The 283,122-nt window shown below is 39.1% G+C and overlaps 2 protein-coding genes, 1 long non-coding RNA gene and 1 pseudogene across 5 annotated transcripts; 2 read left to right on the top strand and 2 right to left on the bottom strand.

Moving 5' to 3' along the window:
* Nucleotides 1-65,038: 65,038 nt before the first annotated feature.
* On the bottom strand, nucleotides 65,039-66,938 carry C2CD4A (C2 calcium dependent domain containing 4A). The gene is made up of 2 exons (XM_074366230.1): nucleotides 66,730-66,938; nucleotides 65,039-66,249 (listed from the first exon to the last, which is right to left on the bottom strand). The coding sequence occupies exons 1-2, from the start codon at nucleotides 66,744-66,746 to the stop codon at nucleotides 65,112-65,114; spliced, it is 1,155 nt and encodes a 384-aa protein (XP_074222331.1). The 5' UTR covers nucleotides 66,747-66,938; the 3' UTR covers nucleotides 65,039-65,111.
* Nucleotides 66,939-72,595: 5,657 nt separating this feature from the next.
* On the top strand, nucleotides 72,596-230,234 carry VPS13C (vacuolar protein sorting 13 homolog C). Of its 2 annotated transcripts, XM_074366228.1 has the most exons (83): nucleotides 72,596-73,001; nucleotides 84,155-84,198; nucleotides 86,848-86,890; nucleotides 90,114-90,209; nucleotides 91,610-91,711; nucleotides 100,906-101,015; nucleotides 105,346-105,405; nucleotides 107,814-107,873; nucleotides 109,275-109,355; nucleotides 110,222-110,279; nucleotides 112,611-112,738; nucleotides 114,232-114,338; nucleotides 114,890-115,061; nucleotides 116,228-116,290; nucleotides 123,197-123,326; nucleotides 123,994-124,088; nucleotides 126,234-126,376; nucleotides 127,235-127,427; nucleotides 128,680-128,794; nucleotides 129,149-129,285; nucleotides 130,389-130,512; nucleotides 132,236-132,353; nucleotides 135,129-135,258; nucleotides 136,063-136,141; nucleotides 136,817-136,959; nucleotides 139,978-140,131; nucleotides 141,745-141,824; nucleotides 143,010-143,069; nucleotides 143,598-143,760; nucleotides 144,502-144,618; nucleotides 145,471-145,574; nucleotides 145,785-145,952; nucleotides 146,449-146,753; nucleotides 148,560-148,707; nucleotides 149,415-149,523; nucleotides 151,657-151,793; nucleotides 153,658-153,814; nucleotides 154,761-154,840; nucleotides 155,323-155,382; nucleotides 156,057-156,213; nucleotides 158,005-158,121; nucleotides 159,401-159,504; nucleotides 159,902-160,069; nucleotides 161,260-161,564; nucleotides 162,543-162,690; nucleotides 166,284-166,434; nucleotides 168,560-168,669; nucleotides 171,036-171,205; nucleotides 172,519-172,763; nucleotides 173,918-174,147; nucleotides 175,483-175,575; nucleotides 178,317-178,682; nucleotides 179,050-179,136; nucleotides 180,423-180,578; nucleotides 180,753-181,017; nucleotides 181,654-181,814; nucleotides 182,906-183,027; nucleotides 183,508-183,802; nucleotides 185,065-185,454; nucleotides 186,956-187,060; nucleotides 187,791-187,955; nucleotides 189,625-189,753; nucleotides 190,034-190,167; nucleotides 191,593-191,719; nucleotides 195,526-195,761; nucleotides 201,822-201,963; nucleotides 203,032-203,172; nucleotides 203,967-204,048; nucleotides 204,172-204,241; nucleotides 204,878-204,989; nucleotides 205,100-205,213; nucleotides 207,113-207,252; nucleotides 208,858-208,939; nucleotides 209,926-210,039; nucleotides 210,843-210,918; nucleotides 211,320-211,483; nucleotides 212,724-212,769; nucleotides 214,868-214,991; nucleotides 215,516-215,630; nucleotides 220,638-220,726; nucleotides 226,280-226,403; nucleotides 227,908-227,991; nucleotides 228,302-230,234. In XM_074366228.1, the coding sequence occupies exons 1-83, from the start codon at nucleotides 72,902-72,904 to the stop codon at nucleotides 228,401-228,403; spliced, it is 11,130 nt and encodes a 3,709-aa protein (XP_074222329.1). In that variant the 5' UTR covers nucleotides 72,596-72,901; the 3' UTR covers nucleotides 228,404-230,234. The 2 variants fall into 2 exon arrangements, with proteins under 2 accessions (XP_074222329.1, XP_074222330.1); XM_074366229.1 differs by lacking the exons at nucleotides 220,638-220,726; nucleotides 226,280-226,403; nucleotides 227,908-227,991; nucleotides 228,302-230,234 and adding an exon at nucleotides 216,373-219,863.
* LOC123612641 (large ribosomal subunit protein eL33 pseudogene) lies at nucleotides 214,225-214,613 on the bottom strand (annotated as a pseudogene).
* A 19,841-nt stretch (nucleotides 230,235-250,075) lies between the features above and the next one.
* Nucleotides 250,076-259,768, top strand: LOC141577823 (uncharacterized). Of its 2 annotated transcripts, XR_012507289.1 has the most exons (4): nucleotides 250,076-250,500; nucleotides 252,131-252,217; nucleotides 255,822-256,140; nucleotides 259,132-259,768. It is a non-coding gene; the product is annotated as an uncharacterized LOC141577823 (long non-coding RNA). The 2 variants fall into 2 exon arrangements; XR_012507288.1 differs by lacking the exon at nucleotides 259,132-259,768 and having other exon boundaries at nucleotides 255,822-257,686.
* The last annotated feature ends 23,354 nt before the right edge of the window (nucleotides 259,769-283,122 follow it).

The following is a 283,122-nucleotide window of genomic DNA, read 5'->3' as shown; positions in this document are numbered from 1 at the left end:
CTGCAAACGAGGTGATTTTTTTTTTTTGTGGCTTTATTTCTACCTAGTTAAGTATATGTACCTAGTAATTATTGGCTTTGCATTAGGGTTTCCCCAGAGGAGTTGAAATGTAAACTGATTTTTTTTATTGAACACCGGGTTCTAAGAGAGTGTTTCTTCATCCAGTTTTTTATTTGATTCAACAAATAGACCCGAGTCCACAATGATGGTGGGGGAAGTTACAGATTCCAGTCATTTTTTTTTCTGCCGCTTGTCACTTGTCTGGACTAGGAGAAATCAGTTAGTCTCCCTGAACTTCATTTCCTACATCGGTGGAACTGGGTATTGGTATCTACCTCACAGGGTTTTGTAAAAGTATGCCTTAATATCCAAATAATCCTAACATAAATGTGGAGTATGATAGTGTACCTGAAAAGGCTTGAACTGTGCTGGTGAGCAAGTGCTCAATAATGTTCCAGAAAATGAACTCGTTCACTTATCCTCCTTTCTCACCGATTGTGTCTCCCTGGTCCTGGAGTGGCGCCTAGCAGAATACATGGCTACCCACCACTGAGGATCTAGGGTGGTTCACAGTGGGATTATAGGAGCCTGCGGGATCTGTGTGGCAAATTTCCCCAGAAGCAGTAGTTTGCCCTCATGCTACATCAAAAAGCCCTTCAGCATTGTTATTACCAGAAGGAAGTTCTGGGTACAAATTTGGTTAGAATAAATAAATAAAAATCCCGGATTTTAAACATAATTTCAAAGTGGACAAATTAGCCCCTTAGAAAGCATCTAATTAAACAATTTCTGAAACTGAGGAAATACCACGGAAGTGACTTATTTGAAGCCATATAGCCAGTGACGGCTCAGACAAGAGTCAAGTTGTCCTGACTTCTCTTGAGGACTGACCTACCTTTGTTTTTTCATTCATTGTTTGTTGAGCTTTTACTCTGTGACAAGAGCAGTACGAGGGCCGGGGGATGAAGCTGTGAACGAGACAGACAAGTTCCTGTTCCCCAAGGACTTAATTTTTGTGAGGATAGCCGAACAATAGCCAGATTTTGTTATGACAGATTGTGCTGACTGTCATGAAGACAATAAACTAGGGAGGGTGATAGAGGTTCTCTGGGCTAGGGAGGTGGCAGAGGGATGTTCTTAGAGATACGGTGGTCAGGAAAGGTCTCCCTAAGATTTGAGGAAGGAATCATCCACAAGAGGAACTTAATCTGTCCAATATCCACTTGATGTATCCACATGACCCATCAATACGTCCAAACCACAACTCTTGATTATCCCCCCCAAATCTCTTCCCCCCTAGTCTTTCTTATTTCAATAACTGACACCATCATTCTTTTTTTCACTCAAACCAAGAACCTGGAATCATCCTAAACTTCTCTCTCCCACACCCACTTCTCCCAGATGTAAATATTACCTCCTTAGAGCATCCTCCCCTGGCCTCCTATTTTTAAAAAGCATCGTTGTCACTGTCGCTGCTTTGTTCTTCTCCATAGCACTTATCACTACCTGACATTGCATTATACACTTATTTTATTGGTTTGTTTGTTGGTTTGTTTGTTTGTTTGTTTTCTCCTCCACTAGAATGTGTGCTTTATAAAGGCAGCAATTTGTTTATTCACTGCTCTGCTTCCAAGTCACTTCCAGTGACTCTAACAGAGTCTGCCATATAGTAGACGCTCAAGAAATATTGATTGAGTGCTGAATGAATGTAGGAAGAGATGGAATAATTAGAAGAAATTAGAGGACCTAGGACCAAGCCTCGAGACAGTCCAACATTTAGAAGTTTAATAGAGGAAAGAAATTGGTGTAGGGGACAGAGGAGCAGCAGCCAATGAGGTAGAAGAGAGGTCAGGATAGTTTAGAGTCATGGAAGCCAAGATAGGAAAGTATTCCAAGAAGTAGGGGATGTTCAACCCATTTAAATTTTGCAGAGAAGTCAAGGGAAATGAGAACAGAGAAATGCCCATTGGCATCAGCAAGATGAAGGTCAGTGGTGAACTTGGCAGGCGTAGTTCTAGGAGAGTAGTGATGACAGGAGCCAGACTAGACTGGGTTAAAATATAAGTGTAAGGTGAGAAAGGACAAAATTTTGGAAAAGGGAAGGAGAAAAATAAAAGGGTTTTAGCTGAAAGAGACTACAGATTCAAAAGATACTCATTTTGTTTTAATATGGAAGACTCCAACACATGTTTGGAATATCCAGAATAGAGGGAGATGTTCACAATGACAAGAAAGAAAGCCAGCAATAACTAGGAACACAGCCTTTGGAAAAGCAAGAGAGGATCCAGAACACATGTGGGTAGAAGCAGGATAAAGAACCGTGTTCTTGAGCCATGTCTGGTTCCCTGTCTCCATTCTGCCATCCAAGCATCATTCCATCTAGAGGCAGGTCACACTTGTGGTCCTAGGATGTCAGCCAGAGATAGCTGGGACTACCCCATGATTTCTTGTCAGCGACCAGGCTCGAAAGAAGGACTTGCTTCTCAGGCATTCCCGTAAGACTTGAGAGAGAACTTCCCTGGAAAGCCCCAGCAAACTTCTCCACGTATTTTACTGACCCAAATTGGATCTGTAGCTGAGTGTGAAGTCAGCGTCTGCTGAGGTGACTGCTTCTTCCTGTTAGGAAGTAAGACAGAGGAAATGAGGTGCAGTGTTAGAAAGAACAGAAAGTCTGAAGTCAGAAAGACTCAGCTTCAAATCTCCGCTCTGCTGCCAACTAATTGTATGATCTTGGGGCAAATGTTTAACTACTTTGAACCTTGGTTTTATCTTCTCTAAATTATCGAGTGTGAAGATGGCCAGGGTTAAATGAGAGAATTGCATTTAGTCCCAGCAAACTTCATATGAACAGGGGGAGGTGCCCTTCTGTTTTCACACGTAGTGTGAACAGCCTTTAGCTCATGCAGGCGAGTGTCATTTTGCTGAATGGCTTTATGCACATCTGTGGTTCTAGTCTTAAGTCTGTACAAAGGTCAGGCTCCTGGGAATGTGGCTGGGTGGCTGCACTAAATGACACAAACACAAAGAATTGCATCTTTCCATTCCACTGGTTGTGCCCTTCAGACTCCATCTGCTGTGTTCCCGAGAGAGGAACAACAGCTCAGCTGATACGGGCTTCTAAAATTCAACCATCACCACGAGGAGGTTTTCATCATTCATGAACATCAGGCCTTGATAAATATTCCCTGGTGATCAGATGGTAGTGTTTATCCAGACAAGGAAAATCCACATTTTATTTTATTTAGCAAAAGAAATTTTTTTGTAGATTGGTAACAATTCTTGATTTAAAACAGAACCGGTGTCTCCTGTCTTCACCAGTCTGTCAGGAGACGGTGGCTTGTTTGTTAGAACAGTCCTCACAGTGCTCAGGATCCTTGTCCCGACCTCCTGCTGGTCACCAAGGCTGGAGTAACCATGTCTTCCTTCTTTCCTTGGGATGCTCTTCACCATCATCAAATTCTTAATTTTTATTGTGAAATCATTTCAGGTTTGCAGAATAGTACTGAGTTCCCATATACCCTTCACCCAGGTTCTCCAAGTGTTAACATTTCCCATTTTTTTATCATTATCATTATCTATCTATATCTATATATTTATGTATCTATGTATCCATCTATCTATCCTTTTTTTCCCTGAAAGATTGGGGAATAAGTTGCAGATATGTACCCTTTTATCCTTAAATACTTTACTATATATTCCTAAAAATAAAGATATTCTCTTTCATAATTCCCTTATAAAAATTGGGTAATTAATATTGATTCAATACTATTAGACAATCTATAGACTCTATTCAAATTTTGCTAATTATCTAGTAATGTTTTGGGGTTTTTTTAGAAGAAAATTCTAAAGTCACAAGTTGTATTAAAAGTTGTCATATCTCATTAATCTTATTTAATGTCAGGCTTCCCTGATATTGACATCTTTTATAAGTTTAGGTAAGTTTTTTTTTTTTTTTTGATAGCATTTCCCACAGTTTAGGTTTGTCTGACACTCCTTTGTAGTTAGATTTAGGTTACACATTTCTGCTATAAACACTGTAGGAGAAATGTGTCTTTTAAGGTATCATATCAGAGGCACACAGTATCAATTTGTCTCATTACTAGAGATGTTAACTTTGATTACTTGGTTAAAGTGATTGTGTTTACCAGGTTTCTCCACTGTGAAAGTTACTCTTTTCCCCTTTGGAATTAATAAATCTCTTGTAAGACGTACTTTAAAACTATGTTAATATTGTGTTTCTTATGATCTTTTTACTCACTAGATTTTAGCATCCTTTGATGATTCTTGCCTGAAACTTTTATCACTGTAGAGATTGCCAAATGGTAGGTTTTTTTTTTTTTTTAACATTTTTTATTGATTCATAATCATTTTACAATGTTGTGTCAAATTCCAGTGTAGAGCACAATTTTTCAGTTACACATGAACATATATATATTCATTGTCACATTCTTTTCTCTGTGAGCTACTGTAAGATCTTGTATATATTTCCATGTGCTATATAGTATAATCTTGTTTATCTATTCTACAATTTTGAAATCCCGTCTATCCCTTCCCACCCCAAATGGTAATTTTAGAATTTCATCCTTTTGTTGATATTTCTTAGTTGATATTCTACTATAAGGAAGAGCTTCCCTTTCTACCCCAACTATTTGTGTATTCAATTGTTCATTTATATCCATGTGGGTTTTATTTTATTCTATGGGTTATAACTCATTGCAGTTATTATTTATTTTGATTCTCAAAAATTCCCCAGGTTTTAAAAAATAAGCACCAGGTTTGACCAGTGAGAGCTCCTTTAAGCTGGCTCTTGTGTTCTTCTGAGATCTTCATTGGGCATTAACTAACTTTCTGGATCTAAAATTTGTTCCAGGCTCATGTTGCCCTTGTGATACTCCAGCCCTGAAATCAATCATTTTTCAACGCATCCTGGTTTCTTACACGGATGGATATAGTATTTAGCAACCAAGATTTGAGTGCTAAGTGTGATCATTGCTGCTGAAGTATCCTTGCTTCTAAGCTATCTCAGCAGACAGAGGTAGAACACACACACACACACTCTTACAAATACATCTGTATTTACCTATCTATCAATCTTTTAAAAAATGAGTTTAAACTGAACCATCATCATCAGTTTAATTTCCTAGCACTCTGCTTTCATCATAAACAAAATTCTTTCATGTCTGCACATCACCCAGAATTATTAGCCTTCAAATCTAAGATGCACTGTTAGTGGCCGTCCAGAGCTGGCTCCTCAGGTGTGGGGCGACCTGCAGTTCACACTGCCGTCACCTGGTGCCCTTTGTTTTGATGTCACCTTTCAGTGTGTCGGGCAAGAAGCACAGGAAGTGAACACCTTTGCTCTCTTTCCTTTTGCTCTGTATGTAAATCATAAACTGTCTGAATCTAAAAGGGGTTCATTGTGTCCTTACTGGTCAAACTAGTCAGGCCTTGGTCTTGGCTTTGTCTTGTCTTGTGTGTGCCGGACATTTATCAGTTGTTCTCATAAACTCTGTGTTCTTGTATTTCCGCAAATAGGCTCAGATGCCTATTAAAACCCATTATTGGACAATATTTGAACAAATCAGTAAATGTTTTTTTAAATGCTCAATTATTAAGGTTTTTTAGTGTGACCTTTGTAGTTTCACTAACAAAAATCACTTAACGATAACAGTATTTTTAAACTCTTATTTTCAAAACGCTTTCTCTATAGCCAGAGTTTCTTCTGAAAGCAGTTACTTTTTCACCCAGTGGCCAACCTCTCATCGATCCATTAGATTCATTACTGTTTTTAACCTTATAAGATGGTCCACAAGAACTCAGACCAGGTTCTAATTTCCAGCTGTGTTTGCCTTGTCAGTATTTTTCCAATCTGACATCTTTTTCAAAGTCATCTGCCTCCTTTGTGGTGGATGTCTTAGAGTGTGATAATACAGTCTGCGAATCCGGTAAGCCCAGCTCGAGCAGCTGTTGTCAGGGTAAAATGTGCTGAAAGCAAGGTGTTGAGGAGGTGCCCCCCTCAACTACCCAGCCCCTCTGTGTACAGAACCCCCGCTCTTTCCTGAGAACCTCTGACAGCTGGACCAATGATGCCTGCCAGGGACAGTGCTTATAGTTAATATCAGTAAAACTTAATTTCCTGCTTTTAAGATGAATTGATATCTCCTTCCCTTTGATGGATTATCTTGCCCCTAGGGTGCATATCATCCATTTTGAAGACCAATACTGTAGATTTTCAATTGTCAAAGAGACCAGTATCCTCATTAGAAAGATATATCTGTTTATTCCCTAACAGAAAATTAATTTGATCCTTAATAGAGAAATTGAAGAATTCAGATATGAACAGATGAATTCATAGAGAATGAGCAGATACTTAGGGGAAATGTTGGCCCTTTTTGAGGCTCATAAACATGGCAAACGTATGAGTCCTCATACTTCTGACTTGTCTGGCAAGTGGTCCCTGAACACCACCATCTTCCAATGAGCACTGTCTCCCTTATTTGAATCAGTAATGGATATTTACTGGTTTTGCTCACCTGGTAAGTAATTATTCCTCGTGGTTGCAGTCCAGGTCGTACCTTGATATTCTTAAGTGGAACCACTCCACCAGCTCTCTCACTCCAGGTGTTTCAGATGATAGTGATTCCTTCTCATTTCTGACTCAGGCCTGGCCAGTGAGCGTGTTCCACAGTGCTGGCCGCAGTGATTGGTTTGAGGATGTAACTGTGATCCAATGGGAGTCACATTTGGTCCAGTGAGATTGAGACCCAGGAGTTGCGTTGAGAAAGAAACTCTTTTCTGCCGAATTGGAACCTGACGGGACACAGGCCTGGAGCTCTTGTTTGCATCTTGCCAGTAAGTGGACCCCAAGGATAAAGGCAACATGGAGCTGAGCAGAGCGATAAGTGGAGAGTCAGTGTCCCAGGGACGTCACTTGCGTTCTGACGCTATAGCTGCGACTGTGGCTGTGCTGCCGCTAATGTCTTTTAACTTAAGCTGCGTTTGAATTGTACTTTGTGTCACTGCATCAAAAAAGAGCCTTGACTGGATACACCTTAGTTCCCATCTCCTACCCACTGTGGACTCCACTCATATCCTTGATTGCTGACCCAGGAAGTCAGCGGTGGAGTGAGGTGAGGGATGGAGACTCAAGAACAGGGTAAGTACGTATATTTCATGCATTGACTGGTCACTAAAAGAAACACCTGGAAGCGTAAAGGTTTGTTTGTGGGCTAGGTCAAAACATGCCTACATCAAGATGGTGTGTCAAAATGTCAAATGCTTTCCAGGTGAGACTGAATTGCAGGCATCACATCTTGCAGGAAACATGTCTCTGAAAGGATAATCTTAGAAAATTCAAACTTGCAAAGTGATAAAAATCTGAGAGGTGCTGTTTTGAGTTGTGAAAACATTTTATAAGAACACAAGTAACAATTTCCTGAATATCACGTCCTAGTCTGTAAAGTGCTTTCACAGAATCTATTCCTTTTGATCCAAACAGCAACCCTTTAAGTCAGGTGTGAGGTACTATGATTATTACTGTTATTTGACAGATAAAGAATTGTCATCAATTTCTCATGCAAACCCAGTAAGTGAGGGAGCCAGGAATCAGTCCCAAATCTTCTGATTGTTACCACTGTGTCCCAGTGGAATTGTAAGCTCCTTGAATCAGGGACCATTTCTTACACATCTTTATATATTCCTACCAGTATACCCCAACCCAGCTGTTTGTGTAGGAGGTAAGCCTGCAGCGAAAACAGATGAAATGTTTCAGTGCTGGGCATTTGGTGATCAAATCAGAGGACAGAGTAGAGGAAGATCACCCGGAGCTTCGGGTATTTGGGGTGAAGTAGGAGGCAGCTCAAACCAAACTAGAGTTTTATCATCACTAACTTCCCTCCCCTAGTCTTCCTCTCACTTCTATAATCCACATTCTAGGATGTTCCGGGTGCCAGTTACAAATTTCTCCCACTCTGTGTAAAATTTATTATAGGAGAACCTTGTTTCTGAAACTTTCAACTTAAAAAAAAAAAACTGTTACAGTAAAAACAAACAACAAACAAACTATAGCAACCAAAAAACAAAAACAAAAAACCGAAACCCCAGAGTTGATGTGGTTGGTTAATGATATTGGGGAAAAAAAGGAATAGAATTAAAGTTCATATTTTAACTTTGGTTTTGGTTTACTGAGTACATTGATAAATATATCACTGGATTACATGCCTACATAATTTTAACAGTTCACAGTAGAGACTTTGGCTACAGTGTGGTTTAGACTAAAAAAATGGCTCAGAGATATTGATCAAAGGGTACAAACTGTCGGTTATAAGATGAATACATTCTGGAATCCTAATGTAAAGCATGGTGACTGTATTAATATTAGTATATTACACACTAGAAACTTGCTAAAAGAGTAAATATCAAGTGTTCTCACTACACACACACAGTTGACTCTGGGAGGTGATAGGTATGTTAATTAGTTTGATTGTGGTAATCACTGCATGGCGCATACACATATCAAAACATCACATTGTACACCTTACATGTATACGAGTTTTATTTGTAAAAACTTAATAAAAATATTTTTAAAAATTAGTAGCTGAAAGAGACTGATTTGTCTCTTAAGGGATTGCTTAAGGGCTTGCCTGACTTAATTGTCTATCCATGTTTGATTATATTTTTATTTTCCTGGGGTCAAATTGGAGTCATTGTGGATTTATTTCATGCTCCCTCCAGAATCCCTCAGTGAGTATTTGTGGGTCTTCCCAACACTGGGGTAGACATCGCGATCAGCTGCTCCGCGGAGGCAGTGAATCAGAGAAGAGTCAGTCTTTGCAGAGACGGACAGAACTTGGTGAGTGACACCTTACATGAATACGTATCACTGCTGTTAGCACAGTGGGGTTGTGGTCATGCTTTTCTTTATAAATAACAGGTTTTCAAAATTGAGTTTAGAATTAAAAAAAAATGCAAACACTCTACCCAATTTTATAGAGATGGATCTTAGAACCTGAAAGAATGATCCTTGAGCAAAGTACTTAATCTTGCTAAGCCTCAGCTCTCCTTACATTCTGGTATTATTTTAAAGATCAGGGGAAATGAGTATCTGTGCATGATGGCCTGAAAACCAAGGCGGTGGCAGCCTGGGAGTAACCGTGAGCTGTCAGAGACCTACTTTAGTTTAGGGAAACAGGCGAGGGAGAGTCGGAGAGACAGGCTAACCTGGCAACATGGATTTGTGGGCATTTGGCCCTTAATAATAGTAATAATGATGATGTTGTTGATAACTGACATTGATTGTGGTTACTATTAAGGCACCATGCCGAGGGCTTCACATGCATAGGTTTACTTAATTCTCACATCAAACTATGAAGTGAGGGTATAAAGAGAAAACTAAGGCTCAGAAATAAAAGCCTAGATATTTTTTTTAGTTCACCTAGGTATCTTTTTTTTTCATTTTTCTGATAACTGGATTCTTCTTTTATTGAGGTATAGTTGATTTACAATGTTGTGCTAGTTTCTGGTGCACAGCGCAGTGATTCATTTGTACATATATATCCTTTTCCATATTCTTTTTCATTATAGGTTATTACAAGCTATTGAATGTAGTTCCCTGTGCTGTACAGTAGGACTTTGTGGGTTTATCTATTCTGTATATACTAGTTTGTATCTGCTAATCCCAAACTCCCAATTTATCTGTCCTCCCACTTCCCCTTCAGTAATCTTAAGTTTATTTTCTATGTAAGTCTATTTCTGTTTTGTAAATAAGTTCATTTGTGTATTTTAGATTCCACATGTAAGTGATATCATATGATATTTGTCTTTCTCTGACTTACTTCACTTAGTATGATAATCTCTAGGTGCATCTATGTTGCTGTAAATGGCATTATTTCATTCTTTTTTATGGCTGAGAAATATTCCATTGTATATATATCATAGCTTCTTTATCCAGTCATCTGTTGATGGACATTTAGGTTGCTTCCATGTCTTCACTATTGTAAACAGTGCTGCTGTGGACATTGGGGTACATGTTTCTAAAAGCCTAGATTTTCAAGTAAGGCAACTGCAGAACTGGGCCTACAAACCTGGTTGTCCAAGGTAGCCATTAATAGCATGGATTCTGGAACTCAACTGTCTCTCTTCTGCTTATGAGCCATGTGACCTTCAGAGATTTACTTTTTTCCCCTGTGCCTTGGTTTCCTCATTTTGAAACAGGGATGTAATATCATCTACTTTGGAGAGTCCTTGTGAGGGTTAAATCAATTATCGTATAAAATACTAGCCGATTCTGAGCCTTTATACAGATAGGGTGCACCTGGCCAGGTTGTTCCCATTACACCAGGGCTGAAATCATAGATCACAGAGACACCTCCTTCTCAGCTGGAAGTCTTGATGCTCAGCTCCTCTGGCCGACTCTGCCCAAGGTAGGCTTCTGTTTCGGCCCCTAGCCCTCTCCCGATATTGTCCCCATCCTCTGACTCTGCTGACCTCTGGGCCTGCTCTGCCTGACCCCAGCCTGCTGTGCAGATAGTGAAGCTGATTCTGCGTAACCTGTCAAGTGCCTGGCTCTGGAGCGGTCAGCAGGGACTGTGGGTCTTCATCACGTGGACGTGTGTTCCTGCCTTTGGGAGAACCGAGTGTGAGGAGAGAACCCCGTGTTCTCCCCTAGCCGCGTGCTTCAGGCACTGGGTGGGATGGGGAGAAAACCCCTGAGCTGGATGAGGGGCTGACTTTCACCTATGGGGCGGTGTGATTAAGAGGTAAGAGAACATTTTCCCTTCGGGGGAAAAAATAACATGAGAGGGAAGGTTAATAGCTCAGTGGTAGAGCACATGTTTAGCACATGCATGAGGTCCTAGGTTCAATCCCTGGTACCTCCACTAAAAAAGAGGACATTTGTCCCTTTGGGGTTTCCTGGGCTGTGCCCCTTCTCATACCCAAGGGAGAAAAATCGATGATGAGGGAGTTCGTGCACTGGGATGAGCTAGTTTCTCCCCAGCATCTCAGCAAGGAAGGCTTGGACTCTGTCTCACGCGGCAAAGCCCAAAGCTTTTGCCTCTGGAAGTGAGATTCTCCACGTAGGAGATGAAGGGCAGTGCCGGGCAACCTCTCAGACTCCCGGAGCAGATCCAACCTCGGCTACAGAGGATCAGGCTTACAGCTTATCTGATTCCCCTCTGCCAAGCAGGAAGCCTGTCCTGAGGCCTTATCAAACCCCAAGGTTGAAGGCTCCCTGTTGGGATGGGCTGCAAGCTTCCTGGTGAGCCTGGCATGGGAGGCCAACCTGTCGCTGGTGCGTGTAGCCCACGCCCGGAGCTGCCTGGGAGCAAAGAAAGACAAGAGAACGAGGGAGCCTCGGGCATTTAGCCAAGGAGCGGGTGGTGTGCGTGCACAGGGAAGTGTAAAGGCGAGGGCTGACAGCAGGGTGCAGGAGCCCCAGCTGCGTCTCTGTCTCCGTGCAACTGCCAAACAGTATGATTGGAGGAAGGGAGAGAATAGGAAGGAGAGAAAAGGTTGGTCAGGGGTGGGAAGATGAGGGCTCTGCTGAGATGGCCAATTACTACTGGTACTGCTTTTGGAGGTTTTATTTGGGTGGAGAACTGCAATTTTTTTAAAGTATTATTTATCAACTCATTCTGAGTACAAGGTATTGTTCTAAGTGCTTTAAACTTAGGAAGCTATTTCATCCTCATGGCAACCTAGGATTGGTCCTGCTTTGCAGATGAGCAGACTGAGCGGCAGTGGAATCCGGTAACTTGCCCAAAACCACATGCCTAGGAAGGGGTAGAGCTTGCATCTGAGCACAGGCAGGCTGGCACCAGAGGTCAAGCTCTTACCCCTAGCTCCTCTCTATGGAAGACTCCAGGCGTGTGGGCTCGGGTGCCTGCTGCAGGCAGGGACGGGTGCGTTGGGGAGGTGAGGACAGTGGGTTGGTAAATGAGAGAGCACTTGCAAACAAACTTCAGCCATCTCACAACTTTTTTCCAGGCACTAACCTGGAAAAATAAATCCTGCTGAAATCAAGGCTTAGAGAGAACCCCCTAATGCAGTTTACCCTGAGACATTAGTGCTATTAACTGTGCAGGTATCGAATATATGAAATTTTATATATCAAATGAATGAAATTTTATATATCAACTATATCCAGAATTTTTTTCTGAAGATGGATATCTTAAGGACACTTTTTAAAGAACGAAATAAAAAATAGGTACATTCTTTGAAAGGGGACACATAAAAATAATTGGTAAAAAAATGAGCAGAAGAAGAGGATAAAAAACTTTGAGGCGTGAATGGAATATCTGATTTGGACTTGTTTCCATGTAGATCATGTGACAGGAAACTCCAAACAGTTTAATCAGTTCTGTTCTTTGTGTTTCCATTCACTGTGATGTGGTCATGGTCACAGTGTCATTTTTGTTCCAAGGAACAGAAATCCAGAAAGGGAGAGGTTTGAGGGAGAGAAAGAGGAGAGGGTGAGGGAGGAGAGGAAGGGAGGTTCCCTGATGCCCTGAGCTTATCACAAAATGCATTAGTCTGGACTGAATTTTCCTCTGACAACGGGCCGTCATTGGGTTCCTCCTTTTCTAGAGAGGGGAGAATGTTTGTGGAACCTTAGAGAAGGTGTACGGAGCACTTCCTCTGGGCTGCCTTCAGGGAGCTTGCAGTCTTGTGCAAGTGAGGCACGTCTACAAGGCAAGACAAAGTGAAGGAGTCCAACAGCAGCAGAGGCCATGATGCGGAGGAGCTGATCGGCTCAAAGGCCCCTTCCAGGGCAGGGCTATCTGTGCTTACCTCCTGCTTTCTCCCCCCGGGGCTTCCCGAGTGGGAACACAGCCCCCAGGACCGGCCCTGATGGAGGTTAACACCATTCCTAGCTGCTTTCCTTGTATGTACTTGAGGGCACCATGGGGCAAGGGGGGACAGGTGGAGAATTCAATGTTCACAGAGGTTAACCCAGGACCTGGGGAGGCCTGGGCTAATGGAATGGCCTGGAGTTACCTACATGTGCCTGGGAGGCTGAGTCCAGAACCAAGACAGAGGATGCAGGGAAAGCGGCTGCCATCTGGTTGGAAGGCTGGCTCACTGGGCGCTGGAGAGGGCAGGGCAGGTTCGGGGTGTGTGGAACAAGGGAGCAGAGCGTGGTGAGGATGAGGATTGAGGGTAAGGCCTGGTGCGGGATCTGTGCCCACAGAATGGAGGCACCAGGTCGGCTTCCCTCTCTCCTCCCCCACCTCCTCAAGCTCTGTTCCCAGAAGCTTACATGGGAACTGACTATTTGTAAAATGGATTCTATTTTTACGCCTTCCTGTTTTATGCTTCCTAAGATGTTTTACCATTTCTGTTTCATCCTCTTCAAGCCACCCTTCTCCCCAATTCTTCCAGCTCACATGTATGCACTCTTGAATGTAAAGGCATGGTTTTGTTTAAAGGAACACTGCCAAGAATCCCTATGTATAATTTTGCTTTCCTTTTTATGCATTTCCCTACTATTTGTATGGAGGCAGAGTGATGTCAGACCATCTGTGTCCCGTCCACTTACTACTTGAGTTCCTTGTATCAGCCTCAGTTTTCTCATTTGCAAAGTGGGGCCATTAGTAACAACAATACCCACCTAATTTAAGACTGCACTAAGGATTAGAGAGAATACACGCCAAGACCTGGGCCTAGTGCCGGGCCCGTAGCAAGGACTCAGTAATGGATAACGATCAGTGTTGTCTTAAAAGAGGTCATTTCTGTACTTTTTAATACCTTGGCAAATGAGCCACAGCACGATCCTGGGGATTTGCAACTTGTGAGAATTGCTCAGAATTCACAGAGCTTTTAGGCACGTCCTGTTTGGGGGTAAGTTTAATGTTTCATGGCTTGTTTGGATGTAAGAATTAAAATAAGCTCTGTGTTCATTGTGAAGTGAGAGCCTGTGGGTTGTCCGTCTTGACACGTTAGAATCTCACTTCCATGCAATCAGGAAGTGAGTCTTTATGCCTTGTCTTGATGACTACTGTATCCCCAGTACCTAGACTAGTACTAGGCACTCAGTAAATCTGGCCTGATAAATGCATGTCAGATTATTTCCAGGAAACTGCTGAGGGAAGCAAGGAGGCATGTCTAGGTATCAGGAGAGCGTTTCTTCTAGGATCTCTGCCTACACTGGTGATCACTTTTCAATTTTTTTAAACATGGCTCAGTGAAAGATTTTATAGATAAGCCACGTGTGCAAGCAGAACATTCTTTCTTTCTTTTTTTTTTTTTTTTCTTCCTTGTAGGGGAGGTAATTTGGTTTATTTATTTATTACTATTTTTTTAATGGACTTAGTGGAGATTGAACCCAGGACCTCGAGCATGCTGATCATGCCCTCTACCACTGAGCTATGTCCTCCCCCCTTTAAAGGTAATCACTTTATATGTAAATAGATTCTTGCCTCATCTTGGGGCCTGTGTGGTAGGACAGCAGTGGCTGAGGGAGGAGTGCCCGCCGGTGGACTTGGGGAAAGCTCACTGTGTGTGATAAGGCACAAGAGAGCATATGGAATTCCCCATGGCTCCCAAACAGGAGCTCAGAAGTGACTGCAGGCCAGCTGGTCCACCCAGAAAGGCCTCGTTTTGGAACCAGGAAGAAGCAGGCTGATTGGACCCAGTGACCAGAGGCCCATGGTGAGGACTGACCATCTATGGAAAGGCCAGCTCATCAACCTGAGGACCAGCTGATGACCACTAAGCCACTGCTCAGAGAGCCAGCCAGGCCTGACAACGGCTCTTGGTGTAGTTACTTCCCTGTTGGGAAGAGGGATGAAAGGTAAATAAAGGTAGAAAATCTTGAACTGACTGAGTTTAAACTCTGAATTCACCACGTTTAAATATGGAATTACTGAGGGTACCTTAAACCCAACACTCATGTACACACAGTTGTAGGAATCCCACCAGACCAAAAAGCTTTTATGATATCTAAAGCTGAGTGTTTAATATCATGTAATTTTGAAAATAATATGGGTAACAAAACAAAATCTTGAAACATGCGCTCTCTAAAAACCTTGTGAATTGGTTTGGCCTGGCAGATGTCAAGGTCACAGTTAATTTGATAACTAATTATTTATTGGAAATGCAGCTGCTTGTGGGAATTATAACCTATTTGAACTTTGCTCTGAGTTGGCAGTTTCTAGAGAAACAGGTGGTTGAGGTGAAAACCTAGGGTTGGGTTACACAAGCCAGTGTCCAGCTTTACTCTCTCTCTTTTTTTAATTGAAGTACAGTTGATTTACAATATTGTGTTAGTTTCAGGTGTACAGAGACGTGATTCCATTATGTATATATAGGTACACATATATTTTCAGATTATTTTCCATTATAGTTTATTATAAGATACTGAACATAGTTCCCTGTGCTCTATAGTAAGTCCTTATTATTTGTCGGTTTTATGTACAGTAGTTTGTATCTGATAATTCCATACTTCTCACTTATCCCTCTCTCCTGACTTTCCCCTTTGGTAACCATAAGTTTGTTTTCTATGTCTGTGAGTCTGTTTCTGTTTAGTATATAGGCTGATTTGTATTATTTTTTAGATTTTGCATGTAAGTGATATCATGTTTGTCTTTCTCTGTCTGACTTACTTAGTATGATGATCTCTAGATCCCTCCATGTTGCTGCAAGTGACAACGCTTCATTATTTTTATGGCTGAGTAATACTCCATTTTGTGTGTGTGTGTGTGTGTGTGTGTGTGGTGTGTGTATGTGTGTGTGTGTGTAACTTCTTAAGCCAATCAGCTGTTGATTGGCACTGGGGTTGTTTCCATGTCTTGTCTATTATAAATAGCACTGCTATAAACGTTAAAGGCACATGTATCTTTTTGATTTAAAGTTTTCATATTTTCCGGATATATACCCAGGAGTGGAATTGCTGGATCGTAATGGCAGTTCTATTTTTAGTTTTTAAAGGAATCTCTGTACTGTTTTCCACAGTGGCTGCACCAATTTACATTCCCACCAGCAGTGTAGGAGGGTTCCCTTTTCTCCACCTCCTCCCCAGCATTTATCATTTGTAGACTTTTGGTGGTTGGCTTTACTTTCGATGGGAAATGATGACTTTGAGGACAGTAACCTGCAGCTGCTTGCAAGGGCTATGATGCTCACAGGGGTGACATGACACCTTGGGTCTCAGTGGCTGCTTTATCTTACCATCTCATTGCTTTTACTTTTCCACAAGAGCAGCATGAGATCGTTGTTCTGTTGTAAATGGAACATGGTGACTGAGAATCTGGGTTTGGGGGACAATCAGGAGGTCATGAGGACAAGTGGACAGCATGAAGAAGAGGCGAGGAATGGAGGAAAATTCCAGGCCTTAGAGTGGAATGGGAAATATACAAGAAACGAGAGCTGAGTAAGAATCGGGGTGTTCCAAAAAGGGGACTGGTTGCCATCAGCAGTAATCCAGTCATCAGACATGGGGCCACACTGCTTACTGAGAAGACTTGATGCTGAACTCCACCATGTGTGGCTGCTCTGATTAAATCTTTTTGCGTTGGATCAAGGTAGGGCCTGGGAGCTGGGAGCAGGGGTGGCCCTGCTGGTGGAGATCCTGTGGCTCCGGCCGGGAAACAAGCTGGATCCAAGAGTCTGTACCAGCCTCTGCTGCCTTGAATGACAGTGTGACAGTATGACGAGTCCTGCATGCCTGCGCCTGTCGCCCCAACCACACTGGAAAGGACCAGGCCCAGGAGTTCTCCCTGATTCCCCATGATTGTCTGTCATCGTAAGGGAGGTCTAGATTTGGCATCATGTACAAAATACTAACGTTTTACATTTTTTTCACATGTTTGTTTTTTCTTTTTTGTGTCAGATAATAATCGGGGCCTCTGAGGCTAAATTTTAAAAGGTAAAGAAAGACATCAAGGAAATGTCTCTGATAGGCGGTGAGCAGAGCTCAGTCTCCTGATAAGATATTTACATTTCCACTGGATATTAATGGCCATGTGTTTTAACAGAAAAAAAAAAAAAAAAAAAAGGCTTTTTCCAGGTCTTGATAACAGGTTACTTGAACCATATTTCTTATCCAACTGTATTTCTGCTCGCCCAGAGAAACAAGGACTCTGTTGCTGTTGGTTGCTATTGATTTTTTGCAAACTATATTGATAATCCTATTACAGTTCCACCTCTTCATAGTATTTTGTCAATAGTATCTGTATGGCATGTTTTAAACTACAAAGGTTTCAAAGAATTCAGAGGACACAACTGTACAGCCAGTGTTACAGGGACCTGTATCAAAGTAAAGATTTGTGATGGAATGGGGGTTTGAGAGCTTAATCATAAATTGTCAAAATGCTAAACAGAGTGAAAGAAGTTGTCTGCTAATGAAAATAAAAATAGTTCTTAAAGAGCTGGGTTAACCTGAACGAGAAAAATGTTTAATGTGACACCATGGGGGAGATCTGATTAAAGCACGAGAAATCCTAGTAAAAATTTTAAGAATTAAGAGAGTGAGTGTGCATTAGGGAATGATGCCAAGTAGAAAATCTTATGAAATGGGATCAGAAGTTTCAAGGTCCCCAGTTGCAAATAATATGCCTTTGTCTGTATTGTTTTATCAAAAGTAATTTACTGGAATTATTTTGATTTGAAGATTCTGCTGACATTTCAGAAAGTTAGAAAACCAAGAGGTGATGTCAGCCACAATTCTACCACCTTATCACAACAGTTAGAATCTTTTCAGATTCCCTTCCATCTCTATGTGCTTGCTTTTCAAAAATTACAGCTGCACACTTCCTGCAGTGTTACACATTTCCACATTGTTACAGACTTCATCATTACAGTTTTAATGGACATATTGGGTGTTTTTTGTTGTTGTTATCTTAGCTGGTTTCATCCCCTTGTCCCACAAACATATTCAAATTTCTTCATAATTAAAAAAAAAAAGTATTCCATAGCTCTTTATTTTAAACAGAAAGATTCAACATATATGGCCAAGTGAAAAAAAAGCAAAGCCCATGGGGGGAAAATGTATATGGAACGCTGCTTGCCCCTTAGAAGTAAGACATCCTCTTTGGTGATAGCAAGTGTTGATTTTTAAGACTCCTGCAGTTAGGAAGGGTTATAATTCTATCAGGAGCAAAGCTTTGTGCCTTTTTAAGCAATTCGTTAGCAGTTTTCTCTTTCCTCTAGGAATTCTTGTCTTTCTCATATTGCTTCTTTTTAAAAAATTTTTGGGGTTTTTTTTGGGGGGGGGCAGAGGTAACAGGTTTGTTTGTTTGTTTATTTATTAGTGGAAGTACTGGGAATTGAACCCAGGACCTCTTGCGTGCTAAGCACACATTCTACCACTGAGCTACACCCTCCCCCACTGCTCCTTAATCTGATGAAATACTGTTTCCATGTTCTGGTCTTGGAGCCAGATCAATGAAAGCACAGCCTCAACTTTCTAATTCAACATGTAGTAAGTACCTATTATGAAAAAGGAAATTGAGCATATGAAAATGTTTAGGAGTTTCTTTGAGCAAAACTCAGTTCTAATTGGGCAGTGCCAAACTGGGCGTGGTTAGGAACGCACCACTGACCGGAGCTCCGGGAGAGAACCTGACAGAGGAAAGGCGGAGGCAAAGTAGGGAAGTTACTGATTGAGTCTAACTGAACGCTTAGGCGGTTGTTTGTGACTGTTTGTCCTTAGATTTCGATTTTGTAACCTTGAGACGTTCACGGGCTCAGAGTTTGGTTTGCTAACATAGGCTGCCACAGCATTAAAATCACCTCAGTCTGATGGCGTCCTTGTTTAATTAGCGTAACACCATTTAGAGAACCTGAGGAAGGTCTGATACAAACCCCTGAGACCTGAGCCCAGAACTTAACCTTAGTGCTGTACTTCTGTGTGCCAAATTGCTTCCAGACTACAGTCATCACTCCGCCTGGGTCCCTTTGAGCCTCGGAATTAATCTCTACAGATGTCGAGGGCATGATAATATTTTGCATTTTAATTTCTGTATCCTAAATCAATAAATCAATATTTCTTGAAAAGCAGATAGGAGCCAAGTGTTTTAATGAGTCTCCCCGCTCCATTTGGATAAATTATCATCAGTACTTGATAGGATCCACTGGGTAATTGCTTCACTTTTCTGAACCATTTTCCCAGATCTAGCACCCACCTCTTTAAAGCAGCCAAAGCCCTTAATTTCTCCTCCCTTCCCTTCTTTTTAGCAATATTTCAGCATTCTGAATACTGCCTGGCTCATGGGAGGTAATTAACACATTTATCAAGTGAGTGAGTGAAAAGTATGAGTTCTCCCAAAGCACCTCCTAAGATGTGATGCAGTGTTTCACGTCAGCCCTCCTTGAAGTGCTGTGATCTTGCAAGGTGGGTATTATTATCTGCATTTCACAGAGGAAAAAGCAAGGTTCAGTGAATAAAGTGACTCCTTGGAAGCTGACTTGTCTGCTTGGGGTAGGCTGGATATAGGCTCCCCAGAGATGCCCACACACATTCCCATAATCTGTGAATATATTACCTTATATGGCAGAAGGGACTTTGCAGGTACGTTACATTGAGGGGTATCGAGATGGGAAGATGCTTCTGGATTGTTTGGGGGAAGAAGGTCAATGTAGTCACAAGGTTCCTTTGAAGAGGGAGGCAGGAGGGGAAGGGACGTAACGATGGAAGCAGGGGGAGGACCAGAACTGGTGATGTGATGTAAGACCATGAGCCAAGAAATGTGAGTGGCCTCTAGAAGCTGAAAAGGGTGAGCAGACAGATTCTCCCCCCAGAACTTCCAGAAGGAACATGGCCTTGATTTTATTTAGCCTGTAAAACCCACTTTGGATTTCTAACATCCAGAATGGTAAGCTGATACCTTTGTGTTATTTAAAGCCACGAAGCTTGCAGTCATTTGTTGCAGCAGTCATAGGAGGCCAGTACTCCGCCTAACCGGTCACTGGAAGGGCAGGACTTGTAAGACCAACCCTACAGCAACTTAATCTTCCCTCGCTGCCCTCCTGCCATCGGGCTGGTTTTTCCCTGGCCTGAGATAAAATCTCATGCAGGTGACCTCACTTCTATGGCGTGAAAGTCCCCAGTCCCCTTAGTCCTTTAAATGGTCTCAGATAATAATGAAATATCCAGTGCTACGTAGTTTCATTTTTAAAACTCCAGCAAACGATAAGCTTCAAATGTAAATCTTCCCCCTCCCACAGCCAGGACCTCTGGGGGTGAGGGGTGGTGGAGCCTGCTGTGGACCCTCTGGCTCTCCTGACACCCTGGCTTCTCCTTCCTGCACGAGACTTGCCCTAAGTTCCGATGACCACAGAGAAGCAATGAGGAGAGGAAGGAAAGGCGTAGGGCAGGAAGGGTCTTATTTGACTGGTACTTGTCTGGTCTTAGTTTCCTCTAACCTGACAAGTGTTTAAGGATGCTTTTCCCTCCGGTGGATTTCTTATAGCTGTGCTTCCAGGCTGCAGAGCCTTTCCCTGACCTTCCCTTGGTGGTGGTGGACATGCCTCTTCTGGCTGGTCACTTAGGAACTCCTCCCTCTGCCCCTCTGTCACTTAGGGCAACTTTGGCCGTCATTCTTATAAGGTGACCCCCTGGGGTGGAATCCTTAAGGTCTCCAGGCAAGATCTCTCTGCCAGGACCCGCATCTGATCCTGGGCAGACCCAGCACATCCTTGGCCCTCCAGGAGTGAACTGATCCCATTATAGCAGCCCTCTCTGCTGCCCCAGGCTGTTTCCTCCTCCTCTTCTCTTTAGCTGTCTGTCTCCCTGAGAAATGAAGCGCTCTGAGCAAGCCTTTCATGCCCAAGCACTGCCACCATCACCACCCCCTTGAGGGCTGGGACTCACTGCAGGCTGGAAAGGTCTCTAAAGAGGGGCTCCAACCTCCAAGTTCCCTCCTGCTCTCTGACATTAACTTTTGGGGTTTGTAAGTGGTAACAGGGTTTCAGCCACCTCCTTGGAAAGCAAAATTGACCCTTTGCCCTGCTACCATTTTAAGTAATGTGTACATCATTTTTCACATCCAGGGGAGGAAAAAAAAATCAGGTTGCATTGGGAGATAGAACAAATAGATCCGTATGTCTGGTTCTGGTCCCCTAAATAAACGAAGCCTTGACTTCGTCCAGTAAACATGGGTCTCCAGCCTCTGTAATCTCTTCCGCTCCCAGCAGGGGTAGGGCTGTCGTTTGATTCTTACCTGATTCTAACAGAAACTTTACCCTGCCTGTTGCAATGCCGGCATCTGACCATCAGCTGTGGCTTTTGAGGATAAGATAATCACGTGAGAAAGTCACTGTTTTTCTACCACGACAGCTAATGTACAGTCGGTAACTTTGCTCATACTTAGGGGTTTTTTTCTCTTTAAATATCTAAATGGATTTTATCTCATTTTTAATTTTTGCCAGCCTGCCCTCCTGAAGTCCGACTTCCTTGAATTCTTTTTAAAGTAAACTTCTTTTCATTCCTAAGTGCTTTTGTCTCTGAATCTGCTTTTCTCACAGGTAGACTATGCAGCCTGCATGGGAGTGATGGGCACCTGTTGTCTTGGACAAATTGTCTTGTCTCAGCCCGAACTGAGCCTGACATCATTCCATTGTCCCACCTCAGCCCACGAGTCAGGAGCAAGACAGGGATTCAAAGCCGGGTAATGTGAAGCCAGTCCATCTCCCCCCGCACTTTGGTTTCCTGGCCATCATGGAGTGAAAGTGTCTGAGTTTCTGTCCTCAGTCTAACTGTGTTCAGATATTCATCTCTCCTGGTGCCGGGCAGTGGGAGGTGTGGCCATCAATGCCTCTGTGTCCCTTAGGTGACCTCATAGCTTCACCACACATTTGCTCACCGAGCTCTGGGCTGGAGGGAACAGGGCACCTTCAGGATGACGTGCAGTAAGGGGGGACCAGAGAGAACCCTCTTGGATGGAGGGGCGCCCACTGGACCTTAGTGACTCCAGGAAGACCGCCTAGTGTGTTCTTTTCTAGACCAGGAGCTGTCACAACACTGTCCTCTAACATCGCCCATCAGCTCTGCCGTTTTCCGGTTGGGGCCTCATCCCTGCTCCCTCCGAGACATCTCCTGTTGACCTTTGTGTCTCAGTACCGGCTTTGCACCCCCACCTAGCATGCAGCCCCCCAGTGCACCTGGTGCCTCTCACTGTGTTTGGCCCCCCTGCTCCATGCACCCCCATCCTGCTGGGCCTGACCTGAGTGGCCCTGAGCGCACGACTGACTGAGCAGAATTAACATTAGCATAATAGCCCAAGGAAGGTGACTGAAGTGGCAGTTTATCTGTCTTCATGCCTCTCATTCTCATTACCTTTTTTTTAAAAACTGTGTTTTAAGGATCAGTGGTGTGCTGGGTACTGCGGGGACCTGAGTAGCTCCCCGCCTGGTGAGGGGAGTAGTCTTATAAACAGGTAATTACCGTTCAGTGTGATAAACTGCAGTCAAGTTCATTCATAAAAACTGATGGTCTGTTTCTGTTTTATAAATAAGTTCATTTGTGTCTTTTTTTTTCAGATTCCACGTATTAGTGATATCATATGGTATTTTCAAGAGGCAAGGGGGTGTGAAGGGATAAAACGGGAGTTCAAGATTTGCAGATACTTACTGCAAATAGATAAACAAGTTTCTATTGTATAGCACAGGGAACTACATTCAATATCTTGCAGTAACCTATAATGAAAAAGAGTCTGAAAAGGAATATATATGTATGTACATGTATGCCTGAAACATTCTGCCATACACTAGAAATTGACACAACATTGTAAACTGACTATATTTCAATTAAAAAAAAATTGATGGTGACCTTACGGTGGTCTCCTTCCGAGTAAAGCACTGTATGGTGTCAGGCACTGTGCTGAGTCTTTTGGATCATTTCAATATGAGTTTCTTACAGCGGGATAGGTACCATGATCACTGTGAGTATGTGTGTGGTGGGCCACTCACTCACGCATCGCTTTCCTGGGGCTTCTCAAAGCCTTCTATCCTTTCTGTGATGCCAAGGGTAGGGCCATGCTGCCAGGATTTACTCAGAAGTCATAGATTCTGGTCTCGACTCTGCCAAGTGGTCTGGGAAAAGCCATTTACGTTCTCTGAGTTTCTGTTTCCTCATCTTTGAAACAAAAATCAGATCTGGCCCCTTGGGATTGTTGTGAGGATGAAGAGGGGTCATGTACATGACAATAGCTCCATAAACTCTGCAGCATTGAGCACATGTGACTTGCAATGACTCTAGCCAAGATTGGAAACATTTCTTTAGGCCACAGGCTTGCTTCCCAGGCCAGCCTTGTAAGTGCCTCGGGCTCTTGGAAGAGCCTTCTCTGCCCGCCGCTGTCTCCTCCCACAGCTGTGTCCTGCACATACCTGGGTAGAACCTGTCTCCTTTGGTGCTCAAGTTGCAGGGGGTGTTGGCTGCTGCTGGGAAACCGAGATGAAGGAGCAGGGGTGGCAGGCCTGGAAAAATAGGAAGTTCGTGTGTTTGGACAATGATGGGGATTTTTCTTTTCTTTTTTTGGTTGGGAGATAAGGGTGTTTTTGTTAGTTTAAGGGGGAGAAGGGGGCTCATGGCAGTTATCTGAATGGAACTTGTCTGTGGTGGTTCCAGACTTTGAGACCTGACAAGTGCTGGCACTAAGTGAAACTGAAGTGTTTTTCACCCAGAGGAAAATCCCCAGAATCTCCTGATTATTGCTATAGTGCTGAAGTCTGCAGAGGGAACAAACACTCAGGCCGTCTTGCCCACTGAGAGGTCACCAAGATGCTGCAGAGGCCCTGCCACTGTGTTGGGCTCTTGCTAAGATAAAACTGGGAGTTGGGGAGCACTGAGAATGTCAGGGTAGAGGCCTCTCCCCTCTCTGGTCTGCAGTGAACGAGCTGGAGTAGCTAATTAGTGGAGCAGGTCAAGTTTTCCCGTGGCCCCAAGGCCTCAAGCGTGAATTCCAAGACAGGCTCTGCACCCGTCTGGCTGACTAGCCCAGGGTCAAAGCCCTGTATGAGCTAGCGTGGTCTGGCCCCCTCTCACCCTCACGATGGCCCTCTCACCTACATACCCTTCACTTTCTGAAATTCCCTAGTCTTGCAGGCACCCTTCTGTATCCCCGTAAGTTTGCCCCTGCTGGACACACCCTGGCCCCTCTCCTGAGCCTGTTAACTTTCTAATTTGTGACCCAGACATGCTGTGAAGCCTCCTCCCTGCGCTCAGGCAGGGCTGGTACTCCCTCATGGGTTCCCGTGGGGCTGTGTAGAAACGTACTTTCTAGCCCTGGCTGTAACCCACACGTAGGTGTCTGTCTCCCCGACTGAGACTGGAGGGACAGCCTGTGTCCCTTATCTTTCTATTATATCTCCAATAAATTAATCTCTGATACATGAACTCTCTGAAGGATCCTGATAAATGAGAGATATGGATATAATTTTATCTTTTTTCCATGTGGCTGTCCAGTTATCCCCAGTGCTGGAATATGAACAAGTCCAGCTCATCCTCACTGGTGTGATATGCCCCTTTGCTAATTCCAAAAGCACGTGGAATTCCAGCTAATTCCATTACTAAACAACAATGTTTAATTAACAGTAACATTCATGAACATTCATTAAAATTAATGTTTAATTAACAAGCTGATTCTAACATTTACATGAAAGAGAAAAACATTTAGGCTAGTTTCCCCCTCCAAAACATTTTTGCCAAAAAAGAACAACAAAGGAGGACTTACTGAATATCAAAATCCAATGAAAAATTATAACAAAACTGTGTGATATTGACACTGGACTAGAATTAGAGATCAAAGAACCTAAAAACAAAACAAAACAGAGCCCTGCAGAGTTGACAGTGAGGTTTCAGATAAAGGTAATATTTGAAATCTTTGGGAGAAGGATGAGTAACATTTATTAAATTTTGTCAAAACAACTGGCTATCCTTTTATAAAGAGAACTTCTTCCTGGTTTTGTGTGTGTGTGTGTGCGCGCGTGCGTGCGTGCACGTGCATTTATAACAATATAGTGAGAGGAAATTTGGTGTCTTCCATTTTGGTCCAGGGGCTTACTGACTTAATATGTCATATATTGAGACTCTTTTAGAGGGTCACCAGAATAAAAAGGATCTTAGGCTGAAAAACATAAACAGGTTTTTATGATGATACATGATGATGTAAGAGTGAACACAGTAGTGCGACGGATTGACTGGGGTGGAGGAGAGGAGTGAGCTTGCTGGGCATGTCTGGTAGCGATCACAGTTATGCCCCGATAAACTCTTGACAAAGTAAGTGCTTGCTTTAGCAAAGAGCAACTCCCAGCTCAGTGGAGCAGGGCCAGTGCCCGGAACTGCAGACACAAATGCTCCACGTACCCCGGCTCCTCGCCTTTAGGGGGCCTGCCGTTGGTCTAGCTGGGAGCACAGCTGGGTGGGTGTAATTGCGCAGGTACCTTCCAGCTTCCCTACTCCTACTCCCAGCTCCGTGGGTCAAGGGGAGTAGAAGGCAGCAATACAATACGCTTGGGTTTTTATGGAAATTCTTGGTGTAACCGTGTGTTCTTTGTTTAGGTCTAACCCAGTGAAAACCAAAGCAAGATACATTGTAGTGAAACCGCAGAAGTAAGATGATACAGAGAAAACCTTAAAAGGAGTGGGTGGGAGGGGAGGATGGAAAGCAGCAGGTGATAACCGGGAAAAGATTTAGGAAGAAGGGAGCTTCTTTGGTTTGGTTTGTTGGTTTTGTTTCTGTAGATGAGGGTGATTCGAGGTTATTTATGCTGAGGGGAAGAATCTGTTTTTAAAAGGGTTTAAGAGAGGAGAAAATTCTCTCTAGAATCTCATCAATGGCCACAACTTCAGGGGCTGCTTCATTCCTAGTGCACTCCTTTCAAGATTCATATTTTCAACTACCTACCTGACTTTAGCCTTATCTGCAGATCTTAGTTTCTACATGGAGAATCCATTAGTGTAGTTAATGAATGAGATTAGTTTAATTTAATTAATGAGATTAATTTAAAAGTTAAAGAAAGAGATTAATTTAAAACCGTAGCCCCAACAGGAGGGAAGAAAATTCTTTTCAAGGATGAGGTCCAGAGCACAGAAGACACAAAGTTTAGTCTTGGATAGAGAGGAGTGAATGGAGTAATGATGAAAAAAGACAGAAGAAAATTAATGTACACAATACAACAAAACGTAGCATCTTTCTCTGGAAAGCAGTATGCACATCCTCTCACCTGCTGGGCGCCAGTGGGAATGCCTTTTTCTAAACTTGGCAGTTGGGGGAGGGTGCTTCTCAGGTTTCAACAGAAGGAAATTTGACCGGGTCCTGTGTTCCACCTGCTGGTCAGTTGAATTTGGGGAACTGGTCCTTCATAGCCGTCTCTGGTAACACATTAGGCTAAATTGCACAAAGCCTCTTCTGATCTGAGCCTAGGGAAGCTGCTAGCAGGTGAGACTGGCCCTGATGGACTGGCAGGGTCATAATGCATGGGTAACGGGCTAGGAACAACGTGAATGTATTAGAGAGGAGGTCGTCTGCTGAGCATCAGGGAGCATGGAACAGAGCGGGACTGAAGATGGCGTGTCAAGGAAGTTGCTGAAACAATTGCAGTTTCGGCATCAAAGCCCCCATGGAAGTTCTTAATCCCTCTTTCCATCTTTAAAAGGGAGATAAGGAACAATTTCCTGTTTCATTTTACCCAGAATATCACAACTTCCTTAACTCACTAGCACTGGTGCAAAATGATAATGTGTCTGAGTTTTCCCAGCTTTCAGACAGCTTTGCGTGTACCACCAGTGATTCAGGAACAGTCAGTATTTGTACAGCCGTGTGTTATTTCAGGTTGCAAATCATTGCCTGTCAGTTAGCATGCAAGCAGATTCCTAATCTCTGAACATGCTTATTTTTTTGCCAGTTTCAGTCTTTATTTTAGTCTATCGTTGAGAAATAAGCTCAAATGGAGTGGCCACCTCGACAGAGTGATTAAGAACATGGTTTCTAGAGAAAGACCCTCAGAGTGTGAATCCTGGTTTCACTGTTACAGCTCTGTGATCTTGCCAGCCACTCAACCTCTGAGTCTCAGTTTCCTCATCCTGCATAACGTGAATAATAATAGCACGGGCCCCATAGCATTGTTGTGGGGATAAAATGACATAATCTAGGCAAAGTACTTTGGACGCTACCAGGATCTAGTAAACATTGAATGCATCCTGACCGTATATAATATGTTTTTTATTTATTATTTATATTTATTATATATATTTTATTTTTAATATGTTTTAATATATTAAATATATTTATTATTAATGTTAAAAGATGCTTGGTATCACATTGCTGTGAACTAACACAACATTGTAAATCAACTATACTTCATTAAAAAAAACAATTTAAGATGCTGTGTAGTCTGTGAACTACTAAAAATAAATCAGAAGTTTAGAGATTAGAAGAGGTGCTTCAGAACATTTATACAAGGATGGCAAATATCCACCAGCAGATACCACTAATCAGGCCCAGAATTCTTTCCCACAGAACTCAATTAGGAGTTGAGAGTCCCCCAACATGATATTTTGTGTGATTACTACCAATTGATGCATGCTGGTCCTTGAAATGGAAGCCATTCGCCACCCCTGTTTATATTCAGCAGGTGAGGAAGTGACTTTCCTAGTTGGTTGGTGTCAGAGACTGGACAAAAATAGAGTCTCTGGCTGTATTGTCAACTATACCCATCACTGTATAATTTACAGCCTTATATTACACAAAATCTGAACAGGGTCTTAAAACAAATGCTCTTTAAAGGGAAAAGATGGAAGAAAATGTGTGGGCTAAAGAAAATGCGAAACAGGAAGTTACTGTCGCCTACACTTTGATTCTTTTCAGTCTTCGTTATTGGTCATGGTTTCAATAACAGAAAAAATTAAGCTGACTGCAGAAAACATACGTTATGCATCATTCCACAAAACTTTGTTTACTAATTCAACAAACGTATATTTGGTAGAAACGAGATTCCATGGAGAAATAGTGAGATTCCTCTCTACCCTCTACCCTGGGCAGAGAGAAAGAGATTCCTCTTTCCTGCAAGACAGACGTGACAAAACTGGACGCATCAGCAGCGAGCACATCAGTAAAGGCACGTGCAGGGTACCTTGGGAAACAAAGTGGTCGATTCTGCCCAAGGGAATGGGAATCAAGAAGACTGCTTGGCCTGAATCTTCAGGGGAAAAGTAACCTCATAAGCAAGAGATTCTGGACAATGTTAGTAACCACTACTGGCCAACCAGAAGTTGCATTTTCAGATGATGAAATATTTGTGGACTTGAGTTTACTTTGTTAAAAATTGCTCCTTATATAGTCCATGTGGTTTTGTTAGGGGGCGACCACATGTATGTGGCTGCTTACTGTAAGACTCATGTCACAAAGCAATGTTTGCCACAATCACATCTTTGGGAGCAGAGTATTTTGCATATTTGCCCGAGGTGCAAATATACTTCCTAGTCTACCAGGCTCTCCTTGCATGTCTGTAGGGCTGATGTCAGGGAGGTCACAGTCTGACACTGCGTGAACCATACAGGCTCAAACCTGTGTGAAACCACCTGCAACACCAAACTGATGCTTTATCCTGTTTGACGTCATGGTCTTAAAATCAAATTTGCTTACCCTCATTCCTTCGTTGTTAAACACACTCTGGTTATTGTTCTGCTGTTTAGGTAAGGGAGAAAGATAAAGAGCCTCTAGCCTGAAGATCCTGGTCTGGAAACAAACTCATGGTGGCTGCAGACCAACCAGCCAGATGCCCTTGGGCAATGGGTGGACAATGAAACCTAGGGCCAAGTAGGTCACCCAACCTGTTAAGGCTAAAATTGGTGGACAGAGTTCTAAAAGTGTTTTTCCACTCTCTTTGCCAGGGATAAGGAGAAATGTATTCAATTAGAGAGGTCAAGAAAATCAAGCTTGCCTGGAGCTTCCTGTCTAATGAAAGGCTCTGCCCCAATGTAGACCATGACAAAGTATCATTGACCTTAATACTGGGCTGAATGAACACCATTGAGGGATGCTGAGCCAGCTTGCACATGGCCTTTACTTTCTCCTTTTACATTTAGATTTAGGTTCCTGCAGATACCAAGAGACAAAGGTTCCTTCAGGTAAAAGACTCAGTGTGAATTGTGCAATCACTCCACTAGGAAGCATTGAAGTGAAACTTGAGGCTGAGCCTGGGAGGCCCTCAGAGAGTGTCAGATGTAGATTGGACTCTTTCAGAGGACATTTGGCCAAAACAAATGTCATTTTTACCCAGTGGTTGCTCTGAGTGTTTGAGACCACCATGGGGTCGGGGGCAAGACTGGAAGTTAAGATGGATTAGGAGGAATGGTGCAACGTGGGGTACAGTACAAGGGAGGGGGCAGGAGTGGGTCAAGTGCATGGGCACTGTGAGCAGGATAGCAGTTTAGAGCCCCTTCAAAGCTTGTTTGGAGGAGCGCCTGCCTGTCTGGGGGAAGAGCAAGGAGGCAGGGCTCTCACCACCAAAAGCCTCTCCTCTCTGGTCTGGGCAACTCGGCTCTGGATCCAAACCAGAGCTGTTTGTAGACCCCTCTCAGCAAAGCAGAACTCTGGAGGCAGCAGGGTTTTTACTGTTGCTACCAGAGGACACATCGTGGGGTTCTACAAGAATGCAGTTTATAACTACGCACGGTACGGTGTTGCAGGAGCTGTGATGTTCTCAGCATCACTGTGCTTCTGGTGGGGCTTCAGTGCCCCATATGCAGGGCTGCCCTGGGGGAATGACTGGCCACCCCATCCCTGCTGGAGAGAACCAGTCATGCCTGGAAAGACACACCAAGCTGCCTGTTCTGAGCCTGTGCCCTGACTCAGCCGCCAGGGAGGAGGGGTCACTGAGGGGTTCTTTTGTCCAGCTGAGCATGGATGGGCAGGCCTGGAAGCTGAGTCCTGAGGACGGAAGAGCAGCTGGGAGGCTGAAGCAGCCAACTCTGGCTGGCAGGGCTGGGCTCACCAAACAATGGTCCTGTTGTGCTAAGTGTCCTGAAGTAGAACGTCTTAAAACATGATAAAAATATAACTTTTAGAGAAGTGTGAATCTCAATATTTAGGGCTTCTCACACTAGTGACAAACTCTTCTGGGTTCAGTTTTGGCCTTTGGCCTTTGGCCTTTGGCCTCCGGCCACTTTTCTATTTTCCTAACTTCTCTCCTCTGTTTACTCAACACATATTCATACAGCATCTACTCTGTTTCAAGCACAATTCTAGGCATTGGAGGTGGGGCCAACTCTCTGCTCTCTTGGACACTATGTTCTGGTGGATGGACAGACAAAAACAAAGGTGTAAGTATACATTGTATGTATCATATAATACACTGTATATTATACCATATCATATAGAATCATATTGTATCATATATTCTATATACATTTTTTTAAAGCTGGTGCTGAGTCTCTCCCTGCTTGGGGAGGAGTGGGGGAGGGGCCAGCAAGCTGTTTCTCTTGCACACTGTGCCTCCTCTGGCTTAGAGCATCAATTCCCTCCTGTCCATGAAAACCTGGGCTAGGGAATAAGCGTTCCCTCCCGCAGGAGCAATGCAGGAGGCAGAAAATGTGGGCGAGTTCCAAGGGTGATGTTTCTGCCCTAGGTGGGATGCACCGCTGTCTTCCTAATCCCTGAGGCTGCCTTACGGATGCTGGAGAGTCCGTTTCTTGAGTGTGGTTGGGTGGCAGAGAACCATGCCGGCAGTCAGGGCCCCGCTCTCTCTCAGGGCTTATTTATCTGTTTGCCCGGATATCAGTTGTAGCCTGGTGGCGGGGGTTCTCTGCCATCAGGGATGACGTTGTGCCGGACAGCAGAGCCATCTTTATGCTTATCAAACAACAATGGCCCTGTCCCTGTGCTCCGCCAGAGGGACTTCATCTCTGGTGACCAGACTGGTGATGACTGGAGGATTCGGGGTCGGAGGATGGGAGGGGAGCGAGCAAGCTGAGGTGGCATCAGCACAAGTAAAGGACATAGGGAGTGACTGCACTTGGGTGTGCAGTTACTTTGGGGGATGAGAAAATGTTCTGGAATCAGAGAGGGGTGATGGTAGCATGACTTTGTGGATATACTGAAAACTATTGAATTATACCCTTTTAAAGGGTGAATTTTATTATGGTGTGTGACTTATCTCTTAATGAACAAAAACAACTCCAAATCCAGCAGAAAGAGGGGAGGAGAGTTGGTCTTCTGACTTCACTTCTTCTACTCTTCGCATCACACCACAGCAGCCTCTTAATTACATTAGTATGTTATCTTCTTTTCTATCAAAGGAAAAAAACATCACACATTCAAAACCATCTGACCGATTCTTCCCCGGGGTTCCCAAGGACTTTTGGTTCCACTTTTGCTATAAGCTAAGTCATTTAATCCCAGCTCAGGTAAAAATAACATCAGTGCCCTAACAGGAAGTCACAGCCAACACCTGCACACAACAGCACAGGCATGAATTGCCGACAGAACAGCGCGGCTCTGAATCACTGGTGTGATGAGTAAGTGGAAAAAAGGCAAGTGGCGTCGCCGTGTTGCTGAAGGTGGGAGCTGAACTATGCTTCCCAGACTGTTGAATTCTGGGGAGGCCTGGGAAGGGCTGCATTAAAATCACTAACCCCATATTCTAAGCACAAAATGACGGCAGCGGGTTGACAGGAGAGAGAAGGGAGGCACGCGGTGCCGACGGTGAAACTGTTGCCCTAGGGTCGGTTCTTGTCTCTTGCAGGAAAGAATTCAAGAGCGAGCCAGAGCAATGTGAAGACAAGTTTATTCAGGGAGATACATACCCCATAGGCAGAGTGCAGACCCACTCAGAAGGCAAGAGAGGTGGCCCCGAGGTGTGAGAGTGGTTAGTTTTTACGGGCTGGGCAATTTCATATGCTGACAAGTGGGAGGATTATTCCAACTATTTGGGGAAAGGGGTGGGCATTTCCAGGAATTGGGCCATTGCCCACTTTTGGGCCTTTTACGATCACCTTGGAAACTGTCGTGCACCTGTGGGTGTGTCATTGTGCATGCTAATATGTTACAGTGAGCCTGTAATGAGGCCCAAGGTCTACAGGAAGTCTAGTCTTCTGCCATCTTGGGTGAGTTGGTTCTAACTGGTTTATGTCCTGTCCTCAGTTGCTGTGTCATTGTTTCAATGGTTGTGCCCTGCCCCCTTCCCTTCTGTCTCAAAAGTTTTGTTGGGAGGACGAAAGCTTCCTAATGCTTCCTCCATCCGCAGTACAGTAATGCCTAGAATCCGGGGGCGGGGGGGGGGGGAGCCTCACAGTGATCACCCTTCAAATCACTGGGAAATTCATCTAAGGAATCTCCTGGCTATGCCACTTATACCTGTAAGACCTAAGGGAAGTCACATGCCCTCCCCAAACCTCAATCCCTTCATTCATATAGTGGGGACATTAATAGTTCACTCCAGTAAGGTTGTTATGAGGGTTAAATGAGATACTGCATGTGCACACTGCCTGCACACAGTGAGATGTCAAAAATATGGTAGCTCTTCCTGGCTATGAGGCAGCAGGGGAGGTACTGTGGCCTGATTTAACAGATAGAGGACCTGCAGCCAGAAAGAGTGATTGGTGGCTTTTCAGAGACAAAACAGAATAAATTCCCGTTTTATGGCCTAGCCCAACAGACTGTCAATGTTGTCTTAAAGATAATACACAAAAAAAGTAACAGAAGCAAAGCAGAAGATGACACCTCCCCCGGTCGCCAGGGAGCTCATGATGCAAACGGTCTCCTGCCTTGTCCTTTGAAATCACAAGTAGGCTTGCAACATACCACCCCGAAGGCTCGCAAATCACGTTAGTTCTCCCCTCCTTGCAGGAGAAATTCTAGGCTCCCTGCTGGGATGTTTGAGGCCTTTCAGGGATGGGCCTGGTACTGCTGCCTGGCCTTCCCTCCTGCTGCTCCTTCCCTTGGTCAGCCCTGGGTGTTTCCCTGTGCGGGTGGGTTACCCTGCCTGCCTCAGCACCGGCTGGGGCCTCTGCGCAGGTGGTCCTTTCTCTCCTACTCACCCTGAAAGGTTGATGTCAAATGCTGCTGCCCCGAGAAGCTTCTTCACTCACTGGGCTCTCATCGGTTCCTCCCATCATGCCCACGTGGCTTCAACACATCAGCGACCGCTTAAGCTCAAGCACTAGGTGCCTGAAACCCCTGGGATGGGATGGGAGAATTTTGCATTTAAATAACGTAAGGCCTTAATTGAAACGTAGAATTGGAGACACTGAGGTCACAGATCTACCAAACACCCTTATTTTAATTTTTATGTTTAACTAACTGAAATAAAATACCAAGCACTACACCATTACTAAAGCACCAGTAGTATTTTTGCGCATATTAAGTACAGTTCCTTAGAACTGTTTCAGAATCTGCCTCCATTGCAGTTTCAGTGAGACGTTTGTATGTGCATTTACTGTATATGCATCCCTAGAGGTATTCTGTTTCCCTTGTATGATTTTATGACTTGAAGAGGGTGATTCTTGGCATCAGTTCCCACCTTGTCCCAGAAGAAACCCACTTAAATGCAAGCCTTAACTCTCTTCTTCTCACAAATGGGGGGGGGGGGGATGCGGTTATAACGTGAGAGTTCATTTCCTTGTCACTCTCTCTCTCCCCGCAGAATGTGTAGTAAATACCTTGACTCTTGCCCTGCCGTATGGACTATCATTCTTTTTTTCTCCAGCAATCTTTTTTCCCCCTAATTACATCCAAAGAAGTAACATGTGATTCTCTGATTGCTGAGAAGGTGTGTAGAAGCACATAATGCAAATGCCAAAATCTGGCCAAAGGAGAAAGCATCACGAAGATGTAATTACTATGTAATTACTTTATCTTACTTGGAGACAAGATATAGATTTCCTAATAAAAGTTTGTCCACTGGGTGAATGCGTGAATAAATTTGTTAAGACAGAGGCAGGCTGACTGATGCACAGGATGAACTTAGGCTTGAAGAACCAGGATAATGACTTTTTCTTTAGTTCAGAGCAGGAACAACTAAAAAAGGCATGAGTCTCTTGCTGGGGGAGATGCTGTAATGTTTACAGGTGACAAAGAGAAAATACGAGTGTTTTTAACTTTGCCATTCTGTCAAGGTTAATGATCTGCACAATGGAAAACACGGGGACCAGGAAATGGAAGCACAAGATAGGGGAAGGAATGGAGGGAAAAGCACCTCACTGTTTTGAATAAGTTCATATCCTGGTTCAGGCAAATTGAAGGTAAATGGACTAGAATGCTTGTCAGTCGTCTCTGAGGCATGGTGGAAAATAGGAAAATACTAGAAGGTTGAAGATAAGAAAACACTGCCCTAATTGTCAAAAAAGGAAGAAGATGGTGTCAAGACACTCTCTAAGTAATTATTAAATGAATATTTTGTGAATTCTTAGTCCAGTAAGTAGGTAATCGCCAGGAACCAGCAGTGGCTCACTGTAAATCGTGCCCAGTGATCTGTATCTTCTGCTTTTGGCAGGACTGTTGGCCAGTCAGACTGGGGATGCGCAGCAGGTATGGTGTGTCTGGATTGTAAGAGGCATTCAATGGACAAGATGAAAAAATGCTGATTGAATTATGAGAGAGATTAATCTGTGACTGTTTGAAAGATGGAATCTAAAGCATTATTGATTGAAGAATGGGTGACAAACTGGAAGGTTTCTAAATACATTCTGGAAGAGCTTTGATCTGGAACACTCATGTTCAATGTTCATATTAGTGACTCAGATGCACCCTGTATGTCTTGTCAAATTTGAGGTCTATATAAAGATGAACGATAGTGAGTTTGATGGTAGAATTAGGACCCAACCATTTCAGCAAGGTGGAACAGCAGCCTAATTTCAACAAGGTGGAGTGTCATGGATATAAATAAATGTAAAGTCTCACATTGATTGATAAGTGGCTCTGTGGGAGGCAACGGTACATTCTGGCTACCAGAAAACTGAATTTAAAGTATAACCAGAAAATAATGACATTGAAAAATAATACGAGTATGGATGAAAAATAATCCATCCTTCATTTGCAGAGCAGACGACATCCAGAACACAGGGTTCAATTTTGGTTGCTGCGAGTTAGAAGGGACTTCAGTACACCGGAAGATATCCCAGAACAGACACTGGGATGTCCTGGGGCGCCGAGAACGCCCTTTGAGGGATTATTGAGGGTCCCAGAAATGCTTAGCTTCTCAAAGAGAAGATCTATGGGAAAATGAAGAGTCATTTTCATAAATCTGAGTAAGAAGATCAGGACGAGAGATGAGTGGGGACGATGGTGAGAGCTGTCTGAAAAAGAAAAGAGGTAGTTAAGTTCCCTGTCACTGGAGCTATCAGATAAACAAGGCCAAAGAACCACCGACAGAGGATGTGGCAGGGTGATTTCAAGGACTGAGTAGGGGTGTGCTGGAAGGCCTCTAAGGGGCCCCAGCGCCAGGTTCTGTAGACAGGGGTCCTCTCCCACACTGCAAACGGGCTGAGCCGGCACCAGCCACGCGGAGGAAGGCAGCAGAGCGAGGCTGGGAGGGCAGACTTCTTGACCACCAGCAGGTCAGTTGTTAGACATGGCAACCCCTGCGTCACACGTCTTCCTCTAAGCTTCCAATACAAGCTCAGTGACCCTCCTACCAATGTGTCTCCTAAATTGTTGAAGAGAAGGAACCCTTGCTCCCTCAGGTATGTCCTGTCTCCCCATGAGCTCAGCTTCCTGAGAGATCACCTCAGTTCCTTCCAACACAGTCCCTGTTTTTGGTTGAGCTAGTTGGAGAGGGTTTCTGTTCTTTGTTCCCTGGCTAAGACCCATATGTGACACAGGAATGGACTGACAGCACTGGCCTGAAGGAGGGGAAGTCTGAGCAAAGAGGAAGGTGCACAGTTGCCTCCTGGTTTGGGGCAGCGAGAAGATGCTTGTGGGTCCGAAGGGGAAATTGGCTTCACTGAGGCAGCACCAGAGAGGCATTTGAAATAGTTGAGGTGTGGATGGAGGTGGAATTTATTTGTTAATTCCAAGTTTGATCATTGTTCCTTTGTTCCATGATTAGAAAATGGGGGTTTAGCCTCTAACGACAGGGCTTCCTAACCACCGTAGGAAACCATTATGTTTTATTCTCATGTTTACCGTCTCAGCTCAGCAGAGTGAAAAAAGAGCCCATCGGTGACTTTAATATTAACACGGTCAAAGGGACCTATGAATAATGCTTGGCTCTAGAAGAGAACGTACAATAATGATGAGAGAGGTGTGAGTAAAAATGATTCTGACGGTGACTCAATCATTCTGCTGCCTTACATGAATCATTATTGAGGCCAAACAGGTATTAATAGAGAGGACACCGTCCCAAACAGTGGGACAGATTTGACATTCTGTAATAGCTCTCTGTGTCATTTATGGTCCAAAACAGATGAGCTTTGGAACATGTAATTTTATTGCCAAAATCAATCAAAGCTGGCCTCGGGCCAGTGCTTAGAATAGCTGTTGCAACTGTGCGGCAGATGGAGAGACTGCTGCTGCAGGCCTCCTGGGCGTGCCCTGCTGCTGACCCAGACTCACACCCGGCCCCCAACCCACCACCTTCTGCCCCAGTCCCTAGCGGCCGCTGTCCCCTCCCCATGTTTACCAAAGGACTGCCCCAGTGCAGATCCAGCACCTGCAAACTTTGGTGTGATGTAGCTTGGCTTCTCTCTTTCTCAAAAACTGAACCAAACCAAACAAACCCTTCTTTTTCCCATGCTCCACAGCACAGGCTGAGCCATAAAGGCCACCGGTCATTTCGGGACTTTTGTCTCCCTTGTGGGAAAGGACTTCACGCTTGGCTACATGCTGATGTCCGCCGCTGCCCTCACTGTGGGGCACGGGGAGCTTCCCAGAATTCAAGAGCACTGACCGAGGAGGCTGAAGCTGAAGGCTGTCATTGTGGTTGGGCCACTAGTGGGCTGTGCGAGCCCGGGCAAGACGCCACGCTTCCCTGGGCCTCGTACCTCCAGCCATATTAGGCTCAGCTTGGGCAGGGATCGGGGGTCCTGCAGAGATGCTTCGGGGGATCTGCAAACTCTTGAGTCAATTTCATTAAAAAATTAAAGTGTCATTAAATAGTAATAAAAGACAGAGTAATATTCAAATAGATTTAGTCTAATTTTAACCATAGGAGGTATGAATACATGAATCTGTATTTCCAGGTGAACATTTTCTATGGCCTTGGAAAGCGTCTTGTGGGAACAGCTCCTCTGTGCACGTGTTTAAATACCTCATAGATGTGTACTGACCTGGCAAGTTGCCACGCCTCACTGGTCTTGTGTTAAAGTCAGGGCTGAGTCTGTGTTTTATTTAGCACAACTCTGGTGTGCCACACTGCATTCAAGGCTGCGCCAAGCTCAGAGGCTGAGCTGAGTCGCTTCTCCCGGTTTCAGCTGGAAGATGTATAGATTAAGCTCCTGGCAAGGAAGGACTGAGGGAGAAAGCACGATGAGTGTGAGTCTCAGAACCTATCCCCCTGGGACCTTATATTTGTTACTGATTGATGACAGTCACAAGCCTTTTTTTGCCTCCAGCTGATTCTAGTTACTGATTTAACCAGGGCCCCGTAACGTGGCTGCTATTCCGTGCATGAGGCTTCTGAAGACGTTGCTTCCATCTCCAGGCCGGACGCTCCTGGTGGGCAGAGGCTGTCCCATTCAGCGTCCTACCCTCCCCAACACCTGGCACACGAGTTCTCAGGCACAGTTACCCCCTGCCGAGATGGGGCCCAGAAAAGTGCACTAGAAAACAAAATCTCCACTGGTAATTTTGTTGTCGAATAACCAGGGTCGAGACTCACTCACCTAGTACCTTTTTCTTGAGTACGTTAGTCAATGAAGTGTGAATGTTGCGGTGACCAAGGAAATGCCCCACAGGGCTCCTGCTGGCAGGAGGAGAATTAACTGAAGGCCCCAGCTGTGGCCGTTCTTTGACTCCACCACTGTGCTTGCACAGGGCCACATTCCCTGTAGTGGCAGGACGTGGTGGGAATACTCATGGAGGCCCACTGATGTGTGACACAGCTCCTCTGATGGGCAGCTTTGGCTTGAGGACACCCTACCTGCCTGTTACGGACTAAATTGCCTTCCCCTAAATTCATACGTCTAAATCCCTGCCCCCAGGGGCTCGGAATGTGACTGTATTCAGAGATAGGGCCCTTGAAAAGGGAGTTGAGTTAAAATGAGGTCCTTGGGGTGGGCCCTCTTGTCAGAAGAAGAGATGAGGACACAGAGCTCTAGAGAGGGGAGATGAGATGCAGACACAGGAGAAGACAGCCATGGATAAGCCAAGGAGAAAGGCCTTGGATAACACCGGTCCTGCCAACACCTTGAACTCAGAACTTCTAGCCTCTGGAACTGTGGGAAAATTTCTGTCAGTTTAGCCACCCATCCATGGTGCCTTGGTAAGGCAGCCCTTGTGAATTAATTTCAGTCTATCTGGAACGTTCTTAGAACTGTGCTGCTGTCTGAAACTCTTCCTCCCCAGCCTTCCCGTGTCCCCCCTCTCCTTTCGCAGGGGGCAGACCTGCTCTGCGGGCTGAAGGCTCCCTCCATCTCCTCTGACTCCCGCAACTCCTTTCCCCTCGCTGGAGTTTCCCTCAATTAATCTCTTGTCTGTCTAAGCCCCTCTTGACATCTGCTTCTCAGGGGACCCAAACTATCACAGATGTGTAGGAAAAAAATTATTGGGAAATGTAATATATTCCTGACATTATTTAAAAATAAGTTCTAATACTAGGTGACAGATTTTTTTTGGAAAAAAAAATATTTTGTACATCAGTCCCACTTACCAGTATAGACGGGTTTTATGCCTTGATCGTGTTTCCTATCCTGATCCTCTGGGTGCCACAGCTGTCTTGGGACTGCCTACCTCCGCTTGGGAAGGGAGGGGAAGAAAATGACCCCCACCTAGGAGGACTGTAGCATGCCAGAGCTGGTAAGGACCTCAGAGATGATTGCTCAAGTCCTGCCCCTCACCTCACACCTGAAGAGACTGAGCACCCAATGGTTAAGTGTCCAGCTGACTCATCAGGGTCACAGAGCTGACAAATAGCTCTTATCGACATTTCCAGGAATGTGTTTCTTAGCAGTAAATAGAGATTGTTATCTAAGAGTCTCATGCTCTACCGACTGAGCTAGCCGGGCGCTTAGAGATTGTTATTTAAAAGGACATGTTTGGATTACTTATGAGTTACTGGTCACTTCTACTGCGTACCTGTGGTCCCATTAATGAAATACTGGCTTTCTGATCACACATGTTACCTAAAGGAAGGACGTCTTTCTCCCTTTCACCAATACCTGGGCTATTTCTAGGCATGAGCTTCTGACAGCGTGAGGCTAGGCTGATTTTTGATGAGCTGTCACAGAGGATAAAACCTGGCTCAGTAACTGGAGCCCCAAGGCGCCCACACAGAATAACAAGCCTGCCCCGGGGCTGGCAGCAAACTGAGTGGGATCTGCCTCTTCCTCCGTCTCCGGCACATCTCATGTGGCATCACCAGCAAGCTGGCTGAGCCTGCCTCCTCAGTGTGGAGCTACAAGTATTGGGCAGAGGCTTAGCTTGAGTCCAAGGCTTCCCACCATTCTGATTTCTTCAAACTCATTGGGTAGTGAATGGCTTGTTCTATTAATATGGGAGATGATCTTCATTGTTAGGGAAATGGGGCACCCTTTGCTTTCCCAAACCTCTCTCTCTGAATCAGGAGGCCAATTTAGAATGGAGTCATAGGATAAGAACATCTCGCAATTCCTGGGTTCCAAGAGGCCTCAGGGCCCAGACAGTTCTTCTAAAACATCAATTCTGTAGGCAGCAGTGAGGCAAAGCCTATCTCCCAAAGGAGCTAGCCCAGCCACTGTAATAAAAGCTTACTTATAGAGACAGGTGGTCAGCCTGCAAGCTGTAATTTGCCAGTTCGATTTTTAAAAATGGTGCATTAAAATCTCATTTGACTTGTTGTTGAGCTTTGGGTGCCTTCTTAAATTTCACACCCGAGGCAAGTCGCAGATCTGTGATACCTACTGCTTTCCGCCCAGCATTTATTCCCCTCCTCCCGGCACCAGCAAACCACGTTTCCTTTGAAACCAGTCCCTCTGTCTCTCTTCTTATGTGCGTGGTTTGGATGGGACTGACCCCCACCCCTCAACCCAGTTATGGGCTGTGATTGGTTTAAACCAGTCAATACATCCCTTCCCCATAGGATGGTTGGTTCAAGGGGAGGGCAATTAAGTTTGTCCAAGAAGAGTAAACTTGGAACTTAAGCTGAGAAGGACATTTTCTCCTCCTTGGGTTTTTGGTGAGAGGATGTACGGCCAAATATTGCTGGGAGTACTGGACGGGAACTTGAAGCTGTGGGCCACCCTCTGGCCCCTGCCAAAAGGGAGAATCCAGGGATACATGTTAAGTTCTGTGAGGTCTGTAGCTTATACAATTTCTGTGCTCTCTTTAAGAAAATGAACAAAAATTACAAGTACATAAGTACCAATGTGAATATTTAATTAGCATGAGAAAAGAAGTCATAACAAATTACAAGTTAGAAAGAGCTGGCAAATACCACAAACATCACCAAATCCAGGTAAACAGCACAACTTTTTTATTAATTAATATCTGACATAACTCTAAAGTACTTTCCCTATGTTTTAGGCTACATAGTATTCGATCACCTCTTTATAGTACAATGATTTAATCGTATCATATTTTAATAGAGAGGATACAAATGTAGTCTTTCCTTTAGTATGGATGATTAAAATGTTTTATTATTGATGGCTTAGAAAAGTTTGTTTCAGCATCGCAACTCATTGTTGGTAATGTCATGTAACACTTTTAGGCTTGCTGTCAAATATGCAAAGCTTAGAAAGGCTACATTAGCTTCATGGTAGGTCTCTCTCTTTTGTCTTTCCCCAATGCAGACTACATGTCAGATGATGCCTCCCTGCCTCTTAAGATCTATATAAGACTTGGGCTCAAATTCCTATTCCAGAGTTTGAACAATTAAAATGTCTTCCCCAGGATTCCTGTAATTCCTGGGTAGAGTCTTCTATACTCATGGTGATTATTTTGGGGTAGCCGAACATTTCTTCATCCTATTTCTAGTGACAGTATTTTTGGTCTTTCCTCTCCTCCCCCTTTATTAATCTGTGTAGTGGAATGGAATCTGGCTCCAAAGTTCAAGGTAGGAGCACCTGTCTCGTACCCAAGACCTGCAATACATTGCATTCCTCCTGGCCACCACCTTTGGCTCTGGGATGGGCATGAGACTCAGTCAGAATTCATGATATTCAATTAGGTCCTTTGTTGAAATTTTTGGGAAAGAGATGTTTGCTCCCTCCTAAGAAGGTGTGAGGTCTGATAAAGGATTAAAGTATCCAGGGGATTGCAGGTCTGTGTAAGCTAGTTTGGAGAAAGGGAGAAAACTGGGCTACGTTAAGCCTTCTTTGCTCCTTTGTAGTATCGGGGAAAAGGGAATTCATGTTCCGTTGTTAGATTGACAGATGTTAAGTTCACTACCAAAGGAAAGAAGACACAGAAAAGGGAACCAAGGAGGATGAATAAAAAACTAAATTTGATTCTCTTAGAAAGGGGAAGACATTCAGCTTCTTGACCTTTAAGAGTAAGTAATGGGCCCAGCCAAGGGCAAGAAAAGCCAATTTCTCTGTAGCCAAAAAGGTTTGTAAACATTAACCAAATGACCCATGTATTTCAAGTCACATTTAGTGCATAGAATGTTTGAGTTCTTAAGAGTCAAAGTTTGGAAATACTAGGATTTCATTACTAAAAAATAAAGTCCATATTCAATGGGAGTCTGGCTTGTAATTTTTATTAACCTTCCTTCTCAAACCTCCCATGACACCAGGAATCCCCATCTACAGAAACAGATGAAAACTCATGACAGAATTAGTCATTCCGTCTTTTGAGCTCCCATGATCCTTTGCACATTCCAGTCATGATATAGCCCTTAGTCTGTCCTGGTGTGTTTATGGCTCTACCTTCCCCACTAGACTTCAGGCTCCTTCAAAAGCTTGCTTATAATGCCTTCTCCCCAACCATGCCTGGCACATAAGGGGCACTCAAAATAAGTAAGACAGACTTAGGAATCTCAGTTCTTGGAATCTCAGTTCTCTCACTGGCTCACTAGATATCCTTAGACAAATTATTTTAACCTTTATGAAAGCTCTCAGCACATGCTTGGTGAAAAATATATGCTCTCCCTCTGAATGAATGAAGCTGAGGAAAAAAAATGATGATTTCCTAGGAAATTATTAAGGATAGGAATTTTTTCTTTAATTGAAGAATAACTATTGACAATGTTGTGTTAGTTTCTGGTGTACAGCATAGTGACTCAGTTGTACATATACATGTATATTCTTTTTCAACTTTTTTTCCATTATAGGTTATTACAAGATATTGAATATAATTCCCTGTGCTGTACAGTAGGACCTTGTGGTATATATACTTTATGTATAGGAGTCACTATCTGCAAATCCCAAACTCCTAATTTATCCCTCCCCCACTTTCCCCTTAAGTAACCATAAGTTTTGTTTTCTATGTCTGTGAGTCTGTTTCTGTTTTGTAAATAAAATCATTTGTGTCATATTTTAAGATTCCACATATAAGTGATATCCTATGGCGTTCGTCTTGGTCTGTCTGACTTCCTTCACTTACTATAATGATCTCTATAGAAGTCCTTCCATGTTGCTGCAAGAAAATCCATGACTTTTGAACTCTTGACTCAAGAGTTTTATGTGCAAATCTTCCTTCAATTAGGTGGAAGCCAGTTCTGGAACCCACCTCCCAAATCCAGCTTTTTCATACTTGACAGGAGAGCTGTAACCCATAGCAACCCTTCACCATGGTGGATAGAATGCTATACAGAAGGAACCATGTGGCTGAGCTTTACGCACAGCTGATTAAATATTTGAGCAACTCATTTTATTATGTGACTTCACTAAGTGCGTACTTATCACCCCAAACCTATCGGCAATTAGAGGGCTCAGAAATCACCTTGAATGCGAAGGCACATCCTTCACTACTTAAAATAGAAAAAATCATTAACACTCTCCTGGTGGATGCACTTAGGGATGTTGAGACATATGTCATTTTTAATGACTCAGCTAGAGACAAGTCCGTGTCAATGGGACTCCTCCGAGGTTGCCCAAATGGTATATGACATGCAGTTGTAAAGCATGGTTCAGAACTCGTATTCTGGTGGTAAAACCCAATTAGTATAGCTAAGGTTGGGGTTTATGTTCATGTTAAGCTCCTGGAGAGCAATAACTTCCATTTGAGTTGTCCATGGCTGCCTGACTTCCTCTGACGTCAATGGCTTAGGCAGACTTCCTTTTAAACACATTTTAAAAAGGAATCTAATGAGTTAGAGTTTTCCATTCATGTGAAGCATATTGAGTCATGACCAGAATTTTGTTTTTTGGGTTTTTTGTTTTTTGGGTTTTTTTTAGTAAATGGAATGGAATGGCATAGAATAGAAAACATTAGCATCCTTCACATGTGGTAAGAGTAGGGGTGTTCCATGTAACATTTGCTTTAGTGTCTTGCGTGAGATGTATTATGATATAAATGTATTACTTATTGTGGGTCATGATGAGGAAAAAAATAGAAAGCCACTGGGTTTGAGGACTCTCCTAATTTTAAGATGGTTTTACCAAATATTTATTTTCATCTATCACCACAAATCTTTCAGTGAAATTTAAATAGTGTCACAGCTCATTCTGGTCATCCCAAACGACCAAACTCTTTGTTGGGTTCCTGCTACATCCCTGACAGTGTGGAAGGTGTCTCATATAGCTTACTTCCCAGGGAAGCTTTAATATCCCTATTTTAGCACTGAGGAGTCCAAGGTTCAAAGCTCTTCATTGGTGTGTTCACCATCCAATATTATCCTAATTACAAACATCTCACTTTAGGACCCACCTTCTTTTCCTTATGCACAGTATTTTAGTGAAAAAATAATAAAGTGCTCTTAAAGTCTGTTAATTTGGGTTTGGAAGAGATTTGAACCCTTTGGACTCGGTTGTCTGGGAATTTGCCCTGCACCCACAAAGATCTGTATCTGTTGGGAGAATGCTGGAAAGATAGAGGCAAAAGGATGGATGTACAGCTGCCTGCACTTCCTAGAAAGTGACTCGAATGATCTAAGGAAGATAAAAATAGAAGGCATTCTGCATCAAGTCTGAAACCCAAGTATCGTCTATATTGCAGGCTTGGAGGAACTTCTGTCACATGTAATCACCCCAGGGCCAAGTCACAGCTCTATTTACTGAGAAAGTAGTGCTAAGTTATGGAAAATCCTAGCAGTACCCCCCAGCCCTGGCTCAGACATTCCTTAATTTAGAGGGCTCATAAACTGCCATCTCTGGCTTCTCCTCCTTCCAGAACACCTTCCTCCAAAGCTTATCAACACATGCATACAGGTACCAGAGTGGGTTTGCCTATCCTGGGCTTGCTTGCTCTTAGAACACGTCCCTGTTCTCTTCCTCTTCTTAGCTCTGTATCACTGAGGAGCAGGGCCAGAGGGAGCAGAGTAAGGGGGCCAGGAAGGGTACCACCCCTGCAGGGTTGTGTTTCTCATGCCCCCACATCAGGGGGCTGCTGCCAATGGGAGGTACTGGTGGAAGACAATTGGAGGGTAGAAGGGAGAAGCTGGAGTATAACTCTGCCTCCCTCGAACTAAGGGGGCATCTCCAGTAACAGCGACCCACCAGCTGTGTTTCCTCTGTGGCTCCAGCTCCTGTTGGACAGGCCCACCATCGCTCTAGTTTCTCCTGCTTGTCAGTGGTCTAGAGGTCATAGTGGTTGCCTGCCATTGCTGATCTCCAAGTTACCTAATTACTCTACTGGCGCCTGGATTTCCCAACGCCTGGGTAATTTGTTCCTTGCCTTAAAGTCCCGAGGTTTTAAGTACTCAGGGTCGTTTCTGTTTTCCTGGTTGGACCCTGACTGATTCAGTGGGGTGGGGGGGCAGTGGTCCACAGCCACTCTCTGAATCCCAGTTCGGTTCAGCTGGAACACCTTGCTACACGTTTACCTGAAGGTAAATAATGAACTGTGGCCGAGTGAGTGGGTACACAATGAAGTGTCTGAGAAACTGAGAGGCAGGTGCGATGGAGAATGCAGGCCCTGGGTCTCAGGTGACGTTTCCTAAAACAGCATCACAACAGCTCAGCAGGTCTGACTCTGTGCAGGGGATTTGCATCACTGCCCGGAACACAGGGCCAGCTGGACCTGGCTAACAATGAGGAAGGAAGGAAGCACCGACCCACCACCTCCACTGCCCCATGCTTCATCCCCGTCCAGTGACTGTGGGCCGAATAAAAGTCTTGCCTGCTTGTAAGTAGGACAGGGACCCCAGATACCCCAGCCAAAGTATATTCTTCACCTGGCCTTTTTTTTTTTTATAGCAAATAAAATATATCCTGCAATAAAATTCACAGATAATAAGATCTATCCACACCTATAACTTTTTTTTTTTAAAGCAATATAATGCCACAAGTATAACAGAGAAGTAAAATAAATGTAGTAATGATAAAATTTATTGCAACGTTTAAATGGTAAGGAGCGCTTTCACTAAAAGACATAACGAATCGGTCAGGTGGTTGCACCTGTGCATAATAAATGACTCGGACTTTAAGAGAAGGAAGCAGATAAGATAGCACTCAATATACAAGATACAAAGGAGAGTAAACGAAGACGCTGAAGGCAGAACCAGTGTCAGGAGACGTAATGGCAGACCACAGTCATTTATCTGTGATAAGAGAAAGCTGGAAGTCACCTTAATTGAAGTAGGGATCACACGCCAAGATAAACTACATACTGACAGAGTGGAGAAAATGAGGAAGCATGACATAGTCCCACTAATAAGCTGGAATTTATTTACAAATGTAATGTCAGTTATTGCTTTTGTTATGAGATGGACTGAGGAAGGGCAGAGTTTTATGGAAAACTTCCTATTCCGAAATCCTGCCACGTGTTGAGTGTTTTTTGTTTTTTTTTTTTAAATTCCATCTCTAGTACGTTAGAAAGACTTTGGGGACCATGTACTTCATTAGGTGATGGAGAATAAGGGATAAACTGGAAAAAGAGTTATCATTCAGGAGTAGACACTGAAGGTCATTATTACAGTAAGATGGAAGAAACCCAGGCAACCTTAAAAAGGTAATTGCAACACTAAGTTTCTTATCATTGTTCTAAAAAATTATAAATAAGTGATAGTAAAATTGTAAATATTAAAAAAACTTTTATTAATGAAATGCCATGGTATTTCTACATTTAATATATATCCATATTTTAATAACATTTGGATCTAAAGCTGCTTAAGAATCTGCTAAATCTGCTAAAGGGTGTCTCAAATTTATTTTGCTCGTTTTTACATGGGACAGCTGTAAGTACAGACTAACACAGGTGTGTGCAGTACAAAGCAAGTATGTGGCTTTATTCTCCACAATGATGAATAATTTTGGGCAATTTCCAAACAAAACAAAGTATAAACTTCCCCTGATTTACATAGTAGTTATCTTCTTGGAAAAATCACTGTTTGTACTAAAACAAAGCAAAAGCGACTCCATGTTACATGTGAAAACAGAGGTAAACTCCAGGCTCACATAATCATAGAAAAGGTTTTAGCACTATGTGAATACCTGCTGGAACATTCGAAAGTCATGCCAGATTGGGAAAATGCCTCATTGTCTGGGACTGTCAGATTGCAGGTCATTTATGATCCTCAGTTTGTCCACCAAATGTGGACGGTGTTCCTACAATCATTGTGCTGACTAGAAACCCTTCTTCAGATTACCAAAATGCCCCCTGAGGTATGATATCGCCCCATGGAGAACCACTGCTTTAAACCATGAAATGATCTAATCTGCCTGCTCCCCAGCTGTTCCATAGGATCCTGTCTTCCTTCTCCTCTCTCATGTGGGTGTGACCCCAGAGACTGAGCTGACAGCTGTTGCCCAGCACCTGGCTGATGTGGCTTTCCTGGGACGTGGTCCAGCTGCTGTGGTTCTGTACATCATTAACAGCCCACTTTCTCACCTACCCCTCCCCTCTAAGGGCAGGTGGCACAGAGTCCACTGACTGGGATGGGAGCTAGGGAGAGTGAGGAGCAGAAGTTACTATCACGTACCCCACACGTACCTCACAAGAGAGATAATGCATATTGATGCCTAAACTCCTTTTTTTAAATTGAAGTACAGTCAGTTACGATGTGTCAATTTCTGGTGTACAGCACAATGTCCCAGTCATGCACGTACATATATTCATTTTCATATTCTTTTTTATTAAAAGTTATTACAAGATATTGAATATAGTTCCCTGTGCTATACAGAAGAAATTTATTTTTTTAAATCTGTTTTTATATACAGTGGTTAACATTTGCAAATCTCAAACTCCCAAATTTATCCCTTCCCATCCTCTTTCCCCCCTGGTAACCATAATATTGTCTGCAAGTCTGTTTCTGTTTTGCAGATGAGGTCATAGTGTCCTCTTTTTTTAGATTCCACATATGAATGATATCATATGGTATTTTTCTTTCTCTTTCTGGCTTAGTTCACTTAGAATGACGATCTCTAGGTCCATTCATGTTGCTGCAAATGGTATTATTTTATTCTTTTTATGGCCAAGTAGTATTCATTGTATATATATACTACATCTTTATCCAGTCATCTGTTGATGGACATTTAGGTTGCTTCCATGTCTTGGCTATTGTAAATAGTGCTGCTCTGAATATTGGGGTACATACATCTTTTTGAGTCAGAGTTCTCTCTGGATATATGCCCAGGAGTGGGACTGCTGGGTCATATGGTAAGTCTACTTTTAGTCTTTTGAGGAATCTCCATACAGATTTCCATAATGGCTGCACCAAACTATATTCCCACCAACAGTGTAGGAGAGTTCCCTTTTCTCCACACCCTCTCCAATATTTATCGTTTGTGGACTTTTGAATGGTGGCCATTATGACTGGTGTGAGGTGACACCTCATTGTAGTTTTGATTTGCATTTCTCTGATAATCAGCAATATTGGCATTTTTTTCATGTACCTATTGGCCATTTGTATGTCTTCATAGGAGAATTGCTTGTTTAGGTCTTCTGCCCATTTTTGGATTGGGTTGTTTGTTTTTTTGTTATTAAGCTATATGGGCTGTTTATATATTCTGGAAATTAAACTTTTGTCAGTCACATCATTTGCAAATATTTTCTCCCATTCCATAGGTTGCTGTTTTGTTTTGCTTATGGTTTCCTTTGCTGTGCAAAAGCTTGTAAGTTTAACTAGGTCCCATTTGTTAATTTTTCCTTTTATTTCTATTGCCTGGGTAGACTGCCCTAGGAGAACATCACTAAGATTTATGTCAGAGAATGTTTTGCCTATGTTTTCTTCTAGGAGGTTTATCATGTCTTTCGACTCCTAAACTTTACACTACAAATGTAACAACTGCTTATTCAGCAGGACTGCGCCTCCCACTTCCAGTGATTTGAGAGTTCAAGATCTCTTTAAGGTCGAGTGCCCAACCATCAGTTCCTCTGCCCAGGCGCCTGCTAGCCCACACAATGGTGGTGATGGTGACTTCCTGTAAATTACTAAAAAGCATCCCCTAGATACCACTCTAGGAAAATGCCATAATATGCTGGTTTTGTCACAATCCACAATTTGTTGTGCTGTCAACATTGTGAATGTTCCTCTCCCCCGACCCCAGCACACAATCAGCTCAAGCCTAGAGGTGGCGCTGGCTGTTTTTGCTCTTCGTGATTCAGGCCATGGCTACCTCCTGGTCACTGTTGATTGTAATCATTCTGACTCTGAATTAAACCAACCGACACGTGTTAATCATGTGTAAGGCTCTGTGCTCTGCACTGCGAGGGAAATATAAAAGGGATCAAGGCAGGGCCCCTTGAGAAACTCATAAATGAAGCTGGTGAAAAAAAAAAAAAGCGTGCTGTGTATGTCCCTGGCTGCTGCTTTTGGATCAGCAGCTTGATGTTAGTCTGCTTAACTTTATTGCAGATCGTTTTCCAATAGGGATTCTGCTGGTCTCCCACCAATCTCATACTAATTGTATGAGATATGAGGATTTGGGGAAAAATCCCAGCACCTTAGACGTTTGAAAAAATTGGGGCTTACATGAGTTTCTCCTGCGTAAACACAACTGCTTTGGAATCTGAATCTTGCTGGGGAAGTGTAACCTCTTGCCATGTAAGAGACTCAACTGTATCCTGAGTCCAGTTAAAGGATATATCACTTTTTCAAGTGTTTACTGAGCATTTTTTTCTAGTGATTTCCTGGTGAGCTGCTTTTATATTTCAGCTGATAATGCACATGGGATGTGCCTTTCTCAGGGAAAATTACAAACTAAGAAGAGTTTTATGTAATTAGTCCTTTGTCATAAATGCAACCATTGTATTTTCCTTTAGGAGCACTGCAGCTCTGTTCTCATGATTAAAGTGTGCTAATAAAGTTGTCCCCATCCCGGCAAGATGAGCAAACTTAGAAAGATTCATCTGGGATCTTAGTCAAGGTTCTTGGTTGCAAGCAATTGAAACCAGTTCTAGTTATTTAAACCAAAAAAAGAATTTATTGACAGGATCTTGGTTTCTCATTGGACCTCTAGGAAAGCTGGAGAACCAGGTTTAGAAAAGGGGGGGAGGAAGGGAGAATCTATGTAGTGAGAACGAGAGCCACATCCCCCACCTAATCAGGCCCATGAAGATGCTGACATAGCCATTAGCTCTCATACTGCTGCTGCCCACACGGCCGTGGGGAGCCGTGCTGCAGTCACCCCCGGCCGCGCTTCTTGGAGCCCTTGTGTGTAGGCGTCTGACTGGCCATGCCTAGGTTAAGGGCTCTAGCTCTAGGGAGGCTGGGAAAATAATTCTGGCCTCTTCAGCTTCAACGATGACAGACATACTGCATCCCACCAAACCCCAAACTTGAGGGAATTAAGAAACATAGGATGACAGATTAAATGTTAGGCCATTGTGGGGAGGGTATAGCTCAGGAGTAGAGTGGGTGCTTAGCATGCATGAGGTCCCGGGTTCAATCCCCAGTACAGTACCGCCATTAAAATCAGTCAGTCAGTCAATCAACCAACCAACCTAATTACTCCTCGCCAAAATATACACTCGGCCATTAAAGACAGGTAACCAACCATTCAATGCTCTCGTGAAATGACTAAGGAGAGTAACTGGAACACGCATGTGTTTCATCTTACTCAAGTGATAATCGTCCTCACTTTTGAAATCTTCATCCCTTCTTTTATCAAAAAATGAAAAAAAAAAATCCAAATAGCATTTTGGCTCTGTTTCCCCAAGAACAACTGTTTGGACATAAAAGCCTTTTTCCTTACTTCAGAAACCAATACTTAGGGAATAGGGTTTCTTACTGCCATCCTATGTCTTTCATTGTTTCATTCTCCTGATCAAGAACTGAAAATGACTTCCTGTCATGCACCATCTGTGAGTCCCAGCCCCTCCCATCTCTTTGCAATAAGCGCCCAGTCCTAGTAGCCCACCCTGCAGAAGAATGGAAGTGGTCAAGCAGCCTACCAGTGACTCCTGCCCCATTGAATTAATGTTCTGGTGCTGAGGAGCTGACACGTTCATGGCATGCAGCTTTCCCCTGCGTATCCCCAAGGGAGAGCTGACCACAGAAGTGACTCCAAGCTAATATGTGTGGACGTTAGCCTGTGGGCCAAGGAAGGTCGAAGTGATCTGAATGTTTTAATGCTATAAATCACAGCCATTCAATGGATTATTGCATTTTGAACAAGTATGGAATGAATTACATGAGTCCTAAAACAAAACTGTACTTGAATAGATACCAGTTTTCCCTGGGTTTTCTTTCACATCTGACCATAGCATTATGGCATATCGCACACATTTTGATTTGACTTTGAGCTTCCATGACAATAGAGGGGGAAAACACCATAACTGTCCAAATGCATCTATGCTCTACAGTAATGGCCTAAGGTAATAAATCATCCAGCAGTTGCATGGGAACCTACGTCTTCCCTTCCGCACTCTGAAATGGCTGAGCAGTTATGAAACCAAGTTACACAGCACTAATTAAAAAGTTAATATGGACATGGGTCATTGTATTATCCTGAATAATTCAGATTTGCTCTACTTCTGCCAGAGTGGCTTTTATTAGTGACTCTTCGGGTTACTGGAATAGAGTGCAGCCCACCTGGGTTATTTTGATCCTCAAAGAGATCACACATCAGTTTCACCAAAAAGTCCAGAGCTTCTGTGAAAGAACTTTGAGCTCTGTCAGCCTTTCAGGCAGGGGCCTCAGAAGCTTTTGTCACAGTCAGCCAAGATAAAGAACTGCATTATGTCCGTTGATCCCTGGCCTTTGTTTAACCAAGAGGATGTGGAGATATTTGTTAGAATCATATAATTTCGTAAGTGCACAGGCCAAATTGAACTCCATTTTTAATATTCTAAGGCCAAATGGAAATTAATTTTTCAGTCTTCTTCTCCAGCGGAAAATTCCTCTTCTCTGACACTGACCGAATTCAATGATATTTTATGGCACCTGACTTTGTAACATATAACATCGCAGAGAAACGAGCAAGAGAACAACAAGGCACAGCTCAAGGATTAATCATAAGGCAAATACTTGTGTTACCGGCAAACACAAAATAACAATCACCTCGGCTCTTTGACACCCGAAAAAAAGATTTTTGATGAGAGACAGGAAAAAGCATGATAAGCAAAATTTATTAGTGAAATTAAAAAAAAATAGTGTAAGAACTGGGAGCGGGCCAACCCAAGAGAGGGAGAATGGCGCCACTCTCTCCTTCCTCCTGTTTTTATACCCTGGTTTCTTGGTTGATTAACTAATTAACTGATTGATTCCCTGTGCTCTGGCTAATTGACAGCGCAGGTTCCTTGTGTTCTGGATTGTTCCTTTCCCTGCCCAGTGCTCATTTCTATCTAAACTACCTAACACTTATGTACCCACTACCCAGGTCAAGAAATGGAATGTTTATGTGCAAACCTGTATACAGATATTTGTAGTGACTCTTTTCATAATCGCCATAAGCTGGAAACAACACAAGTGTCCTTCAATGAGTGAGTGTATAAACAAACTGTGGCACAGCCATGTAATAGAATACTCGTCAGCAATAAAACAGACCTAACCACGGACGCAGGCAACAACATGGATGATTTTCAAAGGCTTTTTTGGGAAGTGAAAGAAGCCAGTCTCAAAAGGTTACTTACCGTCGGATTCCATTTATGGGATATTCTTGGAAAGACAATGCAAGATGGAGAACAGATCAGCCACCGGCAGAGGTGGGGCGGGCATGACTATAAAAGGCTAGTACAAGGGCGGCTTTTTGGGTGACAGAACCCCCAAATCCTGGTAGTGGTGGTGGTTACATGGATCTAAATATAGGTTAACATTCGTAGAACTATATACTGAAAGAAAAAAAAGTCAATTTTACTGCAAGATAATTCTTAAAAATTCAGTTAAAAAAAAAAAAGAAATGGAACATGGCTAGTGCCTCAGAAGTCTTCCTGGTTCTCCCTCCCAATGACTACCCCTCCTTTACCCAAAGAAGTAACCATGTATTCATGGGCATGGAGTAGTAAATATCACCAGCTTTGGGTTATCAATATGCTTAAATCAGTCTGATTGCTGTCAGGTGTCCAGCAGTATTTTAAGTCAAAGGACCACTCAGCAAGTCGTGAGAGTTGAATGGCTAGCACAGTGCTAACTTGTTCGCCTTCCTGACGCCAAATGATTTCACTTAATTCGGTGAAAATAAAAGTAGAACCTCAAGAAAATGTACTGAATCAATCAATACAAATTCAACCGAAGGTAAAAGAGATCTATTTCACATCACCTGCAAATCACTATCAATTTCATTACCACTTTAACCTAAGATCATCAAAAAGAGAAATTTGAGACTATCTGAAAATGTGCTATGATAGCATTACAGCCCATGAAATGCGGGCAAGGTTTTTTTGAAGCATATTCTTTGCAAGTTTTATTTTTGACCACTTGTGTTACTATATGTATCTATAGCAGAATGTTTTCTCTCTTCCCAAATAAAAACTATTTAAGGAACTCTGTAAGACAGGAAAATTGAACAAATTACCACAACTTAGAATTAAAACCTAGGCAGCTGAAAAAACGAAGTTATAAAATTAATAATAATCTGATTAACATTTTAAAATTTATTTTATGTTGACAGAATATTTTCTTTACCTTTCATTGGTTTTTGTTTCAAGCTTCAAGCTTCCAAGTTGATAAATGTAGTCATTTTTCTTTCACCACAAAGAATGGTATTTGGTTATTCATAAAATTATGTTCCCATGTGTGGCAAAGTAAGCTTATTTTTATGTACTAGTATGGAGGACTAACATCTGCTGTTTTCGCCTCATATCCCTGTGCTCTCTCTTGCTGGACAACATCCCCTCCCTTGGAGGAACTGCCCCTCCACTGCTACATGAGTTCTTGGTACCACAGCCAACAGTACCTTTCATTGGCTGTAGTGATTGGCTCAGGGAGGGTCACATGACTATGCTGAGCCAATCAGAGGCTTCCTTGGGGGATCAGGTTGCTCTTCTTTCCTCTGGGATCAGTAGGCTACTTTAATATACACTGGAAATGTTGGCGACCATGGCTTCCACCCACCATTTTCTCCATTACATGGAGGAAGCCTGATCACAGGAGGAGAGTTAGACATGGAGAGACAAAGAGAACCATAGACTATGGTTGCTGTGGCCAGACATCTTTTGAAGATGCAAGTTCCCATCCAGCTTGACAGTCCCCTCCTGCACCTTCCTTGACTGCAGCGTAAGGCAACAGTTATCTATACCCTGTACCAAGCTGTAAACAGTAATAGCCACAGCAATAACAGAGCGTGCTCACTGAGCTTGTGTGATGTGTTAAGCTATGCCAAGCCCTTTACTCTCAGTATCATATTTTGTTCTTAGAACCATTTCAGAATTTTTATAGGCTCAATTACTATTGCCAGTTTATAGTTGAGGAAACAGGCACAGAGAAGTTAAGAAATGTGTCCAAGTTTGCAAAGCTACTAAGAGGTAAAGCTGGCATTCAAAGTGAGGAAGTTGCACCCGAGAGCTTCAGTCAGGTTCCTAAGATTCCAATACAAGAGATGTGGACATAGGAACTCATGCCTCCTCCTTGAAGCCCTCCTGCATTACACAGGCTTCATTGAATTCCCTCTTGTCTCAGCTTTATTTACCCTTATGATCACTTCACCAAGCAGTTAACATAAGAGGCAATACAGAGTGTGATTGAGCCTGGGTCCAAATTCTAGCTTGGCCACTACTAGCAGTGTGACCTCAGCCTCAGTTTCCTCACTTGTAAAATGGGGATAAAAACAGTACCTAGCACCTGACACTGTTGCAAGTATTAACATGTTAATATATGTAGGGCATTTAGGGCAGAATCTGTCATGTGAAAAGTTACTATAAAAGTATTAGCTAATATCATCCTGATGTTCTCCAAATGTTTTTGGGATTCATTTTGCCTCTCCAGGTAGAGTTTAAAGTCTTTGAAGCCTGGGTACTTTGTCCCCCTTGCATCTTCTAAAGAGGTTGATGAAAACATCACACAGTGTGAGGGGACCACATGGTAGGCACTTGTGATTAAATGCTTGTGGGTGAAGCCCGCCATGTTTTGACTCAGTGCCCTCTCTCACAAACATTATTAAAGATGTATAAGGCAAAAATGCTCATCTGGAATTTTGCGTTTTATGCCCTACATTCATATCATCTGTGATAGTGGAAACCTGCGATTAAATGCTTCTGCCCTAGAAAACCAGAAATGTAGACCTGATAATCAGGCACACGTGCTGGGAAATTTCCCACTCCTGGCTCAGCATTTGGAAACGTGACCTTTTCCCCAGCAACCACTCCAACAAGAGGCAGCTTGGGGAGGAATAGGGAAGGGAGGGGACTGGAGAGGAAATATGAGCTCTGAGTAAACAACGATCTCTTTTAAAATATCACCGGCAGAATGAAGCGTGTCATGTCCAGCTGACATTCCCATTTTATTGAAGAGATGCAAACAAATGATTGGGTAAGGGCTTCAGCATTTATTGAATCAGTGTTAATAGCCCTTGGGGCTTGGTGAAATCCCAAAGATCACCAGGCTTACGCTACTAGAGTCATCTTTGAGACGGACAACTTCATCATTTGTCAGTTGGTGACATCCATTAGCAGGTAATTTACCTCTGCAAATTATGTGCATGAGCTCACAGTGCCAATTTCAAATTTGAAAAGAGAGAGAGCAAAGCATTGAAGGTGGGTTCAGAACTTTTATCTGCCACCTGTCCCCATGTGACAATCCAGTATCTTCTATGTAAAACAGATATAAATCACACCTACTTTGCTGGATTGTGGTGAGAATTTGAGATAATATATGGAAAGTACCTAAACTGTGCTTTGAAAATACTCAAAAAGTAACTTTCTTGAAAGATAAGGTGCCAAAACACAGTAGACAAAAAAGCTAGGTTGAATGTTGCCAGATTTGCATTCAACAGTTATTTCCTAGTCAAGCAGATTTAGGTCAGGCAACATCTAATTTAAGAATTCAGATACATATTTAAGAAATGGAGTCCCCTCAAAACGTATATAACATTTGAATGGATGTTCCCCTGGCTTCATTATTGGTAACTTTTCTGTTCATGTTTGTATTTGAATGGGCACCTTCTAAATATAGGGCTTTTGAATACAAGAGAAAGGTTTAAAACAGGGAGAAAATGTGTGCCAATACCTAATTACCATGTCCATGGCAGACATTATTAATCAATTACTGCTTTTTTCCCCCTTGTTTTTGAACCTAGATGTGGCTTCTCTATCCTTCTCAACATATTGCTCCACAGTCTTCATTAACTGATCATATTTGGTATTTGAGATAAATCCTATTGTCATCCTGGCTTAAATTTGGATAATTGTAGAAATCATAGAAGCCTGTGGGGTGAATAATTTAGGCATGTGGGCCCTATGAGCCCCTCAGGTCCTATCACAGTGGACTGTCTATAAGTTCTAACTAAAATGGACAGAAACAAAGAACACCCACATTTGTGACTCTTGGAAATTTTGCTGCTTATAATGTTTTTATGTGGAGCTATTGGCATGGATTTGAGTCAACACAACCTATTTCCTTTGAGAAATTGCTGTATGTAATGCACGATGTTATCACCAGTGCGACAGTGCAGAAAGCACAGAGGCAGTCTGTGGAGGGATCTGGGTCTGGAGATGCCAAGTGAATACTGGTCCCTTTCTGTCATCCAGAGGAGGAGGAAGGATGGAACATACGCACGAAGGACCACTGCACTTCTGAGGCCCTCCATGGAGTTCTTGCCTGCAGTGAGCACATGAGGCTTTCCTCCAAGCCAGAACTGCTGGTGTGGAAGTGGCCTTGAGGTAGACTCTGGTGCTGACTTATAAGCCAAAACTTTTCTCATGATCTGAAATGTAAATGTTTGGGCTGGAAAAAAGTTAGGTCCAGCAGATCATGCCATCCCCTGGGCAGGTCCGTGAACATTAATGACTAGTACTCTAGCTCTACTGGTGATGGGGGCCCGAGCCAGTAGGGAAACGGGCAGGTCATTACGACCATGGATTTGCAGACTGTGCTCCTAGAAGTCCGAGGGAAACCAGGAGGACCCGGAAAGCAGCTCAGGGAGTGAGTAGAAGGCTGAGGGGCAGGGCGTTGAAACTCTGTCCAGATCCCATATTTCTCACCACCTCCACTGCAACCGCCCTGACCTGAGCCACCTGGATGTCTGCCCTGGATCATTCTCTTCGCTTTCATCCTCATTGTCATCTAGTTTATTCTCAACGCAGCAGCCTCAGGGAGCCTATTAAAACAGAAGTCACATTAGGCAATTCCTTGGCTCCAAACCCTGCAGCAGCTCCCCATTTCACTCAGCATAAACACACATTCCTGGCCAGACTCTTGAAGGTCTTGCACCGTCTAGCCCCTCCATGGCGTCTCCTCTCCTGCTGCTCTCCTCCTCACTCGCTGCGCCCCTGCCATCCCGGCGTCTTTGCTGTGCCTCCACGGTGCAGCTGTGCTTCCACGCAGGGCCCTTGCTCAGGCTGCCCTCTCTGCCTGAGAGCCCTTCTCCCATGTGTCTGCTTGACGGTTTCCTCACACCCTTCTCCAGTCTTTGCTCAAACCTCTGTAAGACCTTCCCTGACTTCCTTCTCTATTGGCATTTCCCCCACATCCTCTGGGCGCTCTGGATTCCCCTTCCTCTGATTTACTTTTCTTCTTCCTGTTATATTGGTCACCCTCTAAGGTACCATTGATTTGCTGTGATTTGCTCACACACCATGCATACTTACTATATGCTGATTTCCTCTGTTTATTGTTTGCCCCCTTGCAAAAAAGGAAGTTTCACGAGGGCAGGGGTATTTATCTGTTTTGCTCACTGATGTTGCCCAGGCAGTTAGAACGCTGCCTGACACATACTAGGATTTCAGACAATAGTTGCTGAATTAGTGTGCGGACGAATGAATGGCTTTCTGGGTCCGGCGCCTCTTCATCAGCCAAAGCAAACGCATCTTGATAATTAGCGTTGACGTTAGGTTTCCGCATACGGTTCCATTCGAAGCAAAGATTCAGCAGCTACAAACTCCATTTAGACACCGCCACTCTGGTGCGGTGCCCCACTTACATGGAGTAGGGAGCCTGCCCCCAGAGAATCACACATCCGGTTAAAACAGAACCGGAAGAGGGACCGTCTCTCCTGATTCATAATCTCAGGCTTTCTTCCGTGTATTTCACTCTCATCATTCCCACCTAAATGCCTTCCCTACTTCTGCCTTAAATCTTTACACCTGCTTCTAAGGAAGAAGCAGTTCACAATGAGTCCAATCAAGAGTTTCACTGCTAAGAAGTAGTAAGAGGAGCTGCTCTCTGAAAAGCCCCCCGCCCTCTTTTTAAAGCTCTGACTACCGTAAATGACAGGTTGGTAAGTATGTGATAAGCTGGGTTTTCTGTTTCCAGCTCAGCCACCTCAGGTGTGATGGGGTTATTCCTAGCAATTAGCTTATATATGTGTTTTAATTCTGGCAATGCCCAGTTCCTAGAAATTTCGCAAGCATTTCTCACACACACAAAGGTTAATGAAGTGATAACCATCACCATCTGTTCTGTATTTTCCTCCCCATGATTTTTTAGAGTTTTTTTTTTTTTTCCCTTCTCTTCTTTATGGTGCATTTGGGGAAAACAGTTGGCTAATCAGCCAGCCAGAGTCATAGACACACTTCCTGGTCTTTGTCCTGTGTCCACCTTCAAATAAAAAGGAAAAAGGGGGGGAAAAATCCACATAGTGGGTCATACTTGGTGCTCAGCAAACACCTATGACCATCTTTCTTAAGGCTGAGCTTACTCGGGTATTTGAAAAGTGGAGCATGTCCACAATGCTGTTGATATTGCAATTTAATATTGTTGTGTCTGCCTGGGGTAGCAGCTTAATTCATAATTGTGAATTATCTGACATTTCCGTTCAAACTGTTAGTTTTCAAACTCACTTCCTTCTCTAATGAGGTCCACAAAGGCTATCTCAAATCCATTAAAGTACATACCCCGTCTCACAACTTGCCATAGTCTATACCAGTCATATAAATAGAGAGTCTGTAATTGTATAAAATCTTCCTGGTTAAATGTGGCAGGTTAAATATGGAAAAATACATCAAACACATTCATAATGAAAATTAGATTTAAAAAGCGTAAATCTAAAAACATACTTGCATGAAATTCATTTATTCTCCAAATTATTTCAGACTGGGTTTGATGCATCTGAGCAAATTGTTCTTCCTGGCTTTTTCTCCAGGCACTTAAAAGGGCACTTATGAAACAGTAATTAAAGACAGTGGGGTTTTTATTTTTTATTTATTTTTTGATAATTAATCCTGCTGTACCAGCTTTATTGATTTTTTAAAAATAGGATTATGATCATGGTTCTCCAATGTATCAGGATTTCAATAGAATAGTTTAAAAGACTTTTATGATTTTTTTTCCTCTTTTTTCAACACCTTTATTGTGGTATGGTTCCTGTACAGTACACATATTTCAGATGTGCAATTTGATGAATTCTGATAGATGTGTACACCCATGAAACCACCACCACAATCAAGACAGTTAACATTTCCATCACTCCCCAAGAGGTGCAATTTTCAAATTCTTTCAAATTTCAGATTTAATCCCTTCCCACCCCCTTTACCCACTGGTAACCATAAGTTTGTTCTCTATGAAAGACAGTGGGGTTTTTTAGTCCCAACACAAATAGCATTTTTGCTCTTTAGGGGTTCTTGTAAACTAGCCCCTGACTTGGGAAAGAGGAGGTTGCAAGGCCCCCTTGCTCACAAGCAGCCCAAACCAACAAATTCTTTGAGAAGGAGTCCTTAATATCCAATCATATACAACACTAGCTTTACTTACCATAGCAACCAAGCCATCCTCAGTCCTTTTCACTTGCTATGATACCTCTGGAAACACTGTGCCTTCTACAGACAAGTTTACTTCTTCAGTTCCAAACCGATTAAATTTAGAGTTTTTCTCTCCTTCCCCTCACAGTACTTCTTTTCCCCATTTCACTTAGTGAAAGAAAATATAACGAACTGGGAAAGGCAATTTATTAAGGTGTGTTAGGAGACATAACACTGCTCATAGCCTTTGATCCTGAAGTCTCATCACTTAGAATTTATGCAAGAAAAAAATCAAGAGAAGAAAATAAATTGGGAAGAGTGTAAAATGTTCAAAAAGAGGGACATAGTTATATTGATTATTATGTATTTATTTCAAGGGTTATAATACTAAAGACCAATAGCAACATGAACAACTCAAATTATAATCACAGACAAAAAAAAATAGAAAAAATTGATATGTGTATATACACTATTCTTGAAACTATGTAAATATTGGTATACTTATAAGCAAAGACTGGAAAGTAGTGAATAAAGACAAAAATAACTTAGATCAGAGTGGCAGGAGAATAGTTGTGTTTTGTTGGTGATCATTTTTCAAAATGTTTTTGAAAAATGCAAAAAATGAATAGTTCACCAGTGTAATTAGTATTATGGCAGATGGAGGCAGAAGGGGCTGTAATCTGGGAGTCAGGCTACGTCACTAAATGGTATATGACCCTGCAAAATCCTTTCACTGGTGGATCTCACTTTTTTCCTCTGTAAAATGAGGAAGGACACTGAGCAACTTTTTTCTAAGTTGACTGGTAGTTTTAAATTCTATTATCTTCATGGACTTACTTTCTTCTTTATTAAGTTGACATTTGAAAGTATTTTAAAATATCAAGGGTGGTAAACACTTGTCAGATTTCAGGGCCTTGGTCCAACAAAGAAACTCTCAGGCCTCAATCTCAAGCTTAGAGAAATGAGTTACATAAAATAAAAAGTAATCTATCTGCTTTGACTCAAAACTAGTCATTTTTTCTTAAGCTTAAAGCATTGATGTATCTATTTTTCAGAAAAGCATATTCTTCCAACCTACTGCTCATTACATAGTTAGTCATGCAGTAAAATATCTTTAAAAGATGGAGAAATAGTGTTGTCCAAGGGCAATGTGATATTATAAGTGAATAAAACATGACCGCAGACACAGGGTGAGCTGCTCTTTTCTCGTTTTTGCAAGGCACGGTGATATCCATAGTTTAGTTTTACGTGGCAGGATGTCAACAAGTCAAAGTTCCCAGCAGGTGGCCACGTGATGCTCCCCAGATCTGTTGGGGACCTAAGAAGCTGCGTTTCCAGAACATCATTTACTTGTCTTGGATCCAAAACTTAGTTCCTTTTCTAAGACTGCCCTTCCCGTTTTTCTCTTTAAACCAAAACCCAGCCCACTTCTTGGGTCCCCAAAGCCTGGCAGAGGCTGTGTGGTCATATGCACATCGTTCCAAATCAACTTCTCCCCCTTTACCAGCTGTATGACTGTGCGTCTTCTCTGAGCATCAGAATCTACCTGTAAATCATTCCTCACACGGCAGTGGCGCAAGGAGATCTAATGCTAGTGTCTCTAGTATAATGTCTGGAACATGAGTGCTAAATGAATGTCAGAGCCTTTCTCATTTCTCGGTTCCTTCTGTTAAGCATCCTTGTCCGTAGCACTATGGTGCTATAACACCATATAACACTTGCTTTGGTCCTTTGTATTATTCCTCAAATGAGTCATATAACTTATCTACTAACTCCCTTAGACGTAGGGTCCCGGCTACAGGATGATCACCCGCTGAACATGTTAGAAGCTTGGGGGAAAGTCCACAAACATCATCCAATGTGAAGAAGCCCAAAATAGAACTAGTGTTTACTGAGCGGCTCTACACACCAGCCCTTGTGTGGAGGAGGACATTGAATTCATTATCTCCTTTAATCCTTACACAAATCCCATGAGGTAAGTCATATCACTACATCGCTACTAATGAAGAAATGACATTTAGAAAGGTCACGTGGCCAAGAGACTAACTGACGTGGCCAAGAGACACAGATAATAAACAACAGCTGAGATCTGGAACCCACATCCCTCTGATTTTGAATATAAATTTGTCTTTTAAAAAGTGAATTTACTATCAGCCACTGACAGTTGTAAAGTCTCTACAGACTACCCAGGCCCAGATTTGTGCGTGGAGTGGCACCTTGGAATAATGACTGTCAGAAACAGGTTCTGCAGCAGTGTTCTGGTTCTGATGTCACCAGACAGCTCATATTTCTCCTCGCCTAGCTGCAGAGCAATACAGACAGGAAAGAGGAGATTGTCAAATCCTCGACAAAGGTGATCTCTATTAACCCACCTGGAAGAAAAGCAAGAGTGTCTCTAAGCTCTGTCTCTATTCAGACTTTTCTCTAGTGATATAATTATTTCCTTTAACTGACTCTCACAAAATGTGATCTTGATCTATGATAGATCTCCTTTATCTGTACTGATTTTAAATGACTAATGGCTTTGGGAAAGAAACTCAGTGACTCTTATTAAACTCTAAAGCTACTGAATTGGTGCTGAATATTTAAAAATTCTGATGTTCTAGGAGTTTTTAATGAACCCAAATATTTTACAGACATCTTACTTCAAGAAAAAATAGTTATATTACTTTGAAATTCTGTCTTAAGTGGGGCATTTGCCTAAATGTTATTGGTAACTATAGTTTGTTTTCTATGTCTGAGTCTGTTTTCTGTTTTGTAAATAAGTTAATTTGCACTTATATATTTTTATTGCTTTAATATCACAGAGATCACATAGTACCCACTGTTTGCTCTGTCTTCCAAATATCTTTGACCAAAATAGTATTTTTACCTAGGTCTTGGGAATGGATCTGGGGAAAATGTTTGTGAATTGTTGAAGTGTGGGTAAAAGAAAATTAGATTCTAAAGAAATAATCTTCTAGGCACGTTGTAGTTATATTAAAGCTAATATTTTAGGTGTAGAATGCATTATCTTTGTGAGACTTAGTGACAGAACAGTTGATTTGATTTTAAAATTCTACTTAACACTATTTAAACTGGAATATTTCCTGTCCATTGTGTTGGGGTTTTCTTTGTATATGTTCAGATATTTAAACCACAAAGAGGCAAGACTGTGTCATGTCATTTGTGGAAAAGATATGCATACCTAAAGCCCAGTGGGAAATGTGAGAACTTCTTAAAGCAGTTTTCTGCAACCAACATGTCCTTGCCACACACACCCAGCTTCATTAGTACTGGGAAAAGTTTTTCTTTTTTTACAATTTAAAATATTTTGGCACCTTCTATGCTCAGATAGCTGTATTTAGCTATTTCTCAATGTGATTCTTCCTATAATCTGATATCAGCACACATGTTCAAGGTCACTGGGTTCTGGCATTAGTTGGTCTTCAGTTGAGTTAGTCTAATAGGAAGCAGACAGACCCACTAACAAAACACACGAGGCATCCACTAGAGGGCAGCAAAATGCAAATCAAATTTAAAGTTGCTCCCAGAAATCCTGATGTTACCACAAAAATTTGTACTGCAAACAAGATTTCTTAAATGCAAAAAATTTAAATTAGTTTAGTGATGTAAAGTAATTTATGCACAAGTATTTCTCCTTTCTTAGAAGTAGTGGTCCAAGAGCAAAATAAAAACTAGAATTGTTTCTAGACCCAGCTCTTTTACTAATTGGGTTATTTGGGGCAGTTTACGATTTACCTCTCTAGTCCTCTTCTGTGATACATGGATTTGCACAAAATGACTCTTACTGTTCTTTTCACGAAGAAAAGAAATTCCACGGTTTTATCATTTATGATTCTGAAGTCATTTAAAATCTTGTTGACTAGGCTGTTACATTATTCAATCAACTGTAACTTGTCATTAATGGAGATTGTTTGGAAATACCCACCACTATTTCATGGAAAACTTAGGTCCCTCATTTACCTTCTTAAGCAAATGATACCTCTGCCCCTGAACAGTTACCTGTAATCTAGTGACAATAGCGGTTGCAATATTTTCTGGAATAAATTTTACGATTTAAGCCATCAATGAAATCTGTTTTTATTAAAAACAACAAGAAAACCTCACAACAATTTTGTATATACCCAAGCTGTTTTCACTTTCCATTTATTTTCTTTTAAAGTACTACATATGTGAACTCAAAATTAGTTACTAAAATTCTAAAATTGTTAAGAAGGTTCTTTATTTAAAAAAAATTGTTGGCTTATAGGCCAAGGAAATGGTGACTGGGAGTAGATAAAAGAGTGTGTTAAAGATCTGAACTACTGAGATGTCATCATTCATTTGGTCAACCACCTTGCCCTTCAAGATGGGGCTGATTTTGCCAGTTAACTAATTCACAGTTATTTTTCACATTTGTTCAGTGAATGTCATTGTAAATATCTTCATTTCCAGTTTATGCTTCATCTGTGATTAAAAGTAAAACTCTTTTCTAAATAGCATTTTTCCTGAGCACCAATGGGTAAAACTGTCAACAGTTTAGTGAGAGCAGAAACCATTTCTGAATCCAGACCACTAAGGAAGTCATAGTTAACAACTCACAGCATGTTTAAATATTTTCAACGCTCATTTAGGGCACATTTTCCTCCTATGTGCGTAAGAAAGGAAGAAATATGCCTGGTTGGCAATGAATGTGAGGGATGAAGGAACATCATCCTTCAAAATGTAGTAAACCTATTATTACTATCAGAAGCCAGAAGAGGTAGAACAAAGTTACAGGTACACTCCTGACTCTCTTCCCTGGCACATGAGTTCACCTGGTGCCAGTACGGCTGGTATCTCTATTTCTATGATTCTGAGGTCTTTAGCTTCTCCCTCAGTCATAGACCCAGCTCATCTCAATGCCTGAAGTCATTAGCATGAGATGATCAATCACTCGTTTTAACCTATTTGCTTTTCTACTAGAGGGTGAGGAATGTGAGGTGACCTCAACCTCAGAGTTAACAATTTCAGATATAAGAGGCAGTTTCACAACACTAGTGAGATGAGAGCTACAGACACTGTAGTAATACTTACACAGAGTGATGAGTGAAATACTGATTACCTAGGTGCAAATCTTGACTATGCTCCTTAATCTGTGCCTCAATATCCTTATCTGTAAAATAGGGTTAGTTAGCCGTACCTATTTTTCGAGTTGTTTCGAGTTGATACTTGTAAAATTATTATAATTATTATTTAAGCTTAAAATACTAAAATGGTTTCACATCTTCCTATGCTTCCCCAACAAGATGTAGCCAAGAGTATCGGATTTGAGCTCCTACTAGTAATTCACTGTTGACCTTGAGCAGGTCTCATTTTCTTGTCCAGGGTCTAAAACAATGCTTGGAAAGTAATAAATGTTCCAAGATGGTCCCAATGCATGTTGCGGGATGAACAAACTTCAAAATGAGGATATTGTAGCAAACAGATCGCCAACACACCCTCTAGTTTTAATACTTCATGTGATTCATTATCTCCCAATAGGGCCATGGGGAATATAGGAAAACACCACTGCAGAACAACACACCATTTGCTGAAAAAGAATTTCGACGGTATCTACACAAATTATAACATCTTTTACTGTGGCAATTAATCCAGTATCATCTCTGCCAGTACTAGACTGAAACGAAACCCAAACATAAGAAGAAATAGACGTTTATTTTGTACAAAGCGGCCGTCAGTGTCCGGGAGGCCCCAGGGGCAGGCGCGCCCTCAGAGGGGCAGGAGGGGGCCCAGCAGCAGCTCGCCGCGGCCCAGCAGGCGGCCCCGGTTCTCGGCCTTGACGCGCACGGCCAGGCGGCGCACCTCGTCCTCCGACAGCCCGTCCAAGCACAAGTCCTGCTCCAAGACGGCGCGGCGGCTCCGCCGGACCACGGCGCCGCGCGGCCGGCGCGTCTGGCCCGGCGGCTGCAGGACGAAGCTGACGCGGCAGCCGACGGGGGCGCGGAGCTCGGCGGCCCCTCCGGCCGGGCCCTCGGCGGGGAGCAGCCGGACGCGGAGGCGCCCGCCGGCCCGACTGTACTCGGCGGCCAGGCGCAGGGCGCCGCCGGCGCGGCCCAGAGCCACGGTGCCCTCGGCCTCCAGGCGCTCGGGCCGCGGGCCGGGGGGCGGCGGAGGGGAGGCGGCGGGGGCCTGGGTCGGGGGCCCAGAATTGGCGTGACGCTTGTCGTCCTCGTCCCCACTGGAGACGGAGCGGTCGCGGGCCAGGCCGCGGCTCCTCCGGGCCCACAGCGCGCGGCGCAGCAGCCCCTCAGGGACGCGTACGAGGCGGCGGCCACGGCGCCTCCGGGCGAGCGCGTCTGGGGAAGGGCGGGGGGTTCCGGGCGCCGCGGCGGGGGCTCCTCCCCGGGGCGGGAGGGGAGCGTCTCGGCCGCAGCCGTAGGTGCGGGCCCGGGGGCGGGGCGCGGGCAGGAGCGCCACGGAGCCCGGGCCCCCGAGGAAGAGCGACTCCCTGCGGCGGGTGTGCGGGCTCTCGAGCAGCGCGCAGAAACCGTAAACGGTGCGCGCGCGGGGCAGGTGCGGCAGCGAGAGCGCGGCCTGCGAGCGCGGGTCCCAGTCCGTGTGCCCTGCGGCGTCGTCTGTCCCTGCTTTTTCGCCCCAGAAGTCCCGGACTGCAGCCAGGGTCGGACAGGACGCCAGTCGCGGGGGGATGCAGAACTCGGGGATGCGGTCTGGGGTGAGCACGTTTGTGCACGCGGCGGGCGTGACGGCCGTGGATCGCCCTGCCCGACCCTGGAAAAGCCGGTTCCTGTTCGGCAGGAGGCGCTCCGGTCCCAGGCGGAGCCGCTCCAGGCACCACATCAGGCAGCAGGTGCTGGATCCAGGGGAACCTCCGCTGGAGCTGGTCAGCCTGCAACGCACAAGCGCACACGGATCGTCAGCGTGAGCCTTGCAGGACGCAGCAATTCCTGTCTCTTTTTCTAATAGGGTGTTTCCTCCTGCCTCCCCAGGAACAAGGCAAACTGCCCTTCACACTGCTGTTGCATATACCTTTCAGTGTTTCGCTGACTGCAAAACTTTCGTTTTTCCTTGTCCTATCTCTACTCCGTTGCAGTAGTACACTTTGGGTTTGTTGCCTTAATCTAGACCTGCCCTCCCTGGCCTAAAGCGGAGATTCTCAAAACGTTGGCCTTGCGCTGTCCTCGGTGCCCAGAGACACTCTGCTTGTGTTTCCTAAATCCTTGGATTATTGCACTCTAATCCTCAGAGAGAATTAAAATAATTAACATCCTCAACAAGATATTCGCCTTGCTCCCCACTTTTAAGCGCAAAGAGCCTCAGACGAGTCCACAAGGGAGTTAAGCAAGGCTATAGTTCTCTCCTAACGTACCTGGGGTCCAGCGTCATACAGGCCTCCGCACGGTTCCGACGGGGGCACCAACCCGGAGAGGCGCGCAGCGTCTGGGAAGTTCAAAGCACACGCGACGGGGTTCAGTACGGTTGTTTAAAGACTGCCGGCCTGAGCCTTTATACCTGGGGCCTGGAACGCCGGCCAGTGGGCGGGCGGGAGCGGCACCGGTAGGTAACCTGATGCCAGGCCTCCCAACTTTCCCTCTGCCACGTGGCTGGATCCGCTGCGCAAATTCCAGACACCCAGTTCTTTTTCCCTCCAGCTTTGGGTGGAGATGTTTCTGTTTCCTCATGTGCAAAAGAGAGTTAAGAGAGTTAAGTCTGCGATATATCGCAGTCATTGTGAGGACAGATGGATGGACTTAATGAATGTGAATCACAGAAGCACTCTACACCCACCATTAAGGTGAGATAAAAGTTGAGATTGTCTTAGTTTTACCTAATGTCTTCCCCCAAATCCATGCTTTCTGTTGCTCAGCTTTCGAAATTCCTTACCTGCCTTCTGGTAAGGTTCTGATTTTAAATGGTTTTTCTTTGTTGATTACAAACCACTCTGGGTACAGGGAACCTTACTGGCTGCTGGAAATATTCTGTATCTTGATCTGGGTAGGCTTACAGGGGTCTATCCATATGTAAACAAAAGTTATCTCGCATACACTTGGCTAGCTTAGGTTGAAAGACATCTGGGGCATTTTGTTCAGCGTTTGGGTGGATGCTATTTCTGCTAAGATACTGCCTTGCAAATTAATTTCTTGTTCAAATAATGTTCAGTAAATTAAATTGAATTCATGCGAAGGTGATATCAGAATGGGGCATGTGCATGTTGTTTCCAGAATAAATACCTACACAGGCACTCTGCTTGATGATTTATAGTCTCTAGAATTGTCACATACACCCTGCAAATTATGATGATTCGTAGTAAACTTATTCAAGTTCACATAATGATGGGAAATGGAGGGAAATATATATACTAATGGGCATAAATGAGTTGTTTTGGGAATTAAACACCTCTAATAATGCAACATACTTAACACTGTGCTTGGAACATGGTAGATGCTAAATACACAGAAGCAATGATTGTTATTGTTAATAAAGTTAGAAAGGAGGTAGTAGAATGTAGTGGTTAAAAAAAATGGGTCTGAAATCAGTAGTTTTGATTCTGGAATGGCAGCTCACCATGTGACCTTGAGCAAATTACTTATAAGAGGGACCCAGGAGAGCACCCTTTCCCCTTCTGATGATAACAGTATCTAGCTATGTAGCTAGATAGCTATAAAATGAGATAATGTATATGAAAAGTTTAGCATAGAGTCTGTGTATATTTATACACATTATAATTACATTATATTTATTGTTATTACAGAAGAGAGCAAATGTTCATTAGTTCATTTATTCATTCAGAGCAATGTTTCCTGAGTGCCTTCTGGGTCCCAGCCACTATGCTAGGCAGGTAGCCCCAGGCTGTACAAGATCGTATCAGCTGTGTCCATCTGTCAGGAGAGGAATGAAAGAAATGAAGAGGATAAAATATTTGGACTCCATCTGGCTGAGGCAGGAATGAGAAGAGACTGTTGAACACACTTTGTCTGGGGGCAGGGTTGGTAGGTCCCTGGATTTGCCATGCCCCTGACTAGCTACTTCTTGGTCTTGATATCATCTCCACTCCTGGCCAAAAGTCTTGGGCCAGTGCTAAATCTATGGGAGAAATGATTACCCAATTACATACTTGAGGGTCATGTGAATGTGTTTTGACTCAACTGTTCTCAGGAGACAAGATGCTGTTAGTTTTGCAAATGAGAGCCCTTGGTTAAAATGGTGTGACTCAAAATCTGAGAGGTTGTCTGAGAAGCTGGTAAAGCAAAGTTGGGTTTCGAAGGGAGAGATAATTTAGAGGTAAAGACATATAGACTTTGGGATCAATCTGTCCTAGGTTCAGATCTGTTTTGCAACTGTTTAACTATGGGATTGTGGGCGGGTCAATTAACTTCTTGGAGCTGAAGTTGTAGAGTGGGAGTTATAATACCTACTACACAAGATTGTCGTGAGGGTTAAAAATGCAGGAAATGTCTGGCACAGTCACTGGTGGCTAACAGCTGTTATGACACAGTTTTGCTTGGCTAGGGATTAGGTGATTCACACATGGATTCCTTTAAAAACATTTCTCTTTCTGGCCAAGCCAAGCAGATATGCTTTGTTTTGTATTAACAATTCACCTTCCTCAATAACACTTTGGAAGCATTTCCTGTATAAGCTTGAAAACAGCAGAGTTGTGTCCTTGTGTGACTGGTCTCCTGTGACCGCATTAAACCTTATGTTTTCCTTACCTCGGAAGTATGAGCCCTGCGGTACTTGGGAGAACAGAATAACAGGATGAGGCCCTGTATCTGGATCACACAAATTTACTCAGAGGAAGACTGCGATCATTCAGCGCTCACAGCTATGGGGACATCCAGTGATGGAGCTGGAAAACAATTCTACGAAGTAAGCATACATGCATCCCACACCATTAAGGTCAGAGGTGCTCTTGGAGTGGAAGGAAACTGAACAGTTTAAAGCCGACCTAAAAAATAATATATAGGAGATAGGGTGTCAAGGAAAGCAAGAAGAAGAGCATTTACAACCACATAAAATACTGGTGTTCTGACTTATTCATCTCATTCAGCAGAACTAGAGTATGGAGTAATGGAAAGAACACAGATCAGGGAGCTGGGACACTTGGGTTTTAGTTCTGATGGCTGCTAACTTGTGGTGGGACTTTAGCAAGTCCCTTAATTCTCCCTTGAACTCAGTGTCTCCTTCTGTCAAAGGGTGGGGTTGGATTAAACAGATGATTCTTGTTCTCCTCTGTCTCTAACATTCTGCAATCCAGTCATGTGCTTTCTCCCAGTGAAGCTTCCTAATGTTTCTGAAAATCCATGGCATCCTGTGTATTCTCTAGCTTTCTCCTCCTTTTCCTCCCCTACCCCACCCCACCCCTGGTCCCAATCCCTTTTGCTTTTCTCAACAAACTGGAAGGCTGGGGAATGGGGTGTGGGTACGAGGTAGTGTAATGTTAGAATTTCTTGTTTTTCAATTTTTAAGCAAGAGTGGTTAATTTTTTTTTAACATGTCTCTAATTTCGACTTTTGTTTTGACCAGAAATATTTTGCTCATCTGTTTTTATTGCTCCAACCCTCAGTGGGGTTTAGCTCTGCAATTGCCTTTGTTATCCCTCTCATTGTTCCGAAGCCAGAATGACTATAAGAGCTCTAATGACTAGAATGTTCCTTTCCTTTAGTTAACCTTTGCATCCAAATTCTTTTTGGTATAGCGCTATGCCTTTGAGAGCTAATGATGTTTCTTGACATTAGTTACAGTTTGTTTTGGATTAGGACTGTAAATTTCAGACTTTTTCAAGAATTACGGGAAATTTGGGGCATAACTCTGCGCACATAATGACCAATCCCCTCAAAACATACTTAAAAAGTAAAATGTTAAAACTTAAAAGCTTTTTATACTATATGGTAATAGCATTATTCCTGCTGACAATTTTGAGCTGAATTTTTCCATCCTAAGATTTTCCATTCTGTCATTAACCTTTCAAAGTCAGATCTCTGAGAAATTACTTACAGGTGATTTACCTGTACTTACTTAAAAAGAAAAGTTGGTGGCAGTGCTCAGGGAGCTGAAGGAAATAAGCACCTTGCAATTCTATGTAAATTACCTAATTTTAAGTAAATCAGTGACTTTAATTTTCCTATGAAATGGGGACAATAGTACTATCTTCATCACTCATCTCACAGATCTTTTGTAAGGCTTACTTGAAAATGCATACCTTCGCATAATAATGGCATGATAACCCATGAAGTACAACTGAAGAAGTATTAATAAAGTGTAATAATGCTTATAAAGGCATGCATATGCATCATTCTTTCAAAAGTGTAAGGTAGCATAAAAGTGCAAGAAATTGGTATTACACAAGGATTAGTATTGCCCACTTCACCCACCAGATTATACCTTCTGTTCCATTTTCTTGACCACACTATTCTGTCCATGGCATCTTTCACATCATCTTCACTGTTATTCATACAACCTTGCATTATTTGTTTTTTAACTTTTTATGGTGTGTGCATATCTCACCCAGAATGTGTAATTTTTTTTTTTTTTTTTTGCATTCTCCTGTGCATATACAAAGAAGGGTTGTTGGGGGCGGACTGGAAATAAATTTGGGACAGGTTGAAGAGGGCTTTCTGAACGCTGAATTGAGTGTTTTTGAGCAGGTAACTTACCTAAGCTCACATGTAATTTGGAAAATTAGCTCTGGTGACAGTGTGCAGATGGATGCAGAAAGGAAAAACTGGAGGCCAGGTCAGTTAGGAGGTGACTGCATGGCCCAGATGAGATATAAGGAGAATTCTGGAAATACGGCAAAAGCATAATAACCAGGTTTGGCTGTTAACTGGTTGTGGACGGTGAAGGGAAGAAGTATAAAGTGCTTCAAAATACATCCTAGGTAATTTGTCAGGGTGACTAAACTAGGAAAAGCCAAAGGTTAAGGATTTAGCTTCTGTGTGCAGGAGTGAAGGATGGAGGTGGATACTGATAACACCAATACTGGTTAGTATTGGTTCATCCTTTTACATCTGTTTTACATAATATCAGTTGTAGAGATTTTGACATTTTTTCTTCTCTCATGGGCTTTGTATTTAAGTAATCATTTTTCTTTTTGATTGTCTTAATCTGTTCAGGCTGCTATTACAAAATACCATAGGCTGGGTGGATTAAAATCAATGCAAATTTATTTCTCTCTGTTCTAGGAAGTCCAAGATCAAGGTGTTAGTTGATTCAATGTCTGATGACGGCCCACTTCCTGGTTCATAGATGGCTGTCTTCTTGATGTATCCTCACATGGCAGAAGGGGCAAGGGAGCTTCTGGGTCTCTTTTAGAAGGGTATTAATCCCATTCGTGAGCTCTGCCTAATTACCTGATTACATCCCAAAGGCCCCACCTAATAAATACCTTGACAAGGGAGGTTAGGATTTCAGCCTACGAATTTTAGGGGGTACAAACTGTTCACAGCAGGTAAGAGCAATTCACACATAGTTTTCCATACATACAGTGTAGCAAAGCATTTAAAAAACTTGTGACTACGAATAATATTTCTTAGGTTTATTTCAGCTTACAGTATCTCAACAGTTTTTTGAAATAAATTTTAGGGGAAAAAAATCCTGTTCTCTGAAGAGAATTGGCTTGTCAATGGGTGGTTTCATTTAACTAACTTAAAAAGTCCTTGCATTATAAAAGCCCCACTTTCTACGTCTTGCCACACCAGAAGCAGTTCAAGATTGCATGAAAGAACGCGATAAATAAGTAACAGCTAAGCCATACCTTAAGGAAAACCAAGGAAGTACTACGTTTTGTTTATTTCTGTAATGAGGTAGATAACTAAGAAGTAGCCCCTGAGTTAAGGAAGAGGCAATCAGGCACAAAAGAGAGTAAAAGAACGAGTTAACAAAATGCATATTCAGTTTCCATTTTATTTGCCATTTTACGATGCGGCTGTTTCCCCTCCTTCCACTTGTAAATTATTAAAGTGTGTTTTCAGGAAGCAAAAAGAGGCGGAGAGCTGGTTCTAGGTGGAGTTGATAGGTAACAGCGCAAGTGTGCAGGGTCTCCTTTTCCCCTCCTGAAGGGATGGTTACTTAGGAGGCGCTCAGGATGGACTGGAGGCCTGGGAAGCGCCGGGCTGCCACCGGCTGGGCTCCGGGCGAGGCGCCGCAGCGCTGCTTTCAGCCGGGACGAGGTCAACAGAAGGCGACGGCGGGGAAGCAGAGCGGACAGAGATGTCCCCGCGCTCAACAACTCCTGCCCTCCCTTCTTCTCTACCATCCCTTTCCTCCGGTGCAGGCTTCCCCGCTGCGCCTCCGCCCACTCCCGGACGGCCGGGGCCCCAGGGGCCACCTCCCCGAGGGGGCGAGACTGCCGTGGGTCCACGCACCTTCCGGAGCCGGCGGCGGCGGCGCGCCTGCGCACAGGCCGGGTCACGCGCGGTGCTGCGCGGCGCGGGGGCGGGCCGGCGCCCGGGGGGCTGTCATTCGCGGCGCGGGTCGCCGCCCTCAGCTGCGCCGGGCGGTTCCGGCTCCTCCTCCTTCTCCCGCGCCGCGGCCCCACCATGGTGCTGGAGTCGGTGGTCGCGGACCTACTGAACCGCTTCCTGGGGGACTATGTGGAGAACCTGAACAAGTCCCAGCTGAAGCTGGGGATCTGGGGCGGTAAGCAGGAAGGCGCGGCCGGGGGGTGCGGGGGGGTGTGCCAGCGCTGGCCGAGGGGCTCCAGCCCGGGCCCTGCTCCCTTCACCGCGCGAGGCTCCGCCTCCGGGGAGGGCGCTTGGCGGGGTCCCCTCCCCGGGCGGCAGGTGTGGGGCGTCGGCAGGCCTATGCCCGCCTCCAACGCCACAGGGTCCCGGGGTGCCGGCCCAAGATGGGGAGGCGCGGCCGCGTCGCGCCCGGGCTGCCGGGGTTCCCAGCGTTCGCGTACCTTAGGCCGAAGCCCCTGCCCTGTCCTGCCTGCGCACCTTGGGGGGCCTCCCGCTGCCCTCAGCCTGGCCCCGTGGGCTCCGCAGCATAAAAAACCCTCCCTGCTCCCGCCCCGCGTGGAGCGAGGATGGCTGCTTGGTCACACGCGCTCACAGTGGCACCAAGGAGAAGAAAGAGGAAATTGTCTTTCAATTATCTCCCCTGGCAGTGGTTAGCGAGCAGGGGGAATATATTTACGAAAGGCCTGTCGGTAGGGATTCTTACTCATAATTCTTTCAGCTGTTGAGAAAGTGACTTTTGTTTTGGAACGATAGAGCGAAATTCAAGCCACGACCAGCATCATCATTAATTAGGTGCTGCTTGGTTGCATGCGGAAGAATTTACACCCCTGTTTCTATCCTAGAGGCTAAGTGTATAAGATGTAGAGAGTAGCGTGCTTCTGCACTCTTCAAGAAGCTTAGTTATTTGTACCCCTTACATGTTAACCTTTGGGGACACTGGGGTTAGTTTTCTTAGTCTACAAAGTACTTGGAGTTTTGTCAGCTTTGTAGGGAAATCAAAGGACTCCTCAAATAGTTGGAACTGCTTTTAATTCAGTCAATAAATAGTTTTGGGTCTGACTGATCTGTCCAAAGGTAGCCACTAACCCCTGTGCCTGTTGAGTATTTGCAGTGTAGTTAGTGCAAATTGAGGTGTGCTGTAAGTATAAAGTACACATCGAGTTTTGAAAATACTCAGGAAAATACTCTGTTGTAATATCGCAACAGATTTTTATGTTGATTTCATGGTGAAATGATAATATTTGAATATATTGGGTAAAATAAATTATTAACATTCATTCCCCCATTTCTTTCTACTTTTTAGGAAACCTGACTCCTAAAATTTATAATTACATACGTGGACCATATATTTATATTGGGCAATTGTGCTGCCCTAAATTATGGAGGAGCCAGCTTTTAGTCAGTTACTGATTGCTTTATTGGTTCACTGGTTTGCCCAGCAATACATACTTTGCTCACACGCCCTCCTCCAATGCTAAGTATGGTGCAAGAGAAAGAGAAGTAAAGGAGACATTTTAGGAAGTAAATGTCCAGTGCCTTCTGCAGGGATCAAGTGTTTCCCCAGATTATAGTCTAATAATGCCAATTATTATTAAATTATTATTATCCTTGTAGTTTGTAAGTATTATTTGAAATATGAAAAGGCTCTGGGCTAGCATTTAGGAAACTTGGGTTTTAGGTGGTTGTGTTGGACAAATCCATTTACCTTACTGGCCCTTGATTTCTTCATTTTAATTTCACCTTTAATACAAAAAAAATCATAGCAGATAGTATAATATTCCTCTGTAATCACTATTCAGAATTGTTTGCCCAAGTTATAATGCTTTGCCCTATTTACCTTAGATGTTTTTTGAAAGAAAGAAAGTGTGGGGATACATTAGAAGATTCCTTCCCTTCCAAATCTTATTTTCCTTTTTGTCTAAACTTAGGGGTTGAACCAGTTAACCCCTAAGTGTCCTTCCAGTGCCAGTACTCTGTGATTCTAATTGTGAATATTTTTTTCCTGTGAAATTGTGACGTATACTGCCTGAGGATTTTGAACTTTTTCACAACTGAAATTAAAATGCCGTAATGATAATTTTACACCATTTCCCCCCTCTTTCTTGGTGAAGTGTAGGAAAGGAGACTCTTTTCTTTCATCTTATTTTCTTTTTTTACAGTTAAGTATTCTGCCTGTGGTCAACATCAGCTTTATAATAGGCCTGAGCAAATAAACCCATTTCCTTTAGGAAGTCTCTCCAGTGTGCAGTCCAGTCGGGTTTATCAGCCCATAGCTGTGCTTCTGTAAAGTTTTATTGCCTTTTATTTGTGTGATAGTTATAAAGGAAGGAATAAAGCATGAACTTTTAAAGTTATTGCTCAGTATATTGTCTTTAACATTAATTCCCTCATTAAGATGGAAAGGCAAAATGTGAGTTGACTATTTCTGTTCTTTGAAGAAATTTATCTTAAATTTTTATGGTAAACAAGTGGGATTATTAATTTAATAGAACTGCTGATTTTTATGACATCTATGATGTTGACAAGTTTTATAAAGAATTTAAAATTATATATAATCTTATGTGAAAACAATTTGCTTTAGATAAGGTTTATGAGTTATGATCGAGTTTGATTTTTTCAGTCTTTTTTCTTGTCAGGTTTTCATATCTTTAGAAAGGGAGAAATTCAACCCTCAAAAATTTCACACAGCTAACCTTACTATTCTTCCCTATCAAAAGGTAAGCCAAATTGATACCTCTTCGACTAGTCCGTGGCAGTGGTTTTCAACCCTAGATGACTGCCTCCTAGAGGGTCGTTGGGATGTCTGAGACATTTTTGGTTGTCACACTGAGGGGCAGAGGTGCGCTGTTGGTATCTGGTGGGTGAACCCCTGAATACTGCTGCATTGCACAGCGCACGGGACAACTCCCTGCAGCAAAGAATTACTCAGCCCGAATGTTTGTTGAGAGACTAGTCTAAGGAGAATATTGGAGATTGTATTCTGCATTTATAAGAGACCTTCTGGTGCTAAGCAAGTTGTAGTAAGAAATTAAAAAGGACTTAGAGGAATTATATGTTTCATGAAATTTATAACTTAAGAGAGAAACAGCTGTCTCAAGAAGTGACTAGGTATCATGTCAGTAAAAATGCATAGTCTTTGCTTGGATGATATCAGGAAGTAGTTTTAAGAATCAAAATGTTGTCTTGACGTAATTTGAAAAACAGTGTGCTTTGCAGACATTCATACATAAACAGGTATTCACAGTGAAATCCACTATAAACAAAAGTTACAGAGTGAGAAAGAAGGGGAAAATTATCGAAATGTCTAGAATCAGGAAGTATACTGCAGCTATTGCCTTAAATTGGAGAAGGAAAAAAAAAAACCCAGACAAAAAAACTTTATCATTTTTCTTCTGTTTCTATTCTTTTAAAGATTTTTTTATGCCAAGCAATTCCTGTATATTTTTTAGTGATTTAAAGCAGAACGATTTTTTAAAAAAAAATTCTTGCTGTTGTGTATAAAAATGAGGCCCTGATTATTTATTAGCTGGGGGACCCTTGAGCAAAACATTTTAATTATTTAAGCCTCAGTTTCCTTACCCCTCTTTTAAAATGGGGAAATAATACTGTGTTTGTGAGATAAGTGATGTGAAAATCCTTTTTAATTGTAATTGTTAAATTTTTAACACTGATATTAACAGTGATGATACACAAACAGCCAAGTGATGGGAAACAGCTTCCTTGTTTTATTTTACAGGCATACCTTGGAGATATTGAGGGTTTGGTTCCAGACCGCTGCAATAGAGTGAATATTGAAATAAAGCAAATCACATGAGTTTTCTGGTTTTCTAGTATGTAAAAGTTAATGTGTAGACCACACTGTAATCTCTTAAGTATATAGTAGCATTTTGTCTAAAAAAAAAGTACGTACCTAATTAAAAAATACTTTACTGCCAAAAATGCTAACCATCACCGGAGCCTTCAGTGAATCATGATCTTTTTGCAGTAGGAACATCAGAGATCACTGATCACAAATCACCATAACAAATGCAGTAATAATGAAAAAGTTTGAAATATTGCAAGAACTACCAAAATGTGACACACAGACATGAGGTAGCAAATACTGTTGGAAAAGTGGCACTGACAGGTTTACTCCATGCAGGATTGCCACAAACCTTCAGTTTGAAAAAAATGCAGTATCTGTGAAGCTCAGGAATGTGAAGTGCAGGAAAACCAGGTCTGCCTGCATTTTTATAAGTATGTTTCTTCTAGACTTCAGACTTAAGGGTTTTCACATTCTGTACTGTGATAATTTTGTGTAGAGCTAATACTCGTGTCTAAACCTGTCTTATTCTCCAAAGAAAGTTTTTAAAACAAAACAAAAAAAACCCTATTTGCATTTGAATTTACATTTATGGTACTTACATTACCTGCCAGTTAGTTTGTAAGGCAGATTTTCAAGGGTTCAGAAAAGTGCCTGGTGAGCATGTTGCTGCCTATGCAGGTAGGAAGGTTCATCTAGGTATTCGTTCCCCACAAACTGGTACCAGAGATAAATTGCACAGCCCTTAGCTATTTGAAACGTGTCCAAGATATAATTGTTTTAAGAATAACATAGATTTGAAAAGGTATGTTGAAACACCAGATCTTTTGCAATTTGTTTTAAGTAGGTTTGTTGCAATGTAGAACCTTTGTCAGTTTGATTTTTCAAAGTGATCACTGTGGAAAGTCATCAGGGAAATCCTCTGTTCAGAATTCTGCTGCTCTCACTTCCATTTGACAGGTGGAATATTCGTAGACAATGTGATGTGTTGGATGCAAAGGGTGGTTATGAGGACTTCCTGGTCACCAGTAGGAGTAGGAGCCAGGCGGAGTGCCCTCATAATTTGTAAGCTCTTCACATCAGGTTGAGTCTGTGCTGATTACTGACTGTATTGTCCTTCACGCCACCCCTGACACTTTCCATCAGCTGCCATGATGCTGTTGGAGCAGAGCAACATAAGGAAGGAGGAAACCTGGGATCTAATTTCATGTCCAGTACTTCTGGTTTAGTGGCTTTTGGCACGTCACTGACCAGTGACCACTGGCTTCTTCTCTGTAAATGAGAAGGTTAGGCAAGGTCATTTCTTCTGGCTTTAAGCTTCTGTGACTTGAACAAGGCCAGAGCAGCGTGAGTGCTTCATTAGGTGGTGCTGCCTCTTGGTCTGCATTCGTGGTAAGAAGTGGTAGTCAAATTATGTTTCTTTCCTTTCTGTTCTTCACTCAGTACTGGTGGGCAGAGAGCCACAGTCATGAAATATGACAAGAAAAATGAAGTTCCAGCCACATGCTGATATTTGCAAATCCAAATCTAACATAGTACGTTGTCTTAACAGATAGCAAGGGCAGCTAGAGAATGCAAAAAACCCCAAAACAGGCCTCTTTGCTTCTTTCTACCTCGATACCTAAAACATAGCAGTATCTAAGTGTTTTTAAACTTGTAGAGGAATTTTTTTCTTATTCCTTTCTTGCCAGCCAACACTTGGTGTAGTGAAGGCCACATTTCTCACTAGCTTGTCCTGGAGCATGTAAAATAAATAATAAAAAGTTCAATATTGTCATGGGTTTAGGCTCAATTATTATTGATCAAAGCAGAGCTTAAAATTGTTTATTGAAACCTCTTTTCCACATTCTTAAATAGCACTATTAACTACAAATTCAGCCCTTTTCTACAACTAGAACTGGAAGTTGGTGCTTGGGTGACCGTTCCTCTAGGAGGCTCTGCCACACTGCTCACTCTTACGAGATCCCTGACGTGTAATTGAAAGGGAGAAAGTTCACTGGTGACGTGGCAGCTTTCCATCTTTCTTTGCCAGGGCTTCCTGTTTCAATAGGGAAACGGAAAGAGTAAGAGTGAGTTGTTTCCTCTCCCCCATCCGCTTTCCCCGCCCAAGACAAAGTCGCTGTGAACTCCTATTAAAAGGAGACTGGTTAATTTGGGTTCAATAGGTAGATTCAGTTGAAATGAATTGATACAATATTTTCTTCAGTGTTCTTTACTAAAACGTTACTTATTAAAGAAATTTGATTTATACTTTAAGAAATATCGTCATTTACTTCAGCTCACGTCTTTGGAAAATGAATGTGTCTGAATAATTTGATGTGCTGTCAGATAAATAATGAGTATTTATGATACAGATACAAAAAGGAAATCTTAAAAATACATAGCACCACACACTCTTTTTTTCCCCGTTTTACAATATGCAAAGCTAGTTTCATGGATTAGGGCATGGCGTTTTTGTTTGTTTTTAATCACAGTTTGGGATTAATATGTTTTATATTAAGAACATGAACTAGGGAGACAGGAGACATAAGTTCTATTCTTAGCACAGCTACAAATTAAAAGTACGAAACTGACCCAACTGCACTTCCTGCTTCTGTGTTTCTACTGTGGCACTGTCCTTCCTCCTATCATAAACCTTGACTCTACCCTCTTTTCTGGTTGTGTCCTTGCTGGTTTGTACTGATTTGACATTTAGTTACTGTTTTTGGATTTCTTCACACTCTTTTAAAATGCAAAGACCAAAAGGCATCTCAGTGCTGGGTCACATTCTTGTGTGGCATTTATTTTTTTCAAGGAAGATAGAATTTTCTTCTGAATTAAAATTCTCTACCCTTTCTGCTCTGTACTTTGGGAGATAGTGTAATGTTATGAACACAGCATTGGGCGACAGGAGATTTGCGCCCTGGCTCTACCACTTACTACGTTTATATAATATTCTTTCTTAGGCCAGTCAGTTAATGTCTCTAAGCCCCAGTTTCTTTCTGGGTCCTGCCTCCTTCACCAGGAGGCTGTGAGGATCATGTAATGTAATACATCTGAGAGTGTTTTCTCAAATATAAAATTTATGTTCTTATTGTAGTCATTTCTATTTTGGTATAATATGCATTCTAAATAATTAAATGCATTCTCATTAAAATCAGTATTTATTGACTACCACGTATGAGGAGAATCAATCAGGAATTCATAATCAGGTTGGGGGTTTGTATAGCTAAGTGCCATAAATAAGGGGTAGCGGAACTGAGAAAGTTCAGGTGGGTTATGTCTGACTGGAGGTTTTTAACATCAGCACTCTATTTCTTACATTTATTTTCTAGACTGTGTTTTTAAAAGCCATTCTTGTTCTTGTTCCAAGTTATGCCAGTACCATTTGATTTTTATTCATAAATATACCAGCTTATTTTCTACAATTTAGCAACCATTTCTATTTCCGTTGTAGTTTTTGAGGTGACTCCAACTCTGCCTGCCTGGCTTTCATTTGCTAATTTAATGTGTTTTACTTTCATTTTCCTCTTCTGGTTCACTTGTAAAGATTATTTGATAAATTTTGATCCAAGATTTACTCTTTTAAGGTGCTTCTTAAAATAACCTTCAAGGTTAGCTTTGAAACTTTATATGTGACTCTCTGGCCACACATGCTCATCCAGAACGTTGCTAGTTTATTACGGGGCATCGTACAGGGTCAGAATGAGAAACCTCTTCTGAAGCACAGACTTCGTGTGTTGCTTACTCTCATCTTTCAGTCCTTTCCCATCCATCATAGAAGGAAATGTCTTCATAGGACTTCCTTTCTTGTGTGTCACCGTGGTCTCTTTAGAACTTCATGGGATTAGGGACCCTTGATTGCATGATTGGCTTTAGTGCCTTCCTTGCTGGCAGAGTTAAGTTTATCCATCTCCAGTTATTAGTCATTCTCCCCGCCCTGCCTTTTTCCGTTATTGGTAAAGATTAGACACAAATATTTACCTTTCCTCTAGGTTTTCAGGAACTTCCTTCCAATGGCCTTGTGTGGTTTTAGCCCGGGTGATCTGATTATAGCAATAAAGTTACTTGTGTGTGTAGAGAATTACATTATCTTAAAGTAAAAGTAGAAAGCTAAATCTTAACTTCTCCCTCAGTATTCTGTTAAATGTAAAATGGTTGATCTTTAGGAGGATTTAGTCTTAATCTTATTTATTTATTTATTTATTTATTTATTTATTTATTTATTTATTTAGGCAGGGGAGGTAATTAGATTTACTTATTTATTTTTAGAGGAGGTACTGAGGATTGAACCCAGGACCTTTTGTATGCTAAGCATGTGCTCTACCACTTGAGCTATATCCTCCCCCTTAGTCTTAATCTTAATTAAGATTAAGATTAACCTGCTTTAATCTTAGTCTTATAAAGTAGTTCTATTTAAACAGAATTTCTGACATTCATGGGATAGACAGTGAAACTCCAGCACATGTATCTGCAGAGAAGCAAGCAGTTTAGTGGAAGAGAACTTCTTAGTACAGGGCCTTGCTTAGATAAGGCCCTCATCTGCTGCGTGCATGAGTGTGTCTTTGCCCTGGTGTAACTGGAAATATGCTGCTGCTCCTCCCCTTTCCTTTGTGTTTGGATGAGTGGCTCCTCCTTCAGTGAAAATAACTTATAGACTGTTATCATTCTTATTTCATTGTTAGATATACTGTTTGTTAGATACCATTCACATTTTTCAGAGAGGAAGTATGTGTTTGCTGACCTCCCAGCAGTAGAAGTAGATATTTTTATGTATTAAGGTAAATATTAGATATAGGAGGAATTTATATAAAGCATATTGAGGTTGCATTGATTAGAATTCACCTTGTTTTGTTTCCTCAGCTCTTATTATAATTTGTATAATAATTTTAACGTAAAAATTTAACATAAAGCAATAAAATAGTTTTCTTTATTGTAAAAACTAGAAAATACCAAAGAATGTTAAAAACCCTTAATTCTACCTTCTAGCAGTAATCACTATTACCTTTTTTTGGTCTGCCTTTCTAAATGTACTTGTGTAGCTTTGTTATCCATTTTGGTAGTTTTCAGTATTTCACAATACCATCTGTCACTTTATTAAAGAACCATAGTGCCACTGCGGTAGAAACAGTGTGCTGTTTATGAGGACATCTCTGCTTTTACATACATAATGTTAGCGCCTTAACAATTGTTAGAAAATGCTTCCTACCTCCTGCAGGTTACTCCTGAGCACTCCTGGTAACCATTGACCTGCCAGTTGAGAATCACTGGGTAGAACCATCAAAATTCACGAGCAAGTTTACAAGTCTCCATGTGGGTCTTAGATCTTGCTCGACTGGTTTGGATTGCTTCACATATGCACTAGCGTCTGTGTGGAGCACTTCTTTTGGCTTGAACAGAGCTCCCAATTGTAATTTTTTGCATTTCATCATCTCACAGAATTAAATCCAGGAATATTTTTCTACTTTATGGAATTTTTGTGTATATATAATCCTTTTTAAGGAATTTTTTCCCCCCAGCTCTTGACACATGTCAGTTTTCCATGACTACTGTGTTATCTCTACGTTTGGTCAGTGATGGCATCTTGTCATTTGTACCTCCAAAATAACTTTTTAACTTACTGATTCTACCTCCAAAATAACATTTTACTCTGTCTCTTCGACCCTGAAGTTACTGCCTCCTTCAGGCTTTCATTTCTCTTCAGTGTGTTGTAGAAGCTTTCCTCCTAGGATGCTGTAGTATTTTCTTCCCACTTGTGAGACTTCTTACCTCCTTCTCTCCTTTTATTGCAGTTTCTAGCAGTTTATTTTAGAAAATTTATAATATGTGTATACTAAGATGGAAATAACCACTGTGATTATTACGTTATGGTGTCTAGTCTTACAGTTGTTTGTTACCTATGTATATGTATAATCTCAAAATTGAATCAATCTGGGCATTCTTTAATCTTTTTTAAAAATTAGTATTTTATGAACATTTTCCCTTTCTACATTTTTTTGGCTCTGTATTATAGATGATTATGATTTATGCCATCTTCCTGGACATTTAGTTCTTTAGGCCCTCCCTCCTTCTTTCCCTCCCTTCCATCAGTCTTTCTGGTATTAAAACCAATATTGCAACATCCGTGTAGCTAAATTGTGTGGACAGGTCTGTTTTTTAGGATAGTAGAGTAAGGGTTCTAAAATACAGCTCAGATTTTGTCATCCTGTTGTATGCATTTTTGTCTCTCTGTTGTAACCAGTCTGAACTTTTCATCCTAAAAACTCTTCTGTTAGTCTAGCGCCTGCCAGCCTTTCTGAATTTATCTCCTTCCCGTTCCTCACACCCTCCAGCTGCAACAGCTCACTTGTGGTCTCTGAAATGTGTCTTATTCAGGCATGTCTGTTTGCCCTCTTTTCTTACGTACCCAGTAAATACTTCTTCAGTCTTCTAGCCTAAACTTCTGTGTGAAGTTCTTAATCTTCCTATGCAGAGTTAAGTTGCTCCTCATTTGCATCTTATGCATTCCTGTATTGGAATATAGAATATTTCCCAAATTTTAGAACTTTAGTCTCCTGTGCTAGGCTGTGAGTGGCATGCTCTAGTTCTCTCTCTCTTTCCAGCACCTAATTCATACTAGGTGCTTAATAAGTTTTGGTTGCATAAATCTGTGATCTGGGAAAAAGCAAATTCCTAACAATGGTATAATAGTGTTAAATATACTTTTTAATTCACTCCAAAATACTATGAAGAAAAAACTACTTGACTGAAAAATGTTTCTGGGGCTCATGAGAAGCATTGTATTTTTTTTTAGAAAAATTAATGTGTCATGAATGATTAAGAAAATGCATAACTGAAGAATTTACACTTGCATTTAATGTTGAAACTGTAGTTTTAGTAACCCTTAGAGATTTAAGAGAAATGAAAATTTTTCTTTTGCTTAAGTTTTCACATAAGCAAGAATATTTGTGTTGTATATAAACAAATATAGGTGCAGTGTTTAAAATTTGAGTCATGTAATCATGTCATTATGGCTTTAGTTTTTATAAGTTAATATCTGAATAGATTTTTGAAAGTTGGACTAATGAAAGAATAATTATTATTGGTAAGATAGGATGCTTGAAGTTTTAAAAGACTAACACAGTATTCCTGTAGAAGATATCCATTGACACCATGCTAAAGGAAAGAATCTTGGGTTACAGGATAATTGATCTGTTCTAGTAGTCACCACTTTATTTCCTTCTTTTGAGATTTTGGCTTAATCATTCAAAATGATGGATACTTTCTTTGGTTCTAAAGTTCTTTGATCTGAAAGCGTTCAACTTCTTTCTTATTGTCTATTTAAATGTCAGACAGTTTAAATATTTTATAATTCTTTTGCACTGGTCTAACCTTAAGGATACTACAACTAATATTTTTGTCTATGAGTTGCAACTCTTTTGTTCTTGAAGTTTGCTTTGCTCAATTCTTACCATTATCACAGTGTCGTAGTGTTTGGTACTGCATTAAGACAGGTTATGCTAATTGGTATATTAACTTTATATTTTTCATCTTTTTCTTTTTTGAAGGTAATGTGGCTTTAGATAATCTCCAGATTAAAGAAAATGCTCTGGTAAGTTGTGTTTTGTTTTTGTTTTTGTTTTTCACCTGTGTTGACTAGTCAGTTAATTTGCTCTTAGAAACCTCTTAGAAACCCTCGTTACTAGGTATCTGGTATCAGGTACAGGTAAACTGATTGAGTCACTTGAAGAAGGATTACTTATTTAACAGTTTGCTCTGGGAAAATCTGAGATTGAAGATTTAAAAAAATTTTTTTTTTTCCTGATGATCAAAATAATATCTCTTGGAAAAATGGAATGTTTTTCCTTGACTTAATTTGACTTCATAACTTTGTAGTAGAATTTATCTTAATGAAATAGTTTTCTTCAGAATTATCTTTGCATATTTTTCAGGTAAATACGGACTTGATTTTAACATTTTATTTAATGAATAATTATATTTTTGGAAATACACTTGGCAGTCCAGTCTTACAATATTATCATAATGTTAAGAGGTAAAATAGATTTTGTAGCTCCAGAAAGTAATTTGTGTCATTTACTACAAAAAAACCCCATCCTCCAAGGTCCCCCCACCATCCCCCATTTGGCCATTTGGTATTTCCATGTTGGACTTAATTGGAGTTTATGAAGTCACTTAAGAATGGGTTTATTCTTTGATTGATGGGTTAGATTTATAATTAGCGTACAGTTTGTTTTATAATCCTAGCTTTGACCTCTGGCTGAGTTTCTACATGATGAACTGTTTAATTAGGGAGAGTCTTGTACACGCAATGCTCTCATGACTGGTGTCATGGAAGCCAGTTTTGGATGTTGAAGATCTTGGGGTAGAACTTAATAAGTAGCAATTTATTTTATTATTGACATAGTGGAAAGGTCATGGATCTTGTACTGTGATGTACCTGGGTTTGAGTGGTAGCTTTGTCTCTGACCAGCTGTGTGACTTTTGGCAAGTTTCTCAATTTCTTTGAATATCAGTTTAATCATTTTAAAATGGAGTTAATAATACAAAACAGTATGATATTTCTCTGCCTTTGTGGCTTGAATAAGATAAAAAGTAGAGCTTGACAAGTAGTGGACACACAAAAGATTTAAACTTTCTTTCCTTCCCTTTATATGGGATGCTACAACTTTAAAAATTTTATCCAAAAATTTAGAACTTAAGATTCTTTTGTTAGAGATTGGAACAAAGGTTTTTTTTCTTTTTAATCTATTTATAAAAATCTTTTAGAAGGTAAAATAGAATTGTGGTTACAGGACACATATATATTTATATCTAACATACTTAGAAGATAAATTGAACTCTGTGTTAGCCTAATTTGAATTTTGGTTATAATTTAATACATTATTTTGTAATTTATGCTCCATTAATTCAAACTAGCTTCCTTTCCCCCAATTAAACTGGATTGGTGAGGTTTTACTTTGATATGGGTTCTTTACATTTATTTTGTGTGAAACTTCAGGAGGATTAAAATGAGTGTGAGATCACATTTAGAGCTAAGTGTACAGTTTTGTTTGTATTCTGTATAATATGAAGACCTTTGAATTTATCTGCCCCCCTCCTCTTCCTCTCCTCTTCCCCACCTCTTCCCCACCCCTGGACGGTAGAGCTACTCCCTTATCACCAGTTTGGATTTTTTGTTTGGGTCTAATAAAAAGATTTATTATCAAAATCTGTTAGTATTTTGTTCAGTCTCTGTTCACCCAAAATACTGAATAATCAGGTAAGTGATTAAATTGATTATTTCAGTTAATTGTTAATGGATTGATTTAGTTAATTGTTACCTGAAGTACGTATTTCAGGCCCAGATTTCAATAGTATTCGTATCTACTAAGGTACACCTAACAGAAAGGCTATTCTTTTTTTTTTAATTTAGTTTTTATTTTATTTCTTGCAGGGGGAGCTAATTAGTTTAATTAATTAATTAATTATTTTTAGAGGAGGTACTGGGGATTGAACCCAGGACCTCATGTATTCTAAGTACGTGCTCTACCACTAAGCTATTACCCTCCCCCCTCAGAAAGGCTATTCTGACTGGTTTAGTTTTTGGTAATTCTAAAGATTCAAGTGAACATTGTGAATATGTTATTGCTTAGTACTCTGTGAATACAGAAGTTTCTTTCTAGTGGTTTGGAATCTGGATAAGTGCAAGTTCATTATTATTGATTGGTACTTGTTAGTGACTTATCTAAAGTGAATGCTAATGTGGTAAATAATATGTTGAGAATCTGCCATTTCTTTTAAGATTTATTTATTCATTTCCTAAGTATTTCATTTGAGAAGGAATTATTGTTCATTTGTTTCCAACTTATTTAAGTGAAAAGATTCTTCCTCTTCCTTTTCTGGTATTTCAGATAAGCAGTGTCCATCTGTCATTTTAAGAGTTCATGGAGTTTCCATCTGGCTTGGTTTGGTTAATAAAACAAGTAACCGATTTGCCTGATTACTTTCTTTAATTACAAACTCTTTTTCTGTTGTTCTTACTTATAATTTTGCTTCTCTTGTGAGTTTCTTCTTCAGAGTCAAGTTTAAGTTAATAACTTTTTTCAGCCATAAAACATACCCTTACGAGTTACTGAAGTACAGAAAATTTGTTTTATGTTTTTCCTTAGTGTTGATTGTGTCCTTAAGTGATGATGCAAAGGTGATTAGTGGGGAGCTTAATAATTTAAGATGTTCTTTAATTTCTTTCTTCCTTCTGAAGAGTGAATTGGATGTTCCTTTTAAAGTCAAGGCTGGCCAAATTGGTAAGTACTTCACTCTTCATTTGAATTATTCTTAGTCCTTTTAGTTTTTTTTTCATTTTACCTGTTCCTTAACATCTTTTTTAGCTTGAACAAAAAGTAAGAGGTTTTTGGCTAATGTTGATTACAGCTTTTGGAGTTCTGCACTTAACATATACTATACCTAATATATACGTTCTTCACAGTTTTTGACCAAAGAGTAGAAAATTACCTTCTAAAGCGGAAGGACGTTTGAACTGCAATGATATGTTTTAGGCTTTGGTTCCACCACACAAAGTATATCTTCATTTTCAAAACTGATACGCAAATTTTGTGTGATTTTTCTTTATATATGAAAGTAGTGTAATTTGCAAACTCTAGTAAATAAAATTTAAGTGTAGCTTCTTTCCCTCATGTTTGTTCCACTATTTCACTTGATATATTGTGCAGCAATGTAGTGTGGAGGATGTGTTTTGATAAGTAGAAAGTCTTTCTTTGAAGGCTAACTCTCTACACTAAGGTCATCCATAACTAAGCATGCATGTTTGTTGGAGAAATTTTTCAATAGGAAGTTTAATATATCAAATCCTTTCAACTAGTCCATACTACCTGATTTCTACTTAAAAAAAAAGAAAAAATATATAAATTACAGCCCTAGATGACTTACTCTTACTTTAGAATTTTTACTTATGTCACCACTCTTCCTCCCATCCCTTTGGCCCTACTACTTCACTGCATCACTTTCCTTCTTCATTATTTTGTATTCAGGGAAGGCTTTGCCTTTTGCCGTTTCAGCCTCTCTAAGTAATTGCTTGAATACTTCTGTGAGTCCACATTATATCATTGTACATGTGGTCCTTTTCTACAGATTTTAAAATTTTAATACAAATTTTCATGTTTTTTTCCTCTTGAAGCAGGAAACACTTCCTTAGGCTGAAGTATCCCTAGGGCACACATTATTTTTTTGTCTGTCTGTTACACAGAGCCCTGTGGTTTGTCAGGTGGTGACGTTTAGCAGTGTTCTGGAAGTGTTGTTGCAGCCCTCCATGCTTAATTGAAATCCTAGAGTGAAGTTAAAGCCGTTCATTCACCCTTCGACCTTTGAGATATATGACTATGGGAGAGGCAAGGGTGAATGTGATATCTTTGTCCTCAGGGAAGTTGTAGAGACCTAAAATGAGGACATAATATTGAAATCTCATTCCCAGATTATTGGGTGAGTTGTATTTGACTTAAGAGCTTTTACATTATTCATTATATTATTACAACTAGATGTGTATTTTGGAAGACGTTTTCTAGTGGTTCAAAATATATTCTTTTTGCTTTTAAAGTATTAGAATTTAATGGCTATCTTCAGGGCTACTCACTGAGTTGTAAGAGACCCTTTACATGTAAGGATGCAAAGCATATTTCCTTTATACTTTTCCTATTTGGGGGTTTATGGGGCATTTATATTAGTTACTAAGTTTCTGTTAGGTTAAAATATTACACCTAACCTGTAGAGTTAGTGTGGCTAAGTATGCTCAAGGATGTTTTGGTTTTCTAAGAGCTAGACATATTTGTGGGTACTCCTTTTACTAAAAATTGAAAAAAATTTCCTGACTTGTAAAAGGAAAGTGATAGTATAACTAACTGGATTCCAGTGGAGTTCAGAATAATGAAGGATGGGAGGATAATGGGTTAGGGTAAATGGAGAGAAGAGGAAGCTTTGAGACTAGACAGTCTCCTTTTGGTATCCTGAAGGGGCATTTCCCACTTTTTCAGTCTCATGCTCACCAAGAAGGCAATCAAATCAGATTTTTAGAAGTTTATGAGATAGTTACAAGTATAACACCATCTATTATAAATAAAAGTGGCACTCACTCTAAAATCAGGAGACTCAGAAATGACCTAGAAGTGTACTGGCATTACTTTTAGGCTCCTCTGAAGTGGGAACCATTTAAGAAACTCAGCAGGTTTGTAAGCTGAAGTAAAATAAAAATTTAGATGGAGAAATAATTTGAGATTTTAACCTTGGGAAGAGATTCCTAGCTAAAACTCGCTTGCCTCCCTAGCCATCCAGGTGAATCAGATTATCCTCCCTTACGTCGCGTTATTGTGTAAGTAGTTTAGTCCTTCACGTAATAGCGAGATTTAGTTAAGAGTCTTGATCAGCAGAACTGAGACAGCGATAGCTTTTATATAGTCATTATTTTTTTAATTGTGATGAGAGAAGGGATTTTATTTTGGAACATGGAAAACCTTGGGGGTAGAAAAGATTTGAATAGAATTGCTCCTATACAGTTGAGGGCAGAATGGGACATTGACTGCCTGGAGACTAGAGATTGGGAGAAAAATAAAGAAATAAATGTGGAAAGATACCAAAGACAGATTTTGCCCATTTCAAAATTTAGCTGAGAATATGCCCTTTTTGTCTGTTCTCTCCTGCTTTGTGTAGCCTTTTCCTATAAAACTCCAGACTTGGCTTAGTGACACTTAGGGTCATAGTTCATCTCTATTATGAGGGAAACAGTTTCTGCAGTCAAGTCTCTGAAGGACCTGGTGTTCATACCGTTGTTTCTGAGAGGGAAGATGTGTTCTGCCTTTCATATGCTTTAGAAGCAGATACTTGGAATATAACTGTTCTGACCGGCCTGTAACTCATAATACTAATCATAAAACGATAGGTTTTGCCTTTTGGGTTGGCCTCTTCCAGTTGTAGCATCTTGGTATACTGTCAAAGTTCTGTTCCGCTGGTCTTCTCTGTGTTACTGCTTCTTCCTGGGATCTTGTACAGACATTATTTTCCACCGATGCTGTAGAGGTGTAGTTGTAGGTGTGGATAGAATACATGCATGTTATTCAGACCATCAGCTGTTAGGTGACGTGTACCAGTCTGGTTCCACTGGTGACTTGGGTGGATTTAAGCAGTTGATTTAACCTCTCGGAGACTGAGTTTCCTTTTTTTTTTTTTTCCTTTCAAAATTGAAGTAATAATTGCCTTGTTCTTCTTACAGTTTGGGAATATTAAATGAAATAAGAGTTACCAAAAACTTTAAAAATATGAAGCACAGTGTGAATAGTCACTTGTAATAGTAATATAATGTGGAAAAGATTGTTTAAATTGTGTTGGGGTTTTTCTTTTTTTTGAGTGTTGTACATACCCTATGTGTGAAGGGTTTTTTATATTTTTTCTCTTAATGGAAGGTGAGAAGTGTGTATGTTCCTGAGCTTCCCCAATAAGAGGGTTGAAATTATGTTTCTTTAGATAAATTAACTTTGAAGATTCCTTGGAAGAACCTTTACGGAGAAGCTGTTGTTGCAACCCTAGAGGGACTGTACCTGCTTGTTGTTCCTGGAGCAAGTATGTTGTTTTAGGTTGTAACCACTCAATAATACCATAGTAAAATTAAATTGTTTCCTAGGTTAAGTATTTTAATATGTTTAGTAAAATAGAAGATAATTTAAATAAACTAATCATATCCATGTATGTACACATATTCATGTATTTCACACATATACATATATATTGCCACATTTGTATATAAATTATTTTTATATTATTGTTGGAAAGAATAATTTCAACCACTTATGAAATTTATTCTGTTTTCTATGAATAGTTATTTTGCAACTAAGACTTCCTATTAAGTTGAGATACATTAGACAGATTTTCTTTTGGGAATAAGTTTTAAAAAATGTACTGTTAATCTACAGATTGGAAACATTTTTTCCCCATTTTGTTTCTGATTTTGAGTGAATACTCTTTCAAAAATGTGTGTAAAATAAGTAATTTTTTTCATTATAAAGTATTTTAATTTTTTTATATTTTAATTTGTAATGACTTTTAAAGCAATGATGTTTATTTAAGTAATGTCTTTCATTATTAATGTTTTTTCACTTTGAAAACAATATAATGTTAAGAAAAGCTTGGATATTTCAGGGAAAAATTACTTACATGTTCTCAACCATAAAAGAAACACAGTTTTTATTTTTATATTTTGTATACATACTTGAGTTGGTGCAGCATTTATTACATTTTTTATATATATATATATATATAAAATATGGATCTGGCTTTTTCACTTACTATATGTATTTTTTGATCTGTTTCACAGTTTTCATGGTGATAGTGATAATTTTGAAAGGCTATATGATACTCCATTGTGAATTGCCTGCTGTTTTTTGCTGTTACAGTGAACATTATAAACTCTACCTTATAGATTTTCTTCTTACTCTTTTCTGTTATTTCCATAGGATACATGATTAGAAATGAGATTGCCAAATAAAAAGGATATATATGTATATATTTTATGATTGTTGACAGATATTCTTGAATTACTTATTGAAATTCTTTTTATCAATGTTACATTGATACCAGCTGCTGTTGGATGTTGCATGCTTTTCTGTAGTTACTTAAAATTTTACCACTGAGATATATAATAACTGGAAGTTTTTTGATGTATTTTATGCCTTCCCTCTGTTCCTCCCGCACCCTTCTACTCACCCTTTTCCTGTTATCCTTTTTCCTGTCTTCTTTCTCTCTTTAATTCTTTTCCTTCCCTCCTTTTCCTTTTGATATAAGCTTTGTAAATAAATAGAAATCATTTATGTTTAAACTTTTTGTAAAACTAATCTAAAGAATATAAATGTTTGACTCACAAAAAAATGACAAATTACCCCCCCCCACAATATTATGAGGCTGAACTTTTCTTATATATTTATTTATTAATTGCCTTTATGTGTGAATTAACTATGTATTTCTAGGTATTAAATATGATGCTGAGAAGGAAGAAAAATCCTTGCAAGATATTAAGCAGAAAGAGCTATCCCGAATTGAAGAAGCCCTTCAAAAAGCAGCAGAGAAAGGTAAAACAAGTTTATGTGTTAGATAAATATATGTATATCTATGTTTTAGATATGTTTAATGCACCGCAAAGAGGATTCTTTCTTAGCCCTTCATAAGCTGTCGTTCCAAAGAAGAATCTTTTAAAATCGTGTCTCACAATACCGATTGTGAAGATTTTAATGACTCACACTTGGGAATCACTGCCTTTGTGACTGTTTTATCTCACTGCCAGTTTAATTTTCCTACTTTTCCTAACTTGTCATTTTTACTATGCTACTTTATGGAGACTTCCCAAATTCTTTGAGTTCTTGCAGGCCTGTTTATTTTTGCCAAAGGTTACTGGTTTCTTTGTCTGCATTTTCACCTGTATTCTTGGAAGATAGTAAGGTTCAGTATATTAATATAGTGAAATAATGTTTAGAGGAATTGGTACATAATTCTATTCCTAGCCATATCTCTTTATATTATATAGGGTATTTTAAAAACTTGATTCTTCAGACTTCAACATCTTAACATCTTGCCTTAAGTTTTAATGTTTTGTTTGTATCTAAAAATAAATCTGGTGACTATTTTGCTTTGGTTTATGGAGCAAGATGAGCTGAAGGAGCTTGCCAAACCTCCAGTCTGTTTTTCAAGTCAGATCATACCCTGATCACCGAGTGGGGTATGAGAGCATTTTACATCATTTTTGTGTCATTAAGTGGCATATTTATGATGAAAGTAGATGGTACCAGAAATGCTCAGGCATTTCTCTTTGGTCTATCTTAAAATATATGGCAAATGTTGAGTTAGAAATGACAGAAATTGCATTTAGATATAATAATATTTCTTTTCCTATCTTAAGCTGCTGATATTTAATTAAATCAGTGAGAAATCTCTCTTAAAAAATAACTTGCTCATTAAAATTTTTTATCAATGATTCTAATTCTTTTTGCCCTTAGTGTTCTCTTACACAGGATTATTCTTACACAGGATTATTCTTTTATGAAAAAGTACTGAAATACTTAGAATACAGAGGCTGTCATGATGGTAGAAAGTTTTAAAAACCTAAACTTTTTTTTCCTTTCTCTTTTCATACTTAACCATATCTTGTGTTTTGGCTGAAGCTTAAGGATCTGTATTTCTATAAAAACAGCTTTCTTCATTTCCATTACTTTTATGTGCCAAATAAAGCAAGGCACATAAAATATTTTGACTGCATGTAAGTATTTTTTCTAGTTCCTGTGAATATGGAGCTTTTCTTCATATAACGTTATTCATATAAAAGCCTTCAGCTGCCTTCTGGTTCACAATTATTAAATAAGTTTTGAGTTGATTACCATACTTTATTTTTCATACTTTTTTTTTTTACTTATTTCTTGATTTTAAAAGCACAAAAACACCACTGTGTGTGTATAGAGACTCGAAATAAGGAGAGAAAGTGATTCGACTACAAGCAGCAGATGATAAAAGTGAAGTTAGAATCCTCAGACTGATCTGCTTTTAAAAAGTACTTTTACTTAATTTGTTTCATTTGTTAAAATAGAGTGCTGCCCACTATTATGTGGGAAAAAAGGAAAATCAAAATACAACTTTAAGTTCATTTCTAGAGCATTTTCTTAACTGTAAAAATTAACTTCTTGATATTTTTCTTCTTTTATTTCATTGTAGTGAATTTATTTTCCTGGAAGGACTATTGTAAAGGGTAATATTAAATTCCTAGTGAGTCCAAGAGTTACAAATGTTATACAGATTCTGTATTTCACAGTGTTGATTTGATCAAAACCTCTAACGTTTTAGAGTTAACATTAACTGTGAAATCAAATAGTTTTCCCAAAAAGACTTATGATGAAAAATGTCAGTTTTCTGTTCCACTCTTCTCTGCCCTTTAGACCAACTCCCTAGAGGGAACCATTGTTCTAGAAATACTAACATTCTGTGGTTATCTTATTTATTAATGTTTACCTCCCCTACCATCTTTTTTTTTGCCCTAAATTCTCCTTTCTATCTTACACTATGGTTATACCACAAGTTTTGACCAATTATGAGTCAAAATTTACATTGCTATGACAATATAATTATTGTTCACTGCAGAGATCAAATAATGTACTGTGATTATATTTCCTTTGTTATGCCGCTTTTTGTTTTTCTTGAATTTGTAAATGCTTCTTTTCTATTTGCCTGGTTTTCAAGGTAAATTTACCTTTAATTCTTTTCCCATACTACATGAAATCTATCTGTCATGTGACTATCAGTGTTATTTTCCAATTGCCCAAACCCATCTATTGGTCCTCTCCCCTTTTCTCTTGGAGATCTTCCTCTGAACTGGTGGTGGTTTTTTTTTTGTTTTTTTTTTTTAAGTTCTGCTACGTAATTGTCATCCTGGAACTTGTTATGATTGCTCTTCTGTTTTTAATTCATTGAGTCCCTAGCCTTTTGTTTTTTTGTTAGTTTATTCCTTTGTTTTGCTGGAGCATTTCTAATAGCTTTTATGAAAGGATGCACTAGAAATAATTTTTAAAAAAGTCCTTTCAAGTCTGAAAGTCTTTGTAACTTACTTCCACACTTGTTTGATTTGGCTGGGAATAAAATGCTGCATTTAACATTAGAATTTTGAAGGCAAGATCTTCTAGCTTCCAGATAGTTTTGAGAAGTCTAATGCCAGTCTGCTCAACACATTGTTGGAAACACAAAAATTAGAAAATTCCTGGAGCCTACTGTATCAAAGACCTCGTGTATAATAGTAAACAGGATAAAGCGTTGAGTCTCATCCAAGAGGTACTGATGAAGTGTTAAGGGATTTCATAATGGGCATATCATGTTCTGCCAGAGATCAGGGCAGACACTGTGAAGGTACATATTTCAGCTGAGTGTAAAGGATGAGTATGCAGAAAAGAGAGAGCGTTCTAGGTCCTCTGCGACGGTGAGATGGAAAAGTACAGAGCATGTGTGGGGAACAGCTAAGAATTTGGGAGTTTGATGGTGTAGTTGGACGGGAGTTGGAAAGCTAAGTTGAGGTCAGTTTTAAGAGACTTGAATGCCGTGATGATGATGGCAAAGATAACAGCTGGTACTTACTTAGAGTTTACTCTTTGCCAATCACTCTTCAAAATGCTTTGTATGAACTGACTCATTTAATAGTCATAATTCTATGATATAAGGGCTTTTATTGTTCTCATTTTGTAGCTGAGAAAACTGGAAGTTAAATAACTTGTTCTTGGTTATGCAGCTAGAAAATAATAAAGCTGGAATTTGAACCCAGTCTGGCTCCAGATCCTACATTCTCGACTCTGTGTTATAATGGACTTTAATTGGTAGCCACTGAGAGAGTCAGTAAGTTTTACTTTTTCTTTAAAAATCCAGGGAGTGATGTGCCCACAGCTGTGTTTTAGGAAGGTTAAGCTCGTGGTGATGTCTAGGCTCGATTTAGGGAGAGAAATGGAAGATGGTACTCCCTAACCATCAACAAGAGTGGATAGGAAGGATTCAGTGTGTCTTGAAGGGAACATCACAGTAAAGTACGATGAATTCATTTCAGCTGACTCTAAGATTAGTGTAAATATCACAGCAATATTTCGTCCTGAAAATGGGCAAAATGGTGGGCAAAAGGGAACCAAAACAGCAGACTTTTGCTCTGTTTGAAAATATGTCAGTCAATGAGACATTAGCTGTAATTGGTATTTGTTTTTCTTAATTTGAAATTATTAATTGTTATAATTTTAATTATTAAGAATTTTATTTGAATGTTATGAAAACAAAGTTTGTTGAAGGAAGTGAAAATGGTGTCACTGAGAATATTTCCTTAGAAATAAGTTGTTTTGGTGTTACTGGATTATACTTGTTCTGTTACATGATTCTGATTCTTTCAATTGAGTTTAGACATATTTTGCATGTGAAATTAAAGGTGTCTTTTAAATGCTTTGCATTTTGATTATTGCTGCCATGCGGATGCAGGCACACATTCAGGAGAGTTCATCTATGGCTTGGAAACCTTTGTTTATAAGGACATCAAGCCTGGTGGGTATGCATGGTTAATTATATTCAGCTCTATGCAAAATTATATTCTTATCCATGCTTGTGCTTTTCATGGAGTTCACATGATGACGTGTCATCCTTTTAGAAAATATGGAAATGTAATTCATCTTTTCCCCCTTTACCGTCATTTCCCTTTCCCTACCTTCTCCAGCCGTTTATTCATTCCCCGAATACTTTGATGCCTTCTTCTGGCAAGCACCATGCTGGGTGCTGAGTGTTCATGGGGTGAAACAGACATGATCCACAGCCCTTCTGAAGTTTAATTTATAATAACACTCAAATCCCAGCTGCCTTTCTGACTTCAGTTCTGTTGAATAGTAGTTTCTCAGTTAAGCGATTCCTCTCCTATAGCAGTGGTTTTCAAACTTGTAAAAAGCAATAAAATGGAACCTTTTTTTTTGAGACATACTTTATTTTAGAACCTTGATAAGGGATGTTTCTCTGACGTTCTTCTCATAGCCTCCCTGATTTACTTCATCCCTGTAGTAGCTTTGGAGGCCCCTGTAGACGACTGTCCAGTACAGCATATTGAAATTTGAGGCTTCCCAAAAAGCAAATTTGAAGGCTGGCTGCTTTAGGACTTATAATAGGATTCTTTTGTATCCTAGGAAGTTTACCAGGCACATTAATAATTTCTAATATTTTAAACAGTAATTTGATTTATTTAACTATTTTCTATAACTTTTCAGGAATTTGTTATATTAATTCAGTCACACTTAAAATTTGTTTTGATTAGATAGCAAGTGGGGTCTCAAAGTATAAACAATTAGCGTATGATAGAATCACTTCTGTTGTTAGTAGGTTCTTTAATATTTAGATTCATTATGACAAAAGAAGAATAATTTGCATGACAAATTTCACAGCATTGAATAAAATTGAAAGACAGTTCTCTTTGAACAAATGTGCCCTTTTAGTAAGTGTGGCTGACTGCTAATTTGTCTTACAGTTCCTTTGTTTAATATAAAAGGTAACATGGGAATACTCATGGCTCACTGTCCAATTTTGTAGGTTGTAATTGAACCAGCTTTGTGTAGTCTGCCAGGGGAAGTGCTTTCTGATCCTCCTGGGAGCCACCTGCCTCCAGGATACAAATGAGTTCCATTGGCCTATTCAAATATGAAACAAAACCATAGGGCAGCATTGCCCCCCCACCAAAAAAAACCAAACTCAAACAGACAGAGCTCACTGTAAAGTAAAACCTCACTGATTGACAGTTTTCTTTTATTCCAAAAAGGTGTGTTAGCCTGGATTAAAAACAAAAAACAAACAAACAAAAACACTAGGCCTAGAATTTGATGATTCTGAAATGAGAATAGTTAATTTTGTTGATGATATGTTTATTTATTTAGCCAGGACTTAATGGGTACTTTATAATCCTTTCTTTTTTTGTTTCTGAGTGTATATTCCTTCCTCATTAAAAAAAAAATTAATTTTTAGAGCAGTGGTTCTCAAAACGTCAAAACTATTTTCATATTAATCCCAAGACATTATCTGATTTTTCACTGTGTTGAAATTGGTGCTGATGGTACAAAGCAGTGTAGTGTAAAATTTCTGGCTGCTTTAGCATGAATCAAGGCAGTGGCACCAAACAGTACTACTAGTAGCCATTGTATTGTTCACTGCCAGTCACTCACGGTAAGAAACAAAGTGAAATGAAAGGAGCACTGATTTTGCTTGAGTGTCTTTGATGAAATAGAAAATTTTAGTTTTAGTAAACTTTAGCTCCTGAGTAGATGAGTCTTTGATGTTTTGTGGCAAAAGAGCAAGCATACGTAAGATACTTCTGCAGACCGAAGTACGATAATTGTCTCAAGGAAAGAACACTTGCACGGTTGTTTGAGTTGTCAGCAGAACTAGTCACTTTTTTCATGGAAAATGGTTTTACTTGGAAGAATGGCTGACAGACTGTCATTTGTAGACATTCAACAAAACAACTTTAAGGAACAATAACTGACAATGTTTGTTGCCAGCAATAATATTTGAGCTTTTGAACAAAATTAGGATTTTGGAAAACTACTATTTGCAAACTTGAACTTGACAGCTTCCCATACTTAAAGACTTTTCTGATGAGATTTGTGGTAGTATTAACAATATGATTTTTGGTATTAAATAATAAAGTGACTCAGCATTTGTAAGATCTGCATAATTCAATGAAGCAATATTTCTATATTGCTAATGTATGGTAAAAAGTTATGAATGTATAAAAGGTCCATTTAAAGTGCAAGGTAGACTGATTTTAATTCAGACGAAAAATTCGTTGATAGAGTCTCAGATTCCAGGGTGAAACTTCATGAAACTACCACTTGAGGTGGGGAGGGTGTAGCTCAGTGGTAGAGTGAGTGTTTAGTATGCATGAGGTCCTGGATTCAATCCCCAGTACCTCTGTTTAAAAAAAAAAAATCTAAATACCTCCCCAAAACAAACAATCAAACAAAAACAAAGAAACTACCACTTGCTGAGTTTGAGTGTAATGTCCATAATTAAATGAAGAGGCCATGAAAATGTTCTTCCCTTTTCCTGTTACATATCTTTAGTTAGGTCAGATTTTCTTCACATCATTCCGTTTAAACTGCATATCCCAAAAGAGCAAAGGCAGAAGCGGATATGTGGATCCAACAGACTTCTACTAAGTCAGACATTAAAGAGATTTGTAAGATTCTAAAACCAGGCCACTTCTCTCACTGCAACTTTTTTCTTGGAGTAAATACATGTTAGCTATGCTATCACGTAGCGGGTTTTTTTTAATGAGTTAATAAATGTTAAAAAGTTTTTAAGTGTTGATTTCCAATATGGTAAATATCAATAGCCGCAACCCACACTAATAAAAAGTTCTTTAAGGTTCTCAAATTGTAAATGTGTTAAAGGGACCCTGAGACTAAAACAGTTGAGAACTGCTTTAGAGAATAACTGGAGATCATAAGTGTATTATCTATCAGATTAAATAGAAACTCTCTAAAGAAGTATATGCAGTACTCAGATTAAATTTTGAAACTATTTGGAAAAATTTAAACATGGTGCCTGTAACATGGAGACCAAAGACAGAACAAGGGGCTAGAACAAATGTGAAACCAGAAGGGTAATAGGAGGCCAGGTGAGAAGCGTGAGTTATGGTAAGCTCTAAACCCAGGCAGCTGAGCTTCTGTCTCTGAAAGGTGTTCTGCCTAAGCGAGTTGGCTTTCAGGGCCACTCTGGCTTTCGTAGTTGTTTCTTTTCAAACGATATTTCTTTGAGAACTTAGTATTTTTTTCAGTGTTTAATTTATAAATGGAGAAGACTCAGGGAACATCACTATGACAAGAACATCACAGTAATGGTAATAGCAAAGTCCAGATTTTGTTACATATTTATTAGTTTCTTTTTGAAACTTAGGGTTTTAGTCTTAGAATCCAGGATTTGATTCTTAGTTTTTGTACTGGCAGGACAATTTGCTCTAAAATACCAAGGAAGAACAAATTTGAAATTTCAAGCTAAATATTATGCATATTCTCTCAAAAATATATATAACATTGACTGAGTTTATGTATTTTATTATAATCTTCAGATGTAGACTTTTTTGATTCCTTTGAACAGATATGTATCATGCGCTTTGTGCCCAGGTGTTAGGATAATTCCTGTCCTAATGAAGACTCCTGCCTGATGACAAGACAGTTGTGCAGACACTTCAGATACAGCGTAGTCACTGCTTAATGGAAGTCTGTATAAGGTGCAGGGGTAGGTGGCCCTGGAGATGCCTGGAGGATTTGAAGGAGGCTTTACACAGGCAGTAGTGCTGGGCCTGAGTCTTGGAAGCCCCCTAGGCATTTGCCTGGTGAACAACTGAACAACTCAGGGAGAGCAACCCAAGTTCAGAAAATGACGCGTGTAGAGGCATTAGGCGTTAGAAAATCATGGCTTGTTTTGGAAAATATAAGTAATATTTCTGAAGTGTCCAGTGCAAGGATAAGTGGCAGGAGATACAACCAGACGGGGAAATAGGGGTCATATCATGAAAGGGCCTTTGTGTCACATAAACCCTGGCTCATTTTATCTATCAGGCTGCAAAGACCCTTTAAGAGAATTTTGAGCAGGGAACTAACAGGCTGTGAATAGTATTTTAGAAGATAAGAGTCTGGTAGCAGTATAGAAGGACGTTAGGTCGGAGGTAAGAGTGGAGGCTGGAGGCAGGGGAGACCATACAGAGGCTGCCCCCAAGAGCATGGACAGGAGCTGAGGTGCAGTAGGCAGTTGAATGTAAAGCTTTGTAAGTTGGATAAGATTAAGTGTGGGTTAATGAGTGAGTGAGGCAGTGCCAAATAACAGTGGATGAGGTTTTGAAGGAATTATTAAGCTAATTTCAGTGTACAGTTCCATGTACATTTTCTGCCCTTTTTGTATTCGTTATACCTTCATGTATTCATGAAAGGGTTCTGCTTGTGAGGTCTGTCATCCAGAGGAAGTCATCAGTCAGCATGCGGCCCATTCATTTCATTTGTGTTCCTACCACACATTTATCAACACCTTTTTCTGAAAGTTTCATATCCCATCATTATTACATTTCCAATATTTTGGTAACATTGAAATGAAAATTAAACTTTGTATTGTGAAAAGCCATAAATATTATAAAGGGCATTGTGTATAGATATTTTATCCAATTTTTGTATAATTACACCTGCTAAGTTATTTTCTAGATTCAAGGAAGTTATTCTAGACTAAAGAAGGTTTGTGAATTTCTGCTTGTATTGAAATAACAGGTCAGTTTAGAATAAAGGTGACTTGTACCAGAATTTGCTGTCAGGAAAAAGTCTCTTGTTTTCTTTACTGTCCTCTTGTCTGCTAACTTGAATTTTATCCTTTTCTCACTAAAATGCTTCCACTGAGAAGGACGTAAACGTAAAAAGCACAAAAAACATTTTAAGAAACATTTTAAAGGTCTTGATCGCTCAAAAGGTAGGTAAAAGTAGTTTTTACGCTGTGTGTTATTTGTACACGTTGCCGCTTGATTTCTGTCTTCAAAGGTAAAATGAGTATTAGATTACAATGTAACTTCAGAAATAAGTTTTAAATTAGAACTGAATATCAAAATCTAAAATGTAAAGTAAAACAAGGACACTAGTATAGGTTTTAATTTCCGTTCAATAGTGCCTTGGCTGTCCTTTCGTCATTGTTTATGAGTGATGTGAGAATTTCAACTCTTGAGCTTGTATTTTGCTGTTCTTTATAGACAAACCGAAAGAAGCCAAAAAGGATACATTTTTGGAAAAATTGGCAACTCAAGTAATTAAAAATGTTCAAGTAAAAATCACAGACATTCACATTAAATATGAAGATGATGTAAGTAATTTAGTTTACTTGATTTAAGTTAGTAATAGTGTATTTTTCATTGAAGTATACTTGATATTCAATATTATGTAAGTTACAGGTGTACAATATAGTGATTCACAATTTTTAAAGGTTGTGCTCCATTTATAGTGATTATAAAGTGCTTACTGTTCTCCATGTTGTGCAGTATATCCATGTAGCTTATTTTACACCTAATAGTTTGTACATCTTAATCCATTTGATTGCATATTAAATGAGAATGTTTTAGATATATCAGGTTAAATATATTAAGTTAATTTCACTTGTTCTTGCTTTCTTTATTGTGGCTACTAGAAATTACACATGAAGCTTGTCTTTTTTCTTGTTGAAATATAGTTGAGTTACAATATTAGGTTAGTTTCTGGTGTAAGAGCAAAGTGATTCAGTTTATACACACACGTACATATATATTCTTGTTCAGATTCTTTTCCAGTATAGGTTATTACCAGATACTGAATATTAGTCCCAGTGCTATCCAGTAGAATGTTGTTTATCTGTTTTATATATAGTAGTTTATATCTGCTAATCCCAAACTCCTGATTTATCCCTCCTCCACCCTTTCCCTTTGGTAACTGTAAATTTGTGTTCTATACCTGTGAGTTTGTTTCTGTTTTGTAAATAAGTTTTGTAAATAAGTTCATTTGTATCATCTTTTTTAGATTCCACATGTAAGTGATACCATATCATATTTGTCTTTCTCTGTCAGACTTACTTCACTATATGGTAATCTCTAGGTCCATACATGTTGCTGCAAATGGCATTATTTCATCCTTTTTATATGGCTCAGTAATATTCCATTGTATATACATCACATCTTCTTTATCCATTCATCTGCCAGTGGACATTTAGGTTACTTCCATGTCTTGGCTCTTGTAAATAGAGGTGCTAGGAGTATTGAGGTGCGTGTATCTTTTCAAATTAGAGTTTTCTCCATATATATGAGAATGGGATTGCTGGACCATATGATGACTCTTTTTAGTTTTTTAAGGAACCACCATACTGTTTGCCATAGTGGCTGCACCAATATACATTCCTACCGACAGTGTAGGAGATATCCCTTTTCTCCACACCCTCTCCAACATTTGTTATTTGTAGACTTTGTGATAATGTCCATTCTGACCAGTGTGAGGTGATACCTCATTGCAGTTTTGACTTGCAGTTTTTCTGATAATTAGCTATGTTGAACATCTTTTTAAGTGCCTATTGGCCATCTGTATATCTTCTGGAGAAATGTCTGTTTATGTCTTCTGCCCATTGTTTTTACTGGGTTGTTTGGGTTTGTTTGCTATTGAGCTGTATAAGCTGTTTGTATATTTTGGAAATTAAGCCCTTGTCGTTTGCATTGTTTGCAAATATTTTCTCCCATTCTGTAGGTAGTCATTTTGTTTTGTTTATGGTTTCCTTTGCTGGGCTTATAAGTGTGATTAGGCCCCATTTGTTTGGTTTTGCTTTTATTTCTTTTGCCTTGGGAGACTGACTTATGAAAACATTGCTGCGATTTATGTCAGAGAGTGTTTTGCCTATGTTCTCCTCTGGGAATTTTATGGTGTCATGTCTTATATTTACGTCTTTAAGCCATTTTGAGTTCATTTTTGTGTATGGTGTGAGGAGGTGTTCTAATAACTTCATTGATTTACTTGTGGCTGTATGACATTAATTCTTGATTTGCCCGTACGTGGATTATCTATACCCAACTTTAAATCCAAGATTGATTTTTTTTCTGATAAATACACTACGATATCTCCTTTCTTGTGTTAGACTTTTTTCATCTGGTATTAATGTGTGTAAATATATTATAAAACCACCACATGTTTCTTTGTAAAGCTAATTTAAGAGATTTTTGGATTATCCTTTATTATTTATTTTGAATTGTGTTTAATGCCAAGACTTAGACTAATATAACTTTAAGAGACTAATTATTTTTATACTGACAAAAAAATTAGTTCCCAGAGGTGATGAAGTTATCAGTTATAATAGTGGTTGGTGGGGAGGGGACTAAAATCCAGGTCACTGGCTCCTGGTCTCATTCCCTGTACATTCTACCAAGTTGGATTCAACACCCACAGCTACACACATGTATATTCACACACGTGTGCAGCAATATTTAGAAACCACACTTCACTTATAACTAAGAGTTTGACATTAGTTAATTAAGAACAATTTTGCTGATTAATTTTAGTTAAAATGTAACAAATATTTTGAACTTAATATGCTTTGCTTTGTTTTAAAGTTTGAGACATACATGAGAAGCCTTGAATTTTTTCATTTACCTAACAAATTGGAAATGCTTTTTATCTTTTGCAAAATAAATTTACCCTCTTTTTTGTTTTTAATTTGCTTTAGGTTTGGATTGAATTCAAGTCATACTGACATATACAGAATTCATTTTTTTTCCTAATGAGTTCCTTTTGTAACTTACTATTCAGTAAGACACACTTGTAGTTTTTCAAGATACACCATTTCTCCCACCATGGATTTATCTTTTAGTTTTGTGTAGTCATTAAACTGAATTTTGTTGACAAATGTCTAAAAAACCCTAACTCATAAATGGCCTTGTTTAAAACAATCTTAGGAAAGTAAAATCTACTCAACCTGTCATGGAAGTGAAAGAATTATTCATATTTATTTATTTAAATTTTATTTTATTGAGTTATAGTCAGTTTACAATGTTGTGTCAATTTCCAGTGTAGAGCACAATTTTTCAGTTATACGTGAACATACATATATTCATTGTCGCATTCTTTTTCACCGTGAGCTACCGCAAGATCTTGTATATATTTCCCTGTGCTATACAGTATAATAGAATTATTCTTAAAGCTAATGGCATGTTGATGAATGAGAATCTCAGTTTAAACTTAAACTAAGCTTTTCTTATTGAGCAAGTACAGTTAGAAAGGTACATTATTTTTCTCTCTTTAATAAAAAATACAAAGGTGCACAGGAGTGGGATAAGTAACATCAATAATGTTTCATTTGATACCAGTGTCAAAATACACTAAAATAATCTAAGGGAAAGAAAAAAGTGCAAAGGGATCTTCCTTGTATCATGCCTCTTTTAATACGGTTACCTTAATTATTGTGTCTAGAAGAATAGTGAAAAATACAGAAATGGGGATAGGGAAAGTATAATAATTTATCATAAAGGTACTCATTATATGGTAACAGTAATTTATGGGTAGTGCATTAGCAGCTGAGGAGTTGTGTTTAATTAAAATTTATTCAGAAACAGCTGCAGTGTATTTTGGGCTAGTAATATATAGGTATAAAAAGATGAATACGGGAACGAAGGAAAAGATATTTTGCCTCAAATCTTAATCTATCTGATATTTAAAACAAAGCTCACCAAGGTCTTTGTGTTTTTCAGCTAGACCAGAGTGTGTATTTTTCCTATTTGAGGAGGGTATACGTGACTAAACTCAAGTCCCTGGGGGGTGATTCAGGGGAGAGGGTGTAGCTCAAGTGGTAGAGTGCATGCCTAGCATGCATGAGGTCCTGGGTTCAATCCCCGGTACCTTCACACACACACACACAAAAAAAGTAAACCTAATTAACCTCCCTCTTCAAAAACAAACAAAAAAAAGAAATTGGTTCCTGGTGGGTGATTTAGAGCATCATGTTTTTTCTCTTCTCTGTGGTTTCCCTAGTTTCTGTTATGACCAAAAATTACTGTACAACTTTAGGACGTTTATTCAGGTGTCTAAAACAGTGACATTGTACACACTGTGGCACAGTTTAAGCACTATTTATAGATAAGTATAACTTAGGTATTGAAGATCAGAAATAAATCAGAATTTTAACATTGGCAGATTTGGGGTTAAGACATTGAGGAAATTAAATGTTAAGAATTTTGAGCATCTTCTAACAAAATGTTTTTTAAGTGTCAAGGAAATTAAATGCTTAAAGAGACAGTTCACATTTCTAAGTGTGAAAATCGTATGTTTTAAAAATAATTTAGTGGCAGTGTTATTATCTGTAGCTCTTTTATTTATCTTTGAAGAACATCTTTAATGGTGTATATAAAGAGACTGTCTCTTCTAAACTATCTAGACAGCAATCTGTTTAGTGAGTCTTCTCACTTCTACTAAGAAAATATCCCACTGGGAAAATGTCATATTAGTTTCATGCCTACAAAGTATGGACAGTCCCAGTGATGTCCCTGTCTTCCCGCATTCTTCTCCATGAATCTATTTGGGTTGTGTGACTTACTTGTAAACTTACTGTCCTCTGTTGCCTATTGTAGGGTGTAGAGTGGAGTCACCCTCACCATCAATATAATTTAATGTCAACCTTTTCTCTTTGATAGGTCACGGATCCAAAGCGGCCTCTTTCATTTGGTGTCACTCTGGGAGAACTTAGTCTATTGGTAATGTTGGCCTTATTTAACATTTCTGTGGAACCTGTAAAATATTATTCTCAAGTCACAGGGTGAATTTCCTAAAATCAATTATTGCTACAAATAGCTATTTTATTTTTGTGTATAATCTTTCTACAGCTTTTCTAGAAGTTCACAATTTTTAGTGATACTTTAATTATATTCTCTAATTATTTTGATTTGTCTTTAAATTTAACAAATATCAAAATATCAAGAGGAAATGACTTGAAAGCATCAAAAGCTGTATCTGCAATGTGTAGTTAAGTAGGGGAAGATAAATTTCTACAGAGTCATGTTCTTGTCCTTGGTATAACTTCCAAATAGTTTGTACATGTGTATCTGTTTATATGTATGTGTATGTGTGTTTATTACGTTGAGATGTACATAAGAGAATTTATTTTGATTAAGTATTTTATATGCAGTTTGGTTTTTCTCTTTAAGAATATAGACTGTGTATATATCCACATCCAGATTGGACATTTTTTCTACTGTGAACAACTGAGTGATAGGATACATGTTTTAAAGTTAAGGACAGCAAATCATACTGGGTATGTGTCTACCTCATGATTAGTTATATGGAGACACCCTTGATAGGGAGAGAAGACAAAGGGAAAATGGAGGAGAAGGAGACTACTAGAGAAGCCGAAAAAGGGCACTGTTACATGGAGAATGACACATGCACACAGAGAAGTAGAGATACACGCGAAGATCATAGCAGAAAGATTAAAGAAAAACACTGGAGAAACAAAGGAAAGGGGGTCAAGGAGGCGAGTGTTTAATATGCTTTTTAGCCTCTGCTTGTTTCCCAAGAGAATTTGAAGAAGCAGTACTGTAACACTTTTAAAGAGACCAAAATCTGTGTTCTGAAAGGTAGAGAGATAATTGTTCCAGAAGAAGTAGACTACCAGTATTAGTCATAAGTGAACTCAGGATTGAATGCTGAGTTTCTAGCAGACCAAGCAGAAAATACAGAACAGTCACGGACCTCCCACCGACAGTGACAGGCATGCTGGTGGGTGAGGGTGGCGCACGGGGCCCTGCATGTGTGCTGTTGTTTATCCTCTGGGTCTTTGCTCAGACTCTTCATGCTGTTTCTTTGTCTGTATTATTCTCTTCTCTTAGTCTGCCTGGTGGTTCTATTCAGGTTTTAGTATTTCCTTGAGATACTACCTTGTCTTTCTTACTCCTTTTTTACTTCCCTCTTGGAATTTACCGTTCCTTCTTTTATGCTCTCTGTTACATTCTGTCAAAGCAGCTGTGACGTATTACTCTCCTGGTTACCACGTGGTCTCCTGTCTAACTTTCATTCATTCATTGATATAGTAGTACGTATATTTTAGTGTTTCTGTGATGATTAAATCAGATCATTTGTGTAAAGCATTTGGCACATTGGCTCAATTCCTGCTTCAACTACCACACTGACTGTTATAACAACCGTCATGGCAAGTGTCTCTTTCTGTATGTATACCGTTCCTTTCTTCCATCTTTCCCATTCGAAACTAACCTGAATACCTGAGGCAGTGTGCTCACCTCTGAGCTGGATCCCATCCTCTCCCATGTCCTCAGGAGCCTTTTTTCCCTCTGTCTCTCACTCCTTCCTACCTTTTGCCCTTCCTTCCTTATTTCTGTCAATTTCCTTCTCTTTCCTAAATCTTCAACTCCTCTTCTTCCTCCGCCTACTCCTTCCTGCAAGTGTTTAAACACATTGAAGTCTCTCCCTTCCATTAAAGTTAAAAAGCCTCTCCTTAACCTTCTCCTACTCCACCCAGGTCCCATCTAACTACTGCCTTCTCCTTCTTTGTAACTCCGCTTTTGAGAGGATTCTCTACCTTTGCTATCTTTATTCCCCCCCACCCATGACTCACTGCCCCCTCTGCTCTTACTCTGCGGCTCCCCTGAAACTGTTCTTAACAAGTTCATCAGTGATGCCCTGGCCACTTAAATACGTTTTGGTTTCTCTCACAGCAGCTCCTGGCATTGCTGACCATACTGACTTTCTAGAAACATGGTCATGCTGTGATTTTCATATTCTCTTGGCTCTCGTCCTACTTTGCAATAATCATTTATTTGATTTTTTTCTTTTTAAACAATGTGGGCCTTCTTCGGTAGCTTATAGGCCAGCTCTCTGTTTTTATTCATACCCAGTTCAGACGCATAGTAGCTCAGTAATTATTTTCTAAATGAATGAACTCAGGTAAATTAGAACCTCCTCAATTCTATTTTCACTATTCCTTTGATTTTGCCATATAAATATGTAAAGAAGCAGATAGCTAACATTAGCCAACGTTAACTAGATGTCTTTTTATTCCTAAGTTATTTTGTTACAGTTTACAAATATTAGAGCATGATTTTGTGGTATGTAGACTTCATTTCACAGTTACTGTCTTTTTTTCTTTCAGACTGCAAATGAACACTGGACTCCGTGCATATTAAATGAAGCAGAAAAAATTATATACAAGGTATTAAACTAGACTTTTTAATCTAGTTATTTTCCTAGGAACAAACAGTTAATGTATTTTCTTGACGAAACCTTGATGGAGCAGAATATGCCATTGAATGTGAGTTAACAGTTGAGGATCTAGTTTTGGCTTTGCTACTCCCTGTGTGAACTTCTGTAATCATTTACCTGTTCTGAGGTGTAGATTCTTAACCAAGAGTATAAAGAAACTGAATAAAATAAATATTTCCCAAATTGTAATTCATGAACCATTAGGTAATTGGGATATTATTAGATTTGTTGGAAAAAATATTCTCTAGTCACGTAAGATTACTGACTAAAGTACAAAGCTAAACAGGTATGTTTTATTTTGCTTTTACCTACAGGACTTCACAATACTTTAAATATGCTAATAAACATTGTGAGTCTTCCAGAGGGATATTTAGTTTGTAGCTTTCCCCAAGTTGCTGATCATAGAACTCTCTCCCTTCACCCCTCCATCGAAACAGCCATTTGTATCCACTGGAGGAATCATGTCTTTCTTACTAAGCGAAACGTTTGCAGGGTCTGTCAGATACTAAATTCTCAATAAATTTTTGATTATCGAATGAATGAATCCCCTTGGGAAAAGAGTTCCTGGAAGCACAATTTAGCAAATTCTAGATTAATAATAAAGTCTTTGAATAACGTACATATATTTTCTTCCATTTTTGTATTATCTTCTTTCCTGTGAAAGCTCAAAATGGCAACTGGAAAATTTTGGGGGTCGTGAACATGATGATCTTTTAAAAAATTTTTTTATAATGTACTTTATTAATTTTTTTAGTGAAGTATAGTTGATTTACACTGTTGTGTTAGTTTCAGGTATACAGTAGGTGATTCAGTTACATGTATTTTTTTTAATTGACATATAGTCAGTTACAATGTGTCAGTTTCTGGTGTACAGCATAATCTCCCAGTCATGCATATGTATGCATATATTCGTTTTCATATTCTTTCTCATCAAAGGTTATTACAAGATACTGAATATAGTTTCCTATGCTATATGGAAGAAATTTGTCGTTTAATCTATTTTTATATATAGCAGATGTTAACCACTGGATGTATATTTTTCCCAGATTCTTTTCCATTATAGGTTATTACAAGATACTGAATATGGTTCCCTGTGCTATACAGTGAATCCTTGTTGTGTATCTATTTTATTTATATACTAGTGTGTATCTGTTAATCCCATACTCTTAATTTATTCTCCACCATCCCTTGAAATATTTCTTAAAATGTACCTATATGAGTTTCCTAGGCTTCCATAACACATTACCACAATTTGGTGTGTTAAAATAACAGAAATTTATGACCAGCTTTTAATATGAATTCATAATTTCAATGTGTTAGTTGTTTGACCTTTTCCATTTTTCTTTTATAGCTTATACGACTTGATAGTCTCAGTGCCTACTGGAATGTTAACTGCAGAATGTCTTACCAGGGATCAAGGGAACAGATCTTGGTAATTTCAGTTTATACCTGGAAGAGCTAACTGTATTCCCTAAATTTGTTTTACGTAAGAGGTCCTTAATGAGGACAGATATCAGTCTTTTGTTTAAGTTGTATGTAACTAAATGAGAAATGGGCAGCACAGTTTTTGGAATTCATGCTGTCTTTAAAAAAGCACTTTTGCTTTTGAAGATTTTTGTGAAATCTTTCACGAGACAGTGAGATGAGAACCTATACTGTTAAATTAAAACTGTTCATGGTTTTTTACACTCTCATTTTGATGCCATTCAGCTTCATTGTGGAGTTTCATATGAGAATGATTACTTGAAGAGTGTGGTAAAGAAAGATGATACCTTTCAGATCTAAAAAGTGTATTCTTACTAAATGTTCTAAGCATTTGTGATGATGCATTCTTGAGTAGTGAACAATTAATTAAAAACTAAGTGTGCTAAGCCAGTTTTAGTCATGTTTATTACTTAGAGGAAAAAGGAAGAACAGTTGAATTTTTTGAACTGAATTAATTCAAAGATTCTTTTATTTCTCAGAAAGATACTGTAAGAAATAATCTGCCGTTGTCCAGAAAGTATTTGAGATCCTAATTCATGGATGTGTACACACACACGCACACACATACCTTGAGTGAGAGGGGAACACAGTATTATAGTGTTGTTTCTAGGTATTTAGAATTTATAAAAATTATCTACTATATTTATTCTAAAGACATATTTGTAAATAACGCTCTGTGTGTTTCTTACAGACTACTAATTATGAAGATGGGAATAAAGATACTGATTTAAGAACCAAATTTTTTTTGTTTGTGTTGCTGAATTTGTGTGCATTTTCTTTCTCATTCTCATGTAATTCAAATTTTTTATTTAGGATCAGCTGAAAAGTGAAATTCTTAAGAGTAGCAGTATACCCCCATCCCATCAATACAGTAAGTAGTGATAAATCTTATTTCATGTTATAGGAAGCATGGAATTAAATAGTTTATTATAATATACTTTTTCAGATAAAGTTACTTTGGCAAGGAGAAAGTATTAATTTTATAACTTAGTTTTATGATATAGCATATTGGGTTATTACACAGGATTTAGAAATAGATTATAACTCATACACCCCTGGAGAGTAAGAGAGAGAAGGGCAGTGTGGCTGTAGTTCACTCCCAACAGCTAAGCCCCTTGACCTCCATGTTTTCTTCTTACCTTGTTATTTACTTTGTTTTAGAAATTAGATTTTTTTTTTTTTTTTTTTGCTTAAGAACTAAATCTCTGAGATCTTGGTATTCAGGTCACTATGAGCGTGTTATGTTGCAGTATTGAGACAAATTGACCACTCTGAGCATTTTTTTTTTAAGAAGTATAGTTGATTTACAGTATTATGTTAGTTTCAGGTGTGCAGCAGAGCGATTCTGTGTTTTTACAGATTATACCGTGATACTTTACTATAAGTTACTGGGTATAATTCCCTCTGCTGTACATAAATCCTTCTTGCTTGTCTATTTTATGTATAGCAGTTGGGGCCTCTTCACCTCATACCCCTCATTTGTCCCTCTATCCCTCCTCTCCCCTTTGGTAACTGCAAGTTTGTTTTCTGTATCTGTGAGTCTGTTTTTGTTTTATATATACATTCATTTGTATTATTTTTTTATATTTCACATGTAAGTGATATCATATAATACTTGTCTTTCTCTGTCTGACTTCACTTAGTGTGATGTTTTCTAGGTCCATCCACGGTGCTGCAAATGCCGGTTTTCCATTCTTTTGCAGGCTGGGTCATATTCCATTATATATACACACCCCACCTTCTTAATCCAGTTGTCTGTTGATGGGCTCTTGGATTGCTTCCAAGTCTTGGCTATTACAAATAGCACTTCTGCGAACATTGGGGTGCATGTATCTTTTTGAATTAGTGTTTTCATTTTTTCAGAATTTGTACCCAGGAGTGGAATTGCTGGATCACATGGTAGTTCTATTTTTGTTTTTTTGAGGAGTCTCCATACTGTTTTCCATACTGGCTGTACCAATTTACGTTTCCCACCAGCAGTGCCCAAAGGTTACCTTTTCTCCACATCCTCCCCAGCATTTCTTATTTGTAGATTTTTGTTGATAGTCATTCTGACAGGTATGAGGGGCTTTCTCATTGCTGTTTTGATTTGAATTTCTCCAGAGATCTCTTTAAAGTGAGCCTTTCTATTTCTTGGCTGCCTCACCTTTATTTATTTTAAAATAGATCTCTAACAAAGTTGCCTGCATGTTTATTTCTTTATCTCATTTTTTCTATTTCATTTTCGTTCTAAAGATGCGATCCTTTTGCTTTAATGTACCTCTTTAGGTTTGTTCGCAGCTTTCGTGCCCATGTTCTTCCATGCTACTCTGGTTCACTGTTTTCCTTTTATTCTTTCATAGCTAATGGCCATTATGTGAGAGTTGGCACTTGCTCTTTATGTCCACAGACCTCTATATGACAAAGCTTTCAGAGGCTGCTGCTTTAGAGCATTTAGTTTCATTCATGAAAGAACTTGTTCAGAAAAGTACATGACTTTATTCTTAGGCATATTCAGTATAAGTAACCTCTAAATGAGTTAAAACTTTTTATACAATCTTATGCAAGTTGTAAATACTGTAAGCTATCACAATTTATATAATTTTAATACTATTCACAATTAAAATTTATTACATTACTTTGCTCTGTCATCTTCCCTAATACACTTTTTCATACTACTTTTCAACTTCAAGAATATTGTCTTCAGTTGAGTCTAAGATTATACATGTAATGATCATTGAAAATTGCAAAGTAGTAGGCAATTTTTTTAATGGGTAATATGAATTTCATTCATGATTCTGTTCCTAAATTCTGACAGTGATTAAATAAGACAGAAATTAAATTTTGTTTCCTACCTTGCATTAGCATTTTTAATGAATAATAAAATCAGTAATGTCTTGTAGCAAGGAAGAGAAGCATTAATTTTACACAGTCTGAGAATAATCAAGATTAGATTGTCTGTATTTTGTACATTTCATACTTAGAAGCATAGAACACCAATTTCCTCCTTGGAGATTCCACTTTTACCACTGAGTTTGACAGTTAGTATTATGCAGATAAATAGATGCTTAAATAGTTTTGGGTAGTGTTTTTGTTAACATTTTTTGACGTGTTTTTGATCATTTTTCTTTACCTTCAGAGTAACAGTGTTCTCGTAATTATTTACAGTTGTTCATATGTAAGGGCATATAAACGTATCTTATGTCTTCCCATGTGGTATAAGTTTTCCAGCCAATATCAGCCTCTGCAAAACTCTACATGAATCCTTATGCAGAAACAGAGCTCAAAACACCTAAACTTGATTGGAACATAGAAGTACAAAATATCGCCATTGAACTGACCAAACCTCAGGTAAGATTCATTTGGATGTTCATAGCTTTGATTAGCCTTGAATCTCAACAGCTTTTGTCCCATGTGATTATTCCTTCTCCAGGGCTCTGGTGGTTCTTTTGGTTTGTTGTGTTGAGATTCGACTCCTAAAAATAGATACATAAGTGATTTTGAAAGAAAATAAATATCAAGTTTAAGAAATAGTTTTCCTTCATTTTATCTGATATTTGCATTGTTGGTGGAAAATCTAATCAAATTATAGTGAATGACATGATTCCCATTTAATTCCCATTTGTTGATGGAGGATTTTAACAGATTTTTTTTCTTCCTCAAATTTTATGTTGAATATTGTTCACTTAAATTTTAGAACAACTGTCTATGTTGGCAGCTTTTTTCCTTCATTTGTTTCTCAAGTTTGGTTATATGTGTGAAGAGTTTGGATAACAGATCTGGAGAACTGGAAGTGAAAGCCAGACGGGGGATTTAGCGAATTAAGCTTTTAGCCCCGTGAAGTCCAATACAAATATAATGCAAATCATATATGTAGTTTTAAATTTTCTAGTAGCCATAGTAATAAAGTAAAAAGAAAAATGGAAATTGTTAAAATTTTTTTAACATTTTTTATTGATTTATAATCATTTTACAATGTTGTGTCAAATTCCAGTGTTCAGCACAATTTTTCAGTCATTCATGGACATATACACACTCATTGTCACATTTTTTTCTCTGTGAGTTTTAGCATTTAAAATACCCAAAACATTATCATTTCAGCATACAATTAAAATTAAAAATTGTTAAGATATTTTTTATCTTTTTATTTTTCCTTACATCTTAAAAATCTGGGGTATATTTAATACTTACAAATACATTTAAGATAAGACTCTCCACCATATTTTAAGTACTGAATAACCACACAGTAACTCTTAGGTAGAACTGTGTTAAGAAAAATGGAGAGGAAGAGGCTAGACTTCCCCTTTCTTTATCTTACCTGTAGTCGTGTGTGTGTTTGCGTGTCTCTGTGTGTGTTTCCCTCCATTTGAGCTGTTTACTCTTAGATACACTCAGGCTTGTTGTATATATGATAAGATGGGTGATTAAATAGCTTCATCTTGCTGTAGTTATGCAATAATTTTCAGCTCATAGAGATAGCCACAGCTTGAAATGATGGTCCAGAGGAAAATACGTAGTTTTAGAAATAAGCATTTTCCATGTCAGTAGTTAACAGATATTTCATTGGTTCTAAGATGTACATTTATTTTACATGTTAACATATTTGAAAATAGAATGTATATTATTATTGGTGATATGACAGTTTAATTGGTAACACTGTTTTCTTTTGAGGTAGAACTTAAAAATTATCTTACAGCTTATAATTGGTGGTGTCTTAAATTTGCTAAAAATGTATGATTGAATTACCAGGGAATTTGAAGTATGACTAGACTGAAAATATAATGAAATTTGGTGCTATTCATGTGTGCAATGTAATATATGTAACTTGGTTTTTGTTTTAATAGTACTTAAGTATGATTGACCTGTTGGAGTCAGTGGATTATATGGTTAGAAATGCTCCTTACAGAAAATATAAGCCTTACTTACCACTTCATACCAATAGTCGAAAATGGTAAGTTGGAATTTTTAAAAGATGATTTGTGAGAACCATGTAATCATATAGTTAGGGACTCTCAGAGCTAAGAGGCCTTTAAAACCATGTAATGAAGCTACTTTTTTTTACAGACATGAAAAGGGTATCTCTTATATTATGTCCTTGTTACTTTTTTCATAAACACATTCTCTTGTACTCTTGCTCCTAGATTATTCCCAAATTCTTAACTTAGCATTCAGGCTTTTAATACTTTCTAATCTTATTGCCCTTTGTTCGTGCACATGGACTCAATGTTATAACCATACTGGGATACTATTAATTTCACACAGTATGTCATTTTGTATCTTTATGATTTTGCTTTGGCATACCCTCTTCTGGAGTGGTTTGCCATTTCATAATCTGTTTAAGTCAGTGGATTGTACTGGGAAGTTGAAATATTATTACTGAGCTTTTATAGGAATATAGTTAATAAGAACAAAAGCAATGTAGATGTAAGATGTCAAAGCAGTTTTCTTGCTTTTTCTTAAACATTTACATTCAAATGTGCACTAACAACATTTGATTTGCAGGTGGAAATATGCAATTGATTCTGTTCTTGAAGTTCATATAAGACGATATACACAGATGTGGTCATGGAGTAACATAAAAAAGCACAGGCAATTGCTCAAGAGTTATAAAAATGCCTACAAAAATAAGCTAACCCAATCTAAAGTCCCAGAAGAAATACAGAAACAAATTCAGGTATACCTTGTCTATATTGATGAAAACTATTATTTGTTAAATCATCCTTTAATGTTAATTCTTCTAAATTTAATTTAAATTAAAATATAATTTTAGAACAAAACTGAGCTCTTTTTGAGAGAATTTTATAGAAAATGCAGAATATTTTTTCCCTTTTTTTTCCTCTTTATAAAAGCCTTTTCCTCCCATTCTAATGTTGGATAAAATAAGGTAACTATAAGCTATTTGGAAAAATGTATTTGGTTTTTATAATAAATGTTATAATATAACATTTATATATAATATAATAATGTTTAGAAAATCAATATCAGAGCTGTTCAGATATGTTTATTGTTAGCTGAATGTGTATTGTTGGTTTTGTTAAGTGACTTTTTAAGAGTTCACAGTATTGTTTGTAAAAAATACTCTTACTCCTCAGGATAGGAGTCTTATTTACCCCTCATATGAATTAAAGAAAAACACTACACTGAATATGTAATTTGCTTAATATCATTTGATCTTGATTATATAAGTATTTTTGCCACAAATTCATAATGTAAAGAATTATTTGACTTCCTATTATTCTGAAATACGTGACTGTCACTAGGATTATGTATTAGAAGTTACTCAGCATCTCAGGTTTGATGTTCTCATGTATAAAAAGGAAACAGTATCTGTCTTACAGAGTTATGAGAATTACTTGAAATAACACATAGAGCTCGTGGGGCACAGGTCACCCAGTACATTTTTGCTTTAGTCTACTTGATTTGGAGAATTTTGCTTTCTTGAATTTTGTGTTTTGTCGTGGTGCCTATAGTGCAGTGATTGTAGTATAACATGTAATAGAGGGCATCAGAAGGACCAACCATAAAGGTAACACGTAAAACAGGCTTCCCTCCCAAATAGTCTTGTTTCTATTTGTGTATGTGGCTATCGGTATATTACAGTGGTCTCGTTAAAATTCTGCTTTTTGCATTGTATTTAACAAAGATTTGCTTTCTCAGAAAATTATTTCTCGCATTGCAAAAGTTAAAAATGTAAAAACCAAGTGTACAAATTTATACTTATATTTTCATTAGATACAAATACTATTTGTTCATGGATTAGAATAAACCTAGAAATCAGAATAAAAAAATTTTTAACTATTGACTGTTTTCCTTGTTTATAAGTATCTCTTTGTTTTATAGGATTTGGAGAAGTCTCTGGATGTTTTTAACATAATTTTAGCAAGGCAACAAGCACAAGTTGAGGTAATCATTTTTATTAGCTGATTTTATGTTTAAAACATGTTTCTACTACTCCTTTAAACCTGGGATTAAGAAATCTAAGGTTCTTTGGAAGTTGTTGAAATTTACTCAAGTGAGAATAAAGGTTGAATTTTCATGTATTAATTTAGTCTCAAGAGAAAAAAAAATTGGAATATTGGGGAAAAGCCCACTAACATGAAGGGCAAAATTTTTTAATTTTTTAACAAAAAAATGATAACCCCCCCAAAAGAAAAGAAAAGTCATCCATAATCCTAGCAACATGGAATGCTACTGTTAACATTTTGAAATACAGACTTCCAGTTTTTCTTCCATGCATGTATACCTGCTTGTTTAAGCTTTGTATCCCCCACTTCTTTCTCTTTATCTCCTGTCCCTCCCTCCCTTCCGCCTTTCACCCATCTTCTTTTCTCCCTCCCTCCCCACTTCTCTCTCTCTCTTCTTCTCTTCCTCCCCTTCTTCTTTTCTTTTTTTCCAAAATTGGACTCAGTCTGTTTATAATGTTTCATAATTGCTGATTTATCCTACTTGGTACCTGTCCTCATTGTTTCATGTCATTTCTACTATTCTGTAACATGACTTTTTTGGTAATTAAAAAATAAATTGCATACCACATCTTCTTTATCCAGTCGTCTGTTGATGGACATTTAGGCTGTTTCCATGTCTTGGCTATTGTAAATAGTGATGCTATGAACATTGAGGTGCATGTATCTTTTTGAATTAGAGTTTTCTCTGGATATATATCCAAGAATGGGATTGCTGGATTGTATGGTAACTCTATATTTAGTTTTTTAAGAAACTGAAAAAAAACTTTTTTTGTGATATATGTACACACACACACGCACACGCGCACACATGCTGGAATATTAGTCAGCCATAAAGAAGAATGAAATAATGCCATATGCAGCAACATGGATGAACCTAGAGATTATCATATTAAATGAAATCAGTCAGACAGAGAAAGACAAATATATGATATTACTTATATGTGAACCATTAAAAATGATACAAATGAATTTATTTACAAACTAGAAATAGACTCACAGATGTTGAAAACAGACTATGGTACCAAAGGGTAAAGCGGGGGTGGGATAAATTGGGAATTTGGGATTAACAGATACAAACTACTATATATAAAATAGATAAACAACGAGGCTGTACTGTACAGTTCCTGGAACTATATTCAATATCTTGTAATAACCTATAATGAAAAAGAATCTGGAAAAGAATACATATATATAAATATAATAATTCTTTGCTGTACACCTGAAACTAACACAACATTGTAAATCAACTATATGTCAATAAAAACAATTAAAAAAATAAATTACAAGTCCAGTAAACTCATTATAGTAAAGTGAGAAAATATAGATCCACAAAAAAAGAAAATAGAAACACCTGTTGTTTTGCACAAAAAGATAACTTCTGTTAATACCATTCTGCATATTCGTTTAGTCTTTCTTATATTCAGAAATCTTTATAAACATACTCGTATTTTTAGATGGGATTAAAGCATATGCACTTGTTCATTCATTTACTTAGCAAATGCTCATTGAGTGCCTATTGCTAGCATTACAGCTAAGCATATGGACTTGAGAGTCAGGTGGTGTGGATTCTAATTCCAGGTTTGCCATCTGCTACTTTGGGTGACCTTAGGCTGACAAATATTTAACTTGCCTCAGTTTCCTCATTTACAAAGTAGGATTAATTCATAGTACCTACATCATAGTGTTACTGTGAAGAGTGTATGATACACCATGTAAACCACTTAAACTGTTACGTGCCTGGCATATAGTAATTACTAAACAAGTGACTTTTTTTTGCTTCATCATCATCATCATTAGCATACAGAAATGAACAAAACAGACAAAGCCGCCTTACATTCTAGTAGGAAGAAGGATAATAAACAAAAACATAAATACAAATACAGTAGAAGGAAATGTAGAGAGTACAGAGCTAGGCGGTGATGCTGATGGGGGTTCCGATTTCAGATAGAGTGGACAGGGAAAGCCTCACTGAGAAGGATGCGTTTCAGCAAAGAGCTGAAGAAGGTGAGGGAGTCAGATACCTGAGGGAAGACTGCGCCAGGCAGAAATAACACAGCAGGCTGAAAGGTTTTGGAGTAGAGCCTGTCTGACTCATTCAGTGAACTGATTCAGTAGAGTAGGGAGAGAGGGGGAGAGTGGTGGTTAATGAGGTCAGAGAAGTAAGGTAGTGGAGGAGTGGGATGGGTGTTTTGGGAGTTGGGGAGGATGCCAGATTTTGTAGGGTCTTATAAGCAATCATGTGGATTTTGGCTTTTATTCTGATTTAAGGAGTCTTTTTGAGAACAGAATGATATAATCCAACTTAGGTTTTTGGTTTACTCTGGCTGTTATTTTGAAAGCACTATAGAGGAGTGCAAGGGTGAAAACAGGGAGAGACCAGTTAGAATGCTGTTGAAATATTTAAGGTGAGAGATAATGGTAGCTTGGCTGAGAATGGTTACAGTGGAGGTGATGAGAAAGGGTCAAATTTTGGATAGACTTTTAGGGTAGAGCCAGTATTTCCCATCTTACTAGATATGGGTTCCAAGAGAAGTTGAAAGTGACCCTAGGGATTTTTGACTTGGAGCAATTGGGAAGGATGGAGTTGCCATGAGATGAGATAGAGAAGACCTTCTGGGACATGCTTGGATGAGACGAGAGAAGATCAGGAGTTCATTTTGGGACTGATAGTTTTAGCTGTCTTTTAAACATTAACGTGGAGTTACGCAGTATGTAGTTGGATACATGAATGTGGAGTTTCGAAGAGAAGTCTGTACTGGATGTATAAATTTAGAAGGGGTCACCATATAGGTGGTATTTAAAGCCATGGTGTTGGATGAGATCACCTAAGAAGTAGCTAGAGAAGAGGATTCCAAAAACTCGAAGCATTCTATTGTTCATAGGTCAGAGAGGTGAGAACCAGCAGTGGTGACCATGGAGGAGTGCCAGGGATGTAAGTGGAAAGCTCTGTGAATGTAGTACATAACCTCAAAATCAGAAGAGAAAGAATTTCCAGGAGCAGGGAGTAGTCACCTATAGCAGATGCATCTGACTGGTCAGCTGAACTGAGGACTCAGAATTGACCTTTAGATTTACCAAATATTGGATGTTTCAGCCATTATTTCTTCAAATAATTTTTAGTCCCTATTTTTCTCTTTCCTTCTTGGTCTCCGTTTTTAAAACACACACACAAACACTTTCTCTCTCTCTCTCTCTCACACACACACACACACACAAGTATGTACATATATCCATATATTTGACCTTTTGATATTATACCACAGGTCCCTGAGGCTTTGTTCATTTTTTTATTAATCTTTTTTTTTTTTTATCTCTGTTCTTCTGATTGGATAACTTCTCGATCTGTTTTCAGGTTTACTCTTTCCTCTATTATCTACATTTTCTCCATTTTATTTTTTTTATTTTGGATTTGTTTTTTAGGTCTAAAATCCCTATTGAGTTTCTTTTTATAGTTTCCATTTCTCTGCTGAAACTTTTGATCTTTTAGTAATTTCAGGTGTATTTCCCTTATCTCATGTAACATGGGTCGAGTGGCTCTGATGGTTTCAGTGTCTAGGTTCTCTGGCCGCTGGCATCTATTATCTTTTCCCTAGAGAAAGTCACATTTTCCTTTTTCTTTGTTTTGTTTATGCATCTTAAGTAATTTTGGATTGTATCCTGGACATTGTGAATATTGTGTTATGTAGTCTTTGGGTCCTGTTATCCTCTGGAAAATGTTTGATGTTTTGTCTTAGCGTACAACCTTGATCTTAAGTTGTGTTTTACCTTTTGTGGATAATAGTTCAGTTCTTCCGCCTTTGGTATGTTGGTTTGGGTCTACTTTGCACGTGATTAGTACAGGAGTTTGAGAATTGTGCAAATGATTTATTACTCAGTTCAGGTCTCTAAACTTTTGCTTCCTTGACTTAGGTCAGTTTTATACATAAGAAGCTTGGGACAGACTGAAATTTAGGCAGCCTCAAGCACAGAGTTATGAGAGCTCCAAGGGGCCTTCCCCCTAAACTGTGGCTTTCGTGGACTCCGTTTTCTGGTTCCTTGGCCAGACTGGAGTTTCTCTCAGGGGTTTAACTGCCTGTTCCTCTGTGCTGCTCCAGGACTGAAGCCCTCTCAGGGCAGAGCCATGTGAAATAGTTTTCTATGGCTGCATAACACACTTAGGGGCTTAAAAAAACAAATTTACCATCTCAGAGTTTCTGGAGGTCAGGAGTCCAGTCCTCTGCTTACCTGAGTCCTCTCCTTAAGGCACAGAATATTATAATCAAGATGTCAGCTGGGACTGTGGTCTCATCTGAGGCATAACTGGTGAAGAATTGGCTTTTGTTAGCAGAATTTAACTCCTGTGGCTCTGGGATGGAGGATTTCAGTTTCTTGCTGGCTGTTGGCTAGAGACTGCCCTCAGCTTGTAAGTCACTTCAGTCCTTGCCAAATGGGCCTCCCAAATTAGGCAGCCCGCAGCATGGCAGCTTGCTTCTTCCAAAGGAGAGAGAGTCTAGCAAGATAGCTGCTCCAGTTTTATGCACACAGTCATGTACATCTCGTCACCTTTGCCAGATTCTATTTGTTAGAAACAAGTCACATGTCACGCTGACACCCAGGGGTAAGAACATCACGAGGGAGAAGTTATGGGGCAGGTGAGGGGGTGGGTATAGGAAAAAATAAACAAAAGAAGTGGGGAGCTCACTTTTTTGAAGATCACTTCTCTGAGTGTTGACTCCCCTCCCCATCTGCCTGCTTTGTTTACTTTGCAGAGTGTGGTAGATGTTTTATATGTTTTGCCCAAAATTTTTAGTTATAATCAGCAATGAAGGATGGGTTGTAGAGGGCTTAGACCATCATGGGACTGAAAGTTCCCTATTGGATTTAGCTGTAAAAAAACCACTTTAAGGGAAAATTTTATTGAATAATATGGGTAGGAATGAGAGGGAGTGGAAGATGAGGAACTGGATACAGTAAGTGCAGACAGTATGATACTTTAAGGGGAAAACAGGATAAATGGAGAGGTAACTAGTGGGGAATATGGAGTCAAATGGTTTTGTAACTTGGGTTTTTTTTTTTTTTTCTAATTTACAGTATCCCATTTCATATTAGTATTCTGTAGAATCATCCAACATCATTTTAACTACCTGACTAGTATTCCATTCTGTTTGTAAACCAGAATTTGCTTCACTATTTCTTACTGATTATATTTAATTATAAATGACACTACAGTGAGTACCCTTGTCTAGACATTTTTTCAAACATCTCTTATTTTCTTAAGAACAAATTCTGCATGGTGGGTCAGAGAGTATGAATATTTTAAAAAAGTATTTGCTACTGCTGTGGATTGTTCCAGTGAGTTAGAAGAATGATTTGCTGTAAGAAGCAGATAATTCCAATTCTCCCTAAATTAAGTTGCTTTAGTTTAAATGAGTGTTCTTAATTCTTAATATCAGTTACCAGTTGCTTAAAAATTGAAAAAAAAAAGATTAATTGCTGGATGCTGTGGCCAAAGAAGAAGGTTGTAGATGAAGAGAAGGCAACTAGATACATCCAAGATTGATGTCTTTTTCATTGTTATGGAAAATCCATGGGACCAGAGAGTTTAAAATGTAGGCAGAGGATTGGCTGAAGTTATTTACCATGAGCTCTTAGCTGGACAGGGGAGGAAGAGACGGCAACAGAGATTCTATTTAGGAGAAAGTAAAAGGTTTCTGCATCCCTCTCCGTATTAGGCTTTATATGCATTTAAAAGTTCATTTTTGGTCTCATATAGATACGTTTTACTGTGAAAAATTTAAAAAGCACACTAATCTTCTATGCCAGGAGAATGAAGAAGTCAAATATTATTTCGTGTAGAGTATAACCTAATCCGCTATGTATTTTTCACCCATTACCTTGACTGCTGAAAATGGATTGATAAGCTTGACAAAAGACAGTTACAGCCGAGGTGTTACTATGACCTTCAGTGATTTGTGGGCAGATGTGCACCTATTCCCTTGGTATTTATGTAAGGTCTGCTTGTTAAAGAGAGCTTATTTAACTTAATTTAAACTGCATTGCTGTTTATCAAACTTACTGTCTTTACTGTAGAATTGAACTCTTTTCTTTAATTCTCTTTTGGATTATTTCACTTTTTGGTACACACAGAGACTTGCAATATATTACCAATTCACTACCAATTTAGAGCATTTTAAATTTAAAGTGGGAAAATTCCTCACTTATTCAAGGAAGTTTACTTATTCAGGGAATGAGAAAATAGAGTCTAAATTATTCCTTCCCTTTATTACTATTTATCCTTCTGTTTTCCACTTTTGGATTATTCATCTCTATTTTACTGAAAAGTGGGTAAAGGCAACAGCAGAAAATCAAGCCAGGATTTGTTGAGAAAAGAGGATGAAATGAGATTCGAGTACTATCCACTTTTATTTATCTTCTACCCCCCAACCATGTCCATAGTTAGCAAGCCTGCAGTGTACATAAATTATGAAATAAGATTGCTGAATCACTTTTCAGTGTGAAAGCATCTTCCTTTGAGGGAACTTTTCATTTTAAAAATCTGCTTTCCTAGTGGCTCTTTACCTTATAAATTTGGAAAACACATTGCTCAGAAAAATGTTACTTGAAACCTTAACTAGATTGATTGCTCACAAAATGCAACTTCATCAAAATGCTATCAGTCGATGTGAAAGGTAAATTAATAGTGAGACTATATTGACCAAATAATGTTAAACATCATTTCAGAAGGAATTCGCTTTATTGACTGCTTTTAACTCAATGTCATGTTAAAAAAAATTGTTCTTACCTGGCTACACTTGAGAGTGAAGAGACTATTCTTTAATTACATTTTTTAATTTTTATTTTTAAGGTGATTCGATCTGGACAAAAATTAAGGAAAAAGTCTACTGACACAGGCGAGAAACGTGGAGGCTGGTTCAGTGGGTTTTGGGGTAAGAAGGAATCTAAGAAAAAAGATGAAGAACCTTTGATTCCTGAAAGTAAGTTCCAAGTCAGATAATTTATTGTACACTGATAAGGAAAAGATACATAAATTATATTTTAGCCAGTTAATTGAATTTTATTTTATTATATTTTTGAAATAAAGACTCAGTATGGTAAACATGTAAGTAAATATATCAGGCTGGAACATTTCTGTGTTTATTTGACTGAAATAAAACTTTAAGTTTTTGAGAAAAATTATTTGTGTGAAATTTTAAAAGTTGAAATTCAGAAATCTCACATGTAGCATTCCTCATTGTTACTTTTTACATAGGTATTTATTAGAAGTTTCACTTAATTTGATAATACTTAGGAAATTCTAAAATTTTCATATGAAGCCTGAATTCCCTTAATGGTATCTTTTTGCCTTTTCTTGACCTAAACAAGTAAATACATGATGTTTGTTTTAACAAGTCAAAATAGTATATTAATGAATATATGTATATTCATGTATGACTGAAAAATTGTGCTCTACACCAGAAATCGACACAACATTATAAACTGACTATAAAAAAAAAAATAGTGTATTAGAGGAAATTACCTGGCGGCTTTCACTTTAGCATTGATGTCTATTGATTTTAGGGCACTTGTTAGTTTGGTTTGATTTTTTTGGTTGCATCTGTAAAACTAAATCAGTCAATTTCTTAACATATTGTCTTTTTGTAGCTATTGATGATCTTATGACTCCAGAGGAAAAAGATAAGCTCTTCACGGCCATCGGTTATAGCGAGAGCACCCATAACCTAACTTTGCCCAAGCAGGTAATTAATTATTTAGGTGGTCTAAGAGTTACTATGTTTCATTTTTTTTTTGCTCCAGTGGTGACCACTAGCTTATTCTCTATATCTGTTGATGGGACACTTCAGTTGCTTCTGTGTCTTGGCTATCGTAAATAATGCTGCTGTGAACATTGAGGTGCATGTATCTTTTGAAATTAGTGTTTTCATTTCCTTCAGAAAAATACCCAGAAGTGGAATTGCTGGATTATGTGGTAATTCTATTTTTAGTTTTTTGAGGAATGTCCATACTGTTTTCCATAGTGGCTGCACCAATTTACAAATCCCACCAACATTGTGCCTATGGTTCCCTTTTCTCCCCGTCGTCTCCAGCATTGGTTATTTGTAGACTTTTTGATGATAGCCATTTTGATAGGTGTGAGGTGGTATCTCATTGTGGTTTTGATTTGCATTTCTCTGTTGATTAGCCATGTTGAACTTTTTTCCCCTGAGTCTGTTGTCCTTCTGTACAGCTTTTATGGGAAAATGTCTATTCAGGCCTTCTGCCCATTTTTTAATTTGTTTGTTTTTTTGATATTGAGTTGAAGGAGCTGTTTATATGTTTTGGATATTAATCCCTTGTCAGTCATATCATTTGCAAGTATTTTCTCCCATATGGTAGGTTGTCTTTTCATTTTGTTGATGTTTACTTTGCTTTGCAAAACTTTTAAGTTTAATTAGATCATTCATTTATATTTGCTTTTATTTCTTTTTCCTCCTACTTGATCTCCTCCCTTACTGTGGTTTTCAATTGCATTTCTCTGCTGATTAGTGATATTGAGCATCTTTTAAAATTAAAATTAAATTATCTGTTTAAAAAATTCTCTAGTGCTTTACCGTTTTCAAAAGTTTCACGCACATGATTTCATATAATCCCATGATACCCATTTTTTGTCCCCTTCCCCTAATTGCCTCTCCCCTCTTTCTTTTTCCCACTGGTAATCACTGGTTTGTTCTGTTTGTGAATGTGCTTCTTTTTTGTTTTATTCACTAGTTTGTTCTATTTTTTTGATTTCACATAGAAGTGATATCACTGCATTTGTCTATGACTGACTTACTTCATTTAGCATAATGCCATTCAAGACCATCCATGTTGTGGCAAATGGCCTGTAGCATTGTGCAAATAATTCTTTCCTTATTGATTCTGTCTGGATGATCTCTATTGTTGAGAGCGGGATACTGAAGTCCCCAACTATACCATATTGCTGTCTATTTCTTTTGGTTCTGCTAGTATGTGACTTATATATATAGATGCTCCAATGGGTATTTATGTATTTACAGCTGTTACCTCTTCTTGATGGATTGTCCCCTTTATCATTATATGATGGCTTTGTCTCTTCTGATTATTTTTAACTTAAAGTCTATTTTTTCCTGATGTAAGTATGGCTACCCCTGTTTTTTGGTTAATATTTGATTAAGGTATCTTTTTCCATCTCTTCACTGTCAGTGTATGAGTGGCTTTAAAACTAAAATTAGTCTCTTGCAGGCAGCATATCATTGGATCTTATTTAAAAATTCATTTTGACAGTCTTTGTCTTTTGATTGGAGAATTTAGTTCATTTGCATTTAAAGTAATTATTGATAAAGATGTACAGTTTACACTTTACAGTTTATTAACTGTTTTCTGACTGTTTTGTAGATTCTTTGCTTCCCTCCTTCCTGTGTGCTTGTAGTAGAGTTATCTCCCTGGATATCTGTCCTACCTCTAGTCTTGATCTACCAATTTTTGGGTCAGGATTTTTTTCTCAGTGTTTTATTAACTGTCCAAAGCCATCAAGCAGATGTTCTTTGTATTTTGTCCAGTTTTGAGCCAGAGGATTGGTCTGAATTAATTTGCTTTAGTGAGAACTGTTGAATTTTATTTATGCCACAAAATAGTTGATCAAATTTCATTTTTGTTATCTTTGGAACTAAGAAAAATTAATTTTGAATCTTTTATTAATGTCTTATTTGAGCAAGCAATTTTGTATTGAACTGTCTCATGTTCTTTGTGGTGAACATACTGATGCAAAAACCTACTGTATTGTTTTTTACATCACTTAATAATTTAAAAATTTAAATAAGAAATAATTATTACAGAAAGTAATAACTACTTAAGATTTAACAATTTTCATTCTTTCTTTCATTTAGTATGTTGCCTATATAGTGGCACTGAAGTTAGTAAGCACCTCTATTACAATAAGAGAAAACAAAAATATTCCAGAAATACTAAAAATCCAGATAATTGGCCTGGGCACACAAGTATCTCAGCGACCAGGAGCACAAGCACTTAAGTAAGTAAAAAACTTATTTTAATTTTTATTTCTAGTTAAGACTTCAGGCCAAAAAACAAATACAGTTTTACTTAGCATTAAAAAACTTAGTAATAGTAGTTCTCTATTGTTTTTCCTTTCATATGTGAGAAGATAGTCATTTTATATTTGTGTTTGTTTTGTTATGGACCCGTATGAGGAGCTCATCATTTGTTCTCCCCTTCCTTCTTTCTTGTGCAAATGTTTATTGGATAGTGTTTAATTCCTAGATTCGATACTTTGAAGGCTATGCATAGGAACAGTAAGTTTGTGTTTGCAAGGTGTTTATGCTGTAGTTGATAAGAGAGGAAGCATAGAAAGTTAATATAAGATCTATAATACGTTAGTGAGCTCATAATTAAGAAGGTACTGGAAAGTTAGAAACCTCCTGGTCAGTGCTGCACAAGCTCAGTTGTGGAAGAGAATAACTTGGGCTCGGAAAATTGGGGCGCAGGCTAGCTGAGTGGAAAGGACCAGAAGAAGCCGGGATGAGGAAGGAGAGTGTTCAGTGCGGCATGAAAAGGAAGATGCGTTCCCTGATTTAGGTGTAGCTTGTATTTACGCAACAGTGATTAGAACTTCCGCAGAGTCCTGAAGTTGGCCAAAGTGTGTTTTTCACAAGGATGAGGGGAACAAAAAAGTAAACTGAAACAGAAAGAAACCCCACAAATTTTGTGGGCAATTGAATGCCAAGCCAAGGAGTTTGGACTCCAACTCTGGGTAATGGGCATGGTCCTGGATCTCAAAGGAGTTTCTTTTAAAGGGAAATTTGTATTTTAAACCATTACATTCCAAAGGATCTTATTTGTAATACTTCTTTTTTTCCTCATTGGGCTGTAGGGTGGAAGCAAAATTAGAACACTGGTATATAACAGGTCTGAGACAGCAGGACATTGTACCATCGCTCGTGGCTTCAATTGGTGATATTGCATCATCCTTGCTTAAAATTGATTTTGAAACCAATCCAGAGAATAGTGCTGCTGACCAGACCCTGGTAGTTCAGTCTCAGCCCGTGGAGGTCATCTACGATGCGGTACGTACAAGGGGGAAGGGCATACTTAGTAAGCATGTCTTACTCTTCTGACATACGGTTTTCTTGTTTTCTGATTTTCATACTTAAGCTTTGTTTACTTAACATCTCAGTTTACTGCCACCCTTTTCTTATTTAAAGAGTAATACATGTTTAGCAGTTAATTTTGGTTATGTCATACGTACCTTACCACAATTTAAAATTAAAAAAAAAAAATCAGAGAATACAGTAAGTTCTGCCTCCCACCCGCACTGTGTATCTGCATCTAAATTGTAAAGTAATACTGAGTCAGGGATCTCAGTAACAGAGTGGAACCAACCATCAAGTGATGCAGTTACGTAACAAACCACACCCATCCTGGCGAGCTCAGGATGAGTTAAGAGAGTCTGAATAAAGATGGAGCTACAGGGACAGAACCTGAGCCAGCATGTTCAGTAACACAGAAATGCCAGTGCTTTCTTCTCACGTGAGCAGTATTTAAAATTCTTTCAGTTGCTCCTAAAGCTCTTTAAACAGATTCTGAGCGTTGAGGGGGAGGGGAGAGTAAGCAAAAATAAACTGCAGTAGGAAGTCAGTGTGTGATTATTTCCGAGTAGTTAGTTTAATAAGTGTAGACTTCTTTAATGGTATTTTACATTAAAAAAATTTAACATAAGCATAGGTAAATATACCTTAGAGTAGAAGAAAATCTATAGCATATGAAAAATCAAAATTAGCATAAGAGAAATCATAATTTACCATCTGAGCCATTTTTTAAGTGTATAGTTTAGTAGTGTTAAGTACATTCACACTGGTGTACGTTCAATCCCCAGAACTCATTGTTTCTTGCAAGATGTCTGATTTTTAAGTTCAAATTTTAGATGCAGCTAAGGGCAACACAGCTTTCTTATTTCCTCTCTAAACTTCAAAATGCAGGGGATCCAATTGTAGTATAGAGAGGTGGAGTTTCCCCTTCTAATCTGGAGGCTGAGACTAGGAGTAATGGGCCACAGCTACATAAACACGATACCACAGAACATTCTTAAGCTCACCTTAGCAATACGCACACATTTGTTGCCTTTCCGATAAGCTTAATTGTATTATTCCTTTTCTCAAGTTCTCTTTCACTTCAGAGGGCGACGTAGTAGGGTAGATTATCTTTGGAGGCACCTCCTCAGTTCAAAGCCAGAGTTGATTAGAATTAAACTGAAACTTTAAAATTTGTAGTATAGAAAGTACTGTATATAACTTGCTTGTATTTTAAATGGTTTTTCAGAAAACCATCAATGCGGTGGTTGAATTCTTTCAGTCAAATAAGGGATTAGATCTTGAGCAGATAACATCAGCTACACTGATGAAGCTGGAAGAAATTAAAGAGAAGACAGCCACAGGTAAGAATCTGACTGCAAAAGCATCATCTAAACTCTCAAAAAATTTTTTCTGTTCTAATGTAAATATTTGAAGTAGCAGGTTGCTTTTTGTTACACTAAAGAAATGATGAGTTTCTCTATTTCTGGTTAAAATACTAGCTGTGTTGGGTTTGCTGTACCGTGTGATATGGTTGTTTTTCATTGACCGTCTGCATTTTCACCTGATATGTTTCATTGAGAATCTAATCTGTGAAAAGGACTGATGTTCTTCCAAATTATGTTTCAAATGATATTCTTGATTCTCGTTGTTAATGGTATAATTACATATTTCAACTTGACCATCTAATCTTTCATTACTTCTTTTTCTTCTTTTAGGACTTACACATATAATAGAAACTCGAAAAGTCCTTGATTTAAGGATAAATCTGAAGCCTTCTTATCTAATAGTTCCACAGACAGGTTTCCACCATGAAAAATCAGATCTTATCATTTTAGATTTTGGTACATTTCGGGTAGGTATATGTGCATTTCTGTCTGCCTTTTTTAAATTCAGCTTGGTCGCTAGCTGTCTGATAGTTTGCTGTTTTTCCCTCAGAGTTTACTTAAACTAAACCTAGACTTATGTCTTCTTAGCATTTTGTCAAGCCTAGCTTAGATGATGTAGTTTGTATATATTTTATGGCTATTAAAAAAATAAAAACAAATATACACAAAATGTTATGATAACTCACAGAGAAAAAAATGTGACAATGAGTGTGTATATGTCCATGAATGACTGAAAAATTGTGCTGAACACTGTAATTTGACACAACATTGTAAAATGATTATAAATCAATAAAAAATGTTAAAAAAAAAACAAAAACTAACATTTTCTGAAATGGTGGATGGTTTCACATTGAGGACTGCTGTTTTTTTTCCATAATTGGAGGGAAGCACTCCTAGTTTTTAATCACTCCTGGGTTTCCAGAGTCTAATTACATAATTTTCTTGGTTAATTTACATATCTTGACAATAGAAAACTATACACATATGAATATATGCTTATTAAATCACTGTCAGCAACTAAGTAGAGTAAGAGAACTCCAAGAGTTTGGGTGTTGAACCTGCTAGAAATTCAGCTCTCTGAGAAAAAGTGAAGATTTCAAAAAGTGAAGTCCTAAATTGATCCTTGTTTCCTTTGGGAAGAGGGAAAAGGAAGTAGAGATTGGACCTGAATTCTAATGACCTAATTACTTTAGTGATATAGTGAGGAGAGGAAGGAACAAAACTCTTCTGTTTCATGGTGAAGAGTTTAGGATAGCTAGCCAGAGAGCTGAGGCGTAAGTGGTGAGAACTCCTGAGAGCCAGGATGAGCTGCATGTTTAGACAGGTTATTTGAGACAGAGGGCTGTGTAACTCATCTCCTAATTATTGCGTATGTGCTGAGCATCCGTTACCCAAACATAATAGAGACGCATGCTGAAATATTAGATTGCTAATAAAATATTCGTTAATATTTATCAGAAAATTAAGGAAAATGTGAATCAATGTTTTAATTTAATTTAGGTTTTAAGGAAACACAACTAAAGTATGTTGATATATAGACTTCTTTGTTAAGTTTTTTTCTCCATTTTAGCTTAACAGTAAAGATCAAGGTTTGCAGAAGACTAATAATTCATCTCTGGAAGAAATAATGGATAAGGCATATGACAAGTTTGATGTTGAAATAAAAAGTGTGCAACTACTCTTTGCAAGAGCAGGTAAACTGTTGCTCAGTTTTCGGGATCTTGAAATTATGCTCAGTAGCTTTGGTAAATGTATGTGTATGTGTGCTTATGTATCAACCCTGACAACATTTTGAACTACTTAACACTGTTGGTCACTTAAGAAAACCAAATAGGAAAAAAAGGACACTATGAACTAATCTATAAAACAGAAACAGACTTGCAGACATAGTAAACAGTCTTATGGTTACAGGGGAAAGGAGGTGGGAAGGGATAAATTTGGGAGTTTGAGATTTACAAATGTTAGCCACTATGTATAAAAACAGATTTTAAAAAATTTCTTCTGTTTAGCACAGGGAACTATGTTCAATATCTTGTAATAACCTTAAATGAAAAAGAATATGAAAACGAATATATGTATGTATATGTATGACTGGGGACATTGTGCTGTACACCAGAAATGTGCTGTGCACATTGTAACTGACTGTACTTCAGTTAAAAAAGAAAAGAAAAGAAAACCAAACAGGAGCCGATCACTGGAAATCTTTGTCATAGTTAAAAGTAGAGATAAAAATTTGGCTATTCATCTTAGGTCACTTAGCACCATTTGAATCTAGATGCAGTCACTGCCTAAATTTTTTAGTGTGATGTAAAATTGCCCAGAACGCAAAACAGAAGTTGCAGTCAGCTCATGTTCCTCTGTCTCAGTGAGTTTGGTTGTCTCAGTGTTGTTTTCCCTTGCGGCTTTTATTTTTAAATGTTAACCTAGTCTTTGAGTAATATTACATCTTCTACTTTTGTAGGTATCTGAAACGTTTGGGTATAGTCTTAAAACCCTAGAGGTAGTGAATTTAATCATTTTCCAAAAGCTTTGGTGTTTTGACTGGTTAAATAAAGATTGCTGGTTCTCCATACTGCTTTAGTTTCTAGAGTCAATAAGGACTTGCAGAATATCCTTGACTGTATCATTCTCTGGTAGATCATTGGAGAAAAGGACATAGTTTCTGTGTGCAGAGTGTATACTATAATGAGAGTGATGAGATTTATTAAAATGGAAATATATAATACTTTACCTGGTTTTATAAATTAGGAGCCTATTAATTCCTTGAAGAGAAGTACTTATACAGACCATTAAAGCTGCTTTTTCTTTTGTGTGTACTTAATAATAATTGTTTGAGTTATAAGCAGTAAGAGAGCTTTATCAGTTAGGGTCTGTGTAGGATTCCATTAGTCATTGGAAGTCTATCTTTGGAAACTTCTTAATTTGAAGAAAAGTGACTATAATACTTTTTGTCAAAAATATCTTGCTTGATAAAACTCATTTTTGCTTTAGAATTATCACTCTTAGAAACCCCAGAAACTTCTTTTTTTCTTCTTCTTCTTTTTTTTCCCCCATATTTTTTTCCTTTTTTCACTGTAGCAACCCACCTTCATCTCTCATTCTGGAATCAAGGAAATGAATTCCTGGGTATTTTCTTGTTTGCTTTAAAATGTAAGATCTTATAAAGGAAGTCCTCCAAATAAATATTTAGGGTTATTTTTATTTCATAGTCTTTGACTTTTGTCAATGTATATTAAAAAATATAGGTCATTTAGCTTGTATGTTGAAATAAGTAAAAGTCAGTCTACATTGAATATATTTGTTAGTTGTTTTCTAATATAGAATAGTTTTCTATAGAACATTTGATAATCTAAAAATAATTATAAAATAATTATAAAATAAAAACTGGTTGTTTAATTTTTTAAATTATTTTTTAAGGGGAAGACTGGAAAAAGTGCCGATTTCAGCATCCATCAACTATGCATATATTGCAGCCCATGGATATTCATGTTGAGCTGGCCAAGGCAATGGTGGAAAAGGACTTTAGAATGGCCAGGTAATGCATGAGTTTCCTTTATATTCTAAAGTCAACAAGGTGAAATATATCTGCATCAGTTACTCAGTTTTAAGAAAGCAAAGCTTGATTTCTGAAGGACACGCAAAAATAATGATTATCTTATAGCAGAAATACATTTTTAAGAAAATGTTTACTTGAATTTATATCGCCTCTCTTATTTCAGAAGTATTTGGTCTTTTACGTCCTGTAAAAGTTGGTTATCCCTGTTTTTGAATGGATCACATTCAAGGTTTATTATTGAAAAATAAAATCTTCAAAAATTAGAAGCTCTTTTGATTATGAAACCATATAAACTTGAGAATAATCTAAGGAATGGAAAGTAGAAACTGAGTTTTGAATTTAAGTAGATTGTTAGGAAATATTTATGTTGTCTTCTTAAAAACAGCCTTATTGAAGTATTACTGGCATTCAGTAAGCTACATCTGTTTAAAGTGTACATTTTGATAAGTGTTGACATAAGTGTTTATCTCTGCAACCACCACCACAGTCAAGATAATGAACACATCTCCATCCCCAAGGGTGCCTGTGCCCCTGTGTAGTCCCTCATACCTACCTCTGCCTGCTGATTCCTCTCCCCTCAATCCCCATGCAACATTGATCTGCTTTCTGACACTGAGTTTGTTAGAATTTTCTGGAATTTTATATAAATAAAATCATAGTTTTAACTCTTTTTTTTTTTTTTTTTGGTTTGGCTTCTTTCATTCAGCATAATTAATTGGAGATTCATTCGTGTTGTGTGTATCAGTAGTTCATTGATACTCTTTATCAGTTGGATGTTAAACCTACCATGCATTACTAGATAAACCTCCTTTGGTAATAGTGAATTTTTCTTTTAAAATATTGGATTTGGTTTGCTTAAATTTTGTTAAGTTTTAAAAACTTGTATCTCTGTTTATGAGGCTTATTGATCTGTGCTTATGTTTTCTTTTTTTGGCATCAGTGTGCCAGGATGATATCGGCTTCTTGAAAGGAAAATGTATAGACTTCGTTCTTTTTCTTCTTTATGCATTTGGTAGAATTCACCAGTGAAGCCATCTGGGCCTGGAGTCTTCTTTTTCGGAGAGGGTTTTTAACTGTAAATTAAATTCCTGTAACTCAAATACAGTTTCTTTAATAGATACAGGGCTGTTCAGATTACTTACTGTTTTCGTTTTTGAATGATCTTTGGTAGTTTGCGGTGCAAAGAAGTTTGTCTGTCATATCTTAGTTGTTGAATTTATTGTCATTAAAGTGTTCACAATGTTTCCATCTTAATTTTTTAACACATGTAGAATTTATAGTCATGCTGTTTCTCTCACTCCTGATACTAGTAACTTGTGCCTTTTCTCTTTTTTTTTTTTTCTGATCAGTCTGGCTGGAGGTTTATCAATTTTGCTGATCTTCTGAAAGAATAAGGTTTTGGGTTTAATTATTTTCTCTATTTCTGTTTTTTATTTTGCCAGTTTCTACTCTCACATATATTATTGCTTTTTTGTTTTGCTTACTTTGGGTTTCATTTGCTTTACTTTGTTAGTTTCTTAAAGTGGAAGATGAGACCATTGATTTGAGACCTTCCTTTTCTAATTTAGACATTCAGTGCTGTAAATTTCCCTTGAAATGCTGCTTTCTTGTGCCCTATGCATTTTGAAACTCCTCAGTCAGTAAGCTGGGTGTTTGTAGGACTTCAATTATTTGTTTCCCATCTTTCTACTTTCCTTTGTTGACTGAGTCTGGTGTCTTTGAGACAGGTGTTTCACATATTTTGTCCAGTTTTTAAGTTATTTTGGGTGGGAGGGTTTATCCAGTGCCTCTGTTGGGGATGATTTTAATTTTGTGTAATGTTTCAGAAATAATAAAGAAGCATCTCACATTTTTATGATGATTTTCAATTTACACAGTACTTCTGCAGGAAGTTCATCCTTTTGATGTAGGAACAGCCAACCGTCCTCTTTTGAACTTTAGTGGGTTGTGTGTTATACAGAAACATCATTCTTTGTTTAGTGGTTAGGCATCTGTCAGCTTGATCTGTTCACAGTCTACTTAGGAAGTCAGAGATAAACAACCTGAAGGAACTTTATGGGCAGCAAATAGCTGCCATAAAGTTATTGAGACAAGCAAACCCAGGTAGTTAAGTGGAACAGGGAAGCAGATGCTGAAAAGTAAGCATCTGATGGAAGCACAGCAGTCAGTAAAACAGATGTCCTCCTCATGGAGCTTATATTTTAACCGGAGGAGACATAAAATGAGCAAGTATACATATGCCGTATTAGGTGCTGTCAAATGCTGTAACAGGCAATGAAGGAAGGCCAGGGGATGAGTGATGGCAGGGATACTCTTTCATGTTTATAATGGAGTCTTTGACACCAGAAAATAAAGTATGTTTAGTGATTTTGATTTTAAAACATAGGCAGTTTGTGTTTGATAATATCTTTCTAAAAATTAAATAACTTAAGATTTGACTGCTTAAGAAGAATTCAAAATGAGGTCCCAGTTTCAATCTTCTGTACCTCCTCTAAAAATAAGAATAAAAGAAAGAAACCCAGTTACCTCTCCCCACCAGAAAACAAACAAACAAAAAAACCTTAAAAAAGAGAATTAAAAAAAAAAGAAGAATACAAAACTTGGCTTATGTAGAACTTCCCATTGATGTAATTGGTTTAAAACATGTCCAAAGTAACTTTGTCTCCACAGTGTAGTCTCTTCTCCATTCGCTTTACTGCTCTGTAATTTGAAGAAGCTGGACCTTAAAACCTTACAGGTGAATTATGTTTTTAGATTTAAAGTATCAGGAGGACTTCCTCTGATGCACGTGAGAATTTCTGACCAGAAGATGAAAGATGTGCTGCGTTTGATTAATAGTGTACCCTTGCCACAGAAATCACCTGCACAGTCTCCAGAGAAGCAGGTAAATGGATGTAATAAAATGCTGAAAATCTTTACATATGTATATATGGGGAGGGTTTTTTTTTTTCATCTTTTTGTGAGCTGTCTTGTTTTTTAATACTGTTTAGGGCCAGTTTCATTTATCTGATACATTTTTGGGGTTTACCGTGGTTGATTCTGTTCAGAACTGCATACGGCACTGAATAAATAAAGATTGTAGCCTATTGTCACTAATGTTTAGATTGGTGGTAGAAAGTCTATTTTAGGCAACAAAAGAAATGAAAATACATAAAGGCAAATTTTTCAAATTTATGAAATGTGTTTTAAATGAAACTAGATATGGAAATCTTTTTTAAAATGTTGCAAAAGAAAATGATTGTTATAACATTTTCTTATATGTTAGACTTAAAGTTCTAGATCAGTCTAATTAGAATTGATCTTTACAACATAAAATACATGTTGGATTTCCACTTGAAATGAAAGTTGAGAGAGCCTACGAACGCTGATACCATTTTCTAGGAACCTGTAAAGCAGATGCAGTTAATGTTGTGATAGACAGCTGAATGACACACAGTGATAAGTAGTCTTACCTACTAGAGTTGTGCGTGCTTCTGCCCTTGTGAATGCAGATGGTAGTCCTAATGATTAGTATACTACAGCCAGTCATTAGTTAGTTGATGGCATAATGTGCTTTGTTGGAAGATTTGCGTGCTGTGTATGTGTCTTTCCATCTCTGTCCTGTCACTTTTTCAGTATTTCTCTCATTTACGTACATTTGATCCTGCTAAATTAGTATGTTTACAAGACTTTTTGTATTATTTACTAGGTATCCTCAATTCCTGTTATATCAGATAGGACAAAAGACCTGCTTGGTACGCCACTGTTGCTAGATGGGGTGGAATCAGGTAAGGAAAGTAAAATGTTCTGTATTAAACCAAACCTGTAAATTAGTCTGTAGAGATAAAATTTTCAGAAAATAAAGGAATTTTGAAAGTGTGATAGTAATTTGTTGGTTTTAGTTCTAGATGTGCTGCTAACCAATAGTGTGACTTTTGAGTCAATTATTTTTATTTAAGGCCAGGTTTCTTCATTTGAGTGAAAGTATTTTTGTGGTTGACAGTATTTAAGATAATAAACTTTTTTCTTTTTTTTTTACCTGGATCTGTACCTGATTGTTTTTCCTATCTCTGGTCTAACTGATCTTTTTTTGACTTTGAACTCGAATATAAACTTCATGAGGAGGAGGATAATGTCTGTCCTGGTTATTCTGGTGTCCTTAGTGACTGGTGCAGACCGATATGTGATAGATGATACCCAATAAGTGTTTTATTGAAAATTGAATGAATAAACTCAATGAAAACTATCAGAAGTATTGAAGGAAAAAGTAGAAGGGCAGTTTGATTTTATATATGATTATTACATGCCAGATTGAGTCACTTTGTGGGACTTAGAAAGAGGCCATATTCTGATTCTGAATAGGAAGGTTATGTCTAACAAATGAATTTTAATTTTGAGAGATTCGAGTGTTTTATGCAGTTTTCAGTGAGCATTCTCTTAAGTCAAATATGTTCTTCCTTTAGAGTCTGATGATGAGTATTTTGATGCTGAGGATGGAGGAGACACACAGACTAGTATAAGTATGAAAGGGTCACAGCTGAAAAAAGTTGCCGAGGCCCCAAATGAGGAGCTCATTAATCTTCTACTAAAGTTTGAAATTAAAGAGGTATTTATATTTATTTTGTCCATAAATAGATATGTTATTGTTACTGCTTTCCTTATAAACTATCTCATGGTAGACCCAGACATTAAGTATACTTAAAACTCTGTCTTCCCTGCTGCCTCCCCCACCACATCCACACACGCACACACAGTTCTAAGAAAGTGAAATGTTATTTTGTAAAAACTGACATAAGTGTGACCTATAGTATATCTAATCTATTCTCAAAAAGCTTGAGACTCTTAATTAGGACTTTCTTTTCTATAGAAAATTTATGTGACATGTTTATTTTAATTTTTTTTAACTTTTAAGCTAAATAGTGTTTATTGTCTTATTTATAATTTGGGAAAGTGTAAGCAACCTAAATTGCAACCTAAATTTGCAGCATGTGCTTTTCTGCCATTGGAAGTCATGTGATAGTAAAAGAAAACATTGACATGGAGAGATGCTCACAGTATGTCTTTATTTGGAAAAATATTTCCAAGGACATCATGATTCCATTTAGAAATTAAATACACACGCACACTTTGTTTTTCTTTTATAAATGACAGTGTTTATCTCTGTGTGGTGGGGTTGTAGTTTTTCATTTTTGCCTGTTTGCTTTTCTGTGTATTCAGCAACATTTTAAATGAATATGCATTGCTTTGAAATAAAACACAAAAGGTTTAAAAAGGAGATGTTTCTTGTTGACTGTTTTATATCCCAATGTGACATCATGTCCTAAAATACAATGTCAGAAATACCAGATTGTATTTGTGTATACAAATCTAATTATTATTGGTATTTGTTTAAAAAAAAGATACTTTCTCCACCTTTAGCCTTCTTTGATTTCTCTCTCTCTCATACTCGCATGTAACATGTCAGAAAACCCCTGGACTTTAACTTCAGAATACATTCAGATGATTATTCTCTCCTTCCACTGCTACTGCACTGTCAAAGTCACCATCATCTCTTGCCTGGACTACTGCAGTAGCCTCTTAACTGTCTCTCTCTGCTTCTATCAGGTACTTCACATGATAGCTAGAGTGATCCTTTTAAAGGGAAAGTCAAATGACGTCATTGCTTGGCTCATAGCCCTACGCGGTCTTCCCAACTCGCTCTCAGTAAAGGGCTAAGTCCTTCCCATGGCCTGCAAGGCCTTACAAGGCCTCCAGGTCACACCAGGTGACTCTGTGGCTTCATCTTCAGTTCCCTTCTGCCTTGCTCATTCTGCTCCAGCCATATTTCATTCATTCCTTCAATAAATGTATCAAGTGTCATCATGTACCAGGCATTATTTTAGATCCTAGAGCTACAGCAGTTAGCCAAGTTCTAGTCTGATGGAGCTTATGCTTGTCTTTTGTTCTTCCTTATATACCCAAAGCACATTCTTTGTGCTGGCTGTTCCCTGTTTCTGGAAAGCTCTTTTCCTGCATGACTTGATTCTTTAATTCCTTCAGAAATGTCATCTTACTGGCAAGGCCTGACCACCCAACACAGGATGGCAACTTTTGCTTTCTCCTGCCCTCACTAGAATGTAAGCTTCTTCCGGATATGGACCTTGTCTGTCCTGGTCATTTTGATGTCCTCAGTGGCTGGCACACTCTCATACATGGAAGATGATGCTCAATAAATAATTTTATTGAATATTGAATGAATGAACTAAAGTGATGCATAATCAAAGTCATCTAAGAAAAAAAATCATAGTGCTGTTTGAAATATTTTTCCTAATTTGCCTTTTTTGCCATTCCAAAGTCTTACATATTTCTGTAGTGAAATATATCTAATTTTTTCTTTATATGCTAGTTTTAGTGTATATTTAGAAGATTATCCTCCATTGTAAAAATACTTATCCATGATTTTACTTATTTTATGATTTCAGTGCTTTCATTTAAATCATTGATTTATTTGAAATTTAATTTTGTATATCAATTCTGTACCAACTATCTTACTGTAGTGTCTTATTGTTTCTTTTTTTCCATTGATACTCCTGGTTTTTCTTAAGTAAGTAGCTGTATCACTGCTAATAATATTAATTGTTGCTTTTTTTCAGCATTTATATTATTCCAGTTACTATGGCTGCCTCATAGGTTTTTCCAAAATGTAGTAGCTCAAAGTAACTATTTTATTTTGCTAACGGTTTTGTGGGTTAGGGATTCTGGAAGGGCCCAGCTTGGTAATTTTTGCGCATAGTCTTTCATGTGCTTTCAGTCAGAATTGACTGGAGCAGCAGGGACCCGAACTCTCAGAAGGCCCCACAGGTGGCTCAGTTACGAAGCTGGTGGTTGATACTGGCTGTTGGCTGGGAGCTCAGCTGGGACTGTTGAACAAAATGCCTGCCTACTCACGGCCTCCTGAGCATGGCAGCTTCCGGGTAGTTGAACTTTTCACATGGCAACTAGTTTCCTCCAGAATGAGAAATCCCAGGTGGAAGTTTCATGTCCTTTTTTGACATTGGAAATCATTATAGTATCAGTTCCTCTGTACTCTGCTGATTGAAGCAGTCACAGCCCTGCCAAAATTCTAAGGGGGACGGGCAGAGACCGCCATCTCTTGATGGAGATCAGAGAACTTGCATGTTTTGAAAATTGCCACGTATATGGTTTATTTTTCATTGGCTAAATATACTATCGTTTCCACAATAATTGAATAGTAGTGTAATAGTGAACATCCTTGTCTTACTTTTTTACTTTAATGGATATGCGTCTTGTATCACCAAATATGACTTTTGTTTTGAGATACAGTTTTAGAAAATCATATTAAGGAAGAATCCATATATTCTTATTTTTACTGAATTTAAAAAAGTAAGTGAATAATGGATGTAAAATTTCGTCATGATTTTTAGATAGATACAGTTATATTCTCAGTAATAGAATTTAAGATGATAATTTCCAGTCTTAGTAAATCACTAGATGGTAATAGAGGAGTATGAGCATAATTTCTACTGTTCCCGTAGTGATATGTATGAAAAAGAAATTGTGTTTCCATTTTAAGTATGCTTTAAAATACTTATCAACCGTTCACTGGCTGTCCTGATTCTTTCAGGTGATTTTGGAATTTACCAAACAACAGAAAGAAGAAGATACAATTCTAGTGTTTAATGTTACTCAGCTAGGAACAGAGGCTACAATGAGAACATTTGATTTAACTGCGGTATCTTATTTAAAGAAAATCAGTTTGGATTACCATGAAATTCAAGGTAATAGCCATAAAAATAGAAATAATAAACAATCAGAGATTTTGTATTGAGTGTCTGAAACACTTTCACTTATATAATAATAATTATAATAAATAATAGCTAGCACTGTTCTAAACATTTTATAAATAACAACTCATTTAATCCTTGTAACAATACTGTGAGATAGGCAATGCTGTTACCTCCAACTTACAAAAGAGGAAACTAAGCCATAAATTGATGACATAATTTACCAAAAGTCACACTGCTAGTTACTGGCTGAACCATGACCAAAACCCTAGAAATCTGGCCCTAGGGTCTGTGTTCTTAATTGCTGTGATCTACGGCCTCAGAGAGTCCATATAAATCCCCTTTATATAGGGCATATTCCCATTTTACAAACAAAGAAAGGTTAGATAAAGAGAGATTAAGTGGCTTACTCATTTTATGAATAGCAAAACCTAGAATTTCTCTCTAGTCTTATAATATTGAAGTCCTTGTTCCTTTGATTGAATAATGTTCATATATCAAGCAGCATCAGATTATAAGAATAAAAATGGTGGGACATAAAATTCATTCTTTCAGAAGCTCCTATAGGTTATTCATTTGAGCATACATCTTGTGTACTCAGATATTTGAGAAATGAAGGAATGGGTGAATTTTCAGTAATTAAAATTGTCTAATGTTTGCCTAATATTTTAGTCAAATAAAAAGACCTCTTTCTTGCTATTTTAAAAATAGATGTAACTAAAGCAAACCTCAGCTTAGAGGAAAAATTTTTTATGCATTAGTAAGTTTCTATAAGCACTGTGTTAAGATGGAGTTTACATTACTGCCCGAAGAGGAAAAAGTAGAAATAATAAATTTGCTAGGCTATTTTTTCCCTTAGAGAAGCTTATTTCAATGGAAAATTCAGGGATGTCCAGAAACAGGGGTTACAAAACTGTACATAATAAAAGATGGATAAAAGGGTGGATAAATTACTTCTCCCTGCACAGTTTCTGGAGGCAGCGCCTTGGTACATCTACATAGCGTATAGAGGACATCTGGTAGTTCCTGTTGTTTTTAAATTGAAAGAAGCTTAATAATCCCCTTCGTTAAAAAGAAAATCTTTCCTCTTCTGTGTAAGCCTTCTCTAAGTCTAAACAGAGGAAAATTATTTAAATTTCTTTACTATGAATGAAATTTTAGAACTCAGCAGAACGCGTTTTTCTAGCTCAACCTCATTGTTACCTAGTTGAGACACCTGAAGTTAAATAGCTTTTGGTAAAGGAGAGATGAAGTAGAATTCCTATTTCCTGATTCTTAACACCCGTAGTCTTTCTGCTGCCTTACAGAGTGCACATATGGCCTTAAAAATATCCAGAGAAGTTTTGATTATTTTTGAGCACAGATATAAAATCAAAGAAAATGTAGTCTGCATGTTTTAAAGTCAGCTGGATTCTAGAGGTAAGGTAAGGATTTGGATTGACTGACTTCCTTACCAGTGATGACCTTAATATTTAATAACCATGAAAATATGTGCAGGTAGTATTTCAAAGCTTAAAATTTTTTCAAAAAAGAAAAAGACATGTAGAAAATTCCAAACTTAAAAAGAGCAATTTGTTTGGAACATTTTTTCTTTTTCTTTAATCTAGGATCCAAAAAGAAGCCCCTTCACTTGATTAGCTCTTCTGACAAACCTGGGTTAGATCTTTTAAAAGTGGAGTACATTAAGGTAAGGGCCATAGGCTGTTCATATATTTATTGTATGCTCTAAACTATCCTCTGGAAGGAGAAATATGACAGTAGATTATTAAAGGGTCTGGCTGTGTGTCATAGATTTTAATCTTTGGGATGTCTACTATTTCTGTTTCCATTTGTACACCCTCATTCTCTTTCACTTAAGTACAGGACTAAGATTTTACAGAGCCTCCAGACTTCTTGTCACCATGGAAGCCTGGCATGAAGTAGGGCCTGCTCGTATCTTCTGGGGCAAATTCATCTACCTACATCCTTTGTATGCATAGGTGACATTTGGCTGAATATCCTGCATCAAAAGGGATAAGGTCAAATTGGATTTAGTTCAGTAGAGAACTGCCAGGATTCGGGAGGGACTCAAAAATATGGTGTATGAGGAATGCTGAAGGAGCCAATCTTACATAGCTTCATTCAAGATCAGTTGATTTGTTTAATCATTCAACAACTATTCACTGAATATGTTTCTGTGTTAGGTTCTGTTAGGCACTTGGGATACAGAGATGAAAAACATTCTCAAGGAACTTATAGACTAGTAGGGAGATAGACTATAAACAACAATTAAAATATAATGTGTTTGATTCTCAAAAAAGAACACAAAGCATTATGGGAGCAGAGAGGCAGAGATATTGGTCAAGCCAGAGGCTTTTCATAAGAGGTCAAACTTTGAATTTACTATGTATCTTTCCAAGGGACAGAACTTGAACCAATTGTTAATTATGATGGGAGACAGATTTTTGATTCAGTGTAAAGACCTCATTAAATGAAAGTTCTCTAAAGTTTGGATTTCTAAGAAAATGAAGTTTCTTTCACTGGAGATACCCTAAAATTGACTTGTTAAAGACTTTCTAAAGGGGTTCACACATTAGGTGATAGATGGGCTGGATTACCTTTAAACCTTCTTACTTTCACAATTATCATTCTGACTCCTAGCTACAGTTTCCCAGAAGCGAATGTTGCCTCTGTTTGAAGAGGACAAACTTGTACTATTATAATAAATAAATAGGTTTGGATATAACTTTAAAATAATGATAATAAACTTAAGTATATAATGTATTTAATAATATAGTTATAGCTAAATATAAATAAATCAACTGACGATTGTAAGTGATTTATTTACTTTGTTCTTAATTCCTTCTTTAGACTTTTGTTTCTTATTTTTTAGGCTGATAAGAATGGACCTAGTTTTCAAACTACTTTTGAAAAAACTGAACAGACACTTAAGGTAAATTCTATTGAAAGAATAGATCCTGTTTGAAAATATCCTACTCTAGAAGTCACATTTAAATCACATTTAAATGATCTAAATGATTTTAAATGTCATATGACATTTAAAATCATTTCTTGACACAGTGGTAATACATGGTGATTCTGGAGTTTCATGTTCTGACTTACATGGCTTATATAGTCATAATAAATAGTCCATTTAAGATCCCAAAACCTTGTATATTTTGAATATTGGAAGGGTCATGACAAGCAGATTATAGGCTCCGTGATAATTAGGCTGGGAAGTGGGGTAAGCAGGTTACCTTCATACTCACGTGAACCCCCAAAGTGTGTAGGTGTGATTTACTCTTCGTATAAATATATCCCTGTTTAGGGGCTGCGGGTTGTGACTCTTTCTCTCCTCTCTCTTCCTTCCGAGTGATGTCAGGCCATGATGCAAACCTAGTTAGGAGCCTTTTGGGTCCATTGTGGAGACTGCCGGTGTAATTGGCCTGGGAAACTAATTTTCTTTTTTAAATGTTTCTAGGTGGCTTTTTCATCTTTAAATCTGTTGCTGCATACACAAGCCCTTCTCTCTTCTATTAATTATCTGACAACCATTATTCCATCAGATGGCCAAAGCATGGGTGATACCAAGGAAGCACAAGCTTCTACTGGAAAGCAACCAAAAAATTCAGCTCTGCAGAAAGGCATGGAGACTTTTTTTGTTGGTTCTTATTAGTGAGGGTTTTAGAATTCTGGGGCTAAGTGGGGAGTCTTAGAGACCATCTGTCAGTCATTTACATGCCCTTTTCTCCACTTTTGTCCTTTTCGTCAAACTGAATCATACGTGGGTGCCTGCTATGTAAGATAAGTATGGTTAATACTGTTGTCATTAAAAATGTTCGGTTTTGTTCCTGTTCTGGTGGTGCTGAGGGATGCCTTCAGGCGGGCATTAGGGGAAGAAGGCCTGTATTTATTCTTAGCTCTTCCTCCCCTTCAGTGGCTCCTGAAGGGGCTGCATAGAGGCTTAATCTTCCCTTCCGTTTTACAGACGAGGAATTCGAGACCCAGAGACTGAGGGCCAGGGTGCATGGGTAGCATCGAACTGGTTAAAGCCCAGTGTTTGGATCAGAAAGAACTCAGTTCAGATCCTGATTCTGCTACTTAAACTGTGGGGCACATTGTTTAACTTCCCTGAGTTTCAGTGTCCTTAGCTTGATTTATTGTGAGTTTTTTCTTGCTTTTAAATTATAAAAGTAATAGATCTCACTATTGAAAATGCAAACTATAGAATATGTAAAGAAAAGCACTATTTGAAACCTTTTAGAACTTGAGTATTTTATAATTATTTTAAGCAGAACCAAGTTCATTTAATATAGGAAAGAAACCTTAATGGAATATTTATTGCTAGAATCCCACTGTGACAGAACTTCTTTGTTTCCTTGCAGTGATTGCATCCTCTAAAGACAGTGACATTATTCACTTCAGGCTCTTTGCCAAGTTGAATGCTTTCTCTGTCATTGTCTGTGATGAGAAGAACAATATTGCTGAAATCAAGATTCAAGGTAAAATTCTCATACTAAAAATTGTTTAAAAGATAAGCTTTCTTTTCAGTGCTAAAGCTCTGAGTTGTGAAAACTGGATTAATTTATCTTATGACATAATTGGACTGTCTGCTTTTTTTAACTCTTCAGAATGTAGATGTTGGTCAAACTCTGACCATCAGACTGAACCATACTGGTGTTTTGGACCTTTCGAGAAGGGTCTCAGATGTGAAAGGGATACTAATGTTAGTCTAGGAATTCTGCTGATGAGCTAAGTGTCGTCGATTCAGAATTCGGGTTAAGGTCTGGGACTACGCTTTATCTTGGTACCAATGCAAGGCAACCTTATAATGAAGAACAAAACCTATGAGTCCATTATGTTCTTTTAGGCAAAAGCTGCTAAAATAAATCTAGCTTTTTCTCTGACTCCAGCTTTACCAGCTCATTGTGATAGAATATGTTTCATAAAATTCTTAAATAATTTAAAAACCAGAGAACTAGAGTTTTTTGTTGTTGTTCTTTCTGAACTGGCAGTGCATATCCTAGTTTGAATTTGATTCATTAGAGTTTTATAGTTTCCATGTAAATCACTGGATATAAGGTATAAAGAATTTACTAAAATTCCAAGATAATCTGTTTATACTAGATGTAGTTTTCCAGAAGGTTGAAAATTCAGATAATTATTTTTAATGAATTTATGGGTTTCATTGTTTATAGAATAAAAATATCTAATATTGTACTTAGTTATCAGTTGGTAGTTCAGACATTGCTAAACTTATAAATATGTCACCTATAAAAATTATGCAATGGAAGAAAAATCTTAAAATCTATTGTGGTAGATATATAGAAATTATAATAGTATTTTTTTTTCAGGACTGGATTCTTCCCTTTTTCTTCAGTCAAGGAAACAGTCACTGTTTGCCAGACTGGAAAATATTATTGTCACAGATGTTGATCCTAAGACAATTCATAAAAAAGTAGGTGATAGTAAATCCTTAGTATTTTTTGATAATTAAATGTTAAATTTTATTTTAAAATATATTTTATTTTTAAAAATATTAATGAAATATATTTTGATAGAAAAATGTTTGTTTCTATAATGATTATAAATATAAACCCTTTTAAATTAGAATTTTGTTTTGCCATTATCCTCTTGGATGGAGTACATTCAAATCTCTGCTTTTCAGGCTGTGTCAATAATGGGAAATGAAGTTTTTAGTTTTAACTTGGATTTGTATCCAGATGCTACCGAAGGGGATTCCTACACTGACATGTCCAAAGTAGATGGTGTGGTATCATTGAACGTTGGCTGTATTCAGATTGTTTATCTCCATAAATTCCTCATGTCACTTCTGGTAAAATCACAATTTTTTTGACTTAGAAATACTTAAATAAGTCTGATAATTATAATTGCAAATCTTAAAACTTTGGATTTTAGGTTGTGTATTGATTTGATGATTGATGGTATTTATGTATTAATGTAGAGGTCAAAACCTTTCTTAAATGACTGGAATCTGAATCATTTAATGATTTTTGTCTAACATTGTCTAGAACTGGAATTAATTTTGCTAGAACATAGTGAATCCAAATTCTCAAATACAGAAACTACTGGAAATGTTCTTTTTTCCTCTGTTCCTTAGCTATATAGCTATAATTATAATTACTCCTGGTCAGGGAGCTCATAAATATGGATGGATAATCAGTAATTCCTTCCTAACTCTAGAAAAATAGGACTCAGCTGAAAGTTATTTATTGGAAAAAAATTAGCACATAAATAAAAAGAAGATGGTGTTATTAATGATGTGCTTATCGTCCTGTTATAATTTCTCCTTTTGTACTTCGTGTCCACAGAACTTTCTGAACAATTTCCGGACAGCCAAAGAGGCTCTGAGTGCTGCCACTGCCCAGGCTGCAGAAAAGGCTGCCACGAGTGTGAAAGATCTTGCCCAGAGGAGCTTTCGTGTCTCTGTCAATATTGATTTGAAGGCACCGGTTATAGTCATCCCACAGTCTTCCACGTCCACCAATGCGGTGGTGGTAGATCTTGGCTTAATCAGAGTTCAGAATCAGTTCAGTCTGATACCTAGTGAAGACTACTCACACCCTCCAGTAATTGATAAAATGGATGTGCAGCTAACAAAGCTTAAGCTCTCTAGGTATGCTCTTTCAATAATTATGGATTTAAGTATTATTTAATATTTTCTATAAACTTTAATGACGATTTAAATTCATACTCAACATACTTCCTATTGCACAGAAGAGTTTTTTTAGATCAACTTTTTATTTTGAAAAATCTCAAGCCTACAGACAAATTGCAAAAATAGTAAAATAGTACTGAGTGTCCCTATAATTCTTCACCTATATTCACCAGTTATTTACTTCTGCTTGAACTCTGTGTATATATGTATTATTATTTAAAATACTTAAAATTTTTAAATTTTATTTTTATTGAGATATAATTCACATATTTTATTAGTTTCAGATATACAACATAATGATTTGATATTTGTATGTATTGCAAAGTGGTCAACTATAGTAAGTCTAGTTAACATCCATCACCACACACATTCACAGAAAATATTTTTCTTGTTGTGAGAACTTTTAAAATCTACTCTCTTAGCAACTTTCAAATATACAATACAGTATTGTTAACTGTAGTCACCATCTTGTACATTACATCCCCAAGATTTATCTTATAACTGGAAGTTAAAACATTTTTGCTAAACCATTTGAGAATAGACATCTTAACCCTTTGCCCCTAAATGGTTTAGCATGTGTCTCCTAAGAACTAGGACATTAATCCTCTTACATAACCACAATGCCGTTATCAAATTCTGGAAATTTAAAATTGATAGAATCCATTATCTAATATGCCTTTAATGTTCAGATTTTACTGGTTGTTCTAAGAATTTTTCCCTTCATCCAGGATAACATGTGGCATTTATTTGAGTCCTGTATCAGGGAGGGGATTTCTGTACGGCTAGACATTTATCCTGGAATTGTTCTTCAGCGTCTCTTTTCTTTCATGATGATTACAGTTTTGAAGGGTACAGTCCACTTGTTTCATGGAATGACTCTCAGTTGATTTTTTGTCTGAGTGATTCCTCATGATTTAACTGAGCTTACACATTTTTGGCAGGAATACTGTGTAAGTAATGATGTATCTCTAGGGCTCACGCCAGAGGACACTTGAAAATGTGTACACAATTCATTTAAAAATCATTTTCTACCCCATCCAGGGAGATATAATTATTCTCAATAAAAAAGGAATGATTATAAAGCAAGTCCAGGAAATAATCCTGGTGAAGACCTTTATAAATTTAGAAATTGCTTACTTTTCATCTTGCCATTTTTTTCATTAATCTCTATAGTGCACATACAGTTCTTGAACAACTGTATTGATGATTTCCCCCATCTTCAATAATATGAATTTCTTTTTAAAATTTATTCAGTTTGTCACCTATCTTCTGTTTAAAGAAAAACGCTTTCTTAAAGGCTGATTGTACAGTTGACCCTGTAGACAAATGTACAGTTGACCCTTGAACAACATGGGTTTAAACTGCATGATTCTGCTTACACGCAGATATTTTTCAGTGCCAAATAATACAGTATTATACAACCCGTGATTGTTTGGAACCATGAATACAGAGGAGCTGCATATACAGAGGAAACTCATATACAGAGAAACGGCGGATATGGAGGGCAAACTTCAAGTTTTACGACTGCAGGAAGGGTCGTTGCCCCTAACCCCTCTGCATTTTTCAAGGGTCACCTGTGTTTTAATCTGTTTGTGCTAGTGTATTACAGATTAAATTAATTATAGTCCAAGTTTAGAAAACACTGAACCAGCACTGTTTCAGATCAGTGTTGATAACAGCAACTTTTGACTTTGTGTTTTTTTAATGATGTATTGCATTTACCCCCTGTGTTTATGCATATGTATTAATTACATTTTTTATTAGGACGGTGATCCAGTCAGGCACCTCCCATCCTGATATTCAACTGTTGCACCCAATTAACTTGGAGTTTTCTGTAAATCGGAATCTGGCTGCATCTTGGTACCGCAAGGTGCCTGTTGTGGAAATTAAAGGGCATCTTGAATCCATGAATGTGAGTTTATGAGTGAAAAAGCTCTGAAAATTTTCTCATTAGAAATCTAAATGAAATGTGGAGTTTTTTACTAATTGTTACAAGAAAAATTTCAGTGTGATATTGTTCAGTAAGATCTTTATTATTTTTAGTAGAATTTAATCTTCAGTTGTGTTACTAGGTTTTAAATTTGCTCTAAGTACACATTAACAGAGATCTGTATGTAAGTTATGTATTAGCATATATCATATTTATATGTCATTCTGTATGTTATATACACATACTTTTATTTTAGGGATATCCAGGTACTCCTAAGATAATTATAGCATTGAGTGAAATGCCTATTTTTTATATTGAAGATGGCCTTTTTATTTCATTGAAGTTGTTATTGTTTAAAAAGTGGAATTTATGTGTGTTCTGAAATTGTCTCATTAGAAAAAGTGATCTGATTTCTCTCATCATTATTAACCTTCTCTAAGGATCATATTGGTTAAGTAGGTGGAACTAATATAGACTCATAAATCACATTGTTTTTCTCCAAACACTGTCTTACCTTTGAAAATAAAAATTTTAACATAAAATAAGTAGTGAAATACTTGATTGTATAGTGATTATATAATTTTTTTAAGTAAGTGTTAAGATTATTCTGTCTTTAGTGTTTTATTACTAAGGAAATTTTCTGTATTAAAATTGTTTCCTTTAAAAATGAAATATCTGTATCTTTCTAGGTTAATCTAAATCAAGAAGATCTTAATCTTTTATTTAGAATACTAGCAGAAAATCTTGGTGAAGCTACTGAAGACCTGGATAAAGTGAAACCGAGAATACAGGAGATGGGTAAGAGGCTGAAGTCAGTGGCATAATACACATGACTACTTATTTTATAATTTAGTAGAGGAGACAGGCAGTAAAAAATGAAGTAAACAAACACACATTTACAAATTGTGATTTCTATTGCCAAGAAAACAAATAAGATGCTATTGAATAAAACTAGTTTGTTTTTAAGTTGAGTGAACAGTCAATTATTTCTAAGTTGCATGAGTTAGGAGAAGGCCATAAAGAAGGGTTTCAGATTAGTGGTGGATTCCTGGAACAATTATTGCATTTGTATGTATAGAGAAAAAACATTTTAAGTTGGCATTAGGCTATGTAACATACTTGACCTGATTTTTAAATAAGGCTTAGTAGTAATGTATCTTAAAAAAGTGAAGTGGTTGATAAATTATAACTCAACAGATAACTGAAAAAAATTGTACTGGAATAAAAATGCAAAGGTAATTTAAATTATTAGATACAATAGCCCTTTGGACTTAAAGGCAGAGTAACTACCAAACTTATTTTTGTAAGCTGTTTTACGTGTACACATATATTCACACTATGTACCTTGGTGTTCATTCCATTTCTGTATATGTATAGATCCGACTCATTCTTTTTCATGGCTGCTTGGTATTAAATTCTGTTGAAGTATCATAATTTATTTAGCAAATCCCTATTAATGCACATTTCAGGTTGTTTTCAGTATTTCACTCTTACCATGTTGCGTTAAATATCCTTGTACATACACTTTTACAAATGCGTGTTTATCTGTGGGGGAAATACCAGGGCTGCTGGGTTAAAGAGTATTTAATTTTTATTAAAATATAATTTAGTCAATATATTCAGTAAAATTAGTTTAATTTAACATTTTGAAAGATCTTGCCAGTTTCCCCCCATAGAACTTACACTTACTTTTTGTTCCCATCAGGTAGTTTTTCTGTGCCTTTTCTAACACAGCATGTTATCAGATTTAAAATTTTTCGTCAATTTGCTAAGCGAAAAATGATCTTACTGTATTTTTTCATTTTTAAAAAACTTTTTTACCTGAAACCAATGAAATATTTTATGTCAATTATATCTCAAAAATAAATCCTAAAAAAACTAGGGGGAAAAAAATCTTTATTTTAGAGTATATTAATACGTGAAGTGTGCAAATCTTAAGTGTACAGTTCAGTGAATTTCTACATATGGTTACACCAGTGTCACCACCATGATTAAGATATAGAGCATTTCCAGCGTGGCACCCAGAAGGCCTCCCTCTGCCCCTTCCCAGTCAGTAATAGAATTAGTTAATTTTAGTGAATTCTGATTCTAATAGTGAATTTTAAAAAATGATCAGTGCTTTTTATTTCCTATTTTTAAAATCTTTGCCTATTCCAGGAATTGTTTTGTAAAAGCTAAATATTTGCTAGAATTATTTTCCATGGATCACACTATGTTTGGAAGTGTTGGAATAAGGTGGTATTAAGAAACTTTGCCCTATGCGTTGCTTTCCCAAAGGTAATAATTAACAACAGTGATATTCCATAGGGGTTTCTGGTGTAGTTTATACTATTTGAGGTACTGAATCTGTCTGCCCCTCAATTTGCTTGTCTGTGAAATGAGGATAATGAAATTTTTACCTCAAAGGGTTGTTACAGAATTAAATGAGACAGTCCATGTATGTCTTATTAGCGCAGCATCTAACACAGAGGTAAATACTAAGCAAGTGATACCTGTTATTAGTGTTGTGTATTACGATTTAGAAAGCAATTTTATTGCATTTCAGGGTGTGTGAATGTAGGACCACAAGGTCGCATTCATAGGGTTTTACTTTTGGCACGTGGTGTGACATAAGTGGCTTTAACTATTCTCCCTTTTTTTTTTTCCTTATCAAGCTTTGAGGCTTGTTATCCTCCTCATGATTTAACCATATCCAACTCCATCCTGTTTGCAAAACCTATCCTGATACGTTATCTTTCTGTGATTTCCACAAACTCTGACCTTCTTAGAATGTGTTCCCTGTAAGAGGAGGTCCTTCAGTTCTACTTGAATGATAACTCTGTTAAGACTTTCTTGACCTCCTCATGACAATGCCTAGTTCTGTGTTTTCTGTTCACTTGATACAGTGTCTGTTAGAATAGAAGTGAATGCATTTGTTTTAAACATCTTTAGGTGAAATTAAAGAGCCACTTGAAATCTCTACCTTAAAACAAGATGTGCCTGTTTCACAAGATGCTTTAACAGCTGGAGTGGAAGAAATTAGATCTGTAGACATCATTAATATGCTGCTGAAATTTGAAATCAAAGAGGTGTGTTATATTCATCTGTTTTTATAAAGTGAGGTGAATAAAGAATAGATATTTGGAATTACCTCTACTAAAGGAAACTTGTCGATTATTGATACGGATAAAAAAAATCTTACATAGCCTATTTGTAATTTGTATGTAGCAATAATGTTTAAAAATTTGAGAGTTTGTTCAAGATGAGTTATATTTGGGGGATATAATATTTCTTTGAGAAAATGGTAGTATGTCCTATAACATGGTTTTTAAATGATTTTGGGACAGTTGGAATGTGGCTTGCTTTGGATTTTTAGGAAAGGCAGGAAAAGGAAATAGTGACAGAAATTCTTTGCAAATTTTAGAAACCATTAATAGAATAAAGCATTATATGTCAACATTTAAAAAATATTACATTATCACTGCTTTCCATCTGCAGATTCTTAAGGAAAGATTAAATGAATTTTTCTCATCTCCATTCACACATGTAACAAATACTGCATATGCCGAGTGCTAAGGATTCAGAGATAAAAGGCTCTGAAGTCAAACAAGAAAATAATTAAAATTTTTGTAACTGCTCCCATTAAAAACGTGCCCAGGGAGCTTGTGGCAGTGATGGTAAGAGGAGGGCATCGAAACAGTCTGAGAGAGTCAGGGAAGATTTCCTGGAGAAAGTGAAATTTGAATTTTTAAAGAAAAATAAGACGTAGTCTGAGAAAAGGAGTTCAGGAAAGGGGCTGAACCCTATCCATAGAAAGAGGACCAGGCATGAACATATGTAAATGTGGGAAATATAGAGGATACAGGGACATGCAAGAACTTCCTCCAATGTTGCTTTATTATGAAATAGTTATAGAGAGGTTATGTTCTATCTCTGAGTTAAAAATAATAAACTTTTAAACAAATGAGTTCTACTTTTTTGATCTGAAATATAATGCTTTGAAATGAACTTCTTTCGTGTTAAACCTCTGCTGTTTTTCTGGTTAATATTATTAGAGTTATTGAAGATTTTTAGGCTTTGATAACTGAAACTTTGATAGATGAATCATTGTCTTTGCAAATGAGCTTCATTAACATATGTACATAGAAAACCCATAAGTCATTTTTAACATCATTTGTAATATATATTATTACAGTTCCCTTTCCTTGGGACAGTGATTAGGGTGGGGGAAGCAATTTGCATCCTCCCCTCAGGCCGATATTTGGCATTGTCTGAAGACATTTTGGGTTTTTGGTTTTGTTTGGTTTGGTTTTTTTTTTTTTTTTTGGAGAAGGGGGTAATTAGGTAGGTTGGTTTGTTTTTTTAATGGCGGTACTGGGGATTGAACCCAGGACCTCGTGCATGCTGAGCATGTGCTCTGTCAACTGAGCTATACCCTCCCGACTAAAGACATTTTTGGTTGTCACTATCCAGAGAGACAGCTATTGGCAGCCAGTGGGTAGAGGCCATTGATGCCACCAAGCAGCCTACAGCGCGCATGAGACTAGGCCCTACTAGAAAGAATTATCCAACCCCAAATGTCAGTGGTTCCAAGGTTGAGAAACTTTGCCTTAGCAATAGCATAAAAGTTGACTGTTTTATCTCACAGACTTTTACATCTAGTCTGATGCCATCCATCAGACTGCGACTTCTGAAAATTAGGCAGGACAACTTTTTTTAATATAACTCTTGAAAGCCACTGGAATACAGTGGCAGTGCTTTAAAAATCTGAACAAATAGGTGTACCTTCCAAAGTAGATAATCCTAGTCAATTTCCAGGCACAAATAGAAGTAAACATCTTAACATCGTGTGAATTTTTTGGTTATATCGCTCTGGATGGTTATTACATTATTGACTTATCTTCATCATATATTGGTGAAATAGTTTGTAGTAAAACTGGTATCTTTTACTAGGTTGTGATTACTTTGATGGAAAAAGCAGAAAAGAAAGGAAGGCCTTTACATGAACTAAGTGTCCTGCAGCTTGGAATGGAAGCTAGAGTTAAAGCCTACGACCTGACTGCTGAAGCTTATCTGAAAAAAATTAGTATGCGATGCTTTGAGTTCTCTGGTAAGTGTGAAGTCGAGTCTGTGTAAATTGTGCATGTAATAGCAGATGGTTGCTACCTTTTTATCAACATTGCACGTTTATTAGTGTCACCATAATTTTTTAGCTAGTTTAAATTAATATAAAGGAATTTGGTACTAAAAATTTATTATTTATATAATTGTCATAAAATGAGAATATATCTAAATATTTAGCACAAAGTAGTATATATCTAAAGGAGAAATGAAGCATTTGTCTTCAAGATCAATACATAATACTTCAAGACTTGTAAAAGGCAACATTTCATTATAAGTATGCTGTGAGAACTGACACCTTAGAAAATCACAACCCGAGTACAATACCCAGGTGTAGACCCTTTTTGAAAAGGTGAGTTAATTTACTAGTAACTGTTTTTGTTTGTTTTTTAAATTACATCAATGTCTTTTTTGTGTTTAATTATATTAATATATACTTTAAAAAAAATTAAACAATACAGAAATTTATAGAGGAAAAATTTAACATGGACTTGTAGTCTCTTTGACCTTTCAGATTTACTTTCTGAATTGCATCAAGCCAACTTTTAAAGTTGCTGTGGGTGTTTGAAGTTTGCAGGAATTCTATAGGTTAACTTTAATTAAGCAAACTTTTATTGAGAATAATCCCTACTTCAGTGTATTTTATACCTTTGTTCTTTAATATTCTGATTTGTTTAAGTAAGTAATACCAGTAGTATATGATTATAGCAGTTGTAAATGGCTGTTGCTGGGTTTTTTGTTTTTATGGAATTTCTTTAATTTTTGTTTCAAAGCGAGTTTTATTGAGAGATGATTTATATACAGTGAATTCACCCTTCTTAGTGTACGTCTTTGAGTTTTGACAAACATATCCGTGTCACTGGCCAATCTGTTTTTAAATACATTTGAAATGTTTAAAAGACTTAATGGATCTACCTTCTCTTTTTCTCTTCTAGACTCTAAAGGAGGACCTCTCCACATTATTAACTCTTCTAATGTAACAGATGAAACCCTTCTGAAAATGTTATTGACAAAGGTACCTAGTTTCATTTCTGGTATTCTTTAATATTTGAATATATAAAGTTATGTGATTCCCCCTTATTTAATAGAAGTTTAAATCTCCCCCCTAAAATTTTTCATTCTGAAATTGGTAGATTATAGTGAATTATGGAAGCATCTGACAATCCTGGATAATTTCAATAACCTTCTGAGTTAACCCTATGTTTTTGAATTAGTGGAAGTATATAAAGTTCCATTGTAATTTGAAGCAAAATCTTTTATAATCTAGATGCGCTAACATTTTCCCCTACCTTTAGCATTTCCTCCCAAGTAGGATAAGGAGTTTGTTTTTGCTTCTGTAGAATAGGAGAAAAGCTTATGTGGCCAGGTTTTTGGCATGTTTTTCTTTGCCTATAAGAAATACATTTATAGTATTTTCATAGCATACTTTGAAAAGTAAAGAATATAAATCTTTTTTTTTCAATGTGTGAATTTGGTTTAATCTTCCATTATTTGTAGGCAGACAGTGATGGACCAGAATTTAAAACTGTGCATGACAATACGAAGCAAAGACTGAAGGTAAATCTCTTCTAATTCACCATAAGGCTAGGTTATATATTAGTGATTGAGTCTGGCTTCAAAGCCATCTTCAGTTGTGAGATTGTGAGTTCTAAAATTAGAATAAGGGTAACAGTAACAGATCTAATCTTACAGATAAAAGAAATGGATATACAGTTGAAGTAAAATTATTACAAAAGACTAGTTATTTCCCAGATATGAATTAATGATTCCTTGTTGAGTACATAAATAATATACTTTTTAAGGGAATTTTGTTCACTATGGTTGTTTGGCATAGTGTTGCTGGAAGCATTAAACATTTGAATTGTGAACTGGCTTTAGGATTAGAGTAAAATTAGGGATAAGGTAAAAGTATGGCTAGTACAGACATCACTTCACAGTCCATTTGAGTCTATATAGCCTGTCTTGGAACCATGTGTAAGGTGACTGATAATACTTCCTGTATCTTTACCTTAAAGCCCGTCAGGTTCTGTTGAGGTTAGAATGATGGTCGGGTGTGGGAGTGGGCAGTGTTGGTTTTTATTGTCTGGTAAGTTATAATAAGTAATAGTAGGTTTTTTTTCTTAAATAAAAAAGGCCCTTAATTCAACTATTCTCGTGCTGCCTGTGTATGTTGAAGTTTAACAGAAATTACCGTGTCTGAAATCTGCCTTTCTAATTGTTCGTTATCTTAGGTTTCATTTTCATCCTTAGACTTAGTTCTTCATTTGGAAGCTTTACTGTCCTTCATGGATTTTCTGTCGTCTGCTGTTCCATCCTCTGAACCTTCTAAGAAGGAACAGGAGCTGAAACCACTTGTCGGGGAGTCCAGAAGTATCATTGCCAAAACTGGTATTAACTTTTGAGTCCTGGTCTAATACTTTCTATCTGAATTTAATAATCATATAATAACTTGTATTTTCAAGCCAAGATAACTGTTTAGGACCTTAATGTTACAGCTGCTCTGACAGATGAGGTTTTCAAAAGAAAGCAGATTTTATCCCTATGGTATAATAGGATAATTTAGTGAGGGAGTTTAAATAAATGTTTAATATTAATCATGTATTTATATTTGATATCACTGCCTAGCTTCTACATAAAATAAAGTTGCATATACTTTGCATTGATGTCTCTATAGGCTTCATTCCAGTGAAGGTGAGAAAGGACAAAATTAAAATATTAACAGAATCATGCATGGTCACAGGGGCCCATTTCAGTCAGTCAGTTAGACCTACCTGGTGGTCAGCAGTTTTAAGCTTGGCAAGACACAAAAGGAATAATCTCATCAAAGAGACAGACTCACTTTGGTTTCTAAGTGAAACTGTATTTAAATCACATAGAAATATGGGCACATGCCATGACTTGTGTCTTGAAATATTAGATGTCAGGTAGCCTGAGTGAGCATATGCCTATTTTTAAGCCAAATATTATTTTAATTATTTTTCTTTCATATCATAAGGTGTGAATATCTAACATCTGGTAATTTAATTTTCAGAACATTACCTATTTGCATCATCTGTATTACTGGCATCTTTAGAGTGTAAAACTGTTAGTAATATTAACTCTGATACAAAGATGAGTTTTGTTTTGTTTTCTTTTGTTTTTTTTAACCAGGGAGCAGAGCATTATTTTTGCTATAAACTGGAGTGAGAGAGTTTTACCTTCTTTGTCTTTAATGTACTTGTCACATTAATATCCATGGAAATACCTTAATAACATATACATACACACACACACAGTTGAATAAATTAAAAAGCAATGCTTAAGCTCACAATAAACCACCAAAAACATTAGTCCAAAGAAACAGTCTTCCAGTTATGCTGTATGGCTGCTTTTTATGGTTTGATTATGCTATTTTAAATATATAGAAAAAAAAAAAAACGCTTTTATCATCTTGTAATTAAGGACTTCTGTCCCCATGCTGTTCAGTTTTATAGGGAAAGTCTGTTTCCCTCAGCTAAGACAAATCTCTGGGAAATTGTATCTTAAAATTATCAATCAGGACCTGGACTAAAACAGGTTAAGGGAATCTATTTGATTGTGATTCTTATACACATGCACGCAGACACAAACATACATTATAAAACAAATTTTTTTGTTTTTTTCCTTAATTTTAGCCCTTTATGTTCATTTCTTATAGAATTTATTTTAGGATGGAGAAAAAAATGCAATCTAGAGAAATTGGCTCTGTAGTTAATATGTATTGTAAATGTCATAGTTAACAATACAGATTTTATTAACTGTCACTATTTCAGTTTTTCATGAAATATTTTTCTTTGATCTAATATATGTTATGAAAGAAGTTAAAAATCAAAATGTGGCTGTAATGGAATTTTAGAATTCTAATGTAGAGGGTTTTTTTTCCTAGAAGAAAAATTGTAAGTTTCCATCTAGCATAATTGTATTTACACGGTGCTATTAAAAGTAGCCTTTATTTTTCACTTGGATGAGAACATAGTAGTTTTTGTCTGATTAACATTTGAAAGTTGATTAAAAATCATATTAATTATATATATTCTTAATGGAGATCTTTTTGGTTCTTCATAGTTCATTATGTACTTTTATTTTAGTGAATTTGAGATTATTTTATGTGTTATATCATTTGTGCACTTTGTTAATCACAAGAATTCTATTACTTTTCAGTATCCAGCAGTACTTCTCAAGACGATGTGTTTGATTTAAAGATCATAGCTGAATTAAATGCATTTAATATCTTTGTCTGTGATCAGAAGTGTAACATTGCAGATATTCGAATACATGGTAAGTAACTATTCCTTGGTGTAGATATTTGTTTCTCTGCATAGACCTTCAGGAAGAATGAGCTTGTTGCATGGTAGATTTCTCTTGAGTCATCTTTTGGTTTATGTATATTGAGGACTCCTGCAAACTTTTCAGAGATGTGCTTTGAAATGTTAGAAGTAAATTTGTTATGATTCATGACTGATGTGAGACATTCCTTATGTTTTTAAAAATTTTCAGAGTAAGTCTGAGGCTTAATCTCTTGTGTCCTGTTTGTGTTTTCAAAATAATATAACTTAAAACTGAGAAATGAATATCATAACATCTCACTGAGTTATGCTTTTTTTCCCCTTGTCTCTTGTGCACATATAGAATCAGGAAAAGAAGTTTTCTAGAGGAAAGTTTTTAAGCTTTACTTATCATCAGCCTGATACAAGGATGAGTGCGGATAATTCTGTAGGTCCTGGAGCCAGCCTGCCAAGGTTCAGATTACAGTTCTAACACTTACTGGCTGACCTTGAGCAAATTAATTAACATTTCCGTGCCTGAGTTCCCTCTTCTGTAAAATGGAGTTAGTTACAGTAATTATTCATGGGATTGTTGTGAGGATTAAGTTTACAGATTTACATATATTTAGAAAAGTGCCTGGTGCTTACATAGTAAGAAGTTAACAAGAGGTGAGACAGTCAGTTCCATTTAACAAATATTATCTGTTTTGTGAGTAGTGTGGTAGTGATTTGGGCTCATTATTGGGGCTAACCTATAGGCATTCTCTCTTTACTGAGGTGTGGTTTTAGAAACCATGCCTTTAGAGCTTATAAGAATGACACTTTTTTTGGAGAGAAATCTTAAAACATTATGTGTTAGGTACAGTTTGTTGTAGAAAGAATCATACTTAACTCATCAAACTATTTATTTATGCTTAGTTTTTAGAATAATAGTTTTCATAATATAATGTTTGTGAGATGGTTATTTAGTAAATGTTGCATGTCTTCCTGAATGACCAGCTCTGAGCTTGCCAGTGCACAGGATTTTTATGTTTGGAGACCTGTGATTGATTTTCTTTGAAATTTGACTTCTTTTGTTTTAAAACTTCTACACATTTTAGATATGAGATGCCCTTAGCACTTAAAGATAGTATCATCTTTCTTAGGTATCTCATATGTAAAAGGTAATACCTTTACTATGTGTAATAGTGAGTAATTTTTATTCATTCCATGTCTTGGTAGTATGGTATTGAACTTAAATACCAGTAAATCAGTTCACTTTGAGTAGGTGACAAGTGTCATTTTTCCCACAGGAATGGATGCTTCTGTTTCTGTGAGGCCAAAGCAGACCGACGTATTTGCCAGACTTAAGGATATCGTAGTTAGGAATGTTGATTTGCTGTCCATTCACAAAAAGGTAATTAAAGAATATGTTTCTATATTGGAATTTATTTTCGTTCTTTGGGCTTGAGATGCGTTTATTCATTTGTTCATTCTGTATTGTCTGTCACGTGTCAGGCATTTTGTTAGGGACGGGGCAGAAATATGGTCACTGCTTCTGCATTGTGTATAGACTAGGTGATTTGTAAAAGCTATCTCTGATCAGTTAAGTGATTGATACCTCCATTGATAAAATGTTTTCTATAGATTTAGGAAAAGGTTATTGTCGAGTTAAATGTTTTTAACTAATCATTCGTTGAAGGTTGAATTTAAATGATGCTTCTTTATCAAGAATTCTGTAGTAAGGAATCTTATTAATACTATACTGATACAGCTTTTTTTGTTGTAATAACCAGTTAATTTAATACTTTTAGGCTGTCTCTATTTTGGAAGATGAAGTCTTTAGATTCCAAATGACTCTTTATCCAGATGCTACAGAAGGAAAGGCCTATGCTGATATGTCTAAAGTAGACGGCAAACTTAGTCTCAAAGTGGGCTGTATTCAAGTTGTTTATGTTCATAAATTCTTCATGTCTCTTTTGGTAAGTTTATTCTTTACATCTGTTTATTTCCCATTGAGGCCTCAGTATCTTTGCCTATATATCTGAACCTCGATAGTCAAAATCTTTACTAATAGGGGTAAACTCCCAAATACTGAGCAGAATTTTACCATTAGGGAAGTTCCTTACACGATGGATAACTAAATGAATGTCTATCATTGTTTTGAACCTATACATGATCATTCCTTAACATTTCCATTGTTATGTATTTTGAAAGTACCTTCTGATGTTTTAAGTTAGGGCTTTTCAGTGCTGTTTGTTTTATGAGATACCCTTAAAAAGTATTTAGCTAAAAGAATCTTTTAAGGAGCTTATCAGGCATTTGAAGGACTTACATTGAAACTTACAGGTTTTGATTATAATTTTGATCAACAAAGCCATAAAATTCTTTTCTTTCAATTGTTTATTTCCATGTAAGTGTCCTGGACCAAAGAGTTTAATTTGCCTGTGCCTCTTAGTGAGGCTGCTATTCAAAGCTTACAAATCATAGATTTCTACCTAAACCATCATGTTTTATTTTTCTGGAAGGTAATTTATTTAGAAGGGGGTTAGTTTAAGTCACTTTGTGTTATTAATGTATGTATATCAAGAATATTGCTTCCAGTTTTTTTTTCTTCATTAGGAAAAATCCATTTTTAGTTGAAATTGAGATAAAAGGCATCTTACCCTAAATAAAGAAGTTTTGACTCTGATTAATGATTGCAAGATTATAAACACTTAAGCATCTTTGCTCCTTTGGGGTACATTTAAAAAAAGAATCTTCAGAAATAAGTTGGTAAAACCTCAGTTTCTAAGTGTAAACTTTATTCCTATGACCTAGAGGTACAGAATTGAAGCCACTTTGGGAGAAGTAGAGCACTCTCTGCCATCTCTTTATTAAATTTGAATTAAAATGACCAACATTCATGAGTAAAAGGGAAATGTAAGAAAGAATTATTACCAAAATTTGTCCAAAAAATTCTGAAATACATAAAATGAAAGTTAAAGGACTCTTTTCCACTTGTTAATTATCTCAAACTATATCTTTCTAGACTTTACTCTCTATGTAACCAATCATAAATAACATCTCTTTTATATCACCTCTTTTATTTAGTTTGTCTTTTTTAAAGTCCTTCCGTTTAAAAATAAATCCCATTTTGAGGGGAGCTCTAAATATCAGTCTCTTCCAACAGAACTTCCTTAACAATTTTCAAACTGCCAAAGAGGCTTTGAGCACAGCTACAGTCCAAGCTGCAGAAAGAGCTGCTTCCAGCATGAAAGACTTAGCTGAAAAGAGTTTCCGCCTTCTGATGGATGTCAATTTGAAAGCACCAGTTATCATCATTCCTCAGTCTTCTGTATCACCTAATGCTGTTATAGCAGATCTGGGTTTAATCAGAGTTGAAAACAAATTTAACGTGGTTGCTGTGGAACACTGTCCTCTTCCCCCAGTCATTGACACAATGAGCATCCAGCTCACTCAGCTGAAGCTGTCCAGGTATAAAAATATAATACAGTCATCTGTTACTTACTAGAAATAGAATTTTCAGAGCATCTTTGCCAAGGGTGAAACCCCTCCAGGGTTTTATGGGTCTTATTCTTTATTTTTTCTGATTATGAAACCTTGGCTGTTGGTTTTTGGTCAGTGTTTGGTAGTGGTGTACCTCATAGAATCTGCATTTTTGTCTTGCTAAATTTATAACTTTTTTTTTACTCTATAAAAATTTCCTACTGTAAAATTTCCTACTATAAGATTATAGTTTACTCAGTACTTAATTTAGATTTATTTTTCTTTGTTCATTTTTTTACTCTGCACATAGCTATTTTCTTTTCTGTGCATGGGAGAAGACTTCTTAAAATGTAATAAAATTTGAGGTTTATTTCTGATTTCCAAACCTTGTCACATTTAGGAATTCTCAGTAAGGTATCTAAAGGATTATCGAATCCAAATGGGAAAGTGTTGGTTCTGTTGAAGGACAAGAGTAACTTTCTTGGTTGTTCAAATATTTGTTGACCGGCAAGCTAGAAATGACTATTACAGTATGCTTGTTTAACTTTTAGGTTTGGTGAGTTTTTCCCTTTGAGTTTGGTGAAGTGCTAATAACATAAAACTAAGGGCTAGGTAGACTATCACTTTCTGTCTTCTCCAATTTTAGAAGGATGTAGCATTTGTATGATGGACTGGTTGCTAGTATTAAATTGTCCTTGTGAAAGATAGTAAATAGTGCGATAGTCATACTTCATGAAATTTGTGTCTTTGAAATCAGCATTATACAGGCTTTGTTTTACATAGCTCTGCATGTAAACTTGATTTATTCTGATTTAGATTGATTTACGAAAAGAGGCATGTTCTAAAAGAACTCTGATTGCAGCCTTTAGTGTTTAGGAGAATGCTATGTGGAAACTGTTACACAGTATGATAGTCTTCATTTTAAAATGTAAATTTCAGAAATACAAATTCTTATTTATCTTCCAGAACGATTCTGCAGTCTGGCTTACCACAACATGACATTGAAATTTTAAAACCAGTCAACATGCTTTTGTCCATACAGCGAAATTTAGCAGCAACATGGTATGTGCAAATTCCAGGGATGGAGATAAAAGGAAAACTAAAACCTATGCAGGTAAGTATATGTATAAAATGTATGAAAATTGCCATATAGGCTTTTGTCATTGATCCAGTGTAGTTCTAGAGCACATCAGAAGTGATGATACATTTAAAGGGAATGTTCTGTTAACTAAAAATGAGGTCATCCTAGGTCCCACACTTTTCTTTATTTCATATTAGTCAGATGTTTGATAAAGCCAGCAAGAAATCTGGGGTTAAAACCTATTGGAGTCAACTGAAAATATTATTAGTAATTTTGGACAATCCTATTAAAGTTTTAAGGCAGTTAAATTATGAGACACTATACAGTGATATTTGGATGTCACATTCTCAAAGCACCTTAGTATTTTTAATGTATAGAAGCACTCTTTTAAATAGAAAAGTGAATATGTTTATTTGGTGAGCATATAAACAGCAATACTTTTTTTTTATTTGAAGTATATTTGATTTACAATATTGTGTTAGTTTCTGGTGTGCAACAAAGTGATTCAGTTTTATGTAAATACACACACACACACACACACACATATATACATATATATTCTTTTTCAGATTTTTTCCATTACAGTAGAGCCTTGTTGTTTATCTACTTTATATATAGTAGATTGTATCTGCTAATGCCAAATTCCTAATTTATCCCTCCTCGTCTTCCCCTTTCGTAACTATAAGTTTGTTTTCTGTGTCTGTGAGTTTGCTTCTGTTTTGTAAATAAATTCATTTGTATCATTTTTTTCAGATTCCACATATAAGTGGTATCATACGATATTTATCTTTCTCTGTCTGACTTACTTCTCTTAGTATTATAATCTCTAGGTCCATCTATGTTGTTGCATATAGCATTATTTCATTCTTTTTTATGGCTGAGTAATATTCCATTGTATATATACCACATCTTCTTTATCCCTTCATCTTTTGAGGGACATCTAGGTTGCTTCCGTGTCTTGACTATTGTAAATATTGTTGCTTTGAACATCGAGGTGCTTGTGTCTTTTCGGATTAGAGTTTTTATCTTTTTCGGATATATGCCCAGGAGTGGGATTGCTGGTTCATAAGGTAACTCTAGTTTTAGATTTTTAAGGAACTTCCATACTGTTTTCCATAGTGGCTACACCAATCTACATTGCCATCAACAGTGTAGGAGGATTTTCTTTTCTCCACACCCTCTCCAGCATTTATTATTTGTAGACTTTTTAAGGATGGCCATTCTGACTAGTGTGAGGTGATACCTTATTGCAGTTTTGATTTGTGTTTCTCTAATAATTAACAGTGTTGAGCATCTTTTCATGTGCCTGTTGGCCATCTGTATGTCTTCTTTGGAGAAATGTCTGTTTAGGTCTTCTGTTCATTTTTTTGACTGGGTTGTTTGGTTTTTTTTTGTTATTGAGCTATATGAGCTGTTTGTGTATTTTGGAAATCAAGCCTTTGTCTTTTGCATTGTTTATATATATATTTCTCCCAGCTTACAGATTGTCTTTTCGTTTTGTTTATGGTTTCCTTTGCTGTCAAAAGCTTGTAAGTGTGATTAGGTCTTGTTTATTTACTTTTACTTTTATTTCTATTGCCTCGGGAGACTGAGCTAAGAAAATGTTGCTATGATTTATGTCAGGGAATGTTTTGCTTATGTTCCTTTCTAGGAGTTTTATGGTGTCATGTCTTATATTTAAGTCTTTAAGCCATTTTGAGTTTATTTTTGTGTATGGTATGAGGGAGGGTGCTAACAACTTCATTGATTTACTTGTGGCTGTCTGGCTTTCCCAACACTAGTTGCTAAAGAGACTGTCTTTTCTCCATTGTCTGTTCTTGCCTCCTTTGTCAAAGATTAGTTGCCCATAGGTCTGTGGTTTTATTTCTGAGCTCTCTGTTCTGTTTCATTGATCCACGTGTCTGCTTTTGTGCCAATACCACATAAACAGCAATTATTTTTATTTATTACTGTAGTTAGCAGGTCATGTGTAGCTCACAGGAAGAGATGATACTGGTCAAAGATGGTCATGGAAGTATAGGAATCTTATGATTCTTGTGTACCTGTGTATGAAACTGTTGAAGCCAAACAGTAGAAGATAAGAAAAAGGAGGGAGTAACTAAATGGAATGTTTGAAAGACAAATAATTAGTAGTTTAGAGGTTTTTGATATCTGTGATTATTTCAGTTAGTTCTGAATAGAACAGAAAGGGTCAAAGGAGCAAAGTTCAACTAGAGAAGATGTTAAAATTGAAGTTTGTTGTAGGAATGACAGGTCCCTGTATGTAGTGTGATTGGGTGTGTTATATGAAGAAGAGCATCTGCTTAGGGTATTGATAGAGGCTTCTCTACTCCAGAGCATGGGACTGTTCTCTCAAATTCTCCCTTGCTAAGATTAGATCCCACAACTAGTACTTGACCCTTTTCAAATATTAGGAGGTGGCGAAGTAATTTGTCTTTAAGGCAACTGTTGCCTTTGTTGGTATCATAAGTGGGAATGAACAGACAAAGAAGTTCTAGGAAATTAAAGTGACATCCATTATCTAAAGACTGGAGCTTGGAGCAAACAAGAAATCCCTGGTCATTATCTCATGCTAAAATATCTCCCCATTTTCATTTAGACTGGGGATCAGGGACTCCTTCGGAATAGGTGCTTAACTGGGGGGACATCGGGTATTGTCGTGTTCAGAAGAGAAGGTGCTGTGAATGTGCCTTGTGTGAATTTGTGTTTAAATACTAGAAACAGGCCTTTTGGACGACTGTGTGTGTAGGGGAACTGTACAAAAGATGGAAGAGCTAAAAGGTTTAATGGATCTTAGTAGGCAGTAGCATCCTCGTTCTAGCAGCTTCATGTTGTTCTGCAACTGCCTATGAGGGAGATGACATTCCTGTTTTAGAATTTAAGAAACTTGGCCAACAACACAGCCTGAAAGTTGTAGAGTTGATACAGATATGCCTGACTCAAAAGCTCTTGCTTTTCTTTTTTTTTTCCTTTTTCTTTTTGCCACATATCCCCTTTTATACAGGTTGAAGATAAGCAAGGTACTCATTTCCTCATCTGTGTTTTGATTTTTAAAAATTCTTTGTAGATGCATTTGTTATTGTTCTAAGAGGCATTATCTTGATAAGTTAAAGAAATGATTTATGTACATCCAAATGCATATGTGCTGAGAGTAGGCGCTACACTGCAGGAGAGCATCTTTTTCCTTCTTGGTAGAGGCCGAAAACTGAACAGCACTCTTCCTGTATTGAGTTTGGAGGGGAGTAAATGTGCAGGAGGAAGCTAGTACTGGATGAGAAGAGAGAAAGGCAGAATGGAGATGAGGAGCTCAGGAGAGGGGAGAGAGGCACAGGTCCAGGAACAGGAGGAACTGGAGAATGGCAGTTAAGGCAGGAACAGGGATGAAGAACCGGAAGCCGGGTCTTGGATACAGAGGGAGGCAGAAGCATGTTTACACACAGGAGGAATGTCTAATACACAAGATGAAATACTTCTCTCCTGGTATTTATGGTCCCAACTTGCTTTTTGTTGTTGTTGTTGTTAGGTGAACAATTAATTCATTTGAGGATCCATAAATAAAGACATAAATATGATATTTTGCATTTTTTATTACTTTAAATTAACAACAGCCTATTTTTGGTTTCTAGGTTGCTCTCAGTAGAGATGACTTAACAGTTTTAATGAAAATTTTGCTGGAGAATCTTGGAGAAGCTTCTTCCCAGCCAAGCCCTACGCAGCCTACCCAGGAGGTTGTAAAAGTAAGAAAAGATGTTTCCAGTGGACTTGACCACCTCAAAGGTATAAATTGATGAAAGTTTTTGCTTTGATTATAGAGAAAAATTAGTGTTAATGCTATATTTATATTTAGTGTTTTTTTTAGTTGTCCAGCATAATGTGGTGTGAACTGATTCAGTGTTGTATTATTTACTATTGAAAATCGCAGGGGACTGGGGCTGCCTTGAAGCCCCCAGGGGAAGGAGGTAGGCTCATTGTCTGCTCTGAGGGGAGGGGCCACCTCTTATTGCCTGTGTGATGCTTGTTTGCCCTTTATTTATGAAAGCTGAATTTACTTACAAAACAGAAACAGACTCACAGACATAGAAAACAAACTTATGGTTACCAGAGGGGAAAGGAGGTGGGAAGGGATATATTGGGAATTCGAGATTTGCAAATACTATGATATATAAAATAGATAAACAAAAATTTCTTCTGTGTAACACAGGGAACTATATTCAGTATCTTGTAGTAACCTGTAATGAAAAAGAATATGAAAACAAATATATGTCTGTATATGTATGACTGAAACATTATGCTGTACACCAGAAATTGTCACAGTATTGTAAACTGACTATACTTAAGTTAAAAAAAAAAGCTGAGGTGGTATACTTAGAGAAGAAACAAAGTAGGCATGCTTAGCATGCATGAGGTCCTGGTTTCAATCCCCAGTCCCTCCATTTAAAAAAAAAATTGAATCTTTCAAAAGCACTGAAACTTTTAAATTCAACCATTTAAAAATATATAGAATATAATTTAATTCTTTTTTCATCATTTCAAGTCATTGTGTGAATATTATATGTTTTACTAGACTCTGAATAGGTTAATATTTCCAAGGATAAAAAGAGATGAAGTGTTCGTTGTCCTTATAATAAGTGGGCCCAGACTGCTGTGTGTTTGTAACGCTCAGGTCATTAGATGTTACTTAGGACAGTCAGTTAATAATAATATACCAGCACTGCTTCCCCTGTAGTTAGGTCTGGTGTGTTTTGAAATCACAAAACAAATGACTAGAGCATGTGTGTAAAATAAGATTTTTGGTTCAGGATGCCTGTGAGTGCTTCAGGTTGAGTTTATGCCACCATATAGACAATGCTAGATAAGTAGGCTGTTGCTGTGGTTAGACAGGGAATATGAACAGGTGAATAAACCATAGCAGGCAAACTATGTGATTAGTGATCTCATTATGTTCTGCTATTTTCAATTCATATATATGGTCCAGACTATATGATTAATATGGTACTTAGGAGTATTTATGAGTTCAGATGGAAAAGCTACAGAGATGATGAAGATTGGAATGTAAATTATTTTCAGGGAAAGTGAGGGAAAAACCCTAGAGTCTTCCGACTTGGAGAAGCCTTTATGTGGCTGAAGTTCCGCAGAGTTTGCTCTTCCAGTAACTTGTAAGGATAGATTTCCTATAAATGATCGTAGAATCAGTCTTCAAAAGAGATTATAGAATCACTTTGTAAGAGTGATTGAAAGCAATATCTATCCTTTGTCTAAAAAGTTTCTGCCTAAAGATGAGGGAAAAGACTAAATTACTTCTCAAAGGCTCTTCACTTCAGAATCCCAGAGACCCTGTGTCCCACATTGTATTTGCACTCTCTTTGACTCTGCTTTTAATTTCCATTCTGTTCTGCTTGTAAAGGTAATGGATTGGGTGATAAAGGTAATTTTTTAATTACCTAATTAAGTTACTTAATTAGTGAGGAGTGCATTACACTAGCAGTCTTACTGACTAGCTGTCTGTTCTAGGACAAAGTATTTTACTTTTCTGTTACTCCAATTTCATAATCTCTTGAGAATGGCTTGTAACCAGTTAAGTGACATGCTTTGATAATTACAAACTATAATAAAGTAGTCTTGCTCTGGAATGGCTTTTAAAAAAAAGTTGTCTTGATACTCTTTACAAGGCCCTCTCTTTTTTTTTCAGTGTAGATAGTCTGCTCTATCACTTTGCCCTGTACTAAATATCAATGGAATACATTGCCATTTTTGTTAATTGCCTTGTAGTGACTTAAAGAATTCTAGGAAGTATGATATAAATTTAGAATAATAAGTTATTATCCTGTTTTTTAAAACATGTATAAAACTATATACCTACTTAAAAGCTTTTCAATTTTCATATTTATGTTTGAACCATCAGAACAAGATTTGCCAGACTCAAAGCTTTCTTCGGATCAGGATGTCACTCTCCAGTTTGACTTTCACTTTGCATCTCTTTCCATTGTCCTTTATAACAATGATATCACCCAGGTATGTAATTAATTTCTGTATCTAGGAATAAGTCCTTAGCTCTTGATATTCAACTTCAGAATATTGTCATTTTTTGATGTGACTATTCATTTAAAACTTGATATGAATATTATATTCTGTTTGGCCTGCAGTATGTGCATCGGTCTTGTTTTCTGTCCTCACTTTGTTAGTGTTTCTAATCTTACTAGGCTAAGGGAAAGTTTTTACTTCTTTCCAAGTAATATCAGCACTAAAACACTTAGACCTATCTTTATGAGAAGAATTTTATATATGAATAATTAATTACATGTGCAGTTTTTTAACATAGCTAGATATATATGCATATTTAACTGTTTAAGGAAAGTAATTCAGTAGTGGCATTGGAACCTTTGAATTTTAAAATTTATAATTATCCATGATATACAAACATTAATTGTGTTTCTACTGAATAAATTTTGTATGTAGTAGATACATATTAAGGGTACTGATTAGTGAATTTAGGAACCAAGGTCTAGTGCCATAATGATTTGAACCACATAATATGTCAATGATGTTTTAGAAAGCTGCCTTTTTATTATATAGATAATGTCCTTTAATAAATCTTTTTGATTATATCAGTTAATGTTATATCATAATAACTTATAATACACATGTCATATAATACCCACAATATGCACTGATTATGGTATTATATCTGTTATTAATGTCCATTTGTATGTTATCTGACATTTCACATTGTTTTGTAAAAGTTACACAGTATTCATCCATTGTTACTGTTGAGCCTTGGACTAGAATCTGCCTTAATTTCTAATGTTTAATGTTAATGAAAAGATCAGAAAATGACCTAATGGAGAATGAACAGTTAACTGTTTTCTTTGCTTCGCTTAAGATGCTGTCATTCTCCTGGTTCCCCAGCCTTAGAATCTCAGCGTCTTCTTTTACTTCTTTGTTGACCGTCTTCATTCATTCAGACACCGAGTACTGTCAGTTTTTTCTTTGAGTGAACATTTGTTCTTTCCTGGCAATAATCATTGCTGCTTTATTTGAAACGTCTTGGCTCACACTTAAAACACTGCAGTGGCTTCCTTGTTAGTTGCACATTTTCCTTTCATCCATCCTAGATACTGGCACAAGTTCAGTTTCCTCAATCAGTCTCATGTAGCCATTTACAACTTCTCATTCTACTTAGACAACCTTCAGTGTTATGTGAATTTTAATTAATTAAAAAAAACATTCAGTGGCTCCAAATTGTCTACGTCAGTAACCATACCACAAACAGTATTACATTGTGATCAGCAGATGTGTCACTGGTCATTGCTGTGAATAATTAGAGATCTCGAATTTGTGAGTTATTTATTTACACTTTTATAAATTAAAGGCATTCCAAGTTTTCCAATAATAATTTCATTCTGACCCACTTACATCCAGTGTATTCTTTTGAGTGAGAGAAGATACGGAGTTACAACCAGTGTACTAAGAATTACCCGTCACCAGTGCTGCTTATATCAATGCCCTGGTCTGTAGTGAGCAATTATGACTAATGAGCTTTACTTCCCTGAAGATTTATATATCTTTTTTCAGTTGGTTGGTTGGTTGGGTTTTGCTCTTTTAATATCTGGGAATACCTACACAATTTGGAACTATGTGTTACGGTGGAATAAAGACAGAGGTGTTTTTTCCTATACATAAAAGTTTTAATCTTTTAGTTTAGGATTTGAGACTTTGATTAGGCCTCCATATTTCTTTCTAGAACTCATTCCCTACCTTTCTTTTATTGGAATATTTTGGAATATTTAAGCCTAAGATGCCAACGTGTACCTTGTGCCCTGAGAGCATCTTGAATTGTTTGCTCATATTTCTTCCCCATCTGGAATGTCTTTTACCTCCTCTTCGACTGTCTGATTCCACTCAGTGTCTGAGGCTCAATTAGTTCTCACCTTCTTGATGTTCCCTGTAATGTATTTCTATTTTGCTTTCTCAGTTAGGTTATAAGCTCACTGAGATCACCTACCTTGCCTTATCCTTTCTTATAAAGCCCATGCTTCCTATCACAATGCTTTTTATAGAAGAACTCATTAAATATTTATAGGTTAGAATGATTGATTGCCAATTTCCTGATTATTTTTATTTGCATTGAATTGTAAATCAGAAATTTTTATATGTTAACCATTGTCGAGTATCCACACACACACTTACGTATTTATTTGTATGTACTTACACAATCACAAACATGCGTATTACTCTTTCCACTTTTGTGTTTTAACACCCATACTTTAAAAATTTGTGGTATGGATTTCCTTTTGATTTCTGAGTTAAGAAATAGGTTTAGAAGCAATTACATAGCACTTGAAGATAATTGATTCTTTTGCTTGTAAAATACACCACAGGAGTCCAAACTTTCATTTCATAATGACAGTTTACGGCTCGGCGAACTCAGACTGCATCTTATGGCCTCTGCAGGGAAGATGTTTAAGGATGGCTCAATGAATGTCAACCTTAAGCTTAAGACATGTACCCTTGATGATCTCAGGGAAGGAATTGAGAGAGCAACATCAAGGTTTGTCATCTCTGAACTTGCTGTACATTATGTAAGGTTGGCATTGCACCTGGCATGGCTGCCAGGCGTTGATCGCTGGGCTTAAGATTGTCTGAAGGGGTCTCATGATCATCCTTTCTGGGATCCTGTTCCTTGGGTTATCAGAAGAGGTCTTTGGTCATATTTCAGTTTGAAGTGCATCAAGAAGTATTGCTATTTCACGTTCTGTTGCTTTAAAGTTTGAAATAAAGGGAAGTTTAGTAATAAAATCCTGTCTTAAAAGTGGGAACTAAGAAAATACAAGATTTTAAGAATTAAATCCACATGGTATGGTTCATTGGTAATGTATTTTTGTAAATTGTTCCCAGTAAGCAGAATCTTTTTTCAAAAACCCATAAAGTTAAATATTTTTCTTTGTCTTATTTATTTTGTATATATATTTTAAAACAATTCTGTGAAATTTTTTAAAACTTTCAGTAGAAATGGAATCCCTAATTTTCATGTTATCAACCCATTTTTGAAAGATTAATTTATACCACCTTACTATCAAGTGAGAAATAGAGAAGAAAGCACCTTCAATAGCCTAATTATATTTTTATTCCTTTCCCAAATAATGAGATGCATAATATTTTTGTCCTTGATGTTTTTTGGAGAAAAAGTATGCTGTTACCTAAAGCTGAATTACATTGAATGTATACTGGGTATTTCTGAGCCCTTTGTTTTTCTAAGAAGTGAGTAAATGAGGACAGAGTGCTTTCATGCAACCAACTTTTCTCTTTTGCAAATTTCATGTCCTGGCGTAGCCTTCACCGCTGTCTAGGCAAGGGTGATAAAGGCCATCCTTCTGTTGGTAGCATGCTCTTTGCAGCACACACGAGGATGTGTGGACTCTTGAACACTGACTGATACGAATTACATTGAATACTTTTGCACTCAATTGTATAGGATGATCTTTGGAGATAAATTCCTTCAGGGATGTTTTATTTTGTAAAATAATACAAAGAGATTGTCTTTTAAATTTTGTGGGGCTCATTTTGCTAATTGCCAAACTTCCTTTCAGCAGTAATTGATTTGTTTCTCTATATGAAATATTCTGTAATTGCTTATTAACATGAACTTTGCTGTGGAGATTAGGAGACCATATTTTGGTTGCTGATTAGCTATTAAACTAATACTGGAGTATTAAGCTAATACTCCACTTAATACTGATCTGTTTTCTGTTCAGATTGGAAGCTGAAAGGTGAAAGAAAAATTACTAAGATGTATAGGAAATTTTTCATCTTTTTAATTGTTTTAGCAGGAATAACATAACGGATGTATATTTATTTTTTTAGAATGATTGATAAGAAGAATGGCCAAGATAACAGCTCTATGATTGACATAAATTACAAACAAGGGAAAAATGGAAGTCATATTGATGCTGTTCTTGACAAGCTGTATGTCTGTGCCAGTGTGGAGTTTCTGATGACTGTGGCAGATTTCTTTATCAAAGCTGTACCTCAGAGTCCCGAAAATCTGGCCAAAGAATCACAGATTCCACTACGACAGACTGCCATGCCAAAAATCAAGATGGAGAAAGGTTAGCAGAATTTATCTGTTGTAGATGACAACTTGTCATGTATTTTAACAGACATTACACACAGGAAAAAAGAAAGAAATGGATAATTTAAGAATGTAAAGTTACTCTTTTGAATTTAAATGTATTCAGTAGAATAACTTTAGTAAGGATAGATTTTTAAGAGAGAGGTAGAGTATATATATTGAATCAGGGCCAAGAAACCTCTGCTCTGGTTCCAGCTCTGCCACTAACATTTCTTTACTCATCCAGAAATAGAGGGAGTTAATCTGAGCCTGTGGTTGGCAGCCTGTTTTATAGAAAGGGAGTCTTATTCAAAGAAAATACTTGGAAGAATTATAGCATATTGAAGAGCAATTAAACAGATAAAAGCAGAAGGCGAGGGTATTGGAGGACCCAACGTGACAGCCCTGGACATCACCTCAGACTCTTCCAAGTCAGGAGAGGGTTTGCAGATGTCTGGTCTCCATGTATGCTGATGCCACTCCTTGACCCATAAACCATTTATTCCAGTATTGCCAAATAGACCAATGATTTTCTCTGTTAAATTATAATTGTCTAAGGTCAGGCATTTTTCTCTCTAATGTGCAACTCAGCAAGATTGGAAAACTGCTATTTACTGGGAAGGTCAGAATTTTATTTTTCCTTTTACCTTTCTTAAACTGTAATCATGTGATATCTCTGTATTCATATATACATTTAATATACTTATACTATAGATTGTACGACACTGAGTGTATACTTTAGGGTGAAATCAAAATAAACAAACAATCATGGTCTGTCTAGTTTATCAGGATCTCCTACCCTCTTCCTGATATTCCCCTCTCATTTCCCCTTCCTTACTCCTGCAACGTGATGTAATATTCAGATATATATACATGCACATTGATTCTGACAAAAAGAGCTTCAAAACAAGATTATTTTTGTTAGGTCAAAGTGGGAATGATCCTCTTACAACAGGGATCAGATTGCACATAACCAGCATTTGTTAATAACCAGTTATCATTCATATTAACCAGTCAGTTATTAATATTGTTAATTTTACCATATCCATAATAGGATATTAGATGCAACTTAGCAAATTATAGATAACATGTACCCAAGTGACAAGGTTTACTTTACTAGAACGTTTATGGTTCCTATATTTGTTTCTTCAGATGACTCTGTAAGACCAAATATGACTTTAAAGGCCAAGATCACAGATCCAGAAGTGGTGTTTGTTGCCAACCTGACAAAGGCTGATGCTCCTGCTCTGACAGCCTCGTTCCAGTGTAACCTCTCTCTGTCAGCATCCCAACTCGAACAGAAGATGGAAGCCTCTGTGAGAGACCTTAAAGTGCTTGCTTGCCCTTTTCTCAGAGAAAAGAGAGGAAAGAACATTACCACAGTAAGAATTACCTTATATCCTGAACTTGGATTGAAGGATGGCAGAAATGGTTGATTCATAGAATTGAGAATGTGAGAGCTCTGTAGGACTTCAGAGTATTTACTCCAGCTTGAGATTTTATGGAAAAGGATGTTGAATTGCAAAGATGTTAACTGATTTAGCCATGTCTGCTAGTGACAAAACTGTGTACTACCTCCAAACTCATTCTTATTATACCATCTTTCGCTGAACAGTATTTGAATTTTAGTACAATACCACATTCCTCTTCAGCTGTTGCTTTTGCTCCCCACATGAATGAGTGAATGAACGAAGAAATTCATTTGGAGTCATGTGACCGAAAGAGATTGTTTTGCTATATTAAAAGTTAACTTCAATTTATACTTTCACATTATTGTTGAAAAATATGATTTTAATTAGCATACCGATTTTTAATGTTAAATTGGTAATTTTATGTTTAAGAGCATCATTATTTAATGTGACTCTTTTGCAGTGTTATTTTAAATAAAAAAAAATTTGTGGACAGAGTGACTTGCATAAGGAAATGCTGTGCTAAGCTTAGTTTATACTTTATCATGAAACATTCTTTATTGGGATCATCTTCTTTTGACATGTCACCAGAAAGCTTATGTTAATCATTCTATTTAAAGCACATCCTAATTTTTTTAAAACTGAAAATTGTGCAATACTAATTCCCCCATTCAATTCAAGAGCGAGGTTACTTTATTTATTTCTTTGATGATATTTAAGTATATAGGCTTTATGGCTTTAATAAATCAAATTTGAAGATTTGAAATTTATTCTGATAAGGACCTTTGAGGAAATTCAAGACTGACATGTTGTTAATCATCTGGAAACTATTCATTTACCTACTTTACTATATAGTCTATTTTTAAAAGATGTTAACAGAACTATTTGTTTAACAGTTTCGAGTGATTTAGTGATCATAAAAATTATAATGAAATAACCAGTTCCATTTCCTCATTTACCTTTTTGTAAGTGTAAGATCTTACCATAGTCTTTAGCTCATGTCTTTTATAGATATCTTAAAAGTGTATTTTACACAGGGCATCATTTAAAAGTCACTTTATTTAGCAAAAGGAAACATTTTAAGCTTCTAATAGTAAATATGCATCATTACTTAAGCACTTGGCCTAAAGAAATTGATCAGAACTGCTTTAAGTCCTTTAACAGTGGTCATAGACTTACAATTTGAAGGAGCCCTCACAAGAGAGTCTCTGATAATTTAATTTGCCTTTTTGCTTTTAGTAATAGGTTATAGTTAAAGATCTCAAATTAAGTAAGACATGTTCGTAAGTAAATTTTATTTGTTTCTAGATCTTACAGCCCTGTTCTTTATTTATGAAAAAATGTGCATGGACTTCAGGAAAAGAAAATATAGATATTAATGTTGAAGAATTTATAATTAAGGTTAGTGCCTATCGTATTATTTGGGTGAAAATTATTATTTTTCCTATCTTTTGATGTCTGTCATATCTATAGCATTATGCTACTCACATATTTAGTAATGAATAAATACCTCTAACATTAAGAAACATTCTCGTTAATGCAAATGTTTGTTTCTGTTTTCTTTGAAAGAGTGCAGTTGACCCTTGAACGATGTGGGGATTAGGAGTTCGTTTAACTTTGTAGTGAGCCCTCAGAATACTCGGTTCCTCAGTGTCTGCATTTCTCCGTATCTGAGGATCTGCATCTGTGGATCCAAACAACTGCAGATCTTGTAGTACCACTGTATTTACTATTGGAAGAAATCCATACATGAGTGGATCCCTGCAGTTCAAACACATGTTGTTCAAGGGTGATCTGTACTTTTAAATGTACACAAATGATCAGGATAGCTTTTATCTGTTATATTTGCATGTGTGTTGGAGTTTGGGTTTGGAGGGGAGAGCAGACATGAAATGGGAAGGAAGGATGGGAAAATAAGGTTGCTGTTATTTTATTTGCAATAATGTATTTTTAGGTTTTTATTTGAGATACGATTTGGTTGAATTAATAATTATGTGATTAAATGTTTTACTTGGTTTATAAAATATTTATAATAATAGATATATGCTAGAAATAAGTTATTAGGATTTTTTTATCTGTTACACTTGAAGTATTGAAAAAAACAGTCTGTTCTTCGGTAGCATTCATAGTTTTTAAATATGACCTCACGGCCAATTGTAAATGGAAGATACAGAATACTTTCCAAAGTCTATTTCTCTCTCTGTCCAAAGGGCACAAAATTGAGGTGATTGAAAGCAATTCTGATAACAGCTTTATTATATAGGTGAATAACCAGTAGTGATGAAATGAAGGCTTGAAGTAATGTCATTTGAATTACCATGTAAATAACAATTTTGCTTTCTCTCAATATTTTAAATAGTAGATAGTCTTAGATTGTATTTTAACAGATTTGCTTTTCTGAAGACTTAAAGTGGTAAATGTGGGGAAGAACTTGAATTTGTATGCACTTTATCTGAGACATGGGTTAAGGTGCTGAGATTGTTCTTCTGTTTCGTTATATGTCACTTTAGTCATTCAGCAAACATTTTCTGAGCTTTTGCTATGTGTAAAAAATGTCCTCTACATTAGGGATACATGTTCCCTGCATTCAAAAAACTTAATGACATATGTGAGAGATAGAAATGTGTCAACTGATCACAGCTTTCAGTGCTAGAGGCAAGCACGAGGTGCTGCTGGGAGCACAGGCAGGAGCCTCCTGCTCAGACTAGGACATCAGAGAAAGCTGTAAGGAAGTGGGGCTTCTTGAACTGAGTTTTGAAAATCTGAGGGAGGTTAGATGGAGAAAGAGGGGAAGGGTTATCCAAGCAGAACTGACAACATGCCCAAAGGCAAAGGTTTGAAAAGTCCTTTAAGAACTTGAAAGGGTGATCCCTTATGGCTGGAGAGAATGGCGTGGTGGAGTTGTAGGATTCAGAGCACTAATTATAGGTGACATTAATAAGGCAAGGAGAAAAAGGATTCAGTTAAGTTTGGGAAGCAGTGCATGCTGGATCCTTCTTTTGGTGATGTAATCGTGTCGTTTTAGCATACTAAACAAGGAAGGGTTGTGAGAAGTGAACAATAAAGGAAATCCACTTAACTTATTTAACCCAGTATTGCTCAAACTTTGGGAAACCATGGGTAACTAACTGATTAGACATCAGGTCACAAAGAGTTTTGAGTCCTAAGCTGAATAGAGTTTGAATCTTATCCTGAAGGTATGGGAAGTTGTTGAGGATTTTAAGCATAGGAGTGACATGCTCAGATTTGAATTTTAGAAAAATCATGTGGAGGGTGGGCTGATACAGTGTTGACCAGACATAGAAGAAATCTTTACTGCTGTAGAACTAAGGCACGATGATTGGAATGAAGAGGTGAGCAAAGATATGATCCAGAGATAATAGGAGGCAGAATTTGCAAGTCAGGGTGAAAGGGGGTCCGTGGTGATCCTCAGGTTTCCTGTTTCAGTGAGAAAAATGAAAACCATGTTTGTATATCTTTTTTTACATTTTTTATAAATTTTTTATTGAAGTATAGTTTACAATGTTGTGTTAACTTCTGGTGTACAGCAGAGTGGTTCAGGTATACATACATATATATTCTCTTCATGTTCTTTTTCATTATAGGCTATTACAAGGTATTGAATATAATTCCCTGTGCTGTATATAGTAGGACTTCGCTTTTTATCTATTTTATTTTTTTACTTTTTGTTTTTATTGAAGTGTAGTCAGTTTACAATCTTGTATCAGTTTCTGGTGTACAGCATAATGTTTTAGTCATACATACACATATATACCGTGTGTGTATCTTGATGAGGATCGCATACTTAGTTTAGATAATGTAGCTGGGTGAAAAATGTAAAATTCAATTACACTTCTACATTATTCTGTTCACATAACACTGTTTTACTCTGAATTGATTAACTTTAGGTTTTGACAGTTGACACATTAGTTACTTAATTCTAGATAACCTGGGCAGAAGTCACTGTTACGAGGTTAGTTGACTTGACACATGATTTTGTGTGTTCTTCTCTTTTGTTTTCCTTAGTTATGAATTTAATGTAATTAAAATTTTAATTAGTTACTTAAAAATTTTTGTAATATGTATTAATTCTTCTCATCTGGGAAAGAATTCTAAAAATTTTCCTGCTTTCTTTTTTGAAGATTTCACCCATAATTCTTAATACTGTGATGACGATAATGGCTGCTATGTCTCCAAAGGCAAAAGAAGATGAATCCAAAGATGTGTCTAAGGAAACAGAAAATCTCTGGGGCATCAAATCCATTAGTGATTATAACTCTTGGTTTCTTGGTGTTGACATGGCAACAGAAATAACAGAGAATTTCAGAGACATTGAAACTCCATCGATAGAGGAAAATTGTGCTGTTGTTGTGAAGTCAGTTCAAGTTACCTTAGAATGTGGCCTTGGGCATCGAACTGTACCTTTATTATTGGCGGAGTCTAAGTTTTCAGGAACTATTAAGAATTGGACTTCCCTGATGGCTGCTGCTGCTGACATGACACTAGAGGTATGACCACATCATTTAGTACTTGCAGCGGCTCCTCAAAAGTACAATTGAAAAATTGAGAAGTGAGCTTTCTTTGGTGTATGAACATAGCAAGTATATATATGAATAGACAGTACATTCTAACATAATTTATTGTTATGTAGTATTATTTATTTGGTCATTTTTTTAAGATTCTTTTGCTAAATAATTTGTTTATGGCAGTAAAGTAAGAGAGTAAAAGAATATGCACCCCCTTTACATATATGCTTTGTGTCAAAGGTGTGCTGTTAAATTGTTATTGACATGCAACAACTGCTTTATATTTTCCATGTAGAAATATGTAATTAAAATTGAAAGACTCTCTTATTATAACTCTGTGCCTTTCCAGGTTCATTATTACAATGAGACCCATGCTGTCTGGGAGCCACTGATTGAAAGAGTGGAGGGGAAAAGACCATGGAATTTAAAGCTTGCTGTAAGGAAATCATAAAATATTATTATGTAGGCTGACATTAAGCACATTCATTTATATATTTTCTTTAGTTCAGAGATTCTTAGGATGTGGTCCAGGATCTTTGAGGCCCTTTCGGAGGAACATGGGATCAAAATTATTTTCAGGATAATATTCAGACGTTATCTATCACTTTCATTCTCATTCTCTCATGAGCATACGAAGGCGTTTTCCAGAGACTGTGTCATTTTGCAGTGGAATGAATACAGAAGCAGCAATGAGAGTGCCCCTCTTCTCTGAAGGCAGCCACTAAAGAGATTTGTAAATGCTCCTCTCCTCACTGTGTATTTTTAACACTTATTTCTCTTCAAAATATTGTTTTAACATGTAATTACTGTTTTTAAGTGAATATTTAAAATGTTCTCAGTTTAGTTTCTCATAGATATATACTGATAGATATAACCCATGTAAATGAAGCTCTTTGGAATACTCAATCATTTTGAGACACCAAAAAATTCAAGAATTTTTGAATTGAATTCTCTGTGCTATCTCCTTATGGTACTGCAGAATCCTAGAAACCAAAGCACGTCTCTCTAGATTAACAGGAACATAAGTGTTATACCCTTTACAAGTTGTAACAGCACACCTGTCTGGGGCAGCCTGACTCAGGTGTGAGAGAGACACTGAAACTGACTCAGCAGATTCTTATATTAAAGATGAGCAGTCATTTAACCTGTGTCCCAATTTCCTCTCAGTAAAGTGGGGGGTGATACTTCTGACCTACCTCTCTGTGGAACGGGCAGGCTAATAAAGAATATTTTATAAGGCTTTTGAAATGCTATTAGAACAAAAGCTAGGATGGAATCTGATGGCTGGCTGAAAGCTTATATTACTTGTTTATCGGTGTTACTGGTAAAAGTAAAAGGAATTGCAGATGTTATTTCCAGCGAGGATCAATGTAGACTTCAGGGTCATCTTAGCGTGCTCATCAACGCATGATGACCGTGAGTCAAGTGACACTGGGAAAGTAGCTTTCTCTGGGGAGCGCACAGGAGATAAATGTGTTAGCTCACTTGGAGTGGTTTCATGGCACAGTTCTGAACATTTCCCTAGTGTTGATTACACACCGAAAGAAAGAATGCTGATCTGTACTAATTTAAGGTGAAGCACTACATATTTTTGAAAATGAGACTTTTGAGGAGTCTTAATATAAAATGACTAGGTTAAGAACATTTAACTCTACTGAGAGTATTTTCATTTTATTGTTAATTGGCCAATAAGTTACATTTATTTTGTGTTTATCCCCATAGGTAAAGAACAATCCAGTCCAGGATAAAAGTTTGATGCCAGGAGATGATTTTATTGTAATTCCTGAGCCACAAACAGAAGTTGGTATTTCTTCAGGAGACACAATGAATATAACAGTATCCAAAAGTTCTCTTACTGTTTTCAACAATTTAGCAAAGGTATGTTTGCTTCTTTCTTTCAGTATTTCAAACAGAATTTTTAATTGAAATGTGTGGATTTTTTTTTGTTTGTCCTGAAAATTAGTTTCTAAATAATGTGTAGTCACAGTGTAATTTTTGAAAAAAAATTTGAGCTATGCAAAAATTTTATTGTGATGTTGTGTTCCTTTTCAGGGTTTTTCAGAGGGCGCTGCTTCTACTTTTGACTACTCTTTAAAAGACAGGGCGCCTTTTACAGTAACAAATTCTGTAGGTGTTCCCATTAAGGTACAGCCCAATCATAATCTCAGAGTGATGGGCTCCCCTGAGAAAAGTGGTGTTTGTGATCTTGATGCTGGTCAGAGTTTGGAACTGGAGTATGCCAGCATGGAACCTTCACATCAAGGGAAACTGTCCATACTGAGCCGTCAAGAAAGCTCCCTCTTCACTCTGACCTTTGGTATGCTGCTTTATTTTTAAAGGCACCTTTGGAATTGTTGGTGTCGGCTTATTTCTGATAAAAGTGTGGAAAAATATTTTCCTCCAGATACCTTGAGAGACAACATTTCTAAAGGCTTGAAAGAAATAGTTGATAAACTTTTGTCGCCTGTTTTCTTCCTCTAAACTTGATAAAATTTAACTTGATTAATTTAAGATTTACCTTAGAAAACCAGATTATTTCTTTGTACTTAAATAGTACAGTATTTACGATGCTTCAGAAAGGATGGGAGCTCAAAGAGAAGAGAAAATAACTGTATTTACAAGTCCTAAAATGTTGGCAGTAATTATCACCATCTCAGAAAAGGGCGCTTTTTTTTTTTTTTTTTTTTTTGCTATATAGTTGAGAAGATGAGGAACAAGGTGGATTTTGTTTGTTTTAATACATTTAAAACCCCAAGAGAAATTGTCTTGGTTAAAAAACTTTACAATAATAGTTTCTTTTCTTTGTTAGTTCCTGTGTCTTAGAAAAACGTTTTGTGTGGTCGTCATTTCTAGTCATGAGGCAGAATACTCTGGTATTTTGAGGTACTGCTGGTGATTGTATCTTATAAAAATATAAGTAAGTTAATATTTGGAATGCTTCTCACTTACTTAGCACCGCATGGATATACAGAAGTTGCAAAAGTCCCCGTTGCCAGACCTGGACGGCGGTTGTATAATGTATGCAATCCCAGTGCCAGTCATTTTGACTCACTCGTGGTACAAATTGATGCAGCTGAAGGGAATAAAGTAATTACCCTTCGTTCTCCTCTGCAGGTAATGCATAAAGATGAATTGTGCCCTGTTAGTATATCAAGAAATATTAAATCATTTGGCTGAATATAGGAATATAGTAAAACTTTATTAGGTCAATGCTGATTATTCAGAAATAAATAATAGATTGAACTGACTGCTCTTTCCTGTATTACAACATACTTTTGTAATATTCTTCATCTTAAGTCTCTGATAAAACACACTTTGTTTTGTTTTTTGGGGTTTTTTAAATTGGAAGTATAGCTGGTTTACAGTGTGATAAACACTCCCATTTTGTTGTCTCCTAAGTTTAAAATTAATGGGAATTTTTGTCTATTCCTTTAAAGATTCAGAACTAAAGAGTATTATAATACTAGCTGGCTGTCAAATAGGATAACACTCCATCTCTTTGTATTGTATTTTTCAAGTATGTGTGAAGGAATATTGGAATGATCTCCCCAGAGGAGGGGAAAAAAAACTTGAACTTATTAATCTGTGTAAAATTTTTTTCTACCTTTAAGGCATTGTCCATTTTTCTTTTTTCTGTGCATCATTATAGATTTCAGTATATGGTCAGCAAAAGAACATTTCTTCCTACCTGTAACATCAGATGAAAATGAAAGGATTTCCAATTTTGACCATTGTTGTCTCATAGTTTGCTATTAGCTCCAGCCTATATTACACTGTAGTCAAGAAAAGAGAGTTGCACTATATTTATTTACCTCATATTTCCTTTGCTATCCTTTTCTGTTTAGTCACATGGTGCACTGAATCAAGGTTGTAATGAAGATAGTAGTATGGCTGAAATCCTCAAAAATTAATACACATTTGAAAAATAATATAATTAACAATAAATTTCAGTATGTAATATACAGAGCATGTGAATATCCTAATAATTTTCAACTGTCACTTAAACAGTTTCAAGTTTCATATATATTTAGATAGGTAGGTAGGTAGATAGCACTTAAATATCAAAATTTTTCAGGTACCATAAAAATATCTTCCCGTATTGGAGTTGAAAATGTTTAGATCCAAAAGTAATTGTGTGCAACTCACATTTTTCTTCTGAACTTCTACATCTTTTAAAACAACTTGTATGTCTTTTTATCCAACAGATTAAAAACCATTTCTCTATTGCATTCATCATCTATAAGTATGTTAAGAATGTCAAGCTGTTGGAGCGCATTGGAGTAGCCAGGCCTGAAGAGGAGTTCCATGTCCCTTTAGATTCATATAGGTGGGTACTTCCTTGAATGTACTAAGCTATAGAAGGGTCATAATATATATATTTTAATTCTGTAATTTAAGGGTCCATATTCTAGGAAGAAATAATCTCATGTTCTTAATTATCTGAAGATCTGAAAAAGTCATTTGTAAGACGTAGAGGAATACATTCATATTATTACTGAGTTTACCAGATGAAAATTTCTTGTTGTATATTTGATGTTTTGGAATTTTCTGAGACTCATTTTTACTCAATTGCTTTGTATTTGAAATGACTTTTTTTTTTTGATCATTTTTTACAGTGTTTTTTTCCCAGAAGGTTCCTCCATGAGTTAGCTATGTTTCTTAACCTTTCTTGACCTTGTTTTTCTCACCTATAAAAATAGGAATAATAGTACTTACCTTGTAGAGTTATCAAGAAGATTTAATGAGATTCTTTTTCTTAAGTTCTCAATAAAAACTTTTTCCCCCTCTCTGTTTTCTTCTTCTGTAGATGTCAGTTGTTTATTCAGCCAGCTGGTATCTTGGAGAATCAGTACAAAGAATCCACCACTTACATTTCCTGGAAGGAAGAACTTCATAGGAGCAAGGAAGTCAGATGCGTGCTGCAGTGTCCATCAACAGAAGTCAACTTTTTACCTCTCATAGTCAATACAGTTGCTCTGCCTGATGAATTAAGCTATATTTGCACACATGGGGAGGACTGGGATCCAGCTTACATCATTCATCTTTATCCCACTGTCACTTTGCGGAATTTTCTCCCATACGCTCTAACATATTTACTTGAGGTATGTCTCTTGCATTTTATTTGACTTTTATTATTGCATGGAGTGAATTCTAAGGGGTTTTTTTTTAGGGTATTTTTAGTTGAGGTCAGGGTTTTACATCACATACTGGTAATGCTTTAATAATATTAATAATAGCAAGAACTAGTATAGCATCTACTCTGTGCCAGCCACTGTTTTGTGTGCTTTGCATATATTAACACATTTAATCCTTTCAGTAACCTCCTGAAGATGAGGAAACTAAGTCACAGAGGGGCTGACAGCCCGAGATCCCAATAGATTGTAGAGCTGGGATTTGAACCTAAGCAATTTGACCCCTTATTCTCCACCACTGAACTCTGCTGCATCTGCTATAAATTCATAGTTATAACAATCTCTTTATTGACTAAGTAAAATTCTATTAGCTAAAATATGGGAAAAACCAGTGAGAAAATATTTCATCTGAATTTATTATAAAGTTAATTTAAAAATTTTTATTTTAAAGTGATGATTTTTTGGTTCAAGTTTCTTTGGACTTAAAAATAATTACTATCTGTCTTAATATTAGGGAACATTTTCTAGTCATGAAGTCTGATAAACACCTTTAAATTTCTACATGCTGCAACATTTCAGAATACAAAAATCTGGAAAGTGCTTCTTACCTATGTTAGGTTTTTTTTGTTGTTTTTTTTTATCTGATGATAAGCCGTCCCTGAGTTGTGGAGAATAAAGTTAGTTAGATGAACTAAGTAGTATTTATACAAGAGAAGCTTTCGGTAAGGAAGCTTGATTTATTATGTTGCTGTTACTCATTTTTAAGATGGTTCCACCTCAGATCGCTTGTCAGAATAGTTTGATATCACTTTCCTTATTCTGTTTATATGAGAACCACTAGGCATGGTTTGTGAGTAGAGGAAGAAGCTGAAGCCCAGACAGTTAAGTGGTTTGTTCAAGGATGTAGCTCTCGGTGGAAAACAGCTAGTGTCCCTGAATCCAGCCTTTGATTCTTGGCAGAGGTCTGACTTTTTCTCAGAACTTACAGCCATTGGCCTGCTAATGGCCAAAAGACAGTTTCTGCCTTTGGCTATGATACAGTGTTTGCCTTTTAGTCCTTAGTAAATGATGGGCATTTATACTATGTCAACATGGTACTACTTTGAAGAGTTGTCAATTAATCTGAATCTGGTAGGTTATTATTATATGTATAAAATATGGAAGTTATAAGTTACTGCAAAGGTTTTTTTTTAATTAGTAAGCAAATTGAGTTTTTGTCTGTTTGTTTTTAGGGAACAGCAGAAACCCATGAGCTAGCGGAAGGCAGTGCTGCCGATGTTCTGCATTCAAGAATCAGTGGGGAAATAATGGAACTGTTTCTGGTGAAATATCAGGGCAAAAACTGGCGTGGATGTTTCCGCATACATGATACACTTCCTGAATTCCTTCTTGTGTGTTTTTCTTCTGATTCCGCTGAAGCGCTGACCGTTGACCTGTCAGTGCATGTCAAGCGCATTGGCAGCCAGATGGAGCTGTCCGTCTTTAGTCCTTACTGGCTCATCAACAAGACTTCTCGGGTGCTCCAGTACCGTTCAGAAGATGTTCATGTCAAACACCCAGCTGATTTTAGGGATATTATTTTATTCTCCTTCAAGAAGAAGAACATTTTTAGTAAAAATAAGGTGTGTTTTTGTCGATGCAACAAATTACTTATTTATTATTTACCTAATGCCATACTTACCTGTTTGCTAGGTGCCATTGGTATGAATTAGGTCCAAGAGGACTTTTAAGGAGTGTGTCATTGAGTGGGTGTTAGGAACTAAAAACAGTAGCTTCCCGAGGCCGAGTTACCCTTTCCTCCAGGGCCCCTAGAATTACTTCTCTCCTTGAAGTAGTGTCAAGGAGAAAGCTTGATTTTATGTAGTTTACCAGTGATGAAGCAACATTTCAAAAGACAGAGCAGCTGAATTTGGTTTAACTGAGCCTTCCTGTGTGTGAAGCACGGAGGCAGGCCTTTGAGAGAGAAACCTAGTGCCTAAGGCCTGATCGTTGGTTCTCTGGTCCCTTCTTTCCTTTCAGACTCTTGTCTTGGAATTGTTAACCACACACTTTCCCAAGTACTTACTTCTAGGCCTCTGTGTAGCTGCACTCTCTGTCTCCTTCTCTGTGTTTTCCCTGTGTGCCTCGTGTTCTCTGGTCGTCTGCTCTTCATCCTCTGTCATTCTGCTCTGCCCTGACACGTGTGAAGGATTGTCTGACCAGCAAAAATGGGGCTAGAGATCACATCCATGTTCTCTCAGAGCAGTGCTTCTCAAATTTCAGTGTGTGTTAGAATCACCTAGAGGGCTCTGAAAACACACTGCCGGGTTGTGCCACCATAGTTGATGCAGTAGGTCTGGGAAGGGTCTGAGAATCTGCACTTCTCACAGATTGCCAGGTGATGCCGACGGTGCTGGTCCCGAGACCACTCTTTGAGGACCCCGTCCGAGAGTGTTGCTGAATACTTGGTATTGTAATTACCTGTTTATGTGTCTGACCTCTGGTTGGCCTCAGGTTTTTTAGAATCTAATTGGGTACAAGGAGGTTAATACAGGAGCACAGTTAAATCTCTTCTGTAAAACTTATTTAATCCCATAGGTAGATGTAAACTTTTTGATAGCATTTTATACTTCTTATATAGGTCTTATCACATTGAGTCTTGCATAAGTTTTAGTATTTATTTCCTGTCTCTCTGTTTAATCGGAAGCTCATTGGAGACAGGAACTGTGTCTTCCATTCTGCTTATCACAACACTTTTCATCTGTTGTTTGCTGAATACTGTTAAAAGCACAAATTCTCTATGTGCTAAAACTTTAAGAATTTGTTAGCTCTCTATCAAAAGTCTAACACTGGAAAATATCATTTTATGTTATAATTCCTGTTTAACTAACAGAGGATCTCATTGGTAAACGTCTTTGAATTTACTGTTCTCTTTGCAGAGATTAATAGGAGGGTCAGAGCTCTGCTTTTATTATATTGGCCCCTAGAGTTTCTGTGGTTGTTACCCATTTGCAATACAACTTTGATTGTTTTCCTGTATCTCATGTACTAAATAAATTTCTAACGGTCTAGCAACTTTCCATCAAATAAAATGAATGTAGTGTTTTAGATTTCTTATGTGATGGTTTGTGTTCTCTGGTGTAGGTACAATTAAAAATTTCAACAAGTTCCTGGTCCAGTAGTTTTTCATTGGATACAGTGGGAAATTATGGGTGTGTGAAGTGTCCTGCCAACAATATGGAATACCTGGTAAGATTTTGCTTGCTTGTTTACCTTTGATTTCATTCACATTTTCTTCAGTTCAGTAAAGGAGCTGGACCCCAAGGGGTACAGAGTTGTGAATTTTGAGTGTTATATGGAGGACTGTTACGTCTCTCCTCAAATTTCTATGGCCACTAGTATCAAAGCAAAACCTAAATTTGTCAAAGCTGAAGACAGTGAGTGGCAAGTAAGCAACTTGGTAAATATTCAGAATATACTAGAATCCTCACTCCATACCACTCCCTGCCAGATGTTTCTTAAATTTGACTGAAAATTTGAATAATCGGACGTTAGTTGACTTATTTTATTACCACTTTGAAATTTTTATTTTATTTTTATTGACAACAGAGATAATAAATTAGCAACACTTGAGCTTCTACATTAATTGTAAAATAATTTATTTTGGAATGTTAAAAATAACAAATTTTAAAAAATGAACTCTGTTATTGCAAGTCATCATTACTTAAATTACTGATTGAGATTTCTTGAATTGATTTCTGATGGAACCAAACTGTGGAACCAAAATTTTTCTTCTTAGTGAGAAGATAATCAGTCATTGGACCATGTCTTATAGTAGTTACTTTATTTAAGAAATCTTATTTTAAAGTACTGTGAGAAGTCTTTGTGTGAATGGGGTGTGTGTGTGTGTGTGTGTGTATTTTAAAGGAGCTGTATAAAGTACTGGGAAATGGTAAGCCTGTTTGTTTCTTTTCCACAGGTTGGTGTTAGCATCAAAATGAGCAGTTTTAATCTTACGCGAATAGTTACTCTGACTCCCTTTTATACAATTGAGAACAAGTCATCATTGGAACTGGAAGTTGGTGAAATTGCATCAGATGGCTCAGTGCCAACTAATAAGTGGAACTATATTGCTTCTTCAGAGGTAAAATTTTCCTTTCATGTAACTGGCTTCTAAAATGTATAAATAAAGACAGACATGTAAATAAGAATTACATATATCTCTTTGTCATACTTACTTTGCTACCATATTTGTGTTTTAAAATATAATAGCCAGCTTTAAAACTTTTCTTTCATCCTATAAACATATGTTAAAAAAAGAAGAAAATTGTTGATATTATTTACCACTAACCAGTCTAGACTGTTAACACTCATTCTCCAGTTCTTCCTGTATGTATAAACATGGACATGGACTGTAAAAAGTATATAAAGATAATGCACTATGTATTGTCTCAATAGTCAAGATAATGTCTTTGTATTTAAGAAGCTTCTAATCTTGTTGGAGGGTGTAAGACTCATACACATTAGTACATGGAGAAGAAGATAGTATATGGTAAGTTATAGGTGGTTATGGAATCTCTGAATAGATGAGCTGGAAGTTTCCTTGAAAATTTCCAAGTATTCAGGCCCTTCACTTTACAGAGAAGAAAACTGAATCTCATACTGTTTAAAGTCAGTTAAGTCTCTGCAGCTTGGTATCATTGTGGTGGTCTAGATCAAAATGGAAAGTTTCATGGTAGAGCTGGCATTTGAACTAAACTTTGCAGACTCAGTAAGATGTAAGGTGAAGACAATGAGGAAAAATTGGGGAGAGGACAGGTGCAAAGACAGGCATTAGTGTTGAATTTGCCCGAGTTTTCAACCAAACCATCTGACTTAAGGATAGAACCATTCTTCTGTACATCTCAAAGAAAAAAAAAAGATTCGAAAATTATTTTAAAAAATACTTAGCAAAAAGCTCAAGAGGAGGGATTCCAGTTACAATACAAAGAGCTCTAAGAGGCGTGGGCTTCCCAGGGCACTTGGAATGATCTCCACAGACTTGGCAACAAATAAATGATCCTTATCTTTTTATCTGTGATGTGAGTTTGACAGCAGTAGTATAGAATAGATAGAATAAATAGAATTTACCCCGTATTCTCTAGCAGACGGGACTTCTGTTTTAGGAACTAAAATCTCAGTTTTACAGATAAGAAAACCGAGGCTTTAAAAGGTGTATGATTTGATCAAGGCCAAACAGGTAGGAGGATAGTGTCAGGACTACAGCAATGTCCTCTGCCTTCAGTTGTCTTTCTGGTTTATCTAGAATGAGATACTCTGTGAAAGAATTCATAGTGCATTAAGGAATTAAAATGAGATATACATAAAAGAAAATGTTATTAAGATAATAATTTTTAAATCAAGATATTTGAGGCATTTTAATAGCACTTAAGTTTCTCATATTGTAATTATTTCATAAGTTAGTAAAGACTAATGTATCTATTCTTCTGATGGAGTTTCTTTGGTTTCATAAACAATTATTAGATTGTCAATAATCTTGGATGCGGAGGGACTATTTTAAGAAACTTAGTAATAATTGAATCCTGATCAGATTTAGAATTGAAAATTTTATTAGACACTGTCTTATTTATATCCTAGTATTGTTTTTGTTTTTGTTTTTGTTTTTGTTTTTGTTTTTGTTTTTGTTTTAATTGAACTGCAGGCAGTTACAATGTGTCAATTTCTGGTGTACGGCACAATGTCCCAGTCATGTGTTTACATACATATATTTACATAGTATTAAGACTGATTGATACTAACTTTTATATTTTCAGTACCTCCCATTTTGGCCTGAGAAATTTTCGGGCAAACTTTGTGTGAGAGTGGTAGGCTATGAAGGATTCTCCAGGCCATTCTTTTACAACCAGCAGGATAATGGCACTTTATTAAGCTTAGAAGATCTGGTAAGTTGTCATGTTTTAGAATAAAATATCTTTGATTTTTGAAGTTTGCTTTAAAATATTTTATTAAAACATGCTGTAAAACATACTGATAATTATTTGAAGGTGTTGTATGTCACTATATAATGCCATACATACATTTGTAAGAGATCAGAGCCAGTATGCATTTCAGTAAGAACTTAAGAAAACAGATGTTTTTAATCTATACAACTGATTGAAATTCCAGATGTAACGTGTGCAGTTTAAACCAATACTTCAACATACTTTTTTTTTTCTACGATAGAATGGGGGTATCTTGGTGGATGTAGATATTGCTCAGCATTCAACTGTCATAAGCTTTTCTGATTACCATGAGGGATGTGCACCTGCCCTAATAATAAACCACACACCATGGGACGTCCTCACATACAAACAGAGGTATGGAAAAAAGGGGCTCCTGGAAAATCAGATTTGCTTTTACGGGTCCACAGTCCCTTCTAGGAAATACGTGGAGCTAGATGTGTTTCATATTCCACATGTTTTCAGATTTTAGAAAGGTAATAGGGAACACATGCTATTTATTACTAAAACCCCCAGCAGGTTTTGAGTCAGTCTGTAACCAAACATGTTAATATTTCTGCAGCAAACCTTTGCATGTTCATAACAAGTGGAATAAATAAAACTGTTAATAGTTTCATATCTGCTCAGGTCAAGTTTTGCTGCCAAATGACTTCTGACACCAAACTTAGAGACGAATATTTGGACTTCTGGAGCTTGTTCAATTTCTGAATTGTGTATAAGGAATTGTGAACCTCTTTAAGCATTATCATTCTTTTGTAAGCTGGTGATGCTCAGTGAACCTCTCCCTATAAATCCATATCTAGATTTTTTTGAGGGGGTAGTAGTAGAAGAAGATTAAGTAAGAGAGCAGAAGATTAAAGAAAATTAAAGTAAATAAATAGTGTTGAATGTATAGTACAGGTTAATAGAGATTTTGTTCTTGCCTTGCTATCATTTGGCTTGGACGATGCCATTAAATAATGATATAACAGATAGCTTTAAATCCTTAAAATATATGATATGTGTTTGCAAAGAATTATTATCATAAATCTGCAAGGCATTATTTTATACATTTATATGTATAAATAAATATATATATTAAAAATAGTGCTTTGCAGATTTACCTATTCTTAACTCTCATGGCTTGAATCTGCTGAGAGATTTAAAAGCATAGATTGGGATTAAAACCTAATTGAGTTACTTTTTATTTTATTGTAGTTATCTGGAAAGTTTTTTGTATTTTTGAAACCAGTACTTGTTAAACTTAAGGATCAATATGAAGATCTCTTGGAAATCTTGTTAAAATGCAGATCTCATTTAGCAGGTTTTAGCTGGGGCCCCCAGTTTTGCCCTTTCTAGCAAGCCTGGAATGCTACAATGGTATGGACCCATTTTTTTTCTCTCCGAGACTCATATTTCTTATGCATTGCATTTGATCAAAAGTCTTAAATTTAAGCTCCAAGTGAAGTTCTTCAGCTACTAAAAAATTTATTATTCACAGCCTTTTCTGTGGGTGATCTCTGATGTACCACTCACTTCACCTTAATGAATTCCATTAGTGTGATCTTGTCTGGATCAGTTCAGGGTATACCTTCAGAAAGGGCAGTATTCTTGTCCCTCAAGCTTCAAAATCATTAGCTTATTGGACATTTTAGGTTACTTATTTTTAAACAGAGTTGTGTTTTGTTAGCAAAGGCAGTTCTATAAGATGTTTGTTTCAGTCCCCTCCTCAGTAAACCACAGGTCCTGCAGGATTCTTGAGGCCAGCGTATTTTAATCTTCCCTCTGTTGCTTGTGTTTCAGGGGGTTGCAGGAAGAAATGGTACTGCTGCCAAGACAGGTTCGACTCTTTGCCTGGGCAGATCCTACTGGTACCAGAAAACTTACATGGACTTACGCAGCAAATACTGGGGAACATGATCTGTTAAAGGTATCATTTGATGTGAACGAGTATTATGCTATGAGGTACCTCATAGCAAAGGGAGTAGACACGTTAGCTTCACACAGTCATCTCCGTCCTTACTGAACTAAAAAGTGGAAGTAAAATTTCAAAATAAGTTACTTTTGGGCTTTAGATTGCAGATAGTCCATACCAGTATTTTCTCCTAAGAGAAAAATAATTTTCAGTTAAAATAATTTATTTACAATTTAAACAGTAGGCCTGCTTCATCTTGCCTAAGTAAATACCAGTAAAGTGCTTCTTTATTTCCTTTTATTTAAAAGGAAGGAATTTTAAGACTAAGTGAAAAACAACTTCATATACATACCACTGTTGGCTGTGAGGTTTTTAGACATGGTTTCGCTGTTAAGGCCATATGTTTTGTTAATTAAAGGAGTCTGACAGTATGCAAATTACCCCATATAAGAAATTTAAGGAAGTATTTATTGGAACAATGTTTAGATAGCTGAATTAACTAAATACGTTATTTCTTAGAGTCTTAGACTTCGGAAAGGGCTTAAGAATCCGTCTGCCAGCCTCCCTCTAATACAGGCATTGCCCCTCCGTGAGTGATAGGTCATCTGGTTTCTGTAGGAATATATCCTGTCAAGAAACTATCATGAGAAGTTCATACTGTGTCATATTCCATTGTCTGATAATGCCAGTTGTTAAAAAGAGCTTTCTTGACTCCTTTCAAATGGTAATTGGCCAACAGTGACTGAACTATCCTCTCCTGTTTCCCTCTGAAATACCCATAAAAGAGACAGACTTACCCACTTTTGAAAAATCAGACTGATAGTTACAGGATTCTTGGAGTGATTTTCACATGGCAGTTTGATGGAGCTCTGTTGCCTGCCTGTGCTTTACTTTTTACAGCAGAAAAGCTCTCAGGGTTTATAAGTGTTAGAGAGAAGCTGAAATTCCCCGATACTCTTAGCCCTCTGGCTCAGAGACACAGTGGCTCTACCAGGGGTCTGTCTGTGCTGGCGGTACTTTCCTTCCGCTCACATGTAATGCTCCCCAGCAACCACAGCTCCCAGATGGTAGCGTCCAGGCCCTGGAGGGAGAGTGGGGAGAGGTGGGAATGGCATCCTACAGGAGACGGTCAAAGTCTGCATAATGAGGCAGAGTCAGAAAGAACCTGATACTAGTGTATGCACGGGATTGTGGCTTTAAAAGTTTATCTTCTGATTGGTGTTAAGAGATACCAGGCAGTAAGAAGAGTAGATAATCACTCCTCAGTCAGCCGGTAACCTGCCAGATGATGAAACCGAGCTAGAAGCCAACCAGTTGTCCATTTCTTGTCCACTGGGTTGATCTGAACAGGGAGTTCTGCTCGGGCCCAGGTGGACATGAGAAGGGCGTTCAAAGAAAATGCATATAGTATTGGAAAACACTTTTCTCAGTACGTGTGAATAAAGAGGAAGAAAACCATGGGTTTTATGAAAAAAATACTTCCACAGAAAAGTGTAGCATTTCCCTAAACATTCAGAGGATGATTATGCTTCTGAAAACTTTTTTACTGCAGGAGGACCAGAGAAAATTTTCAGAATGTATGCCTGGGATCCTCAGCTAAGTTTTAAAGATATGACAACTATGAAATAGAAAAAAGCATGGTGAAATAAAAGACAAAGACAACAAAATAAAGTGAAAGGGGAGCAGGGAAACAATATGTTCTGAATATACTATATTGGCACCATTTAATCCTGAATTTTAATTAAGGAAGTGTAGATCAAAGATTATGGTTTTTTTTTTTTAAAGATACCACCTAGTAGAACTAAAATCAATGATAAAAGAATTCTAAAACAATTGAGAAAATGAAAATAAAGAAAAATTTGCCCTTTATAATAAAAGAAGGAAACCTAAAGAAGTCTGTAGTAAGTGGCAAATGACTTTCATTGAGTATATATCATGTGTTAATGCTTGTCATATATTATCACTAAGTCTTATGATTGGAACTTAGAACCACTGGTTAGAATTTGAAACCAGGTCTGTCTGACTTCGCAATCCGTGAACTTTTCCCACCAAACCATGCTTCTCATCAATTATGTCAGTAAATGAAATGGTTTAAATTTTCCTATTGAAAGACCACATTCAAACTCTTAATTTATCCCTCCTTCCCACCCCAGTTTCCCCTTTGGTAGCTGTAAGTTTGTTTTTTGTGTCTTTGAGTCTAATTCTGTTTTGTAAATAAGTTTATTTGTATTATTTTTTTAGATTCCACATATAAGTGATAAGTTAGGAGTTTGGGATTAACACGCACACTACTGTATATAAAATAGGTAAACAACAGTGACCTACTATACAGCACAGGGAACTATATTCAGTATCTTATAGTAACCAATAATGGAAAAGAATCTGAAAAAGAATATACATATATTATATATTATATACTATATATGTTTATAAATATATATTTATACCATATATATTTTTGTATACATGATATATGTAAACTGAACCACTTTGCTGTACACTGGAAACTAACAAACATTGTAAATTAAGTATAATTCAATTAAAAAATGGATGGTTTTACAAAAAGACCACATTCAGATGAAGCTAAAAAATAGTTTCTAACCATCTGCTACTTACAGGAGATCTGTTTTAACTGAATTAACACAGAAAGTTAAAAGCATGAGGAGATAGTAAAGATTTAACAGGCAAATGAAAGAAATGTTGATTTAAATTTCTGAACAGCTGTAACTCAAGACAAAAATCATTAAATAGAATATGATAATGTGACAGAGAAGACACGATAGCCATAAACCTTCATGGAATGAATAATACTGCATCAAAATGTAAAACTTAAGATGCTGGAAGTCAACTGAAACATGGATTGCGTTAGGATATTTTAAGATACCTCATTTAATTTTTAACAGATCAAATAGATGAAAAACAAATAGGATTAGAGAGTATTTGAATAATAAGTAAGATTGAACCAAGATATGTATCAAATTTTGTAGTTTACAAAGAGAGAATGCATTTTCTTAATAGGTGCCTCCGAAACAGTTCCAAAATTTGATCACATTAGGGTAAAAAAAATTGGGCAATCTACTTTGACATGTGCTAAAAGCAATAGGTAAATTTTAAACAACAGAAATCAACTAGTCCTGTGCCCTTGGTCACATCGTTTATTAATTTGTTTTTTGTTTTTGTTTTTGTTTTCCAAGAAAGCATGAGATGAAAGGCACATAATAGTTGTACTGCCTGTTGAACTGTTGTTATATTTATGTTAAATCCAGAATGAAGAAGAGTCATTATTTAAATCTCTGAAAACTCTCACCAAATCAAGCCTCATATTTTTAAGTGCTATTTGAGACTGTCAGCCAAGAAGGCTCTTCTTACTGAAACTTAGTAAAAATTGATCATCACAGGTTTGACTATTCAACAGTGTGATTTATATAGGTATTTGCAATGTTGTAAATTATTAAAACATAAAAATAAAGTAGGTTAGTTTTACCTGAGGTTACTTTTCCAATAAACTTCTAAACCATTCTGTTGTCCATCTGGGAAGCAAGTAAGCATCTGATGACTCTGGTGTCTTCGAAGGATACTCTTGTTCCTGCTCAGTGCCCTCTGAGCACTAACCGGGTAACTCAAACTACAGTTTAAAAATTATTAAATCTGTTAATCTTTGTTGTTTGAAAAAAAAATGGAGAGTATATTTCAAAACAGATTATAACTTGGTTGTCATTTTGATAGTTTTATGTAGCCATGCTTTCTCAGTTACCGTAGTTCAGCTTGACCTAATAAAAACTTACTGTTTGTGGTGTTAACATTGTCTCTCTTTTCCCTAGGATGAATGTGGGCAGTTTCCATATGATGCCAACATCCAGATACACTGGGTATCATTTCTAGATGGGCGCCAGAGAGTTCTGCTTTTCACTGATGATGTGGCCTTGGTCTCCAGAGCACTGCAGGCGGAGGAAGCGGAGCAAGCCCGTCATGAAGTAACGCTGTCTCTGCATAGCCTTGGGCTTTCACTGGTAAACAACGAGGACAAGCAGGAAGTCTCATATGTCGGGATAACCAGGTACAGAAGAAGGAAGATGAAGCATCAGAGCTCTTGGAAAGGCACTGAGTTCGTTATATCAGGTTTAATGAGAGTAAACAGATACCTGTTCTCAATTTCATTCTTTCAACAAAACTTACCGAACACCTGTTTTCATTGCTAGTTGGAAAGTCCCTTAGAAAGATGCTGAGGTAATGCCTTTGCCCTTGCAGTACTCATCAGTTGGTGGGGAAGAAGGACATGTGTTTCTTTCTTTGTTGTTTATATGTATGTTTAAAAATGAATTATAGAAATGCCGAGGAATGTTGCAAAGAAGTAGATATACATGCAGTGGGAATACAGAAGTAGAAGCAACTAACTTGTTCTGCGCTGTAGAGGCTAGAGAAACTGGTGTGGGTCGGGGGAGCCAACAGTGATGGGCCACATAAATTGAAGAAAGCGTTCATAGTGGAGGCAGCATTTGACATGGGTACATAGTCTTTAATGGGTGTGTTGTTTAGAAATTTTTAATAGTGATGGGACCAGTTATTTTCTCTGGTTCTGCTTATACCTACCTAAGAAAAACATTTGAATTGATTTCTTTTGGTTTTCTCGGTCACACTACCTTTGATAAAAGACTCATTCTTTTTTGGAGGCCGTAGGGGAGAATGGCTACTACCAGCTATAACCAGCATAGGATCTGTCAATAATCATGTGTTTAGTGAGGTATAAACTTAAGTAAATAGAGAGATCATGTATGTGATGTTCTTTGCACAGCACCTGACAGATTAAGGGTTCAGTAAATGGTATTAAACATACCATTAATATAAATTAATATATTTATGTATTTATGAGTAATATATTCTCTCAGCTGTACATTTCATTATTGTAGGATATTTTTAACTAAATATGAAAATCTCTTATAAGCCACATAAATCCAACTTTCTTCACTCTCTTGTTCTTTGATGTAACTTATTTTAGTGTTGTATATGGTATTATATTTTGTTAGATTGACCTTTATTTATAAGGACATTTTCATCTAAAAGAACTTGATTGCCTTTTGCTGACACACTGCAGATTCAGTACTCATTTAGTAAGGATGTGTACTGAGGAAAGTAAATCGTCCCAGTTTCCCGTTTTTAACGTCTTGAAATAACGTGGTACATTTGTTACTATCGATGAGCTAATGTTGATACATTATTTTCTACAGTGTACTGTGGTGATGATGTTTGTGTTTGCTCTTTGTGCTGTAAATTCTGTGGATTCTGACAAATGTATAACATGTGTCCGCCATTGCAGGATCCTATAGTACAGTTGCACTTCTCTAAAAATCACCCATGCTCCACTTACTCATCCCTCGCTCCCTCCCTCCCGTTGAACACCTGAAAACCACCCATCTTTTTGCCATCTCCAAAGTTTTGCTTTTTCCAAAATACCGTAACATTGGAATTGTACATAGAGCCTTTTCTAATTGGCTTCTTTCACTTAGTAGTGTCCTTTTAAGGTTACTGGTGTCTTTTTGTGGCTTGATAACTGATTTTTTTTTAATCACTGAATAATAATTGCATGTGTAGATGTACCACAATTTATTTATCCAGTCACCTGTTAAAGGACATCTTAGTTGTTTCCAAGTTCGAGTAGTTATGAATAAAGCTGCTATAAACAGTCATGTGCAGGTTTTTGGTGTAGACGTAAGTTTTCACCACATTTGGGTAAATATCAGCAAACATGATTACTGGATCATACGGTAGAGTAAGATTAGTTTTGTGAGAAACTGGTAATCCTGCCAGGAATGTGTGAGAGTTCCTTTTGCTCCACATCCTTGTCAGCACTTGGTGCTGTCTGTGTCTGGAGTTTGGCTATTACAATGGGCGTGTAGTGATACCTCGTTTTAATTGCAGTTACCTAGTTTCGTATGATGTTGAGCCTCTTTTCATATGCTTACTTGTCATTTGAATATCTTCTTTAGTGAGGTACAGATCTTTGGCCCAATTTCAGATTTTTTGTTTTCTTATTGTTGAGTTTTAAGAGTTCTTTGTATATTTGGGGTATCAGTCTTTTATCCGATGTATGTTTTGCAGATGTTTTCTCCAGCCTGTGCCTTGTCTTTTTATTCTTTTAACAGTGTCTTTCACAGCAGAAATTTTCTATTTCAGTGAAGTCCCACATCAGTGTTTTCTTTCATGGATTGTGTTCTGGTGTTATATCTTAAAAGTCATTGCCAAACCCAAAGTCTCTTAGATTTTCTCCTAAGTAATCTCCCAGTAATTTTGTAGTTCTGTGTTGGATCTTTAGGCAATCCATTCTGAGGTTTTTTTTTTTTGTGAAATATGTAAGTTCTTTGTCTAGATTCATTTTTTCACGTGTGAATGTCCAGGTGTTCTTGTCACCATTTGGTGAAAAGGCTGATCTGTCTCCATTGAATTGCTTTTGCTCCTTTTCAAAAATCAGTTGACTGTATTTGTTTGTGTCAATTTCTGGGCTCTCAGTTCTGTTCTCTTGATCTGTTTGTCTTTTCTTTCATTAATGCCACACTGTCTTGATTCTCTAGTTTTATAGTAATCTTGAAATTATGTATTGTCAGTCCAGGTAGTGTCAGTCCTTCAGCTTTTTCTTCTTCCATATTGTGTTGGCTATCTTGAGTCTTTTGCTTTTCCGTACAAATTTTAGAATCAGTTTGTCAACATCTGCAAAATAATTAGCTGGGATTTTGATTGGGATTGCATTGAATCTATAGATTGACTTGGGAAGAACTGATATCTTGACAATATTGAGTCACATCCACATACATGGATATTTTAATTAATTTATTAGATTTTTGGTCTCTTTTATCAAACTTACAGTTTTCCTCAGGTATCTAAGTACTTCATTTCTTTGGTACTAATGTAAATGTTATTGTGTTTTTAATTTCAAATTCTAATTGTCTGTTGTTGGTATATAAGAAAGTAATTGACTTTTTTATATTAACCTTGTGTCTTGAAACTTATTAGTTGCAGTTTTTTGGTTGATTCTTTGGGATTTCCTACATAGACAAACATGTCATCTGAGAGCAAAAACATCCATTCGTTATATCTTCTCAATCTGTGTACCTTTTATTTTATTCTCTTGTCTTATTACATTATCTAGAATTTCCTGTACAGTGTTGAATAGGAGTGGTGAGAGTGGACCTTTTTGTTTTATTCATTTTTTTAAACATTTTTTATTGATTTATAGTCATTTTACAATGTTATGTCAAATTCCAGTGTTCAGCACAATTTTTCAGTTATACGTGAACATATGTATTTGTTTTATTCATGATCTTAGTGAGAAAAATATTTAGTTTCTCGCCACTGAGTCTGGTAATAACTGTAGGCTTTTTGTAGGTGTTCTTTTTATCAGGTTGAAGAAGTTCCCCTCTCTTCCTAGTTTGCTGAAGTTTTTATCATGAATTGCTATTGAATTTTTATAATTTATAGTAGATATTTTATTCATTACCTTCATAGACTGTTGTCCCTTAAACACGTTATGTAGTGAGGACATTGTTAACACTATCGTTGACTAATATCAACAAGCTATGTAAATTAAAACATTACGGAGTTACATTTTATCATTATGCAAACATTCCCTAGTCAGGGATCAGCAAAGTCTGGCCTCAGAGCCAAATCTAGTCTGCTGCCTGTTTTCTATAGCCCTTGATTTAAGGGTATCTTTTTTTTTTTTTTTTTTTACATTTTTAAGTGTTTGAAAAATTTAAAAGAGAAATAGTATTTTGTAACACATGAAAAAGTATATGAAATTCAAAGTTTATTGACCATAAGCAAAGTTTTGTTAGAAAACAGCCTTGCTTATTCTTTTGCATGTTTGTGGCTGCTTTTGAAGTGCTGCTCAGTGCACAGCAAGCGACAGTGACATAGTTGTAACTCGAGTGTTTGGTTGCCACACCCATAGCTATACTGCAACTTTTATCTATTTTTTATTACTGATGCATACTCATCATGTCAAAACAAGAAAAGTGGACTTTGAATGATGTCATGACCCTATGCTGTAGTAAAAGAATACAGTAGATTGACATTTCCAACCTAAGCACTTACCAGAATATATCCAGCTCACAGGAAAGCAATGGCCAGAAAAATTAGAAAATTTAAGACAAAATGTCTAATCTCAGCAGAATTTCTTCACAAGATAAAAAGCCAAAAATGGAGCTGCAACCTAAGTTAGTTTCTGAGTGACTCATTTGTTAGCCACGCAAAGAAAGCCTTTTACCTATGGTGAGTTCATTGAATCATGTCTAATTGTAGCAGCTAAAGAAATGTGTCCAGAGAAAATAAACTTAGGACCATTAGCCTTTTGGTGAGAACAGTTGCTTGAAGAATTGAGAACATTCAGAGCAACATCAATAGTTAATTTAAAAAGAAGGCAAATAGTTTTGGGTGGTTTTCCTTGGCTCTTGATGAGTGAACAGATGTTACCATCTCCACTCAGTTGTATATTTGAGAAACCAGTGCTGCGTTTGAAAGTGAATGAAGAATTAGCCTCTGTGAATCGTCGGCATAGAACAACTACAAGTGAGACTGTTTTCAAACACGTTGAAGAGGTAATTATTCAGTACATGAAACAGAATCTTCTAAGATATGTTACAACTAATGATGGGAAAAATACGCCTGAAGCAGAAAAAGGCATAGTTGGACAAATGCACAGAATGTAGTGTTGAAAGCCTATAGTTTCATTATGTTGTTTGTCAGCAGGTACTGTGTGGAAAATTTGCATCAGTTATGTGTTATCAAACCAGTGGTGTTCAGTAAGGAACTTCATTCACTCTTACGGATTTAACCATCATTAGTTCAGTGAATTTTTGTCAGGAATGGAAGCTGAATGTCTTGACTTAACACAGAGCAATTTGACTGTGTAACAGTGATATACGTTGTACTCTTTTGAGTTCCAGGCCAAGGTTAAATTTTTCCTAAATGACAGGAATCACCCTCAGCCACTATTATTGAAGACTGAATGGCTTTGGAAATTAGCTTTTGCTGCAGCATTGATATTGAATTCAGCCTAAAAGCAGAAGGCAACACAGCAAAGTCATTTTGATGACAACCAACGATGCAAATACAAAGAAAAGCTCCACATTTTAAGATTCATTTAACTGTTAACGGAAGAGCTTCTGTTTAACCTTCAATTGGAAGTGATTGATTTGTAATACATTCAGATGATAAAAGGCAACTATCAAGAGAAGAATCTAATAGAGTAGGAAACAATTTAGAATTAGATTTAGAATTTTCTCATATAGAATAGAATTTTACAAATACATTACAGGTGATACGTATACTTAATTAAACTAGTATTCTCTGATTGATAGTGTTTGACAGTAGCTATCTGTGTAAAAGGATGTTTTTAAAGGTGTTTATTACAGATCAGCATTAACAAATGAACATTGCAATCAATTTTAATAATGAGGAACACTGACTTTGAGCCCTAATTTGGTGAAAAGTTGTCACCCCACAGAAGAACTGTCAAAAACATTTTTTGTGTGACTATGTATGGCGACGAATGTTAACTATTATTGTGATCATTTTACAATGTATGCAAATATGAAACCATTATGTTACACATCTGAAACTAAATAATGTTATGTCAGTTATACCGCTGAAGGAAAGAAAGAAAAAGAGAGGAGAAGAAGGAAGGAAGGAAGGACAGAAGGAAAGGAATTTTTCTCATTAATAGACTTCATGTTTCTAAAAATTGTACCCAATTGTTATTTTTACATTTTGATAGGAAATTGGTGCAAGTGTTTTTTCTCTATTGTTATTTGAGTGGCTGCATAATAGCTTTCATTTTGTCTCAACCCACAAAGCCTAAAATATTTGCTATATATGGCCCCTTACGAAAAAATTTTGCTAGTAGTCCCTTAGTTTATTGATGTCATCCTGTGATAGAAAACCGCTTTCTCCTGCCTCTTTTCCGTATGCACTTTTATAACACAGATATATTTTGGTGTTTAAAAAAATCTCATATACATGTGATTTTCATAGGAGGTTGACAGTGGCGATAATTTGGAGTTTAATGACAATTCCACAACCAAAATATGTGTTTAATTTAATTATTTCCATTGTGAATTATTTTTAGTTCTGGTGTTGTTTGGGAGATGAAACCAAAACAGAAATGGAAGCCTTTTAGTCAAAAGCAGATAATTTTATTGGAAAAGTCCTATCAGAAATACCAAGAATCAAGAGACCATGGCTGGATTAAACTAGATGATAATTTTGAGGTATACCAAAATTCTTTTGTTTTGTTTCTTATATGTGTATTTTGTTGTTGCTAGTGGTAGTAAGTAAAATTTTACTATCCAAGTAAAAATGTATATGTAGAAACTAATTTATTAGTAGAATTAGCGTGACTAATAAAGTTGATTAGTACATTTTTAATTAAGGTATATTGTTGTTAAATCATATATTATGAAACATTAATTAAATATGTTTCTCATCTGTGTTTTTAGAAGTTCCTCTATTTACAAAGCAGATAGTTTCATGGAATTTGTTTTTAGGAAGATTATGGAGAAATTAAGATTGCTTATTGAAACTTTTCCTCTTATATTTTGAATGATACCAAAATATATTGCTAAATGAGGGCTGTGCAGTACTGTTTATCTCAGTGATGAAAACTCTAAAGAAAACCTGCTCAATTAAATTCATTAAATGTGAATGATTGTTGGACCTGAGTAAGTGTCCACAAATAGAGGGGCACTCTACACAGGTTCCTACACTGCTGAAACTGAGAGTCATTTTTCCTCCAAGAAAACCGCAGAAGCTTGACCGCAGGTTCAGTCATACAGTTTGGGTTTCTCGTCTTTGCTTTCTCTGATGGTTGAGTTTGCATTGTCACCAGATATGCTCCCTACCGCCACCCTCATCCTTATAAATGTTGGTTGTGTGCAAATGAAAAAAAAAAAAAAGAAAACACTATACAATTAGTGTCAAACATAAATAAGCTATTAACTATTCGTTGTTTAGCTTGTTAAAACAAAGTTTGAGGATTATCTAGAATTACCCATTATTACTGAGGTTTCTTAAAAAATATAAAGCATGACTTACCTTCTTTAAGAATATTTTATGTAATTGAAATGTTCTTCAGTTGTTTTCTTGTTTTCCTCATAACTTTGGTAGAAAAGTGATGATTCTGCTTCAGATATCTCAACTGTAGATCATTTTAAGGTAGATCTTCTGGTGAGACCCAGAGATTAAGACATTCTTCCTCTCAGTTTGTGAGTTAATGGATATTTTAAATGGGCTCCATTGCCATAACCAGTTCATCACGGACACATATGCTTTTTCCTCAGGTGAATTTTGGCAAAGACCCAATGGAAATGCGCCTCCCTTTTCGGTGCCCTATAAAAAGAGATTTCTTATCAGGAATTCAGGTGGAATTTAAGCAGTCTCCTCACCAAAGAAGTTTAAGGGCCAGGCTGTATTGGCTTCAGGTAACACTGTCGTCCTATTCCATAGATAGATCTGATCACTTTGGGAATCTTGGGTATGAATTTTTTTTAACAAGTTTTTATCATACATCATAATTGGTATCCTTTTGTTTGTATGTTTCTTCTCCTCCCACGTAGCCTGTGGATTCAGCATACTTACCATCCACGTCTAAAGACCCCGTGCCTATTGAGACTTTAACTTGACCAGTTAGCCTGCCAGAGTGTTTTCTTATGCTGTGACTATTATTTTATATATTCCTTTGAATGTCATGGAATCCTTAAATAGGATTTCCCTTTGTCTTTCTGTGTGGGAACGAGCAGGGCTTTGTTGCAGGTTGTTTTGGCTGCTTGTTTGCCTGCTCCCTTCCTGCCTTCCTCCCTCTCTTCCTTTTAACTACCGATTAGCACTTTTTAGGACATTTTTAGTCTTTTTTTTCTTAGTACATAACCTCTAATTTCATATCCAGGCTCCATTTGCATTTTATTTAAATTACAGAGAGTTGAAATCTCACGTGATCCATAGGTACAAAAATTTCCATTAATGATGTTCATGCTTCACAGTTTTAATGCAGCCATGAAGATATTTATATATTCCTTTATATAAAAGCTTGCCCTTAGTGAGCTATATAAGAAATTTAGATTTAAAGTGAAACTTCTAATAGCAGCACGTATACATGCAGATACATAATTACGATGAAATTAGTAGCATCTTCTATGATATTTTCTCTGAAACCAAAGTTTAAATTATTTTAAGTCCTGCTGAGTTAGTTTTTTCTTTTTTTTCTTTTTTTTTTCAGGTTGATAGTCAGTTACCGGGTACAGTGTTCCCTGTTGTCTTTCACCCTGTGGCCCCTCCAAAATCTATTGCTTTGGATTCAGGTAAAAAAAAAAGAAAAAATTGTGTTGAGATATACTCTATGTATAAGAGTTAAGCAGACATTATTTTGACCTACTGGAAAGCTTGATTGCCTTTTTCTTGTTTTTTTTTTCCCTTCCTTTTAGAGCCCAAACCTTTCATTGATGTCAGTGTCATCACAAGATTTAATGAGTACAGCAAAGTCTTACAGTTCAAGTAAGTAAAGAGTCCCCTGTTTATCAAAAGGAATTTAAAATAAGAGTCTACTTTGAACATAATTTTACTCTTTTATAAGTGGCTTTTGTATAAAAATTATTTTCCACCTGAACATTTCAATCCACTTTTGGTCAAGTGATTTTCTATGTTGAAACTTATTTTAATAATAGCTTCTGCAGATTTTTCAGTGTAAAATTCATTTCACCACTTTCTCTCTTTTGTAGTTCCTGTTAAATGTAAAACAGTCATTGAAATGTGAATGATCAGTGTGTTTGCGAGGTGTGTTCTTTAAATCAATTGCTGCGGACTTCAAAAATTAGATAAAACATGCTACATCATCTAGTTGTTTTTGTCTCTTCTGTAACATGATAAGTGTGGAATTTGGCACTTTAAGTGCTAAGTGTTAATACAACAGTATTACCTCTAGTGAAACCTTCACTTTAATGAAAAAAAAAACTCAGTGTAAGTAGACTTTAATCTTGTTAACATAACACCTTTTTAGAGATCAAGGAACAAGATCTTGCTGTGGCTTTTGGCCAAAATGAAGTTTTAGCGTGGAAAATTACAAGGTTTGATAGAAAGCCTTTTCCATCTTTAAAAAATCCTTTTCCACTTAAAAAAATTTTTTTCCCTTAGGTATTTTATGGTCCTCATTCAGGAAATGGCCTTAAAAGTTGATCAGGGGTTTTTAGGAGCTATTACTGCACTGTTTACTCCAACAACTGACCCTGAAGCCAAAAGAAAACGGGTAATAATTTTTATTTCTTGGGAAAATTATTTAAAAACTTAAATCATTCTTTGCACTAATTATGGTAGGAAAAAACTTTAAATAGAAATTCTTGATTAATTTTTTTTCAGACAGAGTTAATTCAGGAAGATTCTGCTGCTCTAAACACAGAATTAGTGGAGCCCTCGGTGACTGATACGTCCGTTCTTAGTTTCTTCGAACTTTTCCATATTTCTCCTATTAAGGTTTGTTATAATTATTATTTTGAAAATTTGACAGACTTATTGTAGAACTTTTAAATAGTCTGTGTACAAACGTGGGTTTTAATTTGTTGCATCAAATATTTGGTGGGAATTTTGTTTGATTAATTGAATTAAGACCATTCTCTGTAACATATGTACAACCATGATTCCCACAGAGAAGTCACCCGAGCGTGATCTCTAGTCTTGAATTAATAACCCCTTTATTCAAGGAAGAAGCTGACAAAAGCATTTCTTAATTAAGCGAAGAAGAGCTCTCCAACGTGTAACATTTTGGTTGCCCTTTGTAACTACTCTGTCTGAATAGAAGGCTATAATGGGTGCCCTAACCACAACGTGAAAACGCTGAAGTAGGTGTTACACTGTGGATGTGGTGTTTTTCACCCTTCCAAAATTTGCTTGTAACTAAAGGAGTGGAAAATTGGATACCTTTCACTTGCCTGATTTTGTACTTTATGAACCCATTTCCTTATCTCCTTTTGTTGTTCTTTTTAGCTTTTATAGGGAAAGGTGACTGCTTAGTGAATTCACAAATGCTGTCAACCATAAAGCTCTAAACTTGTGTAATGGGCCAGATTTACAATTAAGTAACCCTTTAAAATATTGATGATCCTTTACATTCTCAAAAACTTCACGGCACATTATTTTCAATTGCACTCACTAATCCTTTCAGCTAAATGAATGGATTTATAAAATGCAATTATTATTTCAGATTGATACGTTAGTTTAGTATCAGACATACCCATAGTGTTAAGTTTAAAAGTGATACCATTTTATGTGGTATACACAGTTTCTTTTTCATTATTAAGTGAAAATCAGTTATTTGAGATTGAAGAATACCTTCAACAAATATTTACTGAATGCCTGCTATCAACGTTGCTGTGGTAGGTATAAAATGACTTCATGGAGTTCATAATCAAAGAGGTGTTAAAGACAAATAATTTACCTATATGTAATTTTAGGCACACTAGGAATTGTGCCTTGAATTTAAATAGTTAAGATCATGAACCACAGTCATTTTCTTATTCCATGATGACTTCACCCTAGGAAAAGGCTAGATCTCTTCACTAAGGCTTCCTTTCCTGGATCCCAGCACTCTGACTCTACGGATGAACGAAAGTTTTACATCAAAGAAAAACCCAGCAACCAGGCTTTCCTGGCCTTTCCCACGTCCCCTCTGTTGAGCTCTCTGTAGGTTAGGGAAAATGCCTAGAGAATGGCAGCATGGGGAGGACAGTCACCTGCTTTACTTACACGTTTGGGTTACCTGCCCACTGTGTGCTCTGGCGCTGTTGCATTAATGATGATGCAGCACAAAGTGGAAGCAGTGAAGTGGGAATGTGCAAAACCTGTTTAAGGGCTGAGTTGAAGGGTCTGTGGAAGTCGAAAACTTTCCAACTCTTTTAAGAACTGGCTAACTATTGCCGTAACTGTCATGTTATTGTTACTTGTTATTAATGTATAATTATAATTGTTATTGTTAGTTGTTACCATAAGTTATTTATCTTATTGGGTGAAGATAAATGATTATCCATTATTTGGAGCAGTAGACTATGGGGAGCCAGTTGATATGTTTTTTTCTTAAAGTGATTATGCTATTTTTACGAAGTGTTTTGGGCTCCTCCATATAAATACTTTATACACGTTGAATAAGATTATGGTTTGAGCTTTGGAACTGACTAATTTGTATTTCATCAAAAAGTAAATAGGAGAATCAGATCTAAGTGAGCTATTCAGTGTAACGTATAGTGTAAAAAATGATAGCTTTCTTTAGGGCTCAAATTCAAAAATACAGCGTTTGTATCTGGACTATCTGGTTTCTGTGTATGTGAATTTTTCGTTTTGTTTTTAGCTTTCATTTACTGAGCATCATTTTTCTTTCAGTTGCACTTGAGTTTGTCTTTGGGTTCTGGTGGTGCAGAGTCAGACAAAGAAAAACAGGAAATCATTCCAATTTATTCTGTCAATCTGCTGTTGAAAAGTATCGGTGCTACTCTGACTGACGTGGACGACCTCATATTCAAGTAAGAGCGATGCCGCAGGGCGTGGGAGGTTCCATGCCAGGGCGGTGTTTCTGGGTATTCGCTCTCTCCATTTGGGCCAGAATGTTAGCTTAGAAAAATGGTAATTCTTAACCACTGACACTTGAAAAGATGGGTCCCTTTCTAATTTGCTCTTTAGGTACACTTATTTTACTCATAAAGATAAGGTGAAGACTCTAATATTTTCTTCAGTTATCCATACCCAGGTAATACATGAATGTAGAGTAAACATTGAATTTTTCAGGTGTACATTATAAGTTGACCATGTTTTAAACAGAATTATATTTAGAAATATATAGCAATAGGGTGAGATTTCAGTATAATCATATGGCAAACTCCTTGCTCCATCTAATACAAGGATATTTGTATGTCAGACACATATAAATTCAGTGACTGTTTATTGAATTGAATATTCAGCAGTGGTGTAGAGATAAGTAGTTACCTTGGAGAAAAAACAATTCATTTATATCATTTTCACCTCACCTGTGACACATCAAATTTCAGAGGAATTGAAGCCTTCAACATAAAGTTCAAATAGACAAAGACCAAGGAAAAGAGAAGTTAATTGCTATCAAATCTCTGAATAAAGGAAGTCTTTCTAAGTTTGGAAGCAATGGAAAAAATCCAATGGAAAACACAAAATTGATTTGACTACATAAAGATTAGACACAACAAAATCAGTGAAAACAATTTAAAAACAAAGAACCAGAAACATATGACAAGTACAACAAAAGATTGATGGTCTTAATTTTTAACCTAAAAATTCCAGTGCCATAATTGCCAGTGGACAGTATGAGATTACTCACAAAAATAGATATTAGATATGTTTAGCTTTATTATTTATCAAAGGACATATGTAAATTAAATTATCACAGATTTCAAAATATGAGAACTCTAGTACTAGAGGAAGTAGAGCTAAGAAACAGGCTTTTTTTTTTTTTCTATTTGTGTTAGTAGAAAGGGGATCTATGTCAAGAGCCTTAAATGTTTTTCTTGTCTTTCACCCAGTAATTTTGGGGGGAACTAAGACCAAAAATCAACCTTGAAATACAACCAAAATTATCTTCAGGATACACATGGCAACATTCGATTATTACGTCAAAATTTAGAAATGACTGACCGTGGAAGAATTGTTTGTCATGACACTTCCACATGATGGAATGCTATGCATCTGTTAAAAATGGCAACATAGAATTTTGAAGACGTAGAGGAATACTTATCCACAGTGTTGAGTATAAAAATGCATACAAAGTGTTTTAATATTTTTCAATTGCACAGAAAAGAAAGAATTCAAAGTGGAGAATAAGAAGAAGAAAAAAACTTAAAAATCTACTTTGTGGTGGGATTATGGTCAACTTTTGTAAACCTTTTTACTCTTTATGTATTTATGAAAGACTTGCATGAGAATGCAACTATTTTTATAATATTTTTGTTATCCTAATATTTAAGATCTCAAATGTAAATTATATGTGACAGATGTACAAACCTAATTGTGAATTAGCAATGATTATCATTGAAATTTTGTCTCTCTCTTTTTTTTTTTTTCCAAAAACTGATCTTAGTTCCTTTGATTCTTTCTCCTCCCAGACTTGCTTATTATGAAATTCGCTGTCAGTTTTACAACAGAGATCAGCTGATGTGGAGCGTTGTTAGACATTACAGTGAACAGGTAATTTCCTATCATAGTAACTCATGAGGAATATCCTTCATGAAATATCAAAGCAAAACATTTGAATGTGATTGTACAGTGTGTGATGTTTACCTAATTTACTGCAGTTCTCAATCTTATTACTTAGTAGTTTTTCTTGAATGATTAAATTAATTAAACTAATTTCTTTAGTTCTTTCCCCCCTTTATAAACCTTTTTAAAAGTTTCCTTTAATGTTTCTTCCCTTTGCAAGTATACTTCCACCTCTTTGGGGAAAAAATAGTGATTTAGGAGTCATTACATTTTATTCCTTCAGTGACTGCAGTTTGTAAGCATAGTCTAGTAGAATTGAGAAGAAGCCAGGTTCCTCCCTGTGCCTGTTACTTCATGGTTCGAGTTCTATGCACAGAGAAGTGGTTGTTTGGGGGCACCAGGGTACCATTGCTATACTGTGGAACTCCAGGGTGACAGTCCCCTTTCCTTCCTCTGCTGGAAGGTCCTTTCTCTTATGGTGTGTGTATAGACATCCCGTTTTTTACATATTCAGATAAGGATATATTTTCATTTGGTTTTTGTTTTGGTTATTAATTTAGACATCTAGCTTCATGGCAATAGTGATAATAACTTACAGGAATAAGTAACGATTTTTGAAATATGTAGTCATTTAATATGCATACTCAGCCATGCAAGGAAAATATAATAGACCTCCCATTTTACAGATAAGAAGATCGAGGCCTATAGACTCAGTGACTTGTCCGAGGTTACATGACTGCTACGTGGCAGACTTTGCCTCAAATCTAGTTCTGTCCAGTTTGAAAGGCCCATGTAGAGTACTAGCATAATGCCTGGCATATAGCAGAAGATCACTTAATGATCATAATGGTGGTTATTCTGCATAGGTTTCCTTTAACAACCTAATTTAGTCAGCATCACATTTTTTTCTTATTGCATCATGATGTTGTTTCTTGCAACAGTTGCAAAGGACTTCGTTTTGTTTTTCCTTGTAGTTCTTGAAACAGATGTATGTCCTTGTATTGGGCTTAGATGTGCTTGGAAACCCATTTGGATTGATTAGAGGTCTGTCTGAAGGATTTGAAGCTTTATTCTATGAACCCTTCCAGGTATTGATCTTTTATTTATTTTAAGTATAGTACAGAAACATGAACGTTCTATTTTTTCATGACAAAATATTTGTATTTTAATCGTATCTGGGAACTCAATAATGTTCAAATACCGAATATATTAATATTTTTATTTTTATTTAAAATTACTTGAGATGACATTAAAAAGATTGTTTTAGAGTTAACTGAGCACTTCTAGTGTTTGGGTGCTAACGCATGCCCGTGTTTTCTAGGATTTCATGCAGTGATAAGGAAGAGTGCTAGGGAGATTGATGCCATTTCCAGGCTATTTCATCACTGTGGACAGGCATTTTAATGGGGCATTAAAAGCTGACTTTGTTTCATAGTCAAGCTTTCCTCTAGCCTGTTCACCGCCGCTTAAAGGATCCAGGGGCCCAGTGTAGTGAGGGTTTTAAAAGGACAAAGCGAAGAGAGTAAGTGGGAGGACAGGAGAGCCAAACCTGTGTGGGCTCTCAGGCCTGTTGTCAGTGTGGCTTGCTTCAGCAATCTGATGGCACAGGAGGCCACCTTCAGACATGGTTGAAGCCATGGTTTCCTCCTCTCTGACTTTGTCATCTTGAGGGTTTGCTGAGATCATGTGGGTTCTAAGTATCTTCATACACAGTAGGTGTCCCATCAGTTTTGGGATTTAGAGAGTGAAAACTGTGCCACCACAAAGTTTATGAATCCTTACAGATTCTGTATCTTCATGGAAACTCTGAAATACTAGATTGAAAGTCTTCAAATTTCTTTAAATTTTAAGTAGCAAACTTTAATTTTATTTACTTACTTATTTTGGCTAGGGTGCTGTTCAAGGCCCTGAAGAATTTGCTGAGGGATTAGTAATTGGAGTAAGAAGTCTCTTTGGACATACAGTAGGTATGTACACGTATTTGTGTGTGTATATATATATATATTTTTCATTACAGTTACTATAAAATGCATTGTTTATGAAAAACCAATGATTATGTTCGACAAACAAGGGATCATTTTTCTAACAATCCCTTTAAAAGATGTGTTCCCTTGTTCTTAAATGGAAAATAATTTGATACTGGCCTGCTGGGTTTTTTTTTTTTAATGTCTTTGTAGTGTTGAATCATTGTGCTTTAAATAGTTTTATTCCTCTTCTTGCAAAGCAGAAAATGGGAAAAATAAATTTGTGCGTTTTTGTATATGAGACAGAATTGTAAGGACCTGTTAGTTCAAGCAACTGCACGTGTGTATTGTGGTAATGCTCTTTAAAGAAGCAATGTGACTGACTTCTCTGGGCCTTTTGATAGGTGGTGCAGCAGGAGTTGTATCTCGAATCACTGGTTCTGTTGGAAAAGGTTTGGCAGCAATTACAATGGATAAAGAATATCAGCAAAAAAGAAGAGAAGAGATGGGTCGACAACCTAAAGATTTTGGTGACAGCCTGGCCAGAGGGGGAAAGGGCTTCCTGCGTGTAAGTGTCCCACTGAATCTTCAAGAAATGCCAGCTTTCATATACACTTTGAAATATGTACTGGCTGTTTGAAACTTGGAATACTGCCTGTGAGTCAAGGCCTGTCAGAGTAGCTGTAGTGGTACATTGTGGACTTTGTTTCCTTTTTTGTTCTCCTCCCCCTTTGTCACCATCAGATCTGTCCCCCAAATCCCAGACTTAGTTTGGCCCTCGGGCTGGAATGAGAACTCTGTAACAATGGCAGGTTAGCATCACTGTGGAAGGGGAGGAAGTAAAGCAGAGAAGTGTGGTAAATGGTGGTAACTAGAAGGGGAAGGGGGTCTTCAGGTCCCTTCTATAGAAGGGAGGTGTACAATCATATGTTATAAGCCAGAAACTGCCCTTCATTACTGTTCAGGACTTTAAAAATTATATAGGTATTATATGAGTACTGTTTAATTATACAGTAATATATGATTATTCTCCTTATAAATAATCATAAGAACTTACAAGTTTTTTTTTTAATAAGTGATGGAAACATAGGTAAGGCTGTAAAGTACTCTCTGATTAACCCTCACCTCTTCTGAGCGGTATTTAATCTTTTCAGTGTAGTATATATCCTGCAATTCTTTTTCTATGTTTTTATATATGCAGGTGGTTTTAGTTATAACCGTTACTTGACTGTTATTTAAAGAAGGTACAAACATGTTATTTTTAAAATTTTGGTCATTACTTCAGGAGACTGTCCCTGCTGTGTTGGTGTGAGTGATTTGGAATGTTGTATGTTATCTCCTCTGAAGTGCTTTATTTATCAGGTTATTTGCTATCCTTCAGAGACCCCTTCATTTTCAGTTTTCTGCTTTCACTAAATTGCAAAGTAATCTCATTAGAATTTATAATTAGATCTGTAATTTTCTAACTCATTTCGCTGATATGGGAACTGAGGCTTAAAGAGATTGGATCCTCTGCTGCTTGGTGTCAGGTGTAGAAAATTTTTCACCTGCTTTACTGTTCTTTCCATTATAAAAGTTTGCTTCTACAGGGTGCTTTCTTTAAAACTTGCTGTGATAAAATGTTTTTAAAATCATAGTGCTCTCTTACATGTGCACGTTGTTCTCTATCAAGTTAAGCCCTCATTAAAAAAAAAAAAGTTGTTTTAAAAGAAAGTTATTTCTGGCATGTCTGTAGAGACCTCTAGTGGTTGGTTTAAAATTAAGCCGCTTCCACTGGGGCTTGACTTTATGATTGATTTCTCTCCCAGGGAGTTGTTGGTGGAGTGACTGGAATAATAACAAAACCTGTGGAAGGTAGGTTGAGAACATTTCCTTCCTGTGTAAAGTCTGAAGAGTTGATACCTGGTATACATAAGAGATGTAATTGCTACTAGGTATTTGAGAGAAATTCTGACTAATTTTATGTTCATAGTCTTAAATTGTTATTTAAGACTCCAAAGGTGGAGAGGTTAAGTAGCAGACTCTATTTCAGACTCTGAATGCTATTTTCAGCAGGGCCGTAGTTACACGAGATTCCTTGGGACTCTCAGTAGCAATTGTCTCATTTTAAAAATCTTATTAAAAACACATTATTTAGTGCAATCCCTATCAAAATACCAGTTAGCTTTTTTTTGCTGAAATTGGCAAGCTGATTCTAAAATTTTTATGGGAATTCAGGGTACCCCAAATAGCCAAAACAATCTTAGGAAAAAAGAACAAAGTTGAAGGGCTTACACTATCCAACTTAAAAACTTACTATCAAGTAGCTAAGCCAGGTGGTACTGCAGTACAGACAGACATGTATATCAATGGAATGGAACTGAGATTTCAGAAACACATTTTTACATTTATGGTCAATTGATCTTTGACAAGGGTGCTAAAATAATTCCATAAAGAAAGAATAGCCTTTTCAACAATGGCGCTGGGACAGCTAGACATAAACATAGAGCCTATATATGGCCCAGCAGTTCCATGCCTACGTATATCTCCTGGGGAACTGAAAACATATATTGGCTGAAAAATTTGTACCGAAGTGTTTATAGAAACATTATTCATAATAGCCAGAATGTAATAGCAACCCAAATGTCCATCACCTAATGCATGGATAAACAAAATGGGGTATAGCCATTCGACGGGATAGTATCCAGTTATAAAAAGAAGTCAAGTATTGCTATAAGTGCAAGATGGATGATCCTTGAAAACATGATTCGAAGTGAAAAAAGCCAGTCACAGAAGACCGCATATTATATGATCCCATTTGTAGAAAATGACCAGAATAGGCAAATTCATACAGATAGAAAGTAGATTAGTGGTTGCCTAGGTCTGCAAGGTGGGGAAGAAAGAGGTAAATTGCATAGGACTGAGAGGAGGGTTGAGGGGGAAATGGGGAATGAGTGCTGTTAGGCATGGGGCTTCTATTTGAGATGATTCAGATTTTTAAAATTAATTGTGGTAATGGTTGCACAACTCTGAATGTACTGAAAAACATTTGATTTGTATACTTTAGTGGGTGGATTATATGGTATGTGAATTATATTTCAATAAAGTTCTTATACTTAAAAAACAAAGTATACTGCTTGAAAAATCTTCTAATGGTTGGCAAAAAAAAGAAAAAAGAGAATTTTCTCTGGTCAGTTCTTAGACCTTCCAGTCACAGATACTGACTGAACTTCTGGATCAGTAGCTGTAAAGCTTGAGTGTGCCTTGGGGTTACCTTGGGGCCTTATTGAGACACAGACTGCTGGCTGGGAGTGGGGCCTAATAACTTGTTTGTTGTTTTTTTTTTTAAACAAATCCACACTTTTATTTATTTATTTTTCAATACTCTTAAGTCCTTCAGGGGTACAGCATCACACGGATTCTGTGTCCAGTGGCTTTGGCAGGAAGGTTGCTTCGGACTATGGCACAAACCACGCCACTGCTTCCATGAGCATGAGTTACCTTTCCCCAGATGACTCTGGTTTTACTCGGTTTTCCACCAGAGTTATTGAGCTGTTCTTTGCTTTGTGCACATAAGCACATCTCTTCCGTAGATGGAATTCAGTTTCATCTCAGGCATAAATACCTTCAGTTTTAGGAAGAGCTGTGTGCTCCCTCTGGTTCCAGAGACTCCACTTTTAGCCAGCAAATATGGCCTTGGACCACAGCCTCCTAGACATTTTGTTGTTTTAAAAATCCTATTTCCAGCAGGCCTCCACAGGCTCCAGGATGTCTGAAAGAATAACTTGCATTTTTAACACACTTTGAGAACCACTGTGTTATCACGTTGGGATTAAATTTAACTTCTTTAGAAAGCCAAATTCTAGAAGCTTCCTGGGTAAATCAGTTCAGAGATTGGCTGAGGCTTTTGTTGAGTTCAAATTTGCTTATTTTAAAATCTTTATATTTCCACACTGTCTTTGGTTTCATGAAGGTGCCAAAAAGGAAGGAGCTGCTGGATTCTTCAAAGGAATTGGAAAAGGGCTTGTGGGTGCGGTGGCTCGTCCAACTGGTGGAATCATTGATATGGCCAGTAGCACCTTCCAAGGAATTCAGAGGTAGTGAAGTACATACGGTGCACAAGATATGTGTCTATGTGCTAATTGTTGCTTCAAATACATAACTAGGTTAAATACTTTGCTTGCTTTTAACGACCTTAAAGTCTAATTGAAACTTTTGACAAGTTCTCAAGGTAAAGCGCCTCCAGAAAGGAGTGATAAGCGACTTTTTTTTTTTTTTTTTTATAGCTCGGTTTCTCTTTGATTCATCAGATGTTTATTGGTTTTTGCTATGTGCTGGGCACTGTGCTAGACACCCCGGATCCAAAGCGTGGATCACCTACTCCCTGCCTTTATTGCTTTGACATTTTCTATTCTTTATGAAAAGGTGGGAAAACTTGGAGTCATACAGACTTGGTTTGAACACTTGTCACGTTATTTTTGGCAAGTTACTTAAAATTACTCTACCAAATACTGATATACTATGTTATGTAGTTCAGGGTTTAATCAATGTATATATTTGTATTATTTTGAAAGCTTCTCATGTGTTTTCTTATGTGTGCTTATTCTGCTGCCTTACACAGGGTGGCAGAATCAACCGAGGAAGTGTCCAGGCTCCGTTCTCCCCGCCTGATCCACGAAGACGGCATCATTCGTCCTTACAACAGGCAGGAATCCGAGGGCTATGATTTATTTGAGGTATAAATTCTATTCTTCACGGTCATGAGTGAAATTTACTTTTAAAGATTTCTAGGATCAGGATTTCATGCGTAGTTCCTAAGGTTCCTGATTCATGAACTTTTTTAAAGATTAGGGAACGTGGTTTGTAGAGTACAATTTTGTAGTTGTTTGTTTTATTATATTAGCATAATGTGTTAAATGGGAAAAGCTGGTCTTTTTTTTTTTTTTTTTTTTTCCGAAACAGGATCAAAGCTTTTAGTGCAGAAAGGGTAATGTTAGAAGAAGTCATAAGCTTTACTACCATTTGTATGGTAGCTCATTTAGTTCACATTATTAACTTTGGTCCCCTGCTTTGTAGACAATTGCTGGAATTTCACTGCTTCTTTTTCTCCCAGCCAAATTAATTTATCTGGATTACATTGTAAACCTAGATTTATTTAGGTAAACAGAAGCTGGAGGAGAGAAAAAAAGATTATGTACAATTATAGTCTTTTTAAACCTTAAAAATTGCCTTAAGAATATTTTTGGCTTTTATTTTAGTTTTAATTTTACTGTATTTAAATAATACACACATGTATAAATTGCTACTCTCCCATGACTAGCTTTCCTCTAAAATAAAATTATTAATACTTTCCTACTTGGACTTTAAAATAAAATGACTCCTCATTGTTCTTAGCCTTCGGTTTTTATAGTATGTGATTACATTTTTATCTTTCTGCATGCTTCTAACCTGATTTTCTTTCTTTTTCTGCCTGCACAGCAAGAACTGGAAATACAAGAGTAAATGTTTCCTATACTGCTACTTGATTTCATCCTTAAAAATCAGAACAAACTGTGGTATTAATTGACTGTCCAGGTTTATTTAGAATGAGAGTCCATTTTAATGAAGTTTTCTTTACATCTCTCACGCCTGTCTGAACTTTTTTTGGTAGTGGCTTCACTACAGATAAAAAAATGGTAGTATTCCTGGTGATACTGTGCAGGAATAAAAGATAAATAAAAAAAAAAAGAAAGGATGCAGGAAATGAGCTCTTTCCCATTTAATTGGTGGGACACTTTATGTCCTCACAAGTGGACACTTACTATCATTTTGAAAATTTCATCTTTTCTTATGGTATTCACGTGCATTTCCAGTAAAGTTGGAAAAAAAGAACAATGCTGAAGTCCAGTCTATTGTGTGTTCTTTATGTATGTGAGTCCAGATGATAGGATTATATACCTGTGTTTCACAAAATCACCCTCAGTTTACTCAAGTTACAGGACGGTGGGACAAATGTTCTAATATTGCTCTGGGTCTGTCCCTGGACCTCAAATAAGGGTTGGCACATGAATTTTGAGAACATGGTCTTAATCTTGTTTTCTTTTTCAACTTGCTACTCCTTCTAGGTAAATGACAATCATTTCTCTTTTTTAAAAATTATTTTGTTGGGGGGGAGGTAATTCGTTTCATTTATTTATTTTTATTTCTTAATGGAGGTACTGGGGGTTGAACCCAGGACCTCATGCACGCTAAGTATGCACTCTACCTCTTGAGCTATACCCTCCCCCCCATTTTCTAATTATTTTCTAATTATTAGTAATTTCTAAATATATTCTTAGCCTTTAGCATTTCTACTTTATAAAAATTAACTCTCCTTGTTGGTTATGCTTATTTCATAATTATTAGTTTCAATTAATGTAAATAGAAGTTGAATATGTAATTAAGCAGGTTACTTATGTGCCATTTGAATTTATAGATGTCTTTATTTTTAAAAACCAATCCTTTCGCTTTTAAGTCTGTAGAGTGGATTCATTATCTTAATGAAAGCAAAAAAATTGTAAATTATTATTTTGAAATTAGTAGCCCCATAGTTAATTTTCAAAATAAGTTATATTTTGATTTCTCTTTTTTTTTTTTTACTAAAGATAGAAATGTTTTGACTCAGCAGTGTCTTGTCTAGCAGCTTTCATGCTTCCTCCCAAAATTGAAACCAAAGTGTAAACTTATAGAATGAAGCTGTTAATATTCAGCTATTTAGTTGGATTATATATTGTTTAAACTATAGTTTCCAAAAGAATAAATTGAATGCTTCATATTTAAAACAAGCACTTTAAAAAAGAAAGAATGACATCCAAAGACCAGCCTAAAACTATAGCTGACAAACTTTTCTTGTGCCTAGATAATTGAGGGTTGGCAAAAATGTCACGGCACGTACAGTTTCTGTGAGAATCAAGCTCAGTAACTAATTCCAGATGCTGTCTTTAAATCATCACTAATAATTATTCTTCCTTCTTAGGTAAAAGTAATGATTTCTGATTTTCCTGGGTACATTGCAATTTTAGTGAGACTTGACTTTTGGAAACTCTTATAACTTGTTAAAGTTTTTTTCTTTACTTATTGTTTACTTTTTGTTTGTTTAGCTCTTTATGTTATTAATCTTTTCCTTGTGATTTCTCTTTTTTACAACTGCATGTCAGTAAGCACAAAACTTCAAGACACTTTATTATTTTAGCTAAATATAATCATCTTGTCTGATTTATTAGTTTTTGTTAAGATTTCAGAACTGAAAGAAATAGAATGATTGTACATTAACAAGAGGACTTGGCAATTCTTTCCCATGGGTAGCAAGGGTAGGCCTGGGTAATTAAGACATTTAGGCTGTTTCATCCCTTGTGCATCTTGCTGTAATCGGTTAGTTGGGTACAAAGTATTTGATTATCTAGACTGTGCTGGATACACAAAAGAAATGAGGCTTCTGCCCTTAAGGGACAAAGTATAACAAAAGTGTGTAAGTATTAAAGAGCATTAGAGGGTAAAATTATGTCCTCCTAGTGCTTATTGTAATGTAGATACATTCTAAATAATTTATTTGGGAATCTTTTGATTTATCTTATTTTCTTTTTCTCTTGAGTATTACTTTATATTCTTTAATTTAATACTTTACTTTGAAAGTTACTAAATCATATACCATGTTTTCATAGGATATATTCTGCTTATCCTCTGTTCTCCTAGGATAATTACCATTTATGCACACATATATATGATATTTATATATATGTATATATCCAGTTTTTATTTAATATTCATCTTGGTTCACATAGTTATGATTACATGATATTTAAAATGGTGTTCCTTGCTTTTTCATTTTAATTGTATTTTTCCATGTCCTTAGAAATGCTTCATTCTTTTTTTTTTTTTTTTTAGAAGAAATGCTTCATTCTTAATTTTTGCCTTACCATCTGTTGAGGGAACCTTACGTTGTATATTTGACCATTCTCAGTTCTTGACATTAAAGTTGTTTCTGTTATTTTACTAACAGTAATAATGCTGTGATAAACGTCGTTATACGTATTGCTTTTCAAACCTTGTATTATTTCTTTAGCATTTACTTGAAAAAATTGAGTGCTTTTGCTAAATATTGTAAATTCTTCAAGTTGCATTTTGGAAAGAGAGTGAATATTTTATCAACTAATCTGCCACAGTGACCAAATATCTTAATCTGGATCTCAGAATGTAGTGAATTTTAGAAGTACTGAAAACATGGTTTCTATAATGTATTATGGTGATAAATTATACTTTAAAAGTCTCAAATTATTTAAAGCACAAATCCTGATAACTAATGAAAATGTGTACAAGATGGAAAGTGGGTAGTTCCTTGTATATTGCTTCTCAAAACTAAATATTTTAACCTATTAAAATTTCAAAGCTGAAAATAAACGTGCTAAATTATTATATTCATTTCCCGTATTCTCTTTAAAGGGATTAAGATATAAATGTTAAAAGATACTAGCTATTCACATGTCAAAATGTGGAGCAAGTGACTGTTAAACTCCACTCCTCTCTGAGGTTCATTCTGAAGATGAGACCCCGTCCTTTGGGGATGCATCTTCCTTGTTCATGGCTTTTCCTAATTGTCAAGGAATGACTGGGAATCAAGGATCTTTAAAAAAAAAATGTGTATTTTAGTACTGAAATAATAACAAGTGTACTTTCTCTGCTTGTGATTATTATTGACTATATTATCCTTTTGATAATATTGGTGTTGTATTCTTGGTTATAAAATGCTAATATCATATTTATTAGGTATGCTATGTTCTGTATTTTTGTATTTAATCTCATCTGATTTTAAATTGTATATTATAAATAATGTTAATAATATTTCATTAGCATTAGTTATAAAAAATAACTTACTGATTTTTATTGTGTATTGACTGAAGTCACAATAGTTCTGAGATAGTTGGAAAAAATAAATGTATTTTAATGTGCTGCTATTTATACTTGAATTATTTTATGCTTGTAATTGTCTTTAGGAATAAATTGTACCGTCTATTTGAAATCTTAGAAATCCTTTGTGTTTGCGTTAAGATTGTCATTATATTTTCTTGTCTACCAGCAATATAATTCAGTACATACTTGTAGTTCTCCTGCATGTTTAATGTATAAGACCAAACATTCAAAAATATTAAGTATCAGTTATCTTGGAATTTTATTATGTGTATATCGACCTCTCTGTAAATCGGTGATTCTTAACCTTTGAGAAGGATCACAGACCCCTTAAAAAAATCTGGTGAAAAATGTGAACTGTCTTTTGAAAAAAGTTCAGAAGCACATTTTCAAAGTATAAAACTTTGTTTTATGGTAGTTCATAGACCTCTCAAAGTCCGTTCATGGACCCCAGGTTAAGGACCCCTGTAATGTTAATGTCCAGTTTTATATTAATGTACATTCATATTAATGAAAATGTGTGATTATTTCTGGCAGATATTTTTGAATTGCTATGTTATCACACAACAGGATGTATTTTACTAGACGATCACTTAGTAAGCATTTAATACTTATTTGTCTTTTAAGGCACAGTGGAAGTTAATTTATAAATATACTATGAATATTTTTCCAGCTTCATGTGCCAGTGTGTAGAACTATGCTTTTGTTTCTAATAATTTTTATCCTAACTGGCACTGTTATCTAATTAGCTAATGTAGAATTTTGGAAATACTATTTGGATGCATGTACAACCCAAATCTTGAATCTTGTTTTCTTTTCAGAATCATATCAAAAAGTTAGAAGGAGAAACTTACCGATACCACTGTGCTGTTCCCGGAAGCAGGAAGACAAGCCTTATGGTTACAAATAGGTATTGACTTCAAGTGACGTTTTTTCAAGTGCTAACTATGTAGATTGTAAGAATTTTAAAGATTAAAATGGCAGAGGATTTATAAAATTATGCTTCAACTACAAAATGTTCATTGTCATGGAATCATAAAAATACAGAACTAGATAGATCCTTTGAGATCATCTATCTCTTCTGACCCTCTCATATGAAAATGAGACTCAGCGTAGTTCAGGGGCTTAACCATGTTACACAACTTCGAGAGACAGAGTCTAGAATGGCCTTTGTAAGTGCAGTGGCGTTACCATTATATGTGAATTAAAATGGTGAATTCATGAATCATTTTTTCTCACGGCTTTATTTTGGGTGATTAGCATACCTTTTTAAAAGGGTGGTATTATTTCTGTGTGCTTCACTTTTTTCCAAGTATCTTGGGAGTGGTAGATAATTCTTCCCAATAAAAGAACTTATTCTAACTTTATTTTATTAGGCTTATTTTCCTGATATTTACCTTACATCACTTATTCTAAAATGGCAATTATAGATTAATAATTTTTAAAATATTTTAATCTATGCATTTTTGTAGGACTAAGGCAAGCCCTTTCAGTAGGCAAAATCTGCATTAAATTCCTTACTACTGCCCTTAAATATATTTAGATGGGAATGAGAGAAAAGAAGGTTAAAATGATAGGATTCAGGCTTAAACCTACAAGCTTTTTCAAAGAGAGAATTATTTAGTCCTCTGATTTGTTCATTAATTAAGAAGTAAAAATAATCACAAAACAATTAGTGTAAAATGTGGTTTTTACAGATTTGACAAGCAATCTTTTATTTCTATGTCCTTGACAAGCAATCACTTATTTCTATGTCCATAATTTTATGTTGTCTCCATTGGATTAGACCAAAAACAGTGTTTATCTGTATTGTGTATTGTAGTTAGCTTCAATGGCAGTGTATTAATTCATTTTAAAATTGTATGCCTTTTATGTGATTCAACACTAGGCAGTGGAAGCCAGTTAGGTTTTTTTGGGGGGGGTGGTAATCTTAAACACTTTAGTACTTACTTGATTTAGGCATTTTGTAGGAATATTAATGTGTACATTGTACATATGGTTTTCTTCAAGTAAATTGAAAAGTCGTAGTAATTTGAAATCTAATCACTTACAGAGTTTTTTCAGGAGGCAGTTAGAAAAATAACATTCCTGACCTGGGCAGTGACTTAGTCCCCTTGTAGCTTTAGTAGGCGCTGACTGGAATGCTTTTTGATTACGAGGTGGTTACCATTATGCTGATCTGGTTGACCTTTAATGATTACATAAATATAGCATTTCTTCCAAAATCAGTATTTTAAAAAATAACTCTAATCTTTTATTGCTAACATTAGGCTTATTCATCACATATACTATAGGTAAGGAGTCAAGAGAATGTTAAATGGCCATATAGTAAATATTCAGGCTTCCAGGGCCATTCTTTGTTTCCTAACTACTTTCCTTGGCTCTTTTAGTGGGAAGATAGCTGTGAACAATATGTGAATGAATGGGGATGGCTGTCTCCCTGCAAATTTTATTTACTAAAACAGGTCATGGGCTTGATTTGTCCACAGGTTATAGTTTGCCACCCCTGATATAGATAATAATTGAAAAGATGAAAATAGCTGGTCCCAGTATTTTTTTTTAAATCATTTTTTAGAAGCGAAATGCAAACTCTCATGAACTGAATTTGTTAAGCTGTGGCTCCACTAGTTAGTCCTCCCTCCTACATGATATTTTACTGTAGTAATCTTCATCAGGAAATTGTTCCCTGAGCAGGCGTTTTTGTTTTTTTTTTTTTTAAACCATCTGTCTTAGTCTGTTTGGGCTGCTCTAACAGGGTACCATAGACAGGTGGCTTACACAACAGATATTAATTTCTCACAGTTCTGGAGTCCAGGATCAAGGTGCTGGCAGATTGTGTGTCTGGTGAGGGCACATTTCCTGGTTCATGAATGGCTGTCTTCTAGCTGCGTACTCACATGGCAGAGGGGCAAGGGAACGTTCTCTGGCTTCTTTTATAAGGCCACTAATCCCATTCATGAGGGCTCTGCGTAATCACTTCCCAAAAGCCCCACCTCCATTACCATCACTTTGGGGTCAGGATTCAATATACGAATATGAGGGGGATGTAAACATTCAGTCCACTGCACCGTCAGATATATGACAGGTACAGGGCCACAGAGCTGAAAGTTACGTCTTCTGTCCCCTCCCCATGTAATGGGGAGACCTGCCAATTATCAATGACATCACAGTGTGACAATGTTACAATGATGTACAGACTCTGAAGACAGGGGAAAAACTCAGTCTAGTGAGGTGGCAACCAAGGTCAGGGGAAAGTGTTAGCTAAGGAGGCTTTCTAGCTGAGGAGGTTCTTGAGCTGAGTCTTACAGTGAATAGAAATGTCCTTGGTAAATAAAAGGCACGGTGAGGCATAAAACGGTGGCACTTTGAAGAGTAAGAGTAGTTTGGAATGGTTGGATAGTAGAATGTTAGTGAGGACGTGTTGGGAGATGGGTCACGAGTCATAGGTGTCTCCTCATGCTGTCTAAAGAGTTTAAGTTTTATCATTAATGTGATGGAAGATCACTAATTTTTTTTTTGAAGTATGGACTGTTATTTTGCTTTTCAGTATTGCAGCTTTTCACTCGAGGGTATATGCACACCATACACACATACATCTCTCTTTTTCCTTTCCCAGGTTTGCAAACAAGAAGTAATATGATGAGGTTTGTAGTTCAGAAAGATCTCTGGAGGCAGTTTGATTGGAGGAGGCTCAGAATGGAGGCAGGGGAGCCAGTCAGAGACCATATTAGTTTTCTCTTGCTGCACAACAAATTACCATAAAATTAGCAGCTTAAAGCAACAGACTTATTATCTGTGTGGGTCCGGAGTCAGGTAACAGCGTGGCTGGGTCCTCTGTTCAGGGTCTCACAAGGCTGAAATCAAGGAGTCAGCTTCCTTCTGGAAGATCTTGGGAAGAATCCCCTCCCAAGCTCATTTCATGTTGTCGGCAGAATTCAGTTCGTTGCAGTTGTAGGACCGAGACCCGTTTCCTTGATCTGTCAGCTGGGCGGCTGCCCTCTGTTCCTAGAGCCACTCACGTTCCTGGTCATGTGGCTCTCTCCATCTTCAGACGAGCAGCTGCACTCTGAACTCTGGCGTAGGGTCTCTGACCAACAAGATTAGGTCAGGCCCACCCAGATAAACTTTCTTCTAAAAGTCACGTGTGGCTTATAACAAAACCTAATCTTGGATGTGAAGTCTATCATATTCGTAGTCCTGGGGATTATATGGGGCTATATACCAGAGGGCGGGTGATCTTGGGGACCATCTTAGAATTTGTCTACTACGGAGACAGGCGGTTACCCTGATAGCAGTGGTGAGGGCCTAAACGAAAAATGAGGGCAGATATAAGGGGGTAGAGACCAGCGGCTGGTGGGTGATTTAATATGGAAGAGAAGGGACTACAAGATGACTTACTGGTTTTTAACCTGAGTATTTCAGGGGAAAGATGATTTGTTTTGTTTTTGTTTTGAACTTAGTTTGTCATAGCTTTGAGATATCAAAGTAGAGATGCCTCTGTAGTCAGGGAGACATACAGATACAGACAGGTATAGGTGTAGATAACTGGGGTTTGGATAAAGACCTGGAGCTGAGACCTTAGACACCACCCTGAGAGAATATGTTGAACAGAAGACCAAGATTTGAGCTCTGGCCAACGGTGCAGGAGGAAGAAAATGAAGGAGATGTAAGGTGGCAGGAGAACAATAATGCTGTTGGAACAATCAAGAGTAGAGTTTTACCTTTAATGAAAAAGAATATGAAAACGAATATATGCGTGTATGAGCATGGCTGGGACATTGTGCTGCGCACCAGAAGCTGACACGTTGTAACTGACTGTACTTCTTCAATTTGGAAAAAAAAAAAAGAATAGTTTTAAGACAGTCTGAATGGTGAATTGCCTTTGACAAGTGATTTGTAATAGTTACCTTCAACTCGCAGCTCTGCCATCTGATTCTCTGCTAGGCAGGAGGCAGGGGGAGTGGAGTCCACTTCCTGGAAGCTGTTTGGAAGGTGTAAGGGTGCAAGCGCGTAGTCTGGGGATGGGGACGCTGAACTTCCTACAGGGCACAGCACAGCCCCAAACATGCCCAAAGTTTCAGCAGCAGGGTGCAGATAAATAGAGTGCCAGACGTCTGTATCAGCCCCCACTCCCCACTGGTCCCAAGTTCATTCAACTCTACCTTCCAAACATCTAGAATCTAGCTCTTCTTTTCACAGCCGCTGCCTTAATTGAGGCTCTCACTGTTTCCTGATTGGACTGTTACAATCAGTCCTACCTTGAATTGTCTACGCCCATCGCTCCTCCATTGGCCACAGCTCACTTTATCCTGTCATCTCCCATTGTCTGTAGATTATTAGGTTAATGTCAAAATTTCTTAAAAGCTCCCCATCCCCCTGCAAAAAAAAAAAAAAAAAAAAAAAAAAAAAAAAAAAAGCAAGCCTTTAAAGATCTGATACTAAGCTAATTTTCTCACCTCTGTATATATCTGGTACTCCAGCCACAGACTTCCACATTCCTGAAATAAATCTTCCCCCTTTTATAACCCTATATACATTAATGCACTGTTCCCTTTGTCTGGAGTGTTACTTCCCTTTCCCACCTAGAGACCTTGTTCTTTCAAGAATCAATTCTTAACGCCACCTACTTCAGCAGCACAGTCAGCCCCTCTCTCCTGGGCTGCAAAAGAGTTTCCTGCACCCACTGCCATGGTGCTTACCTGACTGCAGCAGCATTTATCTACAAGTTTGTCCCCCTTCCAGCCTGTGAGCACCTCTCAAGCAGAGACCCTGTTTTCTTTGTTGCTTATGAAAAATTCTCCTTTCCTAGTTTTGTTTTCTGTAATAGAAACTTTGGAATGAAGTCTAGTTACATCAGTAACTAATCTGGATCCCACACTGGAAAATCAATGTGGATGCCCTTTAAGGGTTCTGTGATTTTTTTTTAATTGCTATTGAGTAAAATGGGATACTCTGTGATACAGTGTTACAGTGTTCAGACCTGATATTTGTTAGTGGGTCTGACGTGACATTTGAGGTCTGTGACATTTCCTGCACACTCTTTCTTGATTAGAAGGTGTACGTGATTGACAGTAAAGAGCAATTAATAATTTTCCAAGTAAAACATTTTCAGGGGTTACTGCCTTTACTGCTTCCCAGGTGAGAGTACAGCCTGTTCCTTATGTGTTTCAAAGAAAATGATTTCAGTTTTCTGGTCAGTTTAAAAAGAAAACATGACACTTCTCTGAATTTTGCAAGACTGGCAGAAGGGGAGTCTTTGGCAGTCTCCTTGTGAGTTGGTAGGTGCCATGTTTGCTCTTTATTTGACTTATCCAGGCTTTTTTTTTAATTTATATGAAGCATACTCTTTGTTAGTGCTAGGTTACGTTGCTTACCGAGCAATACCTATGTCGTCCAGCAGAGAGAAACAATTAGAATAATTAACTCCCTGTCACTACCTGCATGCTTTTGTCTTGTAAAATAGGCGAGTGTTGTGCATAAAGGAAGTTGAAATCCTAGGCCACACGTCCGTAGACTGGCAATACCCGTTTGAGGATTTTGTGCGTTCTCCTAGTGTCGATGGAAATCTGCTCAAAATTTCAGTTGAGGTAAGAAAACGTGACTCACACCTTTAGAGCCAAGAGTTTGTTAAATGAATGGAAACGAATACTTTATGACTCTGTTGTACACTTAACTCTACAAAATGTTTGAAGGATTATTATTATTATATGCTGAAATGTAAGGAAAGATATTTGTTTGTGTACTTTATTTTCTGACAGTGTTTGTGTTGAGTGAAATATCAACTCTGTCCACTGATGCTTCCTTTTTGGTAGAACAAAGCATTAGTAAATAGAAGGGTTTCTAAATTTTCATATGGATACTACTTTGCTATAATCTTAGATACTTCTAAAAAGATTCCCTTTTTTAGACTTTTAAAGAGGCTATTATAAATATTATGTCTGAAACATTCATGTTTAATAATACTTGGCATTTACAGAATTCTTTTACATTCTATAATATATAATATGTTTTCATGTGTTTCCTCTCCATCATTTTCTAAGGAAGAACTTTTTAATTACATAAAAAGTAATTAGCAAAAATGATATCCCATCTTTTGCTTGGTTCTCAGACTCATTTTTCCTTGAAATGTGTAGTTTTTATTATATATAATATAAATTAAATTTCACCCCTTTAAAAAATGTAATTATTCCAAAGATGATAATTTCCATAATACATTTCTTCCTAAACAATAATGACATTATCTCTAATATTGAAAACTGTCTGAAAAACATTTATCATAAAAAACAACAAGTTCGTACTGTGTAGCACAGGGAACTATATTCAGTATCTTGCAGTAATTATGGTTTAAAAGAGTATGAAAATGAATATATGTATGTTCCTATATGACTGAAGCATTGTGCTGTACACCAGAAACTGACACATTGTAAACGTCCATAAAAATAAATTTAAAAATGAAAATTAATAGTTAGAGATGTAACTACTATTGTCCTTTAACTTACATTTACTTTTATTTTTATATAAGTTTACAAATAAAAGAAACTATGATGAAACTATACCATCTTGCACTTCAGCCTTGCCTCCTTGTAGAGCGTCAAAATTTAAAGAGTGCCTTGGTGTGGGAAACACAGTTTTCAGACTATGAAAGACTGTGTCACTGTGCAATATGTGTTACAGATTCCTCAGTTATCACTTTTCTTTCACATCAGTGGTGAGAACTGACTCCATGTATTTTACATTATGTAAGAATTGTGTCTATCAGCCAAGGAAATGAAGGAAGGGTTTTCTGATTTGTCAGATGTGGTGAGTTATCAAGTGGTATTCCTGTAGGCTGTTTATCATCCCCTGCAGAGAGCCATTATTTTATGCAGATAGATACATACTCATCCAATTTCATAAATTCTAACAGCTTGCACATGGAACCACTATCCTTGTACCAGAATGATTTATTTCTTATCTTACCTGAATATGTGTATTTAGTTAGTCTGCTGGTTATAAAATAGAGTTGACATTTAAGCATTCAATTAAAGGTTATAATTTTTTTTTTCTTCCCAGTAATAATTTTTTTTTCTCTCACTGTTTCTTTTGAAACAGAAACAGGGTCTGTTCCACAAAAAGGACAGTGCCAATCAAGGCTATGTTCAGAAAATTTACCTGCAGGATACCATCACGGCAGAGGTAAACAATTTATTTTAAAGAACGTCCCCTCAGTTGTTTGGCTGAAAGATGAAAAAAAAAATCTGACATAATTAATAATACCCATTATTTTTCCAAAAGACCTTCCACTTAGAACTTTGGATGGATATATAAGCTTAAACTAATAGGCCGTGGGCTTAAATCAGGCAGAAGGGTCTTAGCATGACATGTATTGACTGTGTATTCTTTGGACCTGTGTGCAGAGCTCACGTTCTTGACTTTGTACCTTTCTATTCCTGCACATGAGCCTGTCCTTGTCGTTACCGTTCATGGCAAACGTTTTGTTTTCCAGAGAGCGTGTCATGCCATTGAGGATGCGCAGTCAATGAGACAGCAGCAAAAACTGATGAAGCGGTCATCACTGAAACCTCTCAGGCCCCAGATACCATCTTAATCACAGGTCCCAGGGGGCTGCTGCTGGGCGCAAAACCCATCACGGTCTTGTCTGTAAACCACTCCTCTTTATCTTGCTATCTTCAGCTAAAGAGAATTTTTCAAGGAATCCTTTAGTTTTAGAGTTCTTTTCCAGAGTAGTTACTGTTGGATTTTCCTTATTCCCCTTTAGTTTTGACTCTGATTTTGTAGCTGTGTGTATGTGAGCAGTCCCCTTTGATCCTGCCACCCGGATAGGTCAGACTCTTAAAGAAGTACCAGTTTAAACTCAGTGAAACTTCGATTAATGTCAAAATTGCAAAACAAAGGCAGTAGGCTTCTTTTTAATTACAATCCTTACTGAAGAATAAGAAAGGAGCTTAGAAGACTAGTGTTCCCTGAGAGGTTTCAGACAAGTCTTTGGGCAAATGTTGGCTATTTTGTTTAAGGGTAACTTGTTCGATAATTGAAACGATACAACATTTTTGGTAAACCAGGTAATTGACCTAAGAGAAACCACTGAAGGGAGAAATGACATGTTTCCTGTTTTCTTTTCATGAAAACATTGTTTTCTCCTGATAAAAACATGTTTTGCTTAGGTGCTTATTTTTCCTCCTTCAAGACGTGGAAAATCAAGCCTGAAAATATCTACACTGTGTCCTCTCGGAGTTTTGAAACTTGTTTACTTGCTCTTTCAAGGTGAACTTACATGGCACAATTATAATGCGCTGATGCATGAAAATGTTGCACTTTAAGTTTTTCAAGACTCAGAAATATGTAAGGTTCGATATTTTTTTATTTCCAGAAGTTGTTTTTTATAAGTTGAAAGATATTTAAGGGCATCGTAAGCTAAGACTTAATTTTAGTGTATAGCTACGAATGTATTTTAAATACTTAGCAGGAAGAATGAAAAAAATCTCTAGCTGCTTTATATATAAATAAAATAAGGCATCTACCAACACTGTGGAACGTAACTGGTAGCTGTGTCCTCTGAGGGCAGGCCTCTGAGAATCAGTTCAGGACACTTACTTTTGACCTTTTCTGCGTCTCATTTATTCTGGTCAGAGATATACTGCCTATTAAAGTTTTGGGGAAAAGTGCTCAAAAATACTTAATTTCTTTGGCTGAATCTGTAAATTTGCTCATGGTTTTTAACATGGTATTTACCTCAAATCACCAAATTAATGATGAAATGAAATTGTAGACGCACTTGGTTTGCTCTGTTTTTGTTAATGTGTGGTTATGTTTCTACTATCCTTATTCATGCTTTTTTTAAGACTGGCCTTAAAACTTAAAAATATTTTTCTAGTTATTATTTACTGTTGACTCCAAAAAAGAGAGTGAAGTAGCTAATGCCGCAAATATTTGATACCGTACGGTGGTCTTTACCTTTTCAACATCACTTTGTTTTTCTCTGAAGAAAAGTATCATACACAAAACTTGTAATTTAAGCAGAACTTCTGTGTCGGTGGTTAATTGCAGTTTATTCAAGTGTAGTAATATTTTATGGCTTTAAAACTGATCTAATCAGGAATTTGAGGCATCTGATTATATTTTTCATATGAATCACAGCTATTGACAAGGTCCTAAGTATTTAAGAAATTATACTGACGGCATGTACAAAACATTGAACTAAATAAATTAATTCATAGAAACCTATAAATTCATTATCTCAGTTGGCTTAGAAATAAACTTCCAGATATTTGTGCTATTTTTGTTTGATTTAATCCCCTGGGACAGAAGGAATTCATTAGTAAAGTATAATAATGTCTTCTGTGTTTTTTAAAAATGATTTGAGAGTCAATTGCTTGCATATGAGCTACTGAGAGAAATAAAACATTTGGTGTATTGTTTACAGGTGTGAAAACTTTGTGGGTTTGTGTTAAATATTCAATAACATTTGCTTTGACTTTTTTTTTTTTCAGATGCTTTTACGTTTTATGTCTTTCGCTTCTCTTCTTCCATCCTTTAACAGTGAGATGTTAGATTAATAGCTATGGAGAGCTCTGAAAGGTAATAGGCAGGAGACGGCTTTCCTGGGCACGTGGGGCCCCTTTACCACACTGGGGGTCTGTGGCATAGATCTGCGGCACTGGGAGGACACAGAGAACAGATGTGACCCTGGGCCCAGCTGCCACACTGTGAAATTACCACTGCATTTGCACTGAGGCCGTGCCTCCCATGCTTTCTATCAGTCACCAACCTATGGCGGGGATACCGGGGCAGGCCCACTCCTGGGAGACAGGGAGCTCCTCTGACAGCTGACTGGCTCCGAGACTCTTCAGTAGCTTTGCAGAACCTTTCTCAAACTGCACCGCAGCCTAGGAGGCTTTCTCCCAATCTGACTCTGTCTCTGTCTGCCCAGTTCTGTCTCCCACCCCTGCGTGCTCCCCCTGGAAGCTCAGACCACAAGTCTGAAGGCTCCCCCAGTACTGGGTTATCCAATAGGAAGAACGGGCTCACGGTGAGGAATATAGCGAAATAAAAAACGATCGAAAGATTGAAGGAAGAGCACACCAAAGATCCTTAAGGAAAATCTGATCCAGGGTGGACTTCCTTCCGTGTATTTCACGGTTTGGTATTGTTTTTATTTTGAGTTATGTATAACGGAGGACACGGTCTCCTTTTCAGTGCTCTGGGCCTCTAAGTGCATTGATCTGGTGCTGCCTGGATATCTGTGTTTTTAACAGGGCTCCACGTGTATTTCTAAGGTACAGCTTGGACTAAAAAATTAATGCTCTGGCTTTAAAGTAGTCAGACTCTTGAAGAGCTCTGAAATATCAATGCCAGTTAAATTACAGAGTTCCGGTTACTGCCTGCGCTGGGAGAATCATCTTTTTACCGAAGATATTTAAGGGGTAGGAGATTACCTTTATCAAAATGATCTACTCTTGAGGGACAAGGCCTCTTGACTGAGAATCACGGGGAGAAGGATGGCTAATCCTGATGAAAGTGGGTTCTGTGCTGTGTGTGTGTTGACTTTGAAAAGAAATTGAGACTCCCTGCAACAGAGGGGGTGCATTTCTCTTAGTGATTGTGCCTATGGTAGAATTTAGGCTTATTGTTTGTGAATTTATGTTTCAGTTACAAGACTGTATTGTTCAAATACTCAACATCAAGGGTCTCTTTGAACTGAAAAAGCCTTCAGAAGAACTTTTTGTTTTGTTTTTACATATTGCAGGCCTTAGTCCCTTCCTAAAATTCAAAAATTCAAAATGCTCAGAAAACCAAAAGGTTTTTTATAGGTTTGAAGCAAAGACATTTGACAGCAAAATCTGAACTGAACTGACATGAGGCTTTTTGTGGTTTTTATTCTATTTGTATAAACGAGTTTGGCTGTAGCAGAATTAATATCTTTGATCATAAGATGCTGCTCCAGACTTTACTGGAGGTGTACCAGCCATGTGGTATATGAACCGTATTGCCTTTCTAAAATTTGAAAAATTCTGTATGCCTGGACCCAGGGTTTCAGATAAGAAATTGTAGATCTGTCTATCCTCAAAATTATCAATTTATTAAGTTGCCTCCGAATTTTAGAAACATCATAAACTGTCAGAGAAGCCATGAAGAACAACAGAATTTCGTTCCCTCTTCAGACTGTGCCACTGTTTCACTTCAGTTATGCTGACAAATTGTTTTGATAATGTTTTCAAAGTAATTAATGTCAACACATCGGAGACTGAAATGTTGCTGTATGATGGTGCATCATAGAGATTTATGACAACTCCAGAGAAAAACTGATTTCTGCCCCTTGTATATTGATTGAGTAAATATCTGGTGGGTGGAGTTTTTAGAATTGACCTCCAGTGTGAAAATAATTAGAATGGTAATGAAATAAGCCAGCGTGATCTTCTAGGTTGATAGTATCCGCTCAGACAATAGTGAACACTTTCCAAAGAGGATTTACTTGTTTAGTATTATTTTTAACTTGAAGAATGACCAAGTGACTTTTCCAGAGATTGGCTATAATGCTTGAAGTTTCCTAGTGGTGGTTTAAATTCCATGGTAAATAATTTTCATCAAAATAGATTTCACATCTTGGTTTCTGAGTTACATTGTGTGTGTTGTAGAGCACATTTACCTTATACGAGCTTTTCTGCCAGACAAACTGCTCTGCTCCTTTGGCACCTTCTTTTAAGCCTTCCTTTTCTATAGATTGTCTTTTTTATCTTTTCTTTTTAATGGCACCTCTCTAAATATTTTTAAATTCTCTGTAAGTAGATACTGTGCCACGATGGGCACACTGCAGCCTATGCACCAGATAATTTGTTCTTACAAATAGTTTTATGGGAACACAGCTACACCCACTCGCTGCATCGGCGCCGTTCTCACCCTGCAGTGGCAGAGATGGGCAGTGCTGACAGAGGCAGGATGGCCAGCAAAGCTTAAAGTGTTTGCTCTCTGAACCTTTACAGAACAAGTTCATCAACCTCTATATTACACTGTATAATTAATCTCACAGATGGGACAAAACAAGACACTAAATGATTTGCCCAAGATCCTGTGGTGAGGTGGGAGCAGCAATTAGAATCCGACACTTACGAGCTTCTCTTTCTTGTCTCTACATCCTCTTCTTCTTTCTTCCTAGAAGCAACAATAGTTATATCAATTTTGAATGTACACGGCCAGCGTTGGCTTCTTGGATTTCTTTTAGAACCTTATACCCTTATCCTCAAGTGATCTATGTATTTTCTCCTCCTCTATGTTTTAGGTCTGACAGTGGCACAATCACTTCCCATAGGAACACTTGACATCTAAGTGTCTCAGGCCGTTGGTCTGAATTTTTTTTCTCTAGAGAATTCTTACATATGATCTAATGTTATTGTCAGTTTGCTAGCAACCATAGCTTCTGAGGTGTAGAAATCAAGAAATAAAATTTTGGGGTAGGACATAAAACTTTTCTCTATTTCTAATGCACAACCAGAACAAAGAATCAAATACACGATCGTGATGGTCTACCATAATCAAGTCATTAGAAAGTTCTACTGATGTGAGAACTATGAAAAACAAAATGCCCAAGGTACATACTGTATCACAGCTAGCTAGGGCTCACCAGAAGAAATATTTCTTCAGCACAGCAGGTCATATTATAGACTAATAATGTAACAAATGAGCAGTGTTCAAAGACCACAATTTGAGTGGAAGCTGTAACATTTAGGCTTCAGCAGAGGGAGCTGCTGCAAATGAGCTAGGCAAGGACTCATTGGTGGCTTAAACTGAGACGCCACACTTGAGCAGGGCCCCCTCCCTTTCCTGTGGAGTGCTGTCAGATTCTTAACCTACTATGACATTTCTCATCAAATCTTCCTTACTTCATTCAATTCAGGGTGATTCACACTTTCCAAAGTAGTTGGGGGAAAAAGGGAGGAGGGGGCATGAATTAGAGGATTAACAGAGTTAACTTTTTCCTTAAAGACTTTCTGGACTCTGCCTGACATTTGTTGATCAGTAGCCACGTAATGGAAGTAGTAGTTTTTGTTTGTTTGTTTTGTTTTCCCTCTTAAAGCCCAAATAAGGAAGTCACATACCTGAGAGATTCTGGGATAGTTGTAATATCAGTGTGACATTTTAATATATCTGGAATTATTGACCGTAAATACTTTGCAGGAAACAACTACTTGCCCATGTAAAAGTCTCCTGCGGTTAAAGTTTAGCGACCTAGAAAATGCTCCTTTGGAGCTGACCCCAAATGAACAGGGTGGGAATCTTGCCTGACTCTTACCGCAATCCAGATGGTGAATGGGTACTATTGAAAACATTGTTTTGTAAGGGCCATAAAGACTGATTATCCATGACTTAGACTGGTGCATAAGAATATATTGCCCATTCTATTTAAAATTAATGACTCAGTCAATGAATGTTGAATTATAAAGCAGCTCTTTTGGAAGCACCAATAATGCTTACTTTTATGTAAAATGGATTAATTTTCAGTTAGAGTTGTCACTTATTTTTTGGAGAAAATAATTCACTTGGGCTCCTTTGTTTTAGTTGTACTTAAATTCGTAGAATTGTAATAGACTATGGTTGGAAGATCCTTATATTAAGCATAAATCTATTGAACTCAGTCCCAATCCTTTGGGCCGTCAGAATAAGAATGACTTTATATATGGATAAAGCCCAGTTATGACCGCTCTTTCCTTTCCTGGCTGTTGTCCTTGTGAGACGCACCCCCCGCAGCAGCACGCATGTGTTCACAGTTCAGGGAGGAGAAGCACAGGTTTTGTTTTCCACAAGAGAATGCCTGTTCAACTGGGAACTTTTGCTTTTCCAGTTGAAGACTTGCAAACCATTTAACGCCCTCTAGTCACGCATAAATAGGTGAAACCCTTCAACTGTGTAAATGAAAGCCCTCGTTCTAGCTATAAATCCAGTGGCTTTAATTTAAATACTGAATACCGACTCTACCCAGTAACTCGGTTTGCATGTTAAGAGAATTTGGAAGTCCCTTCTGTCACGGATAGTGTAAGCCTTTTGTGGTGGAATCATGGAGTCTAGAAGAAATTACATATACCATCTTCTTGACCTTGAATAAAGCCATCCAACCTTTAATAAATGATTCTTTTAAAATAATGACTTTATGTCAGTGAGAGCCCGTATATGGAAGCACCGAGCAGTAGAATTGAAGGCTGGCCTCAGGTCCTGCCATTTATCCAATAAAGCATGTAAGGCTTTATGTTCTCATCTTTTTCTGCCTAAACCATCCCTGATTAGACATAAGTTCAGGTCATCCTATAATCTTGGTGGCCCTTCCCTTAAGTGCAACCGTTCATCCATGCCTCTTCCAGATGTGGTACCTGATCTGGATGAATGTGGCCAGAGACAACTTAGGGAGAGGGCCACTTGGGCAATCCCATATTTTCTACTGCCTTTCTAATAGTGGTAAGTATCCCAACCTATTAATTACTTTTATAAAATATAAAATATCCCCATTATTGTGCTACTGTTCCTCATGATTCTAATATATTGATCTTATCACTTTTATTTACCCAAGAATATTTTTGAGTTAGCCCTTTTATCACTTTTACAAAAAGTAAGAGTGAATTTGTGTGGTACTGTAAAAATCAAAAGACCCTGTGGAAAAAAAAAATCCCTTTACCTCTCTCAGCCTTTCTTCATTGGAAAGTAAGACCTCTGGACCAGATCTGCCTTTTTGTGACCTGTATGAATTTTACAGATACTGACCACGTGGTGGATTTTATCACTAGTGTGACGTGTGAGATGTGTTACTTGAAGGAATTCTTACTCCTTGTTTCTCACAATATCCCCATAGACATTAAGTATGTATTTTTAATGACTAATGAAGTTTTGATTTGGTTTGGTTTTAAACCACAAAGCCTTTAATAGAAGAAGAAGAGGAAGGGTGAGGTGGTGTTTCTAGCCCGTGGAGCCCCCGGATGGCCTGCGAAGAGGGGTGGCCCCATGTGTGGAGCCAGGCTGTGCTGTGAAAATGGAGTCCTGAGTTTACTTCTCAGAGGCACCCCCTTAGCAGTGCCTTTTATTGTCTGGGGATCCAGGCTGCGTGATGCAGTCACTGCTCACACCAGGCCAGCCTAGGCTCTCCATAGGGTACCGCTGCACTTGACTGAACGTTTATGTTCCATCCCCAAAATTCAGATGTTAAAATTGTAATCCCCAAGGGGATGGTAGTAGGGGTTAGGGCCTTTGGAAGGTAATTATGAGGGTGGGGTCTTCATGAATGAGACTAGTGACCTTATGTAAGAGACTCCAAGAGATCCCTTGCCCTCTTCCACCAGGTGAGGACACAGTGAGGGACGCTATCTTGTCTGTTAAGAAGTGGGCGTTCACCAGACAGCAGATCTACTGACCCCATGGCCTTGGATTTCCCAGACTCCAAAACTGTGAGAAATAGTTTGTTGCGTATAAGTTTATGGTATTTTTGTTTTAGCAGCCCAGATGGACTAAGACAGTCACCCATTCAGAAGAGTACCCTGCTGGTCAGCCCTGTCATCTGAAACTTTGCTGGAGTCCTTGCTTTGGATAAAGGATTGCAAATACTACCCATGTGGATTGATTTGCATGGGTTAATTTACCAAATCACCAAACCAGTAGGATTAAATTACTAAGAAATTAGGAAAAAAAAAAAAAAAAACCAAAAATTCAGTGGATATGCTTAAAAAGGATTAAAAAACAAGATACTATAAAAAAAAAAAAAAAGAGAAAAGGCGAATTAGAGTGAGCACCAAATAGATCTTCTAGAAATGAAAAGTATCATTGAAATAAAAAGTCAATGGACAGCCACAACAGTAAATTAAACAAAGCTAAAGTAAGAATTGGTGAACTGGAAAACAGAACTGACTCAGTACAATTCTTAGAACGCGGCGGAGAAAAAGAGACGGAAAATGTAAAACGGAAGTTAAGCAACACAGAGGACAGGCTGAGAATATCCAATATTTCTAATCTAAGTCCTAGAAGGAGAGAATAGAGAAATGGTTGATGTTTTCAGAATTTAAGAAAGATTTGATTTGATGAATGCAGGAAACAAAGTGAGCCCAGAGCAGGACAAATAAAAGTGAATCCAAACCTACACACATTGGATGGAGACTCTAGTAGTGCAAATACAGAGAGAAACACTGGGAAACAACCAGAAGAAAACAGATTACTGACAAAGGATCAACAGTTATCAGAACTCCCAACAATAGTACCCCGGGGTCAACGGCATATCTGCAAGTTGTTGAGAGAAAACCAACTGTCTGCCTAGTCAATCAGCTAAAGTATTGTTCAAGAGTGAAGGCTAAATAACCCCATTTTCAGGTGGAAAAAAGTTTTCTACTTTCAGAATCTTTTCTGTAAATACTTCTAAAGGATGACCTTCAGGAAAAAGGAAGTTGAACCCAGAAAGAAGGAATAAAATATAAGAAGCAGTGGGAACAAAGAAATTGGCAGACTTTAAATACCATTTTAAATAACCAAAATGCATAAAAATAAGCTTATCAAAACTTTGCAAGACATTTATGGAAAAAATTATAAAACTCTACTGAAAGTTTTAAGTTTTCTTAAATGGAAAGTTGTACAATGTTTATGGATAGTTAAGACTCATTAAAGAGTAACATTCAAACTCATCTATATAAATTCATTGCAGTTATAATCAAGATTCCATTAATTTCTTTGTGCAACTTGAAATGCGGTTCCAGAACATCCACATGGAAGAGCCAAAGGCTAAGGATTATCAAATCAATTTGAGGAATAAGATAAAGTAGAAGCCATGTTTTGTTCTTTCAGATTTTAAAGCTTACTAAAAAACCATAGTAATTAAAAGAATGTAATATTTTTGGAGAAAGAGATAGATAAATGAAGCCAAATAGGCTAATAACAGACCTATGCATATGTGGAAATATGTAATATATTGATAAGAATAGTAAATAAAACCTATATGGTTCTTACTATTTAAGTTCTAGGCACTGTTCTAGGTGTTTTACGTGTTCTAATTCGGTCATCCTCAAAGGCGGCACTAAATTTAAGTCAAGTACAGCAGCATTGCTCATCACAGCCAAGGCTGGAAACAACCCAAGTGTCTATCAGGGGCTGAATGGACAAACACACTGTGGTGTACGCATACAGTGAAGTATGTGCAGCCGCAAAAGAACGCAGTACTGATACACGCTGCGAGATGGATGAACCTCAAAGCGTTACAGTAAGTGAATGAAGCCAGGCACAGGAGGTCACATACATTCTGTATTTTTCCTTTTATGTGAAATATCCAGAACAGGCACATCCACAGAGACAGAAGGCAGATCAGTGGCTGCTAGGGGAGGGGGAAATGGGGTGATTACAGGGGTGTGAGGTGTTGTTCTGCGGTGATAAGAAAAGCTGTGAAACTAGAGAGGTTGTGCTTGTGTTATCCAAAAACTGGGTTTGCCTCTTGCTGGGTGTCAAGCCAAAGGACACAACCAAGCCAAAAATCAGAAGGAAGGATTTATTACTTGCAGCAAGTAAGAACATTGGCGATATCTTCCAAAGCATTATCTCCCGAACAGCAAAATTGGGTAAGTTTTAACTAAGGGCACATGCATATTCGTGAAGGGGCTTGGGCAGAGGAGAGTTCAGCATGGAACTGGGGCAAAGGTCAACAGAATCCAAGCTTTAGTTGACTGAAGTCAGTCCTGAGGGTCAGAAAAGGTCAAAATCATCATCCCACAGGCTCTAGTTGATCTGGTGTTTGAGTGCTGGAGGGGGGTTTAAATTCTGCGAAAGAGCTCAACAAACAGAACTGGGAGTCTTTACAACTGATTTGTTACCTTTGCTATTGTTACTTCGATAGCCTGATAACAGTCATTTGTTCTTTTGTTCCCTTAAGATCATTATTCCTGAGACCTGTTCAAGGTCAAGCATTGTGGCCAAATCCCCAAATGCTTTAGGCAAAAATGGCTTCCCTTACGGCAAAAAGCTATATCTGGTTCTTTTCCTCCCAGGAACTCCTGCCCTGTCTGCTTACACTGTCTGCTTACAGTTGTGCAACTTTGTGAACTTCTAAATGCCACTGGATTGCACATTTTAAAATGGTTGTTAATGTGAATCTCACCTCAAAATCTTTTTCAATCAGCAAAAATAGATCAATAAATATTGCTTGGGAGGTTGATTTATTCATAGGGCAAAAAATAAAGTTGGATTTCTTCTTCAAGCCACATACTAAAATACCAGGTATAGTAAAGAGCTAAACGCAAAGCCAGTGCTTTAAAACTTAGGGACAAAATATAGGAGAACATCTTTATGGTCTTTGAGAACCTGGAGTTTTCTGTGAGAGAGAAATGATCAAAAAGTTAAATGACAAGACACAACCAGGAGGGAATATTTGCAGCCAGCATAACTGACCAGGGGTTATTACTGAGAATAGATGATGAATTCTTTCACCTCACTAAGAAAAAGAAAACAACCCACTAGAAAAATGGGCAAAGGTCATGCACAGACAGTTCACAGGAAAGTAAATCTGAACAGTAATCAGGAACATGCAAATTGAAACAATGAGATGCCCTTTTACATCTGACAGATTGGCCAAAAAAAAAAAGGAAGTCTGAGAACTGATGTCTCCCGGGATACAGAGACATGTGCCGAGTGCAGCCTTACTAACGGGATGTAAAACCACTGTAGAGAGCAGTTTGGCAGTGGCCACCAAGGGCGAACACGTGGATACAAAGCAAAACAGGAGTTCCACTCGCGAGATCCAGCCTAGAGACACTCTGGGACAAGAAAAGAGGAAATAAGGAAATATACTAGGATGTCCACTGCAACACTTTTCGTAACAACAAAAGTGGGGAAAATAGCTCTCAGCAGTAGACTGAACACACGCAGAAAGAATAGTAAACTAGCAGCTTTGAAAAATGAACCCTTGCTCTCTCCTCTGTACACATACACACATAACCTAAAAAAAAAAAATAGTGAAAAGAACAAGCTACAAGAAATTCAAGGCACATGAAAATGGCACATGTCAGCTTCAGGGCAGGGATTCTCTCCGGGAAGGGGGAGAGAAGGAATGGGGCAGGAGAGGAATGGGCTTCAGGTGCAGCTGAGTGATTTGTTCATCAGAAGTAGAAGAGAGACATTGTCAGGAGAAAGGCCAAATGATATTTGTTCAACCCAGGTGGTAAGGATGTAAGTGTTTTTAAGATTATTTTTCACACTCTATGTACACAAAACATTCCACATTCAAAAGAAGGCAAGGGAGGGAGGGAGGAGGGAAGGAGAGAGAAGAAAAGCGTGGCCCGGTGGCCGTGATGTTATTTGGACTGAAGAACCGTGTTAGCACAGCGGGGGAAGGTGGACGCCCTCATCCCTGGCTGAAGTGAGCCCTAATGCGGAAGGGCTTTCGGGCCGGAGCCCCACGCACTCTCTGACGAAAGGACTGACGTGCAAGGAGGGCTCCTGGTGAGAGTGGAAGCTGCGGGGGAGACAGCGGATGTTGAAGGAAGCCTGGGTCTTGGCAGATGTCCAGGAAGGAAAGCAGGGGAGAGGGGGGAGGATCAAATACACGGCGGGTCCCACGCTGGGGCTGTCTGCTTAGCAAAGCAAGACGGAACCACAAGTCTGTCTGCCCTCCCGCCTCTCCCACCCAGACAACAGCAAAGGAAAGAAGAAGGCACACACCTCCAAGGGGAGGACAGCGTTGGAGATGTGACAAATTGGACCCTAATCGGCTGAGCAAACTGATTAGAGCTGACACTTAGATGGTCTGGTGGGGGTTGAGGAGATGCCAAAATGTAGCCGATTTTGCTGAGGAACACGGGGCAGCCTTATAGAGTGAAGAAGGCCATGTTTGGGCTGGAACTGAACAAGGGAGAATTCACTGAAAGTCTCACAAGGAATAATTGGATCCCCACCTCTCCTCCCTAGCCCCTCGCAGCCAGTTAACCCCCTTTCTCTGGACTTTGAAGGAGGCAGGTGGGAGGAAGGAGGGGTGTGATGGGTGAGACAGTGCTCAGGAGAAACTGACCCCGAGAGTTTCTGACACCTGGACCAGCGGTAGTGGACCCCCGCCCCCTGACACCCCTACCCCCGCTTCTTCTTCCTCCCTCAGGCTCCCCAAACCCTGGCAGTCAGGCTCAGAACCCCAGACGGGAAAAACGAATGTTCTTTTTCTCTGGAGAAACTGATTTGCCCAGGAGATTTCTGCCATTTTGAGATTTTGACATTAGAGACTTCTGATGTTTGAGGGTCTCCCAGCAAGGTGGCTGGTCTGATGTGGGAACCACGACCCTGGGAGATGAGGCCTCTCCTCTTCTTACAGAGCGGTGAACGCAGGCCCAGGGGAGGCGGAGCCACCCGGGAGAGCACGGAAAGGAAGTCAGAGGCCCTGCTACCACACCCAAGGCAGGCGTTTGTTCCCTTGAAGACAGAAATGCTATCAAGTGTAGTAAAAATATACAAAGTCAGACTACGAGGAAGGGAATTTCGAAGGAAAATCAGTTCCTTTACTTTCAGGTACAGATGGCCCAGGCACTTAAACTAGGCTAGCAAAGTGCGGTGCGGCCAGGGCTCTGGGGGTCCCACTGTAATGAATTAGATGAAGTTGATTCATACCTCATAGACTGAGTGATTGTCAATTGCTGCTGCTAAGGTAATTGAGACCACTTGAAAGGTAATTTACGTGATACTTTTACACTCTTAATTAGCTCTGCCTAACTTTTTAATTTCATTGACAGAGCAGAGGCCTGGCTTGAATTACTTCAGCAATCCAGGCTAAGGCGGTTTTCTGGGTAAGAAAAGGTGTCTGGGTCTAGGACGGCCCAACAGGAATCTGGTTCAAATTCAGAAAGCTTCTGCCCGCGTGCGGGCACTCATTTGGCATGTGCGTTGGCAGCCCAGCCCTGAGCGAATCTCATTTAGCCTCCGATGAAACGTTTCCGTTGGAAATCTCCCTCTCCTAAAGCAGAACCCACATATTTGAAACAGACATATCTTGGGGCCGATCTGATTAATTAATTAAGAAACCAGGGCTCTGGGCCATCAGCTTGTTGCTTCAAGAAAAATTTGCTTTTGATTCAACTTCTTTGTCAACACAGAGATAAACACGGATAATGTGGCCTCCTGGAGACAGATAATCTTCCCCTCATTTGCTCTCTGAGGAAGCTCGCCTTGTCTTTTATTCTTCCTGTGACGGAAGTGCATGGAGTACTTTAGCATCATCCAGAAATGCTGTGTGTCCACTGCTTCCAGAATGCTCTTGTCTTCACGGGGCTAATAATCCAACAGGAGCTCCAACACCGCACAGGTGGCTCCGACAAATCTCCACGACCTGCATTTGATTCCGCTTTTTAATTTTCACTTCTCTTCCCTCGAATTCCCTTTTTCATTTGCCCCCTGTCCTAGCTCTCAGCTGCCAAGGAGAAGAGCCTCTGCACTCACCGACCTTAGCACCAATCAAGCAAGGCCGGTCTCCCTGCTGGTTGTGTTTGCCCGGACTACCCTGCCCGGCGAGTGCGACGGCTGGCCGGCCGTGGTGGACGGGGAGGAGAGACTGGGATTTACCTCAAAGATGCTGCTCTTTCGTGATGTGATCACCCTCTGCGGCCCCAGCTGCACAGAGATGAGCACCGGTTTGCAGTGGGAAGACCTTGGTAGGGGTCTCAGGGCTGCCCTTGCCTCTCTGAGCCTGTCTGTTCCCTGGGAACTGAACAGGTTGGTTCTAAAAGCCCTGCTAGCCCTCTAGTGGGTTGAGTGGTTTGACCCAGGAGGAAGCAGCCCTGGTTGAAATAAGCTTGGAGTGCTTCCAAAGAATGGCAGGTACGTTTGTCGCTGGTGATGTTTAGAGACCTTTACAGGGATCACATCAGCAACCCAGATGTTGTTAGCATAGACCAGTTAAACAGTCAGTGAGCACCTACCGTGCGTCAAACACTGGGTGGGCTGGGGATGCAGGAGTGACCCGTCTCTTCTAATCTGGGCCGTGTGGCCTAGGGAGGCACCAAAGTAAGGAAGAAACCATCAGGTCTAATGAAACTTTATAATTTTCATTGCTCTTAAAATTTTGAGAATAAACTTTCCCTATTTTAACTTTGTTGCTATAAACTTATGTATTAATATATGCATAATTATTATTAATTGAAACACACTTGAATTGTATACTTCAGAATTAAATTAGGAAGCACAGTCTTATTAATGCAAAGAGAAAATGGACAGGCATGCTGACGGATTTAGTTACCTTTTATAAACGCTGAATTGGCTTCTTGAATTAAAATAGTCGTATGTGTCTCTTGTAAAGATATTTACACTGACAGTTTATAAATGCTAACTAAATTCCTTCCAGACCACGCAGCCAGGCCCTTAGACTGGAGGCATTTAATTTTAGGAAAGGTGAAATTAAGATTAATTAATCATTTTAAGTTATTTTTTACATTATTTATAATGTTTTAGCAAGTGCCCCAAAAAGAAGCCAAAGTCTCCTATTTTGCAAGGAACATCTGTTTGTGTTTGCAGATTTGTTATTCGAAGGCTGTACTTTCGGTAAACTTGGATGTTGTGTCCTCCTGGGAATACATACCACTGTTTTGTGCGCAGTTTGATTTTGGTCTTCAAGGTTCCAAGCGTATTCATGTAATTTGGATTGGAGACACTATTTAGGACATTTCTTTTCTAAAGACATCTTTGTATGAAAACCTTTTGCTGAGTGTTTCTATTACATCCTTTTAAGCGTTTACTTTAATCTGAATTTTCTGATTTGAAATTCTATTTGTCTTAAAAACTATTTTTCATTCAGTCAGCATTCTCTGATTTACTTTGGAAGTAGATTGTCCTCACCAGCATTGGTGGCATTTACACAGGAGGCAGCAAAGCAGAGTGGAGAGATTCTAAGCTCTTCCACCTGGTAAGTGTGAGTCCCAAACAGCCATTTAGTGGCTCTGTTTAGTGTCCTTAACAATGAAATGGAGATGGTACTACCTGCTCCATGGAGGTGTTTTTAAGATTAAACAAGATTATGTCTGTAACGCGTCTGGCATGGTGCTCGATGCTGGGAGGAATCAAGTAAAAGATAGATAATAATTAAATTCTAGTGATCTTTGATTTTATAAGTTGACCCAATATTCCTCCTGTTAAATGTCCATATTCAAATACCCTTATTACATTTAGTAGGTTGTATCAGTATTGAAAACCATGCCAAAATTAACTGCAAAAATATATCATAAATAAAGATTATAACCTTTATATACTGCTTAAATGATTCCATTTTAATGACAATTTTCAGTTTACATGAAAACGTAGGCCCACCTCTGTGCAGGCTCATAGAGCAGGAAGACTGAGTCTGCTTGAAGCATTACTGGAATCTATTTCACAGCAATGGGTGTGCGCTGCAGAGTGGGTTTTGTGCTTTAAAGAGACTAATAAAAAGACCAAAATGCTTTGCAAATGAAGTTATGCGTTTTAAAAAAGAACAGCCACTATTTGTCTCGGTTTTCAGACCTCCTATTTGAAAGGGTTGATCCTGGATTTGATGCCCAGACTTGAAAGTTCCCTAAACCAGGAGAACCATGTGTGAAACACATCAAGGGAGTCAGGCTTCCCAAAAACCCAACTTCATTGTTTTTCTTGGAGGTGGAAAGAGCTGCTGTTCAGAAAAATTTCCAAGGTTTCTGTGATTTGTTATGAATTGAAGGTCGTTCCCTGGACTGGATTGCAGGAGGCAGCGGAGTCTGCCCGCCCGTCAACGTGGAAGCAGATGTGTGCTGGAAATTCCGTAGGAGAGGAAAGAAAATCTGGGAGAAAAACTGCCTTGGCTTGCCTTCATTTTGCATCTCTCCAGCCTGTCTTTCCCTTGGCTTCCACTAGAGGGCGCGCGGGTACCAGTTGTGCTGGTGCTCCAAGTAAGGGTCTTTTCTGATGCCGGTCCCAGGAGACCAAGGGGGGGGGGGTGCAGCTACAGATTGGGGCGGATTGTGGGTCCAGCCTGTGGTTCAGGGATCCTCTCAAAAGGTGATCCTCCGATTCTCAGGAGAGGGTGGGGACTGTGAGAGCCCTACACTTCAGGACTGGGATTTCAGAAACCCCAATGAAGAGTTTTTCATTTTCCATCTTGTCAGTCTCTTTGTTTCAAAAGGGCACGGCAGGGATGAATTATGACAGACCCCAGGGCTTTGGGGACTGTATTTCCTGCACCCCAGTTGCCAGGACCCTCCAAACACATATGTCCTTATGGGAGCAATAGACTGGAATACTTGAAAGCAGAACTCCAGAAAATCCAGAACACATGTTTTCCCTGATCAGGGCAAGCTCTCTGTCCCAGAGCCCCTGGGTCTCCCTGCCCCTTGCCAGTGTTGCCCCCGCCTTATCATTTTATGGGTGAAGGTGATTATTCCTGACTTAAAATTCTAATTAGCAGGTCGCTGGTTCACAGGTGGGTCCCCCACCACCCCAACCCAGGATGCTCTGTACACAGGATATGCAGAATGTCAAGCCCACTCTGTTTCTTCTGGCTCTGTGTTTGAGGACCTCATCTGGAGCAACCTGCCCCTGGATGAACCACTTCTGCCACTTTGAAACATTTGATGAGAAGGACCAGGAGCCTCATTTCCCCTGCGCTTTGTGCTTCACAGCGCACTTCTGCACGCATGTCCTCTGATACTTCTGCAACCATCAGGCGTGACTGTCATCCCTCGCCCTTCACAGGTGAGAAGAACAAGGCTCAGGGCGGGCGAGTCAGGGCTGACACTCCGACTTGAACTTGCATAATCTGATTCAAAAGGGATTGTTCACGTTTGGGTTTGACTTCAGAGGAAACCTCTGACTCCCTGGCTGAACTTCATTCACATTCACATGGGTGTGTGTTATGAGGAGATTGTGACATCCCCTCCAGATACTCTTCAGAAAGTGGCAGCGATGTCTTTTTCTGGACAGGTTGAAGGGCGTCCTTCCTTGAGGCAGGAGAATGAACTGGACAAACCGTGGAGGTGGCTTCTAACTAGACCGTTCTGCAGAACAAAGCACTCAGGAATAGACGAACCGGTCCCTTTGAACACAAGAATATTTATGGAAAATTGTAAGGAAACAGGCAATTTCCAATCCAATTAATAACTACCGTGGGGACTTTTAGGAGGTGCTCATCTCTGTGATAGATCAAAAAATCGTTTTCGGCTTTGAGACTTCATTGTTCTGGAGCCGGCTTCTGACCCATGTGGAAAATGCAGTTCTCCTGGTGGCCACAGGGTGGCGGAGTGACTTAAGCCTCTTGCCTTTCTGTCTCAGGACAGGAATCTCGGCTCCAGTCCCAGGGAGCAAAATGGAGCAGCTGGGAGTTTGTTCGGAGCGACATGGACTTCACATTTATAAATCTCTTAAAAAGGGAGCAGAAAGATCTCTGCTTCCAGAACGCAGATGTTGGAGGTAGTGAGGAGAGGGGTGCTTGCTTCTGAAGCAGTAGAAGGGGCCCTTGGAAGGAGCTCCGAGTGGCCGTGTCAGACCCACCCACCCACTGGCCTGTGACCTGGAGGAAGCTGAGCGCGCTGTCCCTGGGCACCTCTGGGAATTCCAAAACTACTGCCTTCCCCCTCCGTCGGAACTTCCTGCCCTGGGCTCTGCTTTTGTACATTGCCTGTCCCCATTTTAAAACTCATTATTTATTAAAGGGATGGCTTAAGTATGTATGAATTGGTGGGGGATGATGCACAGTCCAGTGGGGCAACTATCTATTTCTGAACCCCACATTTGGACGTCTGTTCCTGACATGCCGGGCTGCGTATAGGGAAACGGTGAGAGGATACTTAAATGTGGACTGATTTGGACTCCCTGGGATGTGCGGGCACTGCACACACGCACAATGGGGGCATAAGAGGCTTCTAGACCTGAACGGGCATTTACTGCGCACCTGCTGTGAGCATCGCAGAGCAGGTATGAGCCACGGTCTGGGCGCCGAGGGCCTTACGAAGCTCCCACAGGCAGGTGGAGCGGGCAGGAGCCTGACAGATGCCATGAACGTCCGCGAAGAAGCTGTGAGCTTTCGCCTCCTGCCGTCCTGCCGAGCCCTGGATGCCGCGGTACAAAGACTGCGGAGGGTCGGCGCCCTAAGCTCTCATCCCCTTAGCAAGCTTAGCAGAAGCAATGTTGCATTTCAACGCGGGAACGTGTTTCAAGCACAATTGGAGGGACGGGGGCGCCTCTAACATTTTTTGTGGACGTGATTAATATTCATTTTCTCAAATTTGAGGTCACAGACGTGTGTGCACCCTTGTGTGTGTTTGTGCGTGAGACACACACGTGTAAAACACACACACAGCACGAAACGGTGGAGGTGTTGCTGCTGAAGTTTCAGAATAGGGACGGGATATACTTAGCCTCTTTCCTCCTCCAGGATTTGCTTTTGTGTTTATGTCATTCATTTATTAATCTTTTATAGATTTTTCAAAGGACACCTACTGTGTGCCAGGCAAATTAAAATGAATCAGAGTCGGGTTTATTTTTAGCAAAAGTCAGACCCCAGGGAATCCATCCTTGATTTGGTGGGGAAAGCAGGGCCGTGGGGTGCAGCCGAGCCTGGGAGCGGGGGCTGGGCCGCCTGGCTGTGAATCCCGGCCCGGGCTCTCCCATGTGTCTGTCTGCCCCGCGGCTCCCTCATCCCCATACGTGGATAACAGCGGTGCATCGATAAGTTGTTGCCGGGACAAATGAGCCGGTGCCAAGGGCTTCTCACCACGCATGTGGGAGGGACTCGGGGTACCTTGCCTTTCCTGTTCTTCCTTCCCCTTTGTCGACTGAAACTTCCCGTGGCCCCTTTAACAGGCATCCTCACATGCCTGTGGACCAGCTAAGGTGGGGACGAGAGGCGAACGGAACACAGAGCTTCCGTTCGGGGCCCTGGGAGGGCTGAGGAGACATGTCATGGCGGCCACCAGGAAGGGGTATGTGGTGACAGATGAGCTCAGAGATGAACCCATCGCTCTGGCCAACTGGGCAAGGGGTGAGGGTGAGGGACACAGGCTGGGGCCCTGGCCTCTAGTTGGGTGGCCTGGCTGGGACCCTGCGTCCTCCTGAGGCCTGGCTTCTGTGTCAGAATCTGCAGTCCCTTAAAGGGGAGTGTGACCTTGAGAGACACAGAAGGACCCTTCTTTTGTCAACAGGGTTGGAGGGTGTCGGAAGCCGTCTAAGCTCCTCTTTCTGGGAGAGCCCCAGGTCAGGTAATCAGGACACAGGTCCACACTGGTGCCCTTGGGGCAAAGGTGCCCCCGAGAGGGCGCTGTCTGCGCTGTGAGCTGGAGTTTCCCGGAGCCGCGCCTGCTGCAGGTGCTTCCGCCTCCGTTGTTGAAGGTGTGTGGGAGGAGCCTGAGTTCCCTGGGTCCAGAGTAGGGGGCCCCAAGCTTTTGGCAGAGGGTGGGACAGCTCCCATCAGGGCGGCTCCAAAGGGCTATGAGCCAAGATCCACTGGAATTCCTGCTGCCCTAAGCTCAGCCTGCGGCAGCTAATGGGCACTGGGTGACCCTGTGGGCAGGGGTGCCGGGAACCAGCGGGCAGCTGGTGAGAGATGGGGATGTGGTAAGGAGACTGAGGCCCAGGGGGCCAGGGAGACCCCGCAGGAGGACCAGGACCAGGGACCCCAGGCCTGAGGTCCTGCTTACTCTGGTGGCCAGGCGGCCTCAGTAGATTATCTTACCCTGCAGGGCCTCAGTCTTCAAGTCTGTTAAACAGGTAGAAAAATAGCCCTGCCGCCTCCTGCACTGGGCTTGGCCAGTGTCCGTGAGTCCAGCTGGTTTGTCCGGCCCGCCGTGATCCTTGAAGCAAGGCTTCTCCCGGGGGCCTGGCCTGTCTGCAGTGCCCCGCCAGGCCTTCCCGCCGCCTCCTGCCTGCCTCCGTCTCTGAGCCTTCCCAGGTGAGAGTGCTCAGCCGTGTCCCGAGTTCTCCATCCTCACCACTCAGCCAGGGCAGGCCTTTCAGGAGCCACATCCAGGTCAGCTGTGAGGTTGCCCCGCTCTGATCTCAGCGAACTTCTCCCTCCCACAGGCTGCCTCCCCCGCCCCCCTCCCCTCCATGTCCTGCTCCCTCACTCTGGGGGCCCTGCGGGGCCTCGCCTTCCTGGACGCCCTTCCCTCCGACCAAACCCACAGGCTCCTCAGTTCCCCGCGCTGGCCTCTGACGGGGCAGCATTGGCATGGTGGGGAGAAGCCCCCTTCGCATGGGGCCTGCCCCACCCACGCCCAGCCCAAAGCGCGTTTTCTACAGCGCCTGCAACTCAAGGTCTGCGTGAAGGGAAATGGGTGGGTCTCACGGCAGGGCCAAGGGTCCTGAAATTCCTCTGACCCTCTGCCCCGCCGTCGGCTGTACTGCCTGCGGTTCCATCAATCCCCTCCCTCCGAGCTCTCGGTGAGGACCCCGGCCGCGCCCCTTGCCCTGGATTTCTCCCCTGACCCCCGTGTCCTGCAGGTCCCCTGACATGGGCGGATGCTGGTCCGGCTGGGTGTAGGGGATGCAGTCATGACCGAGATGTGTCGCTGACTTACAAGGCGCACACAGGGTAACTGGGGGGGAGAGGGCTTTACGTCTGGCCTCGTTCTCACATCTGTAAAAGGGGTTTTTCTCTGGGTCCCTCAGGTAAGCAACCCAGCCATCCCTGTGTTCCTCAGATCTGCTGACCACCATTCGCCACCGTGAATGAGTATGTCCTTAGCACGTCCTCTGTTTCCCGTGCTGGGCTGGGAGCTGGGGAACTGGAGTGAACAAGGCCATTTCCGCATGGAGCTTCTAGTCTGGTGGGGACACAGAGGAAACCTAAAACCACACACATGATTCGAGTGGTAATAATTCCGTCCCGGGCTCTGCTGGGTTCGTCTTCTGTGGATGAGCCCCGTTTGCTCATTTGGTGGTTCTCCAGCAGCCCTTCTCCACCGGGGTTCCTCGTGGGAACCACAGAACGCAGAACACGGTCTGAGTGACAGTTTTCTCAGTCTGCCCAGGATCGTTCACAACTAGGACCATCCTGGGGGCAGAGGAGAGAAGTGAATTCACTCCATGCAGTGGATGCCTCAGGGCGCTGGGCTTTTTTTTTTTTTTTTTGCTTTTGCTTTTGCTTTGCTTAATTGTGACACATTCTTCCATTTCTTAAACTCTCAACATTGGTTTCCCTCACTTCCTGCCTCTTCTGAACCTTTTATTTTTTAATCTCCCTTCTTGCATTATTTTTTCTATCCTTTATCTTCCTGAGCACGGAGGGAGAAGCAGATACACAGAGCAGAGGGGGGGTACTTTCATCAGCGATGGGTTTGAAAATCTGCACACAGAGGGGGTGGGAGCTAAGATAAAACACACGTTGCCATCGGTAAGCCAACCAGGAGTTTTTCCCAGGTTAACCATTAAGAAGAAGATAAAATTCAGCAAATCGCTGCACTCCTGCCCCTCCCCCACAGTGGGTAGCCCACGATTTGTAATAGATCACGGTTCTCCGTCCTATATCCCTTAAAGGCACCTTCACCATCCTTCCTTCAGAGTGTTTGAAATTTAGCCCTTCTGACAGGTAATATGTGCACATGGCGAGATGCAGAAGGGCATGCTGGGAAGAAGGTCTTCCGACCTCCTGGCTTCCCAAGCCACCTGGCTCCCCTCCCCCAGGAAGTCACCAGCACCAAGTCCTTCTAAAGGCTTTGTCGATTCAGTTCTCTAGGCAACTGTGACTGATGGATCAGAACTTGACAGGTGAGGTGAAATGAATGGGCCATCCTGGGGGGTGGGGAAGCCAGGGCAAAACGGCGGCTGGGCAGAGTGAGGCGTTCTGGCTGATGGTGCTGGGTTCGAAGACTGACTGCAGGAAAAAGAGGCTCTGGTCACGGGCAGCAGCCCCTGGGGCCATCGCTGTGTCTCTTTCTCCTGCCTCCCTGGGTGCCCACCCCCCGCTTCTGCAGGGGCTGGACCCTGCGCCGTGTGGACCGAGGCTGTGGTCCGTAATCACTGTGACCGGGGAGCTCTCTGCCCCCTGGGCGGGGTGCTGGCTGGGAGGACAAGGAGATAAGCAGGATTTTCTTCCCAAAATGCTCGACTGCGCTCCGGCTTTGGTGCCGAAAGGGGGCTCTGCAGGTGGAAGGCAGTGATTTGTTGTTGTTATTGTTTAATATTTATCAGGTGCTTGTAACGTGTTGGCGACATTGAAAAAGCTTCGTGGCTGGTGAAATTAAGCTGAGCTCAGAACTGGCCTGGTGCCTCCAGGGCTCTGGCAGGCCAAGGTCTGGCTTCTTCTCTTTGTCCGTGAGAATGACCTCGCACACCAGAAATGAGAAGCCCCCGCCAACGCAGCCCTGCTGGTAGTGCTCCTTACAAAAGGCACTGATTGTCTTCCTTTTCTCTGCCTCGGGAATACTGTTACCCTCAAGAATGAGGGAACCAGAGAGGGAAGGTGACCCAAAAGGTGACAAAGCAAATCAGTGCCAGTGACATCCTTGAGCCAAACCTGTGACATCAGCAAAGCTGGGCTCCAGTCCTTCCCTCCCCTTTTCCCTGGTTGGGACGCTCTGTCCCTAAGACACACAGTTTCCTCATTCTCCCTCCCCTTTCCAGACCACCTGCTGGAAACACCGACTCATACTAAGGAGTAAGTGCTGAGTAAGGCAGGCGCTGTGTTAGGTATTTTTACCTCCATTATTTCATTTAATACGCCCAGCCACCCTTCGTGGCAAATGCTGGCATTCACCACGTTTTACACAGGAGGAGACACAGCATTCAGAGTCATCTAGTTAACAGGCAGGAGGAGCCAAGGTGCATCCCACTGCCCTACAGCATTACAGGTACCACACCTGGGCAGTTTGGCCTTTAACAAAGCAGAACAGCATTAGGCCAGTGAGTTCGGCCCTGGTTGAACATTAAAATCACCTGGGGGGCTTTGCAACCATACCAAGACCTGGGCCCCTTTACCGAGATTTGGATTTAATTGGTCTGGTCGGGAGGGTGAGGAGCATTGGTGTATTTAAAATACTCGCCGTGTGACTGCATGGGCACCCAGGGTTGAGAACCCCTGCTAATGAGTGGGGGAGGGGAGGGGCAGCAAACACAGGGGAAGAGGTGAAGGGTGCGTTGGGAAGACTGCCTCCAAGAGGTGATGGTGCCTACTAAAGGAAGTCTTGAGCCCTGGGAGGTGATGCAAATGAATTAATTGTGCTTCCAGGGAGAGAGTAGGGTGTGGTTCGGCCAGCTGAGATTCTGGTGCCCAGGGACCAATTTACCAAGGCATCGTCCCTAGGATGGCCCTCAAAGGGGTCGAGTTCAGGAGAGACCTAGAAATGTGGGACTATTGCAGTGACCCCTGGGGCCTGATCCTTTTTTTTCCCCCTAACAGGCTGGCTTGGCTGGAGGAGCTGTTCTCCAAGGTCCGCGAGGTGCCATTGGAAGAGGGTCCTGGGAGCTGAGCCAGCAAGAGAAAGAGGTAATGGTGGGAGGGAGGCAAGACCATGGCACAGGAGAGACCAGGGCAAGAGAATCTGAGCTTTGGAATTGTGCCACCAGCACAAGAACCTTCCCGTGGCATGGAGAACGTAAGTTCAGATTTAGAGGCTAATCACAGAGTTAGCTTCTCTGTGGTTTCTCTCCAGGGCACGTCCCGTGTGCCTCCACTGGGTGAATCCCATCAGGGCAGGGGGATTGTTCACCAGACTGTCCTCATTTGCACAGTCAGGGGACCTGGCAGTTTGGGATTGTTCATCTTTGTAGCCACCTCCCATGCTTAGCACGGAACCAGATGTAACCAGTGTCCCAAAGGATGGCCAAACATATCGAGGTTTGCACGGGATGGAAGGGGCGCCCCAGTTGGGGAACTTTCAGAGCTAAAAGGGGGAAAGTCTTGGGCAGACTGGAATGTGTTGGTCACTGTGCTGCTCAATGATGCCTTGGAAGCAAGAGCCCAGAGTGGCGGGTGGTTGGCTGCCCTAAGGTGAGGAGTGGCGGCGTGGTCTGGAGTTCAGTTGTCTTCCTAAGACTGTCCCCAGCACAGCAGGAAGACCTTACCAGAGTCATTGATCCCAACAGTTGTTTCCCATTTCTTCTGATATGTGGGAAAGAAATGCACCTAGTCCAACTCTAAGGGTGGCGGGGGATGGAGACAGGGAAGTAAAGTTGTAAGTCAGAGACTGAGCATCTTTGGGGAGAGATGGGAAATTCACCTCTGCTTCCGAGAAGAGAAGAGCGTTTGGAAAGGAGGAACTGGCCATGTGAATGTGCAGAAGAATGAAGTCAGCATACAGTAACGGTCAAAATAATGGGCACTCTCTTTTGAACACCTGCTTTGTATCAAGTAGTGTGGTAAGAAGATTTTTTTAACATTTATTTGAAAAATACAGAAAAACACAAAGATTGAAAATGTCCTGTAATCCCCAGCTATTCTGGGCAGTGGGTATGATTCCGGGAAGTTAGATAGGAGGGTTCCCCTGCTTCACCTGCGCCATCCAGTCTCATGGTCCAAAGGGACCACAGGTAGCAGTTTGGGATTCGTCCTTCCAGACTTACCCCATGTCATGCAGATGCGTTTATGTCAGTAACAGACATGTCTTTACCAACATCCATTTGGTCTGCAACTGTTTTTGTTTGGTTTTGTTCTGCTTTTAGCATATATAGACCTCCTTCTTTCCAGATCGTTGGATATTGATCCGCTTGGTTCTTTTCACTTCTGTTTAGCATTCCAGTGTGTGAATGCAACACAATGTTTTTACCTCTCTCTTATCGGTAATGTAGTTGTTTCTGGTATTATTATTATTGTCATTTTGCTATTACAATGCCTCATTAAACACGTTTTACATATCTTTATATATGTGTGCAAATCTTTCTGTTGAGTACATTCTTATAAGTGGGGGTGTCTGGACCAGAATTCATCTACATTTTGATCTTCATAAATACTGCAAAGTAACATCTGAAAAATGGTGCCAATTTATATTTCCAATTCTGTTTCTCCATGACCATGCCATTACTGGATGTTATCATTTGCAAGAAGAAATTTTGCTTGACTTATGAGTGAAAAGTGGTATTTTGTAGAATATGCATTTCAGTGATCATCTTTTTTTGAACTGAAATATAGTTGATTTACAATATTGTCTTAGAGAGTGGGAAGGGATCATTTGGGAGTTCGAGATTTGCAGATGCTAACTACTGTATATAAAATAGGTAAACAACATTTCATACTGTATAGCACAGGGAACTATATTCAAAATCTTGTAGTAAGAATATGAAAACGAATATATGTACGTTCCTATATGACTGAAGCATTGTGCTGTACACCAGAAATTGACACAACCTTGTAAACGGACTATACTCCAACAAAAATATATTTAAAAAACAGTATTGTGTTAGTTTCAGTTGTACAGCAAAGTGATTCATGTATATGTATATATATGTTCAGACTGTTTTCCATTATAGGTTATTATAAGATATTGATTATAGTTCCTTATGCTACACAGTCTGTTGTTTATCTGTTTTATGTGTACTAGTTTGTATCTGTTAATCCCATACTCCTAACTTATCCCTCCCTCTGTCCCTTTAGTAATCTTAAGTTTGTTTTCTATGTCTGTGAGTCTATTTCTGTTTTGTATATAGATTCATCTGTATTATTTTTTAGATTCCACGTATAAGTGATATCACGTATTTGTCTTTCTCTGCCTGACTTACTTCACTAAGTAGAATATTCTCTAGGTCCATCCATGTTGCTGCAAATGGCAATATTATTTTTTTACAGTTGAATGATATTCCAATTTATATATATATATATATATATATATATATATATATATATATATATATATATATATATATAATATGTATGTATGTATATAATCTCACATCCTCTTAAGGCAGTTGTCTGTTGATGGACACTTGGGTGGTTTCCACGTCTTGGCTATTGTAAATAGTGCTGCTATGAACATTGGGGTGCAGGTGTCTTTTCAAATGAGAGTGTTCATCTTTTCCTGGTATATGACCAGGAGTGGGATTTCTGGATCATATGGCAATTCTACTTTTAGTTTTTTAAGGAACCTCCATACTGTTTTTGATCATCTTTTTGATATGAATTCAAGCATTTTCTCATTTGTCTATTGGCCATTTAAATTTCCTTTTCTATTCATATCATCTACCAAATTTCTATAAAGTACTTTCATTATAAATTTATTACAGATCTTTCTGTATAAGACATATAAATATTTTGAACATTATAATTTATTTTACTATATTTTTTACTTTTTAAGTGAGGTTTTCATTTTGATTTGGTAAAATCTGTTAATTCGTTTCAGTTTTCTTTCTTCCTTAGATTTTTCTATGATGGTACCATCTTTGCTAAATTCTTTGCCCAGATTCTTAAATTTAAATTAATGCTGCAGAAAGCGAGGAAAAAATCTGTAGGACCTCAGAGATACCAGTAAATAGGGATTGAGTGACAAAGTGAAAAAAATGTAACAAAGGAGGAACGTAAATTTCATAGGCGTTGCCAAGTAGAAGTTGGCCAGATTTTGTTATGGGGGAAGTTCATGCAAAAAACCGTCCGTTCTTTTCTTATCTTCTCTATTCAACCATCAGTTTGAAAAGATTAATTTTGGAAAATGCGGCTTGACTGTTCCAGCTGTGAGCACCCCGTCTGCCCTCCTCTAGACTGTGCTACTGTTGTCCAGCCCTGGTCAGAAAAAGCCATTAAAAAAAAAAAAAAAAAAGGAATGGGCTCTGTAGGGTGGGAGGGAGTAAGTTTCTAGTCGCTGAAGGTGCTCAACCTCTTGATGGGGTTTTTATCAAGAAGATGGGATCCCAGGGTCTGGTGACTGTGATCCTCCTTCTAACCCTGAAGTTCTCTGATCCTGGGACTCAGCGATGGAATATATTCCCGGGAAAGAACATCATATAGTGTGTTTAGCAATGATAGAACCAGAGATCATTGAAGCGGGGTGGGAATATAGCAAATTTTCACTGGAGTGCGAATCCCTCCCTGGGAGGGTGCTGGGGGAGAGGGCACCAGGGGTCCTATCTTAGAAGCTCACGGATAACACTTTTTTTTTTAAAAGGCCTAACACAAAGCTGGCACGGAGGCAGGATCCCAGGAGTGAAGGAAGACTTCAACCATCTGGGCATCAGCCGGAGTCTCAGGCAGCTAAAAACAGATAACGTCTTGTCTTGCCTTGCTGAAAATTTCATCTCCAAAGGGAGAGAAAGCAAAGAGGAAAACTGGTAATTGGGACCAGAAGGAATCTATTTGGAGCAGGAGAAGACAAGAACCCAGGAAACCGTGGTCCCAGCCTTGGAGGGAAGAGAGGCCGGAAACAGAGTGGGGCACGTCATCCATGCGCAAGCAGGACCCAGTGCAAAGGGGTCAGAGAGAAGACGGTGAGTCTTCCCCCAAGACCTTGACAGACGATCCTGGTGATAAGGACGGGAGACTCGTCAGTGCCATTCTGCCTGTGCAGCCATGTGACCCAGGAAGGAAGGTGGAGAGGTGGAGCGGGCTCATGAAAACACCAGAACAGCCACCCAAAAGAGGACAGCAGAGTGCATTAGTCAGGGTTCCCCAAGTAGGACAGACAGGTGTGCACGCAGACACACACGTACATACACACGTAATTCTTTCAGGGAATGGGTTCACGTGATTGTGGAGGCTTGGAAGTCTGAAATCCACAGGGCAAGTCGGCAGATTGGAAGTTCAGGAAAGAGTTGATTTTGCAGTCTTTAGTCCAAATTCTGCAGGGCAGCAGGTTGGAAACTCAGGAAGGGTTCCTATGTTGCAGTTTGGAGGAGAATTCCTTCTACTTTGGGAAACCTCAGTCTTTGCCCTTAGGATCTTCAACTGACTAGTTGAGGCCCACATGCATTATGGAGGGGAGTCTGCTTTACTCAGAGTTGACTGATGTAAATACTACTCTCATCTAAAAATACTTCTCCAGCAACATCAAGACTGGTGTTCGACCCAACAGCTGGGCACCACAGCCTAGCCCCCGACACGAGAGCGGCCATCACGAGCAACATACAGCCAAGCGCCAGTCCGAGAACACCGCCAAGCCGCAGGGTGAATCCCAGAAAGGCCACTGTGGCAAATGGCTGAAGGGCCTCCTAGATACCACGTGGGGACACTGAAAATTAGTGTAGTGGGCACCAACTATAGTGGGGTGCAGGTCACTTGTCTTCTTTCTTTACCAAGGAGACGTATCTCCAACCTGGAGTAGGTAAAGCTTAAGTGTATAAGAGAGATCAGAGGCTGAAGATAGAAGAGACCCATGCACCCTGAAAACTACCAGCCTGGAGGCGGAGACCAGTCCCAGCTCGGGGTGCCGGGACTTCCTGGAGATGTGATGGGGGCACTCCTGCCGGGAATTCAGAGCGACCTCAGGGAGCCGGAGGGGATGAGCAGGATGCAGACTGGTATTTGGTTTTTCACTCAGGGAACATACTGGATATAAATTGCTGGCCAATTTATAAAAGGAATTACAACACAAGATGCTCAGACTCTTAACTTCAGAGCATTTAGAAATAAAAGGCTGCAGAGGGAGAAGCCAGCCTGGGGTCGTAGGTTTGAGAGCTGACAGGCACCTGTGTACATGTACCCACACTCTAACCCTGGGCGCCAGGTTGCCGTCATTCCTTCCCTTCTGTATCCTTCCTGGGAGCTGAGCACAGTCAGAGGGCAAGGGCGCAGTCAGAGCCCGAGTCCCCCCAGCTGGAAATAGTGGCCCCAGGACATTGGTACAGCTTGTGCTCTCGCTTACTCCACAGCAGGGCTGGCCAACCACAGCCGTGTGCTGAGTCCAGCACCACCCTCCCCCCAGCTATTTTTGCATGTTCTGGGAGCTAAGAATGGATTTTTTAAATAGTTGGGAAAAACAAAAAAAATTTTTATATTTTGCAACATGTGAAAAGGATATGAAATTCAAATTTTGGTGCCCATAAATAAAGTTTTGTTGGCACACAGCCATGCCCTTTGTTTCTACACTGTCTATGGCTGCTTTTGGGCCAGACAAGCAGAACTGAGGGGTTGTGACAGACTGTGTGACCCTCAGAGCCGAAAATATTGACTATCGGGCCCTTTACAGAAGAAGTGGGCTGGCCGCTCTTCTCCAGCCTCTTGGTCAGTTCTTCTGGGAGTCCCGTGTTAACAGTTACTGTCCTACCAGAGGACATTTGTGAAAACATGTCAGAACCTGGGGACCAAAATCTAGAAGGTGTTTTTGAGATTGGCATAGCTTGAGGGAGGTGAAGCCATGGGGTGTGGGGCGAGCAGTGGGGACAGGACAAGGGGCATGGTGGGACATTCTGGGATTTAGTCTTCTTGGCTCTGCGCCTGGCTTTCAGTAGGACCTTTGCAAAGTCTCTTGTGACATCCTAATAATGGCTCTAATAGTGAAAATGTGAACTTGATGATAAAAATCAGATAAATGCGTTGCGGGCTGATCACCTGTCCCCACAGGAATTTGATGAATGCATTGCCACCGTCCTGAGGTCTCTAGCACTAGGCTGTGGGGCTGTGCCTTTGAGCTGGTCATAGCTGACATTTACATCACATCTTTGCGTAAAGACACAGAGAGAGAGCACGGTTATCCAGTCCAAAGCGAAGTAAGGCCAGGTGCATTAGCAGGTCAAGTCAGAAGACTGAGAGTTCCACGTCAACAAGGAGGAGATTAAAACCATGAGTGTGATACCATGAAAGACAGAAGACATGTGTGTGCTCAGACCAAGAGAAACCCCAGGACTTGCACTGCACTGGACCAATGTGTTGTGAGCATCGTGTCCCATCTAAGATTTGCACTGTAGGAGAGAATTTAGCAAATGAAATGACGAGAGAGAAGCAATGGCAGGGTGGCTGTAGGTCTGGGAACAACATCACATGAGGAATAGAAGGTGTAGCAGATATTTGGCTTGAGGAAGAGAACTTAAATAGAGCATCATCTTAGTTGGGTTCCCCGGGAACAGACGGTGAGGCAAGGATCGGGTCCATGTGCTTTATCTGAGAAGTACAAAAACCTGGGAAAGGCAGTGGGGAAGGAAGACAGTGACGGGAAGGCAGCCAGTAGAGGGTGTTATCCAGCCAGCTTCCCCTGTGGGTACCCAGGGCTTACTGCTGCAGAGAAACTCTGGGAGATGGCACAGAGGACACAGCTCAGTGATGCCCTCAAGGGGTGAGGGCTCCAGGGGATCTGTCGTTGACCGAGGGCTGCGCCCAGGGCTTCAGAGAGAGCCCCTCACTGAGAGATGGGACACCAGTAGTGGGAAGGCTCTATGGGCGTGGTACCAACACATGTGGATCAGGCCGCAGAACTGCCCTCCAATGTTTGAAGGGCTGGGATGCGGGTGAGAATGACGGGAAGCCCATCTGTGCCTTTCTAACAGGTGTAGCTCCGTGAGTTGGTGACATCACAAGACAGAGCAACCCCAGCAGCAAGCCCCGAGGGGCCAGATCTGGGAAGTGCTGTGGAGGCGTGCTGGCTCCCAGTGGAGTGTGGAAAAGAATGGCGTGCTGTCCCCTTCCAGGTCCAAGATGCTCTAATCTTATGAATGAAATTCTAACGGCCCATGGAGCTCCATGTAGTGGGTGAGGAGCCTGGCTGGCGGTGACGGAGAAGGGTTGGAGGTGTGTGACATCACCCTGCACACACTGTCCCCCGTGCTCCCTGGGCGGGGCCAGCCCTGGATAAGAGGCAGGGGAACTGCAGGCTGCTCCCAGGCCAGGGCTTTGATCCCTGATTGATTCCCAGTATCAGCGCTGGGGAGTGAAATTGAAGCACAATCGAGGAGTTCAAAATCAACCCCTTGGGCAAAAACATTAATGCAGGAGGCAGCGGAGGGGTGGGGTGGGGGTGGGCGTCCTGCATGCCCACCAGCCCAGTGGCCCCTCAGCTTTGTTTTGGAGGCCTCGGGGTCCCAAGGCTCCGTACCCCTCAAGCCCTCCCTCCCAGGTCCTCCGAGCTGGAGCTGAGCTGCTCACGACAGAGGCAGCTCATTATTTTGCTGCAGTTGACTTGAAATCTGAAATCAATTGGATATCAAATATGCAGGCCTCAGTTTGATACCGGTTTTCAAAGGTGCAGTAACGTTCAGAAATGACACTGCATTTCCTAATTATGAAATTCTGTCGTCGCCGCTGAGTCTAGGATGACTTGGCTGCAGGGTTTTCTCTTTCTCTCTTTCTTCCTTTTTTATTTTAGGGTTTCACATACACAATGATTATTTTAAAATTGCTTTGGAAGAATATATTTCATCAGTGAACTACGAGCGTGCTTATTACTGAAGTTTGGAGGCAATTGGAGAGGAAAGATAAATTAGCCGACTCTGGAGGCCTCGGAAAACACGCCCTCCCTGCTCCCCACGGCGGGCTTCTTAACGTAGCTAATAAAACCTTCCACTGTCAGCGCCTCCGGACCCTCCCGCCCACCTCATTCATGGGGTCAAGATCATGCACTGTTTGGGAATTGGAAGGAGCCGCCAGGAAACCCCTGCTCCACGTCAGCCAGGGGCAAGGATGAAGAAGAGGCAGGAAGTTAAGGGCCCCCCGAAAAGCAGGGCCCCTCGGACCCCCAGGAGCCAGAAGAACTGCCGCCGCCATCCCGGAGCTCCTGGGCAGCCCAGGCTTTGTTGGCTTGGGAACACGGGTGCCTCTGTGGGCAGTGGGACGGTTGCCTGAGCTCCCAACATTTAGAAAGTGGTCCAGAGCGGATCGCTGACATGCCGCGGCACGGTGAATCTGCGGAACGTCGTGGTGAGTGAGAGAAGCCAAACAAAGGGCACAGGTGACATGATTCCACTGACATCACTGCTCTAGAACATGCAAAACACATCCCCGGGGATAGAAATCACAGCGGGGGTGCCTCTGGAGAGGAGGAGGTTGACGGAAAAGTGGCACCAGGGGACCGTCTTTGGGCTGATGGAACCTTCTCCATCCTAACTGGGGCATTGTTATATGAATGTATAGGTTTGCCCCAATTCACTGAACTGTATGCTTAAAAAGAATATCTTGCGGTGACTTAATACTACTTGGACAATGTAGATAGAGGCTTACAGGCAGTTGTAACCCCAGATGCCTGCTGGATATGCCACTCTCTTAGGAGGGCGTGGCTTCATGGGTTTACACTCTGCTAAGAAATAGCCACAGAGTTGATCCATTCCTGCTCAGGGGTTGTTCAAGCCATGAGCCAAATACCCAAATACTGCCCCGCTCTCAGGAGAAGCAGCCTTGCTTTCTGAGTAATGTATTCACCCTGCAGCCCACACCATGCCTGTCTTGGCAAGGAAGTGCCTGGCAGGACTAGCACAAAGTCAAATGCTAGAGGACAGACGCTGATAACACACGGGTGCCCCGGGGGGCTGGGGTGAGGGGGCCACCTCCTTCGTATGAGATGATACTTCCCAAGGAACTTTTTCTTTCCTTTTCTTTTCTCTTTTTTTTTTTGGTAACAAAGACCTCCTCACACTGGCGAATTATGAATATGCAGAAAGGATGGTATGAGACCAGTCCATGTCTCTGAACTGAGGCCAGTTTAATTCCTAGGGCTCTAGTCACTGGTACTTTTCCTGCATTTTCAGCAGCACCTGAAATAGATTTCACTTCATATGAAATGCAAAACACTGCAGCGTAGAAAGCTCACCCTGGTCTGTGATCCAGGCGAGTGTTCTCAAGCCTGGTGTTCATTTTTTTTTTTCCTCCCTTTTCTTCAAAATACTGCCTTGCTAAGCCCACAGATGGGGATCATAGGATAAGTAGATGCATAATATATTACCCAAAATAGACCATCAGGCATCTTCTCTTACAGGTCAGGAGGACTTGCAAATGGAGTCTTCTAGGTCACCGCATTTCCATCCGAGAGAAATTCTCTCTCATAATTAAGATTATGTCAGCATTTCCATTACAGAACCCGGTGGTAAAATCCACTCTGAAGTGGAGCTTGGTTTTTAAAGCTCTTGGTCTTGGGAGAAAACTGTCTGACAATGGTCAGATAGCACTTTTCCCCTTAGAAACTGGAGAAAGAAAAATGCACAGTAAGTCAGGAGCAGTGGGGCTGGCTGGCTGGCTGTTGGTCACGGGGTTGGGTGAAGAAGGTCCCCCTAGGCGTGATGGTCATTGGGACAATGTGACGTGCAGTGGGAGGAGTCTGAGTCCAAGCAAATGCTCCCCAGAGCACTTGCAGCAGCTCCCTCTGCTGTCCTCCTCTAGCAAAGTCACCAGGGCAGCACCAGGTCTAAGTAAGTGCAGATCCTTGCCCTCCGATGACACAGCCAACCTGCCCCACCCAGTCAGAATCTCCAAGACGGGGCCTGGGAATCTGAGGAATCTGCCTCTTGTACCTAGGTACCCAGATGACTCCTTTTCCAGGAAAGCTGACACCTCCTAATCTAGGCTTTGCTATTTTGTTGCTGGTGACCTTGACGAAATAGCTTCACCTCATGGTGCCTTGTATCCTTATTTGTAAATAACAGTTAATATTTACCAAGGATTTAGTATGTGGCAAGTGTGTTTTAAGAGTCTCATGACTGAGCTCCTCTAATTTTTACAGCAGCCCTACAAGGTTGGCATTATAACTAGTTCCATATTTAGGATAAGGAGTAGGAGACACAGAGAGGGTAAGTAAGTTGCCCCAATAACACAGCTTGCTGAGTGGCAGAGCTGGGCTTTGAGCCCCAGCCTGGGTCTGCCACGTTGTGCTGCCCTTGGAGGATGATTATAACTCTCACTGTCCTGGATTGTGAGGGGCACGTGAGGTACAGAATGTCAAACTGCCCTGTGGCCTGTGTGATTATGTTTAGGGTATTTTGACCTCACATTCTTGCAACCCTGGGTCCCTGCCTTCTCCCAGTTCTCGATTTAGGATTGTCCTGGCTCTTCCCAGTCTCCCATCATCCTCCCTCTCTCTTGCTGGTCCTCCTTGAATCTTTGATTTGTGAACAGCTAATCTCACCAGCTAATTTACACTCAACTGTTAATAAATGATGATAGCCTAATGCATTAGCTTTTCTCAGATAACACACTTGCATTTTAGCTGTAGCTTGAACTCAGATTTCCCTAATCTGCTGACACTAGGGATCCCCCTCCCTATCTTTCTCTTTACCAGCACCCCCGTTCTATGAGGTGTTTTGGCAAGAAGCAAGTTGTAGGACTTGGTTCCACATGCATCTTTCCACTTTATAAAACAAAAGAGAATTTGTGGGCATTATTTCTCTCTGTTTTTTGAGATCTTGAAAATGTCACAAGAAATCCTCCTCCTTCCATCTGAATGGGTCACCCCATGTCTGGAGACCCCTTGTAGGAACCCTTGTCTCTCCCCAAGGGCCATGGAGCTTGGCGGCATGGAGTGTGTGTGTGTGTGTCAGGGGGGTCATCACTGACTTCTCTTTTTCCTTTAGCCCCCCAAATTCAGTAAACCATCAGGTCTTATTAATTTTACTTCCAAAACATTTCTCAAATATGTCACATCTCCTCTGTACCAATAACCATTCTTTCCCCTTCTCCCCATTCAGGTTCACTCCAGCAGCCTCCTGACAGAGTCCTTGCCTCTGGGCTTGTCCCCTCAAGCCCGTCCTCCACACAGTTGTCACTCTCTCCCCACTGAACACCGATCATGCACCAGGCACAGGTACTAGGGATGCAACGGTGAAAAAGACAAAGACCCTCTCTTCACACATCAGCAGGATCCACATCAATAATAAATCACACTGGTCCTCTCTGGCTTACAACCTTCTAACATGCTTCAACCCTTAACCCAGTTACCCTTTGCACGTTTTTGGTCATGAATCCCTTTAAAAATCTGATGAAAGCTGAATCCGTGCAGGAAACTTTACTGACAGCTTCACGGGGACAGGATGGTGGACCTTTCTGAAGACCAGGCTCCCAGAATCCTTGACCTGCACAATCAAGTTTAAGCCTTTTTGAACAAAACACATGGCCCTCCATGGCCTGATCCGTGACCCCCCCATCCTGGCCATACCTGTACTCATGTCTTTGGTGCCACAACAGCATGGACCTTCCTGGAGTTCCTCACAGACATCATCCATTCATCTGGTGACCATTTACAGAGAACCTTTTCCCTTAGATTCTGAGTCACCAAAAGTTCAGTGATGAAAAAGAATGTGCTGCGGACTTTACATTCTAACTCTGTGCCTTTCTCTTGCTTAGGCTGTACCGTCTCGTGGTGCCCCTCTGGTCCTTCCCTGTGACCTTTCAAATTCAACTGGGGCATCTTTCTTCCTGGAAGACTCTCCTACCTGTAACTTCCCTCTTCAGATTGGATTCCTTTTCTAGGTTCACGTAGCTGCGAGTATCTGTTTCCCTGCCCTTAATACATTAGATGGTAATTTTTGTGTGTATGTGGCTGTTTCTTATACTAAGTTAGGAGCTTTTAAAGGACAGGAAGTGTTTTGTTCTTGATGACTTTATTCTTGGTGCCTGCTTCAATTTGGTACTCAGGAGATACGGGCGGAGTGACCGAATGAATGAATGAGCGAATAGGAAGCATGAAAAGCTTTCCTAGAAAGGCTGCATCAAGCTGCACCAAAGGAGACCCCTGAATGCTGGCTTGGGCATTGTGTTCTTTACTGAGTAGCTCACGGGAGAGCCGTTGGAAGTGATGGGCAGAGGATGAGAAGGTAAAAACTAGTCTTTGTGAAGGCAAATCTGGCAGTGGTTTCCAGGTGGGTGGAGGGGGATAGGCTTCTGCCAAAGGCGGGATCTAAGTACCAAAGAGGTAACCTGGTGAAGGGGAGGAGGCCTGGTGGCGAGGCTGGGCTGGGGGCTCAGGCACGAACTGGGCCACCCTATAGCTGTGTGATGTTTACTCCGTCCCTCCCTCTCCCAGCTCTGGTTTCTTCACCTGTTAATGTAGGAGGTTTAACTGAGTGTGCCCTGGGCTCCTGCTTTATGTTGCTGGGTCTCTCCTGCTCGATGACACCTCTCTGCGGCACACCCAAGCCTGCAGCGTCTCCAGGAGTCCGGGATTTCCAGGGCGCTTGCTAGAAACGGCCCCCGGAGGCCACCGTAGCCCCCTCGTGCCGCGCTTAATTTGGCCGCCTGGAGAGAGAACGCAAACCTGGAAGGCGTCGGAGGGCGTTGCAGGGTTACCAGGGACCTGAGATGTCACCAGGGCTTTGACTGCTGGATAATTAGGCCCCGAGCGACGGCTGGCTACCTTCGCCAGCCCCTGAGTCCCCAGCCAGCTAGGCTCTGGCTCCCTCGCTGTCTCTCCTCGCCGAGAGGGGCGGCTGCTGCCTGCGAGCCTCCCGCCGGCGCGCGCCCCTTGGCGGAGCCGGCCCCGGGGCCACCCCGTGCAGGTGAGCGGGGCCGCCGGCGGCCCCCTCGCGCCTCGCGCAGGCCGGGGCTCGTGGGCTGCTGCTGGGAACGCACCCCGGGTCCCCGTGAGCGCCCCGACCCTGCGCCCCGGCGCGGCCCTGCTGGGGTCGGGGGCTGTCGTCTCAGGGCTTCGCAACGACCCGGCAGGTGGCGGCTCTGCCTCCCTTGAGAAATGAGGGAATCCGGCCCAAGGAGGCTCAGGAACTTCCCCGGGACGCAGAGCCAGGATTCACACCCGGGCTCTTGGCCCCGGAGCCTGTAGTCTGACCGCACAGATGTGGGGCATCGGCCCTGCCACGCCGCAGGGCGCCCATTCGGGGACCTTTTACTACGGTGGCAAAATCCAGGAAACTTGGAACCCAAGATGTGGGTTGGAGTCGTGGCTCTGCCATTTGCTGGGTGGCACTGGGAAGTGACTCCACCTGTGAGCTTCAGGCGCGTCATTTATCAAATGGAGGTGATTCCACTTACTGTACAAACTTGTGAGGAAGAATTAGGGTAGCACCTGTGGGCCCCAGGCTTCCCTGGAAGTGTCAGGACCACTGCGGGAGAAAGAAGGGAGGGGCATCTCCAGGGCATTCTTTCACCCTGCCCCTGTGTGGCACCTCTGCTGTTTCCTGAAGGAGGATGGAAAGGCCTCAGGGGCTGGGGTGGGGGTGGGAGCCACGTGCTGGAGACAGTGGCTGTTGATTGAAGCCCAGTGCCAGCACTTGCTGGCTGTCAGACTTTGTGCAATTAACTCAACCTCTCTCAGTCCCAGTCTCTGCATCTTTGACTCTTGGTATACCCCACAGGTTGTTACACAGAATTAAGAAAGAAGGGAGGCCGAAGGGTGAATAAAAATGCCCAGGCCATACAGTTTTTAAAAAATCAGGTTGCTGGTTTATCATGGAAAGAAATTTTTTTTTCCTGATTTGTGAATTTATGGATGTGAAAAGTCTTACAAAGGGACAGAGTTAAACTGTATTTTGGTGTAATTTAATGAATAATCTTTGTTTCAAAGACTCACAGCGATTTGGAATTCTGCAAAAAAAAAAAAAATCTAAGCTGTTTGATCACTGTTGATAAGGACTCTTCATTCTTTTTTCCTAATGTCAGTTGCAAGAGAACATTGGTAGCGATTATGACAAAAGCAGCCAGGAAAAACAGAACCTTCTCTGTCCCTTAGAACTATTTTGAACACGTCCATGGAAAATATTTTTACCTGTTGACTCTTATTCCCCAGCAAGGACAAGCACTCTTCTGCCCATGAATACCCCCCCCCCCCCATTTTCAGTATTAATTCTCTCCATGATGCCTTTTGTAGAAACCAAAGTGAGGATTTGCTTGATTATAAATAATGACATAGTACATGGTCCTGGACTAACACAGGGCACCAATTCAGGCCTGATGTTTCCCTATTATTTATTGTGCTATCAGTGCAGCTTCTCAATTGGATCCTGGTCTTAAATCAAAGATCCCATCACAGAACCTAATGTGAGAGAAAACCAGATGCACCAGGAGCCTCCTTTATTTATCCTCCCTGGCTTGTCAAGCAGGCAGAAAACGGAGACTCGGCATTAAAAGGTATGTGCTGAATAACTCTGTCTGGCTGCTAATGATACTGTGATGTGGTGAAACACCAGCCTTTGTGATGCTACCCCGAGCAGATCTGTATTCTGGAGGAGTCAGACCCAAACTCCTTTGTCTAATAAGACATTTGGCATTTAGAACATACAGCCAGAGCGTTCTCAAGGCATTTAAAATTTCGTTTGAGTTTTATGGGAAATGCCAAAGGGTCAAGGAGTTAAGAGAGTTGTTTGAGCTTGCAGGTTGACTCAGTGGGTTCAAATCCAAGGTGGGTGCTGCTTGGAATACCTCGATTTGGTACAGGACAGTCTCCTGATGAGCTGCAGCTGGCTCAGGTGGGTGTTACTCAACACACACATCTACTGAGTGCGCTGGGCTGCATTCTACAGATGGATCCAGAGGTCAAAACCCCTTGGCTCTTCCCCTAAAGGACCTATACTCTCAAGAGAGATGGGCAAAAAAAAAAAAAAAAAATGATGGCAGTATCTAGGTGAGGATTCTGCAAGGTTCCCTGTGAGGGTAACTGGAAGGCCGGTTGGACTTTGGCTTTGGGGCGTCACTTATGGAGGAGGGTTTCTGAACTCTCCTCTCTGACCTCTGCCTCCCAGAAAGCAGTGGTGACCCCAAGTTTTCAGAAGGGTGATTTTCACTGGCCCTCTTTGTTCATCTCCTCAGGGTAATTAACTAAAGGGCAAGGAAGGGCATTTCAGTGAAAGAAAAGTGGTATCAGGTGAGATCCCAAATGAAGTCTTATGATATGAAGATGGATATGTCCCTTTGACCCTCCTGCTCCCCACCCCGAGGCAGGCAGCCTGGTCCAGTGGAGAACTCTGTACTCTCTCCTGGCAGCCACTTGCCAGGCCTGGAGCCAGTGAGATGCCGGTAAACTGGCTCTCGAACTGGCTTGAAAAAAAAGTTTGAAAATTTCGTAGGCTCTGGTGAGCCACAGGGACTGGCTTCAGTACGCTGCTGCACGAAACTCTGTTTAGTCTTCATTTCCCCAGAGGTAATACTTTCTGCCCTGGTATCTCTAGGGCTGTGGTGAATATGGGCGTGAGGTGGTCCATGCCATGGAATATCATGGCGCCTTGCTCACAGGAAGGTCTTAATAAACGTTGGTTCCCTTTACTCCTCTTTTGCCTGCCTTGAGAATAGCAAAGTGAGACATGCATTGTCACTCACTTATTCATTTGTTCAACATTTGTTGAGCAGCTACTATGTGTCGGCTCCCTCTGTTTAAAATAAGACTAGAGCCTTGACTGAGTGCATCCTCCAGACCAGGCAGGAGACAGTCATGGGTCAGAGTCACGGTCGGGAGTTGGGAGATGAGTGCTGTGAACCAGCTGTGTAGAGGTTGGAAGGGGAGCAAAGAGGGGGCCAAAGAGGAATGGAGGATGGGGGGGATTCTCGAAGGGGGGGATTCTCGAAGGAGGGGATGTTTATTGTGTTCAGAAGCATGCGGCAGATGAGGAAGGGAGAAAGTCACTCCAAGCCAGTGAAGGTAAGTGGCTTTTTTTATTATTGTTCCTCTAGGGAGCCTTTTCAGACATGTTTATCCTGTTCATTCTGACATTCCTTCATGAAATTTAAAAACAGGCTGCATATCTGTTTATGAATATTTGAGCTTCATACATAAAAAGAGTAAGATTTTTTCTGCTCCCCAGAACCAAAGGGGCGATGTTGCCCCTTGTTGAAACTCTTCTTGCTAACCATTGAGCATAATAAACTGTTAATCATTATTTTCAAAATGAACAAATACATAGATGTCACCACTAGTAGAAAGAACTACTGCAAGAAGTGGGGCAGAAAAATAGAACAGCCTAGGTGAACGAGGCAGTGGGGGGCTTTGTTCCCACTTACGAGTAAGGACGCTGAGGCTCAGAGAGGAGTCAGAGATGGGGCTGGAGGGCAGGAAATTGGGTCCAGCTGTTAGGTCCTCAAACGCCAGCCTGGGATGTCCAATTCTAGGTGACCCACAAGTTTCTGAACTCCTCAGCCCACAGGAGGGGAGGTTACCTGTGGCTCTCAGGACTCCTCATTGCTGCCCCTTAGCAGTGAGCCCAGAGGGGGTCTGTGGGTGCCAAGGCAGAGATGTGCGGCCACTGGCTGACTTACTGCGCTCCAGAGTTTCACCGAAAGAGCTGCGATTACCAGGCTCCCTGCTTTTGGCGCTTGAGAATCCACCTCAATTTCCCCTTTCTTTCCGAAGGGACAGTGATTAAGGATTCATTCTGCACATAAGACAAGTGATCAATGGCTCCTGGCAGTTGCCATTGTGTGTCCGCCTTCCCCCCCAGACCCCCCCATCAGTAGACAATGTATCTTGGGGAGCTGCCGGGGCCTGAGAAAAATGAGTTTGCCAGACACAGTGCTATTTTGATTTAGATCACAAACAGCTCAGCTCGGTTTTTACATTGATAACAAGGAGATGGGCTCCGTTTCCTGAGTTCTGCAGTCTGAGAGCAAGTCCATCTCTGTTGAGAGAGAAAGGAAGGGTGATCTTTTTGTGTTAGTTGTTACAGGCTGTACCCACATTTTTGTGGTCAAACAAATATACGAGGGACTCAATCTGACTGACCTGGGCCCTTTGCTGGAAGCTGAGGGATTGGTGGGGTTACCAAGCCTGCAGCCCTGGTTCTTCTAGGCCCCCCAAACCAGTCCTGACTGGGGGTCATTGGTGGGCGTCTGTCTTAGAGAGATGGTGAAGGCAAGAGGGAGGCCGGGCTGGGAGAAGGGACTGTCAGCCATAGACGGCGATGCCCAGGTGAGGTGTGGTGGGGGCAGGAAATCCAGGAAGAGCCAGAGGGTGGACAGGGAGGCCTTTGGCTAAGGCTGTCCTTGTGTGTGCCCCAAGCAACGTCCGCCAGGAAGAAGGAAGGACTCTTGAGAAGAGGTTCAGCCTCCACACTCTATACCCTCCCCCAAACGCTCTCCTTGCCTCCAACCCCTTGCTCCTCAAGGGCAATAAATACTGAATTTGCACCCGAGGAGCCGAGTTCAGGAGCAGAAGCCAGTCATAGGAACAAAGAGTGATGGGTGAGGAAGTGTCAACAGAAGCAAATGCTGAGGGCTCCGGGGAAGCATCACCGAGGAGACATCTGGGCAGACAATGAGGGGAGAAGTCGGGGGTTTCTATCCAGGTGGTGGGGGAAGGGCATCCAGTCAGAGGACACGGTCTGGCCGAGGACACCGTCCTTGGGAGCCCGCTGGCAGCAGGTGTGAGGGGAGGAGAGGCGGAGGTGAGGACAAAGGCTGGACCGCGTGTCTAGGGACTGTAGCACCAGGGGTTTTTCTGAGACAAGAGTGGATTCAGATAAAATAGTGTTCACATGTAATTTCAACCCTAAAAATAACCCTGAAAATAAATTTGGGAGGGAAAAGTCAAAACATTAGCACCGCTTAACTTTGGTGGTCGTGAGTGACTTCTTTGTCCTTTGTGAAGTTTTTTGTATATTCCAGCTGTCCGCACGTGCTGCTTAGCTTTTTTACTTTTTGGCCTATTTACTTTTAAATAGCTTTATGAGATATAACTCACATGCCATATAACTAGCCCATTTAAAATGTACAAATCAATTTTTTTTTGGTATATTCAGAGTTGGGCAGTCATCACCACAATCAGTTTTAGAACATTTGCCCCAGAAAGAGTCCCTGTATCTATTAGCAATCATTCCCCATTTCCTCCATCCACCCCTACTCCTACTTTGTATCTCTAAATTTGTCTGTTCTGGACATTTCATGAAAATGGAGTCATGTGATATGTGTTCTTTTGTGACTGGCCTTTCTTTCTTGGGATTGTGTTTTCAGGGCTCATCATGTAGCATGTATTCGTACGTCATTCCTTTTTTGTGGCTGAATAATACTCCATTGGATGGTTATACCATATTTTGTCTGTCTTTCATTAATTGACAGACGTTTGGTTGTTTCTGCATTCTGGCTGTTATAAGTAATGCTTCTACGAACACCATGCAAGTTTTTGTATGAATGTGTTCTCAGTTGTCTTGGGTAAGTGGAATTGCTGGATGGTGTGTCATGTAACCTTGTGTTTAACTTTTTGAGAACCTACCAGGCTGTTTCCCACAGCAGCTCTACCATTTTACATTCCCACAAGCAGTGTGAGGGTTCTGGTTTTCCCCATCTTCTTTAACATTTGTCACTATGTGTCTGTTTTTCAGTCTAGCCATCCTATTGGGTATGAAGTGGTGTCTCATTGTGGTTTCAATTTGCATTTCCCTAATGACTAATGATATTGAGTACCTTTTCACATGTTTATTGGCCATTTGTGTACCTTCTTTGGAAAATGTCTATTCAGATCATTTGCCTATTTTTAAATTGGGTTATTTTTCTTTCTATTATTGTATTTTAAGAGTTCTTTATATATTCTGGGAACTTCACCCTTATCAGGTGGATGATTTGCAAATATTTTCTCACATTCTGTGGGTTGTTTTTTTTAACTTTCTTGACAGTGTCCTTTAAAGTACAAAAGTTTTTTATTTTTATGAGAAGTCCAGTTTATCTATTTGTGTTTTCTGTTGGTCGCTTGTTCCGTAGGTACTAAGAAACTTTGGCCTAATCCAGGGTCACAGACTTACCCTTATGCTTTCTTCTGAGAGTTTTATAGTTTCAGCTCTTATATTTAGATCTTTGATTTGTTTTGAGTCAGTTTTTTATATGGTGGAAGGTAAGGTTCCAACTTCATTCTTCTGCATGTTGGCCCATCACCATTTGTTGAAAAGTCTGTTCTTTTTTCCCACTGAGTTATCTTGACACCCTTGTCAAAAACCAGTTGCCATTAAAGATATGGATTTATTTCTGGATTCCTAATTCTGTCGCATTGATCTGTGTGTCTGGCCTGAGGCCAGCACTTCATGCCACACGGTTTAGATTACTGTAGCTTTCTAATAAGTTTTGAAGTCGTGAAGTGTCAGTCCTCCAGACTTTATTCTTTTTAAGAATTATTTTGGATCTTCCGGGTCTCTTGAATTATTGTATGAATTTTAGGATCAACTTGTCAATTTCACCAAACCAACCTACTGGGATTTGATCAGGATTGTGTTGAATTTGTAGATCAATTTCGGGGCTTTACTTTTAAAGACTGAAAGTGAGGCCATATGGTGTAGAAGAAAGAATGGATGGGGGCTTCAAAGTCAGGTGGACATCACTTCGTCACCGCCTAGCACTGATTTAGTTTGTGATCTTGGGCAATTAAGTATTCTTTGAGCCTCAGATTCCTCATTTGTAAAACATGCCTAAGGGACACTTACTTTGAAGGTGTTTTAACGATTAGGCAAGCAAGGTATAAGGACAGAGCCTGGCACATAACTGCAGTGTCCCATCGATTTCCTGGGGCTGTTGGAACTCACCCAACTAACTGGAGGGTAAGTATCAGATTATAAAAAAAAATAAAGACTGGAAAGGACTTCAGTGATTAATTTAATGCATATTGAAATGTCATTGACTGTGACCTTAATCTTTCCTTTGCCCCTGGAATATTTTTCTCCCTATACCTTTGACGAAATTCTGGTCCACCCTGATGGCCTAGTTGGAAGTAATCTTCTCTTCTGAACACACCCAGCACTTTCTCTTCTCTGACAGCATCTAATTCTGTTTGCCTATTTTCTACAGATTTGGGTATGAGCCTTGACTCCACTTTTAAACTGTAAGCCTTTAAAGGCAGGATTTGGCTGTGCCCTCTTTAACATAACAGTGTGACAGGGCTGGATAAAGTATGGCCCCATTCACATTCAGACAGTGTGGATCTGTGTGTGTATATGTGTGTGTGTGTGTGTGTGTGTGGTCATTTCCCTGCACTGCTCTCTCTGCCCTCCCCAGGGGCACACATACCCCACCTTGTGCTCAGCAAGGCTCTGCTAACAGTGAAATGTTTAAGGATACAGGGGAGTTGACTCTGGAAGACCATTGAAGGGCTACCCAGGTTTATCCTGCCCTCAGGGCTGGGTGCTCCCTCCATCACACAGCCCCAGCACAGCCAGGAGGCACCAGCATCTTCTCCGGCAGGGAGGAATTTTATCATTGCTTTTAATTTTGCCAATTTGATAGATGAAAAATAGTATCACGTCTTAATTTGTCTTTCTTTCATTACCGCTAAGGTTGAATTTTTTTTATATGTTTTTTAGCCATTCGTGTTTCTTTTTTGATTACCTTTTCTGCCTTAAGTGTTTTACCGTTCAGATTTGGATTGGTAAGGAATAGACTGGTGATTAGCAGGAGATGGCAGTTCAACAAGTTGTTGGAGGCCAATCAGTCAAAAGTTTGGAGCTGGCTCATTGTGGGGTGTGTGTGGAGTTGTGTGTGAGGTGTGGGGGTTTTGTGTTTGCAGATGGGGACACAGCCTGAGAGAGCTGGAGACTCTCCGCTGATGTCATTCTGTGGCACTGTAAATCATGATAGAATGTTTCTGCCATGTGGTCCCTATTCAGTGCAGGTTTTAGCATCATAGCCTTCTGTGTAGAGCTCCAACTGAGATCTGTTTCTCTTAATTCTTTTATTTAAGCCTCCTTGCTGACTTCAGATGTTGGTGACTGTCAAACCGTCTCTTATGTGTGTACAGGCTTCTGATCACTTCCCTTAGAAAAACAGAATTAAACATGACACGCCCCTGTTGGGGTGAGAAATTGCTTTTTTGTATCTGTTGCCAGTTGCTGGTTAATTACCTGTTTGATGAAGGGTACAAGTGGGGTGGGCCGGAGACAGAAGAGGAGAGGGGAACACATGTGCTCACTCACTGCATGGAGGGTTCCTGATGCCTGCTGTGGGATGTTGGGCCAGGATGGTCAGAAGAAAGTCCATCGAGGCCACTCTGTTGAGTCCAGAGTCCCAGGGGGAGCTGAGGACAGAGATGTCAATGTCCTGTCCTTGCTCAGAAAGGCTTTGTGGATGGCTTCACAGAGTAGGGGATCTTTGGACTGAAAGTTGGTGGACAAGGGATGATGGAGCTCTGGGTGGAGGGGACAGCAGGGCAAAGGCCTGGAGCCACAAAAGCCTGTCATATGGAAACTGGCGGGTAACAGAGATGACTGGGCTCCAGGACTCAGGGTGTCAATGCTGGGAGGGAATGGTGAGGGCGAAACAGTGGGCCCTGGGCACCTGGTGGAGGTTTTAGGCTCTCTTCTGTAGGCTGTGGGAAGGTAAGGTGGGATGGCCTCAGGGCGCAGAGGACAGAGAATCTGTTGCTGCATCCACTGATGGGCTGTAAGGTTAAGTGACGGGGCCGTATAGGGCCGACTCTGGCTTCTGGTTTGGGAAGCTTGGTGGATGGTGTTGCCAGGAACTGAGGCATGGGATGGAAGTAATGAGTTTAGAATTGAACATTATGAAATGTTGAAATCGAAGAGTCTGTGTCTAAGAAGGTGGGAGTTAGGGGAACTCCAGGGTTCATGGGCAGAACAAGGAGCACCTGTGAGAAAGATGGAGGTGAGAGGAAACTCTCCGGGTCAGTTTCCTGGAAGCCTATGAAGGAGGAGGCACTTCTTAGGAGGAAGGCACTGGCGATTGTGTCACATGCCACAGAGGGGCCCAGCAGGAACAATGCAAAGATGGATTTGGCTGTGAATCACTGGGCTGAGGGCATGGGCTTTGGGTTGAGATGAACCTGGGTTCAAATTCTGGTTCTAGCACCTAGTATCTCTAGGGTCACTTACACTGAACCTCAGCTTCTGCATCTATAAAATGGGGAGACGATAATAGTACCCATTTTATAGGGTTGTAGCAAGGATTAGGTGGATTATTGTAGGTGAGGTACTAGGCATGGAACATTGTGAGCAGACACTGAATATTACTATTACAGTTATGATAGATAAAAATGGTAACAGTATCTACTTACAAAACCGTGGTAAGAAGTACGTGAGAGCAAGCTTGAAAGTCATGTCTCTTGTCCAGTCCCAGATAGGTGGGTGTGATATTGTGATTTATAATAAGAAATAATGTATTTCGGCTTTGTTGCCTTTCCTGGCACAGATCTCCCCAAAGTCTTGGAATTTCCTGTGATGAGACCCATAAAGGTGTCTTTTGTTATGTTAATGAGGTGACTTGGAAAACACCTAAGGATGGGAGCTGGTTGCCAGGGGAACCAACCTTGTGATGAGAGGGCTGGAACTTTCAGTCCCACCTCCCCAACCTCAGGGGAGAGAAGAGGGGCTGGAGATTGAGTTCGGCTGCCAAGGCCAGGGATTTAATCAATCATGCCTATGTCATGAAGCCTCCATAAAAACCCCAAACAGTGGTGCACCTGGAGTGGGCATGGAAGCTCTGTGACCCTTCCCGAAACCCTGCTCTAGACATCTCTTCCATGTAGTTGTTCCTGAGTTGTTTCCTTCTATAATAAACTGGTAATCTAGAAGGTAAAATATTTCTGCGTTCTGTGAGCTGCACTGATAATCAAATCTAAGGAGAGGGTCATTGGAACCCTTGACTAATCTGTCAGAAAGTTGCCCAGAAGCACAGGTGAGAACCTGGACTTGAGATTGGCATCTGAATTGGAAGTGGGAGCACTCTGGTGGGACTGAGCCGATAACCTGTGAGATTTGATTGCATCTCCAGGAAGACAGTGTCAGAACTGAGTTGAATTGTGGGGCACCCAGGTGGTGTGGAGCATTGCTCAGATATGTAGGAACTCCCCCTCCACACACACACACATACACTGAAATTGGGAGCAAGAACCCTTAGTGGGGGTGAGAGCTGCCAGGGAGAAGGCGTCTGCTGGGACCAGGCCAGGAGGAGTGTCGTGTGGGCTGGAGAGAGGCCTGGGGTCTGAACCAAGTCTGGGAGTATTAGATTCAAGTTCAGTACTCTTGGGGTCTGATCTGAGAGGTCTGAGAAATGGTAATACTAGGTGGGAGTCTGGGTTTTTTTCAGCAAGAGTCTGACAAAATCCAGGCAAGGCTGGTTTTGAGAGGGTGAGGAGAGTGAACCTTCTAGGCAGATGTGGGCAGTGTGGGCTCAAACGGTGGGTGCTTGCTTTGTGGGTGCAGCTTAGCTCCCTTGTGAGGTCTCAGGGGCTGGCCCCACGCTGAGGTGCACAGGCAGGAGAGCTAGAGTCTGAGGGTCTGGCTCCCACTGGCCCAGGACCAAGGCCTGGAGAGCTGAGCCTGCAGGTGACAGGGTGCATTCTGAGCATCTGGAGATCATTGTTCATGGACTCACTGATGATGTGAGGATGTCTAGACTGGAAATGTAAGTCAAGATAGTGTTGGGAGTTCATGCTTTAAAGTTCCTTGATGTCAAATACATTGCAATATTAGATTAACTATTTCAAAAGAACTTAAACATAGTCACATTCAGCCAGATGAACACCTCTGTGGGCCAGAAACAACACAGGAGAGTTGTTGGGCTCTTGGGTTTGGGAATAGGCAGACGGGGCTTGAAATGTGGTTGCCATGAGATGACAGGCACCAGGAGTTTTGGCCTCATGACTGGACCCTGAACTGCTTACTGCCAGCTCTTCAAAAGGACTAGAAGAAACTTTAATCACTGCTTGGAGATGCAGCATGTTGTAGAGCTGAATGTCTGGGTGGAGAGAAGGAGCAGAGGAAGCCATACCACCAGGACCTCAAGGGGCCACTGCTGCCCTAGTGACTTGACCTGCGACACCCCCAAGATGACTTTGGAATAGGAAGCCTGAGTCACCATGACCAGAGCTGATTCTGGGCTGGGAGTCCTAAGGGAGGGAAATGATCAGCTCCCAGACAGGGAGGGATGAGAGGGGAGAGTGGGGCGGTGAGAGGGAAATACTCCAAATGAACTTGTCAAGAAAAGTTCCAAAGCACATGAAGAAAACTAATACCAAGAAAGACAGCCAACAGTCTCACAAATCAGTAGAATTCACTCCTATTGAGAGGGAATAATAGGGCAATCTGTGAATTACTTTAAAATGAGTACATCTGAGATTGTTAAAGATATAAAGGAAGGAATAACACCTAAACAGAGCACGAAATCATGAAACAAAAACCGGCAGGTAGAAATCAAGAACAGGTGTATATGAAACTAACTGGACACTGGAAATGAAAAATCAAGTAACTGGAATAAAAACACGTTCAGCAGACAAGGTCGGCTTTGGACTGGGTATGCTCAAGGGTGCGTCAGTGATTTGAGAGAGACCAGCGGGGAGGTCACCAGAACGCTGCCCAGAGAGAAAAGATGGAAATAGGAAAGAGAAGTTGAGAGACAAAGAGGACAGACTGAGAGTCTCCAACAGATGGGCTCCCAAAATAGGGAACTGAAGGAATTGGAGAAAAGCAGTTTTCAGGAAGATAACAGCTGAGAAGGTTCTGAAATGGGAAACAGACACGGGTCCTCAGATGAGAAGCACGCATTGAATGCTGAATAAGTAAGCACCTCGCGCAGGGCCTGGCGGACAAATCGTAGCTGTGCAGCAGACAGCAGTTTCTTTTCCTTCCCTCCTTCCTTCCTCCTCCTTTCTAGAAACAATTACTGGACGTCTGCTATGAGCTTGACACTGCGCTGGGTGGTGACGAAGATAACTGATACCTTCCCCCTGACAGGAGCGGAGCGTTTGGTAGGAAGCACAGACAGGGAAGTAAGTCTATGCAGTAGAGCTACCTGGCCTGTGACAGATGTCACCATAGAATCTGGAAGGTATGGAAAGGAAGGAAAGATGAGTGTGTGTGTGAGGCTCGACAGACTGGGTGGTGCTTCCGTAGTGTCATGAACGGGGACAAGCAAAGGAGAGGGAACAGCACGGACAGAGGCCCAGAGGCCCATGCTTTTTCACTTGGGGAAACGGCAGGCAGCTTCCTGAGGCTGGAGTGTAGGGCTTGAGGGGCACGTGTATCCCTTCCCTTTATTTACTCCATGTGTTAGGAACGCCCCAAAGTAGGCTCTGTGGGGCCAGCGCTATGCCAGAGCGTACCCAGCAAGGTCCGTGGACAGCTGGCCTTCAAAAAGAGTCTTGCTGATTCACCTGCAGAGATGCAGAGCTATCTTTGTGGATGTATTTTATTGACTGATTTCTGGAGAAGAAAGGTTCAATTCCTTCCACAGATGCTCTGTGTAGCTCACACTCAGGCGTTTCTAAAACCTGAATCCCTTAGAGCAAGTGCTCGCGGAGGTGTTGATACCTTGGAGGGAGGCTGACCTGCCCCTGCGGATCCCTGGCTGATTCACTTGAGGGAGAGCTTCCTGGCTTCTCTGTTCTTCCGTCTGGCACTGAGGAATGACAGTGCCCGCCACTTCCGTGTTTCACAGACATGTTGTTATCAGGAACATTGGCGACACTCTTTGATATATGGAGATGAAAGATACTGAATTAATTCAAAGCTTTATTTGTTGTTTTTCACTATTATTACTAGTTAAATTGCTGAGAGCACTTTTGACAGTCCTGTCAGAAGCTCTCCCATATGTCCTCTCCCTGGAAGAGTAAACGTTGCCTTCAGAGGCATGACTACTATTTTTTTTTCTTTCTCGGCAGTGAAAAATGACTTCAAATCCCAGTATTTAGGATGATGAAATTTTTGATGTACTCTGTCCTCTTTCAAGCTCAAACTGTACTCCCCACTCCTGTCTGAAAATGAAAAGTTAAAGGAAAACTCAGAAGTCAGCCTTGCCTTGGCCTCCAGAACCCCCAGGGGTCAGTGTGAGGAGACCACCATCTGCTGGACAATAGGGAGGTGTGGTCACTCGGAAACGGAGACTTCGTGGCTGTTTGGTTTCCTGGTGTGTGTGAGAAGGGCCGTGTGTGGTTCTGGTCTACAGGGCTGGCTGTTCCTGTCTCTTGAGACACCCCTGAATACAGGTCTACCTTCTTTCCTAGACTACAGGCTCCTTAAGAGCCTTGATTTTGTGCAACCATCTCTGTGTTCTGGGTAGAAAAGAGTTCTTTGAAGCTAACAGAGTAAGCTTTTAAGGCCCTTCATCTTAGATCTCATCCAAGGCCCTAGGAGAAACCCCAGCAACAGGTTCACCTGTTTTTGTAAAACTGGCAAAAGTAAGATATTTTAACAACAATCAGTTAAAAGCAGAGTCTCTTCCTGTCCAGCTTCTCCTCCATCACACTTCCCGTTTGTGTCCAGGTGGTGACCATGAACACTTTTGGGATTGTGCTAAAGGAAAGCTGTTTGTAGATATGCCAATTTGACTGCAATTTGCAAAGATCATTTAGAACATATCAGTAGAACAAATAAGAATTTACAGATTCTTGGTTTGGACCAGTTAGATGAGTACCTTCTTTGGTTGTCTTCATGTAGTAAAGAACTATGAGAAAATTCAGATGAAGACTAACAGACTGTGAAATGAAAGCAATAAGACACATGATTAAATCAATAAAATTCTTCACTTCCTGACGTGAGAAGTTTCAACAAAAAATTCAGATTCTATTGAAAGGAGGATATCTATAAGAAAAAGAGATACATTTTTTTAATTGAATAACACTTAAGGCCAGACAGTTCTTAGCTGTAGCTATCCTGGATGATGTAGAATGTTTAGTGGCATCCTTGGCTTCTGCTCACTAGATATCAGAGTTACCTCCCTAGTTGTGATAACTGAAAATGTCTGCAGACATTGCCACATGGTCCCTGGGGGAAAAATAGCTCCTTCTGAGAACCACTAACATAAATGCACTGAAGGTGGAGGGTGGATAGAAAAGAAAGGAGCTAAAGGAGCTGACTTAAGTACTTTTGGAAATCTGTGTTTTGACTTGACACCGTAAAACCAAAGACAGGAAGTACTGCACACATGCTTTTCCTGTGGGGATAAGGGTTAGCAGTCCTGGAACTGCTTTCTGTGTGTGTACCCTAGGGTTGAACACATAAGTAAACGTATTGTAGATAGTGAGAGCCAGCTTTCTCACTGTAAGAGGAAGAAGTTACAAGTAAGGAAAGACGGAAGTGTAGAATGAAAACTGTGATGCTGGACTGGACTCAGAAAATTAGTAGGAACTCTCAGCATATATATAATATGCACGTACACATGTAAACATGCGAACACACAGGTAGATACAGAAATAAATATAGGGGTGCATGCGTACAGGTGTTAATTCACATGATCATACTTTATTCCTCTGTCCACTGGGTGGGCCCAGAAGCAGCGACATCTCAGGAGCAGCGAGCAAACCTGGTATGCATATCTTGGTTCCTAAATACTCTCCACGGAAGGGAACCAGGATTCCTTGCATAAGTGGCTGATTCCAGGGTAGGGATGGAGAGAAGACAAGATGAGCCTGGAGCAAAAATACGAAGTCCTAAAAACAAAAACAAAAACAAAAAGGGCCCCCAAAAGTGGGAGCACATTGAAGGGTGCAGGAATCAATCTGAAAGAACTTCCAGTGGTCTGAACTAGGAGAATTTTAGCAAAAAGTAAATCAGGAGAGTATTGGATTATAACCCAGAGAATAAAATAATCATGAGTCCATACTCATATGAAAAGTAATTGATAAATAAACCAATGTGGGAGAAGGGACAACTCTTCCATAGTTGTAAATGAATAAAGATGGAATGAGAGAAATAGAAATCCACCATTAAAACTACAGTATTACAACAGTAATAATAGCTATAAGCAAGTTTCACCGACGGATAATAAAAATACAAGATGAAAGTTTAAAGAGAATCAAGACTTTTGCATAGTCTCAGAGTATCTTCTGCCAAATATTTATTAAGTACAAATGGAGAGATAGTAACTTCCCAGTGGAGAAATCTGGCACGTGGCACGGTAACCAAGGATGGAGATTAACACCACCTTGGTAAGACAAAGCAACATCATGTCCCCCTGCCGATGCACTCGGGACTGTCACCTCTGTGGAATTCTTTCCAGTAATGTATACGTAATTAATTTAATTGTGAGAAAACCCCAGGAAGTTCAAACTGAGGGAGCTTCTGCAAGGTGTCTGACCAGTACCCTTCACGAAGGTCAAGATCATGAAAGACAGAGGAAGGCTGAGGAACTGCCACCAGCGGGAGGAGACCAGAGGAACAGCAACTGTGTGCAGTGTGGGTGGAATACCTGGGACAGAGAAAGGAGGGAAGTGGAAAAACTAGTGAAATCCAAATAAAGCTCGGAGCTTTATTCATAGTGTGCCAATGTTAATTTTTAAAGTTTGATGATTGTCCTAGAGCTACTTAAAATGTTTACTTTAGGGGAATCTGGGTGAACTCTCTGTGCTGTTGTTGCCACCCTTCTATAACTCTAAAATTTTCTCAAAATAAAAATTTTAAAAAATTTCAGTTAACCACACCAGAGGAAAGATCACATTGCCTTTATAACTTCTACTTGGGAGATATTAAAAAATAATTATCATGTAAAGTGGGAATGTCAAAGTGTGCAGCCAAAATTGTAGGAAAATCAATGTTACAAAGATGGGTAGAACAGTCAAGTAAGGAAAACATTTGTTGTTTTTATGGGTTTTGTGGTGCTTTGTATTTATCAGCTTCTTGTAATTTGTGGTGATTTCTCTTATCTTAAATAAAATTCGTTTTTGTACTTAAGTTTGTATTCTTGTAATCAGAGTAAGGCACAGAAGGCATGTCTGTTACCCATGTTGGTTTCTTGTCCTGTTGTTTCTATCATCCTGGTCCTGATGGCTGTGAAAGGGACTGTCTTCTCCATAGCTTCACCCCCATTCTCTCTACATAATGGTGAGGTCAGCAGCCTCCCAGCTCCCTCGCTGATAGCTTCAGCACAGTCCTGGAGTGTCTGCAAAAGAGACAGACCCAGTGGATAAATAAAGTTCTTGGAATCCTCCGAACTGGAATACTTTGCTCCTAACTTTCCTGGATATCTCTCCAGTCATCCAAATTTACTCCTCTTTCTGTATTTCATCCTCTCCATCAGTTGAGCTTAATTATTTGGGATCTCCAGTGATGAGAAGAAAGATTTGCTTATTCTTTTAACTTTTAGATTATTATATTCTGTCCTAGAAAAATATTCTCTCTTTGGAATGGAAGAAAAAGAAAGAATTCTTTCCAAGACATTCTAATCCTAACCTAACCATCGTAAATATTTTGGTACATCTCCTTCCTGTCTTTTTCTTATGCATGAGCATGTAAATATGTATGTATATTTTGAAACATAATGGTGATAATGCTGTATGTACCATTTTGTTTTGTGCTAACAGCACAACGTGAATATTTTCCCACAGTACTTTATGTAATCTTTATATACATCATATTAGTAACTGTGCACTCTTCTGTTGAATGAGTATCATAGTTTGCTTAACCATTCCTGGATCACTGGATGCAGCAATGGACTTTATTCATGGAGTTTGTGTGTGTGCCTGTGTGCTTGTGTATGTCTTTGTGTCTATGTGTGACTTTTATGGGATGCACTAAGGAAGGGCAACCAGAAACCATCAGATAGGGGTAAGCACTTTAAGCAAGGACAGAGTCTCTGCCAGGTCCCTGGAATCGAACCTGGGAGGCTGTGAGAGGTTGGGGACACACCAGTAGAGAGACAAGTTTTGGCTCTAGGGAGGAAGCTTTCTGGTTGAAGTAGACGGTTTTCTACCTCCCTGACGAGTGCCTAAGAGAATGTTGATTAAGCACCAGGAGAAATGAAAATTAATGCAAATGTCTGTTAGCCACTAAAGCCCAAGGAAGGACAGCAATGAGACATTGCAGCCGAGAGGAAATGCAGTCCATAATAATGGGGCAAACAGCATGTGTGGGGACTTCCAATGAAGACAGAGACTAGCAGCGTAATTAAATCAAGTCCTCGGACAGCGGAGAAACAGGGCCGTTGATGTGCTGAAGCCCACTTTGCACCAGAGGAGGCACATCTTGACACATTAGACATTAGAGCCTTGGCTTCTAGTGTCTGCGGTTGCCATGCAGATCCTGTGGTCCAGCATCTCAAAAGAGAATAATTGTGCTAATTAGTAATGTGAGTGATACAGAGGGCCCTGAGTCTGCAGACTTGCCTAAGGTAATGGAATGCAGATGGTCATCTATATATTTGGAAAAACAAACACTATTTTACCGAGGGAGGGGACTATTCAGTTAAGAGACTTTTGTGGATCGTTTGCCTCCTACACAGTCCACATACTTTGAAGGATACTGGTGACATTCAAAAGTCCAGCAATGCTTGGCATGGAAAGAAGAATGGGAACTTAAGACACATCAGCCCAGGAACTCTGTGAAAGCCAGCTCAGCGCTCTGAAGCAAGCTGGTGTTGGAGATAGTCACCAGTGCACCAGGGAAGTCCCGAGGATTATGGGGGCTGCCACTCAGCCCAGAGAAAGGGCTTTGTATCAGAAGCCCCAGCTCCTGCCATATATGCCATATTGATGCCCCTGACTTCCCACAGATGCTTCTAAACAAAGCAAGCGAGCTATTCTACACACGTCCACAGACCCTGCCAAGTCAAGAGAGTCGAGGTTCTCTCAGGGGCCTGTTCGGCTGCTCAATGGAGAGGGGAGATGAAAGCAGGGAAATTGTTCTTCTGGTGCAGAATGGAGCAGGCTGCAGTGAGTCCCTGTACCAGGCTGGCGTTTGACAGTGAAAGAGTTATTTCTGAGC

This window comes from Camelus bactrianus, chromosome 6 (genome assembly GCF_048773025.1).
Source record: "Camelus bactrianus isolate YW-2024 breed Bactrian camel chromosome 6, ASM4877302v1, whole genome shotgun sequence".
NCBI classification, from domain to species: Eukaryota; Metazoa; Chordata; class Mammalia; order Artiodactyla; family Camelidae; genus Camelus; species Camelus bactrianus.
Note: the sequence above shows the minus strand (reverse complement) of the source record. Positions and strands in the feature narration are given on the sequence as shown.

Bases quoted from the DNA above. Each gene is read 5' to 3' on its own strand.
- VPS13C (XM_074366228.1), top strand. From the start codon at position 72,902: ATGGTGCTGGAGTCGGTGGTCGCGGACCTACTGAACCGCTTCCTGGGG. The intron at 154,841-155,322 runs GTACCTAGTTTC...CATTATTTGTAG, and splicing joins TGAAAATGTTATTGACAAAG to GCAGACAGTGATGGACCAGA. The intron at 191,720-195,525 runs GTATCATTTGAT...TCTTTTCCCTAG, and splicing joins GGGAACATGATCTGTTAAAG to GATGAATGTGGGCAGTTTCC.